The sequence below is a fragment of the Barbatula barbatula genome (genome assembly GCF_947034865.1).
Source record: "Barbatula barbatula genome assembly, chromosome: 15".
NCBI lineage: Eukaryota > Metazoa > Chordata > Actinopteri > Cypriniformes > Nemacheilidae > Barbatula > Barbatula barbatula.
The window spans coordinates 21,313,702-21,545,784 of record NC_136778.1 but is presented as its reverse complement, the minus strand read 5'-3'; the positions used below and the strand labels follow the sequence as shown (position 1 = coordinate 21,545,784).

General features: G+C 38.3%; 5 protein-coding genes across 5 annotated transcripts; 3 read left to right on the top strand and 2 right to left on the bottom strand.

Annotated features, from left to right (window-relative positions):
- Positions 1-3,711: 3,711 nt before the first annotated feature.
- On the bottom strand, positions 3,712-26,700 carry ppp2r5a (protein phosphatase 2, regulatory subunit B', alpha isoform). The gene is made up of 13 exons (XM_079474299.1): positions 26,096-26,700; positions 18,217-18,413; positions 18,027-18,128; positions 16,259-16,351; positions 14,292-14,422; positions 11,155-11,214; positions 8,178-8,286; positions 7,791-7,844; positions 7,136-7,186; positions 6,195-6,314; positions 5,937-6,064; positions 5,735-5,836; positions 3,712-5,652 (listed from the first exon to the last, which is right to left on the bottom strand). The coding sequence occupies exons 1-13, from the start codon at positions 26,250-26,252 to the stop codon at positions 5,451-5,453; spliced, it is 1,506 nt and encodes a 501-aa protein (XP_079330425.1). The 5' UTR covers positions 26,253-26,700; the 3' UTR covers positions 3,712-5,450.
- A 1,277-nt stretch (positions 26,701-27,977) lies between these two features.
- dtl (denticleless E3 ubiquitin protein ligase homolog) lies at positions 27,978-38,905 on the bottom strand. Its single transcript, XM_079474298.1, has 15 exons — positions 38,709-38,905; positions 38,446-38,571; positions 38,270-38,362; positions 37,774-37,835; positions 37,406-37,526; positions 35,908-35,973; positions 35,717-35,817; positions 35,553-35,626; positions 34,375-34,478; positions 34,189-34,293; positions 33,894-34,006; positions 33,242-33,331; positions 30,568-30,706; positions 29,716-30,311; positions 27,978-29,607 (listed from the first exon to the last, which is right to left on the bottom strand). The coding sequence occupies exons 1-15, from the start codon at positions 38,761-38,763 to the stop codon at positions 29,491-29,493; spliced, it is 1,962 nt and encodes a 653-aa protein (XP_079330424.1). The 5' UTR covers positions 38,764-38,905; the 3' UTR covers positions 27,978-29,490.
- Positions 38,906-39,509: 604 nt separating this feature from the next.
- Positions 39,510-50,185, top strand: ints7 (integrator complex subunit 7). Its single transcript, XM_079475646.1, has 20 exons — positions 39,510-39,774; positions 39,966-40,095; positions 40,251-40,397; positions 40,525-40,662; positions 41,088-41,134; positions 41,214-41,413; positions 42,002-42,124; positions 43,053-43,170; positions 43,250-43,384; positions 43,484-43,581; positions 44,801-45,040; positions 45,141-45,278; positions 45,765-45,971; positions 46,160-46,354; positions 46,504-46,607; positions 47,133-47,201; positions 47,743-47,875; positions 47,972-48,070; positions 48,188-48,373; positions 48,501-50,185. Exons 1-20 carry the CDS (start codon positions 39,681-39,683, stop codon positions 48,816-48,818), a joined length of 2,919 nt encoding a protein of 972 aa, XP_079331772.1. The 5' UTR covers positions 39,510-39,680; the 3' UTR covers positions 48,819-50,185.
- Positions 50,186-54,569: 4,384 nt separating this feature from the next.
- Positions 54,570-223,872, top strand: LOC306904977 (exostosin-1; the record flags this gene model as incomplete). Its single annotated transcript, XM_079475278.1, has 11 exons — positions 54,570-55,537; positions 193,465-193,558; positions 199,133-199,240; positions 201,003-201,122; positions 204,009-204,141; positions 206,070-206,188; positions 206,784-206,879; positions 212,082-212,171; positions 216,514-216,674; positions 220,801-220,972; positions 223,326-223,872. The coding sequence occupies 11 exons, from the start codon at positions 54,570-54,572 to the stop codon at positions 223,509-223,511; spliced, it is 2,247 nt and encodes a 748-aa protein (XP_079331404.1). The 3' UTR covers positions 223,512-223,872.
- Positions 179,916-181,534, top strand: LOC306905226 (uncharacterized protein). Its single transcript, XM_079475683.1, has 3 exons — positions 179,916-180,165; positions 180,907-180,966; positions 181,091-181,534. The coding sequence occupies exons 1-3, from the start codon at positions 180,087-180,089 to the stop codon at positions 181,342-181,344; spliced, it is 393 nt and encodes a 130-aa protein (XP_079331809.1). The 5' UTR covers positions 179,916-180,086; the 3' UTR covers positions 181,345-181,534.
- Positions 223,873-232,083: the final 8,211 nt, after the last annotated feature.

The window sequence follows — 232,083 nt, the reverse complement described above, 5'->3', positions numbered from 1 at the left end:
GACGTTTTCTGGTTACAGTGGGAATGATAGTGGGTCAAAAACACACAAAACAACAAATGATAACCTAATTTGCCTTTAGACACTTTAACTCACAATATAAGGTGCACTGTAAAAGAAAATCCAGCAAAAAAACGGCAATATAGTAACGCAACAATAAAAAATAATGTACATGTTATTTTGCACATTTGCAGTCTATTGCTGTAATTTGACCTTTTAATTTTACAAAATTGTACTGTTATTTTACAGCCAAATACCGTCAAATTACATAAAAGACTGCAAATTTACAAGAAACACAGAAAAACCATCCAACTTTACATAAAAAAAAGATTTCTGTTGCCCCAGCTACCGAAAAGCATTTTTCAGAATTTTTAAAGTGAAGTAAAGGATCCACATTTACTGCACTTCCATTATAACCTCAAAAGGAGGAAGAGAAAAGGGACAGAGGGGAAGACAAACTGTCTGAATGGGAGCTATTAATTATTTAAATAATCTGGAATAATCCTGATGAATCTTGGCAATTCAAATTACAAACAGCAACGTCCCATTTTAACAGCATACAAAAGGAATCAAACCATTTAAAAGGATGAAATAAAAGAAACAGGCTACTTTTTTCATTCAAGAAATTGCCCACGTTGTTTAAAATATAGGAATATCTTTGTCAAATAAGAATTATCAGGAACTGAGAACCTGAGACAAGAGGAGCAAATTTGAGAAGAAAATCATAAATACATAAATGAACCTGATAAAAAGATACACCTATTTTTAATGATGAATTAACAACTACTAGTAAATAATAAATAGTATCTTTTAATATAATGAAATCCTGTTGTACAATAGAGTATAATTGTAAAATAAGATGTATCATTCTTTTAGGCTCTGTATTATTTAAGAATAGTTTTTGAAACCATCCAAAGTCAGAAAGAGATGTGAATTGTGAGCGCAGGGAAAGCTTTGGGATTCCTCTATTAAATAATACAAACACAGCTGTGACATCAGTGTCTCTGTAGAGAGCCTCTTACTTCCCCAACTTCAGCTTCGATTAACATCAAAACCAGCTGAGACCACAGTAGATACCCTCACGCTTCAACACGTCTGAAAGCAAGTCGACTATTGGTTACATGCAGACCCTCAAGTAAAAGTGTAAGAACTATTGCAGACTGACCATGTGTCTCATCATTTTTACAACAAATATCATGGGTAAATGATGGATACCATATAGAGAGATTTTCACAAGTGCATGTGTAAAGACTGATTTAAGTTACGCGTTTGTGCAGATTTTGTAAAGGCTATAAAGAGCATCAGATCATTATAATGTGTAACTGAAAATAGACATTAGTCATTTAATAATAGACATCACATATTTTGATTTCCTCATTTTATATTTTCATCTTTATATTTGATATTTCGCTTCATCTTGATTTGTTGGTCATGTAAGAGTGTAAGGGCTTTTCTTCAGAGCCCTCGGGCCTGAAGAGTACGGGCTTATATAACACTGCCTGCTGCATCTGAACATGTGCTGCAGCTACACGACTGCACCACGAGACCTGCGTCTGTCTGATACATATACAGCAAAAATCAAATACATCCACATTAGATAATCGATAGAAAATGACCTGTTAAGACGATATAAATTACAAGAGAATAAGAAGAAATTACGAGACCAATTAAGTGTTAAAAGCATGAAAATAACCACCATAGACTTCCACGGTATGGACGTAGACATTTCTCAAAATGAATGATAACAGGATACATCTTCAAGGTCCCTTTATAAAGGGGTATATTTTGAATAAGCTGTCATCGTCTGATGTCCAGACTGGATTTGATCCGTGTTGGCTGAGTCAAAGTGTTTTCTCGAAGCATCAGCTGCAGCTGCAGTTTTACAGTTTTATCACCAGCACGCAGAAATAATGTTGATTGACAGCTCAGGTGTAGCCTCCTGTTCCAAATCCTCTGACCTGTTTGCTGTTACTGTGTACCGAGGTAAACTTTTGGATGTTCATAAGCAACATGCTAAAGTTAAAACTCTTAAAGAAAGATTAATTTTCCATCTCCGTTACAGACATGAAGTGGCATTATTACTACTAATCTTCAATACTATTACTAGATTTTTGACCGTTCAATAGTTAAATGTGTAATGTTTCGGACTACACGGCAGGTGTGTCTATTAATGAAACACAACTCAAATGAAATATAGAATATAGAAACTGTCCATTCTTGTTTAAGGGGATACTGGTGATCTATTCATACTTATGTACGTCACAATTCATTATAAAGAAATATAACGATTTACTTGATATATAGAGTGGACGGGCCCGAAATACTGCGCTACATGAGATTTACACAACATTTTCTTCCAATCATTGCCCTCGGATTTTGCTCGGAAGCTGCTCTGATTGGTTGGTTAAATCAGTCTAATATTGTTTATGCTGCGTTTGCATCCTACCCATCCAAAATAATATTTGAAATGAGTATTTTGTACATAATATTTTGACAAAAGTATCCTTAAAGAAGTCAAATTTCACAGTTCCATGCTGACTTTATCGGCTGATATTTTACACGACTACACCGAATGAATAAATGAAATATCTGATGCTTGACTCACTGAATTAATCGTGTAAACATTACATAAGAAATATGAAGAGACGCATAGTATGCATACTCAATTGTATGTTTTTCATTACAAAGAGACAAACTGAGGAGCATCATTAGTCTCGCATACTTAAGACGGAAGCGGATATATTAAAGTGAAGGTCTCTTCTTTGAGACGCTGTTTGAATGTGTCCAAGGTTTTAGGATCAACACAATTAAATGATCAAGCAGAGCAAATACATTTATAGGCAGCTGTAGTGAGAAAGATATAAGGAGAGAGAGTGAAATAAACTAACTGAAGAATGAAAAGTGGCTCTCGATAGAGAATTAAAACTCATTTACACATCGATAAAGATAGAAGCCGTGCAGTTTTTATTAAAACCTAGTCTTGATGAGTCATGAAATGTCTTCTCATGTTGTTGGTTTAAAGCAGAAGGTTAATTGAAAGCAGTGGGGGTCCTGCACGCCTCAATATAGCAACACTGACGTCTACTGACTCACAGGGGTCCTGACCATCCTTCAATATTTCACATGTAGACACAAGTGACAAATCGATTTGGAGGCTATATGAATATATTAAAAGAAGTCTAGGCCCGGATTATAGACAAGGCTTGAGGCTAAAATGAATGTTTGACCCGTCTGAATATAACTTGCCCTGAAACATCTCATTGCTTTGTCTCCAGATGCACACCAGTGATTTATTCTTCTAAGGCATTTTTATAAAAGCGACAAATATCTTAATTGAACTAAGTCATAGTCCTGGCTCAAGCTAAGCCGTGTCTGTTAAACCGGACCATGGTATTGTTACTGTACACTATTAATATTACATTATGATTCTGATCATTAAAGTCTGATATACAAACAAAATGAAATATATATATATCTATATTTTAGTTAGAAAGGGGGAAGATTTGATTTGTTTAAATCGTCTGTGTTCATTTACTCAGATCTGCAGTTTAATGACTCCACTTCGCTTTAATACGCATAAAATAAGTGAAAACTGTGTGTTTTGTGTACGCAGCACACTGGAGTGTAACTGTTGGAAGCGATGTGTCAAAACAGCTTGATACCTTGTAATGTTGTGACAGCAGCGGAAACCATGCAGCAGGGCAAAACTGTTTTAAAAAGCTTTTAAAAATCATTTGTTAACATCACTTCATTAGTCAACATGAATAAACAAAACAACTCAGTTAATATTATTTGAAACATTTACTATTTTTAAAAATAACTGTTCATATTAGTAAATGCACAATGTTTAATAAAAGCTCCACATATGCACCGTGACCTGTTCATATTAGCCAGTTAAACCTTAGCCTGTAAAAAAACTTTATTTAAATCATATTCGTGACATCATATTTCAAAGGCTAGCTACTATCACACTGACGGACAATGGCAATGTTTTTTACTACATTTGATGGAACATTTGTATTTGTGAACTCGTGCATTTGTGCCAGTAGGTGGAGCTGTAAACCGTGACATCCCTCGTGCTCATTTAATAATGAACTAAAACTAATGAAACAAATACTGTTAAAACAAAGCAAGTTGTCTGTCAGAGGATGACATTTGCTGTGTTATGTTTGTGATGAATTAATCTCTCGACTGGTAACTGACCTTTATTTCAAAGCCTCCATCATCATTAAAGCAGCTTCCATCATCCGTCATTACAAAACACATCAGCTCATTAAAACGGACACTTTCTCTATCAAAAACCTGAGCTTCTGTGCGAACCGTTATTTTTCATGCCTTTAATATAACATATATATTTAGGAGTTTTCCATTTTTAGACAATGTTTATAGTCTACTTTTAAAATTATATCATTGTGTATCAGTATTGTCCTATTCAACCACATTCGACCGGTGTATTAAACTAGATGAAACTATAACATGTACAGTTTTATTTTATATAGGAATCAGATTCATTTGATTGTTGAATGATACACAGAACACTCGGTTCCATTATTGCTGCAACTTCTGGTTGTTTTGTGTTTAATGAGCGTTCTCTGTAAAAGCTTCAGTGAAAATCAACACAAGGGATGAAGTCATATTGTGCATAAAGATCACCAATCTGACATGGAAAATATAAACTTTGGCATTTTAATGCAGGGCAGCTCATTACAACAAAAATATTATTTCACATTCTCTCAGCAAAATAACTGAACATGTAATAATGCGTAAAAAGCTTTTTGGTTGAAGCAAAACAACAACAACAACTTTCAATGTTGAATGGAATGTCGGTGACATTTTAAAAACATTATATCATAATCTATAGGTAAACGCATCTTGAAACATTATAGGAATACTATACTGGGAATCCTTTTGGAAAAATATTGTCATCCTTGATTAATGTAGTTGGGCAGTGTTGTGTTTTTCCCTGAGATTAGTTATACCTAAAATTTAGTGTAATCCGTTTAAATCTAAACGCATGCTGTGGAATGTCTAGCCAGTGGACCCGAAGTAATACGATCGAAAATCCATCACTCACCAGACCCACTTTTTTGCACCCCAATAGTAAGGTCTATGTTTATAAAATATAGAGCTAAAAACAAAACTTAATTCCAGCCTTAATATCTTACGAGGAATATTACAGGAAAATACATTTGCAGTGTGAAGGCAGGAATACTGTAGCATACTTACTGTAGTTACATACTAGGACCGCGCTTTACATCCAAAAAAAGACATACATAAAATATATTATCTGTTTTCTGGAAGAAAAATAGCATTTCGACTTAGTCTTTAAAAAACCCTTTCTCTTGGTTCAAATAGAAAGATTATTGCTCACATAAGGTCCACAGCTGTGTTACTGCTCTCTACGGCGGCTTGCATCTGTAAAGCAGTGGTCATGAGAAACAGATGCGGTCGTGTCATTCAGCACAGGTGAGCGTCTCGCTGCTGTCTGTGATGACTTCAGCAGGGTTTTCATCTCTATAGAGGTTGTTGTTGTTGTTGTTATTGTTGCTGTAGGCAAACTGGATGTCGTGTCTGTTGTTCTGAACCGTCTCCTGCAGTCTCAGTTCATCCAGTTTCCTCCACAGTTCCTCTCGTTCCTGCTCTCTCTTCTTCTCTCTGAGGACACACGTGAAAAGCCTGTCACGTGCAGACAGTGTCATTACATACGCAATCCGAACGGGAAAGATGATAGCCTTACCGCTGTCTGTCGGATTTGTATGAAGCTGTTAGTTCGTCAAATAGTTTGCTGTTCATCTCCATCAATGATTTTAAAACATTATAGACCAGGGCCACAATCGTCCTGACGAAAGGAAGAAGGTAAAGACTTCAAACTACACGGATGGCAAAAGCAAAAAGAATACAAAACTCGGATTCTAATGAAAGAAGGTGTAAACTCATACGGGTTCCAGTGTTCCTTGGAGATCCGATACAAGCTTCCAAACATGATGGGAAGGATTTTGGCATTGTTCTCCTCAATCAGACTCAAAATATACTCATTGTTCCAAAAGTATAGTGCACGCTCTGCCACCTGCAAACAGACAGCCATCTTAACAACAAAGCATAATATAAAGCAAGAATGGAATAATGCAGATTTATTCATGCAATATTTGGTGTTTGTAACCTTGAGATGTGTCTCGTGTCTCCACACTATACTGTACCTGGAAATGAGGGCTGGCTACACATTTTGAGATCTGTTTAAACAAAGGCTCCTGAATCTTCTTGAACTGCGTGGGTTCAATAACGTCCAAGATCTCCTCAATTTCCCCTAGAAACATGACCTACACAGGACAGACAGACACATTACCTTAAATCTCGCAGGTTGTCTGATTTTGGTGAAGATGCACCGATATATCTCAATCATAAACATCACTTTGAATTAAAGTTGCTGACTGCAGCTGTAATGTGTCAGAGGACTTCCCCCCCTCCATTTTATTCATCATTGGAGTTTTGGTTCCTCGCCACTTGGTCGTGTTGACTTGCTCACCGTTTTTTAGATTGGCTAAACTCCATTAACATTGCTTTAATAGAACATTGCTTTATTTACTGTATGATGCCTCTCTCTGCAGTTTCTTTTCTCCTGTTGAGCTGCTTTGAAGCAATACTCATTGTAAAAAGCACTATTTAACTATATTGAATTGAATTGAATGGTCCATTAATCGGTATCGGTCGATAAATGCCCTTTTTCACACTATTGGCTGGTAGTTTAAAAACAGCCGATGACCAGAGCCCATATATCTTGTCAATCAAAAGAGAACAGCAAAAAAAAGCAATGAATGTGTGCTCTGTATATAGAAAACAACACAGTTTAATGTTCAATATGAAAAGCCATTATATGAATCGATAACAGTCAAAAAGTTACAAATATTCATTTCGTCTTCAGAATCTGTATTGGCAAATATCACTCAGTATCGGTGCATCTCTCATGTAAAGCTTTTGAAACTAGAGCACGGTCTTACATCCAGGGCTTTTATTACACATCATACAGTACATTTCTTTCAAGCATTCACATAAATAGCATCACAGAATGCATTTACGCTGTAAAGGTACTGTATATTTAGTCATGCTGGGAACGTTTCATAACTTAAACGTATGTCCTTACCTCTTTCTGACTACACGTCTTGGGCCAGATTTTAAGAAGCCCTCGAATCACCTACAAGGGAAACAGTAAATGGAAATTAAATAACACACATGATTTTAATTGGCAACATCATATAGCTCAAGGAATAAATGCAGCAGTCTGAAAATGTAAATGAAAAAGTTAACTCCTGCATTAATCCTATTATATTGTAATGTAGCATGTTTAAATGTTTGAAACGAATACAATTGTTCGACTAAAATTTGTAGTTCTTAAAGAGGTCATGTAATGCTTTTTGAATAAACTATCTGGCGTCTACCATTTTTGTTTAAGAACAGACAGGTGTGTACATTTTTTCAGCCCATCAACAAAGCCATGGATGCCATGTGACTACTCACCCTTGACAGTCATGACAAAAGTGACTTTTACACCATCTGTCTATTACCGGTTTTGAACACGGTGGGAAAAGGGTACAAGTTCTCTGGAGTAAATCTATATTTTTAATCTAGCCATTTGTTATTCTAACCAATTAAAAACACTCACCTATGCAAAATATGATCGAATAATCAAATAATGTCTTTTTCTGCGTCTAATGCGTGTTGTCAGTTAGAGGACTTTGAAATGAACTCATAGGATGAAAAGGTGAGCTGTGGTACGGATGTAATGATGTGAGCAGTACCGTCTCAGTGAGCGTGGGGTCCTTCTCTAAAAACTGCACCACACCGTACGCCAGCTGAAACACAGCAGGTTCACATCAGTGAATGAATGGCCTGACTGAACAAACCTTTGCAAATATTATTCCCAACAAATATCTGCACATGAATGTTATTTCAATGGTTGTCCCCATATTTCATGGATAATTTTAACGTCTGTAGGGAATAATTGGCCAGCTTGCCCATACATCTTATTTGCAGTTCTCAGGCATTTATGCATTTTGGCTCATACTAACATTCTGATCAAATGAGAATTTAAACCAAACACCTTTACACTAGAAAGAAACACTTCTATAAGCAGGTTCAGTTTATTTTGATTGCATACTCGTTGTGTTGTGATGGTGTTGAGGTACCTGTGCATGGAACAGCGCTAGTGCCTTGGCAGTGTGCAGAGGAATGAGGATCTTTACCAGGAACTGCTTGTGTTCGGCTTTCAGTGGAAGAGCGAAGCCATTGATGATGCTGCCATTACAAAGAGACACACAACTAATGTCACTTTGACACAAAATGACTAAAGGTCGACCGATTCATCGTCTTTGCTGATTAATCGGCACCGATAATTTGAACCATCACAATAATCCCAACCGATAGTTTTTCCAGGTTGCGTCTGATCCAGACCTCTAGAGGTGGAAATAAAACTAATACTGACGGCCTGTTTGGTTTGGAGACGTGAGATGGAATCAAGGCTGGGAAGGTGGAAGGTTCCTTTTCAAATGTATTTCGCAACAGATTACAAAATACATGTTTTAAAAAGTTATCTGTAACGTATTTCGATAGATCACAAAAGTTTTGAAACTTAACTAATACTAATAAGGTACATAAAACAAAGGGATCCGTAGACATTATAGTCCACATTTCTAAAAAAATGAGTCAGAATAATGAGTTATAAACTCACAATTGTGAGAAAAAGTCAGAACTGCGAGACAAAAAGTCGCATTTTACCTAAAACTTACTTAAACAAGAAACTCACAAACAAATACCACACTGATTCAGGACAGTACTAAATAACATGGGCGTAGCTAGCCCCTTTTTAGGGGTGCTTCAGCACCCCTAAAAAGAAGCTCAGCACCCCTAAAACTTGGAGTAAGAAATGTTGTTATACTAAAAAACATCGTCTTTTACAAGGTTAAATAATGTCCAAAACATACTCCGTAGTTTTTTGTTTAAAATGTATGTGTTAAGGATGAAAATGAAACATCCCCGCTTAGCAAATGGTGTCTCTTACTCTTCTTCTACTTCTCCTCTGTACCTGCACCGCTCAGCGGAGTGAGAACCCGTTATGTAGTGTTGTGAATCAACTAAGTTGCTCCAAAGCTGTCTCACACTTCTTTCCTTTTACACAGAGTTGTTCTGATTGCGAAACCATATCGGTGAGTACTGGAGTCAGTATCCTGAATCACCATGGTACACCTATAACAAGTGTTTATTTTCGGACTATTTTAGTCCAGCGGGTCGCCGCCGCTGTGGAGTAGCACAGGACCTGGTGACTCGTCCATAGTCATAAACGGAGAGAAGTAGCGCCGGTTAATATGTTCTTCCGCAAGACGCATTCAGTTCTGTTTATTAACTGCTAGCGCGTGAAACAAAAACAACTAAACTGCAGACCTGTGTCTCTGTTGTTAAAGTTTATCGTTCATTTGATACTCACTTTAACAGTCTAGAGTCATGTAAACATGACCTCACATGCGTCTTTTCTGGTCAGTCGTCATGGAAACATGATCGCCCTGGCGTTTGGACCAGAGTGTCAGAGGAAGTGATTCTTTCTGAAGCGCAAGAGTGAGTCTGGTACAGTTCAGATTCATGTTCCCTTCACTGAAAGTCTTTTAGTGCCTTGCGTCGGCTCCATACATGGCTCAGGAGGACCACAGGCCAAAGCAGACTCCAGCACCTATAGCTTTGATGTCTATTGAGAAGGAGTTGCTTGAAATAATTGAACCCCAAAGGGTCATTGACAGGTTTGCCAGCCTCAAAGTGCGGCGACATAGATGAACTCTCCCAAAGTAGGGCAAATATGGGGATTCAGGGGAAGTACTTTAAAGATTTCCCTCTATTTCTTTTTTTATAGCTTTACTTTCGAAGTATTTTCAAGACCTATTTTTGGTTTTACCTTCTTTTTTTATTTATTGATGACTTATATTGGTTTATGAAAGTTCAGACTGTCGTGCAACCAGATATAGATGGCCATTTGTAAATAATTTGCAGAAGATGAATTACATTTTGTTGTCCAAGTACCTGTTACTTTGTTCAATGACAATAAAGATCTAATCTAACCAATCTGATGACTGTTGATACAGAAGGAGGATTATGGAGTTAAGGGTCAGGAAAAGAAGGTTTTGTGTTTGTTACAGGGGGCTGTCTGTGTGAACTCTCACAATTAAGCTGCTGTTCTGAAAAGGTCTCAAACCTTGTTTGGATGTGTTAGCGACCACTCATTCAGTATTTTAGGTTTAGTTCGTTAAAACGGCTCCTTCTGACGTTCTTACTTTAAAGGAATTGCCATGCAAGGAGTTCTGTTCTGCAAAAAAGGTGTTAAAAAAAATCTGGATTTTGGCGTTAGTTGAATCAATGTTAAAATGACAAAGTTATTTTTCAATAGACACATTTTTTGTTTTCGTGTGAAAAGAGGGTGGGTGGTGGCAGTGGGGCTCATTTGGTGCTCAGCACCCCTAAAGCTCTGACCCTAAAATCGCCCCTGCTAAATAATATTAGCATTGTGAAAAATATTCAAATTTAATGGAAAGCAGATAGACATGACAGAGACTGCACAAACGGCTAATGTAATGACAGTCGTTTTAATGTGGACAAACACGCATGTGACCACGGCCATATATATATTGTAAAATATTACGATGGATCAGTCATTCTTATATGCTAATTTTGTGCCAAGAATTTTTTTATTATAATAAATGTAGAAATGACCTACTTATAATTTAGTTTAAATCATACACTGGAGTTTAATATGTACTAATATAGAATATTTGTATGTGTTTTATGTAAAAGTACAACACAGTTTAATGGTTCAAGCTATAGTGTTTATTGTTGTAATACACTTCATTGCTATTTTACTTAAGGTGTTATTTTTTATTTTAAATAAATTAACAAAAAATATGTAATTGATCATTATCAGTAGGGACCATATTAGTTATTTGTATCGCCAAAAACCAATATCAGTCCACCTCTAACAATGACATAACATTAAAGACTGATCAGTGTCAATAAGCAATAGTCTATCACAACAGCGATCAAATTTAACAGTTTGTAAATGCGCTTTATCCTTATCAAATCTATTTGTTAGAAAGATGGAAAGGGAAAAATAAACAAGAACCTCACCTGCCCAGAATCTCTTGAAGTTCAGCAACTCCATTAAAGTGCTCGGTTTCATAGATGAACCTGAAAAACCAATGCAAATTTGCAATACCCAGTGAGCAACATAAAGGGAGATTAATATTAATAACTTGAAATAAGAAAAAACAAAATCACATACAAGGTTTGAGAAGGACAGCAGCAATTCGCTAGTTGCACAAAACTGCACCGGTGAGCTTTTGGCACAGATCCTCTTAAAGTTGCTGAGCATTTCGTGAAGCCAAAACAACTCGATAATGTTATACGGCCAGAAGTTAGTCTGCAGACTCAAAAACTCTCCGGCGCCATCTTGTGCAACAAGCCCATAAACTCTCAATAGACACCATCACTAATTTATAAAAAACAACTTTACCTTATTGTGCAAATGACCATTATGCATCATTAAAAACTAAATTAAATATCTTTGACAAGTAGATAAAATATAAAATATAATTTTACAGAGCATCAATCAACCATACACATATTGTCTATTTCCACATTTTTTCAATTCCATTTAATTTTTAAAGGAGAATTGTGGGATTTTAAGGAGAATTGATTGACAGAAATGTGAGATAATTTACAAAACTATGCCTTGAGGGGTTTATAATAGTGATGGGAAGTTTTTGTGATTCCGATGTTTGAATCTCGTTCAGCAAAATGAACAAATCTAGTCATTTCGTTCATCTGAGCAGAGTTAAATTAATGTTGCATGTTAATAGCCAAATTACCCCATAACGTTATGTATGCTAGTTTTGATCTGATTCACAATAAGAAACCACTTATATTGCAGTTAGGGACAAGTTATGAGAAACCGTAATTCAATTATTTCCTGACAGCTATATGTACAAGAAACAAAGATGATTGTGGCTCAACTCTAGAGACTTCATGCCCGAGTCATTCATTATTTTGCCCATACAAGCCGCATTTACAGGAAACAGAAATTATGAGTTCACCTACTGAGCCCACGGGTGCGAGTCGTTCATTCTTTAGAATAACTTATTTCCTGAGTTCCCTTACAAATATTCATGTAGTTAGTTATTAACTCTTTCTTTTGATTCGTTTCTGAAGTGTTATGTATTTATAATTCATTAACAATTGTGAGTCACTCAGGTATGCAATAAAGGTTGTTGTTTTCTCATGCAGTTAGCAAAGTATATAATAATAGGCTATTGAAATCATTTAAATGTGCAATTATTTAATAAGGGATCATTTGTGTAATATATGCATTAGACATAAACACTGACTGTACTAGTGTTTATATTTGCCAGCACAGTTCTTATGCAAAAGAGTTATTTATTAAATCGGCTCTGCAACGATGTTTCATGCATTCTGACTTCTTTACAATGTTAAACGTGTTGTCTTCTCATGCTAGTCAAAAAACGAGTTGGACGTATGATGTAGTATTTCTGTGCTCGATACACTCCCCCAGCGTACTCCAGATAAACATTAGATAGGCAGAAACTGCCCGAGTAGGGCCGCTTTAAGATACATTAAAAACACACGCAGAAATACACACGAAACATTTATTAATACACTTATAGAAAAAAAGAACAGAACTGTACGTTTTAGAAACGATGTATATTGCAAATATATTTTGATCATTTTATAGTATTTCCTACCTATAATACAACATGCATCGCTGACTGATGATCTGGGAAGCGGTCACATAACATTAAAGACTCGGACGCGAAGACTCTGGCACAGGGTGCTTATAGGTTTGCCTGCGGAGCTACTATATGACAAAAGAACGAAAAGGGCTCGGACCCGATGACTTGGGAGAAGAACTAATAATTTCTCTTTCCAGTGTAAAAGAACGAAAGACTCGGACCCGATGACTCGAGAGACGAATTAGTCATTTCTGTTTTTGGTACAATGTTGCACATGCGCGATCAAAACAACATGTTAAGTCAATATATTTTCTTAGGGTTGGGCAACAGTGAAACATAGTGATGGACGATGCCCTGCGGCATTATAAAGTGAGGCCTTCTTTATACAAACGAGGGCTGTGTGTAAACGCTTCATCTTTATGCATCGCGGGCTGCGCAGACAAGCGTCCTCTTTAAGCTCAGTTTATACCTGTGCGTAGGACCTACGCTGTAGCCTGTACGCACCCGTAGGCAGTCGTTGTCCGCATCGACAGGCAATGACCACTAGGTGTCAGTGTCCACTCATGTGTTGCTTGTGTAACCAAGACAAGAGCCGAAAAAGAAGCAGCTCGTTAGAAGCATTAGCACTGATAGCGGCAAGTAAATGTTAAATACAGAAGAACAAATAATTTACTTAGATAATTCACTCGGAAATGAATTTGAGAAAACATTACGCTATCGCAGAGTTTTTTTTAACCGAGGGAGGGCTTCAAACAGACCAATCACAGCACTCGCGGTCGCGTTAAGTTGATGCGATGTTACATTTTTGGAGAGGTTTGCGTCAGGCTATGGCGTAGGGGTACCCAGCTCTGCGTAGGTCCTATGTGCGAGTATAAACTAAGCGCTATATAACGGTGGCTGCACGGACACACGTCCTCTTTAAACAACATTTGTTGGAATCACAATGCCAGCTCAACATCATGATGTCTTTCAGCCATTGGTAATGGACAGTGGCATCGTCTATCGCCCAACCCTATATTTTCTTTATTTACCTTTCTAAATTACTGTTGCTTGAATGGCTACTATCTGCTGTATCAGCTGACGATTTCTTTTTGTACTGTGGTGGCCACTGTCGTGCTTCAAAAGGAAGGGGTGAGCGGAGGACAGAGAGAGTTTGGTTGCAATTCTCATACTCACCACTAATGGCTGCTAAAATCCCACATTGCAACTTTAAAATGAGAACTTAAAACAAGTTTATTACAGAAATACCAGCACTGCTTAATTAGATGTGGCAATGACAATCCTGTTTTTGTATGAATGTACTGATAGATCCTGCCGACTACGGCAAATTATATACTGTATCATAGGTTTGAAAACAGGACAGTCCTGCAAAACTGACCGCAATGTTTTTTCAAAACTAAAACAGGTTTTATCAGGGATAGTGTTTATGGTCATGTTTGTAATATTGGCATCATTTAACCTTACCTCCATGTATAGAGAAAATATGTGTGTACTGTACATAAAATAAGCGTCTCTTACTTTAGAAAAATGTTGTTGATCTGTTTCCGTATAAAGGCACGCAAACCCAGAAACTTCCCATAGATGCGATGCAGAACTGTTTTTAAAAACTCTCTCTCGCGAGGATCTTCACTGTCAAACAGTTCTAACAGCTCCAAGGTAAAAGGAAAAGAGACAGAAACAAAAGATTCTTTGAAAATCCAGTATAACATTTCACAAATATTGTCAACATTTTTCCCTTTCATGAGGTATTAAAAATGTTGCATTAAAAGCTCAAATAAATGTTTTGTTTTGCAGTCAAGAAGTTATTCAGGATGTTAAAACTATGTGGCATGAGACAATGTGATGAAAGTCACTCTTATAATGACCAGATTCGAGACATTCTACTATTTTATTTAGACATGTTTCCTGTCAAAGCAAGCAGTCCTTGGCCAGTCTGAACTACAAAAAGCACAATTTCATGATGCATATGCTAACAGTATAACAGTATCATCAAAAAACATGTTTTCAGTACAGTAAACTAATATATTAAAAAAGGATTTATTTCAAAATAGAAATTAAAAATAAAACAACACACAAAAGTCTGTATTGCCATGTGATAAACAACAGGTTCCCCAGCTGCCCGCGACTCTTTTATGGGATTGGATTCATCTGGCAATGTCAACTGTAATGTCACATTAGCCCATGTGTGCACAAGCTCACATTATGTAATACATTATCTGGCTACCTTTTGCCCCAGGACAATGAACCCCTGCTGTGAGTGATGTCTTTGTCTGACAGCCAACTTTATGCAACATGATGTTATTTGTTTGACACTAATGAGGTCGAAAACATCAGCAAATCAAAAGCACAATCTAAACAGTGTCAGAAACGTTAATCTCTGCACATGCATGCCGGCTCATTTCTAGCCATCGCCAGCCAGCCGAGCATTGCTTTATCCCCCTCTAGTGTTCAACTCGTGCACATCTGAAAGGGATTTTACTCAAGGCAGTCAGGAAGTCACCTATCATCAGGACCCCACCGTACCGCACATGCATTGATAGAGCTGGTCGATTGTCCTGTATTACTCATGTGTATTCTGATGCCTCTTATTGACTTTTCCATTTCATTTTTAGAACAGCGGAGGGGGGATTTGGAATCTGCGCTCTTCGTGTCAACTAGAATCAAAACGGACCTCATTTACTTAAAAAAGTAGTCCTGCTCTTAGTTCGATTCGAACTGATTCTTTAACAACAAAACTGAATTCATCTGTTTAGGTCCACAAAAGTAACAAACTAAAAACACAGCTTAGTATTATTTTATACCGCATTTCTACTCAAATAAGTGTGTCATTGCACTCTCTGTCCCGGCTTGGACTGCACTGCTCCGTCTTTCCTTCCTGTGTCGTAAACAACGGGCCGCTATTTAAAGCATCCCAGGAAACGCTCTCATCATGGAAACTCGTCCCGACCACCTTCTCCTCTGAATCTACATTCCGGAACATTCTGTGCACTCGGAGGGAATGACCGGGTCGAGATGGACAGCTGATGACCTGCTGGTAACGATGGGACGGAGGCTGTCTGAGCGAGATCCAAGAGAGGAACTCAGCCAAGCCCCTCTCAAGCGTACAATTATATTTTTCCAATAATTTTTTTAGCGTTGTGACAGAGGGCAGAAAAACAACTGTCAAGCTAACTTCAATAGAAATGCATTCATAAACCCAGAAATCGACAAAAATGTCTATGTCTGATCATTGGCATAAAGTTTGATCCACGATGGAGAATATAACAAGTTTTGTATGCACAGAATACAGAGCTCTGATCTTGGATATCTAGTATTCTTCATACTAAGTGTCTCAAACAAAACTCACGTTTTGTCAATTTAGTTTGATTTGATGCCATCGTCATGGCACACTTGGCAAATGAAGTGATTCTTCAAATATTCAAATTGACCTAGAGGTTACTATTCCAACGTATAAATAAAGAGAAAAAAGACTTTTGGATTCATACCTGTAACACAAACTTCTGGTCAATGTAACGTTTGGCAATACTTGGTTGGAAGTCTGGATTTTCTATGAATCGAAGGAGAAACTCGTACACCAACTGTAAAAACAAGGAATACAATTAAAATCAAGATTTTATGTTTCCCTAGTGTTTCCAGCATTTTATTTGCAATTCACACATTTCCACAAGAGCTAGCTTCCGTGTCTAGGGATCGGGCTGTCAAGGCACTCTCCTCCGACTGCCGCCCGATCCACTACGCACCGACCCCCTATGGTCCCTCCCGCACCCCTCCTGTGGAGGGTGCTTCGGGAGTATGGGGTCTGTGGTCCTTTACTAAGGGCTGTCAGGTCCCTGTACGGCCGAAGCAGGAGCTTGGTTCGCATTGCCGGCAGTAAGTCGGACTTGTTCCCAGTGCATGTCGGACTCCGGCAGGGGGGTTGACCTTTGTCACCGGTTCTGTTCGTAATTTTTATGGACAGAATTTCTAGGCGCAGCCAGGGGCCGGAGGGTGTCAGGTTTGGGGACCACACGATCTCGCTATTTGCGGATGATGTTGTCGTGTTGGCCCCTTCAAACCAGGACCTTCAGCATGCACTGGGACGGTTTACAGCAGAGTGTGAAGCGGCTGGAATGAAAATCAGTACCTCCAAATCCGAGGCCATGGTCCTCAGTCGGAAAAGGGTGGCTTGCCCACTTCAGGTCGGTGGAGAGTTCCTTCCTCAAGTGGAGGAGTTTAAGTATCTCAGGGTCTTGTTCACGAGTGAGGGAAGGATGGAACGGGAGATTGACAGACGGATCGGTGCAGCTTCTGCAGTAATGCGGTCGATGTACCGGTCCGTCGTGGTGAAGAAAGAGCTGAGCCGCAAGGCGAAGCTCTCAATTTACCGGTCAATCTACGTTCCTACTCTCACCTATGGTCATGAGCTTTGGGTCATGACCGAAAGGACAAGATCCCGGATACAGGCGGCTGAAATGAGCTTCCTCCGCAGGCTGGGCGAGATAGGGTGAGAAGCTCGGTCACCCGGGAGGAGCTCGGAGTAGAGCCGCTGCTCCTCCACATCGAGAGGGGTCAGCTGAGGTGGCTTGGGCATCTGTTACGGATGCCTACTGGACGCCTTCCCCGGAAGGTGTTCCGGGCCCGTCCGACCGGGAGGAGACCCCGGGGAAGACCTAGGACACGCTGGTGGGACTATGTCTCCCGGCTGGCCTGGGAACGCCTCGGTATCCCCCGGAAGAGCTTGAGGAAGTGTCTAGGGTGAGGGATGTCTGGGCATCTCTGCTTAGACTGCTGCCCCCGCGACCCGGCCCCGGATAAGCGGTAGAAAATTGATGGATGGATGGATGGACATTTCCACAAGACTCTTATCCACAACATTTAGGTTTTGTTCAGACAGCCGTTTCCCCAACGGCATATGACTTATTTTCTTTATCTAAACTTTTTAACTGGGACTCAACATGACCAAGCTCCAAAAAGCACATTTATCCATTATTAAAAGAATCAAAATTATAAAAAAATTTGATTCATCATTTAAAAATGTTCTATATGATATGCTTGTGAGAGAAAACTATTTCTGTCTCTTGTGACTGTGAAGTGTGAGCAGTCAGATCTAAGGATCAGATTCAAAAAGCAAATCAGATTGACGTGCAATGTGAACAAAGCCTAAGTCTGCTATTGATTTCATGCTACTATATGCACAATCAAAAAGGTTATAAATATTTTAATAAAATGTGTGTTTGTGGATCATGGCTTGTACTGTATAAGGTCGCAGCAAACCTGCATATGCGGCCAGGAAACCTCCAGGGTCGGTTCATCTTCTTCTGGGTCAAAGTCTGGGTTTTCGCTGGGTGGAAGTGTCCTGAATACATTTGTGCTAACCTATAAAAAAACATCCAGAAACGTTTCACTTCAATGGTCTGTGAAATAAATGACATTAAGGTTCAATGGATGTGGTTTTCATGCTGACCATACTGACGATCTCAGGATACACAGGCTCTATCAGCACACCCCTGTTGGTGGACACATACTCCACGAGTTCGGTGAGAGTGGCTCGCTTGGTCTCTTTGCTTTTGAGGTCGGCGACCGAGTCCAGGAAGTCGAACATTACGCAGCACTGCTGTAGTTTCTGCACAAACAGCTCCTGTTGCTCTGTGGAAGACGCATCTGAAAAAAAAAAACATTTGTTCATGAATCACCATATTAATGCAGCGGCCATTGGATCCTAAAATGGGATTACGAATATGTTCTTTTGTCAAAGGCACCATTTCATTAGATTTTAGCTTTATCAAAATGATGTCATGACATCACCACTCACTACCCATAAAGCCACCTGTCCTCAGATCAGACCTCAATTCTTCAAGTAGACTGAAATAACATCATGTTGCACATCATGAGAGATAATATGTTACAAAGTTATTTTAAGATCTGGAAGCAGAGACAGTAGGAGAGTCTTGTTTCTGTGGTTTAATGTGTGCGCTGATCTAGCTGAATGCTTGAACGCACAGGAATGTTATTAATCGGACTCTTGGGAATTTGTCTTAATCTAGTTATGAAGACAAACCTCCCAGAAATAAGACAAAAGGCCAAACCACAGCTGGTTAGTTCTTCCACTGTTAGATGTCCTATTACTTACAAAAAGAAATCCAAAAATGAATGTAAGACGCGATGATGCTCTTGAATCAAAACAACTGTTCCTTGTGAAGCCTTTCACCCGAGGTGTGAACACACACGCTCGAACAAAAGTTGCTTGGCTATTCATTTCACTCCTTCACATCATGTTCAATGCGAATAGACCTTTGCCGTGCTGATCTGCATGTTGCAACGGTAACGCATATCAATGCGAAATAAGCTTTACAAAAGCAGCACAACCGGGCCTCACCCCCTTTCTTGCGTATTACCGGGGTGGGGTTTCTTTTGGATTACTTACATGATGAATGCATGTGCTTCATTAAGCTTTGCCATGCGTATAAGAAGAAACGTTCAGGGGTGAGTAAACGGAAACAGAATTTTCATATTTTGGTGAACTGGGAATGCACAAAACTGAAATCATGATCACCCTCCTCTCTGCAATGCTCTATCCAGTAGCGCCTTGAACCCCCGGGCAACCAAAGAGTTTCAACAAGTGCTTTTGGGATCTTATCTTACATAAGCCAGCGTGGTTAGAGACGCATGAACACGTTTTCTTAGAGTCTTAGAACTGGTTTTATCAAGCAATATTTGGGTCATCCAGATGAAACCACTGACACATGTTAGTTAAGATTTGAATTAAAAAACATAATCCACGAACACAAAAATGATCATAATTAACACGGTTATTTAACATAATTAATTTTACCATCATTTTACATCAGCAGAAAAAGTACTTCTGTATTTTATTACGAAGTTCTCATTTCCGTAACAAGTCCAAAATTTGCCTGAGAGCATAACACGTTGTAATTTCAACAGAGTTCAATTAAAACATTCAGAAAAAACAATTGGATAGTCTTCTATGTGTTCTCCAATGGCCACATTATTGACAGAATCGTGTCCATGACTAATATTCTCATCCTCCGTAACATTTTTTACACGGACACAGATATATTTACATGAAAGTTCGATTTTATGTGAAGAAACACGTGTGACATTACCTTTCAAATGGATACAGGGCTCTAGACTTGCGACCCACTTTCATAGGTTGGTCGCACCCTTTATATAATTTCCTTTTAAATTCAAGTTATATATTGGCTATGAAATGATATGACACAAATATAACCTGTCGCTCTTCACAATCCTCATTTATTAATTAATAAAATTTAATTAGCTAGCTCAAAACCCATTAGGTTTATTAGAAAGAGAAACAAGGATACGCTAACGGCCTTCTGACACACAGAACAGTACACCTCACGGTTATTCCCAGAGATGGCCCTCGGCAATGGTTCCAACTTTATCCTCCAACCATGTTGTTTAACAACCGGGTATAAATGGACCTACCACTAAACGCCTACTCAGTGATTAAATTCAGGCATAATTTAGCATATGACCTCTTTGGACTAGGGATGCACGGAAATGAAAATTCTTGGTCGTAGCCAAATAAAAATGAAGCACTCGACAGAATACCGCACACGGCTTTTCTTATTTCTTCTATTTACTAAGCCAGTTTTTCACTATTGCATAAACTTAATGGTCAAAATGTGTTTTATATTTTATCTTGCCAGTACAATACAGCCTAACTTAAAATAAAATTTAGCAAAACAAGTTCCTGTTGAACAACGTATGCTGGTTTGGTATGTTTTGATGCTGGTTTGGTATGTTTTGATTGTGTGCACGCGGCCACTGTATGATATCAATTCTTTATACTTTTTAAGCCCCCGCGGACGTTCTTTACTACACATTGTCATAAATAAACTTTAAATACTAAATCTTACTAACCACTCTTGCAAGTCTCGTGAGTTCAGTGTTTGACATACGAGTTGTTTCAACAAAATGAATTGGTTCAAATGAGTCATTACGTCGCGAATCGGACATTAGCGGTTTGTTTTTCACAGGTGTTAGGAAAAAGAAGGAAACCATTTCACTGTATGGGATTTTTCCTTTATGTCATCTTCATATGCATAACACTTGTCAGGGAAGAAAAGGCAACATGTCTTTGAGCACATTCACACCCGGCTGTAATAAAGGGAAAAATATGATCCGAATGCGCCACGTGAAACATGGATTCTGTCTCCCATGTCTGCATTTTGGTCATAAAGTTAGTCTGAACTTGATCATAAACCAACCAACTCAATCCTAGACAGAATATGAGGCAAAATATTTCACATAGTACAGTTCCCCATCCACGACACGGTAGTATTCTTTTAACCTCCTATGTTTTGTATTAAAGTACAACGATATTACCTTGTTAGTTTCTGTACAGAATAATGCTGGGGCTTGTCATCTGAGGACACCTACTCCAAAAGAAAGTACACAGAGCTAAAACAATACATGCTTGAAAAAGCCATTAACCTAAAAGTTTATTTCAGTGATTAACTTTTTTGGCAAAGACTGTCTGTATGTCATGCCTCTGGTGAATTCATGGCGCTGAGGCACAAAGGATTTACCAGTGTAAGCCACTCGCATACGGAGCTGAAGGGGTTCTGACACAACCCCACCGCTACGCTATTAATACACCTTATGTAACCGATCTGAACGCCACTGTCCCTGTGTCTTTCCCAGACCACTTCTGCTTAGACTCACTGTCTTTGACACAAAAGCGAGCCAAGTGGCCATACATAATCAAGGAACACAGCCGAGAGCTTCACTTTGACTTGCCCTAATGCACACAAGAGCATGCACAGGATGAGTCAGTCAATTTGTTCAGGTTCTCATTAACACCCTGGGCATGTGGTTGCCATGGCTACATAACCCGCCCATGGAGAGTCATCATGTCAGAACTTCTAATATGACCGTAAATGCTGTTACAGCGGTTTCACACTGTCAACTGTGATTTATATTTTCAAGCTTTGCAAATACATGCAAATATGACTGTGGAAACAGTAGACTGAGCACATTTCCAAAATGTTAAACAAGTATAGTGCCTACTATATATATATATATGCAAAACTTTAAGTATGTAGGCTTTTAACTAGCTATTTATTTTTACACATGATTTTTTTATGGGAAGCCATGCATAATATAAACAAGGATAACTAAAGACAACGTTTTAAAAAGCATCCTAAATTTAGGAGAATTGAGTAGTAAAAGCTAGAACAATAACAATACATATTTCCGTTCTCAACAATAAAAGAAATGTTCAGCTTTTGTGTGTACATAATGTCTCTTTGCACACTCACAGTGCATATTTATTTTGTATTTTTAAACGCATACAAGCACACACAGGTAGAAATATTTGCATTTATATATTTATATGTGTGGGTGTGGCCAGAGGCATTGAATATTAGTTACGAAACTAGCATAGACCTCCATTGGAAGAATGGAATGCGGAAAGTAACTCGGTCATGGAGCCTCCGATAGTTCAAAACATTGCACCGAAGCCCATTCATTCAGTGTCTCCTAAACGCATTTGCTGTACAGTTGGTGAAATAACTGCATGTTTTTACATTTTAACGAGTTGGCAGTTGAATTTAAATGTGAAGATTAAACACAAAGTTAGATCCTATAGCGCTCCGGAGGTCACGTCATCCATTCTCTTTACACCACCATATTGGCAGGCAAGGACAACTGTGAGCAAATATGAAATCAATGGCGCCAGCATGAGTTTCAAAGCAACAGACTTCACTGCTCACTTTAATTCAAAAGACATAAACATGTACATAGCAAAACTTAATAGATTAAACATTAAAGGTCCCTATAATGCCCCTGGGGTACTTTTAACGTGTATCAATAAAGCAGAAATACTCAAATCTGACTCGCGAGATCCATTTTGAAGGTCATTTGACATTAAAGAACTGCGAGAGCTACCGCGATTATCTTGTTCATGTGCGCTTTATAAGAATTGGGACTGAACTCGACAGGAAAAGGGATCTCTCAAGCCAGATTTGAGTATCACTGCAATAACGGAACAGTGGCGGAGCTAGAATTTTGTGGCCAGGCTACTTTAGGGAGTCCACAGACCATTACAGTAAATTTGTGTGTAACCCTGACTTGGCATCGAATCATAAATAAATAAACAACAGGATTGTAGATTAGAGGTACAAGTGATAATTTACTTCACAATTGTGATAAATGTACACAACAATTGCACAACGTAATGAGTTTAATATAATTCTTAATGCATGTAGATGAAATGAATTGTAAAATAAAAATGATGTAAGCAGTTTAATACTGATAACTATTAGCCCTGATGTTGACATCTTGATTATTAATTTCAGATTTACATGTTTTACATGCGCTACAAGTAAAGCTGAGAAGCGTTTATGAATTATTTGATTACTGTTTTATTGCTGTATTGATTCTCTAAGGAACACAAAATACAGTTCAAACAGGAAATATATAGAAAACAATCAAAGAACATTCAACATCACTAAAACACTCAATATTTCGGCTATACATTAGTCTGACTACTCTACATAAGAATCTCTTTCTTACATTGTATCTGTACACGGTTGATAATGATAAACTTTGTGACAGTGGCACACTTCAGCGCAGCTCTTCCTCACTGTTGAATCATTTAAATACCTCTGATTGGCCAGTATATTCATACCATGAACTTGAACGCTGTCATCGACATTTTATTTAGATTGCTACTGTCGTTCGTTTTTTATTTGTTATTTCTTCACATTGTTGTCATAATTTTCCAAAGCCTCAGTTAATTTCCGACCCTGATGTAAACATACAATGTATGTTAGGGAATGGATACTAGATGAGAAATCTATTAATAGAGCCTAACATTAAATTACACAATGAAAATGTTTAGGAATCCTAAACCCAAGGCTAGAGTGAAACTTATTGAAAATACAATGCTTCCTTCATTTGTATTTCTAAAGTTAGCATGAAGTACACCTGCTTAGAATTCTAAAAGAAATAGGGGATCTCTCCAAAGACTGTTTATATTTATCTAAGGTTAGACAATGCTGGTTAACGTTAATTTACGCAACAAAGGTGTAACGTTTCGAAAGTATAATGGTACGAGTCACGAACGTGGAGGGAACAAGGACAGAGGACCCAACAAAGACAGCTGGTTTAAGTTAATTGTAAGTGAATAAATGAATTATTACATAACAGCGTGTAAAAGTACCTGTCATTGTTACTGACTGGATATGAACATTGGTCTGTAATTAGTATTTAATGCTGAAAACAGAAACATTAAATATATAAACGACTTCTGCTTTATTGGGTATTAAAATACAGTGTGTTCAAAAAACACATGTACGTGGTGATGATGTCACAAACATGCTAATTGGCACGTAATATCACCTTGCACCATAGTGACGGGTAAAATAGATTATGACAGATTTTTTACTTCCGCATCCACCACTGTAAAGGAACGAATAGCATTCCAGACCTGCACTATCCTGATATCTAACGTTACAACTACCTCATCAACTTCCCCTACTCCGGACACTCCTTAAAAAGCCAGAAAAAGCCTGCAGAGGTACAAATAATTATTTTGTGATGAATATTAAACTTTGGAGTCTGCTGGCTAAAACCTGATTTGTCTTCAATGGAAGGCTAAGTCAACGGTGTTGTTAGCTAACGTATTTGACTCTAGCTGTCTTTGTTTGAATAGCCAGCATAGCTAAATCGCCGAGTAACTTAACCGAAATCAAAATAAAATAACTTCCCCTTTGCTTTGCTGGCGTCCTGGCCCACAGCAACTGTACACCATGTAAGTAATAGTAAGGTCGAAACAATCTGGTTTAAAACTGTTGTTCGACCACTGTCGGAATCAATGCTACAGCTGCTCTAGCGCTCTCACGAATGCCTGCCAAAATGGCGGTGTTAACATTGGGTGATGTCAACATCCGGAGGTCTATATTCCTATTACTCCCAAGATCAAATGTACGTAAACGTAGTGATCTGTGTACACAATGTGCTAATGTTAAGCTTAATTTATACAAATACAATTGTTGTTATTCGTCCCACTAAAATCCATTCCAATAGGTTGACCGCGGGGATTTGTTTGGAACTATTGAGGGCTCCATGAACCACGTGACCACAAGGAGGTGAGTGTTGTAACTTTCCGAGTGTGGCTTGGGCGCGTGTCAGCCAGTCAGAAAACTTTGAAACGGCTCTAAACAAGAGCGATGAAACTGGCAAGCATGATTTCAGGCTATGACAAAACAGAGTTGCATAATAATACAACCGAGCAAACGCAAACCTTACGAGGTTTAGCTCAGTGGGAGGAACTATACTACATTTCGTTGCACTGTACTTGTATGTGTGTAATGACAATACATTGAATCCAATCCAATGAAGGGAAAATGGCCGCACACTCACTTCACCAAACTTCGTTTGACAAAATTGCATAACTGTTACAGCTTCTCACTTTCTCATTCGTACGGTATTGACTGATTTACAGAACTGACAACTATGTGACTTGCAGAGGCACAAAACGAGGGCAGGAAACCGCAGGTTGGGCTATGACACAAAGATACTTCCCTTGATGATAAGAGGAGCCTCGGACTGAGACATTATTTTCGCACAATATGTTTTTACAGTCCACACCCAGTTGTAAGTGTTATAGTTGGGCCTCCTGCAACGCTTGAACTTTTAGATTTTCAAAGCTAACAGTAATATATGATGAATTTAAATAAAAGTGCGTCGCTAAGCACTAAACTCCACTTAGCTGCTCTAAATTCACTGAGAGCCACAACTTAATTTATTGCTTTACATTTTAATCCAAAGCGACTTGCAAAGAATTCATAAAGGATTCACAGAATGTCATACAATTGTCATTAGCGATATGTTTTCATTATTTTCATAAAAACATATTTTGTCAAGCAATGCAGTTCTTCAGAAACAATTCAACATAGTGGTTGCCAAGCAACACACAGACGCAGTAACGTAATGCAGTCATAGAACTCGTGTTTTCTTGAGAAATTTACATCGCGGCTCAACCAATCGGAGTCAAGATCTGAACAATACGTTATATTTACACTTGCATTTACGCATTTGGCAGACGCTTATATCCCAAGCGACTTGCATGGCATTATACTACACCTTTTTCTATTATGTGCTGCGATCGAACCCATGACCTTTGGCGTTGCTCTAACCACTGAGCCACGGGAAATATGAATAGCCTACATATAATATAACAGCGTTAAAATGTTTGAGGAAAAGTGTATTTATATTTTGGACTTCGTGACATTGAGGCTTCGTGCGCGCACTAGGCTTTGAGAGAGTCTATTTCCAGAACTTGATCCTCTTACCTTTGAGCTGCGGGAGCGCGGAGATTTCCGGAGGCGCGGGCCTGCAGCTGTTCGCCGCAAACTGAGACGAGCCCTGACAAATTCTCTGTCTCTGAGCCTTCCTCACCGATTTCCGCGTGAACCCGTCCACTTTCTCACACGCAGATATCGCCGACATTGTCCGAACAGGTCTATCCGATAAACGAAGCGCGCGTGTATTGAATGTGCATCAGATGTGCCGCGGACTAAACTCCACAGAGCCCATTTAATGACACGCGCTGTCAATCCGGTCTACTGCATGCTTTCCACTCCACGCAATCCACAGGTATTTTGCGTTTAAGTCATTGACGTAGGAAAGCGCTAAATCATTCAACGGTAAGTCGAAATGTTTAAATAGATCCCAGGCGCCCGTGCGCGACTCTCGGCTGCTGCGTTTCGTCAAACTCGCACGTCCGCGAACTTTGCTCCACGAGCGCGATTCAAGATGTCAGTGTTCAGACAAAACACCGAGTCGCGGTCACGCGGGAATTAAACGCCACGCATTGCCGACGCGGATCCGTCGGTGTCCTGAACTTCATTCAGCCGCTGTTGCGCTTCACTGAGGTAAAAATAAAACTGCGTGGCTTACATAACTGATAGAACGTTCGTCCAATCAGCGTTTGAGCAACACAGTAAAGCCCGCCCATCGACCAATGAGATTCATGCTTTCATGGATTGTTTGTAAACATAGAATCCCATCGAAATCAAACAGACAATAACAAATGGCCAAAAGATCTGAACGCATGCGCAACAGAAGATATTTATGCACCATGTTAAAACATACGTGGAAATAAAACATAGTATGATTATGCAATGTGTTTACACAGTCAAATGTGTCCAAAATTACTTTAAATGACATATTTTGGGATCCAATAACAACTGGAACTATTTAAAGATCAACGGTTTGGACCAGTCGGGTCTTTAAAGGGGCGGGGGTATTCCAGAAAGCTAGTTATGTGCCCTACCCGGGTAAATGTTAGGGTTAGTTAGCTGATAACCTCAATTTTGAGCTACCTTTCAGGGTATGCAAGTAACCATGGCAACGTACTCTCTGAAGATAACCTGGGTTATCTGGGAACTAACCTGGGTTAGGTCATTTCAAGGAAACGTTAACGCTTCATGGGTCGTCTGGGCATGTGCGCTTGTCTATGGCCGTGGAAGCACAGATTATGAATAATATTATAATTTTACTCACAATTACATTTAAAGTCTTACCTATTGCAATTCAGCATACACAACTCATGCTTTTATTATTAACTTTATTTGAACTTTTAAAATGAAATGATATTTTAATAAAATAATGAATTCTGTTATTATTAAACAAATTTAAGGCTTCGTGTATTTACATTGAAGAATATTTATTAAAACATCACTGGATGCAAGTGCACACCCTACAATTTCCAACGGTTAAAGTTAATAGTGAAGCATTTTAGTGCAGAATAAGTTGAGCTATTACATATCATTACTCTTGCCCACATACAGCAATATTTGACACATTGAGTCAAGCATAGTTGTGGAAATGGTGGACTTAAAACTCAGTCTGTTTCCCAGGCTGGCAGGTTTCTAAGGCTTTACTATGTGACCCCGAATGGGATCATCTATGGCATACTGGTTATATATTTAAATTCTTATTATAACTTTAAAGTCACCATGAAACAGAAGTGGCGATTGACTTCTGTTCCATATCGGGGCGTTATTTTGCCCTTCCCTTTTTGATTGGTTTGTTGTATGTTGGGCCCGGAGGGGAGGGCTAACAATCCCTGGCCATTGGACAGTCAGTATAGACCTACCTCTATTTTGTTGCTGACGTCATGTGGTGAAGAGATGTTGTTGAGAGGGGGAGAGGAGCGTAACGTTTTTGATTAAAGATTACAACTGCAAATGAATAAAACATATAAAGTTGTGTGCACGGATAAATCATTGGGAGGTAGATTAAATTTACCCTTCAAACGTGTTCTGGAACCGAGGCCAAGTTAACCCTGCTGGAATACACCCCAAAATGAAAATTCTGTCATTTACCTCTGTAGACATTTCTTTGTTCTGTTAAACACAAAAATTGTAGGGAACCAAACCGTTCTGGAGCACAATTGAGTATCAGAGTAGTTTGGTTTCCTACTACGGAAATCAATGCTGCCCCAGAACTGTTCGGTTGATGACAGAATTGTCCTTTTTGGGTGAACTATCCCTAAACACCAACACATCCCAATGCTCTGAACACAACGTGCTCCAAACATTAGGCAAAAATACAGAACAAACAAGATGAAATATGAAGGTGGAAGCATCGGGACAGGTCTGGGTCCAGCCAACTTTTAAACCACACAACCCTTCGAGTAATAAGCTATGTACAGAATATGTACTTCACATGACACTGTATATAGCTAAAGAAATGTGTCTAAATGTCTCTTCATTATTACAGTACGAGCAAAATGTTAGAGTACAATCTTATGAGAATTTGGGAGGTTCATTATAGATATTCAATATTTCAAAGGCACAGGGATAATTGGAATTGGATTAGTTATGTAAAGTGCTGCTTTACGATCAATAAACTGATGACGTGTATTATGAGACAGCCTCAATAGAGGACTTTACAGATATACATGACAAATTAAAAATCGGTTTTACGAAGTGTTTATACATACTTTGAACACATTTTTAACACAACAGCTTTAAAAGGTGTTAGATAATGTAAAGGTCTGGACTTCAAGGGATTGATCACCCAAAAAGAAAATGTCATGAATTACTCAATCTCTAGTTGTTCCACCCTGTATACATTTCTTCGTTTGGTTGAACACAAAGAGGAAGCAATGGAGATTTCTGGAACATCATTGACTACCATGGTAAAGACAATTTTAATGGTAGTCAAAGGTACCTCAGAACTTTTTGCTTTCCTAAATTGCTCAAAACATATTTTGTGTTAAACAGAACAACACAAATATATACAATAAATGTTAGTGGATGTCTCAGAAATTTCAGTTGCTAACCTTTCGTCAAAATACCTTTCTCTGTGTTCAACCAAACAAAGAAATGTATACAGGTTTGGAACAACTTGAGCAATTCATGACAGAATTTTCATTTCATGGTAAACAATCCCTTTAAGTTACATACATGCTTTTGTACAGTTTGTGGCGTCAAACGATTTCATCCAGTTCTCCAATGTTCACCAAATTCTCCATTGATTTGACCCTTGAAATAAAACCTGTACATATGTAACAACAAACAACTAGGTAAAAATATACTAATTACATACATAAATACAAACTGTCAGCGAATTCTTCAAAGATTAAAATTGTATCTTATATCCCAGGAGACCTGGACTAGAATGTACACCACTGAAAAGTCTTTTGCGAAAACTCAGAATTTCTAAGTTCTCCGAATGATCAGTCTTGGGTCCTTTTCATGAAGTAGCTGGAGATTTTTTTCATGGGTCTGGATGGCGATGTTTTTTGGGCTGGTGAAGGAGAGAGGACCTTTGTGGGACGTGGCGAGACTGCTGCCTAAAAATAAAAAGACAAACAAATTAATCTATATACACACTTGTATTTAACTTTACTATAAACACCCCATCATATGTTGCAAAAGCGTATTTGGATGGATTCACTCACTGGGGAGCTGGGCGTTCTAAAAGCCTCTCGCTTGTTGTTAGGACTTTTGGGTTGAGCTGATCCTTTTAGTCTGTGGCTTATCACAGAGAGCCAGTCAGTCTTTTTCGGTGAGCTGTTCTCCTTTCCCGCCTGAACAGCAGACCTCAGACTCTCATCTCTTTGCAACCTGAACATGGCATGCTTGTCCTCTGTAGAGGACATGTGTGAGATCTCTGAACTCCTGCTTCTCTTGACGGCCGGACACAACGCTGACACCCCGTCACTCTCTTCTTCCACACCAGAAGCATCACCCGTTTCCAGTCGTCGCTTGGCACGTCGTTCAGAGCAGGATCCCTGGAGGACAGGTTTAAGCACCTTACGGCACGGAGACGCACCGCGGGCAGCTGGGGAAGTGCCGCGGCTGATCCACTGCTGGATGGAGGAGGGCAATTTGGGGCTTCTGGGTTTGGCCACAGGTGCAGATGTGTTTGATGGGAGGGGGAGATCAGCACCAGTGGGGGCACAAGCAGCAGGCTGGGGTGAAGCCAGAGACACAGATCTCTCAGACTCTGACATTGGGCTTTTGGCTGGAGTGACAGCAACTGGCCTAAAAGGACCTAAGACAGTGAAAAAGATTTGAACAATTACATACATTTCAAAATAAATCAAATCTGCCAAAAACCGCAAAGCATCTTTTTTGTTTTCAGATAAAAAGCATTTTACAGCATATTTTATTTACATACAGGCTAATACAAGCACTTTAATAACGCACGATAGAGCCCCTAATGCAGGCTTTTTTAATATTGAAAATTCAAGCAAGTGCCCTTTCCGGTTGTGCTCTTAGATACAAGTTCTCTTCATCACAAACCCTACCATGTGTTCTGGTAGGTGACTGGATGTTACGAAGGGTCCACCCAACAACGTTTGCATCTCTGTTCGAAGTGTTCTCTCCATCCGGTCTGCGGTTCAGGCGCCAAATCCTAACAGTGTTGTCATCTGAACATGAAGCAATCTGCAGGAACAAATTCAACATTTTAAAACCTGCACCAAATATACATTAACAATATATATAAAATCAACAATATAATATACAACAACAAGGTTAATGAAGTACACATTTTAATAAAGGGGTGCGGGAAAATTTGATTCTTAGATGCATCGCGCTGTGGACGATTCAGAATATTCACGAATGTCAAAAATCTATTTTCTAAATGTTAAATATTTGACGGAACTCAGTAGCGCCCAGACAGTCTACGGCTTGCACATAAGAGACGACGAAGATGGGTCCGTTTACATTAAAAGCTAATGTGTGGAAGCATTTTGGTTTCTGTGAAGCCGAAGGTAAAAATCGCCTCGACGAGACACACACTATATGAAAGTAGTCAAGCTAAACAAAAATATTTTGGAAACACGACAAACACGGGAAACTATATTGCACGTTCCACCCAGAGGAAGAAAACATTTGTGCCGTAGTTGCTGCCAAACCAGAAATGTCAAAACTGCCACCCAACTCGGAACGGGCAAAGCGAATTACATCCATAGTCATTGAGAACCAGGGCTTTCATGCTATGTTGCAGACTTTAGAGCCGAGATACAACATCTCGTTTCTTATATATTTTACTGACACAGCGATTCCTTGACTTCAGCCTTGGTTATAGAGTGCGGGCAGGATAGCTTTGACGTGACGCGTGGACATCTTTTTCCACAGAAACAAGTGCAGTGAATGAGACCCACACGGGTGCAAATATGGCTGAGCTGTTAAAGAATATAGCAGAGGAATGCCAGATCACTAAAAAGGATTTAGCTGTGACTGTGAAGTGCTATGCACACGTTAAACCTTGCCACTCAAGTTGCCCTCGCCGAAGTCTTGAGACAGTGGGCGAGATGTATTGCAACGTTTTATCATAGAAGTACAATTAAAAAACACCAGTTTGAAGAGAAGCAGAAGCCACTTGGTCTGCTGAGACAAGTCGAAAACGGATGTCAGCACCAGGTGGAACGGAGCGAATGAAATGGTTGTCGGTTTCCTGGAATGACAGCCTGCAGTACCTTACGGTCTCCTCAGGTAATGAGAGGATAGTCTGACAGCTGCACACTTTGTGAAACAGACATCACAAAACTACTCATGTCAGAGGAGAGCATACCCACCATCTGTTTGATTGCGACAGATGTGGTGCTGCTCTACCACAGCTCTTCTTACAAAAGTCGTCGTCATCTCTGCTAGAGAATCTGCTGGGCCAGACCTTTACCGAAGCTAGAATCCAGCAGCCGCCCATGTCGGCCTATGCCAGAGCTGAGAAGGTAATGACCAAGTACTGTAGTGCTCCATCACTCCCCCTTTCTGAGGACCCTCTTAGCTGGTGGCCTAAGATTCATATGAGGTTTCCTCCAATCTCCAAGTTGGCCAAGAGATACTTGTGTATCCTTGGCACCAGTGTCTCTGCAGAAAGCGTTTTCTACGGCAGGAAATACAGCAAAATGTTTTTATGCTCAGGATTTTGTTTAAAGGTCCCATTCCGTGCGATCACATATTCCACATTTAGTTTGTGTGTAATGTCGCTGTTAGAGCATAAACAATACCTGCAAAATGATAAAGCTCAAAATTCAATGCCACGCGAAATAGTGTCTTCAACAGAATTCGCTTTTCAAGGACTACAGAGAATGGCACATGATGTCACTATTCCGAGTGCTTTTAATAACCTCCGCCCACAAGGACAAAAAAAGGCCAGAGGCCTTCCTTAGACAAATGTTTACAATCTCTGATAACCAAACACTACTCTTTCCTTTTCCCTGAGATATGCGCTAAACTACGTTCATTTTCATCACACTCCTACAGCTGCTAATAGGAATTCAGCAACACACATTCTAGGATAACCAACGGTCAAATAACAGCATCCATGACTTGAACATCGCCTGTGAAAGATGTTCTGTGTAACTGATGAAGTGAAGCTGACGACATTGCTACCATTTATTGCTAAAAGCCAAACTTTATGAATGCATGTGTATTGAGAGGGTGGCCGACCAATCACATCATACTGAGAAGCGGAAGCTCGCTGTTATGGTATGGGTGGGACACGGACGCACTGTAAGCCAGGAGCCAATCACGACAGACCCGGTCAACTTTACCAATCAGAGCATTTGGGAAGGAGGGACTTTATATAGACTGGAAGAAATCCAGTAGTTTCGTTAAAAGACGGACAGCGGTGAAAAATACTTGAAATACTTGTTTTTTCTTATTAGAAACATGAACATCCATTGTCAAATCACGTCCATTTGTTTTATTAAAGGATATTTGAAATAATCTCAGTCTGGGTAATTACAAATACTTTGATTTTAATAGCCACACAGCAAGAATTTGTATAAGGGAAAAGATGCATCGAGAATCGTTTTAGCACATCACAGCCCTCTGAACTGTAATAGAATCGTGCCAAGAGATTCTCACCCTTACTTTAATTGACCAATTTAAAATTTTTAATAAGCATTTAAAAAAAATTCTAATACAACAAACGAAAATTCAAATAATGCAAATCAAGCCATTTTAACTAACCTTCGTGAAGTCAGTGGGGCACCACGCTACTGAGGTGACTTCCTGGCTATGGCCCTCAAGCATGATAGGCGGTTGTTTTGGGTCAGCAATCTAGAACAGAAACAGTCAAATATGTGCATTCGGTGATGACTCGACATCAATACTCTCAAATAAATGTAAAAGGACTTTCAGATAGGTGGGCAGGCCACTATCTCCCCGTTCACTCCACCAGCGACAGAGTGAATCTCATTCATTTCAATGGTAGCATAGCAACATCCGGCGAATGGGTGACCTTTGGCGGCAGGAATGCCCTTTTTTTATTATCTGTAAATTTATTTACAGAAATAGCACTGCTGAACCACTGTAAAGGAAAGGGGTGCGCTGTGGGTTTATGCTACAAGAAAAGAGAGGATCCTTGCAAAATGGAATGCGGCACAATAATCGTTTATCTCGATTATTTAGTATTTGTAATTGATGAAGGCCAAAATTGACGATTTGTATTAAATCTATAATCATTGACACGAATCGAGAGATTGTAAATCGGAACATCAGAACCGAGAGCCCAGTCCTACTAGGAACACCTTCTTACGACCTCAAAGCAAGAGACTTGCAACACAGTGACAGAGTCGCTGGCGGTGTGAACGCAGCTTAAGTTTGCTAGATAACTCCTGACCTTCCATATGTAGGCATGATGGTCACTTGAGCCACTGGCCAGGAACTGATCATCTGGACTGACACTGGACTTCACATAAAATGAGGAATTACTGTGGCCTCTGAATACGGCAACTGTGAAAACAGAATTGTTAACTGTGGCTTTTACATTCATATTCATGCAGTCTCATTCAGGAAGCAAGACTTTACGGTGAACAACCCTTAATTCACCCATAACATTTAAGCTTTTAATAATGATGCATAATCTTGCAAATCTAACAAATAATGCAATCAACTCTAAGACACTTCTGTTTTACCTGGAGTTGTTTTTAAACCACTTATGTTGAACATGTAGATGTTGTCATCCGTGCAGTTGGAGAACAGCCTGGAGCCGGTGGAGTCCACAGAAAGACCAGAATAACCTGAGGGGGGATAAGGCTGAAAGTCAGAACGCAAGTTACAACAGTTTCGGTCAAATAACAGGGTGGACGCGAGCCGGGCACCTAGCTTGCGTGTGCAGGAACCCGGGTATGGATATGTCTGCAGGGGGTGGGGGTTGTGGTGGTATGCAGTGTAGTTCTTCCGCAAATCCCACATTTTAATGGTCCTATGAAGAGAAAACATAACTTTAGGAATTTGTGTTAGTAAGAATAAACTATTAAAGATATTCTCCTTGGTTTTGCGCTCGGTAGGCCGAATACAAAAAAACACTCAATAGGGCGTGTGCAGTCAATTCTTGCGTTAAGTGTTTCTTCCCCATCAAAGTTTATAATAAGGAAACAGCTTAACGTACCAAAGCAACAACCACGGAAAACCAAAATAAATTCTTTAGTTTATCACTGATATCAAACCTAAATACAATAACAGAAAAGTGTTATGTTCTCAGTTTGTCGCTGCCTTGACCCACGTTATGTGCTTTCTTTATAATGAACATTATCGAGTAACAAGCTTAACTTGAGACTATTCTAGTTCCTGGAATAAGTGCTTGTTCTTTTAAAAGTAGCTAGTGTTTATTACAGTTAAGGTTTAATAGAAATTGACTTAAGTGGTCGTTGTTTCAGTACTTTAAGCGGTTTCATTATAATGGATATAATCTCACCCATAGAAGTCTCGATGTTTGCAGCGCAATGACAAGGTTCTCGAGCAGTAAATTTGAGCTCACTTGGTCGTCGTTTAGGTGCGTTAAACCTGGTTTAGCCGATTTAGAAAGTCATCCGGCTCGTCTCATCCCAATCGCAGATTCAAGTTTACAAGCCACTTATCTCCGTTTCTCAGTCAATACTTGCACCTTCATGAACATCAACTTTTGCTACACAATAAAAACCATTTCATGGTTCAGTCAAAACACAGCTATTTTGAGTTTGTTATTTTTATAGAGAAAATCCCTTCCTGCCCTCCATCTGCACTACACGCAGTGCCCTGCCGTAATGTGAAAAAACCTATTTAATGCATATGTTGTGCACACTATATACCATTGGAAACGTCAAAGCGAGTTTGTAAACGGAGCATTCATATAAAATTGAAGTGCCGAGCGGTCATGGATTTTTTGTTTTGAAAGTCTGATCTAACACAGGAGTGTTCCGGAAAAACAGGAAAGACCGCCCAGCCCTATACTCAAGTATAACAGCTTGAGGCCTCTTTACACCAGTCAAGTCTGTACAACACTCCAATAAACACTAACCCATCAACAGCTCCTGAAGAGATGAGCTTGTTCTCATCGCAGAACAGAACCACGGTCACACCCTGCTGGGAGTCCTAGGAGATAAAAATATATCGTCAAATAACACACGTTTAACCAATATTCTACTACATGCCAAAATAAAAAATACAAGTGGCACAACATACAACGGGGGGCGCCATTCCACGTCTCTTCTTTGTTTGGGGCGTATGTCTTTCAGGTTTCATATGGGCACCGCTGATCTGTTTCACTTGCCTGTAGAAGCCATCTGTGATGGGCGTAAAACATTTTGTAAACTTTAAAGATCACTTTGACAGTCAAGAAATTAACCAGTGAATCAATCGGAACGCAAAAGCACCTTTCTTACTACATCTTGTATCCCAGACCATTATGTTCCCATCTCTGCCTCCAGTGCTGAACACAGCTGTTTGGGGCACCAAAAGAGGAAAATAAAATGTTATTTTGAGATGAGTGAAAACAAACATTTGAAACACTAGAATACTCTGCATAATGCTGTATTTTATATCCTATTTAAACAACAACTGGCAATGACAAATGTTACCGTGACAAGAGAAAGACATTGCACAACCCCCCCAAAAATAGTCTATGTTACTAATGAAATGTTACGTGAATAAAACTTAACTGACAACTGTTTGCCAAAAATATATATATTAAACTTCGTAACAAAAACAAACTATTACAATGAACCAATTCTGACCAATTTTGGAAATATCAGTTCAAATGTTTATTAGTTTAGCAGTCACCTAAACAATACTTAATAAAATAGGTTGATGCTTTGTGCAAATATCTTATGCTAAATATGAAGCGGTGGCTCTGCATCACTGGTCTATACAAATGACTGGATTGCATTTAGAATGCTAAACCAACGACAGGAAGTGAAACCACCAGACACGATTGCGCCGCCATCTTGATATGCCCAACTGACAGAGAGGGCAATTGACTTAGTCAAAATGACGATCTAACATAACCGTTGTTCACCTTATAAGGCACGCAATATGTTTTTAGTTCACATTCGTGTTGAAATTGTTACTTCTGAATTAATTTTCCAATGTTTGTGTTTATTTTGGTAAGAATTGCATCGTATAGAAATCAATGTATATAAGGTGAGTGTGTATTGGACACTGTTGTAAATGCACAAGTGTAAATGTTTAGAAATAAAGCTTCATGACTTTAAAGAACATATACAGGCTGTATTTAGGTTTTAGAATAAGCACATTTGTCATATGTTAAGGTGTCTCGTGAGTCTGCTGATCTGATATGTACGCTACTGTATGAAAATGAACTCAACTCTTTATATCTAATAAGATCAGAAAATTCCTGACTTTAAATAATAAACCATTCACATGCTTATGACGTTTGTGTTTTAAGACCGTACTATGAGAATTTAGATATAAAAGTGTGATAACTCCTAATTAATTTGACAACAGTTCACGTGGTGTGCGCTTCCTGCAGTTACTTTCAAGGGCACAAGACGCATTTGGAAAGCGACCTATGGATCGACTGCCCGTGGCTGTGGATTGCCGCTAATAAATGTTGCAAATAAGATTTCTGGACAGACCGATCAAATCGCTTTATACGACGTCAGTGTTGTTATGGATATTACTTTTGTATTGAATGTAGTAGCGTTTTGGAGTTCAAAGATGTGGCGTCTCAGGGCGTGCATTTCTTAAAGCACACCACTCTTAAAAGTCTCTCCACTTATTTGAAATGTGAAAGCGTGCCATGTTAAGATGATTGGCAGGCCACCAGTTGACTAGCCCTGGTCTAGTAGGTCATCCAGACCCATGCAAGTAGGACCAGTTGTGTACCATTTTACAGCATAAGCGAAAGGTTACCCGTCTCTTGCTTTGAGAAAGCCACAGATTTCAGACTGCACTGGTGTCCTTTAAACGTTCCCAGCAGGTCTCCAGTAATAACATCCCACAGACGCGCGGTCTGGTCACCGGAGGCTGTTACCTATAGATGAATACATTTGTATACAGGACACAAATACATCTATAAAACTTCAGAGCAATCATTTCGTTGGAGCCATCATAGAAGATCTATGACAAGCCATCTACATAGTGAATGCTAACTACGTGATGAACAAACGTCTCACGAATACGTCACTCTAAAAAGGATGTCTACGTTTTGGAAAAACAAACCAGATTTATATGCAAGGTGAACAAAACGTTTGATCGCAAAAGAATAATGTAAAACTCACCAAACGGTTCGCACCAGGAACCCAGGAAATATCAAACACTGCATTATCATGGGCTTGCCACTCTACAAAAAAAAGACTTTTTAAATATACCAGATTAATAAACGTGAACCGATTTCAATAGTTAATACGTACGAATCTATACATGTACAGCATTTAGTATATTATAAGGGATGGTTCAACAAAAAAAAATCTACGTCCGTCATTTACTCGCCTCCAGTTGTTCCAAATCTGTATACATTTCTTTGTACTGATGAACACATGAGATGATATTTTGAAGAATGTAGGACAGCTCAAAATTCTGGGGTATATTATACTACCATTGTCATCTTCCCACATATGGTAGTCAATGGGGTCTAAGAAATTATGTTAACAAGCATTTTTCTGCGTTCACCCAAACAAAGAACTGTATTCAGGAACAACCAGAGAAGGAGTAATTCATGACAGATTTTATTTTGGGGGTGAACCTTCCCTTTAACGTAGGTAAATGTGAACCAACCCTTCAGGACGGAGCTCTTATATTCTCCAGTATTGAAGATGGTCACAAATCCTTCTTCGTTTGCAATAGCAACGCTGTTCTGATGGCCGGGGGCTAAATCACAAAAAAACATCACACAACGTAAGTCAAGAAACAAGATCTGAACTTATATGGACTGCGTTTAGTTAAACGTGTACCAGAGGAAAACGTGCATCCAAAGGGCGGCACTGCAGCAGCCGAGGATCCGTACGAAACATGTTCATCGTGTCGAGTGCACTGAAATCCATCCAGTAAAGACGAGAGGGGGAAATCCCGACGATTATCTGATTAGAACAAAAGATGACATGTTTGGAAACGGTACAACAAACAACGATCACACTTAGAGAGGGCTCCCTGTGACGATCAGAGGCGTTAAATGCGCTCAAATGTTTTCTGTGAGCGGATCTGAAACGGCACTTACCGTTGCATGTTCTCTTTAAAGTACCTCGATCGATAACACGGTGAAAAAGAGTCATCGCTCCCGTCTGCTGTGCACTAAAGTGAGATGTGAAGTGATCGGTTTTCCCGCGAACAATGAACAGGCGGCGAAGACGAATTCCGCGCGAGCTGTGCGCTCGGCGTTCTGATTGGCCAACGCGCACGGTCACCGGAAGTGTTGAGCACGAAGACTGGATTGGACAATTATTATTTTTTTTACTATTTTATTAATCGTTAATACATTTTAAAACGTCGTTCATCATTTTGAAGAGTTGATTTGCTCAAAAACTCTTTTAGAAAATGTGTTTGAGTTAGAAGATCATAAAGAAGCAGAAATACCTTCGTTGCAGTTTTCTCTACTGTGCACACATCGATACACAAGCAAAACATTAAACAATACAACTGAAAAGCTCAAATGAATATATACAATATAGAAACGCAATTATTTCAATAACTCAACTTAAAATAACATTTAAGAACGAGAAAATGTGTCATGTGTAATGAATCGTTTGTATTGGTTGTTGTTGTATGACTAAATAAATAAAAAATGCAAAAACAGACAAGAATAAACAAAAAATCACAAAGGGGGAATCGTGTAATTTAAATATTTTGATAAATTATGAGAATTACATGACACTTAGAAAAGGAAAAGAATTACAAACAGATTATGTTTTTAAGGCCTTTTTGTTCTCAGACCAGTTAATTGAAAAGAGGGGTATTTTTCACGTTCTTTAAAAAATATGAAAAAAAGAGTATACAACGTTTTCCTCTCTAGCAGTTTAGTTCAGCGCGACGTCATATCCGAATGGCGCGTGTCACGTGACCTTCACTGCAGCCGGGCTACTAGCTTTAAAGTTCCTGCACTTATTCTATCCAGTTTGACAAACAAACATTGAATTTATCATCAGTTTGTCGCATCATTCAGATCATCTACAGCCCACATCCTAATAAAATAATGTCGCTCTCTGCAGCGCGCTCGTTCCTGTCTGAGGCCGCTTACGGCGAACAGGAGCTTGATGCTAATTCAGCGCTAATGGAGCTGGATAAAGGTGCACGTGTGTTTGTTTATGTGTTTATCTGACGCGTTGTGTATCACCTGTTATTTCAATAATGCAGTTTGATTCTATGTGGTCTGCACATGATGATATTTAGATCTATTCTAACGTTAGTCTTTGCAATGGCTGCTGCCATTAACTTAAACACAAATCGTCATTCATTGCTTTCTTGACCTCAACTGAAGGTTTGCGGTCTTGTAAGCTGGGAGAACAGTGTGAAGCTGTGGTCCTCTTTCCCAAACTCTTTCAAAAGTATCCATTTCCCATTCTCATCAACTCGGCCTTCCTGAAGCTGGCTGATATTTTTAGACTTGGGTAAGTGTCTGGACTACTAACTGTCATCACAGATATGTTATTTCACATAAATAGATAAGTAAATATATCATTTACATCTACGCATTACATACACTTATTAACATCGTGCATAGGTGGCTGATATTGTGTACAAACCCTTTACTCCATCCCATCAGGAACAACTTTCTGCGGCTTTGTGTGCTGAAGGTCACGCAGCTGAGCGAGAAACACTTGGAGAAGATCCTGAACGTAGATGAGTTTGTCAAAAGAGTGTTTTCGGTCATCCATAGCAATGATCCTGTTGCCAGAGCGATAACCCTCAGGTTCACCGTCTTCACATCTCTTTATTCCTCAGAATTATTTGTATTTGTACCGTATTTCGATACTGTTATGCTAAAGATCATCCAAACCGAATAATAGAAAAACAACATTTGTTTTTCGTATTGACAGAATGTTGGGAAGCCTCGCCTCCATTATCCCAGAGAGGAAAAATGCCCACCACAGCATCCGACAAAGTCTGGACTCCCATGACAACGTGGAAATAGAGGCAGCGATTTTTGCAGCTGCTAGTTTCTCGTCCCACTCAAAGTAAGAGTGACGTGTCATAAAAAAGCTCTGATAAAAGGGGAAAAGAATACCCATTATTTGAAAGTTTGCATTATATATACTAAAAGGATAGTTCACCCAAAGAAGAGAATCATTCTCTGCCATCATTGACTTGTTCCAAACATGTTTACATTTATTTGTTCTGCTAAACACAAAGGACGATATTTGGAAGAATGTCAGTAAGCAAACAGATCTCATCCCCCATTTACCCCCCTAGTGTTTATTTGACATAGCATGGCAGCATATGGCGGATGAGATCTGTTTGTTTACGGACATTCTTCCAAATATCTTCCCTCGTGTTTAGCAGAACAAATACAGGTTTGAAACAACCCGATGGTGAGTTACAATTTTTGGGTGAACTATTCCTTTAATTTGGTTCAACGGCTACATTGTTTCATTCTTTACAGAGATTTCGCCGCAGGAATTTGCAACAAGATTAGCGAGATGATTCAAGGTATGTGACATCATTCAGAGAATGTTTTTGCATTAAAGATGTGATCCGTGCCTGATCTTCCGCGTGTGTTTGAATGAAGGTCTGGACACTCCAGTGGAGCTGAAGCTCAAGTTGATTCCGATGCTTCAGCACATGCACCATGATGCCGGTCTGGCCTCTTGCAGTAGAGAGTTACTACAGGAGCTGGTGTCCTCTTATCCGTCCACAGCCATGCTCATCGTCACTCTACACACCTTCACACAGCTGGCCACATCCTCACTCGTCGATATCCCCGAGCAGGTCAGACCAAATGATCCTACTCTTTGTGAAACAGCATTTATTTTCCATAGTTCGTTGTAGACCCCATGTTTCTGTGCATTAAAAATGTAGGCCGTGCTTCAGACTTATAAAGATATTTGGAAGAATGCATATAACCAGACAGATCTTTGAAAAAAAACAATAGTAGTGAAAAGTGACCCAGAACTCTACATTTTTTATTTTCAAGTATTTATTCGTACAATGGGGGGCAAAATCGGTCTGGTTATAAGCATTCTTCCAAATATCTTTCTCTGTGTTCATCAGAACAAAGACATTTATACACATTTGGATAAACTCGAAGGTGATTAGATGATGACAGAACTTTCCCTTTAAAGCTTGGGTGGGACATGTATTCTTTTAAAAAAAGCCAGTAGGCTCTTATTTCACAACTACCACGATTTGCTTCTTGATACGTCCATGCGTCAATATTTCAGTCAAACCGTACCAGAGTATGGTGTGCAACAAAGGGATGGATGGCAGGGTTAAACCTGAACCAGATTCTCATCATCCTGTGATTTCTGTCCACTCCACTCCTCTTTTCTCAAGAATGTTTTTTTTTTTCATATGTAGATTCATCTGCTTCTGCAGTACTTGAATGAAGATCCCAGAAGAGCAGTGAAGAGACTCGCCATTCAGGACCTCAAACTCTTAGCCAAAAAAGCTCCTCACTTGTGGACCAGAAAGAACATACAGGTCAGAATCGCTCGCTGTGTTTATGAGACGTCAGGTTCGAAGCGCTCCGTATGGACTAACAGAGCACTTTGCTAGTACCGGTCATGCCTACTTTTGACCTTAATATTGTCCTAATCCTGAATGACCATGTTTCACACGCAGAACACAAAAGAAGATGTTTTGAAGAATGTTGGTAACAAAAAACGACTTGCATTGTTTTTATGTACATACACCACATAAATACTAAGGTTTTTGGTTACCAACATTCTTCAAAATATCTTCTTTTGTGTTCTGCAGAAGAAAGAAAGTCATACACGTTTGAAATGTCAAAGGGCCAAATAAATGATGGCAGAATTTCTTTTTTTGGGTGAACCATCCATTAAAATCTTTCCCCGCCAGCTTTTTAAAAAAAAGCTGCAAGCCTACGCAAGCGTTTTTTTTAACATTTTAACAAATTTTCATGGCTCACAGTGAAATATATATATCAAGTGAAAGAACGGAGTCTCTGCTTTCAAACAAAATAAACTGTATTCTTCTATCTTCATTTTGGTTTTATAGAGATAATTGAAATTTTTGGGTCACAGACTCCACCCACATTAGACTCAATAGTTAAAATCAGATAAAATATATGCATTGAGGTTCAGAGATTCTGTACTTTTTCCAAAGTATGTAACAGCGCCACCTGCTGTACAACAGTAAAAACACAGATTGCCTTAACTCACAATATTTGAATGCCCCAAGAATGAGATTTGAAGTTATCCACGTGCCACCTATTTTATTCTACAGTCCTTTTGTGCTTACTCGTGGCTTTTCTCTGTCACTACATTTCTCCACAGACTCTTGAACATTATCTTTTGAAAACATATGTACGCTTCATGTGTGTGTATATATGTATTTTATGTATTTACATTTCATTTATAATTACTGGTTATGTGCCGTGTGTTTGCAGGTGCTGTGCGAGTGTGCTCTCAACACACCGTACAACAGTCTGAAACTGGGCATGCTGTCTGTTCTCTCCACACTGTCTGGCACCATTGCTATTAAACAATACTTCAACCCTAATACAGGTACACTTCCAGATCTGTACGAGATATGCAAATTGTTAAAGTTGAATCCAACCTGAGGTTTAGCCTGGCGTCTCTTTAGGTGAGTCTTCCCCGGCGCCCCGCCAAACTGACCTGGTAAAGCTCGCCCAGGAGTGCAGTTACCATAGTAACCTGGCGGTGGCGGCACATGGAATCATAGTATTGACCAGTATCGCCGTTTCCTGTCCGGAGAAAGGTTGGTTGCCTCCCGATCAAACATCAAGTGTAGTGTGTTATGCACCGAATAGGTCGGAGAGAATTTTGGAAAACTTGTTTTTTTACTGATTTGCTTTAGAGCTCATTCAGCTGGAGCAAGAGACCGTCACAGGGGTGGAGTCTCTCATTTTACTCTGTAGTCAAGACGACGGTCAGACTGCACAGGACACATTAAAGGTGAGGTTCACTTGACTTCAGTTTTATTCCATTTGGGGAGTAAAAGAAGGTTTGGTTAACATGGCTTAAAGGGACTTTGCAATGTTGTTGTGTAGCAAAAGTTGCTTTATAAATTAATATCAAAGGAACAATTTTTCTTCATATTTACCTTTGCTCATTTACCTTAATATTTCCCAACCATTTAGAATTATGGTAAATACAATGACTATGAAGTAACACAAATGCAACGCTGGTAATTGCCTGTGTAAAAAAGAAAATCCAAAATGAATAGACTTGTCATCTTCAGTGTAGTCAGTCTTGATTTTGCAGAGATGTTCTCTTGTCATTTTATCAAGCAGCTTCTTGAGGTCTCAACCTAAGATGCTTTTACAAACAGTACTGACTGAGGGGCGTTCACGTTTCGCATCATTTGCGTGTTATATGAACTTTTGTTAATTAAAATGTAGACGCGCGCGAATATATGGAGACGAATATATTTCAACTTTTCAGAACGCAAGCGCACCGCAGATCATGTGACAAGAACCAACCAATCAGCTTCATCTTTTTTTTTCGACCAATATAGAAAAGTTCAGCAAACGCAGATGATCACAGCATAAATAAATCTAGTAGCAGAGTTATTGCAAGGTATTTTCAGTGCATGTAAGCCATATATCCTTAATACCGCATCATCTTAGCGACAGCAGACCCCAGGAGAACGTGAGCTCCCAAACGCTTTGGAGAAAAAGCGGCGTGGCTCGCGTTTTCCGTGCTGTTTTAGACGCGAAATGTGAAAGGCCTCAAAGTTCACATCTTGCTGTGGCTGCTTTTCTTTATTATTCGGTCCAAGTCATCCATCACGGCGAGGCACCAAAAACCTTTACTCATTCGGTTTCCCTGTGGTGGACTGAACTGCAGCATCCTTCACAACAGCTCAAAACAACCTGTTCCGCATTTATTTGCCTAGCCAATGACTGTCTATGTCTTGTGTCTGATAAAAGCTTTAATCCTCCTAGTAGCATGGCCTAGTAAACCAACGGTACAGTTTTGCGTGATGAAAAAATGTTTATATGCTCTCCTACTTGTAAGTCACTTTAGATTTAAGCGTCTGCCATGAATGAATAAATGTAATAAAAACTTTAACATTTTAGTTTTGTACCTTCAGATGAAAAGTTTTTGATCAAAAGAACTCTTAACGGTAGGCTTTGCATGTACATTCAACTGTAAAATCTTTCTTCATCAGACGGCTCTTACGTCTCTGGTGAAGATGCTGAAGAGCTGTCCACATCTGAGTAAGAGCTCGGTCGAGCTGCTGTTGGGTCAGCTGCACTGCGCGTGCGACTCCGCACGGGTGCTCATGTGTCAGGCCCTGGCTGCCATAGCAACACAGCAGCCGGTGTTGGCAGAGGGAATGCTGGGAAATCTGCTGGACCTCTTCAGCGTGGCCAGTCACAGGACCTCGGAGAAACAGCAGGAGCTTCTGGTACGCAGTTCTTCCACATTATTGGATGAAGAACAATTAATATACAACAAAAATGTGCGATGAAGTTATTTGTCCTTAATCTGGTCATTTCTTCCTCTAGGTTTCTTTGGCAACAGTTTTGTTTGTGGCCAGTCAGGCATCGCTCTCAGCGGAGGTTAAGACTGTCATTAGACAGCAGTTGGAGAATGTGGCCAATGGTTGGACCGTGTACCGCATCGCCAGACAGGCGTCCCGCATGGTAAGAGTTCCGTGAGGGGAATGAATGAACCTCTATTGCGGTGTCATAGACTCCTGGGTTTTGAAAGAAATGTGCAGCTTTGTAAAAACACGTCCTGTCTTTCAGTTATTCATCTTAAGGGAATGAAGAAAAAGCTTTATATGCTTTACAGCAGGTCTTTGTATAATGTTACGGTTGGGTATGATGTACATCGGTTATTTAAAAAAGTGTGAATATAGACGTCATTATATTTCAGAAAACAAGACAACTTATTTAAATTCAATTTCTATTTATATGGGGCTTTTCCACAATGTGCGTTGTTCAAAAGCAGCTTTACAGGCAAAACGTTTAGCATTAAATACAAAGTATTGTCACATAATGCTAAACAGTATTTACAAGTAGTCCGTCTTTGCTCTTGGTTGGGGATGGAATAGCCTGAGCGGGAGCTGGGATGGTCAGAGATGGTCACTTATTTCCACTGCTTTCCAATCTGGTGTACTTCTACAGGGCTGTCATGATTTCTCCAGGGAGTTGTACCAGAGCCTTCGTACCCGCGTGGCCTCCGAGCACTTTTACTTCTGGTTGAACAGTCTGATGGAGTTCTCTCAGGCGGAGCACTGCCTCAGCGGCCTTTCGGATGGAGATTACAGCGCGGCCATGACGGCCATCTCCGAGGCTCTGAAATCGCACCAGAAGGGAATCGCGTCTCTCACGGTCAGAATTTGAGAGCTGTTGTCCTTTCTCTCTCCATCCACCTACAGCGCCGATACTGCACCCCAAAATGAAATTTCTGTTATGAATTACTCACTTTCTAGTTGATGTAGTACGGACAAACATTGTTTGTTTTTTTTACACTTGTTTTATGTATTTTTTTGCCATACATTTTTTGTGATCGACTACAGGCAGCCAGCACTCCGCTCAGTCCTCTGACATTTCAGTGCGAGTTTGTGAAGCTGCGTATAGACACTCTTCAGGCTCTGTCTCAACTCATCTGCACCTGTAACAGTCTGAAGACCAGCCCGCCTCCTGCCATCGCCACCACCATCGCCCTGTCGTCAGGCAGCGAGCTGCAGCGCTGCGGTCGCATTTCAGCACAGGTGCTCAGACATGCACATCAGTACATTTGTCTCTTTAGGCATGCTTTGTTGTCGGTTCTCAAAAGATTCGAAGTAGTTAAATGCATTTGTAAACATTTATTTTTCCAAAAATATGCCGTGTTGAGTGAATGTTTTATTTTTTTGCTCAGATGAAATTTTCCATGGATGAGTTTAGAGGACTTGCGGCTCGCTATGCCGACCTGTATCAGTCTTCATTTGATGCGGACCACGCCACCCTCCGTAACGTTGAACTGTATCCTTTTCCTACAACAACAGGCTTGTGTTTCGAAGGTCTGCTCTGAACTGGTCTTATTAAATAATTCAAAAAGGAAAATTAGACCTTGATGGAAATGTATGAGTCGTTCAGTGTGAAGATGAAAGGTAAATATGCAGAGAAAGCTAAGTGTTATCTTTAATGAGCGTGCTATGTAGGCAATATCACAGTGTTGCGGTTGCCACTTTAAAATGTGTAAAAACACCTTTTCCCCCTTTGAGCACAATATATTTCATTTTTGCGCGACTCAAAATATTTGGAACATTTGCAGCTTACATGCATGCATGCATTCATTCATAAATATAAATAAATAAATGCAGATCAGCAAACAACAAATCAAACATAAACAATTCTATCTTTGATGAAAAATACATCAGGAACGTTATTAAGGGAAATATTAGTGGTTTTAAAATTGTTGAAACTGTTTTCACAGTAGTTTTTTTGGCAAACGTTTGTAATACTTCCTGCCGAACTGCTCTGTACTTTCTTTAAGACTTTTGTCAGACAACAGCAAAGCTGCCTGCTTGTGTCGTACGTCATTGAGGCTTTAATACTCGATCCACACACAGCCAGGTAAGATAAGACGACACTTTCCACTCTCATTCATAAACGTTACCGCTTATATTTTAGCTAGTTAAAATAAAATATAATCTATTGCTATTGTTCTCTATAAGGTTGTATTGTTTCAAAAAGGCAAAAAACATCTCACCTGAAACATTTTTATTTAGCTTGTTCCTTGTTTACCTGTAAAACTGCCCATAATGGAACACAATCGCATGTCACGTGGCCTGTAGGAATACAGCACGATTGATCAAACAAAACTATGAATTAGATGAAACTTTTTTTGCATATAGCAGCAGTGCTCCCGAGGTTTAAAGTTAAGTAGCACATGCCGAACAGTTGTGGCACAAGTATACGTCTGTTAAAATAAAATAAAAAACACAAATCACATAAATAGACAGGTAACTGAACAAATGGATAAATTAGGGCCATATAATTTAGTTGAGCTACAGTAAAGGAAGATTAACATTGAATAATGACAGAAATTTTAGGAGAGTTAGAATGAAGCAAATGTGTTTATTGTTACTCCATTCATCCGATTTCTCTCATTCAGTTTTCAGGAGTTTGGCACACACGGCTCTGTTCTAGCAGAGAGCGAGTATGAGCTGAAGATGCTGGCCGTGTTCAATCGCGTCCTGGAGGAAGTTGAAAACTTAAGCAGGAAGCACCCTCCCGTCTCTTACCAGGTAATGTTGAAAGTCATAGCCAACCCAAACATTGCTGAATGTTGACGTGCAAATGCATTCATTTGAATTTGGCTTCTTGTTTGTTTGCGTCTCAAGCACACCGTATGCCTCTGTGATGCTGTCATAGCACTTTTGAAGGTACCGCTGTCATTCCAGAGATATTTCTTCCAAAAGCTCCAGTCCACCAGTATAAAAGTAAGTCATGTCATTACGCTTCATGCATTCACATCTTTTGTGTCCTCAGCATGACTGTAGCAGAATTTCTATAGCTTTTTACACATTTGAAAATGTTTTTCCTGTTTGTTGCCGTAGCTTGCTCTCTCTCCATCCCCGCGCACACCAAACGAGCCCATCCCAGTGCAGAACAACCAGCAGTTGACTTTGAAGGTGGAAGGAGTGGTCCAGCACGGCTCGTCTCCGGGACTGTTCCGGAAGATTCAGGCTGTGTGTCTTAAAGTGAGTTCTACCTTACAGACCAAACCAGGACCCGACTTTAAGGTAAGTCAACCGAGAGACCAACATATGTTTTTCTCCTTGGGCTCTAACATTAAATATTTAAACCCATACATGGGTTGCCTTCTGTTCCTATCTGATGTGTAGTAATGTTTCTCGTGCATGATTTTAGATTCCTATTGATTCAAAGACGAATGAGATCGAGCAGAAGGTAGAGCCTCATAACGATTACTTCAGCACACAGTTCCTTCTCAACTTCTCCATCATGGGCACGCACGTCGTGTCTGTTGAGGCGTCAGTTGTGGACACCAGTGGTGTGGAATGGAAGACGGGACCTAAAACCACCGTATCGGTGAAGTCTCTGGAAGATCCGTTTTCCCAGCAGCTGCGGCATCAGTCGCAACAGCAGCAACAGACTGGATCTCAGTCAGGATCTCAGTCAGGATCTCAGTCAGGCCCTCAAAGGAACATTCTCGCCCGCTTCCAGTGACCTCTCATCTTCCTGTATTTATTACTGATTTATAAGGTTTTGTTTTAAAGCCATCTCATGTTTACCTTTATAACAGGTAAACTTTTTTGGAACATTTTTCTATATATACCAGTGTGTATGCTTAATAAAATATTTGTCCAAACTAAAAAACTACTCGGAACATACTTGAGTTATATCCATAAATGGAACAATCTTGTAATGCTACATAATTTGACATTTTTATGATAGTCTAACATGAAGCTGAACGTGGACGGAATTTGATCTAAAATCACAAGCACTACATAATTTGGTGTCCAACAAAACAAAATCCATGTGGAAGTTTACAGAAATGTAAAGATTTTCCACATAAATGTTACAGATTTTTAACAGATTTTAGACTTTTACAGGAACAAAATATTATTTTGCAGTAGTCCATATTTCCTTCTCAATCCAGCTGACAGAACTTTCCGTGTTTATACAGGTTTTTCTTTTACAGTGAGCCTTACTCTTAAAGGTGCAGTTTGTAACAATTTTGCAGTAAAATTTCCAAAAACCACTTGGCCAGTGTTATATATTTTGTTTAGCTGAGTACTTAAAGTATCTCAAATGTTTCAAACTACTAGTAAATCGTGAGAAAATCGCCATTATAAATAATTTCGTCATATCCGCGTTACCCTTTGCAACCACCATTTACTGACGTAGAAACCGCATGACAAGTGTCGTGGACAAATGCGGATGAAGTGTCTAGCTTGTTTCGAGCAGTCACTTATTTTTGGACTACAATTATACGCAACGTTTCTAAAACTTTATTGCATTACCTCATCGGCTTACCTGATTTCTCGTTCCCGTCTGATTGATTGCGCTCCACAGCATCATCAGGTTACGGCATTGTTGTGTCCTCTTGCGGCGGTTTTCACAAACTATACCTTTAATGTAAAGTAGTGCTGGATTAAAATGTGCACGAAATAAACTCTTCAGGCATTCTTGTGGGGCATTAGCCAGTCAGCATTTGCATGTCATACTATTTATATTTAATATGACTTCCATTGTATCGTTCAAAAGTCAGTGAGTGAAATAATAACCTGTCTGACTTCTAGACAATGACATTTGTAGTCTTTTTCTGTAATTTGTAGTTCTTTACCATATTTAAAAAATAAGTGATAAATCTGAAAAAACATTAGTTTCTGTAACATTGGAGTCATTTACATTATATGAAAATTGTAAAAGACCTTGTAGACTTTGTTATTGTACCTCAACGGTCATTACATTCCTGGGAAATTACGCCTAGTGACCGGTCAAAAGTATTTTATCTAAAGAAACTAAGCAACTTTCGTATTTTTGTCTTGTATTCCAGTTTTGAAAATCATTAAATCAAGATACATTGACTTAATTTTGAGTAACTTGAGTAACTTTTACTTTTTCAGAAAACAAGCCTTGACATGTTAGGTCATTTTGCCTTAAAACATAAACATATATTTTGATATGATGAACCCATTCGTTTCTATCGTATGAACATAAAACCAATGCAAGTCAATGGGTACCGCCATCTTCTTTTAAAATGTCAGGACCCCACTGTATTGCATATTGTTGATTATTATGATGATTGTAAGCCAAATACTGAGAAACAAAACATAAAATACAAGTTTCATGAAAGAACAAAAAACAAAACCTGTTTAACATTCCTAACCTAAAACAGAGCAAACATTTATTATTGTCTGTTGCCTCAGGTTTATTGAATTTCGGAGTGTTTGTGAATATGTGCGTGTGCATGGTTTGCAGGTTTATGGAAAACAATATAAAACAAAGTGTTTCAGTTGAATGTGAGTTATAACAGCTTCAGTATAAGGTACGAAATGCTCAGCAACACGAGGTGATGAATGAGTTTTGGTCTGCGCCGGGGCTTTCAGATGGCTTTAAATCAATGGTTCACAACCTTGTGCTACATATTCACAGGAGCTGAACTCCATCTAAAATCCATTTGTTTGAAGATTTTTGTAGACATTGTAAGTGAAAATATATATTTTAAAAATGTATTTATTGTTTTTACGCAAAACTGGTGACATACGGCTAAATGCCCTTCATACAGCTTTCCAAAATACATTCAACATCTTTATTCACATTGTCTTGGTTTAATTTATCAGCCTTTTACATTTAGATTTCATCAGCCGAATTTTAAAGAAATACTGTATACCGAGAATTATATATATAAATACTGGGAAAAATTAAGAGATCTTAATTAACATTTCTACACTGTAAAATAATCCCATAAACCAGACATTTTCTGACAGCATGGGCCCTATAAATATTCCTTAAAATACGAGTTTTTCTTATAAAATTTGATTTAAGTAAATTTGCAGTATTTGTAATCTGACAGTTTTTGGCTTCCATATTTCAAAAACAGACTGTACAATTTTTTGGCAGCTGGGGCACCAGAAATATACCTTAAATTGTGTATTTCCTATTTTTCTTTTGAATTTGCAGTCTTTTTTACCGTATTTTAAAAATACGTTAAAGGTCTGTCAAAAATATCAGTAAAATTCTGTTTTAGTCAAATTTTATGTTTACAGTCATTGTGAAAGACTGACAGCATGACAAGACACTCATTCACATCATTTTTTAAAAACTAAATAAATGTTCAAATATTACTGTTGTATTGCTTAAAAGTCAATATGAACTTAGTGTCCTTGCAGCATTTGAAGTCTGAAAAAATATTCATTTTCTGCAAATAAATTCAAATAGAAACTTAATATTTGCAATTTGTGAGAAATGTTGTATATAGTTCACAGAATGAAACAAAAATGGTCATTTTACCTCATCACATAATAGTAAATAAACAAAAGGCCTCTTCATTTGTTTCCACAGTGGTGTGTATATACATTTTGAAATGTATATGGGAAAAGGGAAACATCGTGGGGCTACGGGAACCAAGATTCCACTGTGTGTATCAGTTTAGCTGGCACAGGCCACGACTGATGCCACCAGCCAAAACCAGTCACACTGAGCCTAATGGACCAATGAGAGAGAGAAATTAGATTTACACTCCAACACACCATTTTAAACTGCTTATTCGGGTTACATTGACAGCTCTCAATTACAGACGTCCACACAAAAATCACAATTACAACTTAACAATGCAGCCGTGTTTCTACAAGAGTAATCCATCTGATGGTAAATTGAAGAAAGTTGTGGGGAAAATATGACGATTGACATGGTGGATGTTTATTTGCTTCCTCGTTTAGAAGGATATAATATAAATATTCAATACAGAACAGCCCTGCTTCTATTCTGCAAATCACATCAGGGACAGAAGGCCTTTCCACCACAAACTAGAATGTTTGACACCGGTTGAATCCAGTTGTTTTTTTCTTAAACAAAGCTCTTGAAGTCAAATGCGTATGATGTCAAATGAAGTCAAACATATTGTACAAGTTGGTAAAACCATTTATTTACAGTATGTTTTACCAAAACGTACATTTTGAAGTGCCTGTTCTTAAGACCAACCCATATGTGGTGTTTGGTTTGGCCCTCCCACTCATCAAACTCAACACAACAAATGTATTCTGAAACATTTCAGAAGCTTTTATATGTGGCACGACTGCCAACTGCGTTTATATAGAATTATTGTCAAATTTGACAATGCAATGTCATTTAGTCTCTGCTTCATCATAGAAAAATCCACCACTAGATGGCAACATTCACCTTGCGTCACTCCATGCGTAAAAGCGCATCACACTTTTCGAATGATTCTTATATACAAACCATTTCATTTACTATGAACTTTTATTCTCATCACACACACATTCAGTCTATTGTGTGTATATTGCACACCGTATAACACACAGCAAAGGTTTTATCTAGCTTTTTGTGTGGCAATTGCACTGTTGTGTGCGCAAAACCAATGCCAGGAAAAAACTCCAATGCTCTCAATAGTTTATCATTAGAAAAACGGAGTGACGGATGGGTCTAATCCTTTACACTAGTTCAGTATATAAGCGTGTCTCCCCAGTACTGAAGTGAGTGATGGCACATAGCGTGCGTAATGTAAACAGTGATGCGAGCATCGTTTCGTTTTGCAGCATTTGAAAGTCTCGTGCCGTGCGCGTCACCGTGCCATGCTCTCCTCTGCGCGTCTGTACCACACACTTCTTTGAACAGTCTCTTCTGTGCTGATCGACGGTCCAGGTGACCCTCTGTGTCCTCCAGAGCGCATCCTCTGAGCGCATCCTCCGCCAACAACACACACAAGAGGCGCAGAGACGCCGAGCGGATTCCCGAACTCTGTTCTGCATCTCTCCTTCGCTCTGGACGCTGAAGGCGAAGACGCGGACGTGTATTATTTATTGACGCATGCGATAGAGGGAGTGGGTGTTTTCGCAGGGTCATTTCTGTAAAGATGTGACGCGGGCGGCATGACGTTCAGTTGGCAACACCGTTAACTTTCATGCCAAGTGCCTTTCCCGAAGGAGATAATTCGCGTTTTTGATATGTAGGCGAATCAAAAGCGAGGGTTGTCATGTCGTGCAGGAGAAACTGAGGTGTTTATTGGGGTTCGGTACTTGCACTTGTCTGGGATGGGTATTAAAACGGAGCGCGCATCGGCTTAGTGGATCACACAGTGATGGACAAACTTCACGTCAAACCAGTTTGGCCGAGAGGATGTGATTTATGAACCTGTGGTCCAGGAGGATCATCTGTGTTCGTTTTGGATTTTTGAATGAGACCATGAGTGGCGCGAGGAGAAGTTTCACGACGTCGGTCTCGGAGAGTTGCAAACGCAAGTTGAGCGCAGATGACGAAACGGATTTTACACTTGCAGACTCGCGCAGAGAGAAAACACCGAGCGGTTTCAATGCAATAAACAGGCTTTTGGTATTAAAGGAATGAGTGAATAACGCACTGCTGTTCAACTGTGGAAATACGCGGAGATGCGCAATACCGGTGGACTGTGATTCAACGACGCACCCGGACTACACGTGCATTTATCGCAGAATGTGATGGGAGTGAATATTTCAAAAGTCATGTCTCTGCCGAAACGACATGAAGTTATTTATATCAAAGTTAGAAATATACAATAATCGCCAGTCTGGTTTATCAGGGTAATGGAGATGGACAACACGTGTGTTTCTGCTACTTTTACGCACAGCTTTAGTATCACAAACATTGGAATACAGCTTCAAAGTCTTGGCGTTTGAAATGCAAAGAATGGCGCACAAATACTTCTACACAAAAGCTAAAAATGCGCTGAGCTGACTTGATTGATAAGATAACAGTTGAGATTTACTGAAGCTCCGGGTGACTGACGCGTCAACAGGTGACCAAGGTAAAGCATCTTTTTTTCTTATGTATGTGAACAATTTAAGTTAATAAACAGCAAAAGAAATCTGTTAATTTTTATAATGTCAGGAAATTATTACAAGTTATAACAACTAAATATTCAGTGTTTCCTTTAAGCACTTATAAGGCTTTATAGAAGTATCATATTAACTAAATTTATTTTCTAGTCAGTGATCTTGTGTTAATAACTTTTAAAATCCTATAACCTTCTGTGTATTTCCCATTTTAAATCAGATTTTTACAGTGACCTCAGGCTGTAAATTTAATATTTCTTTAAATTCTAATTTACAGCTAATATAACCCTGCACCTCTCTGTGTGTCTGTGTAAACTCAGAATGCCAGTACTGGTATGAGAGCTGATCCTGTGAGCTGGTCCCGTGGGTTTACTGTCAACCCTCCTCGCTTCCTTCTTCTCCTGTCCCGCTTCTCGCCGTCCACATGCAGGCAAAGAAGCGATACCTGCTGGTATCCGTGGGGGCCTGTACCCTGCTACTAGCCTACCTGTGGGGCATCCAGATGGGTGAGTTCCAGAACCAGGAGAGTGCCGAGCTTTACAGAGTCTCCCACATTCCTGGTATCCAACCCCAAACACATCACTGGCCGGAATCGGTGGAGCCTCCCCGGCAGACATACCTGGGTCAGGCCGAGCAGGAGGAGGACGGACCCCTGCTCCTTCATCAGCACACGTCTCCACGTGAGAGGCGAGAAATCCAGAAAAACATCTACAAGAGCCGACGCTGTCGCATGGAGACCTGCTTTGACTTCCGGCGCTGCGAGCGGGGCTTTAAAATCTACGTCTACCCCCCGCAGAAAAGCGAAGCACCCTCGGAAAGCTACCAGAAGATTCTGGCGGCCATCGAGGAGTCGCGCTTCAACACAACTGACCCTAATGAGGCCTGCCTGTTTGTGCTGAGCATAGACACTTTGGACAGGGACCAGCTGTCCTCTCAGTATGTCCAGAACGTCCGAGCCAGAATTCAAGGCCTCCCTCTGTGGTACGAGGGGAGGAACCATCTCATTTTTAACCTGTACTCCGGAACGTGGCCCGATTACACAGAGGAACTGGGCTTCGATATCGGCCAAGCCATGTTGGCCAAGGCCAGCGCAGACACGGAAAACTTCAGGCCGCACTTCGACGTGTCCCTCCCACTGTTCTCCAAAGACCATCCTCAGAAAGGAGGAGATAAAGGATATCTGACTCTTAATAATGTCCCTCCCTTACGGAAATACTTTCTGGTCTTTAAAGGGAAGAGGTATCTGACCGGTATCGGTTCTGAAACCAGAAATGCATTGTATCATATACATAACAGGGATGATATTGTTTTATTGACAACCTGCAAACACGGAAAGGACTGGGAGAAACATAAGGATGCAAGGTGTGACCGAGACAATGAGGAATACACAAAGTAAGTCCAGCTGTCTTGTCTTTAAAAAAGGATGATTGCAATACGATTTTACCCATAGTTGCTAAATGTGCTTTGAGGTGCGATTAGGGTTTGCTTGCTTTGTATTTTGCATCCAATCATGTTCGGTTGTTTCAAGGTTAACTTAAGTAAACGCCACAGAGTAGAGGCAAGCACAACGGCGGTGTGTTTTTGATGTCAGAGTGATTTAGACTGTTGCTTGCTGTGCACTCCAGACTGTAGTGTTTAGGAAGTTATCATGGGAATATGGCTATAAATGGAAGCGGTGTTGAGTTTGTCTTGCTCAGGAAAAAAAATACTGTTGTTAAGGACTCTAGAGGTCTCCTAGCCCCAAACAAAGCCAATCTTCATCTGTTTGTGACCAGTAAAACACCAGCAGTGGGTGTACATGCAGTTCTAACTGGAGCTGAACTATTTTGAGTATTTCATTCTCTTGAATATGAAGTGTAAAAAAGCAATAGGCTACGTTCTTATTAAAGAAAGTGTGCCACAAGTGGATTCAGATCTATAAACTGTATATCCTACTTTATATGTCAGATGAACTTTGAAAAGCTTTCATTTGCTGTTTTGAAAGTTTTTGTTTAAGTATACATACATTGCATTGAAGAGCCAGGAACATTTATTTTGTTTTATATTAAGTGCAGTTGCACCCACATTTATTTCATGAATGCCCAGGATTTCATGATCTACAAGGAAAATTTGCATTTTAGCATTTTCCTCTGCTAATGTGTCTATTAAATGATTATCATATAGTTGTTACATAGTAATTACCTTGTAATAACAGAGGTATTTGTGCAGATACTGAATGTTACATGACATGCCCACACAAATCCACAAATAAGGCCTTTGAGATCTTAGGTCACCTTCCTTAAGTAAATGTGTCTCGGTTCAAACACTTTTTAGATACTTGTACTAGAAAACAAGACAAAAATGTGGTGTTTAAAGGACTGGAACTGATTCAGTTTTTTATAAAGGTAATCTGAATCTTCATCACAAAAATGTTCATTTAGTTATCTGTACTATAAAAAGGAAATTGTAAAATGGGTAAAGTGAAGTAACGTTTAGAGCGTGTTTTTCACCTGTAAGCCAATGGCGTGACATGTAAAACCTGGAGTTGAGTTGGAGGGGATTGAGTACAGCATGTATTGAGAAGAGAAGAAAATATCTGCCGCTCACAGTCTCTGGACTGAAGGCAAATAAGGTTAGAGGTCTTGCCTCGCAGACTCTCATACTTCAATGAATTGAGGAGGATTTCAAAGAAGCAGAAGAGTCAATAATTGGCCCTCAATTGAATAAAGCAGGAGCTTAGACTCACAGAGAATACCAAATGCACACATACACACACACACACACACACACACACTCCTGCTGAGCCCAGAGATGATTACAGGCAGAGCCCGATAACATCCCTTACTGATTCTGGTCTGACACACACACACACGCTGGCACTCACACAAACAATTACACACGGCGAGCACTTGTAGAAATGAAAAGGAGCAGCATCTTTATTCATAGATGAGTCTGGATGGAGTCTTCACATTGATTGTCTTTCATTATCCTTTGAGATATGATGTCGGTTCACTGCTCCCACCGCCGTACGCGACACCCTAGATATTCCAGAACTAAATATTGTGTTAAATAACATCACTGTCTCCATCAGCAGTACCATTGCTCTCATGATGCGTCACCATGCGGTCTTTGTTCCCATAGGAGACCCCCAAAGTTTGCAGGAGGTCTTCTTGTACCCAGAATGTTAGATTATAGCCAATGGGGAGAAAGAAAAGGAAGTGGAGACCCCACTGATAAGATGTATTGATAGACTCTAAATTAGAACGCTCACGACTGGGTGCTTCCTACAAATCCATCACGCCGGAGAAAAAGAGAAAGACAGAAAGGGCGAGAGAGAGACAGAACAAGATGCCCGCTGGTTTTTAATTAGGTTGTGTGATTAACATGATGTGTTGTTTCAAAGCTTCAAAATCACACGAAAGGAAAGGGATCACAAATCCTAGTTAGAACCCCCAAAATGAGTCCCCCCTTCAATAAACACAGCTGCTAGACATTCAGACAGATCACTGCTGTGCATTATTGAATGCTTTAAAACAAACATAACTTTACAGGAGTCAGACATGGGGGCGTTTGTTGTAGTTCTGCAGAAACACAAATCATTCGAACTCTCTAGTTTCAAATATTGTTGTCCTGGACATCACAACATAGATGCCAAAGATGCAGCGCAGATGTGAAGGGCATTCAAATTTGATCATGATGAAAAAACTACTAGAATTGGTTCAAACTTTTATGTATTGCAGTGTTTATTTTTACTTCCGCACCAAACCCTGAAAGTAACAGCACACTTCAGCAGAGCAGATCTTCAGTTACCTCCAACGTTCAAAATAAAAATGACATCCTAAAATAACATCACTCCTACAGTACTTTTTCTAACACCTTCAAACCATTAAAATCAACATGGTCTAAGATTATTTTTATAAAGGTTTTATGACACTAAGGTTTGCCACTAACAGTGCAGCAAAATCATCCAGAGGTATTTCTGAGATCCTGTTATGTTTAAATTCACCGTGAAATTAAAATGGACATCTGGCACTTTAAATTGTATTTCTCATTACAGAAGACGTTTTACTTTGACATACGTCACGATACGGAATAGAAGACAATAGAAGCTTCTTATGTCTCATGCGAACCGTAACAGGTGGACTTGACCTTGACGATAAAACACGTGTGACAGCAAGTAAATGCGTCTGATTCTAGACATTCTGATATTTTTTTGCTTGTCTGCTATCTTGTGAGACATTGATTACTTTATATTTGCTGTTGTTATAGGCCCCTTTTTTAAAAGTAAAATTGTGACCGCTAACGCTAGCGAGCATGTTTTTTTACAATGACTGGAGAAAATCAGATTTAATAGAATGTGTACGGTCAGTTACTGTCTTGGGACTGTGACTGTTAAATGTGAACTTTAACGGAAGGAACCAGATTGGCCAACCTGTACACACTCACTCAATAAATGGACGAACTGTATATATGCTTATATGTATATATGCTTATATATGCTTATATGTACTCACAGTGGCACATGGTAGCAAATGCAACTACTTAACACACCTGACACATAACATGAACCTTCTCACTGTTTTCTGTCCCCATTTCTACTAATGCACTTAGTGTACTGTAGAAACAGCTTAATCTCTGGTCGTTGGCTAACTGCTAACATCGGTAGCTCATATATGCGCTAATACGTGGAAAATAACTTAACTTGTTCCCTGTGTTGTGATTAGGTGGGCAAACATGAGAAGTTTTTAGACACACACCCAAACCATAATCCATACCAACAAAAGACAGGGGTGTATTTAACTTTAAGTGATATAAAGTGTAATGTGTTCAACTACAACTGTCGTCGTTTTTTTCTGGCAATTGCAGCAGGTATCTGTTAAAATATCAGATAAGAGTCTGTAATTTATCGATTTTGGCACTTAACAACACAGCAATATGACATTTAAATTCATTATGTAGCCGACTCTGTGCTGGTTTGTATTGGCCGCCTCCAGTTTTCCCCTTGTTTCGCCTCCAGCTAATGTTGTGACGTAAGCGTGACGTCGGTGCAAAAGGGGTCTATTCCTCATATAGCCAAGTCTTTATGTGTCTTTTTAAGTGATGTGAATGTGAAATACTGTATTGATTTGATACACGACGCTAGGGTCTGGGGGATAATGAGTCAAATTATAATCGCGATTATTTTGCTCGAATCTTAAATCACGATTAATAATTGTGATCATTCTGTCAGTTTGGGTTCCACATATTCTTTACACTTGTAAACCAATTAGCATGTGTTATAATCTGCCACTGTAGATCTTCTGCAACACTATACTATGTTTAGCTCTATCATCTGTACGCTCAGCCACGATTATGCTCAATTAATCGTTAGAGGCATAAATCAGTATCATGATTAAAATACGATTTATCGTGCAGCCCTACACAACAAATCACTGCTTTGCTGAAAACAATTCAGTACGTATTTTACAAAATGGCTCAATGCCAAGGTCGTTGGTTCGATTCCCAATGTAGGAAACACACAATGAGACAAAATTTACCCTGAATGTACTGCAGATCACTTTCGATCAATGTGTCAGCCCATAAAATAATGATCAAATAAAATATTGCATTGATCTCTATAAAGGCACAACCTTCTAACTGTAGGAACAGTCCAGGACTCCTGCAGGTAAAAAGTTGTCGGATAACATTATAACACAGGATAGCGGCTTAGAGACCTGTACTCTGAAGGATGGACTGCGTTTCTGGCTGGAGATCTTTGTCCACATAGAGACTGCACTGTGGGAGGCTGGAGGAAAGAGGGAGAAATTTGAAGGAAACCAAAGAAAGTGATGCGACCAGAGAAAGAAAGATAGTGTGGAGTGTTGTGAAATGTCAGTGAAGGGCCCACCAGCTGAGACGGAACGAGTTTAACTGCAGTTTGTCTGCTAACAGGAGAATCTGTCCTCCATACTGCCTAATGAGACTCGGTCTGCCGCTGAGAGCCACAGCCGTATGGAGAACAGTCATTTAGACATAGAAAGATCTTCAAAACTATTTTATCAACACAAATAGGTTACAGACCATCCAAATTTTACATTCTCAAGCTATTCAGTCTCGGTACTCTTAAAAGGATAGTTCACCCAAAAATGACAATTCTGTCATCATTTACTCCCCCTTAAAGACCCTATAAATATCTTTGTTCTGTTGAACACAAAATAAGTTATTTGAAAGCATGTGGGAAACTAAAAAGTTCTGGGGCACCATTGACTATCATGGTATTTTGTCCCTATTATGGAAATCTATAGTGGGCCAGATTTGTTTGGTTACAAGAACAATGAAATTTACACTCGAGGGTGAGTAAATGATGACAGAATTTGTATTTGTCCTTTAAACACGATTTGCTCTCTCACAGATATCATTTCATTGACTAACCACCCGAGCCTTCCGTTCTAACACAAACTTCATACATGAGAGATTCTGACACGAGTCTTGCGCACCTGTGCTGTTTTATACCACATTACCCAGAAGTTTATGGCATACTAAAGACGCCCATATGTGATAATGCAGCTGTAGTGTATTTTATCGCCATATGTGTGTCTCTGTATTTGCTCAGATGTTGTCTTTGATGTCACTTCGTTTACTCAAATTTACAAGTTTTATTATTATTAGACAATATACCGGTATTGCCAATAACCGCGATATAATGATAAAACACACATGATTATCGATACCGTGTTAATCCTAAACACGTAATATATCGTATCGTAAAACCCACAGTGGATGCAAAATCTCTTTCTAATCCTGACGCTTGAATTTAAAGTGTGATTCGTTGGCCAAAAAAGAAAAAAAGTGTAATATTCATTGACTCATACCATTTTTTGGTGATGTCTTCAACGGGAATGGTTTCAGGCACAATAACCATGATGTGAAAGTTTGATACCGTGACGGAACCCTGTCTGTGAATGTTCTTTTGGGGCTTTTAATTTGTACATCGTTCAATATTTTAATACATCAGTTGCATTAGTAGATATTTAGAATATAGTAAATTGAGTTGGTACCGGTATTCTTTGTCCTAATGTCAGTCGATGATCAGAAGTTATTAACAGAGGTGTAATATCAAACTAAAATAAGTGCAAACAAGATAAAACTTACCGCTCTGTAAATCATGTAGTGAGGAAAAGCTCACTCCCCTAAACCACTCGTTTCAAAAAGTTACAGAAATCGTATTAAAAATCGGCGACACGTAAGCATTGCACAACATAATAGGGTTAGCCAGAAAGTATTTTATAAGCTAAATTCTGGTAAATTGAGATGTTTTGACAGTCATCTCACCCTTAGGGGAGAGAACATGTTTTTTTTATAATGTTAGTAATGTTTAATAATTTATGATAAAAAATGCCTGTAATATTATCAACAGTAAGTAACTGGCACACACAGCAGCGGTAAATGAACAGGTTTTATTTAGATCATTTCCTCTACACAGTTAATGGAAAGTGACATCATCATTAATAAAACTTTACTCTGCTCAGCTCCGTCAATTTACATCCATTTACCTGTCCAAAAAACAACACCAGCGCAACACACATGCACCGTTTTTCACACAAGCAGACATCACATGAATCAAACAAGAAACTTTCAAGTCTCCAGGGCATATACTTTATGTATATGATGGATGATATATGTTTATGATGCTGTCACGGTCAGGTTCATTTTCTCTTTTCTTTGTTCTGCGTGTGTTTCGTGTTCATTTGAATCTATTATTATTTCATGATGAATATTTTGTGGAGGTTTAGTATAATTTGTTTAATTGGGTTTGTCATGTAGTGCACATTTTGACATTTTGAAACTGGCTCCATCAGTTGAATCCAATAAGGATAAATATGTATCTTTGGGTGAATTATTTCTTTAATACCCAGCATGGCCATGTGAACATCTGCTGGGATGCCTGGGTCATAACAGTTACACTCAAAATAAACATCTCACAACATGTTCAACTTGAGCTGAAATCTAAAATTCATGAGCTCTTATAATTCTGTCCTCCGTCAACAGGTCTGTCTCAAACTGGAAGAGAAATGTGTGGCTGGAAACGGCCCTCAAATATTCTCATCCTTCCGTGCACGGCAAAGCTCCTTTAGGATTGATCACATAAATTAATAACCATGTCCAAATATATTTATTTCCCATAAACCTCTGCTTTAAAAATGTAATATATAACGTACCCACTACCAGCTTGGTAAGCATTTAGTGCAGGCGGTAATTTTCATTAATATCCCTCACTCATTCCCACAATGTTTTTGAGTCCTGGCATTTATTTAAGCGTAACTTGATTTAAAGGAACGTCAATGGCCCTTCTCCTAGAATTCCCTCTTCGCGATCTCAGATATAGTGCTGCGTTCATTACATCATCACAGCTGTTATTTACCATGACATGCCAATCGATCGCTTCTTATTCTGGGTTTATTCCTCTGCAAAAATACTTTAAATGCATTACTGCCTCAAACCCACTATTAAAGCTTGCTGTCGCTAGGGATGCTGGGAAAATAACTCTACAGCCCAGCTTGTACACGGCATGTATGGTAAAGCAAAAGCTGTTTTGTATATTGAGTACAGTCCGTTCATTGTATGGCTGTCAGGCCATTTAAATATGTCATTACAATTAACCTCATCATTTGTTTAATACATTGTTTCTTTAACAGTTGTGGGGGTTTCCAGGCCCCGCACTATAGGCTGGCTCGACACGGGGCAAATTGACATTGTTATGTAATAGATAGTAAAAATAAGCATTAAGTAAGTTTCTAAGAATAAATATAATAATTGTTTTATTTTAATAGTCAAGTCAAGTCAGCTTTATTTGACAATTTGCATTGTTACAAAGCAGCTGTACAAGAAAACATTGACTATAAGCAAAACATATAAGGTTATGCAAGTCAAAACACAGATCAAATATCAGACAGACTATAAATTGTTTCTATTATATAATTATTACTCTATTATATAAAGTGTTCATCATGCGCGGAGTTTGCGGGGGGGCAGGGGGAGCATTGCCCCCCCTGGCGGCTGAAACGGGTAATTGCATTGTTTCAACAAAAAAAATAATTGCATTCTTTAAAAAAAATTATATATTATAAATATCTTAAATAAGGATAAGGAACTGGCTGCGGTTGACGATGGGAGCAGCCAGGTTTTCCTCTCTTGCGATCCTTCACATCGAAAGCGACATTACGGCCAAGCTCTCACCTGAGACCATTATCGACGCATATGCTGGACGCAAAAAACGAAAATTACTGTTGCACTAGTCTGGACAATGTCTAGGTCTGTAAATTTGATTTCTCTGCCAAATAACTGCTTTAAACTCAACACACTGCTTTCAATATGCTGTCTTTTGAGGGATGGGGACGGCGGTCCCACTGATATAAAAATTAAAAGTGGGAGTATTGTGTGACTGTCAGTTGAAAATGTTCCGTCTTGTCACACTTATAAGAGAAAGGCAATTTTGTATCTATGCATACTGTAGCCTCTCACATGGCGTCTTTTTTATTTTTTCCCCTTGTCTCAAAATGTTTTAAATGTTTCATGAAGTACAAAATGCGAAATATAACTTGTTTTTTAATCGCTCTCATTGCCACAATGTGTTTTGAAAAAAGGAAAGAAAAACTTTAAAAACCTTTTCGTTTTGGTTGAAGATAATATTTTAACAAAAGTGGTCCGCATTTTATTGCGTTGATCCTAATTGTGTCCGAAAATGCGATGCAAAGTCAAGTGGCTTACCTGTTTACTAATAGAATGATTGTATTGTTGTACTGTTTTTTCTTCTTCTTTGGGTTAAAAATAAATATATGTGTTTATTTAGCATGTTTGTTGTGTCCATATGTGTTAGTGCTGTGTTCCCCAATTGATAGCCCAGGTCCCAGCTGCTACAATGATTTTTTTTTTGCCCCCCCTGGCTCGAATGTCAAACTCCGCCTATGGTGTTCATTAAATAAGACTATAAAATTCTAGCAGCCCCCCCGGCCAGGCAAATAGTGCAAAACAGTATACAAACGGTGGAGAGGAACCCGAAACTCCATTGGAGGAGAAAAAAGCCTCAGAGGGAAAACAGGCCTAACCAGGGGATTCCAGTTCCCCTCTGGCAAAAACTGCAGCCTCTGCACAAGCTCAACAGTGCTGCACAACAAGGCAAAATAAAACAAAAAATAGATTTAAGATTATCATTAATAATTCTGTAGAGTCGCCACGTTCTTTGTCCATGTCTCTATCATCGGAGCATTTGTCAAGTCTGGGCATGGACTGTGTCCTGCTAGATATTTTTGGAGGGGCCCAAGAGACGGGTCTTTGTATTGTGTGTGTGTATGCGTTTTCTGTCAAGACCTCATTTTTTAAATATAAACATCTGCATTTCATGGTACAGATGTGTGACGTGACACAAACATGACAGTACCCATGAAGACATACACAATTAATGACCAATGATTATTTTAAACCAAAGAAAATACATCAGTGAGTCATAAGCTTTGTAGACATAAGTTCCAAACGTGCATGAATCCTGTAAAATGTGATAAATGATCCTTTCGGTATATAATCACACACCTGCAGAAAATGCTAGCATTGTTTATCCTCCGTAATCTGATTTTGAGGAGACTTCTTGCTTGACATTGAAACACCTGCAGGTTTGTTCTGATGTACTGTATGTCGTCTTCCTAGTTCTGTGCAATGTCCGATTTTGAATAAAGTGCTGCAGAATTCATACAGTATCTCTGTCGATTAACTCAAAACCTCAAGTATTTTCAGATATTCAGATGTTCTCAGGATATATTCGACAGATTTTTATCAGTTCATGTGTTTTGTGGGACTCTGATCTGATCTTATCTCTTCACAAAACAAAATTCTTTAGTGTTTACATACGTGCTAATAATATTTCATTAAAACTGTATATTTCAAAAACTGTCTTTCTATTCATTTTGTGTCTATTTATTCATTTATATAATAACTATTAATATTAAACATCAAACTGGTGATGTTTTTAATCTTTATTTCCCTACATTGGATTTTTCTGTCCTCTTTTGATTGACCGGATATATCGGCCCTGGTCATACGCTTTTTTAAACTATCGGCCAATAGTGTGAAGAATAGCTTTTACCGACTTATATCGGTGTCTCTATAACTATTATACATTTTGAACACGGATCTTTTATCGGTACAATGATAGTGGATGTGTTTTTGCTCTTAATCGGGTGCCTTGGAGCTCTGATGCACTTATTTTTCACGTCTGCACATGCGCTCAGCTTGCGGGTGATATTTATACTTGTTGAGTATTCAAGGCGTGATTTATTGTAGGTGCAATCTAGCATACTGATTAAATACTAATTATATAAATCACAATAATGCTTTTTAAACAACAACAACAACAAAGTGTTAGGAATGTTTTTAACTGTGTTTCTAATTCAAAGCAGGTGTTAATGTGTTCATTTTGACAGCCGTAATTCTTTGTTATTAAAAGGGCTTTCTGCAGAATGCTTTTCTTTTCAGTTTCTCTTGTTTTGTTTACCGCAAACAATCAGATTTATTTATTCACTGTCCCATTTTGACTTGCCAGCCAGCTCCTGTTTTAGCTCAGACAGAGCAATGCTTTGAAAGAGGGTTTACACTTTTTGAGGGATTTGGGTGAACCTATGAACAACTTAGTCATCTCTGTATATTAAACATATGCACTTTGACTATGCATTTGAGTTTATATATTGAAGTTAAGTGTAATGGATTTTTATTATTTACATTTTTCTTGGCAACTAGAAGAAGAAGAAGAGAGAAATATTTGATACTCATATACTTTCTGTTCACTGACACACACAAAGTACTGGCTGTGCCGAATAATCGAGAACAAAAAGAGAGAAAGATTGACATGTGTGAACCAGATCTCCGATTTTCATCACATGGCATGGCAGTAGGTTTTCTTCTGAAAGAGAAGAGTCTGAAGGGCCAGCGCTTCTAGTGGTGACCTAAACTCTCGTCCCATCAGTTCATTGTAACTGAGATGTTGTAAGTGATAGTTTGGCCCTGTCTTTGTATTCTTGTTATCTAGAAAACCCTTACCTTAATCTTAGCCACATGAACTACACAGTGCCCAGAAATAACCACACCAGCTTCACTGTGCCCAGTTCCAGCCTTGTGATGGATTGTCATGTTGATTGTTCGAAGGTTTCTGCCACACAGGGCCTGGAACAAAAACACTGCAGTTGAGGCCTTCTGTAAATGATGTGCCTTTTAAAGAGTTAGGCTAAAGGGTAATTATTTAAAGTTTGATCGATTTGTGTTTAAATAATAAATGATCAATGATAGCATGAGTTTGGATATGATTAAGAGTTCAAGAAAGTAATAGGGTTGACACTTGCACAATTGCGTTGCTCTTAACATTTGTTTTTAATGGTTGTGAATCTAACAATGTGTTTTCTAGAAAGATAAAGTATATCTTAAAAATATACACTTTTCCATCTTCAATACATTACTATATAAAACTGTGCTAACAGGGTTGATCTTTACAGGATCATGCCCATATGAGTGTAGCTTAAAAATATCATACATCTGAGATACAACAAAGACTTCTTATAAAACAAATCATGCGAATGAATTATTGAAATGATAACATAAATAAAGATGCTAATTACTTGCTTTATTTCAAGTAATGTTGGTTTAAAGAGGCAGTACACAAGTTATTTTGAGTAAAAATGAGCTAAAACCAATTATTGAGCAAGTACATGAAAGAACAGTGTTTAAAACTGTGTCACTACCCTTGCGAGATTCACCACGGAAAGCTTGTAATAATGGTTTGTAATTTGCCCTGTCGGGTCGTCTTTCCCGGAGATCCTTATTTGGTGTCTTTCGTCTATGCGTCGTTTCATCACATTCGAACAGAACGAAGAGGATCCGGCTGCTAGCCAGCGCGTGGATGCTGCGAGTGTCATGATTCTGCCTAATCTTGTCTTGGTTTTCTGGTCTAGGGGCAGAATCATGACAGACCCACGTGTTTTATGTGGAGAGAAACATATTATGGTCAATCAGGACATAATATGTGTTCTCTCCAGTCTCGTCATTGGCCCCGCCCCTCTCGTTCCTAGTATTGCTTTCCTCCTGTGTCTCATTACCCACACCTGCCCATTGTTATCTCCTTTGTTAGTTTTCCTATAAGATGCCCTCATGTCTATTGTCTTGTGCTGGTTCGTTGTACTTGTTACCCTGTCCTAAGCCTTGTCGTGTCAAATACTGTAAAGGCTAGTCTTTGAGTGTCAGGTTAGTCGTAGTGTGTTATAGTTGAGCTCTTGAGTCTTTAGTTTTCAATTTATCGTGTTTGTACTCCTTTGTTACCCCCTCGTGGGTTTTTGTTTTTCTGTTTACATATATATAGTAAAGCCCCTTCTGTTAACCCCTTCATCCTCGCTGCCTGCACTTGGGTTCTTCCACCACGTTCACGACAGCGAGTGACAGGTGGTTTGTAGCGTGTCCTCACAACTGTTGGGTAGGATTTTACACAACTTTCAGTATTCTTTATGGCGGCGTTTAGTACTTTTACTTTTAAACGGCAAGCAGCGTTGACATCTAGGGATTCATCAGGTGTGAAAAACAAGAAAGTACAAACTGATGAGAGTTTACGAAGAATAAGTGAATGTGATTGGTGTGAAAACAAGATTTAATATTGGCAAGGCATTTCAAAGGTGGCGTGAACTCTGTGATCTGAAAGGATTTAAAACGGATGCAGGCATGACTTTATTTCTTCTGAACAGGTACGACATTATAATAATTCAACAGATAACACAAAAACCAAAGCGCACTTGTTGTGTTAAGACAGACGGGTTGTTCTTTCTCTCTTTTTTTATGTTCATTATGATAAATTAAATTTAAGACCTATTCGCACGGGATTAGTGATATCTGGGGACCTTGTGTGATTTAGAAATGACCTCCCACATCTGTATGTCATGTGGCACGAACTAGCACGAATAAGTGAAGCCTGTGATTTTACTCAAATTTACGTACTTATAGAATTGAAGACCCGTGTTCGGAGATCTTCTGTCCGGTTCGCATTACGGGAGTTTCCATGAGAGATAACTGGAGACTCCTGGCAAAAAAGGCAGGTATGGAAATGACCCAGCACCCGAAATAATAAAAAAACTCTTCAACACAGACTCCAGTTGCGCTATTTGGGTCATTTGAGTTCAAATTTGTTTCGCGTTATATCATCTGCCATGTTATCTGTGTTTATGATGCGCTACTGATGTACAGTGAAGATTCTCACCGGTGGACTGTCACAGGCCACGACTGAAAACATCAGACTCATCCACGCGTGTGAGCAGTGCCGAATCACAACTCACGTAAAGAAAATATCTCCGAACATCACCTGCAGTAGCAATTACAAACTGAGATGGCGACAAAGAGGCCAATCCAATGCACGCTGTAACAAGATTTACTTTTACATTTAGGCATTTGGCAGACGCTTTTATCCAAAGTGAATTACATTGCATTATCCTATACACTTAAACATAGGTATCTGCAATCCCCTGGGATCCAACCCACAACCATGCGCTGTTAACACAATGCTCTTACTACAGGAAAACAAGATACAATAAGAGGAAGGAAGGAGGTGGGAACCTGCGAACGTAACAACAACATTTATTATAACAAAAAGCCCTCACGGTCGACTGCCGGCCACACAAACAAACATAAATCCCAGGCCTGGTCCTCTCTCGTTGTATCCTCCTGTCGCTCCTCTCTTATGCTTCCGGAGCTCCTCCGTGAGAGATGCGAGATTGGTGCACGCACAACTGACGCCCGTTATGACTCATGTGACCGGCCTCGCGCCTATCCCTCTCGGCTCTCGTCCCGCCCTGCTCGCCACACACGCGTTTATCAGGACATTAACCGTTTTTAAGCACGATGATGGGAGGCCCAGTGAAAGAGCCCGGCATGAAGCCGCTAAAGGAATCGGAGGAAGAATTTCCTAAACACTTGCTGTATAATCAGAGATCCCTCGCTCTCTTCTCCTGTAATTTGAAGCGGGCTGTCATGGGCTTAAATCCATCCACAGAGCCGGCCAGACTGGAGGAAATTGATCAGCACTGTAGTTAAGATCGGGAGGTAAATATAGCAGTGTGTTGGAATGCTAAACCGTGAGATAAGGGTCTGAGTGCTGTGTGATGTCCACCTGATGTTACAATCCTGAACTTTTTTCCTGAACACACACACACTCACACACACACTGACAACTAAAGCATTGATCGTGTAATTGCTTAGTACACTTTGCATGTGTCTTTGCATGATTTGCACTGTTAATGAGGGATGTTACTTCAGTAAATGACATTCGGGCTTTAACACACTGCTGCCAAATTATTACATTCGGTTACATTTAAAAAGTATATTTTTCAAATGTTTCTAATAATCCAAATCCAGAATCAGGCAGAGAATTTGTTTAAAATAAAAAAGAAATAATTGTAACTTTTAGTTAGATGTTACATGACTTTAACATTATTAACTGAGGATTTTTAGTTGTGTTTCTCAGGACACTTGTTTTTTCTGTTGTTTTTTATCAATAATTGTTTTGTTGTTTATTTCCACATGCCATACGGTTTGGCTAAAGTTCAGTTTATGTTTAGCTTCTGTATATCTATGTATATGTGTATATACTGTATATATTATTCTCAATTTCTACTCTGTGATTTGATTAACTTCACCTGGACCATATGGCATTTAGGTGCTGGTTTTGTGTATTACAGACCAGCGACAAAAAAACAACATAAAACAAACTCATCTAATGACTATTACTATTAATCATCAAACTGGTGATGTTTCTTAACATTTTCTATATACAGAGAAAACATTCATTGCATTCTGTATTCTTTTGACGGACAGGATATACCGGCCCTAATCATTGGCTGTTTTTAGTGGTTGATTTTACAAAAAAAACTAAACGTTATCAAGCAGAAATGCTTAAAAATAACTAAGAAACGACATAAACAGATGTTGCTTGATTACTTTGTTCTGCGTAACTAATGTTTGAAAAATTATTCTACGAATGAGTGATGAATCCATTTCATCCCAACCAAATGATTTTGCTAAAGTGGTTCTTAATTGGAAACAAACCAGTGTTCCCTTTCTGTTGTTCTCTCGACGTTGTGTCGAGACTGACAGAATGGGGTTTGACTTGAGAACCTATCATCTCCGATTATACTTTGAAAAGGCCAATGAACGGCACGCCAGTCCCCGCCCCGTACATACGGGTATAAAAGGGAAGATGGCCCATTTTTTTTCTTCGGAACCTGCAAGGCTTATGCTGAGCGATCTTCGATTCTTCCTATTGGGTCTACGACACAGAGCGGCTGAACTCTTCCTGGCGTATTGCGACTTCTCCTGGGCGTTTGGCTAGTTGGTCAGAGGTGTATTCAAAAAAGCATATTTCTAAAAGAGCAAATTCTCCCACAGCTTGCACATGTTGCCAGGCATGTTTCACCGCTGTAGTCTTGGGTGCGACCGCTCATCCTCGAGCTAGACAGGTACGATACCTGCGCCACATGTCTTGGTCCGCACTTGCCGAGGTAGCGTTCGCGGATACGACATGCGGCAGCGATGGTGATATGTGGGATCCCGTGGACACAAATCCAGGCCCTGTCATGCTTACCGAACCTGTCTCATATGGACGTCGCCAGACTGTCCCATAGCGGAACCCCATCACAGTGTGCAGAGGGCGAGATTTCGGTTGAAACATCGGATGGCGTCACACTGCCTTCAGAACACTACCTTCCCCGCAGCCCATGGCTGGACTCTTGGTACCTGAATACGGAACACGGGGAACCGTGTCCTGCCCAGGTGCCAAGTTCCCTGAAAGGCACGAGGAGCACGGAAACCTGCAGCACCCCCTTCTGGGTGTTCACAGTAGACGAGCTCGGTCACCCTGACGTCCCTCTTCTCTGGAGCAGCTAAGGGCTATGTCGGGTGAAGCCAGGTAAAGCGTGCTGTCGTCACGGTACACTTGTGCCCACAGACGGCTTCCACTTGGAGGGACCGACCAAGGCTCCCTTCCGAAGCTTGTAAGCTCTCGTCATCACTGATGCCGGGGGCTTGCACTGCGGCGGATCTAGCAGCCTCCGCCCTTCCTGCCATGGCCATCGTGCCACCAGGCAAAGGCGTTGAAGCAGTTAGTCGAGGGTAAGCGCGACCCAATGATTATGCAGGAGCAGTGGCCCATCACTGACCGTGCTCTCTGGGTGACCAATGTGACGGCGTACCCGCTGGGTCGGACGATGTCCACTTTGGTGGTCCAAGAGAGAAAGCTTTGGCTCTATCTTGCGCCGATGCGCGATGTCGAGACAGCCCGCATTCTTGATTCAGCCATCACGCAGCGTGGGCTGTTGGTGACACCGTTGAAGGCAACAGTTTTCGATGGTCGGCAGCAGATGGATGTACGTCCTTTCCCGCTATGACATCACGAAAATACGTTTTAAGAGTCACTGTAAAATCACAGGTCAACTTCACCTCAGTCTTCAGTGGTTTGACTTTGCTGACGGAGCAAATAAAGCTGTAGATATGAGACAGGAGATTACAGAGCCCCGAGGTCACGTCTGCTCATGGGTCAAACTCTATCTGTTGTCACAACTCTTATAGGTCATTATACCGTGCAAGAATATGATGACACAGTGTATTGTTAGCCCATCTGTGTGTGTGTGTGTGTTTATGTGTGTGTGATGTAACAGATGGTGAGCAATGTGTTTAGAGGCTCTGTACATTTCAATACGAAAGAAGCCCAGCTGTGGAACGCAAAGCAGCTCGGCAATCACAGAGTATTGTCTCATCCAGCCTCATCCATTAAAGATTTACGTAGATCCTTTTAGTCTCTTTTCATATGCCGTTAGAAAACACATACACAGTGGGATAGTTTCGCTCAATGGATCCACTAATTCAATTTTTTTGGCATGACACCTAGAAAAACATTTGTGACCTGCATGCACCCCAATCTGATAGTCAGTATTATTTCCAAATGTTGCAAAAAACAAACGTACATAATGTAGCAGATGCTTTTGTTTAGATTGACTTATAAATGAACAAAATCACAAAGCCAGTCATTTAGCAGAAATGCTTTGAAACATATTGACTTTATCTTCTATCAGTGTAATGTTACTGTTTATCAAAACCAAATGAACTTTGTCACTAGGGCTGTTTTTATATTGTATGTTTAATTTCTGTGTTGCGTTCCGTGTGCATTTGTTGTGATTGAAAAGGCCTTTTAAAGGACCTTGAGCACCTTTTTGCAGACGCATCACCTGGAAATGCAAATGATGTCCTCATGTCATTGGTCAGTAAAAGGAGATGCTTTAGAAAGTTGTTTAAAGTTTTAACGCCCAATATTAAATGAATCATAAAATTAGCTTTTATATTTTTTGTGTCATTTAAAACTTTTTTAAGCCCTGATCTTTATGTGCGCTGTAAAAAATCCCGTAAAAAACTGTAATTTTCTGGCAGCTAGGCCAAAACCTTGGTATTAGCCGTGTGCTCTACAAATAGTTTTTCAGGAAACGTTCCATAAGTGCTGTTGTTGTTAGCAATCCAATGACAGCAATCTCTGTGTTTAATGGACTCGTCTCTAATGGTGTTTATACAACATTGTTTAATGTCCCCAGCTGCTTTTTGTTCAGAGTCTAACAGATGTGTGTTGATGTGTATGTGGGTGTGAAAAAGGTCTATTATAAAACATACATGTACATGTACAATGGGCTCTGAGACTACATTGAAAATATCATTTAAATGTGGAAATTAACAAAAAAGTTCAACAAATTGATGTTTTTGTAAGCAAACAGAATGGTTATGGTTTTATAATTCTACAATAGTTCTAGAACTTGAATAAAATAAGGAACTGTGTTAAATTGCTGATGTTCGCTCTTTTGTATATGAGGTCAGACTTTATATGATGAGCCATTTGAATAAGTTGACATTTAAGCATTTGGCAGACGCTTTTATCCAAAGCAACTTACATTGCATTGTTATAAATTTGTTCCTGACTATGTGTGCAATCCCCTGTGATCGAATCCATGACTTTGCTCGAACCACTGAGCCACAGAAAAGCTTATAGTTTAATATGTAAAATAAAACAAAGGAAAAATCTAAAAGAAGGATTTATTTCTAGCCCGAAGTATTTGACACAACTGTAACCCTTAATGGACCAAAAACATTGCCAGACAAGGACTTAAAATGGTAAAGACAAACTGAAGAAAAGTGGGAAATAATATTCAGGACATAAGCTTTAGAAGTCCATGTCTACCGCTCCCCATGTCACAGACCTCACTTCTCTCCATCTTGTTCTCATTTTTTAACATGATCTTTTGAGACTTCTGACAATTTGCCTTCCTCCATATGACTGTAAGCACTGCCTTTCTCTTGTGAGCTGCCGATTGCTTTTCTCCCTCCATCTGTTTGCGTTGCATTGGCTGCCATGTTTTTTCCAGCCTGACAACCGCCGGGGACTCAATTGCCATGCCGCTTTTAACACCCTGTCTCTCCCACTGGGCGGGAAATCGACCACCGTGGCTCAGCTGCAATTGCATTGGCCTTATTTCCGCTCTGTTTCGCCTTCATCTCTTTCTTTGCTGCAGCTTGGATGCCCACGACTGCATCCACGGAGCGCCCTACCTTTCCCCAGCCTCCGTCAGCTACGTGAACTTACGTTCTGTATACTACACACTTTTCTTCTTCCTTTTGTCTCAGTGCATTTGTCTCCCTGACCTTTAGCCCACATTCAACCCTGTTACTGTCATCTGTGGGAAATATTAATGTAAATAGTAACTTAGAAATAAAAAATATTTGAAAGAAACAGATATGACTGCTAAAAGGTAACTTTTGAATATCTAATGTGATTGTTTGATTCCCAAAGAGCCATTGGCTCAAAGGTTCTTCAGATGTAAAAGGTTCTTTATGGAACCGTTTAGCCATTTTTTTATTTTTAAGCATTATGAGGCACCTATATTTTTACAACAGAATCACAATGTTTACAACTTAGTTGTCTCTGTGTATTAGGCACGGATAGAAGAAAGTATTTAGACATCAAATGAAATACACACTTTAGCTTTAAGTTACACATCCGACTCTTCATGAGCTGTTTCACTGTTCTACACAGTTAGCAGGTTATTTGATCACTATATATATATATATAAGTGATTGTAACAAGTTCAATAAAAGTAAGGAAGGAAGCGGGAACCGGCGAACATAAAACAACTTTTAATTAATAAATAAAACCGTAAATAGACAGCGACACACACAAACCACAACTAAAATCCAGGCCTGGTCCTCTCTCAGTGACGGTCCGGTAGCTCGTCCTCTTATGCTCCCGATCTACTCCCTGATACGATACGGGTGCGCGTACAGCTGACACTCATTATCACTCACGCACCGACCTCGAATCCCGGCTCTCGTCCCGGCTACCTCACTACAGTGATCAAATGTATAATTGTATAATTCTCTATTGCAATGAGACAACAGAAGAACCCTTGAGATTGGATTGTCATTTACACATATGAATAATTTTTTAACTCATTTCAAAAAGTAAATTAGTTATGTTAAAGTCCCAGTGAAATAAAAAATGACAATTCTAAATTTTTCATGAAATATTGCAGCGTTACCCTCATAATCTTCATGTAAAATCTGAAAGTGCACTTCCGCCCTGAAATGACTATCCATCTCAATCTCTAAATTTCAAAATCAATTAAACGTTTTTACACATCCAATCAATTCGCAGTGAAAAACGCAAGCCACTCCCACTCATTTTATCATTTGAAACACCTTTTCACTCGGAAATGTGTAAGAATACGAAAGTATATATTAACTGTCAATAATATAATGATTGCATTCAATATATATTTGAAAATACAGAGAACTATACATTGTTAATATATTACAATATTAAGATATATTGAATAATGCATATGGAACTGCTGCGTATATATTAAAAATATAAGCATTTTGTTTCTATATATGTTAATGTATTTTTTTTTATGTTTTATTCCTACTACTACAGTGCACTATATTTTTTTGTTTCGCAAATGGTGGATACAACAGTTTATCCTGGTTTCGCCCTTTCCTTACTTTTTATAATTTAATTTTCAGGTGCTGAAATGTTTATTTTATCAAACCGGTGCTACTTTTAATATTATAACGCTAAAACTTTGTAACGTATGTTTATTTTCAAAACATTATGATTTTATTCTTGAAATGAATTAAAGATGCACTGATACAGATAGGTGAGTAATATTTGCTGAATAGAATACACTCTATGACCGGCCACTTCCGCGTTTAGGCTCAGTTGTTATCTACCTTCCGGCGTGCTTACCAAGCTTCTTGAACTCATTACTACAAAGAAGTATTGATAAAATGTATAAAACAGAGAAGCAGCAAAAGTTAATAGATACTGTATATGTAATATAATATAATTAAATAAAAACGCTAGTTAATCAAAATATGCTAATATAATATGCGAAAAAAGACCACGCTAGGACCTTGTTTTGCTATGGGAGAATGCTTTACTGGAAACCCCCGTAAAACTGAGATATGGGCGGAAATACTAAGAGTGCATTGAGGTGGGGTTCTTTCATTTTAGATTCACACTAAAGAGGATGATCCTACATTAAACCTTGGTTCAAACAGATTTATCAAGCCTTCACTCATCTTTTCATTGACTGCTTTATTAAAATCGCCCATGCTCTAATCCTACCCGCCACATCCACCAATGGATGTTCACTGACGCTCTCAGACTATTTCTGTGTGAAATCCATATAAAAATCGCACGTGTTAGTTCCAACGTGCCAAATAATCAACAGTATAGCATATTTCTACACTATTTTATTGCCATCAAAACATTTAAGTACAAAGGACGAGAATGATTGACACTTTGAATGGATGCGTTTTAGTAGATTTCAGGTGATCACACAAAGAAACTAAAATTGAGAGTAAATGTCAACAGATAAACTCTTCCTGGCTAGATTTTAAAGACTGTTATGACTGCCGATAAGACATTAGGAAAACAGCTTGAATGTGCTTCTCATTAAGAGAATATCTGCCTGGTAATTAAATAAAATAATTGGAATAATGTTGATGTTTCAACCCACCGGCTTCAGCTGTGTGTGTGTGTGTGTGTGTGTGTGGCGAGAAGACACATGGCCAGATTTATGGCTCAACAAAGAACCATTCAGTCAAAGGTTTCTTAAAGAACCATCTCTTTCTTACATGTTTATAATCTGAAGAACCTTTTTTGCCACAGAGAACCTTTTGTGAAACAGGTTCTTCAAATGGTAAAGGTTCTTCTATGGTGTTGTTAGCGTATGGACATCACACATCTTTACAGCACGTACACAGAGGCGCTTTCTTCATAATGAATGGCTTTGACCATGCATCTCTCTCATTCTGTCAGAGCGATGTTGCCTTAGATTCAATCGACACACAATCCCACATGCAGACAAAAAATCTGTCACAACTACATTTCTTTCTCAGACAACCACGAGTAAATGAACAGCATCAACAAAACATATTTTACTTTGTGAATAAAGTGCATTTTTGCTGAATCTCCACAGGTGTACCAGCGGTTGCTTTGTGCTGGTCAAGAAGGATAACGCTGGTCACCAGCAAACCTGAATGTATAAACAAGGTAGTTTGGCGGCGAGGGTAAATTTGAGCATGTTTGAGTACTTTTGTGTGTGTGCTGGAAAGTAAAAAGGCAGGGAGGTGAGAAGGACTGGCAGATGTTCAGCTTTCCTCTTCATGTTTCAATAGCTGCTGAAATGAATCTATAATCATTCACTGCCTGCGTGAAGCAGAAATGATTCATTTTTCACTCTCTATTATTCACCAAACAGACTCCTTGTCTTCCCTTGTTTGTCAGTCACATCTGCCCATACTTATGCCGTTCAAGATTCGATGCTTTATGAATATGTTTAAACAGGAGTGCAAAACACCATTACCATTACTAAGCCTTCATTACATCTCTACGTTATTAAAAAAAGGCAGCTTGTGCACCTTTCATCTAAACTTTCATCTGAAATTACGTTTAATGTTTGTCTTGAAAATCTGCAACCTTTGTAATTTAACGGTTTTTGCCATATTTCCTGTAGCTCATTGGTGGGGCATGGCGCTAGCTAAGCCAAGGTTATGGGTTCGAACCCCAGATTGCACATATTTAGAACCAAATGTGTAGTATAAGACAATGTAAGTTGCTTTTGATTCTTTTGGACGCATTTATCCATGTAAATATAAGTGTATTTTTTAAAAATCCTTTAAAAACTGTCATTTTCCAGGGGCGCCTGTAAAAAAACTAAATGTTCCATGTAAAATGACTTGTTTTTATGTTTTTCTTGAAACTTTGACAGTCTTTTTCTGTAATTTGCTGAGTTTTACCATTGTTCAACAATACGTGGTAAATTCTAAATTTAAATTTAGCAATTTTACGTGTCTAATACATGCACGGATAACTTATAACACACCAAAGACACAGAAAAACAAGTATTGGCGCCAGATGACCCCTTTAAATTCGGTCTGGATTAACGTGAGAGGTCTGTGATAATTCATCATCTCTGTCTTCTGAACAAATCAGTTCTTCCTTCAACACTCTCCCCAGCTGCTCCACATACGCACGCACACACAGATGTATTCTATACCCACTCTTTATTTAAACACCAAAAACAGACACCATGCTTTTGACATAGTCAGTAACACACACATTGCTCACCACATGCTTTTGTACTCTCAGACACAAACGCACTCATTGCTGATCACAGCAGATGTGTCTTAAAGCAAAAAGGTGAAGACAACATTCTCCCCTTCATCCAGAAATAAATCTTGTGATACCTGTTCACTTTCAGCCAGAAATGCATGTCTGCAGACGTGGCAAAAGGACACACATCCTTTACTTAAATAAAAGTACAGATGCTCATGTTTAAAGATACTCTGGTAAAAGCTGAAGTACTGATTTAACTTGTTTACTCAAGTAAAAGTAAAGAAGTATGGGCTGTAACATGTTCTTGGGTAAAAAGTAGATTTAAGACTTTAAACCTGTAAAAATACTGATGGAAAAAACGATTTGCCATCACCTAGACTACATCCTAGACAAATAAAGACAATTTATTTTGCAAGTCAATTTACTTGGTAACAATTAAATTAATTTATTCCTGACCCTATCCCTAATAAAACGCTGAAAACGCCTCCGTTAAAGTTTCTTCTCTAGTCACACTGATGTACGAATTACATGAATCGTGTTTATGATATTTTTTCCATTCAACACAGCGTTTCGTAGATTGCCTCATTGGACAATACTGTCCGTCGTATTATCATTTCTGTCGTAAATCAGTTTTTAAATATGACATGTAATGTAAATGTAACATTGAACGTTACACTCGTTTAATATAAAAACTGAAACATCTTGCTGACAGTGTTGCCAGATTTGGTGGACGATTTCCCTCACTAAAACCTACTCACTCGAACAAAAACCAGTCCCAATCTTTAACTGCCAATTTTATTGATAATTTTTTCAATCAGTGTTGATGAGGATCATTTTTATCTCCGTATAATAAAGTATGACACCATGACAAAATATAATAAAAACCAGTTCAATAGATCAAACAGATCAAGCAAGGCAAATGGATTAAGAGTTAATAAATATGACTATTATACATGCCACGATAGCAAAATGATGCAATTCATTGATACGTGCATACCACAATATAATGAACAACAGCAACAATAATGCGCTTATACCTTGACGAGTTGCCTTAACGTCTGACAGATCTACACTACGCCCTTCGTGAAGTATACGTTTGTAGAACATGCAACATTTTGGAAAGTGTTTTAAATGCAATAGCTGTCAAGGACGAGTATGCCAGACTACAGTCTGTACAGTTTAAAAGATTCACTGATGTTGGACTGAAGTAGAATAATCCCATATTTAGTTTGTTCAACTGCGCTCTGATTTCAGTTACAGTTATATTTACAAAGAATCTTCGTGTCGTCTCTCACCACATGTGTAATTCACATTGTGAGATTTGATTCGCCCTCCCACTTATTACCGTGCAACTTATATTAAGACCACTTTGGCATTGCTGTCGCTTCAGTAACTAAATTACATATTAAAAATCTTGTCCTTGTCCTAACCACCCTATCATTCACGAGTTTTGCAACAGTTTCCTGGAGACGGTTTGCAACGGTGTGCAACAGGGTTTTTGATACGTTTTCTCTTCTTTGGTGGGTGTGTCAAGAATGTCATATATTTGTATGTAACCCACGCGATATTAAAGAGACAGTTTGCGCAATGGGTCCAAGTAAAGCTGTTTACAAATGTGTCCGCTGCAGCTCGGTATATGCGACAATTGAAGATATTAGAAGACATGTATTCAACACATTTATAACGATTTCATCATGCTCCAAAAAGTCTTCAAAAAGATCACAGAGAATGGCCTTCTCAGCTGCCATAGTTCTACTCTCGCGTCATCACAACAGGGTGTTCACCACCGAAAAAAAGTACTGATACCAGAAACTCTACTTAAGTACATGCTTAAGTACAAGATCTTCCCATCTCTGCATGCCTGAGACCAGTGATGTCCGGTGAGGTACTGACAACTTCAGTCAATTTGACAAATATATGAGCCTATTGACTTCTGATTACATGTCATCTAGCGTGTTGTGAATTGACCAATTGTAATTCCACAATTCATACTAATTGAATAAAAATGAAAGTCTAGAGAAGTGCACAAAAACCCTGGATTTCAATAATGTTTAACAAAAGGATAACAAGAAAAACAAAGGATTCTTTTATTTAAATATTATAAATATATTATTTTTTAACAAGAAATGCCCGCTCCAGTATGGCTACGCCCCCTTCATTTGGAATTGGGAGGCGGGTTGTTGTAGAGAGCATTTAACTGGACGGAGTCATCAATATTTTTGCTCTTTATTTCCACATTTCCTCCCAATTCTGATCACGGTAAAAAGAGAATTTGTTCAGCATATGGTAGTTCATTAGAATAAAAATGATCTCCAATCTAACAGATATGGACTAAAAGCCACTAAACTCCCTTTTGATTTCATGAGCTGGAATAGATTTTTAAAGAGCTTGAAAAGCAACAGGGTAAAGGAATGTGATGAAGATAAGGCCGAATGGTCTAATTCCAGCTCTATACGTCTTTCCCCGGCTGTCTCTAGTAATTTTGACAGATTTGCATGTGATTTTGCTGAAAATGAGCAGGGCTCATTAAAAAGAGATGAATATGAAAGAGCTGCAATGATTGACGTAAAGGAGCCAGGACAGGCAGACACACACACAGCACTAGCAAACAAAGATCATGTGCTCGCGTGCTAAAAAACAGGCGTAAACCAGGTCAGGTGCTTATTTATTTAAAAACTTTCACTCTAAGAAGGATTTCAGTTCATTCTCAGACGCTGCACTCGGTAGATGAGATATCTTGTAAAACATAGATGCTGTGACACTATTTTAAAACATGCAAACATTCATGTGGCAAAACCTTTCAGTGTGAGCAGGACTTGTTATCACATGTAAAGGACCTGTTCTCTGCCATTCCAGTTGCAGCATAGACGTGTCTGGTGCAGACCCGATGTACACTGACTGAATGCGGTTTTGACAGAAATTACACATTTTACTTTTAAATTCATTTTCCGGGGTAAATATTGAGGAAAGAGGCAATTTCTTTCTGCCACATTTACTTTGATTACCAAACTCATTGAGTGAAAACGTAACGCATTCGCTTTGGGAGTCGAGCAGGCAGACTTTCCAATGTGTTCATAATTTCCCAAAAATATCAGGTTTTTGGTTTACTCGAGAGCCGTTAACGCAAGTTTGTTACCTGACGTGTAACGTTATCATTGTTCCTCCAAACATGTCTAGATGGATGAAATTCTGTTCACATCGCGTTTTACGTCTTCTATGCCCATGTTTAAGGGACACAGGCTATTCCATGCAAATGTCGAATCTATGCGCCACCTTTGCATATTTATGCTTCAAACTGCTGATAATCAGGGTTAAAAAACCTGTCTTAACATTAACTTAAAGAAAGGTGTGCTTTAAGAACTGCACGTCTTGAGACGCCACATCTTTGAAAGTCCAAAACGCTACTACATTCAATACAAAGGTAATTCCCGCAGCTCAAAACGATTGACGTCTTATAAAGCGATTTGATCGGTTTGTCCAAGAAACTTAATGTTATTTACAACGTTGTAATTGGCAATCCAAAGCCACAGGCAGTCGGTTTGCGCACACGATAGGTCGTGTTCCAAAACGCGTCTTCTGCCCTTGAAAGTAACTGCAGGAAGGGTACACCACGTAAACTGTTGTCTCAGATGTTGTTTTTATTACTGCATTCATTATGTATGATTTAAACAGCTATATTTACGAAAACAGCTGTTTGTCTCCCTCCAGAATTTGCACTTCAAAGGATCTGCCCTTCTTAGTGCGTGGGGCACATGAATGCGAATGGAATTCACCCGAAAATGTGATAAGAATTTACCCAAAGATGCGCTAATCGCCATTTCTATGGAAATAGAGTTTGGTTTCTTGCACAGACCAATTGATTGAATTGCTTTATAAGACGCCAGTTTAATGTCAAGGGGCAGGGATTACTTTTGTGCTGGATGTATTAGCGTTTGTGACTTTTTAATTGGACTTTCATTCATATAACCATCTTTTTGAAATATCAAAGCTACCACATCTGGGAAGCAAGCTACTGGGTGAACTGGGGCGAGTAAATGAACAGTTATTTCATTTTTGGGTAAACTAACGCATAAAGGAATATTAAATTTAATTAAAAAGACACATCGTTTTAATATATGACCTATAAGTAACAGTAACAAAAACAGTATAAAAAAAGGATATACACCTATCTCCACTTTTGGAATCTGGGCCGAAAAGAAAAGTAGTTGAAGACCCCTGTCCTACAAAGTGTCGTCTCAAAACCGTGCATCCTTTTTTCTCACATGCATAACGCACACATTCCCTCTTTTAAAATAGAAAACCCGTGTAAAGATGGATATTTTTCTGTCCAGACTCTTTCAACGGAGATTAGTAAAATATATTCAGATGATTCGACATATAGGTCATAAATACATTCTTTGAGAATTTATATTTTAAGTTATGAGATTTAAAATTGGCCAAAAACATGAATGTGTTGAATGAACAGCCCCGTCGTGCTCGTAGACCTGGCTTCGGGTTGTTGATGTTGTTTTGTCACATTCTGGGTATGAGACGCTGATTCATTAACACTGTTGTTCGCTTAGTTTGCCAGGCTGACAGCAGCTCTCGTTCTCCCCTTCGCTTCCTCACATCTTCTCACGTGCGCTCCGCTCGTTTAACCTCCTCCTCCACCCGAGGCTGTTCGTCTCGCTCTCTCGGTCAGGTGAAACTCTCACCTCTCAGCAGCGACATGTGGTCGAGGAAACAGCTCCGGTCAAAATAACAAGCATGTTTCCGAGTGATGCGTCGTTCACCCTCAATTTCACGCCTTCTCTGTTTTGTTCCTTCTGTAGCAGACAAGTCAAAGGGATGTAAAGGCTGTAAGGTGGAGGACTGTGGGTAATTATACTCCAACTAGAAGAGAAAGAGAGGCCTAAAGCTACATCTGAGATAAGGAATACTTTTTTTTGGTCTCTGTTCTCCATCGGATTCGTGCTTTTTGAGAAAGATCTGGCCTGGGGTAAACAACACGCAAGCAGTCTTCAAAAACTGTAATGAGAGAACACGCTCTGGGCTTGGAGGAGAGACACCTGCTCTCTGTTATGCCGGAGGTTTTGTCTTTGACTTTGCTTGTGAAGCACTTCAACATTTATTCTTTTATTTTAATGTCACATTCATATTTAACCACAGAGTGAAGTGACTATTTAGATTCCTTAAATAATGACGGAGTGCCACTTCCAGGCTCCAGTCTGATCTTGACTGGCAGTCACATTCAACATAGTCAAAAAACATCTCTTTTAGTGTCTTGTAACTTTATCAATGTAAAAAAATGTATATGAAAAAGATAAAAATGGAATAAAAGAAAACAAAATACAACAGAATGGAAATAAATAAAAAGAAAATGGATAAGAACTGAAATAATTGTAATAGAAATAAATCACAGCTGTCCTTCTAAAACCTCTTATGTCCAAAATGGCCTTTTTCAGGAAATGGAAAAAAAACACTGAAATGTTTTACGATTACATACTGTGTTGTCAAAGTCGACAAGCACTTTTAAATACTTTTTATTGACTAGATATTTGCAATACCCAGTGACAAACATAAAGGGTGTCTAATAATAATGATCCATGACAAAAAATTCATTCACGAAATATGTACATGTGAGGTTTCAGACAGAAACTAAATAGAAAAACTGAATAGAATAGAATTTATAGAAATAAATGGAAAATGAGAATAGAATAGAAATAAATAGAAAATGAGAATATAATAGAAATAAATGGAAAATGAGAATATAATAGAAATATATAGAAAATGAGAATAGAATCCAATAGAAATAAATAGAAAACGAGAATAGAACAGAAATATATAGCAAAGTACTAGAATAGAATATAAATATATAGACAATTAGAATATAATATAATAGCATGCAATGCAATAGAAATCAATAGAAAAGAGAATAGAATAGAAATAAATAGAAAATGAGAATAGAATAGAATAGAATAGAAATATATAGACAATTAGAATAGAATTGAATGCAATAGAAATATATAGACAATTAGAATAGAATTGAATGCAATAGAAATAAATGTTAAATGAGAACAGAATAGAAATATATAGCAAATTACTAGAATAGAATAGAATAGAATAGAATAGAAACATATAGACAATTAGAATACATTTGAATGCAATAGAATTAAATAGAAAATGAGAATAGAATAGAATCCAATAGAAATAAATGGAAAATGAGAATAGAATAGAAATAAATAGAAAATGAGAATATAATATAAATAAATGGAAAATGAGAATATAATAGAAATATATAGAAAATGAGATTATAATCCAATAGGAATAAATAGAAAATGAGAACAGAATAGAAATAAATAGAAAATGAGAATAGAATAGAATCCAATAGAAATAAATAGAAAACGAGAATAGAACAGAAATAAATAGCAAAGTACTAGAATAGAATAGAAATATATAGACAATTAGAATATAATATAATAGAATGCAATGCAATAGAAATCAATAGAAAAGAGAATAGAATAGAAATAAATAGAAAATGAGAATAGAATATAAATATATAGACAATTAGAATAGAATTGAATGTAATAGAAATATATAGACAATTAGAATATAATATAATAGAATGCAATAGAAATCAATAGAAAAGAGAATAGAATAGAAATAAAAAGAAAATGAGAATAGAATAGAAATATATAGACAATTAGAATAGAATTGAATGCAATAGAAATATATAGACAATTAGAATAGAATTGAATGCAATAGAAATAAATGGAAAATGAGAACAGAATAGAAATATATAGCAAATTACTAGAATAGAATAGAATAGAAACATATAGACAATTAGAATACATTTGAATGCAATAGAATTAAATAGAAAATGAGAATAGAATAGAAATAGAAAATAAAATAGAATGGAAATCAATAGAAAATGAGAATGGAGTAGAAATAAATAGGAATAAAACAGAACAGAATAATAATAATAATAACTCTATTTCATGTTGAAAGCAAACCCAGTGCTCATTGGTTTTGGTAAAAATAACAATAGGGGAGTGAAATACTGTTTCAGGCATTCTGACTTTTTTACACTGTTAAACTTGCTGGATTCTGATGCTTAACATGGGCAAATCTTTCCAAAAGTGTTTTTTTCAAACATGGCTCTTCGTTACATAACAGAGGTCCATATACCTTTCATGGGCAATTTCCTCTGGAACAGTAGACGCGCACACATCAACCAGAACGAGAGCGAGAGAAAGAGCACACCCATCAATTTGCTTCCTTCAGCTGTGTATGTGTATTTGTTTGCTCACATCATTTCTGTGAGGAATGTTGATGAATGATAAACGGTGGATGTAACACTGGATTTGCAGATCATTTGCATCTGATATATGGAGCAAAAGGGCGTGTGATACATCTGCTTTAAATAAAATGTCTCTTTTAAATAAACTTTGGTTAGTTTAACTCTGCGGTGTAAACGTACATGTAGTTTCGCGATGACACCGGTATGATCAGTGGATGAACTGTTTATCATATCTGAAACAATAACAGCTGTCAGAAGGAATGCTTGATATTGATTTGGAGTGTGTGTCAGGGTATACGTTGAGTGTAGCATATGGTATTAACTGTGTGTGTGTGTGTTTATTGATTGTCAGGCCCAGGGGTGTATGGATAAAGGCTCTGGTCTATAATGAAAATGACTGGAATGAGTCACAGAGTAAATAGTGTGAAGCTGACACACTGCTCCCGGCTACTAATGACAATAACATCAATCCATTGCCAAAGATACAGCGTTTTCTCTGAAACATTCACCTCAGAAATGTTCTCTGCGTTTCTTTTATAACTAATATGCTTTGGTTATGAAATATTTTTCCTTTTAGATATTTCCGTAAATTTTCTTTACCAAAAAAATGACTATTCAAAAAAACTTTCATATAAAACTGAAAGTCATTTTTATTTTTAAAAATGTTTATAGAGCAAAGCTCCAATACCTTACCGTTGCCTCTATAGCGCCATCTCTGTTTAAAGCAGGCACCAATCTCAAACTAACATTGAGAAAAGGAAACACTTTAAGAAGTCTGTACTTGATCATTTTAAACACTCGATTCTCTGTTGTAGGCTTGTAGTCATATTGCTCAAGCTCCGCCCCGGCCTACATCTTTTAGCGGTTGACATCATGTTGATGTAGCACAAGGTCTGTCTAATGCATGACAGACAGAACTATGAATAAATGATGATTTTTTGTATCATTCATGAGGACGGGGAAGTGGGGAACAGCAACTGAGAGAACTTGAGAATAAAGTGCAACATTGTTTCCGCCTCTATTCTGTCACAGTGTTTGTTGATTTTGAGGTTAAACGATCACTAGCTTTTATCCTCTACCTCATCACCTCCTTTCTTCTCGTCGTCCTTTGTTTCTGCCCGTCACATTTTACGGACATGATGAATGTTGCTGTGGCACTACAGCGTGTCCAATCACATCAGCGTGTATCATCAGGACGTGCGCGCGCGCGCGGCAGGATAAATAACACAAAAGCTTCCAAATATAACCCAAGATAAAATATCTTTTGACACTGTTAGAAACGCAGATACAGCATATCTTCAACTAGCCTCATAAGTTTCCTGAAGCGTTGGAAATTTTTTATTGTGTACTGTATATATGTGCACATACAGTATATACAGTTTCCATTGTTTCAGGCAAATTAAATGAGTTGGAGTCTTAAATGTGAGCAAAATCTAAATTATTTCATAATTTAATTCAAGACACTTTTATATGGCTTCTATTTGAACAATTCTTTTTAAAATGAAAGTTTAATGCAGTTTTGGGTTGGAAATGTTGATGCTCCATGCACATTCGATCATTAAAGTAATCCAAATGTCTTCAGTGGGTTATTAAATGTCTTCTAGGGAAACAATGATATATTTCTGAGAGTAAACTTTTACAATTTTTGATTTATATAGCTTATTTGGTGATATTGAAACTAAACAAGCACGTCCGAGAGCTTAATTAAAATATGATGATCCGTTGATCAGTGGCGGCTGGTGAAAAATATTCTCGGTGGGGCTGTGCCATACTTTTTTGTTTCCGTAACCATCGCAATAAAATTTAACACAAACTGCAGGACAGCAGTGCTCAGTGAAATAGTCAGTAATTATTTAATGCCAATATTAAAAAGTTGAGGCATTCGTACACAAAAACATAAACATCATGATGCACAAACACAAGCCTTTTATTTGCATTTAAACTGAACTTGTAAACAATTGACTATTTCTACATATAAGTAACATCTTTTGGAAAGGCTGTTGGTGCCATTGGTAGTAAATAGGCAACACAATATGTATGCTGTCAGAACAGAGTGGAAAGTGGACAATAACATTAAATTATTATAAAGTTTATGGGAATTCTTACACTGTATAAAGGATGTATAATATAGAAATGGATATCAAGTGGCTGAACTCAAACCTTTGACTGGAAGAATAGCATAAAGTATTTTATGATCAAACTAAATGTAACTAATTGTTAATGTGCTCCAGAACTGCAACAATTAATTGATACAAAACATATATACAGTAATATTAGCAAACATAAAAAGCAAGCACGGAAAGCAAAATAAAGCATTAGCATGGGTGCACCCAGCTAGCCAAGCCTTCCTGGTGTACCAGCTACGGGAGAAGCCGCGCATGTACTGCTTCCCTTTTTCGCTAGCCTGCTGTTTGATTGAGAGGTCAGGTTGATCTGGGCCCAGCTCTTTCACCCGAACTTTCTCCGACAAAGTTCTCCTCTCAAACGGATCTTGGAGGAGAGATTTCACTGAGTTAGGGTTGGGTCTTGGAGGAGTAACGTCCGCGCTCGCCATTGTCGTTTAGTAAAAATGGCGCCCCTAGAGCCCAGTCCTTATTTTATCAGGGCTTGGGGCGATAAAATGATCGCCCTTCTTGGATTCTATTTAAGAACGCTGATTGGCTAAATTTTATGTCATACATTCATATCTTAAATTAGCAATTGGCTTAACTGCTACATAGACCCGCCTCCTTGGGGCGCTTTCTCTATCGCCCCAGAGCTGATGAAGCGGTCAGACAGGCAGAGGAAAGGTTGCAAATATGATTTTGTATCATATTTTACATGTATTACTGGGTGCATTCCATATTTAAAACACACAAATATTGACATACTGATGTTTTTCTCATTATTATTACTATTTTTGTTTTAATTGTTTTAATTTTGTTTTGTTTTTTGTGGCTTAAGGGGGGCGGCGCCCTAGCGCCCTCTATTGGCCGGCCGCCACTGCCGTTGATAGAAACATTTAAAAATATGAACGTCACAAGACATAAAAATCTCACATAGAGAACTAGAATACTACATTTAAGATAATGTAACCATTGACATTGAATTGTCAATGAGTTTAAACAAACAGCCATGCGAAAATAATAAAATGACTATAGTACGTTAAATATTATCATTATTTTTTTGTCAATTTTGACTTTTAGGAGGAATATAGAAGGTAACATAATAAAAGCATTTTATCTTTTTAGATAAGTAACATCGTTATAATGTAAAAAAACCAATTCATTTCAAAATATACCGTAAAATAATATATTTTTTCTGTAAGATTACAGGATATAAGGATATTTAATACATATGTTTTCTTTATTTGTCTTTTTATTTAATTTGACAGTTTTTGACTGTATTTAATTTTTTTAAATGTATTCTTGTAAATGAAATAAACTGTAAAATAATGTTTTTCCCCTGTAAAATGACATGTTCTTGTAAATTTGCCGTCTTTCTTGAGATGTCACCTTTTTTTAAACAGTAAAATATTTTTAACTAAGTAACATTTGTTTTACATTTTACATGGATATAGTTGTAGAAAAATACTGTAAAGTGATGGAATTTTAATTTCATTAAAAGGGTCATGTAAATGTGAGATGGCATTACGGTGAGAGAATTTTCAGGTGAACAATTCCTTTAAGAGATATTATTGTCTTAAAAGTCACAGAGACAAAAGTGCTATGAATAAACTCCCATCTACCAGAAAAGTCTGTCGCATCAGTTTTTGCCCACAAACACAGACTCTGTAGGTTTCATTGTGGTGCGTTTACCACGTCATCAGGGTCAAACGCATATATTTTGTAAGAGACATCAATGATTCCAGATGTATTCATCACTGGTCCTTTCTTAGCCTAACAACCTTCTGTGGTGACATATTGAAGCAGAATGAATGGTTTGGTGTAAATTAGCTTTCAGTGCTAACTGGACTTGGAGCAGGGGACGGGTTGTTAGCAAACATCAATGCATAAGCCATTAAACTGATCTATAGCCACTAGAAGATGCTGGAAATCCATCTGTGTGTGAAAATGTGTTTCCGTGTCCGTGTATATGTATGAGAGAGAATTGAAGTAGTTTTTTTGTAGTTAGCTTTAGTCTGATCATTTTTGACGTGCTATCTTAAAACTATGGTTGCTTTCGAAACTGACCCCCATTCGTTTTTTTATATACATTACATTACAAATATATTCCACTTGATGAAGTGAATGAACAGGAATGAGTGATTTTGGATGCTGAGCGTGCAGGAATGTGCTTCGTCTAATATGCAGGAATTCAGTCGATGTGAACCCATAGGTGCATTGTGGGTATTCTCTCGTCATGAGAGTACTATCATTAAACACAAAGAATATATAAAACAGTCTCTGGATACACTGTACGAAAAAAGACTTCTTGGCACACAACCAAGAAGTTCGAAACAAGAAAGTCGAACTTGAAAGAAAGAACTTGCCACCTGAGACAAGAAAGGTGCGATGTAGTCTCAAAGCCACATTTTTTACTAATACTGATTGTTTCACCGTTGTTGCTCTGAAGACACAATAGAAAACACATTTGTGCCCGTGAATATCTTGTCTACTAATAACCTCTACTCTTTAATAAAAGATTGAATCGCACAGACCCCACAAACTCTGGAAAATGAAGTCATTCTTCATCAGTAATGCTCATTGAAGCAGCCAGGAAACCTGCAAACTCCAGATTCTTTCCCAGCAGACCAATAAAAATATAAGGAATGAGCACTTTGGATAAAAGGGAGGAAAATGTTACCATTAATGAAATGAAAGCTATAAAAATGTACAGTTAAACAAGTATTTGATAGTCATGTAATATTATTCTGTACACACACACACACACACACACACACACACTCACACACACACACACACACACACACACACACACACAATAATTATTAACAATAATTGAAAGTTAATTGTCTGTGACAGTTAACAATTAAGGGAGTTATTTCCTTCCTTCCAGCTATTGCTGTTATAGAACTGTTCAGCTTTGTCTATTTACTACTAAACATTTGGACGAATTTGATAAACAGTCCTTTGTTGTAATAATTACGTCATCCTCAATAGTAGTTGTTGTTTTCTCCTTGTTGCTTGTAAACATTATGTTTGCTTCCAGGTGAATTTCCTCATTATGTACAATGAAAATTAATTTTTTGACAAAATCTTACTGTTAAAAAAACTGTAATTTTACAGAAAATTGGACGCTGGTCCACTCGAAAATGTGCGACAATGTCACGCTTTGCTGAAGAGTTTTGAAAAAATAGTGTTAGATCGCGTTCTTTGTGAAGTGCAAAGTCATCTTGATCCTTTACAATTTGCGTATAGGAAGGGGAGGGGCACAGAAGATGAGCATTTGCATATGTGTCACAGGCGATACCAGTGGTTCTCAAACTTTTTTGGTCATTCTCCACTTTAGACAAGGGGGAATTTTCAAGCCCCACCTGCCCCCATCGCCCCAACACAATGCTAATGAAATGCGCAACAAGCTTAACATGTTCCAATTTATTGAACTAACAAGTAGTATCAGAGTAACAAATTGTATCTAAAATACAAACTATATACATCAAATAACAGAAAGTTCTAAAATAAAGAAAATAAAAGTGCAGCTGTGCACTACTAATTTCTAAAATAGAAAAGATATAAAAGTGCCATTTTGAAATCTGTAAAAAAAACATTTAAATATGGCCGCGAAAGTTTGTTCCGTTACAATTAATATGCCGATGTCACGTTATTTTGGCACTTCGGTTCCAGGTTACGTTTTTCTAACATATCTAATGTTCTTTTAATATAGACTCCATGTAGACTAGTAATGATTACCCCTTAATGTTTCCATGGCGACGCGTCATATTTGTCACGTGACACACCTCATCCACACCTTATGATAGATCGCCTTAATTTCCTTTTTTATTTCAAATTATTCACAAACTTGCTTACGACGTCATCAACTATCTGATATTCCGATTCTCAAAAATGTGTAAGTGAGTGTGTTTGGTCATTTATAAATAATCTTGATCTATACGTGAGACGGGTGCCACCATGTTTCTTTACGACGCAGTTCAGAGTCATCAGTTTCTCATGCAAGAAAGTGGCCGGTGAACTCCGAGAACTTTAACTCTTGTAAACTTTATAGTTACTCCCACTATGTTTGTCTGATGTGAATAACACGTCGTCAAATTATATTTGAAGATTGTTATTGCTGCTTCCACAGACACGAGTGTGTATCTTACAAACTCCAAATGTATTGTTCTACTAGTGCTTATGTGTATTTAAATGGCTGAAACCTAAAATAAACATTCTTTGGCTCAGTGCAAACCAACGTGCGAAAGCACAATTTGAATCAGGCAGTCACTGAACATTCTAAATCTCATATCTGGGACCGTATTCTCAGTCTTAAGTAGCACAGGAACATTTTAGGTAAACTCCAAAATTACAGTGCATGGGGCAAAATTATAGATTTTTCTTTGATTATAGGCTGAATAAAAAACCTGCAATTTCACATAATTATTTTTTTTACAGATTTTCATGTATATTTGAAATATTGTCAAAACCATGAAATTATAGAAAAATACGGCACATTTTTTGGAAAAACATAACGGGATATTATTTACAGTAAAAGTGCTTTTCACTTTTGTGTGCACAATTTGCATCAAATGGCCAGGAAATGTCTAGCATGGGTGTGTCATCTGGCTTAATTCACTTGTTGTCTTTAAAACAAACATTTTATTTACTTTTTATCGATTTTAGTACTTTTAAATTAAGGTATTTGTCTTTTCATTGATATTGTTTACACGCCTTTGTACCAGGTGATACATTTTTTATTCCAACTGTTATCCTTTAAAATCTGTGACATGAACAGGCTGACACGAATGTGTTTTCATATCACTTTCGTTGAGATTTGAATGAGACTGAATATGAATACTTCATAGGAATCACATAGTAGTAGATGCTGCGGTTATGCCCTGATAAGGCAGAGCATGCTGGGATATTACACTATGAGGTCATCCCTCTGGACAGAGCCCTCCAGCCACAGAACATGATTGGTTCGGACAGGCTCACGGCCCAGTGGGAAAGAACTCATGTCCTCCGAGCGGTGGGTTGGCTGTAAATCCCAAGATAACGAAGAGTTTGTCTTTTGACCTTGATTGAACCTGACATAAGAATTATTTCTTAAAATGAAAACTTTACTATTGATATCAAACCAAATATTGACCTAAAAATGAATGGAAAAAACACAACTAAAGGAAAATTGTAACGTTGCTTCATAATATGCAATAATTTGAAAGCACTAAAATTATAATAATAAACAAGAACTAAAATAAAAATGAATTATACTTATATAGCAACATAAAAAATCACATACATTATAGAATGACAAAAACAAAATAGCTAAAACTTTAACTGAAATCCGAAAATAAATTTAAAATAAAAAGAGAAAAATAAAAGCTATGATAATTCTGATCTCTGTCTTTTGAAGCGCTATGAGGCCCTTAAAATGCTGCCTAGTCAACCCTTCCAACTTTAGATTTTTCAACAGATATCCACACAATGTGTTTGTTTTGAAAGATATCTATTTAACTTTAAATTGTTAAAGTACTTTATCTTATCTACAGTAGATCGAATACAGAAACCTCCCCAACACAGATGCGAGTCACCCGGTTTATGATTTGTGGTCTCTTTCTGACATTTTGCAGATGTCGCTTCTTTTCAATGCGTGTCAGTAAATCTCATCCTCTCATTTTTTTTCGTAACCATGTGTGTACAGTTTTAAAAGGCGGTTTGAGGGATGTCGTGTTTCTCTGTGAGACGCTTTTACGCTTGCCCATTTAAATGTGGGAAGTTGCATCTCCATTTGAGCTGTGATTCACATCGGACCTTGAGCCGGAGAGATTTCCTTATAAATCTTTTGGAAACGCACTCATAAACACTGAAAACTTGCTCTTCAACCGGCCATGATTTCAATGCGAGACTTCGTTTAATACCAGAAATTACAAATGTTCATAAAATGGTTTTGTACCGGCGATAGAGTACAATGCTTTCCAGAATTATGAATAAAATGTTTTTGTTTAGACAGGGTCCAAAAGCTGACCCAAACCGCAGGTACACGTGTGCGCTTCATCTAATTAAATGTGCTTTGTGATGCAATGTGTAAGTGCATGTTCTCTTATGCATCACCACTGAGACAAATTTCCAAGTATTGTCGAAGTTCTGTTAGCTGGTTGTTTTCAATGAAAGTTTTAAAATGGATTTCGTGAGCTCCGTGCTTGTCCACCGCTTCCTCTGTTCACGGTCATTACTTCATCTGAAGCTTTTAAGAGCTTTGACTCCATTAACTTTAATTGAAGCTTCATGGCTAAATGAGCCAACAGGGGGCTAAACAGCAGAAGTAAAGTGAGGTCATGTTAGAGGCGCCTGTTAACGAAGGGAAGGGCTCTAATCTTCGGCCTTCTGTTATTTTTTTTTGTTTATGCATGGGATAACTAAAATACGTTATACATTTAATTATGGCCCTGCTTGATAAAACCATAAGCATTTAACTTCATATCAGACTCTTAGTTTTGACAAAGACAACAAATTAAACCCTGAAATGAAATGGACAGGGATCAGAAATACATGTCATTACATTTGATGACTTACACTGGTACTTTATAGAAGTGATGTAGAAGAACAGTTTAGAGACTTTTATCGAATTTGTATGATTATTACTGAAATGATCTCTTCCTGGTCCAACTCAGAGTTATCATAGTTTTGTTTTATTAATATTTTAAACTAGCTTTTATTTTTAGATTTTCCTCTTTTGTGTTGATGTTAGTTCAATTTAGTTTTTTGTCACTTTATCATTTTTTATATATTTAAATTAATTCATTTCTATTTTAGTTTTATTTGAGTTTTTATTTCATATTGTAATTTTTGTGATTTTAAGTGATTTCAGTTCATTTCTGAGGCAACATTTCAATATTCCAGAAGTTTTTCCAATATTTGATTTGATTTCAATGATCAAAAGTTTTCCAAAGTTTTAATTTGAGCAAACTAAAATAACCTTGGAGCAATTAAATATACATATTTAAAATACTGTGTCGGATTATCAAACAGAAGCTTTTGATTGTTTATTTGCACTAATACTGTATACTATAATATAATATAATATTAACACTGTATCAGTGATCATCATCTATAATGTTGTTGTGAGACATGCCATTTTTTATCTTATTTCAGATTGCATATGTAACTGTGTTAGAGAAACAATAAATGAGAATTTGATCATTTGTCTGTCAAGTATTCACAGAAGAGATGGGTTTAAGTAGTTTTTTGAAGGTTGTGAGAGATGTGGTTGACCGGACCGAGTAAGGAAGAATGTTCCACCAGAAAGGAGTTGTGAAGGAGAATGAGAAGTTCATTGGCACATGATCTCCATCCGCCGTCTGTAGACTTCATCTCGTCTCAGTGAGCGTCAGAGAGTGACTGAATGTTTGAGGGTGTCAGTTTGAGCTCTGGTGTGTGTGGAGTGATGGCGGAGTGTGTCGGAGGCTGAAGCGATGTAATTGGGGCTCATCAGCAGATGGCTGCTGTTGGAGTCTGTTAGGCCAGAGCGACCGGAGCTGTAATAGCAGCTAATTAGCAGCTGTGTAAAACACTTTCTCAAACATCGACACAGGGATAGAGGTGCACTTAACAGACACTTCATACCTCCTCGCAGGGACACGGATGTTTTGTGAAACATCCACTTTGAGATGTTAAGGTCTTTCCTGTTAAACGCGGTAAATCGAGCGGAATCTGCACGACATGCATGAGTATTCGTTTATTACATGATATTTTAATGCTGGCTTTTTGTTGGAACACTACGCTGGTTAATGCTAAGCCTGTCCTTGGCTAGAAACCACAAGTTAAAAATTAAATAACCATAGTTTACTACATTGGGTGTCGTCAAATGTGTCTCTTCACTTTCCTTAAAACGCAGCCAAATTGTCCCAGAAATGGCCGTTGATGTTTCAGCGCATAGAGATTGTTTTTGACTCATATTCATTGCGAAACAGTTACAATTATAGAAAATTAAAAATGAAGTTATAGCTTTAGTCTCTTCCAGAGAAAGCATCAATATCCTCTTCACTCAGAATAGCTGTCAATCATCTTAAAACTAAAATCACATCTGTGTGATAAGTAAGGATGCACAATAATTATTGGCTTTATCGGCCGATACGATCATATTTAAAATGTCCATTTATCGGCCGATAAAGCCAATAATTATTGTGCATCCTCTGATAATAAAATCTAGGCCGATATATTATAGCCGATAAAGAAAAAATTGGTTAAACTTCTTTAGCTGCACACTGCTCACAAATCTAGTACAGTTCGTGATCATTCACTTACTGCTATTAGCAAAACATTTTTGATGTAGATACAGTATGTATATAAAGTATTTATAAATGTGTAAATTATAGGAACAAAAGCATATTGTTTGAATCAAACCGCTGTCTGAATGCTGTCTGTTTTAAAACCTGTGACTATAAAGAAACTTTTTAAGGGTTGCTCTGGAAGAACATCTATAATTTGTTTATTAAATCAAAAATATACCAGTAAAGTTTGAAGTTTAAAGAACAGTTAACATGTGTAAAGTAGGCTTGGAACATGAATCTCAGGGGTAAAATAGAGAACTAGTGTTTAGCTTGTTTTCTGCAGCCGATGTTTTCAAATAAAAGCAGTTGTCTTTACAACAGTTGTCTTTTACCTTTTGTTTCAGTCTCAGGAAATTTTATATGAATATTTAGATACTGTATATCGGCCAAAATATCGGTTATCGGCTTCCAATGATAAAGAATAATCGGTTATCATTATCGGCCAAAAATGTACATGCCCATGCATTCCTAGTGATAACTGACTAAGATGAAAGTGACTATTTATTCAGTCCTGTACCAATGGTTTACATGGAGAGGGGTTTTATGATATTTTATGACAGGGTTTAAGAGCTATACTGCAGCCAGCCACAACCTTCCAGATTGTGGTCGCTAACTAATGGCACTTTTCCACTGCATAGTACTGCGCAGCTCACTTTTGAGGGGTTTTCCACTGGGTACAGTACTTAGTACCTTATACTTTTTTTAGTACCACCTCGATTGAGGTTCCAATCTGTACCGATACCAAAACGTGGCGTGTTTTCACACAGATCACTGATCACTGAATTTCCAGCTTCATTGGAGTTCAAAACATGAATACACATTTTCCAACGGTATGCTCCATACATCTCCTGTGTTGTGCGTGTGTTTTTGTCGCATTCACATTGATGTTACGGCACTAGAGGCGGTGTCCTGAAATTTCGTCCTAAACGTCAGATCGTCCTACAAAACATGCGCATATCAATTATACGTCATTTTTTTTCGTGCTGTCAAATCATGCTTCCATACTAAAACAACTGATAGGTTTTTTTTGTTGTGTAATCATTCTACATATTTATTAATACTGGTTGGAAAATCTAATAGGCTTTGTAATTAATCCTACATGTATATTTTATACTGGAATGATAATCTGATAAAGTATTTATGCTGTAAACTCCCTCTGTGTGTTTATTTTAAACTGGTAGGACAATCTGACAGGGTATTTTGCATTTTAAAATCATCCTACTGGTTTCTTTGTCGATGTGGTTGAGAATATATTCATTTTTGTGCTGTGGTAAGAAAATCTGACAAGGTAGGACAATTTGACAGAACAGCGGCACAACTAAGACGATACGTTTAAAATCCCCATCCACTTCGAAGTGGTTCTAAACTGCTATGGAAAAGCAAAGTGACCCGGAGTGAAGTGACCTGTTCTGACTACTAAACCTGACGGTACCATGCAGTGGAAAAGCTCCGTAACTAACCTAATTTAATGGTCCAACTATTTGACTGTTAGTTGGGTTAAAGTAATGCTGCTCATATTTCTGACTGCATATTTGCATTCTTAAATATGTGACAGTATTGTTATATTTGTCCAGCGGCCATAATGAGCACTGCATTCCCTCCCGGCTTGTTGATATTTCATATCGTTGGTGTATACAGTACAATAAAGTCAGATGGGTGGTTGGACATGTTGTTATTACTCAATTCCTCTGCATAATGTAAATGCTGTAGATCTGTGATGCTATCAAAAGCCCAATCCATCATGTATGTCTGTGGCAAAGCTATCTGTTTATTTCCAACAAATCCGATTCGACTGGCTTAGTTGGTTAACACGGGTCAGTGAGCCCCTGGTGGCAGATGCCGTAACCACATCATTTTGGGTTAAAGCATCTTTTTTCCTGCCATTCAATGATGAATAGAAAGCTAACTGATGGGTTTCTCCCCAATTTAAAGACTTCACTGAATTGACTCTTTCATCAAGTACCAATCCAGTTCAAAGAATCAATGATTCATGAGTGAAGATTGTGTGAGACCTGTAGCTATAGGCCACTCTGTGCTTGAAATCTATGCATGGTTATACTGCTTTGATATAAAAAGGCTATACACCATACTGTCAAGATACCGTCGGCGAGTCTGGTCTTGTTCAGTCCTGCCATTTGCTTTAATTCTACCTCCCTGCGAAAATCCCCAGTGCCCTTTTTTAATTCAACAAGTTATGAATGAAATCACCTTTCAAAGCCATTTGTGAATAGTTTCGATTAAAGCCCAGCTCCCGTACGGCTTAGAGTCGAGGGCTTCTCAGGAGGACAATAGTTGAGGTTCTGCTACAGAAAAAGCTAAGAGAGGCCACTTTCCTCAACTCGAACCGTCGTGAGTCATGTTAAATATTACATGAGGGCCGAACGTGTATCTGGCAGACCGAATGCTTAGTTACATTCTGAAAACCGTACGTACGTCGCAGGGGCGTTTCCTCCGAGGAGGCAAGGGAGGCAGTGTCTCCCCTCCCCCTCGAAAATAATCGAATGAGAATATTACTAACAGTTCAGAAATAGAATAGGACAGCGGATATAACGTATTGAGCTAAATATGAGATAAATCAGCGTGTATAACAGTGTGAAACAGCGCCCCCGCTCGAAAGAATTCCAAAGGGAGGCAGCGTTTCTCTTGCCTCTACTAAGCTCATTGACTTTACATATACCCCCTAAAGCGTGCCGTGAGTTTGAGTGGGGGTAATTGAAAAGAATGGAGAAAAGTCACGTGAGAGGAGGCAATGCCTCCAACGGGCTATGATTGGATTAACTCATCAGCGAGATCCCGCCTTCCTGCTCGTCTTCGTCATTCATTTTAAACTGCGGGCGCTAAATTAGATTGAACGTTAATTAAATTGTTTTATTAGTTGTATTAATCGGAGTTTAGGATTCGTGTCGGAGATGGCGGAGGCAGAGGAGTTATCGATTGTTGACAGAATATTACGTGGTTCAGATTTGTTCAAAAACTTTTGCTTGTGATCAGGCTTGCTCAGGATAGCAGCAAGGCTAAAGTAAGTCACATCCAGCGCCGCCGCACCTACAACGCGAGACGCTTTAGCCTCATCGTTAGAGCGCTCGTCTCCTATTCGGATCGACGTAGGTTCGAAGCCCGTGCAGAGCGGGGCGAGCAGTTTTAATTTCGGTGCAGCTTGCGATCTGAATTGAGATTTTACTGTTAAACATTGATAGTTTTTTGTTTTGCTATTCTGTTTACTGAAGAAAAGTTTGCACCTTTAAGGGGGGGGGGGCATCATAATGGAATTATGCTTAGGGCACCAAAATGGCTAGCAGCGGCCCTGGTCATATCTATTTGATCTCTTAAATGCTTTGAGTATTTCTGGGACGGCTAATAATTAAATTGATGGTATTGGTAATGATGTTATTCTTATATAGGAAATCCCAAATGTTCCAGAAGAAGATGAAGGTGGTGTTGATGTACCTTTTCCCAAAGCAGGGAAAATAAAAAACTAAAAAAATCACAAGTACATACTGTAATGAACTTGTAGTAATTAAAAGGAATTTTTCATACATAAACACTGAAATGACACTGGTTTTCTGACAAACGCACTTGTTAATAGTGCAGAGAGATTAACAAAAATGACATGGATAGAAATCTGCCTCCTCATTTTTTAAGTCCACCGCACACCACTGGTACGTCGCTGCCTTGGTAAAACAAACAAAGCTGGAGGAAATCCGGACTACTTGTGCTGGAAATATTTTAACATTAAAAAGAAATGCAAGAGCTATAATTAATGGAAGCTAACCTGTTATATTGACCAATCCATGAGGGCTAGCCTGCCGTGTCTTTGTTCACAAACGTTTATGTTTACTGTTTTATTTTATTGTCCAATAATCGTATTAATATTCACATACTCCAAAAACCATTATAAGGGTCGAAGAGTTTAGCTTAGACATCCCAGGACTGTTTAATAAAAAGAACGGTAATTATGCTTTTGAAATTTACGAAAATATATGAATAATCGCAATTTATCACATTCGGAATAAAAGTTTGTGTTTACATGATATATGTCTGTTTATTGTGCATATTAGGTTTGCAATAATAAATACATACACATACATGCGCATATGTTTAAGAAAAATAAAAAGAGTAATAAACGTTTTTATACAATAATAATTTATATTAAATTAATAATTTATATATACTTATCCTTTTAATTATTGGTAAATATAAATAAGTAAATTTTCTTAAATATATATACATGTATGTGTATGTTTCTGTGTTTATAAATTCCAAATAAATATGTACAGGACACAGACATAACACAAACTTTTATTCTGGATACGATTAATCGCAATGAATCATTTGACAACCCTACTATTATCTTATTTTTCTAAACCTTAAATCTCACAGATTTATTTCTCTTTATTCTTACTTTTATTGTCAATTTTCATTATTCCATTGCGTATTGTACATCGTTTCCACATTTGCTGTTTTACAGGAAGTGGAAAAACACTTTTCAATACTTTTTATTGGTTAGATTTTTGCACAACCCAGTGACAAACATTAACGGTGACTAATGAAAATGAAAATCACAACATATGGAGATACGAGTTTCGGGACGCCAGCGGCGATATACTGTATATGAAGGGTTTCACTACATATGGGACAAATACGTGACAAAATATCTTGAAAATGAATGAGAACTTCAGATTAAATATGTTAAATTATAACAAGAGAGTGAAGAAATGTGCTTCAGTCATAAATTTGTCTATGATTTGTTTATGGCAGTTCACTGGATTACATTTGCACTTGTATACACTGTATATCAATATTCGTTGTCATAAGCCCCCAAATGAAGATAATTCAGAGACACTGCATACATTATTAAAAGAATAACATTGAAAAGACATTACAAATATGGATTTACAAATCAATATAGTGTTTGTTTTATTTCCAAATCATTAAATGTGTGTCTGTTTTTAACCCACAGTTCACATCAATCTATTTAGCAGTTTGTGTTTGTTTGAGGTAGACTTGGGAGGGCGTTCATACCGGACATATTCTCACATTATTCAAAAAACAATAAAGTGTCATCCTAAATAACATGAAGCTGCTGATTTTATATTAGGTTGGAGTTCAGATAAATAAAGAATATCAGTACCGATGTAACTGAGATCCGGTGGATGAATAAAAAGTAAAGTGTTATTTTGAGATATGGCAGGTACAGACAATATGTTTGTTCATTTATATCTACTCTCAAATTCTGTGAAGTTTTCTGTCTCAGCACGATCCCTACTGGGTGTCTGTCATTTTTATAACCTTATAAAACATGGCGGACACGGGGGAGTCCATCTCATTTTCTCTCAGCCATGTGACAGCGTAAGCCGACTCTGACAGGGTTGTCTTAAAGGTATAGTTCTCCCGGAAATGAAATTTCTGTCATCATTTATTAGCCGTCAGTTATTTTTCTGTAGTATAATATTCACAATTCAATTGATTTGATTCCTTATGCGTTTTACTTCACTGATTTGAACCCTCTCATTTTTTTGCACAGTATTGTTAATATTCTTGAATGTTTATTCACATATGCTTATGTTTTTGTGTCAGTTATATAACATATGATGTTTTGTAAATGTATTGGTGGAACTGTGTAAACTGATCTGTTATGTAATGCTTTCTTACCCAACATCCTCATTGTTTTTGTGCCAGATAAGTAGAATTCAATACACAGAGGACGATGCCTTCACATTGACCAAGCATTTCTGATCTTTAGCGTGTCCGTCGACTAAGACCAATCCAGACGTTTTCATTATAGGTCTGTGGCTTCAGAGGTTTGTCACTAATAAATACTTTTAAACGTTTATATAAGCGCTCGCCACCTGCTCCACAGGGACCTGTGCTTAAAATATGCGCCGTCTCATTCATTTAAGTCTATTTAATACCTAAATTGTTTTTGTTTTCCTCCCTGCGCCTAATGTAAACAATCAGGCTTGGCATCACATTTCAATATCGCCTCCATTATCTCATCTCATCTGAGACGCTCCATGTATTTTCTTCGGTGACCGTGGTGATCCATCCTCCGTGAGGTTGTCATCACAACGGTTGTTGGTATTCCACCTGCGGTTCTATTCCTGACTAATGCTCGCCCATCAAAAACCCTGTGATGAGTTTTCAGACCATTAAACACAGTTGCTTAGCTTCAATGTTGATGATAGTAACTAGATGGGGAAGTTTTTATAGAGATTGGAAGTGTCTTGTTATGAACAACAGTCCGACCCGGTCAAAATGAGGGGCGGCCATTTGTAGAGATTCTCCCAGATTGTATTTTTAAAAAGGGGTACGCTTACCATAAAAAAGACCAAAAACGTTTAGACCTTTTTGAATGATTTGCATAATTTAAAGACGGTAAGGATCACCATAAACATGTTTGAGACAACACAACACATCGCAAAGAGATTTGGTATCATTTATAACCAGGGTTTGAAACGAGAACCAAAGGTTCTTTGAAGTCCCCAAAACGTCCCAACTATATTAATAAATAAATACACCAAACGAGTTGCATGTGCACATTTTTAGTATAAAAAAGTAGGCAAAAAGCACCCATAATGTCTACTGATTTTGCCAAATTGTCGGATTAACACTTTTCTATCCCATAAAGCCACGGGACATGATTAGCCAAGGCTTTTATTCGTTGTGGTTTAATTGTTTTAAGGGGGCATGGAATGGAATTTACACTTTTTTGCATTTAGTTTATGGCATTACAAAGTATGGTCCCTAAATAACCATATCAACTTGTGTCAAATGGGCATTTCAGCCGATCGATGGGTTGTCCCCTCCGGTCCTTTCAATTATGAAATGCAACCCTTTGCATTACCAAGCTCTTATTATGAGCATATTAAAGTAATTTAATGAAAGCCTAAATCAAGGACTTGAAAATCTCCCAAGATTCTGTGCAGAATTTTTCCGTTCATTTCACAGTGTGCTTTAGTCTCACTCTGCTTCATCTTTTTATTTTCGCAACATATCCAACTGGCGACCCCCATCCCGCCCCCCCCCCCCCCCCCATCCGTGACAAGAGATTGGAAGTCAAACCTTCTCAAATGACCGTATTGATTGAAGCGTTCCCTGGAAAGTCATTTTGAAATTTCTTTCGACCATAGCAAAGCTTTTCCGTACTCGAGTCAGAACATAAGCTGTCCACAAATCTTTGATCACGACTGAAATAAACGAAGACACAGAACGCGGAGAGACCGCGTCGCACAGAATCTATGTCTTGAATTATCTCCAAAAACAAACATCAGTCGGTCTGAACGCAGCTTTCGGAGTCAGAATCTATAGCAGAAGGTTTATATATACACATTTATAGTTATATTGTTTACTACCTGTTGTGGTGTGTCATAATTGGTCCCCCTGACATCAGTTGTTATCTCAAATTACTTTATTTTGTCTACGATTCTAAAGAAGTTATTGACCATTAAACTCATTTCCACATACTTTACCCATTTTGGTTAGTGTTTATTTTTCTGCCAGGTTCGTTTTAATGGCTTTCGCCCTCATATCTATTCATTATTACGTTTAGTTGGGTAAATAGTGTGGAGTTTTGTTTGTCCAGTGTGACTCTAAACAACCCCACAGGAAAACCTGCTGAACGAAGTTAATTTCATCGTGAGATGAAGTAGTGCTCAAGTGTTAATAGTGCTAGAAAATAATTATATCTCCACAAAAAATAGGCCAGAGACACAGAATCCAGTGACTTACACAGTCCTCGGAAATCAGAATATTTATCTTCCTCTGCAGATGTTTTGGTTATATTTATTGCGTTTAAAAACAATGTGCATGGCTGTTTCTAACCTAAAACCTTAACAACGATATAAAAATAACAACCTTTTGAATGGAATGTTGCTGTATAAAATATCAGCTAGTGCGATATGATATGACACCAATGTTTAAAGATGCAATCCGTAAATTTTTGGGTTACAAATAAGCAAAAATCCCTACTTTAGCAAGTACATAAACAATCATAATGATTACAAACCTTATAATAATGATTTTTTGATATTAGAAACGTTAGAAAGCGTTAAATGTGATTATTTGAATAAACGTTTTTTTTCTGGCAAACAATATAGTTCATAAGCATTAACATAATTGTCAACTATGCAACTCAATAATATATAATGTGAGGTCACAGGTGTGTGTTTATCAGCACCTTTAGATGCCACTCATCCAAGCAGAAATTGGGACCGTTTTCCAAACATATATTTTTTGTTGGCCAACAGGTAGTCCCATAAGTCACACTGTTGGTATACAGTTTACTTTTAAATATGCAAATAAATAAAAATCTCATAGGAATGGCTTAACATTTTATAATAACCTGGAATAGAAAAATGACAAACAGCAGCTTTAATTGTATGCGAGCTCCAAATGACAAGCTTTGCAACATGTTATATAAAGTAGTACAGTACTGTTGAAGATGATTATTATCAGGGTTTTTAATGATGTTCAGGCTGTGCTGTTAAATATTCATTATCTCCGCATTTGTGTTATTGTTAGTGTTACTGTATTGTAATTGAATTTAAGTGGAACACATTCCAGAATGTGCCGTAGTGCTGTTTGCTCACGTTCTAGTCTGACATCAATATTGTCTCAAGCGATGTGGCTTATTTGTCACAAGCATATCAGTTTCTGTGTATTTGCTTTTGCGATAATTGAAATGTTACGAGCGCTGCAGACCATCACAGGGGCTGTAAGTGGTCGACAAAAATGCTCGTCTTGAGCCGATTGAAATACTTTCTTGTCACTCACGTTGTGTAATTTTCTACAGAAAGTTCAGCGGGTTGAGCATGAAACAAACGATCCTTGGTTCGATTCCTGTGGAACGCAGAAGCGGATAAAACCTTGAATGCATTGTAAGTCGGTTTGGAAATAGTGCCTGCCAGATGCAAAAAAAGTAAGTCTTATGGAATATTTCGGCCTTTCTCTGCACTGTAATGCGTACGTCTCTTTCACATTCTGTGATAATGTAGCCAGGCAGAAATATTTGAAGGAAAAAGACATCGGAGTCCCGATACAGATAATGCATCACCTCGCTTAAATATGCACGTTTAATAGGAGATGTTCCCACAAAAACGCTCCATTAATTCAGGTTTGGGTTACAGTTGAACCGGCCTGGCTTTGCTGCGCTCTCAAACTCTCTGTAATCCATCACGGAGGATCTGCGTGGCATAGATTAATGCAGGACTCGGTGGAAGTGTACTGTAAAAGCATCGGTGTAAATCAAACCCATGCCTGATATCCTGATCCTCTTTCAGTCAAATATGCCATGCTTTTACTGTCAATATCACATCTACTGTACTGTAAATGGGGTTGAAGTCTGACGCTGAGGTGCTACTCTTAAAATTAATGGAACCAAAAAGGTTTTACACCCATAGGAATGCCAGTGATTTTATTCTTTTATCTGTGATTTCTTTAAACAGATAATACTGTAACGTTTTGACAAGTTTATGAAAATGATGCTCAGTGGGACTTTAACCTTTTTTAGGCCAGGAACAGAGCAAGGATCTTTGTTAGTAATATTTATTGCTAAATTAAAATAAACTTTTAAAAATATTTTTTAGACAAACCGTACGATTCACAATCATGCCAATTTGTTTATAGGAGATGTCAGTAGTAAACTACTAAGATTTATCTTAGATTATATGAAAAACCAGAAGATGCACTGATATTTAGGCCAATAATCGGGAACGATTCATTTGTGTTCTGTATACAGAAAATTATAAGAACATCACCAGTTTGATGTGCAATATTAATTCATTTTGTGAATTCAGAATGTAAATACATTTTCAAATATACTTAGGTTATTGGTATTGTTGGAGAAATTTAGTATCTGTATATGTGCTGCTGTTTAGGGCTTGTTTTGACATGGGTATAATACAGTTTAACTGTAGAGTTCAAAACTTAAGTACCAAGTTAATATAGGATAAGTCAATATAAAGAGTCAAATATGCAGACCTCTCAACTCAACCAATGCACTGCCGACTCCTGTTATTTAATAAACCTAAAGAAATAGTACTTTTCAACCTCTCATGTACGCCGCTAAAAGTGAGAGAAAGCTTTCTAGCGTTCCTCTTTCTCTCTGTCACAGGGGCACACTTCAATACAAAAGTGTTCTCCGTGAAAGAATATCACATGCATGCTTGGAATGCTCAACCTAACATTTATTTATTATAGGGTTTCTTCAGTTCCCTATATGCTTGTTTTGAGTTCAACTTGTTAATTTAGCTTAATTTGTTAAGCATTGTCTGTACGATCATCTATTTTTATTTATTGTTTCCCTTACAATAAATCTACATCTGTTAATACTGTAATTTTTCAGATTTTCACGTATAGTGTAAAAAACAGTTTTTAACTGGTTTTTCCACATATGTTTAAAACACAGTCGAAATGTCAAGTAGCAGAAAAAGAAACACTTAACTGACAAAACTGTAATTTTACGGTATTTTACTGGCACCCTAGCTGCTGAAAAACTACATTCTTTACTTGATTTTTCACAGTATGTGATAACCCCGCCTCTAAACAATGACCTTTACATGTCAATCATGTCAGGTTTCGAGACCACAGGCAGAGGTCTGGTTTTGCGAGACTCGGGCTGCAGTTACATCAGACGCAATAAATTCCTAATGGAGATGTAACCTAATAGTTGGTCATTAAACAATCAAGCCCGCAGATAAAGTTAATGGCCACAAGTAAAACAAGATGAAAATTTAGCCAGCTGAAATTTCATTCATGCATGTTAGATTTTTATGCCCTTCTTTAGACTTCATCTCCAGCACTTTATTAATGATGGTCAGTCCCAGAGGGGAAAGAAGTGGATTTTAAAAAATCCCTAATATCTCTTACCTATAGTTCGAGACACAAAACACTCCGAGCAGAAAATCACTTGTAACATTAGCCCCTGTTGTTTTAAACACAATATTATTTACCCAGCCGTACGAGCGAAATACAAATCCATACATTTTCCATTTTCATTACATCAAGCGCCCTGTAAATCTGTAAACCCACAGGAAGAGGTAAACGGCAACATTATATTCCGTTAATGCTAAGCAGGAAAAATGATACACGCAACTTTCAGAGCCCCTCAAGTAGACACAATGGATGCTTTCAACTTCCTCTACTTCCGTAAGGCAGATTATATAGACGTGTAAAAAATCATATTTCCCAGGCAGCGTTCAGTGTGGAATACTAAAACACTGCTGACTACTCTATAAAGTGTATGAGATAGTATGCAATGGGAAATCATACAGTTATCAAACAGAAGTCACTCCTTTGTTTGTTATCATCATGTTAACAGACATAAATAAGCTTATTCTGTTTTTCTAAAACTATCAATTGATTTTAAATTGTATAACGGGGATAGTTCAATCAATGGACTGTTCCTTTAAACCTAAAATTTAAAAAATTAATATTTGAGAAATTCTATGCAAATGTCAACCTTAAACGTCCAGTGTGTAATCTTTTGGAGGAGCTGTTGACAGAGATGCATATAATATACATAACTATGTGTTCAGAGGTGTATAAAGGCCTTACATAATAAAGCGTTATGTTTTTATTACCTTGGATTGAGCTATTTCTATCTACAAACAACGCGGGTCCCCTTACATGGAATTCACCATGTTTTTTCTACAGTAGCCCTAAATGGACAAACTGCACTACCAATGTCAATATGGTTGGTTGCAATTCATAACCTCACCACTAGATGTCGCTACAATCTCCACATTGCACCTTAAAGAGATTTTACTATACGGACAGGTCAGTTGTCAATATTTAGTGGTTTAAATACCCATGTAAAGTCTAAATATGAACAAACCTAACCCTTGGTTAAAAACTGAATTTTTTTAAAGTCTTGTATGTCATTCAGAGCACACAGTATGTCTCACAAGAGTTAACCACATTGCCCTCTTGTTCACATTTAGCCCAATCCTGTTTCTTCCGACAGGTGCAGAGCATAGCCTAATATCCAGACGGCTCAGGTGCCGCTCCTCGTGCCCGCAGCCCTGCGGTCGCTGTCTTACATCATAAGGTTTAGAGAAAGGCAGATCCCAATTAGCGTGTGCGAGATAACAAACGTATACAGGTCCCTCCTCATTAACCTTTGACGGTAGCTTTCTTATTACCAGACCAGACGTGCACTCCGAATCCTCATTACAGCAGAGCGAGACCCAGGGAAAGTTCAACTGTCAGGACGCTGACGTTCCACCTCTACTGCATCTCTATTCTGTTCGCCGGCTCCGTCTCTCTCTTTTTCTAATAAAGCCTGTGTGAATGTTAATGTTGCTGTGAGTGTGTGACATTTAAAGGCTGTAATTAGAGTGGGAGCGAGGTGGAGGGGTTTTAATGGGGGCAGACCATACATTAGATTAGCTGGGGGTCGTTTTGAAGGGGTTGCGGTGTTCACCGTGAAGGAGACATTTTCTTATGACTTCCTCTGCTGCAAGAACTTTAAAGGAATGGTTCGCCTGGCAATGACAATCCTGTGATATTTATTCACCCTGATGTTGTGTTCATACCATAGAAGTCAATGAGGACCAGTGTTACCAATTTTCTTTAAAATATCTTCTTTTGTGTTTCTTGGCACAAGACCAAGAATCCTGCTGACCTAAGGGACTACCAATCACCGCTCTCCTGTTTCTCTGCTAGTGTTACCACAGCTAAAACCTCTTTCTATACCACCAAGGTGAGCAATGCACCTAACACTCGGCAGCTTTTCAAGACCTTTAACTCTCTTCTTTGCCCCCTCCTACCCCGCCCACTCCATCTTTAACTGCGGAGGACTTCGCCGTATTTTTCACTGAGAAAACATCATCCATCAGCAAACAATGCTCAGCCCTTCAGACCTCGGTACACACTACCCTCACTTCAAACATCGAACTCTCCTCATTCGCCCAACTGACTGATACTGCAGTCAACATGCTTCTCTCCAGTCACCCCACCACTTGTCCCCTTGACCCAATCCCCTCCCATGTCCTTCAGGACATATCCGGCACACTCACACACATCATCAACACCTCCCTGCTCACCGGCACTTTTCCATGCACATTCAAACAGGCTCAGGTCACGCCCCTACTTAAGAAACCCACATTAGACCCCTCTACTACCGACAGTTACAGACCTGTCTCTCTCCTCACATTTATTGCTAAAACTCTTGAAAGGGCAGTTTTCAACCAGGTGTCTTCCTTCCTATCCCCGAAACTGGATGAGGAGCAGTCAGGCTTTAAAACAAACCCCTTCACTGAGACGGCACTGCTATCGGTCACAGAAGCCCTGCTTCTACCCAAGACGGAATCTAAATCCTCGGTCCTGATTCTGCAGCGTTTGACACTGTCAATCACCAGATACTGCTAGAAACCCTGTCATCTCTAGGATCAAAGCCTACCTCTCCAGCAGATCCTTCAGTGTGCATTCTCGCTGTCCACTGCTCACCTCATGATCACTGGGGTCCCTCAGGGATTGATGCTTAGACCGCTGCTTTGTTCCATCTACACGACATCCTTGGGACCCATCATACGGGCACACGGCTTCTTGTATGCCTGTTATGTTGACGACACCCAGATCTACATCTCGTTTCACCCAGACGATACCACTGTAGCAACTCGCATAACAGCCTGCCTAGATGACATCTCAGCTTGGATGAAAGAGCATCTCCTCCAGAACCCTGCCAAGACAGAACTACTTGTGTTTCCGGAACACCCCACGGTGCAACACGATCTCACCATCCAATTTGTCCACAACAATACCACAATCACTCCAAAACAGCCAGGAACCTCAGAGTCATATTTGATGAACTGCTGTCCTTCAATGATCACATTGCAAAGACAACGCAAACATGCCAATATGCCTTATTCAACATTTGTAAGGTTAGACCCTATCTCAGTGAGCATGCGACACAACTCCTTGTCCAGGCCCTGGTAATCTCAAGGTTGGACTACTGCAATGCACTTCTTGCTGGTCTTCCTGCAAAGGCTATCAAATCACTCCAGCTAGTCAAAACGCAGCATCATGCCTCGTCAGCCAATAGCCCAAAAGGGCTCACGTGACACCCCTTTTCATCTCTCTCCACTTGGTACCGGTTGAAGCCCGGATCGGATTCAAGTAACGGATACTTGCCTACAGGACTATCACTGGATCTGCACCGGCATACTTTCACACCCTCCTACACCCCATCAAGAACCCTGCGTTCAGCAAATGAGCAGCGTCTTGTATTGCTCAATTATTCTTCATCTGCATACAGTATGAACCTTTTGTCATATTCATAGATTAAGCTAAATGTGTGTGAAAGAATATCCTTTGGGCTATGTTCACACCACACCCATTTATGACAGGTTTTTCAAGTCCTTTAGAGGGAGTTGTCCACATAGTTCATGGTTTAGTCCAGTGGTTCTCAAACGGTGGGTTTCAGTGTACGTAGATGGGTTTAAGATTTACTCGACCATAAATGGCACATAAAATGAAACAAACTGTGGTTGGGTGCATTGTAGTATGTGTCTTGCTCGTTCCCATTTAAATGAATGGCTTTGCAAGACCAGCAAGCTATTTACTACAATAATCTCTCTAACTTTTGGTTTACTGTGATCAAAAAAGTTGTGTCTTTTTTAAAATGCTTTTAGTTAACATAGCTTATAAGTCTCACTTCATTTGTATAAAAGACATCGCTGGTTCCCAGCATGTGGTGTGGTGGTTTCGATGTTGGTGCGCTGGTAGCCAGCAAGAGTTGGTCAACCAACCAACCAGTTTCAAGGTTTTGTCAGCTAGATTACATTTTCAATCCTGAGTTTGTGTGGAGGCAGCACGATCTAGAATAACGAATTAAATAAATGAAGAAAACACAGTAGAAATTGAATTAAATCAAACGAAAATGCTGAAATGTTTAATTGTGTGTTCAGATCGAGCGCGAATGAAGCGTCAAGCCCGAGTGATTTACATGTTAAGTCAATGCAAAGATGCGATAGACACACTTGCGGCGCGAATAGCGCAAATGAGGCGGCGCGAATCGCGTGAATTGAGCGTTCGTGTATTTGCGCTGTTCGCGTATTTGCGCTATTCGCGTATTCGCGCTATTCGCGGGAGTTGAAAAATCTGAACTTTGGTGAAAATTCGCGCCGCGTTAACCAATCAGGAGCCTGCTCTAGTAGTGACCTAGATGACGTAGCGAGCGGAGACAGAAATACAAAATGGAGGACAAACTCACAATCTCTGTTTGTGGACACCCGGAGCTTTACGATACTTGTTCCTACTTTTATAAAAACAGGAATAAAAAGGATCTTGCTTGGAAGAAAGTGAGTGAGGAGGTCGGAGAATCTGGTAAATTGTAAAATCACTCTTAACTCAATTTGAGTTATATATACATATTGAAACTACAAGATAGCTAAAGGCGGTAGATTGATCTTATTTGCCTTATTTTACAACTTTGTCCCGCTAAAGCCCCGCGCGAATGAAGCGAGTAAACACAAAATGTTCAAGCGTCCAACTACTCGCGAATAGCGTGTTTTTTACGCCTCATTCGCGCTCGGTCTGAACACACAATAACTGATATTGCTGTGCTGTTACCTATAGAATAGGACTGGGTGTTGCGACCAAATTGTTTGATCGATTAGATTACACAATGTCAAAATAAAAAAAGAGTTAGTTTTTACCGTTTAGCATCCTGAATTTGAAAATTATGAAGATGTGAGAAAAATAAATAATATTGAACATTAAACTGGTGATGTTTCTTAACATTTGCTATATACAGAGCACAAAATTATAGAATTTTTTGTCCTTTTGATTAACAGGATATTTCGGCCCGATCATCATCGGTTTTTAAACTATCGTAAAAATGTGCTTTTATTAACCGATACTGATTATTTTCCGATATATATAGTATTTCATTTAAAAATATTTCAACACATTTAATTGATTTTCGTTTTGTGGATCATGGTGGAAAAAACACATCCCTTTACAACACGTGCAAAGTCTTCAAAGTAAAACCAAACATCTGTTCTGTGGACATTTGTTTGTGAAAATTCCTCAGCGTACTGACTATCCATTTTAAGTCCCAATTTGACAATCCAACTTGGGCGTGGCCAAAAAAAGGAAATTCAATGCATCAAAGCGTTTTGCTGAACCGTCACCGAACTAGATTAAACCGGTATGGAAACTAGGCATCCTGTTCTGAACTGGCCTTTTCATCAGGGAACAATCTAACAGATGTAGATCATTAAGAAATTTAATTAACCACGATCGAGTTTATAGCTTGAAGGCGTCTGTTATTTCTGTACACTCGCTTCACTCTATAGGACTATGTTTTGTTTTATGATGCAGCCCAGGAGAGCATTGTTTTTCTTCGTAATAAGCATCTGTGCTGAGACCCAAAGCCCTGCTGTGGAAATATTTACCGTTGCATTAAAGGGCCCTCTACACACGTCTTCTCCCTCATTTGTGCCCGCAAATGCACTTTTAAACAGTTAGAGCGATCGCAGGGGGGCTGAGGGTGGGGGGTAAAACCGGCTTGTGAGCTTCTGTCAGTTTTATCGATTGAAGCTGCGCGCGTAAAAGAGGAGAGCCCGACCCCTCAGAGAGAGATCTATTCAGTCCGCCATCCAGCAGACGCTCGCGACACAAAAGCTAAATTAAAAACAATTCCGCCACTGCCATGTTTCTCTCAGAAACATCTCTCATGAGGTTCGGCTGTCTGGCCCCGCTAGTCAAAAAGTGAAGAAGTAATTCTAGCTGCAACATTTTAGGATCACTTGTAAAAGCTTTAATGCGTCGTTTCTTTGCTGTTGGCATCACCGAATGGTTTTTGTACTGTTTGCCTGAACACTTCTCTCATATGGAGCAATTCTTGCTGTGTCAGGTTGCTCATACATACCGAGCAAGGCTTTCGTAGTGGTAGATTCTAGTGGCGATGACTCATTAAAAGCAAGTACGATGATGTAACACAAGCATTTGTTTGTACCTTTTGATTTCAGTTCTTTTTGCAAAAAGCTTTCACAGTTTTAACATAACCTGTTCATGCAGAGTTTTGTTCAGATTTTCACAATAAAGGAGAGTTGTTTGTCTGCTTCATTATCAAATGAATGTTAAATAAATGAATCGAGTGAGATGGCATCATGTAGCCACCGAATTAAGCTAGTCCTGTAGCTATATAGGCAGTGTATCTACAGTATATTGGGTTTTTTTCTCGGTTGGTATTGAACCCTAGACACCAATTGATTATTAAATTCTGCATACACTCTTTTAATCTTAAAGCGCTTTAAATACACTTTGTCAGCATGTATGTGTTAATAATAGTGTGAATATAAATACTATGTCTCCGCTGGCTGTAGTAGTGCAGTAAATCTCCTTTTTGCTGGATAATTGACTGGGCGATATATTGACTTTTCAGATACTGTATATCGATATCTTTTTTCAACGCGATGCGGGATAAGACAATATCGTTAATATCGATATGGGGTGTGCTCGACTTGAAGTGGCTCTGTGGTGTCTGACATGTGCAGTGCCCATGCGCATAGTGAGCAGAGCACTTTCACACTGCGCGCGAACTGGACGGACCCCGCCCGCCCACTCTACATGTTTGCTTATGACATGGAGGAAGCCGCAGTGTGTCTACAAGCCAAATCAGGTCGTCTACGAGTCATTTGGCAACGGGTCTCTCACAAACTTGCGGTGCGTGTCGGAAGAGGGAGGGCGCGTATCTGGCCTCACTCCGGTCCCATCGCATCAGGCTCTCTGCCAGGGGCAGGTTCCCCGGCTATCCGAGGCCTACGAGCTTCCCACGGCGCTGCGGTATCGCTGCCTTCAGGAGGGATTCCGACTTAGAGGCGTTTAGTCGTAATCCCGCAGATGGTAATCTCTTGCCAGTAGCTCCTCAGCCAAGCGCACAAACCAAATGTCTGAACCTGCGGTTCCTCCCGTACTTAGCATCACGCTCTCTAAGAGCGCAAAACGCACGACTTTTGATAATACCTAGAATAACTACCAAAGAGGGTTGAGCTTTCTCACACGTAGCACCTAAACTCTGGAATAGCCTTCCTGATATTATTCGAGGATCAGACACACTCGCCCAATTTAAATCTAGATTAAAGACGCATCTTTTCAGCCAAGTATTCACTTAATGCAAAATATGCTAAATAAACCACCAGGAGATGCTGACATTAGATATTATTTACTAGAATAATTGGATTTATTATATAAAACACCATGTAGCGTGTTTTACCCTTTCTTGGGTTTTTCGTTTTTCCCCTGTAAAGCTGCTTTGGAACAATGCAAATTGTGAAAAGCGCTATATAAATAAAATTGAATTGAATTTAATTTAATTAGCAGGAATACTGTTGCAACAACACGGCATCAGTAGAGTAAAACTAAGCTAACTCCTGACGGTCTCACAGCAGATGATCTCAACTGTTCTTATCAGTGTCAGGAATAATTGAACTATTTAATCAGTTGTATTTGCACATTCTTGAATATCTATTTTATTTTAAATTGTTTTTTATTAGTTTTACCATAATTTTTTATCACAATTTACATGTTCAATGATGGGCAGCTGTTTATTCCATATAGGGAAAAAAACCCTGTTTGATAAAGGTGATCGTGACATCTCAATGAGGCAAGTAAACATTTATTCCACTTTGTAGAAAATATAGATGTACATTTCCGATATCGCCTTTCATCCAAAAAACACAGAGATATGAATTTTGGTCAATATCTCCTTAGTAAGTATGTCACGCAGCACATTTCCAAAAACATGCACTTTGAGTCCCGTTTTTAAAAGTTTGCATTTTGAGACCCCCAAACACCGTTTTTGTTTAAATGAACAGCCAAAACACACAAAAAGAAATTCAATGACAGGATTTGTGTAACGGACCCTAAATAATCCACTTTGGATAAAATTGTGACAGTAAAACCAGAGTATTGTACATGCATATAGAGGCTCACAGCTTGAGCTCAGGATCTTCTGTTATGGATACTTCTGTCTCTTGTGAAAGTGCTATTGTGATTTGATGTCTTTTTGCTGTCTCTGGAACACAACTCTTTTTCCGTGATCTTTTTTTTTGTGTCTGCCTCTTACTTCTGTTTCTGCACACTGACTCTTGATATTTTTTGTATTTTCGCTTTCAAGTCATTCTCTGTATCGCTCGGCAGAATTTTGAGCTGGCACTATGGAATGTTCTTTTCTTTTTCTTCATCTTCTGTGTGCCGTGTTTATATATTCCTATTGTATACTTCTTTCTTATAAGGCTAAAAACACAGATTTAAAAGATTTAGCATGACCTCAATGTTCTATCAGATAACATGTTTGAATTGAAGCAGCAAAAATAATGTAGAATTGTAGCCTAATTCAAATTGGACAGAAGTAGAAATTCATATAACTGCTATAGTGTTTTATTCATTTTTTGTTCAAAATTAAAGGAGCTGTTCACCCAAAAAGGAAAATTCTGTCATCATTTACTCACCCTCGGGTTGTTTTAAACCTGTATAAATGTCTTTGTTCCAAAGAATAAAGACAAAGACTTTTAGAAGAATGTTATACATTTTCAGTTCTGGGTCATCATCCACTACCGCTGTAGGAAAAATATAATTTTCTTTTGTTCTGTTGACCACAAAATGAGATACTTTGAAGAATTTAGGAAAGCAAACAGTTCTGGAGCACCTTTGAATACCATTTCATTTACGGATGCACCGAATGTTCGGCAACTGGACATATTCGGCCAAAAATAGCAAAAAATGCATGTTCGGGCGAATATGTGAAAATGGCCGAATAAATGTGACCGAAAATTACTTTTGATATGATCAAGCAGCGCAGAGAGAGACACGCGTGCGCTTTTTGCTTAATTAAGTTGTATTGTATTTTTTTGAAACATAAGACAAATATAAAAAGCACATTTTGACCATTCAGTTTATGCAATGTCTAAATAAATAGAAGAAATGAAAAAAAACATTTCCTTCGGCCAAGTGTTTCACTTCATGTTCGGCTTCGGCCAAGAATCTTCATTTCGGTGCATCCCTAATTAAATGTATCCTACTATGGTAGTCAATGATGTCCCGGAACTGAAAAGGACTTACATTTTCATTTTTGGGTGAACTATCCCATTAACTTCCCATAACTACGATATTATCAACGGAACATTTTAAAGATAAACGCCCTCTAGCTGTCATGAAAAATGTGCAAGCCAAATAAGGTGTTTGTTTATAAATATTGTGTGAACTTTATACACCTTACGTACCTTACTCACGGTTTTTACAATATTACGTAAAAACAATTGCTTTTACATGTATGTATTGGGCAGACCCAGCTGTGACTTGCAGTTTATTAAAGATGTACATTTTACTATTATGTGTTCCTTAAAACCAGTTATTCTTGTGCTGCAAACATGAGACTCAACCTACTGAGCCACAGGAAAATCACATATCATTTTTTTTCATTGTTTTCCTTGAAACTTTTCCTTTGTGTTTCTCTGTTGTCCTCATTTGCCCTGTTCTATCTCTGGTGTTGATCAGAAGAGGGATTACACCTATATAGGTGTACGTGTTTTGTGTCTTCGTGCCCTATGGCAAGATCAGTGACCCATCGCTGTCACGACCAGAGCGGCTCGCTGTTGCTGCGGAAACGGCTCTCTGCATCTGCTGAGCTCAGTGTGGTGTTTGCCCTCTGATTGAAATGTATTCTGGAGGAGATATAAAACAACCACAATACCGATGCTTTGAGAGGAAATAAATAAGGTGTGATTCAAATCCATCTGCTTATCAAATGACACTGAAAAGCTATTTTATTGTAAATATACAGTATTATTCCTCACTGTAATTTGGGTTTCTTTATTTTGTTGATATTTACAGCAGAGTACGGTATAAACATGTACATACATTATTTATTTTATTTCTCAGGCAAATGCAAGTACAGAAATGCTATTTCGACACATTCTCACTCCCAACTCGTCAGATATTGAGGCTTGGTCAGCGCGCCTCTGCGTCACTTTTCAACGCACAGGGTTTTTGACGTACTGAGTACAGCTTTGATTTTAAAAATTTGGCGTCAATATATGCAGACGAGATGGGCATTTTACAATGACATGTATTGAGGTATGATTTTCAATTTAAACAGTCAATGCAAACAATTTGCATTGACTGGTCAGTCATTTTGAGAAAGTAACGTAACACATTTATTTATTATATATAATATAAAACACAGGATACGAAAGTCAACTAAGATCTTGTTTTTTCAATGAAAAGATGTTCACTTCTGCGCAGATGTTAAATGACATCCTTTCCTCAAAAATATCCACTCTCAGTTCTATAGGTCCATAAAATGCAAGGACCTCCGAAAAAGTCTTGATGGTCCAAAAAACACATAGTAATCCATGTGTTACATCAAATCTTATTGATTTTTGCACATCTAAAGAACCAATAAGATTTAATAACTTTTGTTTGTGTTCCGACGAAGCGTATACATACAATTAAGATGACATAATGCTGAATGACTGATGAGATCATTTGGATAAACTATTTCTTTAATGTATCAAAAGTACAATATTTCACATTTCTAGAGCTTCATTGTTGATTGAATTATATTGCGCCATCCAAAGAGTACAACAGTTGTCCTCATAAGACTTTTCAGAACAAAGTTTATACATTGTATAGTCATACATTATCATTTGTAATAATTACATATAAACAGAAGGAACACCGTCAGTATTAAAGCAGTGCAGCGCCGTTGCATTTCTCCTGTGCTGCTGATGCATGATTTGTGAAACAGATCTTTCACTTGGTATTGATGCTTCTCAGCTTCATTGTTGAATTTCATTGTTAAATTGGTGGGTTTTGTCACCTGTCTTCAGAGCAACTCTTCTGTTCTTGTGCACCGGAAGCAGAGGGATAGATCTCTGAACCCTCTGAAAGGTCTCACAGCTGGTGTTTATGATACAGTATATAGACCAATATGTAGCTCAACTATTGGAGCATCAACCGTAGCAAACCCAAGGTCGCAGGAAAACACTGAAGAAATGCATAAATTGAATGTCACATTTGGAGAAAAGTTTCTGCCAGTTATGCACTATATGCATGACGGCGGTTAACTAGATTCTATTTGGCATTTCTGACTGCTGACATTGGCCTATATCATCTTTCACTTGAAAGAAGTTTTAACTCCATAATGTAGATATTCATTTGGGATTATTATTATTATGGTTCCTATCGAGGCCACATAGGTGTCCTAGCAAATCTCTTATCACAGGTATAATTCATCTCTATGACTATGGACATGCTTGACTAACATTTGACAACATGTTATTGATAGAAAAGCGTGCCTTGTTTCTTTCAAATGTAATGTAATGAGGTTTTTGTATCACGACTCTTAAGTGTCCACACGTTATTTGAGCCAGAGGAAATACATTAATATCGATTTTTTTATATCATGGACTAAGATTTGAACTACACTGTCCAACATTAGTCACAGTCCACTTGGCACGCCAATAAATAAATTCACATTTGCCCCATATGCTAACTGTGCAAACTAATCCTCGATGCATATTATCTCTCTCGCCCATCCTCTCGGAGGAAATCAGACGGCGGCGTGTATGTGTGCAGGCTGAATGGCCGTGACGGCGAGATAGAGCGGCTTTGATTCTTCGTCCTCTGATCCCGCTCATCCCATTAACAAAGCAGATACATTCTGTCAGAGTGCAGCTTTATTCCTGTTTCCTATGAGGGCCAAGCGCCTCTGCTAACTGCTTTTGTCACACACACAATCCGCGAGCCCTTCTGAGGGCCACCGGGGACCACCGCACACATGCACACACAAATACGACACTTCAGTCGCAATGACAATTCAATCGAGGGTCTTTAATCTGTGTGTGTGGCATGATTGTACGTCTCTGCGTAGATCCTCAGTCATCCACTTCAAAGTAGAATGAATTCATTAAGCTACGTCTCATTAAGCATGTTTTCCCAATGGCCACAAGTGGGACTGAGATAGAGTACTGTAGACTGTACAACAATACAGTAAAAACGGATATTGTGGCAGTAAAAAAAATCTGTACATTTCGGTTTAAGCATCTGAATATGTGGTTAAACAAATATTTGAAGTCAAGACACTTTCTATTCTCATGACAACTGTGATATAGCCTATAATCATCATAAATATCAAAAGATAGCGGCTAATAGCAGAAATGTGGCCTAGTCTGGCGTAACCAGACCTTCAGTATGACTTTGGCCGCTTTCAGGTTATGCAACCAATCATGTTTCCTTATGTCAAGAGGGGTGGAAATGTTCCCGCAGTGACAGGCCGATGTACATTCACGAACTTATCAAAAGTTAACAGCAACAACAATGATTATACATTTCTGCGATGGTTTTCGTATACTTTTAAGAATTAAGTGCTTAGTCGACCGTGATGAATTCTTTTTGCAAACGATGTAAACACGACAAGTTACTTCTTTGATCAGCAGCTTCATGTTGTTTCCAGGCGGACAGTTAAAGAACACGACACGTACGTCTCCCAGAAATCCTACAAAATTCAACCAATCAGATGACGACTTTGAACTTGCTGAAGTGTGATAAGTGTGCCTTACGCATCAGACATTCAGCCAACGGTTCGTGGACGTGACGTCTGATGCTGAGACTACATGTTGACTGCATTCTGCTAAAATAGTGTTAAATAAGATGTTTCAATTAGCTTGATGTGTTTAAATTCCATGTTCTTTCTGTCTTTGTATGTTTTACAAATGTAATCTACATTTCGTAATATTCTTAATATGTACAATGTGTTATACTTTATGTATTTAGGTTTCATATTTTTTGTCAGAATAACAATCAATCGAATAAAGTATAATCACCGGACTTTGATTGCGGCTATTCTCAGTTTTATTAGAGATTTGACTTTAAAGGGATTGACTTAAAATTGTCGGATGACTGTTCCCAGTTAAGTCTAAGATTGCAAAATAACCCATGGCAGCGAGTCAAGAGAGATACAGTTTAAGCGAAGGTAAAAATAGCCATAAAATATTCAACACTTCACCCAAAACGCTGTCGGATGCTGTCAAATAATCTCAAAATTCCCCACCTGATACATACTGAGAAATTACTTTCTCAAAATGTCTTCCGTCTGTTTCTCCTGCAGTACACCTCTCTGTCATCCGAAGGCTTTTCTAAGATTTAGACGTTTCCTGCAATAAATAACACCCAGATTTCACTTGTCATTAAAGACATGTGAAAATCCCAGCATACTCACAGAGATACCTGCCAACCTATAACCTCTACTGCAGATAAACTCTCAGCTCCAGTATCTTCAGATGATAGAAAACCACGAGCATGCTCCTGAATTAATCTATAAAACCATAAAACATGGAGTAACTTCATCCTACGTTTACTTGTTGTTCACATGAAAACAATGTTTACATTTCTAAATGCATAATTTTGTAACATACAGTACTTTTGTTTAAAACTTTCTTAAAAGAAAGTGACAGCTAAAGCATGCTGTATGCAGCGCATTTTGCTGTATTTTTGTTCAGCTTTTGTTTCTTCTTTTATGGATATAAACCCTCACTGCATTTAATCGGATATGTGATGTTCCATTGTCTCTTCAGCTGGTCCATGTCCAGATTCAGAACGGGAACGAGTTTCCGAGAGGAGGAGCGTGATAATATCTACGGTAACACTGTTGAAAGCACTAATGCAGTGCCATAAATCCAGCGTTGTCATCCGGCCATTGAGCCGTCTAACATTTGGCATACTCGAGTAAGATCTGATGATATCTGGTACCGAAGTGAGATAAGTGACTGCTTCTCCCATGACTGGAAGCGGTTCAAGATACAGCAGAACAATTCAGATAAATATACTTTTATAATCCTGGGCTCTAATTTTGCATTGCTCTGTTCCAAATCCTTGTAAACTGCCGCTCTCTATGAAAAGGAATTCTTATACATCCTACTCCACGAGAAAAGCTTTATTCTGGGATGCAGGCTAGAAATGCAAAGCTAGCAAAACCGTTAATAATAATTTTTTAAACGTTGCTGACTTTAAACATGTTGCTGTCGTTCAAAAGTTGTATCACACAGCCTCTTATAATTTATTACTTGACCACTGAGACACCTTGCAAAAGGTGGAGCAAAAGAAAAGCTGTTTGTCCAGCAATGATGGAAGGATTCAGTAAGGGTCGAAATAGATAAGCCTAAAGATGACTCCCTCATCTGCCGCTTGGGGTTTGAACTGGCCAGATGACGGGATTATCAAGGATCCTGCCTGCCAAAGAGCCTTCATGTGTCTCTCTCTGAATCAGCTCTGCCAGAAGATCCATTCTCTTTTCGGTGTGGGCCAACCCCTCCAGTTGTGCGTTTTCTTCATCAGCCAGTGTCCAGTGAGTTAGGAGTATTCATGAGGGGTTGTTTAGCTAAAAAGCTTTTTTCATTTAATCGTGAGTGAAGTTTGGGCAGTGAATAACCTGAGTTAGCAATAAGCTAGCCAAAACTGCCTTCATCTGATGAAGAAATTATTAATTTACTGAATGGAATAAGAAAAGCAGGAGTGGGCTGCAGTTATTTGGTAAGACCTCGCTGTGACAGAGCTGTAAGTGCTTGATTCAATTAAAAATTATGTTAGTACATTTTTAATTAATATATTTGGCCATATTGCATAAATTGCATTATAAAACTCAAATAATATAATACTAAAACTCTCTCTGGTCTCTCTGAATACTAGGATCTTACAGGAAAAACAGCTTAAGCTATGACCAGGTAGGACACCATTTCCCCCTTCATACCTTTATCTCAGCTTTTAGCTTTTGATATATCTGGCACTGTTCTGGCAGGTAGTATTTCATGGCCTTACAGAAACATAAATTATTTTCTGCCCCTTTACCTGAGGGATCCCTCAGGGTTCTGTCTTCGGCCCCTTCCTCGTCATTATCTACATGATGCCTCCTGGTCATATTATCCGTCATCATGTCATCATGGTTATCGCTGTTATTCTGACAACATAAGAGTTTTTATCACCAACTTGAAAACATTCCATACTTTTAAATCTAGTTCTTTAACGAGTAGTCATTTGATTAACTCTTAAATAAAATGCTGGCAAAACAGAAATTATCTTTATTGGACCCCAAAATCTTATCACAGTTTGTAAGACTCTCCTAAACACAGCATTATTTTGACACTATGTAGAAACTGAATTTGTGACACTTAGTGGGTTTAATCCCAGCACACACTACAACTGTAATAAAATAAATGTTGACATGAATTCAAGTGTTTGCCATAAATTAAATAAGAAACTAAGTAAATTAGAGTAGATCCACTCTGGGTAGAATCACTCTGAGAACAGCTCAACTTGCATTGCCAGGGCTCTAATCAGGTCGGCCAACAACCTAAACCATTGTGGTCCCAAATAGAAACCCTGCAAGTGCTATGGCAGGACAATTGAATCTCTTTTGTCTTTTAATGTCTTTAGTAACTTTCTTATTCTCTCTCTCTTATTTCACTCATGACTGAATTTTCAACTAAAATCCAGATCATTGGGCTATAAACTGCATCACTAAACTGCATCACTAATACGATACAAGCTCAGGTTTGCAAAACAAATGTTTAAGACATAGAACAACAGTAGCCCGCAGAAGGTTTTACTTGACTAATAATGACCCCATCTTACTATATTATCAAGTTCCCCTACAGCAATGATATCTTTTAAAATTACTATTACACTGAAATGGAATATGCGGGTATATAATGGAAGGGCACATGAATGCCAGTGATGTCTTGAAAGTCTCCAGGTGCAGTGCTGGCTGGAGTTGAAGGTGCAGGTGGAAGCTGACTGTAACAAGCCAAGCAGTAAATTAGCCTGCTAACATTAGCACGCGTCATAATGGTTCGCTCTAGCACTTAACCTCAGGGTTGAAATGAAGACTCTGCCAGAACATGAGTGTGCTGGTGGGTTATATTATCATATGTAGGTGAGGCATTATTATCTGTAACCAGGGAGATAACTGATTTCAGACTGTCGTGCAGACCGGGGCAGTTGTCGTCAAGTAGTTAGATAATCGTACTCGTAACCTGAATGTCACAAGTTCGATTCCAGAATGTCACAAGTTCGATTCCAGAATGTCACAAGTTCGATTCTCAGGGCCAGCGGGTTGCTACTGTCGTGCTCTTGTAGTGATAGCCCCGTGTGCACACAGTGTATGTGTGTTTACAACTTGCAGTATGTGTGTTCACTGCTCAATGGATGGGTTAAATGCAGAGGTCACATTTCGGTTATGGGTTACCATCATAACTGATAAATAGGTCACTTTCACCGGTTGGAAAGACTCCTAGTTCCATGGACACTGGTTCATTTACATTTAGTCATTTAGCAGACGCTTTTATCTAAAGCAACTTACAGATGAGGAAACATTGGAAGCAATTATAACAACATAGGCAACAAAATACATAAGTGCATCAAACTAGTCCATTAAAGCCCAGCACAGTATACAAAGATAAGAATAGTGAGGTTAGTAATTGTTATTTTTTTGTTTTTTTAAAGAAGGAAAGGGAAGAGAATTAGGAATCAGCGACGTGTGATGTTGCGCTAGAAAAGCACCTGCTGGACCAGCATTAAACCAGCATAGACTGACCTGAACCAGATGTACGTCTTAGACTTTTCTAGGGGGAATGTCAAGACTGAACCTTTTGAAACTTTAAAGAAGATATTTTGAAGTACGTTAGTAACCGAAAAACATTGACTTCAGTTGTATGAACACGAAACCACTGAGACACTTCTCGAAATATCTTCTTTTGTCATATACAGATTCTGAACCATATGAGAGTGAATAAATTATTGCAGATTTTTTGGTGAACTATCCCCTGATAGCACACATACATCTCAGAGACGTCTATCTGATGTCTTCATATACATCTGAAAGACGTTTCTTTTTGATTGTTTGTTCATCTACAATACGTCTCTTGAGACGTTTCCAGTAAGACATCTGTAAGACGTTAATGATTTTGAATGTTTTCTAAGATCTTAATCAGATGTTATTACAAAGCAGATCTTCAGATTTTAGCAGACATCCTAGAGACGTCCCTGTGCTATCTGGGTCCCTTTATTTGAACATCCCTACCATTGGATATACTGCTTGTACAGAAAAGCTGCAGTGCGGCCGCTCTCTATAGGACTCTGATTATAGTACTTACATTGCAGTTGACACAGTTAAGAGCCACACAACCTTGTATTTAAGGACAAAATGACATTGAGACGAAGAAGTGGAATCATTTTAGACCCCGGTGTGGAAATTAATGACTTCAAATGAGTGTGGAGGTGGGTCAGGTCACATGGGCAGTAGCATGGAAGCCCTTCGATCTCCAAAGCCTTTACTTAAAAAGATTGAGGAGACCAAGAGAGAAAGATCCTGTGTGTGTGTGTTGCTGGGCTTCGGTATTTGTTGGGAACAGGTGAGAAACCTGTGCTTATTCCCCACCGTTCGCTGCAGTCGGATGGTAAAGCTCTGCAGATGCAGGTGTGATCTATTCTGGGCTGCAGCATGACTTTGGCATCAGGCCCGCTGTCAGATTTGGCTCTGCTGTCGAGCAGATATCTTATGGGAGGGTCTGTGACATTTACAATAGTGTTAAGGAGAGGAACAGGTGTGTGAGGCAGCTGGACAGGTACAGGAATAGAGAAAAAGAGAGAAAACGGGTAATAAATGATTTTTTTAAAGTGCATTCCGTTTCAAATGAAGAAAGACACAGTGTTGGGTAAGACTGAAATGTCTTATACTCTAGAAGTGTGAACAGGTGTTCTGTAGACCCAGAGCATCACCGGGGACAGGTGGACTCTGTGAAACCGGAAAGAAAGGAAGCTAGAGGAAGAATAGATGTGCTCTGGATATTGTGCTTTCTCAAGGTCAAGAACGGACTGTAGTAGGCTTTTCTATCGTTTCTGTTAACAGAAGGTTCCAGTACACCTGGAGGTGTCTGATGGTATTCTTTTCATTTTTTTCACCACTACTGTACTTGTTTAGTCAAATGCATATTGTTTTTTCCCTTTTTTAATGCCCTTAAGTTCTTTACAATGACAAAAGGTGTAGTTGTACACGACGTGTAACCATATAAACCACAACATGTGTATACAGTTAAAAAACCTCCTATATATACAATATATATGCAGAGAAACTAAATGTCAAAGGAATATTCTACATTTACATTTTGCATTCATATAAAAAATCTATATTTAAGTAATAACAATATATATATATATATATATCAAAACTGAAAATTATTGTTGATGTTAAAATATTGTTGAAGTTGAAGCCTTTTATTTTAAAAGTTTTTCAGATAAGGGTAATTAAATCTTGAGACAATATTTCTTGCTTTAAAGAAAATTCAAAGTCCGCGTATCAGTTTTCTGAACTGTTCAAAGTTCATTTGATTTTTAAGTTCTCGATGAGTGTCCACCATAATAACAGTTTTGAATTTAGGTTTGTGCTGGACTTCTTATAGTTTGACTTTTAGAGGTTACACAAAGACAATGTGCATCTTGGAGTTATGTGAAATGTCTGTGAAATGAATACCACGGGTCTATAAAGTTTCACGCTTAAAAAAACAAGCAATTATTTTTGAATTTATCGAAGGACTTAATGAAATACATCTAAACGTCTCAATTACTCAAAACGTTCACACTTCACCTTTTAGCATCAAGTCATTTCTACAGAGCGGGGCAGGAATCCTCTTGAGAATTTCCCAGCGTCCCCCTCAGTCATTTTCTTGAAAACGTTGCGGTGTGTAATTGGTCTCTGTGGTGACAGTGAGTGTGATTTGCATATGCTGCTATTCTCAGAAAAGTTTGTCAGCAGTTAATCACTGCGGTAATGATCTGCACAAACCTGCGACCGCATCACACTCAGGAAAATTAAAGGTCACGGTATGCTGCTTCTGACTCGGTTTCACCAAACCTAACCATGGACCCAATGACATTTTCTGTCCAATGCCACGGGGGCTGTTGTAGTCAATTTCAAAGCTTTGGCAAAAGGCACAGTAGTGATGACTATGAGTTTGGAGCGGTTCAAGTTTGTAAAGACATTAGGATGAGTAACTGATGCTAGACATTTCATTTTTAGGTGAACTCTTCCTCTTCAATGGCGTCTGTTTATCTAATTTCGAATTGGGTCTAAAGTACATACGGTATCTAATCCAGACTATAATTTCCCCAGAATTTGTTTATTATTTTAGACCCAATGCTCTCTTAACACACACACAAACTTTCGTTCTCTCTCCCTGCTTTATAGTAAAATATTGTCTTAGAATTATTGAACCGGGTTGAACAGATCTCTGGCTGTGTGGGGGTTCTGATATGAGCCCGAAGCACATGAAACTAATGAATACCCGCATACAGCCTGCAGTTCTTTACTCCATTTCCATAATGACATTTACCCGGGACAAATGACAAACATCAGCACATTTACAACACGAGAGTCATGCTGCCCAACAGCTGAAGAAAGAGCCCCGGAAAAAGGGAGGATCTTTAATCACGCACTGTTCAGTTTCAAATGTTTTTGGATTAAAAGCATGCTGAATCAATGAATGCAGACATTTTTTTTTTTTAATATCAAATTATTTGTTAGTTTATATGCATCTGGTAACTTTTTTAACAAAATGCGAAAAATGCATATGAATTTGTGCGACGTGAACCGTAAAAAAACATTCGATTATTAGAAAAACACAATATAATGAAACTCCACACCTAACAACGCCATCGGTGACATGGAAGCAAATTTTACTATATGAATAAGAACGTATGAGTAAGATCGTACTAATTCACAGTTACGAATTCCCGTGAGATTGTGTCGGGATTCCAGTGTGAATTGGTTTGGATAGCACACGCGTGATCTAGCACAAAGCACAAATACTAAAATGTCGCTGGGATTAGCATATATATTGCATATTTTGGTATGATAATGTGAGTTTTATTGACTACAATGAAGTGCGAATGCGTTCTTTAACCAAACTCGGGCACAACGCTGTACAAAGGGCATCGCTGGCGTAAAGGAATGGAAGGTGAAATCCCTTGTTTCCCTTTAAATGCCCCTAATAACACTAATGTTTCAGTTCTGCCATCGGCTGCAGGGCAAAACAGAAGCCAGAAGAAATGTGCTGAATACAGACCTTTTTCACTCTCTCTATCTCTCTCACACACACACACACACAGTACTTTTTCTCTTTAACATACTGGTGATGTCTCGGTGCTGTGAAAAAGTGTTTACTGGCCCAAGTCAAAAGATCTGTGAGGGCTTGGCCACATCAGTGTTGGGTAAGTTACTCTTATAATATAAAACTACATAAATTAGTATTATTAGCTGACCAAAGTATAACAAATGTGAGAATTAGACATTAAAGCACGGATTTTAAAGTTAGACTTTGAATTTTGATGTCAATTCCACTATTGCACAGCACACACATATGTTACACATTGTTACACAAGTATTTAGTTTAATTGCATCAGATGTAACTGTAATTCAATTACAGAATAAGTAATCCATTACTTTACTTTTTCAAGGGAAAAGTAATTAAATTAAAGTAACTAATTTCTTACTAGTTACGCCCAACACTGGGTCTCACACCTTTGTGGTATGTAGGGTTTGCCGGGTGTTTTTCCCCTAGAGTTTTCCTCCACCATGCAAATATCATATTCGCTTAGAAAATCATTTAACACCTCAAGTTTCATTATTGTAGTTATCATTCATGCCCAGAGCGCAAAATGCATGACAAATTACACACTAGCCAAGAATAACAATGCTTATTATGTTATGATTAACATAATAGTGATGATTTGCATTGTAAGCACTAATATAAAAACGGACCATTTGTACATAAAGATGCCCGTAAGACACATAGAGAGCATGACTGTATACTTTTGTCTAATAATGTTTTAAGATAAATTGCATATTTTTGGACATGAGGATAAACTAAGATAATGTTGGTAAAGGTATGGGACACTAGACAATTTTAAATAAAAAACAAATGGTAAAATGAGTAATGATTCCACGGTCTCTCACTTGACAAAACATCACTTGAGAGGAAAAACTAATATGGAGGACTTTAGACACCACTTGCAAACCCTCATAAAGAGTCGAGTTCTCAACATAAGGCATGTCAAGTCAAGTTTATTTATATAGCGCTTTTTACTATTTTAATTGTTACAAAGCAGCTGTACAAGAAAACATAGACTATAAGCAAACATTTAAGGTTATGCAAGTCAAAACACAGGTCAAATATCAGACAGACTATAAATTAAATAAAACTATAAAATTCTAGCTGTAGAACAGAATTCTACCGTATAACAAACATGTCTTATTTGCAATGTCACCACACAACTTACTCAGTTCTCACTCTTTGCATACATGTCCAATAAAACTCGAATCAATTTGTCATGATTCTGCCTGCTCTTGTCTTGATTTTCTGGTCTAGGGGCAGAGTCATGACAGACCCACGTGTTTTATGTGGAGAGAAACATATTATTGTCAATCAGGACATGATATGCGTTCTCTCCTGTCTCGTCATTTGGCCCCGCCCCTCTCGTTCCTAGTATAGCTTTCCTCCTGTGTCTCATTACCCACACCTGCCCATTGTTATCTCCTTTGTTAGTTTTCCTATAAGATGCCCTCATGTCTATTGTCTTGTGCTTGTTCGTTTTACTTGTATCCTGTTCGCCATGTATGATGGTTCTCTGCCTTGTATATAGAGTGCCTTGTTCATGTTCTGGTCCGCTGTAGGTGCTTTGTTAAGTTATCTAGTAAGTTTTGTGTTTGGTTATTTTTGCCCCACACGTGGGAAGTATTTGTTTTGAGAGTTAGTTTGGTTAGTGTTTTCCCCATTGAGGGTGTTTGTTTTGTATTTTGTTATTAAAGTCCTTGTTAACCCCTTCATCCCCGTGTCTGCCTGCACTTGGGTTCTTCTCCTCAGTTTCACGACACAATTTCTCAGATGCACAAGGTTACAATCAGAGATAATCTGATAAAGCAATCTGTTATTTACATCTCACCTGGTCTGTTCTTCACAACAGATGGTAGAGACAGTTTTTCTTTGCAGAGCACAGCTAAGTAAACAACCGAAGCTGTTATTGCGAGTACTTATACAAAACATAATTTTTTAGGGATAATGACAGCAATGAGTTTCATACTGTAATTAAATACAGGCTTTATTTATCTGTTGCTTTTCTTTGCTCATTAATGCTGTTAGTTCACTTATAGAACACATGTTGTGGGTGTTATATTAAAGTTTGATGTTATTGGGAGAGAGAGTTGCGACAACGGAAGTTGTCAAATTGTCACGTGGTTCATGGAGCCTTCAGATAGTTGCAGGAACGAGAAAGAATGTGTTTTAAGATAAGAGACCAGAAGGAAGTACAACAGTGATTGCTAGCATTCAATAAAATCATGCTTTCATTTCTTGTGTACATCAGGAGATGTTGGGCAGGAGCAGGTCTTTTTTGTGTTTTTTTTTACCTTTACTGTAATAATACAAAACTGTGGTAAGACCATAAGTCCACCATAAATGATGTCTGCCCATCGCCGGTCTCTTTTCTGTATTTGTTCTGTGTTCCTCTCTCTCTGATTGAATTACTGCCCGGCCACGTCTTAATTCTCTCTTCAAAGTCCCATCATTCTGATTGGAACACACCCACTCCCACCTAATAATAGCCCTCAGTGACAGGAAGGCGTGCTGGTTTGTTGGGGTAATTGTTTTAAAAGCGGAGGTGTCACTACATGAATAGAGTGTTTGATGTATGACAGTGCAGATGCCAGTTTTGTCATTGTGTAACGCGGGCGTAGAGCCAGTGAACAGAGAGAGACTGAGTGAGACAGACACAGTAAATCTGAGTCAATTTCTACAATCTTTCACACTCTTTAATCAATTGGAGCTTTAATGTCTCTCAGACATATTTTAGGACATTGATGACATTGTTGGCGTCTTTGTGTATCTCAAAAGTGATGGTACAAGAACAACGGTATTTTGGAGACAAAGGAAATAAACACTCTTGGTTTATTTGTCAAATAGATGCATGCTTGTTGTATGTTGTCGGACTGAAAGTTTGTATTTCCAAAGCTGCCACTTTTTTTTCAGCATTTTGTGCAGTCGCCATTGGTTTCAACCTTCTGGGGGATTATCTACTTCCACCCTGTGAACTGGATCCCCCCAAATTTAGTTGAGATTAATTGAAGTGTGAAACGTGTCATTGAGTCTAACAGTCTTCACAGATGATATTTTGGCATATTTCTGTGATGGTTTTGGAACAGACAGAATCTAGTCGTTTTTTATTTGTTTAATCCAGCCCACGGAGGTTGAGGTGATAAATATTTTGGCAGAAGTATTTGGAGGAGGTCTCGGGATATGCACACACAAGCGTGTATTTATTAAAACCGTCTGGCCTCAGGATGCACTTCATGTGTTTGTGTGTACTAATTACAACGATCTGCTCCCAGTGTGCTCTGTGTTTCATCCACAACACATTTGATTTTATTGCCATCTGATGGATGGAGAAGATGACGGCATGCTGAAGTTATTATACAAAATAATTACAATAAAAGTTATAAGATTACAATTTAAAGCAACTGTTCACTCTATATTTAACATGCTGTCATGTTATTTACTCTATGACTTTATTTCTACCACAAAAACACAAATACACACCATAAAACCAGCACTAACACATTCCTACAGTATGTATGAATTCAACAATCAATTTAATAATTTAATGGTGATTATGGAAACGTATTGGACCGCAGAATGCTGATGCTCTATATAGATTAATGGTATTATGCATTTCTTATGAGAAGACAACAACAGGTGGAAGTCAACACATCTATCTCAGATATACAGGTTGCGAATACTGGTGCCCCGCAAGGCTGTGTTAGTTCCCCTCTTCCTTTTTTGTATTGTACACTCATGATTGTAGAAACCAAAACAATAATATCTATATTCTTCTATCTATATATACTTCAAAGTGTAGTTGGAAGAGCTGGGATGATAATTGGCACGCTTCTTCCTCTGTCTTCTCTTCAATGCATATTTAAGACAACTGTAAAAAAGCAGGGTCTTAAAATGATGGGTGATCAAGCCCTGATGCCCTCAGGTTGAAGGTACAGGATTCCAACATAAAAGAACAGATAAAACATTTCTTTAGTCCTATTATTGATTAATTTAATGACCACTAGAATGATGGTTATGTGTGTGTCTGAGAGGGAGGGAGAGGGTTGGATGTGTAATGTGTAATGTGTGTGAGGTGTTGTGTAATGTTTTAAGTGTGGCTATATGACAGTTCAGGAAGTCTGCAAAGATTAAGGTTTGGCACTTGGAATTGTTATATCATGTGTTGTTTGGTAATGTAGGAATGTGTTATAGAGATGTATGTGACACTTTGCTCCTCTTGATCTTCTAAAAGCAGACAAAACAATGCCAGAGAGCCATACAAATGTACATACTGAGCCAGTCAGTGCATAAGCAAAGCAGCTGTTATAATGCAACATTCAATGCTAAACACATATTAACTGAATAAACACCCAGATCTTATTGCTTTATTTATTGCTAAATAACCAGAGCAACGTCCACAAGATTTCACTATGCATACTGTGTAACAAATTCTTTACATTGACAGTCACCACAGAACATCCTGGGGTTAAGCACTTTTCTCAAAGGATTAAACCAGTAATCTTAGGTTAAGATTCTCTAGGTTACCAGCCTAGAGTTCAAATTACAATGCAAAAATATTCCTCTCTCGTCATCTGTCAGTTTTTAAGTCTCGTATACGACACCCCTATTCACAATAGTAAACTTATAATAATAATGATTGCGATGTTTTCAGGGAGACACGGCGCGATGCGACACGACAAGCCCATTAAGATCAAGACGTTTGTTGTGTCATGCCGGTCACATCTGGTGTAGACATGTTGTGAATATCTGTAGTCATAAAAATATGATTTTAGAAGATTTGGAAGATTTTATGTTTCAAAATCACATGGCAATTCGTGGCAAATGTTACATAAAAGGCTATTAAATTGCTGAAAAGTAGTGATTCATAGTATCACGCTGATGTTTAGGACATTCCGGTAAAAAAAGTTGCCCACACCTTTCCCTTTCTTAACACTACAAAATCAGTTCACATATCAAATAACGTGTAGAATGAAGGTGTATCAATGCACATTTAACACTTGTCCTGTGTAAACTACGCGATGGGATGTTTTTTAATACAGTGTTATCGTGCGATGGAGGAGCTCGCCGCCTGAAGCTGAAGGAGTTTTCCTCGGTGGGCTGCTGCTCATTTGAGCCGCCTCTAGAACACGATTGTGGTGTGATGTAGGAAACAATTTCAGATTTCTCATGTGAGCATCTTAAAATGACTCGTGCAACCAGATACCTTTGGTTCCTATGTGTAGCGCATAGTGTCAACAGTTGTCTTGTTAAGAAGACTGGATTGCTGGGTTTGATTCAGGCAGATCAAACCTCAGCATCTCACAGCTTTAATTCATCTGACAAACACAAACACGCGTGCACAAACATGCACAAGTGCACACACACACACACACAAAGAGGGTTGACTATTACACAGATTGCATGCTGACTTCCATAATTCATTTTAAGACCAGTTAGGTGCAAATTAATACTAACACACATTTCTGACATATTTAAGGCGCTCAACATTTTCATTGAACACACACATTCACACCCACTCTTTCCTGTTAATTATTAAACTCCCATAAGAATTTCTCATTTGGCTCATACACAAGCGGATTGTAAACACTTTCGCAAACGCGCAACCAAATCGCAGGCCTACACAGGTGTGACGCTCTTTCCTACACACACAATAAAGCAGATGAACACAGACACAACGGCTTGAGTGTATTTGTTTTTGCTATCGTTTGTCAATGTTTATAATCTTGACCTTTATTATTGTCAGAAGCCAATTGAAATGTAGAGCGAGAAATGTGTAAACTGGAGCGGATCTGGACCACACGTCACACAGTACGATACGCCAGACCCTTACCGCATTAGAGGACACACACAGTGTTCTGATAGAATAATATTTTTTGTAAAGTCTTATTTTTTGTTTCCAGCCCCAGATGTGTGCTGTGATACTCAAAGTCAATGAGCTCATTTTATTTTCCTCTTTAACAGCTGTGCTGTTCTCAAGGACGTCCTCTCAGCCCCGTCCCTCTCCATTCCTCACAAGAGCCCCCAGGGGCCCAAACATGCATCTGCTGATGCTGGATGTCCAAATTGAGCTAAAAAACAGCAGTCAGAACTATGACAAGCTGAACGTATTTCACTGACAAGCGCATGCAATAGATTTTTACACATTTGCATACAGTTGAGATGTTCTGGACTTGAGATGTAACTGCTATAGTTATGTTATGTATTCACATTTAAATAAATGCCCCCTCATTAAAATGTGTGCCGGGCAGTGGTGGACGAAGTACACAAACCATGTACTTGAGTAAAAGTAGAGATACCCAAGGTAAAATATTACTCAAGTAAAAGTGGAAGTGCTGCCTTTAAACTTTCACTTGAGTAAAAGTACAAAAGTATTTGCCTTCAAATGTACATCCAAGTACTATGATTTTTTTTATGGCTATAGTGTCCTATTATCATTTTTGTCACAAGACTCTTGCTTACCTCAGTCTATGTGAAGACTTTAATGTCACTCTTGGCACACAAATCTATTAATACAATATCATTAATTAGTCAGACAGACACTGATTTCTATTTAAATTTCCATAAACCCAAAACCTTGAAGCCAAACTATTTACTTTAGAACTTGAGAGCAGGTAGTTTCGGTTTAACATTTATTTGTAACAGTAATCCAAGTTTTTATTTAACCTTAAACTTGCAATGGAACAAAAGAGAAACATTTTGTGGGTATGTGAATGTATAAGATGCTTTAAGAGACACTCAAAACAAAACACATCTCAAAAGAAATAACTCAGTACCATGTGTTCTCTGCAAAAAGGCAACATTCAAAACATGAACTACATGAGAGATCAGTCTCCTTTCTTTGATTAAATAAAATAAGATAATAAAATAACAAAATATATTTTATGTGCTTTTCTTTTAGCATGTCATAAGAAATACAGAGTATATTATTTTCAGCATAGGCTCAGTTAGATCAGTCTTTGGATGCTTTTGAAAATAACCATACCTCCATCCTCTCCACTCCACCAGTCAACTGTTTTAGCATCATACATGCACCAATGCAACATTTTCTGATAATATAATCATTGTGTTCACAACTTGTAATAATTACTTTAATTAGCTCATTGTTTCCTTCTTTAAATGAATAAATGATGTTAGCTATAACAGCATGATTTGTATTATCTTAAAACTGTATATTTAGATAACTTAGACAGTCATCTCTGATAACAGATCACTCAACATATTAATGTAGACAAATTCAAGCTGCTTTGAAACTATATTGATTGTGAAAAACGCTGTACTAATAAATGTCTTAATTGAATCGCTGCAGCCTACTAATCAAAATATAATTAATTTAAATTCCAACATAAAATGATCAATTCGATTGATTCCCATTTCACAATATCAGAGCACTGAGCTTGAAAAGTTTCAAATTCAAATACTATGAACGACGTGTACAATGTTCATGGTAGCGTAACAGTCTATATTTTAACCAAAATGTGTTCTCAAAGCTACTGTTAGATTTATATCTCTTTTTTTAAATGATTGAAATTAAAATGGCTTACCTCTATGTGTTTCCTTAGATTGGAAGGAGAATTCTTGTATGAAGAAATTGTACAGGACCGATTCAGACAGAGAAGGCACTTAAAAATGAACGACTCGTTCTTCTTTTCAACGATTTCAAACAAGTCGCGTAAATAAGGCCATGGGTTTTGTGGCACGTTAGCTTCTGTACTTCCTTCCATGGTTTCACTAAAGACATTGGCAGTCAAAAATATATTTGCAGACGGTTGCGCTGAATCTGATGTGTTGAATCGTATGTTCGCGCTAAATAGACGTTGCGACAACAGTGGCAAAACAAAACAAATTCTAAATAAAGCGCCAGATGTACTGTGATTGGTGGCTCGTTTTACCAGTTCAGTTTTCATCCACTCATAAATAAAAAGGAACGAGTGATTTTGAAAATGTAGTAGAGTAAAAAGTACGATATTTGACTTTGAAATGTAGTGGAGTTAAAGTAAAAGTCTCCCAAAATTGAAATACTTGAGTAAAGTACAGATACACAAAAAAACTACTTAAGTACAGTAACGAATTACATTTACTTCGTTACTGTCCACCACTGGTGCCGGGGTCCGCTTGCGATCGCCTTCCGGGGGTTACCCCTTGGTTTCCAAAGGTGCATGGGCCTTTAAACGTGTACCCCCCCCCCGCCTTACGGAAAACAATATTGGAAAACAGTTGCAAACAGAAGTTTAAGTTTGTTTTTTGGTATTTTTATCTACATGGGGTGATGAAGACTTGAAGGTATAGGGCTGTTTGAAAACAGAATTTATTTGCATAAATTCATAACTACAGCTTTTGTAGTCTAGAAATTACACACTCTAGCACATTTATTTCGTATTTAATTTGACATTTACATTTTTTATTCGATTTAATTCAACACACGTACCATTGCAGGTTTAGAAACATTTCCAGATTTTTTTTAATTTGAGCTTTTATTTATTTCGTAGTTAACAAAGCCAGTCATCTGCACAATATAAATGAATTAGAAGCTTGCGTCAGGTAATTGATTTTGAAGGATATCAGGTTGATTCATGGAGTAATTATATCTAAAGGTGTTTTTACCGTAGGTCCTTTTAACAGTATCTGCAGTATGTGTCTGCCGGCCTCATCGGCGTACAGATGGAAAGGTTAACATCATCACTGAACATACCTGTAGGGCTCACAATCTCTTGAGCACCATTGAAATTAATCTCTGAAATCCGTCGTTCACTGTTTTTTTACAGTCATGGGATGAAATATAACTGAGCATGACAAAAGAGAAAATAAATACAAATAACTTTCATATAGGCACAACCAATTTAATATGTTTATTGTGTTCTATTTAACCTTATATTTTAACATCATATCTAGCATATGATTGAACGTTTCAGGCTTTTGACGGCGGATATTCGCGCCGCGTTAACCAATCAGGAGCTTGCTCTAGAAGTGACGTGATTATGACATAGCGAGCGTAGGCAGAAATCCGAAACAACAATGGAGAACTGCGCCTCCGAAGGATCTGATGGACCGAGACACGGCACCGACTGAGTCTACGAGTTTCGCAACGAGACTGCAGCCGCCTAAGCCCCTCCCATGATGGGAATCAAGTGAATTTCACACACGAATTAAGCTAGTAAACTCATAGAGCGTTCACACCCATCGCGGTAAATCACGCTATTCGTGCGTAGCTGGACTCTTGAACGTTTTGAGTTTACTCGCTTTATACGAGTGAAATTCGCCTCATTGGTGCATGAAATTCACTAGTCCTCCATTGGTGTTTTGGATTTCTGCCACCGCTCGCTACGTCATAATCACTTCGCTACGAAAGCAAGCTCCCGATTGGTTAACGCGTAATTCTCAATGTTCAGTTTTGTGCAAATCGTATATCGCATCTTTGCATTGACTTAACATGTAAATCACTCGCGCTTAACGCTTCATTCGCGCCTGGTGTGAACGCACAGTCAAAATGGTTTGAGCATCCAACAACGCGCGAATAGCGCAATTTACCGCGTTTGGTGTAAAAGCTCTGTTAGTACCACGGGTCCTAACGCGTCTCTGCTGGAAAGTCTTTATAATATTCATGTATCTTTCTTTTTACACTTAAAATGAATAAAAAACTGCGCCTTTATAAAAACATATCATAGCCACTTCTATTCATTTATGAATTTATATATTATATTATTGTTGTCGTTATTCATTTTATTTGTTTAACAGCCACGTACCTTAATTCAATCTGTTTAGTTGTTTTTTATTTTCACTGGAGTAGCATTGCTGGACTGGGATCAGTAGAAAGTGGCTATCTCAGATTACATAGTGAAATCATCCGTCCATTAATCTGATAGGTTTAATTCCTTTCGTAAGCGAGGTCAGTGATGTATGAGTTCTAAAGGAGAATGTTTTTCTGTCTGTCCCTCTATCCCTGGAAGCCATGTTTTTTTCATCCCCGGTTTTTCAATTTCAGTGATAACAGGCTAGTATTTTTGCGATGAGTAATGTTCTGGCTTTGGTCCAGTTGATCAATACAAGCTGACATTCACAAACAATGAAAAGCACCGTGGTCATTAGAACCATATGGATTATGTCTAAAGCAGATAGACGGAGTGAGGGAAGAAAGGGGCAGATGGGAAATATTTCCATGGTGTTAACTTTGTCACCGAGGAGATGAGTGTTTGGCCTGGAAACAAAAGCTCAAGAGGCTGTGTTGTTGCTCTCCGTCTTGTTGGAGGTAAAACAAGCAAATGAAGAATGAACGGATCAGATTGTGTAATTGCTGTCAGTTTTTCAGAACACGAGCGCTCTGCATATGGTGTAACAGCCGGGGGCCGTTCATTTGCTCAAACAGCTACAGTAGGTGCATCACAGCAGAGAATATAAAGCAGAGGTCTTCCTGAGATTTAGGGCTTTTAATTGCGACGGTGTGAATACACGCCGTCACTTTAAAAGTGCTGCGCACGCACTGAGAATAAATGATGTTGCATGAGACTGGCATTATGTGATTTATAAGAAACATCAATGTCGTTTACAACCGTTCTATATTTTTATTTCATTTGTTTGTGCTGGAAGAAAATGTACGGAGCTGTTATATTCGCATGAGACCTTTTTTTTGTGAATGGAAATAAAAGTAAAAGATCAGTAAAACAGAGGACATTAGAAGATGAACATTACTGATATTGGCACTTCATTTCCTGTCAACACGTTGACTGATGTAATCGCCATGACAACCTCTCTTTACATCCATCACTGGATTTTATTTTTCTAGGTATCGTGCTGAAACATCCATGTATCCCCATGTAAAGTCATTGACTGACTGGACAGCAAGCTAGTTGCCTTTGGTTCCAGAAACAACCCTTATTAGCTTCAGTCACTGAAATGAGCTGAAACAATCACATGTGTTAGAGAGACAGAATAGAAAGAGAGAGAGAGAGAGAGATGTTGACGGCAAAGTCTCATTGTTCTGCGCGTCTCTATTGCCCTTCATAAATAAAACACATCCTTTGCATTGAAAATTTCTAATGAGGACTGCTGTGTTCCCTGCCATGTCAGATAGTAGATTTTAGCTCCGCCTGTCCACCGACAGATCATGAATAATTGATCATTATGATAATTAATTCGTATGGAGGTCACTTGGGAGGCTGAGCCGTCTGTGGCAGACAGTGATGTTTGGCTGAATATAAATGTAGGTTGGTTTGCCTTTAGACAGTATGTAGTCAGATATAGGTAAATCCATGGGTGTCAGAAGCACAAAAGATGTGGGTGGGTCCTCCCCAGAAATAGTTTTTGTGTGTATATACGATGCCACTTTACCAGCAGCTTCAGTGGTGTAGAGAGAGAGATGCGGGACATGTAGGTTTGACGCTATCGACGCAAGTTCACTTTTAGTTTAATTTATTAGGCATTTCTCAAAAGGAATGGATTTCACTGACTGCGCTCTGAATTAGAGACATTTTTTTATTTTTACATATAATGTATAATTTTACTGTTTTTTACAGATTCTATCCTTGTATTTTTTAAATACAATAACAAGGAAAAGACTGCACATTTTCAAGAAAAACATATCATTTTACGGTATTTCACTGGCGCCCCAACTGCCAGAAAATGCCTTTTTAACTGGATTTTTTAAAAGTGTACCCAAATGCAATGGTTCCGACGCCCCTGGGGAAAATCTGTATGTCTATGAACCAAAAAAAAATATCATAGAATATTAATATTTTCCAAACACGCACATTTGACTTTCAACTTACCCGTGATCAATAAGTAATATTGAAATGATAAAATAAACGTTATGTGATTCGTTTTCATAAATACATTAAACGTCGTTTCATTTTCATATTCAGCAGACACACTGTAAAAATCTATTCATATTTCATAAAACAACACCATATTTAGTTGGTGGGATTTTTTTGAGTTTAACTTACGTTTATTTTGTAGAACGGATTCAAAGATATACATCCGTCATCCGTAACTAAAACATTAATTTGCATTGAAAACGATGAGGATCTCTGCGACCCATCACAAACTAAATGGCTTAGAAATGGAGTGATAAGAGCCGTGAGGAGATGTGTGGGGAATAATATCAAAGGAATAGTTCACCCAAAAACGTCTGTCAACATTTACTAACCAAGAGGTTTGTTCCAAAACTATATACATTTATTTCTATTGTGCTGAACACAAAGAAAGATATTCGGAAGAATGTTTGTAACAGTTCTGTGGCACTATTGACTACCAATAGCAGGAAGAAAAACTATAGCAGTCAATGGTGTCCCAGGACTGACTGGTATCCCACATTCTTATTGTGTTTTACAGAACAAATAAATGTATACCGCCTTGAAACACAATCGGGGAAAGTCAATTGTTAAGTTTGGGTGAACTATCACTTTAAGAAGCTCTCATTTTCTGATGTGTGTAGCAGGACAGGTGTGGTTTACACAGTAAATGATGTGTATGTATGTGTAAGAGGTTATTATTCAAGTATTTATTTACTGACAGGCAGCCACTGCTATGAATATTTCATATTCGATGTACAGCACGATTCCATCTGATAAAACCGACTGATTAAAAAGAAAGAAAATCAATAAGACGCTGATGGGCAAGAGTGCTGGAACGATAGAGTGTTAAGCCACGGAAGACGATCTTCTCGTCTACTGCTGAGGACTATGAAATCTCATCAGACAAGCTTACATTTGTCAAGGTCAAACACACACACATACAAGCCCTTATTTTTGTCCGTCTCTCTCTTATGGTTGCTGTATTTGTTATGATATGACAGTTTTGTGTTGTCTGTTACTGGGTGATATGTCTGTGGACTCCTGTGCTATTCTTTTGTGGGACGGCAGTCTGACGGACTGTCTTCTTTTTCCCTGTGGTTGTCTTGAATTTTGTTATTGCATTTCTTTTCCTTCGGTGGTTGTTGAAATCAACAACATTCAACCTATTCTCTGTTCCCAAATCCAGTCAGCGGTCTACAAAGGCGGCCTTTTAAACCGTCATATCCATGCTTTCATTCCCAAACGGAAGGGAAATGAATGATGTTCCCTGATAAGAAATCTCATTCTGACCACATTTGGTGTACCTTTCACAGAAAAGCCAATTATAAATAGTTTTATTTTTCATTAAAAATAAAAGTTGAAGTTGCACGGCAGTTAGGATGCTGCATAAGGAACGTTAACAAGTTTTTAACACCCAGCGTGTGCTGGGATCCGTTTCTGAGATTGACACTCCAAGTCTTTTTTATGTAGTGTAGCTTGACTTGTTATTATGAGACTCACTTTAAAAAAGCTCTTCATCACTGCTAAAAACTCACCAAACTTTGCATGTGTGAAGCGTCTAATTGCATTTTTTTAATTTTGGGACTGATAGGATGGATGGTTGCCTGGCAACTAGCGGTTAAATTTGCAATATTCAAAATGTCAGCCTCGTTTGAGCTTGGAACTTAAAATTTTAAGAGAGAGTCCATCTCCTCGTGGTGAATAAATTTGCCTCAGGGGCAAATAAGTTCTGCCTTAAAATGTATTCAGCGTTTTAGATTAAACGTTTTAACATTTCCTTTGTATGCTATTTTTTGATCCAGTCATATATTTAGTTTATGATTTGTTACATGTGATTTTTAGTTACATGCGGGTTTTGTTCGTTCTTAGCCAGAAATTGTGTGTCTGTGGATTTTACTTTAACATTTTAATTGCAAAACAAAAAATCATAATAAAGTTTATGTATCACAATAGTTTTAAACCATGTCAGGTCAATCTGACTTGTTCAAAAATCTGACAGATTCTTTGCTTTTAATGTAATTTACTGCAGGAAAGACATAATGGAAACGTGACAGCAGTGCTCAGTGGCTTTTAGGGTTAACAAAATATTGATGCTCAAAGATAGCTCTATCGTGGCGCAGATTGAAATAAGTTTAAAGTATCAACTTTTAAAACTGCCAAAAATTAATAGAAACACGGGCACAGGCATTAATAAATACTTTAAAACCAATTGAGATTGTATTGCTGGTTATTTTTAGGAACATTTAATGAGAAATGAGGGAATTGGTATTGAAACTTTTTAAATGTGAACTTTTTTTCGTATTCAAAGTCAAATGGTGAGATCATTTTAAATGTGCACTTCGGTGGTCTCTCTTGAACCATCAAAGACAATAAAACCTTTGCCATCGAATATCAAGGTAAACACATTATTCTCACACGATTTATTGAATGAAATTAAGAGCCATTACGTTTTCTTTACTGTAAATATTCAGTTTCGCTCTAAAATACACGTCAGATTGTTATGCCTACTTATAATGTTATTATTTGATTCAACTTTTGCTTTCGTTAGCACACAGGTTTGGCATTAGGGAGAATAAATGATGACATAATTGTCTTTTTTCTGGGTATTCATTTATCAACCCAAAAAATGAAACGCTTCACCTTTAAATGCAACAACAGTTGTGTCACAACTCGTCCAACAGCTGTAAGTGAAGGTTTTATCTGGTCTTGTCACTCAGTGTGTGTTGTGTGGGTTGTATAAAAGCATACTGTAGAAGTGTAAACAGTCCCTCTTTATCACATGCCGGTGCAGACCTGATCTGTAAAAAATTTATAAACTGTGCATCACCTGAAAGAGATTTTTACTATGCACACTCTTGTGTGTTTTATCGTCAGAGCAAAGCACTGTAACAATGTATGTCAGAGCAGTTCAGAGATGAATGTACTCTTCATTACCAGAAAGACCCCAAAATTACAAGAGCGCTACACAGAGAGAAGAGACGTCGTGAAGATTGGAGGTAGAACGATCTCTCTTGAATGCACCAATCCCCCTCACAAAGAACTTTCAGGAAGATCCAACACGCTGAGAAACCTTTGCATTTTTTGCAAGTACGATCCGGCAAATTAGAAACGATGCCTTGAATAGAATTCGAAAAGATTGCTTCACCATGCCAGCAGACACACCTGCAAGGTCTTCTTTTCTTAATCTTCTGTATTTAAAGTCGAGTACAAAGAACGAAGTGTCAGCATCTTGACATCCGTCTTCACCAACCCTGCGCGTAACACACGGAAGAGAGCAGAGGAGCTTTTCTTGCTCCGTGGAGTGTGCACGCGTGTATGATCCAGATAAGTTCGTCTAAGTGGTGTAATTTAACCATCTGGTTGGCAACAATTGAGAAGGATCTTTTTGTCAGTGTAATTCTAGTTCTTTTTAGTTCTTTTCTTGTTGACTAGAGAATCTTTGCCTCGTTCCAGTCACGTTTAAACTGTGGTACAGGCTGATTGGTGTCGATTCAATTAAAGTGTGTGTTTCCCATTACACCGTATGGTGGTCTGTGTGTGTGTACGTTCTGTCTAGTAGAGCTTTTTTAAGTCATTTGAAGATTGGTTTGTAAATCAATGGGTTAAAAGACTATACAATGGAAATAATAACAACAAATAGCCATTTTCACACTTAAGGTCTTTCCTGGAATATTTCCAGTGAATTACTGTAGATCAAAATACACAACCTCGAAAACACAAGTGTATAGGATATAACATTACCAGTCATTTTCAATAGTACAGTTTGAAGTCATCGAATGTCGTTGGGTCTAAATAAGCAACTTCATGCATGTAATCATTTGCATCAATAAAAAAACAGCCGCATGACCGGTATCTTGGCACTGATGTGTGAATGGTATTTTACGGCTACCGTAATTCACACCGACCCAACAAATGCCCACAGACACAAACAAACATCACCAAGCTCATTCATTCTTAATTTGAGTGTTGCTATTTGTTGGATCAGTGATAATTTGCTCTAACTGGTAGAAAGGTGAAGCGCCATTGCTCCAGATGTGGCGTGACGCCGAAACCCCTTTATCAAATAAGATCCACTGTCACTTGTCGCATTTCGCCGTCGCGTCTGGTAAGGCCACTTTTTACTGTGTGAAAGTGTTTTTTTTAGAAAAACAGCAATTTGAGAAAATACAAGCCTTTCGCAGAGACTCCACCTCTAGATCCATCAAACATACTTGCGTTGTAGCAACATTGATGCCATTTTTCCTTCCATTCTGTTGTTATTTTGAATGCACATATCCAGAAAATAAATATGGAAAATCAACTTCTCAATAGATAATAATAAGTATCTTTCTATAATATTTAAGTCTGAAATGTTCGTATTTTGCGCTTGTTTGTACAGTGTCTCTGAATTGTCCAAACACCTCTCAAAATGCTTGCTACGGATGCGAAAAAACGCAGAGAATCGAACCCAGTGTGAATTTTTTATGACGGACGAAAAGATCGGAGGAAATGTGTGTAAATGTGATTGACACAACGTGAGGTCGTATTTATTTTTGAATGTGCGGAAATTTCAGACGCAAATCTTGGACTCAATGTGCAATGGCCTTTAGAGTTAAAGATGATAATCAACACCAACCAGTGTAAACTTTAAAGAGTAGCAAGCCAATACTGCATGAGACTGTACAATTCAACTATATTGCGTCACAGTCATAAACCTTTGACATATTAAATTGTATCGTACACAAACTTTGAATAAAGTGGCAGTGATGCATGCCTTCATATATAGAGTGTTCCAAATATATCAATTGTAAGAAACAGTTATGCTCTGCATCCTTCAGAGCACTCACTTCAAGTGTTCTCCACTTCAGACTGAGAAGGGTGCAGTGATTCTCAACTTTAAATCAAATTCAAAAACAGGCTGCTGGAAGAGCTGGGATCAAACTTGCTTGGTTTTACGAGGTTAAAGCGAGAAATGATGTTTGTTCCAGTTTGATGAATAGTCAGGTACAATGTGATTGGTGGAATTTCCATGAACAGGCTCCTCCCTCTGTTGTGAACTCCAGTAAGGACAAATTTAAGGTTCTGTTTCCAAATGAAGTTCAACCTCTGTCCTGTTTTAATCTGCAAAAGAACATCTGTCCGTGCCGTATGCTTTCATTTTCTCTCTTCCTCACTCTCAATATATCTCATTACAGTGCTAACTGTCAGTATTAATAGTTGTTCTCACAGGAAGATGTCAGGACTATTAAAACTCAGCAAGGGAGTGAAAGTCGTGGCGTGAGAGCAAAAGAGGGAAAAGGGGAGAGATGGATTACCACATGTGGTGTTAAAAGAGCGCCACGAGGAGAGGGTTTTGTGATTGGGCATCAGTGGCAGTCCAGGTTCGGTACCCTGGTGGTAAAAAAATTACTTATTAGTTCTTTATAACCAACTGTCTCACAAAATAAAATAATTATTCTGTGTAATTTTTTAGAGGCTCTTTTGACAGAAAAGCAATATTATATACACAGCCATGTCTTCAGAGGTGTATGAAGACCTTAGACAAAGACAAATTGTTATGTTTTTATTATCTTAGAATGAGCTATTTCTATCTACATACACCGCGGGTCCCCTTACATGGAATTCACCATGTTGTTTCTACAGTAGCCCTAAATGGACAAACTGCTCTATAAAGCATTTCGTAAATACGTTATCTCCTCCAGCCAAGAAGAGAAAAGGTGATGACATCTTAGTCCTGCGTCATCCCAGTGCTTCAAAAGGGAGGGGGGGTGGAGTGAGCCGCTGTTTGCAATTCGCAACCTCACTGCTAGATGCCGCTAAATTTCATACACTGGACCCCTAAAGTAGTTATGACATCACTCAAATAAACAGATTGCAATTCCGTTTGGCCACTAGTGATGTAGAAATAAATCGTTTTAAAAATATAATAAATAAAAAAAATACACAAATAATAATATAGACCGTTTCATCGGAGGTACACGCACCTGATCCCGAGTTAACTTCCGATTCGTGTTTGGCTAGTGTGTAATTATATAACTCAATTGATGTCAATATTGATTTGTATTATAATTTTACTGTATAATAATTGTATTAAATAAACGATTTGTCGAGTTTTGTTGTATGTTTATTATATTAGATTACTGTATTTCAGGGTTCCTCAATTAGTTTTCACCAAGGGCCAAATTCTACTAACAATAGCAAGTCAAGGGCCACCGACTATAATTGGATAACTACAATGTTTGTTCTGCTATTATTATTATTATTGTCATTATTATTATTATTTTTTTTTTACAGTTGTTTATTTGTTTTAAAAAAAAATCACAATATAAATATGTTTTTTATTAGTTCTATTTCCTCAGTTTTGATAAAACAGTAACATTATATTCACAAACTCTCTTCAGCACACGACGAGCTCGGAAACGACGATGTGGCAGACTCGAGCTCTCGCGAATAAAGTTTACCAGCCTCGTGACTGCATCCATCGTCTCTTTCATTTTTCAACACCGATTTATGAAGCTAGTGCTTATCAGGCCTTTTTGATGTCCAACCATTGAGGGAGCCCCGTCAGTAACGACAGAAACAACTCTGCTCAAATCTAATTCATTATTTTTAAAGAACTCCGTTAGTTCATTAAAAAGTATTTCACCGGTTGTGCGGCCATGCATCGGCAGCAAACAAAGCAGCTCTTCGCGGAAATCCTTCCCATAAAAAAAATCGGACAAACACCGCTGTGCAATGTCGGTTAGTTCGCGAGACGAGTCTATTGCGAGTGATATGGCTTCTGCTTTCTTTATGTCTTATAACAGATTAGACAGGCACTCACCCGCCAATGGCTCCACTCTTCTTGTTGCTGTGCAATCAGATTATGGAACCTGCTCCGTTACCATTTTCTTTATTTTCGCGTCGTGATTTAGAAGTTTATCCACCATGTCAGTTGCACAGGTTTTAATTAATTCGGCCTCATTGAACGGTTTTTTGGCCTTTGCCAGGTTCCAAGCCACACGTAAGAATGCTGCGGTTACAGGCTTTCAGAATGTTCCGGATAACTGCATTTGAAATTTCTGCGCAATGCCCCGAAATGCCGTTTCAAGTTATCATTCTTGCAGACCGCCACGGTCTTGTGCATAATAAACACGTTGGCTTTGCATTGTGGTGGTCAGGCAAAATAAAACAAAACTGTTAAGTCCATTCGCTTTTAAATATTCTGTGTCTACCTTTCTCTTTTTTACAATCGCCATGATTTCGCTGTCAACCCTTGTCACTAGCTGTCAATGAACCTGCGCCGTTTGCATTTTCGCGCCAGCATTGTGATTGGCTGATGGAGTACCGCGAGAGCTATGTGAGATCAGAGTGCTTCGTGTGTTTTTCGTGCGGTGATGTCATGCCAACCCAAATGAAACTGAATACACTTTTAGTGCATCAAGCGGGCCAAAAAAAATCATTTGCGGGCCGGATGTGGCCCGCGGGCCGCCTATTTAAGATCCCTGCTGTATTTGGTCGCGAATTTCAGAGTCTAAATTCTAAATATTGGAGAGAAAATTGTTGTTGCGATGAAACCGTCTATATTTTTTATTATGAACATGGCAATAGTTCACAGTTCAATAAAAGACAATTGATTCACGTCTAATAAATAATTATATTTAATAATAATGACAATAATAATAATAATTAATTTATATAACTTGTACATGGAAAACAGTTCAGTTGATGTACAGCTACAGATGTGCGATTAACTGCTTTTTAACCCTAGCTGGCCTTCTGATCCCCTCTCTAAAAGTGTGATACAAACTCTGTTTCACAGAGAGTAATTCATAAAAATCTATGAAAGTGAATGTGTTTTGAGATTTATTGTAAGGGCACGGCCTGCAGGTGCGGGTGGCAGTGGTGTTATTGTTATGGGCTATCTCTGTCTGCATTGGGATTTAAGGCATATCTAGACATATTGATCCATAAAGCGCTCGCACACAAGGCTCTTCTGCGTCCTCAATCGCTCTCTTTCTCTCTCTTTAAAATGTCAATTCTGTCACCGTTTACTCACCACCCCGCTTCTCGTGTGCTGTTAATAATTTTTCGTGAAGCACAAAAGCGTCTTTATGCAGCTTTTCCAATGGCTATCTGTGTGCGAGGAGCAGACGTTATTTATTGATCATCTTTCTCTAAGTGGCAATCGTGTTGGGATTTTAAAAAGCGTCAAAAGCGATTGATTCAATGTGTGTTGTAACCAAGTCTGAGGATCAAATTTAAGCGCAACAACGTGAAAGATTACTTCAGTTTTCATCCACCCAATACAATTTCACGGCAAAAACGTAACTATTTACAAGATGGCAAAATTTTGCTGACAATTTGCTTTCATGCCAGTGTTAGGGGCGGGGCTAGGGGCGGGGCTTCAGCATTGCTTTTTTTGTAATCACACGCTTGTGTAAGATTCACAATGTACGGGTTCATACATTGTATAATGCATGAATACTTTCAAGTTTCAACGAATCAAAGACTCTCAAAATTTATTTTGGTAAATTGCAAAGTTAAACATGATCAATTATTGTGCAATGTGTTCTTGTTTACACAGAATTTGTATTTTGAGGTGAATATCCCTTTAAATCTCACGAGCCATGAGAGCATCTGCTTGGCACTAATGTGGCACGCCGGTCCTCTCACATTGACCCCTGGCCTGTATCAATAACATGGTGATGTTTGAATCGAGTCTCCCATTTCATTTTCCTTCCCTGTTTAACCTTGACAGGTCTGGATCACAAGACGAGAGGCTGGGCGAGCGAGAGACCGATGGAAAGATAGAGCCCCGCGTGGCTGTTTGATCCAGTGTTGTTCTTCCATTATTTAACACACATCTCCAGGGGGGGATTTCAGACAGGGCATTGATAGCCCAGCGGTAAACAAACGCTAGAAATGACACGAGCGACCCGCCGCGACCTTCGCTCGTTCATGCATTCCTCCTGCTTGTCGATTACTAGCAGCAAAACGCTTAAGAGAAGCGCCCGCCGTCCTGGCACGGCTGTTTGTTTTTGTGATGAGGATAGGAGAAATGCACAGCCGGTCATGTTTGTGAAGCCTTAACTGTCATTGGCAGTTTGTTGTTTTAATTGAGTTCACGTCAGCTGGGTCTGTGACTTTATGGGAAAGCTGTGGCCGATATGCTCAGGGCCATGAACTGTAAATAACATCTGCAGCGTTTCTACATACTCTCAATGAAAAGTTTAGGATTCACTTTGAGGTTAAACAGTTCCACGTGTCTTCGTTATATTTAATGTTTCGAATATGGGTGGATGTTTAGTCATTTTTAGACATACTCACCGTAGGCCGTACTTTTAATATTAATGCATTATATCATAGGGCAATATTATTTATTAATGCATTGAAATTTTCCACAGGTTTGTATAACATTATACAGTGATCCAGTGGGAAACTTAAACTTATTACATTTTGAATTATAGCTAAAGGGCTTATATTTGTGTTTATTTTTACTGTGAGCCCTATTGCTGCTAAAATAAGTGGCACCCGCAGTACCATCAGTGCTTCTTATTATATATTTATAATTGATATATATATATATATATATATATATTATTTGTTTTCAGTAGATCTGCACTTCACTGTCACGGTTTTGAGGGTTTTTCAGGCCAAAATGTTCCATAGTAAAAGTACAAATATGGTCTCTTCATTGACCCTGATTCTCAACATACATTATTTTCGTTTAAGCCACAAAAGTCTTGTAATAACCTCCAATAACACTCCAGGGTGGAAATCTTTTGTTTACAAGTATTTCAACGAGGGCCCTTTAAAGGGTTAAAAACATAAAATGCTCAAATAATGTAGGCATTTTCAAATCAGATTGTACTATATAAAACAAACTAAACAATATATAAACACTGCAAAATGTTTTTTCACAAACTTAACTGACAGGCAAGTAATTGCACAAAAAATATGCTTTCTGTTTTCTCAACAGGTGCAGCTTTATTAAAGAGCTGTTGTTGTTTTCTCTAAATGGTAAAATCACATTTTTAAACATAAAACCACAAACACCCCGCATGTAATGCGCTTAAATTGGGTCTGTGAGGCAAAAGCAATCATATCAAACTGTCAATCCTCCTTCCTCCACTGACTGAATTTTCATTAGATAGCCACTGACTTTTCACAATAGCCTTCAGAGAAACAGTTAAAACTACCCAAACACGTTGTTATACCCTTACATTGCACCTATGTAAGATGAAGACGGTCGTTTTTTGAAGAGGTTTGCTTGTAAATGTTTTTAAAATAACACAATGTGAACTTGGAAGTCTAATACTTGTGGTACAGTCAGCTACTGTTCAGCCACGCAAAGGCACGTTGTCTATGAATGGCTGGGCTGGTCACGGTAGCTCAAAGCTTGCACCTACTTTGGGCAGGTATTAGCGTGTTCAGCACTGTAATGAAAACAGGTCGCGCCACTAAATACATGCACTCGCACAAATGTTTCCCAAATATATTTTCGCATAAGTTAAATTTAGGGAGCGTGTGCAAATAAAGTAGTGGCAATTTTGAGCCCTGCACTTCATCATGCCAATAGCGTGAGGATGTCGCGTTCTCATGCCACATCTCGTCACACCCCTAGTAATAAGTGAATACTCTGAGAATTTATATTTAAAGTTTTGGCTGAAAATGTCGCATCCTCAACATTGGAATTGGCCATTTACAGTAAAGGGATAGTTTAGCCAAAAATAAAACTTCTGCCATTTTCTAGCACCCATTTGTTCCGAACTCATGACATTTTAAAGAATGTTGACGTGATATCTTCTTACAGTATCTTCTCAGAACCATATTTGAAAATATGCTCAAAACTGTGCTCAAAACTAACAACACATAGTAACCCGGAAGCTACGAGTCCTTTTGACAGGTACAGTTAATACTACACAAAACGTGAATATAAATATGTCTTTTAAAAACATATATGACATTATACTTACAAATCATTGAACCAAATATATGAGGGCTTATTTTAAAGTGAACTACTCCTTTAAGGATGTTTGCCATATAGAAATGTATTTTTTTTATTTAAATAATTTGCATACTCTTTTTATAATACTACATTATTCAAATTGTACACCTCACCCCCCAGAACTTGCTTAACACAGCAAGCATAGTTCCAACAAAGCTGCAATTTTTCTAAATTATATTACAATGTAAAATGTATTTAATTTCCTTTAGGATGCATTTTACTGCTGTCCTTTTGAAACCTTGCATTTTCACGTTTCATGATTAAAATGGTTTTACTTGCCATAAATCATTATCACAATATTATTAATCACCCTTTATGTTGGTCACTAGGTTTTGGAATCTAACCTATGAAAAGTGAATTTATAAAGTGCAGTGTTTTTTACATTTCACGAGAAACAGCGAATTTAGACACCTAAGGTTTTGGACAACAAAGGTATACAGTATAGATAGATCAACAAAACAAACTAACAAAGCAATAAATAAAGTGGATGAAAATATAATAATTGCAATCAAGTTTGCAAAAGAATATTTGAAAGTATATCCACTATTGAACACATTCATAAACAAGACAAATATAAAACATTACCAGACCTAAGAGATTCACTTTGTTGTGTCTTGAGAACTTTAAGCAGTCAAAGCATGTGGAGAAACGTACCAAACGATTTCATTCACAACTCTATTCGATTGCTGGTTTGTGGACACTCCTTCCGTCCGTCCGTCCGTCTTGTTTTGTTTTATTAGATTGCTGAGAGTGTCAGGTAATTGAGTTTCATTCACTAATAAGATAATGATCAGGTTTCCTCAATCTCAGTGACTCGATGCAGGGAAACATATGCCAGATCCCGAGCCAGAGAGCGGGTAGGCTTTCATTAACGGCAAACACACCTAATGTTCGGCTGATAAGAAACCCCACGGGATGTACAAATATCCACAAGCATGCTTGCTGAATTATTCACATAGAGGGAATAAATAACAGAGAGGAAAAGGGAGATCGACAGAGAGAGATGTATTTTTGTAGTCAACCATTAGGAAGAGACAACGCGTCACATGATCATAACCACGGCGTCTCAGTCGCTTCGCTGCAGATGTCAACAAATTGTTATAATAGCCGTCCCTTCGAAATCGTCTGGGCTGAAAACCATCTCGCCGCTGCTAGTCCTATTTTTTATGGATGAGCCCCAAGCACCAGACGTCCGGAGGCTCCCTTTTGTCAAAGTTGAAAGATATAATATTGAAACAGAGAAATTACACACGTATTGAAAAATGTACAGTCACAATAATGAACACCATACGCATAATAAAATTCCCATGTCTTTGTTTGTTTATCAATACTACACATACACGTTTGGAACTGTAGAACTTAGACGGCTTCCATCATCACAGGCCTCTGGAGAACATATTCTGGTGCCCGCCTCAACAATCTCTGCCCACATCAGCATAGAGATACAAAGAATCGACACTGGTCACCAGTTTTTAATTTCCTGTGTGTGAAGCTGGCAGGCAGAAAGAAAACTAAATCTGAAAAACTACATGATGCAAGTCATATCTTTACAGCAGAAGAACCCTGTTGGGGCGGTGTTACATTTTCTTCAACACTTCAGACTCTCAGCACTTGGTTCAGCTTATTGTTGACTTCCTCACAGACATACAACAGAGCCACTGGCAAATTCTTCAAAATCCCCCGGGCACTAAAACAGCATAACAGCCCAATAGGAAAAACTACTGTGATGTCATAAAACAATCAACTTTAATAACTGACTGACATTGGATTGGTGCTGCGACTCTCATGGTCCGTTTTATGATATATCATTCTTTTGACGATTCTCGAATCATTTACCGCTGGAATGACGTTGTGGAGAGTAGACGAACCCGAAAGCCTTTAACAAACTTGAGTGGGTAATTCTACTAGAGCAGCCAGCAGCGAGTGAAGTTTGTTGGCATGCTTCTAGCTTTTTTTGTCAGCAATTTTGCTGCATCCACTCACAAAAATAATGTCTTTCAAAATTTACAGTAGGAAATTTGCTAAATATCTTCATGGAACATGATCTTTACTTAATATCCTAATGATTTTTGGCATGAAATAAAAATCTGTAATTTTGACCCATACAATGTTTTGTTGGCTTTTGCCACAACTATTCCTGTGTTATTAAGACTGGTTTTGTGGTTCAGGTTCACAAAGAGAACATTTAGAAAAACTGAATAATTTTGTAAATTTTAATTGTGGCTGTATGCGAACGTGCAAACGAAAAAGCACAATGCTCACATCATAAGAGTACGTCCAGGCGTGACCCCCAATGGGCTAATAAATGCCTCCAGAAGTAAAAATCAAGGAGAAAAAACATTAATATTAAAAAGGGTGGCATGGCATTGACAACTTTTTTATTACTAGTGTGATGTTTGTGTTCTGTCTCACTCTTGGTTTCTTTTTTACTTTTGTTTCTTGCCGAATAAGTTCATGATAAGTTTAAAGACGTCCTCTTTTGTTTCCTTGGTTACAGATGAAGTTCATCTTTATTGCTTTAGTTACTGATTAGTCTTCTCCTATATTTATACACCTCTTTTAGTTCAGTTGCTTCTTTGTCTCTGAATTGACCCTGTTCTCTCCTGAGTACCGTTTTAAAGTTAAAAGATTAGTTGATTTCCTTCATTTTAAAGGTCCAGTGTGTATTTGTTTGGAGTATCTATTGACAGAAATGCAAAATAATATTCATAACTATGTCTTCAGAAGTGTTTAAAGACTTTACATAATGAAGCATGTAAATGTTTTTATAACCGTAGAATGAGCTATTTCTATTCACATAAACCGCGGGTTCCCTTACATGGAATTCGCCATGATGTTTCGACAGTAGCCCTTAATGGACAAACGGCTTTACAGAACGCATTTCGTAATTACGTTACGTCCTTCGACAAAGACGCCAAAAAGCGACGACATCCGTAGTTCTTTGAAAGGGAGGGGTGGAGTTCGACCAAGACCGACGCCCCGAAATGCAATCGTCCACAGGGGCCGTTCGTGGCGGAGTCAACCGCAGAGGTATTCGCGTAATGTGCTCATCTCTCTAATGTCTGCTCTATTCGCTCTGTCGTATCCGTATACGCTGTCATATCCCTCAAGGCTTGTGAAATGTGTTTCTGGATGATCAGCCTGATCATCGAATCGAGCTCTGAACTCAGTTTAATTTAATCCTTGTAGGTGCAACCCACCCTTAGTTTACTGTCATTTGAATCTTTGTAGGCTCTTTTAGCTAAAAGCTAAATATATCACGCTGCTGTGCCAACAAAGTGGATAGGACGTCCATCTGTGCAATACTCAGAGCGGCGACCAACACCCCAAGTGTCCTAAAGCAGAGCAGGTCAAACTCAACCTTTTTCTTACTTTGATGGCCTCCAAATGCCCTGAATCTCTTCAGGAAATCCTCCAATTCCAACACAATTTCTAAAGCTTTCACAGTATCTCTCGTAACATTGAGCATACACCGAGACCGCTGAAAAAAAGCACGCACCTTACACACCAAAGGAAACTTCACATTGAGTTGGCTTATTTGGGGAGGTGTAAAATTGCAATCAAATTTCAGACACCAAAACCGTATAAACATACTTGACAAGCTCTTTCTGATTTCTAATAAATGTCTGTGAATTGAACAAAAAGTCATATTGAGATTAGATGTGTCACATATCACAGAATATTAGAATATGACCTCTAGCAATAAATTAATCCTTCGGTCTTGAGTAACATTCTTTAAAAAATAATAGCAATATAGTAAAACACACCAAAAGCAGTTTTAATTGCTTAATAACAAAATGAATAAATTACTTCACTTTTCTAACTATAGGCAGTTTGGGCAAGTCTATTCAACTTTCATGTGTTGGATTTATGTTGTTTTGGAATTAGTTAACTTTGCTGCATTGCATTTGGATATTCAACTTGATAGGATTATTATATTATTGTTTTATTTATTGTTTACTTATTGAGAATTGCGCACTTAAAAATAAAAATAAATCAATGTCATTGTCCACTAGTTTATAAAAAAACTGACATTTTCTAGCAGCAAATAACGTAATAAAACTGTTAAAATACATGGTTTCTTGTACAATTGCAGTTTTTTCTGTAATTACATTTTGAGTTTTCCGTATTCAAAAAACCCCAGAAAAACAGATTTATGCAGTGCTGATTATTTGGCCGCTGCATATAAAACCATGCTGAGATTTGAAGATAATAATAGTTGTATTTTATTACTGCTTCAGTAAATCATATCATTCCTCCGCTGTTGTCCCAAAGTGTGATGCAAACCATATCGACTCTCCCCCCAACATCAACTTCCTCTCATTACATACTGTACCTTTAACTCACTTAAGAATACCAGATAAACGGCAACATTAAGTATTCACATGTCGCTTCTTTCTCATGCTTCACTGATTTTATCATCCTTCCGCCTCCACAACACACATCAAGCAGTGTTGCTTGTCCAGATATGAAACTGACATACCGCTGGAACAGCTGATTCACTTTGACTCCGTATTCCTGCCAGTCAGCCTTATAATCTCCAAAAATGAATTAAATATGCCATGTAGTTCATGTCTGAGACGCTACTTGAATCCCAAATGCTCACGTGAAGTTTACCTTCGCTCTGGAATAAAGTTTTGACCCTCGCTATCATCACGAAGATATGCTGGCTCCGCCGAAACATACAAACGTGCAACAGACAGACATTACGAGGAGGAGATTTCTTTATCATAGAGAATTCTCTTGCAAGTGTGCATTTCACAAGACTGAAGAATCGCTTATGAGACATCTTCGATATTATTTTTCTCCATTGAGAGCAACAAAGCAAAATGAGGTTTCTCCTGCTTCAAGTTATCATACCATAATGCCGTTTCTTCCGTTACTCTTTATTTTGTATATTTGTATATTCAGTGTTGCACAGACATTGTACTTAAATTAAAATGGACTGAGACTTAACGCCAGTCGTAATGCATTGCCTAGCGCCTAGTAGCTCTCTTTGTGACCCCATTCGTTTCTTTTTGATGACATCACAACTCGCCTAATCCCATTTCAACACCACTACTGTAGCACTCATAAACTTGGCAGGAGAAAAGAGGAGGCTTATCTACCCGTCACAAGAGGAAACTAACGGCGTTTATGTGCTTCCAAACTAATTATACTGGAGTAGAGCAATGACAAGCAAAAGAGAAATTAAATTACCACTCCAGCATTTATCAGTATGTTAAACAGTTTTCTAATCCTCAAAGAGCATGTGTGAGTGCTATTACTCGACTTTAATGAGGGCCGGGCCGTGGGTGTGCAGCGCGCCGTGAGGACTTTATCACTCGCGATCTGAAGATCTGACTGTCATGCTGGAACCAAGCCAAGACAATCGCTCCATCTGGACGCTTACGCATCTGGTGTCATCGCTCTCTCTCCGTTCAGCCCGCTCCGTTGTCTGTAGGACTGAAGGACAAGCAGGAAGGAATGTTGAGAGGAGAGGCAGATGTTGTTCATTTCACATGAACTTATAATATAACTTGGATCATCGTGTTTTATGTGGCTGTGGTCTATCAGAGTGCACTGAATCGTAATCCTCCCCAAGGGTTTCCAAGCCAATGCAAAAGTGATCATGACACAGTGGAATGTTTTCTAATTGTTTTGCAGTTTGTTTGTTATGAAACATTCGGGATATTTGATTTGATTATTTTCCTTTACTGGCAATAATAAAAAAAATAATTACAAATTAAATGAAATATTATTTAAATACAGGTGCATCTCACTTAATTTGAATATCGTGGAAAAGGTCAATGTTTTTTGTCACTCACTTCAGAAAGAAAAACCAATTTATTATATAGATTCATTACACATAGAGTGAAATATTTCAAGACTTTATTTCTTAATGTTGATGTTGATGATTGTGGCTTACAGATAGTGAAAACCCAAAATTGAGTGTCTCAGATAAGAACATTACATAAGGACACTTTAAACAGAAATGTCAGGCTTCTGAAAAGTGTGTTCATTTCCATGCACTCAGTACTCGGTTGGGTCTCCTTTTGCATGAATTACTGCGGCATGGAGGCAATCGGCCTGTGGCACTGCTCAATGTAATGGAAGCCCAGGTACCTTTGATAGCGGCCTTCAGGTCATCTGCATTGTTGGGCCTGGTGTCTCTCATCTTCCTCTTGACAATACCGCATACATTCAATGTGGGGTTCAGGTCAGGCGGGTAACAGCCGTGGTCATTGAACCAGCTTTTGGTACCTCTGGCACTGTGGGCAGGTGCCAAGTTCTGCTGGAAAATGAAATCAGCATCTCCATAAAGCTTGTCAGCAGAAAGAAGCATGAAGTGCTCTAAAGTAGAGGGCTGCGTTGACTGTGGACCTCAGAAAACACTGTGGACAAACACCGGCAGACGACATGGCAGCCCAAACCATCACTGACTGTGAAGACTTCACGCTGAACTTCAAGCAACATGGATTCTGTGCCTCTCCACTCTTCCTCCAGACTCTGGGACCTTGATTTCCAAATGAAATGCTGAATTGACTTTCATCTGAAAAGAGGACTTTGGTCCACTGTGTTTTTCCACAGTCAATGCAGCCAGCCATCTACCAGGACATTTTAGAGCTCTTCATGCTTCCTTCTGCTGACAAGCTTTATGGAGATGCTGATTTCATTTTTCAGCAGGACATGGCACCTGCCCAAACTGATTTTTCTCATTTTTTTTAAGACACTGATGGGTTTTTATTTTCTGTAAGCCACAATCATCAACATTCAGGAGATTAAGACTTGAAATATTTCACTCTATGTGTAATGAATCTATATAATATATTGGTTTTACTGTCTGAAATTAGTGACCTTTTTATATTCTAATTAATTGAGATGCACTGTATTATTTATATAAATATATTAATAAATAATTATAATTAAAGGTGCAATCTGTAGCTTTAAGTAGAGCTTGTACACAAAAATTCATGGTTAAAACTGTTTCCCCAAACTACAATGATTCATAACTTCATCAAATCTAAAAATAAGTAAAGGAACGAGCAGTTTTATGTTTCCGATAGAGGGGCAGGCATTATGGACAGCAGCTTTAAATAAAAAATTGAATCGTAAGTAAAAGTTTAAAAAGAACAAGAAGCATGTGTTTTCCGCAGCATTTAAAGAGAGTAACTAACCCATCATTTAGTTTTCTTTCAGGCCCAAAACCAACTACAGTGTTCATGTGAGTGTCACCTCTGCAGTATAAGGAATCTTCAAATTCTGCTCATTTCAAAAATGTTTTTCATTGGCATTTACAGCTAATGTTTTGCGTGCCTCGTCCTTCAAGCTAGAATGCTCTGGCGATCGTCACGCTGGAAAAGTGCTTCATTATGTAATTAGCATGAGATTGGGTAGGCAAAGGAAAATGCACTTTGATTCCACGCCTTAATCATTTAGTCACAGCGCTGTGCCGCTTGTGATGGGCTCGAAAGGGAAACAGAGGCATTCGGTGTGAGGTTTCTAATGCGTTTGAAGCAAGAGCTGGAGAAACTCGATGACTGCTGCACTGATTTAACAGCATGTGTCCCATCCATGTTGATTTAAAGAGTCTGTGCCGAACCGCCGGCGTGTACAGTGGGTCGATTTTGATTATATTACATTTATGATATTGGATGATAAAATGGTGCAGAGACTTGATATTGATGAGGTTATATTGGATCATATTTGTGGGTCAGTGGTGCAGAGATTTAATATTGACGTTGTTAAATCTCATCGCATTATGGTTGAGCAGTGCTGAGACGTTGGTGGTTGAGATGCTTTTGATGTTAGCGTGTGGTTGGGCGGTGCTTATAATGAGTAGTTGGTCACGGCAGTATTTGTTGCAAAAGAGATTAGGGTTTAGATCAGAATACAGTATATGCAGTCTTATATTTCGTATTTGTTTTTTGATGCTCAATTAGTAAGATGAACCAATGTTCGTAATTGATTAATCGGTTTTGCAGCACTACTAAAATAATTAAAATTGCTTAAAAACGTTTACACTTTTTTATAGTTCAGATTTACCGTCCTACTACATGGATATACGGCTAGATTAAAGGTTTTAAACTTTCCTGGGATATTTAAAATTTGATTTCATTAATTTAAACTGCGTCCCCTCAGTTTGACAGCACTTTGACATGTTCTTTACAATCTGTCCGGTTTTCATGCCTCGATTACATGTATTGATCATATGTATACTATCATGCAATGTAAGTTGCTTTGGATAAAACCTTCTGCCAAATGCATCAATGTAAATGGTCATGAGAACGCCTCTGTAATATTATTCTTTTGACTGTTTAATATATATTTGATGGCAGGTTTTTGTCAGCCGTGATTAAGTAAATTGCTGTTTGCTAATGTGTACGGTGCTAATACAGAAGCTAAGCGAGTGACTGTGCCTGCCTTTTCTTCAGTCATTTCTCTTACCTTTCAAAGAGCTTTTTAGCTTTCTAAAGCACAGTTTCCATGCATTGTTTCAGTAATGGCAGCGAGTGCTGTCAGGTAGGACCAGTGGCGTATTTGTCAGGGTCTGACAGACAGACCAGTTTGCATGCCTCCATCTGAGAGAACAATCACCTACAAGACAAGGCCTCTTTAAGAAATTTAAATGGCCACCTTTCTGCTAAAGTGTCTGTTGCTTTTACTGTTGTGGTTTTCATGAGTATTGATTCCTGAAATTTGGAGGATTGAATGAATGTGACCTCTGATAGCATTGTTTCTTTGAAAATACCATCTTCATTGTTTTTGGGTAAGATGCGTGGAATTACACGTTTCCGAGTGATTTCACCATAATTTGCACTGTGCAATTCCAACTGAGATGGTGATATGATCAATGATAAGGTTTCGGATTGAAGCTTGAATTGCATCACCCTTGTTGTCATCCAAGATGTTTATGTATTTCTTCCTTTATTCGAAAAGAAATTAAGGTTTTTGATGAAAAAAATATTTTTACTCTCCATATAGTGGACTTCAATGGACTCCAAACGGTTGAAGATCAAAATTACAGTTTCAGGGCAGCTTAAAATGGCTTTAAACGATACCAGACGATAAATAAGGGTCTTATCTAGCGGTCATTTGCGTGTGCACCGTAACATAAATAACCCAACAACTTCTTCAGTAGACTTTCAATGTGCGATCCTGGACGCAACGTCTCAGCGGATTCGCTTGCTCCTCCGTTTCCCAGACGATCTCTCTCTCATTCCCGTCTTCTTTGTCTGGCTTACAACCGTCTCCTCACCAATCACTACAATGAGGAGCAGGTGTTTTTGATATGTCATTGATCTGCTTATTCACCGTTCTTCTCCTGCCTCTCCCTCTCGGTGCAGAACGTGCTGAACCCCGCCCCCACTGCCACAGTGTCATTGAACATTCAACAACTTTTGAACGGTCCTCCTTCTCCACATTTGTAAACACTGACTCGGTACTGCCTACGTCAAGTGTGATCTTTTCAACGTAATTACGTGAAGCCGTGATTGCGATCCGCAGAACAGAGCAAAGCGAGCATTTGTGTTTATAAAGCATATGGAAAATGACCAATCGTTTCACTAGATAAGACCCTTATTCATCTGGTATCGTTTAAATCCCTTTGAAGCTGTACTGAAACTGTAATTCTGACCTCTAACCATTTGGAGTCCATTGAAGTCCACTATATGGAGAAAATTCCTGGAATGTTAATTTCTTTTCCTTGGATGACAACGGGGTGAGTAAATTATCATTAGAATCTATGTTGAAAGTGAACAATTCCTTTAACGTTTAATATGATACAATTTATAATTACCTGTTGCCCTAAAATGTTTAATGTGAAGATATACAGTAGTATACGAAAGCATGTAAGACTGTGAAAGCTACTTTACATTTGATGTAATGTGAATATCATTCTTGAAAAGTTAATTTGCCCTCAAAGAACTAAAGTAAAAATACGTTTTTGTGTATTGGAAAGGAATGTTACAGTAAATTTCCTGTCCAATTTCCATTGCTAGAAGAATCAGACCACCTAAGCCTCAATCTTCATATTAATCAGACTCCAGCTGTCACAGAATGTCATATAATCTCACAGTAGATGATGAGCTGTCTCTAAAGTCAATCCTAAAAACTATCAAGACGATGTGATCCACAGAAGGGGCTCTGACCACAGATCCATTCATGAAACGCGTGAAGCACTCCAAATCTGACTCATGCATCGTTCACGTGGGCTATGAGGTTGCTTTTGTCTTGTAAATGGTCAATTTACTCATCATTTTTGACTCTTTAGAAACTAAAGACAAATGTTAGATGTTGGCTCTCTTGATAATTGCGGAGAAGGTTTAGCTATGAAACAAAGCATGTGTCATTTCATTTCCACATTCAATTGAGTAGGTTACACTTCTAGCATCTGTTTGGGTTTAATTACAGCACTTTTCTATATGAAAATTATATGAAGTGAGTTGACATTTTAACACAATTAAGAACAATAAAGAAACTAAACTTAGGAAATTGCAAAGCTTCATTGTTCCCAAGTTTAATTTGCTGCTTTGAAGCTTATAAGAAATTTCGTCATTTACTCCATGTCATCCAAACCTGTATGACTTTCGGTCTTCTTCGGAACACAAAAGAAGATATTTTAACGAACGTCGGTATCCGAACAACACTGGCTTCTGTTGACATTATTTGTATGTACTCAAAATATCTTCTTTTGTGTTTCACAGAAGAAAGAGTCACATTCAGATTTTGAAAAACACGACAGTGAAAAAATATGATGACACATTTGTACTTTTGTATAAACTATCCGTTAGAGTTAAGCCTTGAGGTATAAATACACCTGAAGTAAATATTTTTTAAATATATGTTTTAAAGGTATATTTCACTCAAAAATGACAATACTGTCATAATTTTCTCACTCTTTTGTCATTTCAAACCTGTTAAACTTTTTTCTTCAGAACACAAAATAAGAATGAAGAATGTTGTTAACTGAACAACCAACACAAATCCAATGCAAATCAATGGGTGCACCGTTGTTTGGGTACCAACATTCTTCCAAATATCTTCTGTTGTGTTTTGCAGAAGAATGAATGTGCTTCTGAGGGTGAACTATCCCATTAACAAACCAAACATTTGTTTTAGAACATTATCTATAAAATTGTCTATAAACATTTTCAAATACTAATTTCAAAGGTCTGAGACTTTTTTTTATTGTTTTAATCAATACAGTTTAGCATCTTGTGTACTTCGAAGAATGAAAATAGCTAACATTAACTATGTTTAATGCAAATTTGCTGAAAATTTGAAAATCTATTGCAAGTTTAAATTGCATTTCGAATCCCAGAAAGTCATATTATCGTACGACAAAAGTAAAGCATGTCCTATTGTTCAGAAGCATAAAAAACATTTTTAGTTATTTGCTGCATGCTGTGATTGTTTGTCTTGCGCAAAAGCCCAGAATAAATTACCTTGGACATCATTCTGTGGTCATTGTTAGAGGTCAACAATGGATGGCTATTTTCATGAATTCAATGCATTATCATCGATATAACACCATAGCCGTGTCTCTTCCCAGCGCCGTTGGCAGTTTGAGCTAAAGTCTGTGTGTGAATGCAGTGATATAAATCAGCTCATACACATCTGCTGTCTACGGTGCTCAATGGGTCAGAGCTTCAGCTGGTGCCAGAGGCTAAAAATGAGCTCCACTCTGAAATTGAAGTGTCTTCTTAGACGTCTCGAAGAAAGCATGTGCTCCCTGGAGTTCTTTAGTGAAACAAAATTGTCAAAGGTGAATTTCGCACAGATTGCTGCAACACAAGAATGTTTTGCCGCGTTTAAATATTCTATATTTATGAGTTTCTCGGTGGAATGTTGGGGTGAGTTTTAGTTTGGTGTTTTGGGTTTATGTTTGTGCAGAGCTCTTGATTTGGGTCTTGTTTTGTTTGGCAGGACTATTGTGTTCCGGGTTTTTCCTCCGAATCCTCCTCGGAATGGACATGCAGTCAGGATTAAGCAGAAATAGATTGGTGTGAGACAAACAGCAGGCAGGTGAGAGTCGTGTGCTTAGATTCAGAACTACGGGAAAACACCATTAAAAACAAAACCCCCATAATTTTATAGAACTTTACTGTCTTTATACAGATTTTTACAGACGACAGGCGTAAAATCACAGCAAAAGACTGCAAAAAAAGTTATTTTACAGGTACATTTTACAGGCGTTATTTTACCGTTTCTTTCTGCCGCTGTAACATTATTTGGGTTTTACAATGGTACATACATATTTATTGCAATTACAGAAAATTTACAAGAAAAATGGGGTAAACTATTTATTATATATCCTTATATCCTGTAAGTTTACAGGAGAATCTTTTTTATTATTATTTTACGGTATGTGTCTGTCAATCCGTTTTTACATCATTTTTATTGCAGTGTATGCACGGTTCACACAAAAACATTACACAATATCATGACTTTGTTCTCTGTGTGACGACAAAGAATGTTATTGCCATCAAGTGGCAAAGCTGCTCGTACAATAAAACTGAATGGCGACCATTGCTGTGGTAATGTTAGGTTAGTTTTTTAGTGAACCTTAATTTGGCACTTACTGCACAGTGAAGCTTATTGGATGTTATTTTCCATGTACATGAGTTTTTGTTCTGATTTATATTAATACACTTATGTATTTTTGCTGTATAATAATTGTTTAAGAAGCACTATAAATATTAAATAACGCTCATTGAAAATACGTTATTATTGATTGGGTTTTAATAAATTGGCTTATTTGCAGTAAGTGGCAACCAAGAGCTCAGATTTAAAACAGTCAGCTATTTCATAAAGTTACTTAGATTTAATAAACGTCCACTTTCATCAGCTATATTTCTGAAGTAAATAATCGCTGAGGTAGCAACTGATTCGCTTCCTGATGGTCATCAAATCCAAAAGCCTTAATGGGTCATCAAAACTGTAACGTTTGGAGTTTTAATCCATCAAACATTTTCTTCATAAGCAACAGCTCATTTAAAGAGTCTTAAAGAACAGAAATAATATGTCTATACAATAAGGAATACAACAATTTGCATTCCATTATTTAAAATGACATTGTAATTGCATTACAGCTTGATGCAAACACTGGCAGCAAGACAGACGCACGCTCACTGTGATTTGTTTCATTTCTTATTTAGTTTTGTGTCAGCTTGTGTTTTTATTTTCCTGCGATAAAAGTATATCTGTGTAAAAGATATTAAAAAAGGTTTGGATGTGGTCATGGGGCAATGTTCCTACAGGACTTTTATTTATTTTTTGTGCAGTAAAAATTTAAAAACCTCTTTTTATTCACCCTCACGTAAGGATGTCAAACAATTAATCGTGACAAAATATACTCTTTTTTTTTACATAGTTGGCCCATATGTGTGTATGTTGTGTATACATTTAGGCATTTAGCAGACGCATTTATCCAAAGCGACCTACATTGCATTATCCTATACATTTATACATAGGTATCTGTAATCCCCTGGGATCCAACACACAACCTTGCGTTGTTAACACAATGCTCTTACCGATGAGCTACAGGAAAAATAATTATAAAAATGGTGTCTATAAAAAAACACAAAATCAGTTATTATTTTTAAATATATAAATATTTATACAAACATATATATGTGTGTATTTGTATATACAGAACACACAAATATATATCTAAACAACAACTTTTATTTTGTATACGATAAGTCACGATTAATCACGATTAATGACGGCCCTACCTTCATGCCATTCTGGATGTACTGTATATACATTTTCATTTTAGCTGAACTCACAGCTTTTAGTATTCATGTGGCGCAGTGGTTAGAGCTGGCGTTAATAATAATTCGGTGTTAACTCTTAACACGTCCCTCTTCATAGCTATCATCCATACTACACCGATGGCTGGTGAACATTAGTGAATATGAATGATCAGATTGATTGGGTTTGGAAAATGTCTCAGAGACGGCGGCTCTTCATGTGTCGACCGAATTAACAGGCCTAAACTGTCACGTACTGTATATACATATTGAGACGATTACTCATTCAACTTTTCATCCCTTCTAACTCGCTCTAAATCAATTAACTCTGGCTAATCCGTCAATGAAGGAAAGCATTGAAAAACTTCTACATATCCCATTAAACTTTATCTTAGTCTCTTCATTTAGGAGGGAAGCATGGGACTAGCGCACCACACTTGCAGTCTTCCATCTAGATATCTTGTTCTTTCCACTTAATGCCGTTATACTTCATTATGAATGTGATCGTCACCTTGCCTGTGTGTTGGGTTTTAAACGCATTTCCTCGAGCACGCAATAGCCGTTGAATAATGAAAAGAATGGAATTCAAGCACTTTTCTAATCCCCCGTGGAGAAAGATGGCTCCCTCGGCTCTTAATTAAATTAAAAACCTGCATGGAGACGAGAGGGGATTCGTGCTCTTAAGAGCCATGTGGCTGAATGTGAATATTGTCTTTCACTTTAAGATGTGGCATGTGACATCTTTTTCCAGCAGGTCGAACAGCTCGACGGATGTGTCTGTCTGATTTAAAGGGACAGTTCACCTAGAAATGATTCGCTCACACGCATATTTTTTCCAGCCCGTATGCTGTTATGTGCTTTTTTGATTTGTCTGCAGGTTTAACATTTGAAGAAAACTAAGGTTTTAAATGTGGACTATAGTTTAAAACACCTATTGCGTTTTAACAAACCAACTCCATTAACAGCAGACAGTGAAGTGAATCTGGCCGGCCCTTTTTATCTGGATGTAATTATCTACCGCTGGCTTCACAGAGGTGAAAATGAATGTTATAAAGAAAGATGTTCCTCTGATTCCTCCGGCTGAGCAATCTGTGGGTTTCTCATGACTATAACCCAGTGAGATTTCACACGGATCTGCTGCACGGATCATCCAGCCTGATCAGAAACCAGATCCAAAAACCTTGTCATTCATCTGGGCTCCTTCACATAGACAACTGTATGCGTTCTGGTCGACTGATAAAAATTCTCTTTCGAATAATAAAATGACTTTTGAGTCACACAATTGAGCAAAAGGCATTCACATGTTTCTGGTTGAGCGATGTCATAAACAATAGATGTCCCACTGCCATGACTATGAATGAATAAGGAGGGATAGCATTGAAAAAGGTGATTTTTTTGTTCAATTTAAACTTAGTTTATGTGATGTCAGGTTAAATTGATGGTTGAGAGTATGGTATTTAATTGGTATTTTAATTAGTAAGTTACTTACAGCGATTGTAGAACTATCTGCCATCCCCCATTGAACTGTATGACTGAAATAGCTCAAATAAGGGACTCAAATAAGGGACTTCCTAACTTATATGTCTTCATTCCATGCAACTTATCCCAAAACCTTCCACAGACAACAAAAACACATCGCCGATCTTGACGTCCTTCAGGTTTTTATGTTTTAAATGCTTTTAAATGCTTTCAAATGAGGTCCTCGAGAAACATTGATATAGAGTAGCATCATTACATTTGTACAAAGCTGAGAATGACGCTGGTGTTGACACCAAACTGAATTCATTGTGACATTTGGTTGTTTTTAATATTGACACAAATCCCATTTTTGGATCAAGCCCAATTCAATCTTAGCATTTAAATTCCTTTTTATTTAAATAGGGTTTATTTTAATAGGGAAACGCAGGGCTTCTGGGCAGATTACACGCTGAGGAAGTGTGCGACTTTAGCAATAAGCTTGAAGGAGTGATATTGTTTGAGAGAAGTAATAAAAGCTCGATCAATGCGAAAGACATCAGACACTTATTTACGCGTCTCTGAAGTGTCTTTTCATCTACTAAAACAATAATTCTACTGATCTGTTGTTTATACATCTGCCAAATAATCATTTTATCATTACACATTATCATCATTATACATACTATGCTGTACACAGCAGATACAGTAGATGTGTGCTGGACATCTACGTATGTGATGTGAATATTTTCAAGGTTAAATGCATATAAAATATGGTGTACTTGTGTGTCTCCAACACTGAGTCTCATTGTTTTTGTCTCATTGTTTTGTCAATTGTTGTTATTACAGCTATAGTAATAAGCTCGAGCACCGAGTGTGAAACAGGAGCAATAACACTTTTCACTTTGAGACTAACACTCTTGTGTAACTGATTCAAATATATTCTTAAAATCTTGGGGATTATGCATCTGTTTATTTCATCTGAACTTTCTTATTTAAATGCACAACTTTGTTTACTGTTGTATTTCACAAGTCTCAAATCTGATAAGTGCCACAGTCTACATGGCTGATGTGTCACAAGTAGGCTATAGAATTGTATTGTTATATTATACATATGGTTTTCTGTTTTGTTTTTGCATACAAAATATGCGTACTTGATTTCCCTGTCTTTTGCTAAATTGGAGTTTATACAGTTCAGAGAGGCCGTTTTTATTAGGATCTAATTTCAGATTTTCTCCTGAAAGGCTTTTAATTTGTATTTTTGCCTGCAAGCGTCATAGAAAAGTTGTCCATATAACGGAAAGCAAGTAAATACATACATTGGGAAAGACCAAGGAATGCTCTTGTGATTTATCGCTTTTCCATCGGATCAATAGAGGCCAGTAAGCATCCAAGTTTTGTTCTGTCCTGTCAGAACTTTTGGACGATCTCTCATCCAATCAGAATAAAAAATCATAACTACAACTACTTTATGTCATTTGTGTAGATAATGACGAGGTGTTTTAGGCAAGTCTGTGTGAGCATTCGCTTTTAGATAGATTGCATCTTTTGTTCTTGCACTTAAACTTTTGCAATTTTACATGTCTAATAAATGCATGTGCAACTTAGACACAGAAAAACATGTATTTGCGCAATTCGACCCCTTTAATATTACTTACACTACGCCATAAACGACGAGTCAGGTGATATTATTTTATAGAGAGATGGAGACTTGTCTTCTATATGATACTGTACATGAAATTGCCTGTGCTCATTGTTAAGGATTTGCATAAAAACAGCTAACTGTATCAGTCGAAATAGGGACAAAAGTTCATTTTTATATAAAATGTGATATTATTTTAAATGACCTATGATTGGTCAATTCAGCCAGAGAATGTGTATGCACAAACACACGCAAGCGAATCCTATTTTCTTACCCCAAACCCCTTTAAAACACTGATATCACTGGCACGGTATATTTCAGTCTTGTTGTTTTATTGTGTCATCTTAGCTCTGTCGTCTTGCTTTTGAAGCACAAAACACACATATTCATTTGGGTGCATGTATTACGGCACTCAAACTGTGCACAGAAGCAGCGGCATGCTGTGCATTCGCAGTGTGACAGCTTTAACCTGTTATTTTTGCAACATGTTGTTCACTGAGCTGAGGGTCACTGATCTGAAAAAACAGACAAAATGCACATAACAAAACCTATTTATTAATGTAACGTTACAATAAAGGCTTTTTATAAAGCAACATAATGTAAGCTAGTCAATTACCTAAACCATTGAGTGGGCATGATGCAGTAACATGAACCATTTGTTATGAAGTGTTTTACTGAAGTACTTTCTGAGAGGTTTGTACTTTCTGCAGCAATTTCTGCACTATTGTTCCTTAAAAGCCCATGATGCCCACACAAAAGCGCCATAATGCAACGCTGCAATGCTGGAGCACAGACAATATTCACTGGGCATCATCTCCAGCTTTTTCTTAAAGGTTTCACAAACACGCATCCCTTTTGAGAGCAAAATAATAAATAGGTTACCTTGAAGTTATACAGTTCTACCTACTGTATATTAGGAGCAGTTTTGAGAGATCTATGTAGGTTAAACCTTTTAGTTTCCCTAAAACAACTCCTAAACGTAAAGATAAAACACATGATGTAAATACGTCAGAATTTCAAAATAACACAGTTTTAACAAAAATGTCAAATTGAAACGGATAATTCCAAGGGGATGATATACTAACTGAGTACCCAACCTTTAAGCTAGCACCTCACCGGTTCCCTCGAGAAAAAGCCTATGCATTTTTAGGAAGATCGTTAAAAAAAATAAGCATAAGGTTTATGATACTTACACGTTTTTATAAGATAATCTTTACAAATAAACACAATATTTTCTGTTTTTGAATTAAAAAGATAACATGGGGCTATAAACAGACTACTACAGTTGCTCGATTCCAACATCAAACCACCACAAAGCTTTTGACATCTTTTTCGCAAAAGTGTTGCCTTGTAAACAATTACTCTGCGAATGAATCTCCATCCATTTTTAAAGATTTGTGCCCGTGTTGCATTATTGCGTGATGACGTCTAACGTCCCTGCGTAGTTGCTTTGAGCAACTTGCTAGCAGCCATCATTTTTAAGACAAAATAAAGCATTGGAGTTACGTATGTTAACCACGGCGAAGGCGGTTATTTCAGGCAATTATTTCGAAACCTAAAAAAAACATAGACTTTGGGGCGATGGAAACAGAAGTGCTCAAATGCTAATTCGCTTTCGAGGTTTGATTTGAAAAATACGTCATCTCTGCGGTACTCTGTCATGTTCTCACTGAAAAGGTGATTTATGCAAGATGGTCGTTTTGTATGAATTCAAATTTCTTGAAGAAAACGATAATACAAATTCATACAAATTAGCCATTGATTCGTTAAAATGTTACAATTTAGACTGTTGGACACATGAGTTAGGGCAACACCTCCGCCTCGCTGTGACTGGTTGATTGCCGCAACAATGTCCGTCTTTGATGTTCTTGCACCGGGCTAAATGAGTCAAACTGGTGAAAATGGACAAACTAATTACCAAGTTAACAACTAACCCACACACAACGGTAATGAAGTTGAAATTAACACTAATGATCTTGTGGATTGAAGCCTGTTGCCTGCGGCCATCATTACACCTGTAGTGTTTACTGAACATTTACTGGCTAATGACCTGAAAAAGAGAACGGTTCATAGAATCCAAACAAAAGTACACTAGTTACGAATAAAATATTCTGAAATCGTCCTTGTTACTGTATTAAAATTTTTATGTTTAGTGAAAAAGATTTCAAATGTATTTTCCATACATTTGGCCATCATATACTGATGTGTGAAGCCTACTGATTATAAGGTCATTTACAGTATGTGTACATACTCAATGTGCGTATTCTCCATAATGGTGACTGCTATTTTCATTTACGTTCATCTGCCATTTTGCCTTGACCTCTTGATTTTTAGATGACCGTCTGTGATCATATAGACAGAATACATCTCTGTTCTAGCCATAAAGCATATGTAAATATCTGAAGGGAAAATATGCCTCATTCGTAATGGCATTGTAAATTTGAAAGATTATTTAAAGCATTGGGGTGAAAATGGAAATAATATGTGCTGGCTTCACTCTGTGGTCTGAGGTTTAGTCCTGCAGGTGCCTTTAGCGGCATTAAAGCGTAGCGTGTTATAAATGGATGGTATGAATATGATAGCTGGGACACACACACATTTACTCCTACAGTGTGACTCTGTAATGCATTACGATCATTTGCTTTAGACCTCAGGCATTGAAACACATTATAAAAGTCCTGGAAAAAAGATAATGTGAAAGGAAACCTTTCAGGTCACACAGTTTAGGGATGGAGCGAGAGAGAGAGAGAGAGAGAGAGAGAGAGAGAGAGAGACATAACTGTTCATCCAATACTGAGAGGCAAAACAGTGACAGATTAGAAAAAAGAAACAGAATAAAAGAAATAACATTCATACATACATGTCAAAAGACCCCAGAGTACCCTTAAAGTTGCACACGCACATGCATTAAACTCTACAGTACAGTAAAAAGCACACCCATTAACTACATACATAATAAAGTTGGTTTTATAAAGTTTCAGAATAAATCATTTTGTACTGGATAGATTTTTAAATAAGTTATAAATATTAGAAATGTACAAATTTTTGAACATTGCCAAATGCGTAAACACGCACGCACGCATGCATGCTCGCTCGCTCACTCACTCAAAAACAAATGATATTTAAATAGACTTCTATGTCTGTAAGATATATTTTTATATTTTTTTATATACACACCTTTTTCAGGCAGCTTTTTCAGGCAGTTCCTAATGCAATTTCATATAATTTAGTATAATTTCATTATGTAACCAAAGTTAATTTATATGCATTTATAACAACCGCAATAGAAAAACAAGCACTGAGGTACAAATACCTCCAGGAAACATTAAATTGTGTCTGTATTCAACCTCACCATACATCACCTGTCTCTCACGCTCGGGGCGTCACCATCGAAAAACCGTCAGGGTAAGAAATGAAGGAGGAAGGAGGTGCTATTTTCCCTCCTTAACACGCGCCTCAATTACGCCCCCCTAACCACAACAATTAACCATCCCAACAGAAACATCGATAGCAGACTGATGTTTCACAAACCACCATCTCTCACCAAAACACTCCAGCAATCTCACCAACAACTGCAGGGAGACAGCGCTCTGGAAACGAAAAATCCTCCACGCTAATCCATCTTAGGTTTTTCTGGCTCTGTGCATTGGAAGGGAATTCAAAATTCAATACTTAAAAAGCATGTAAGAGCAGTGACAGTAATTTAAGATTGGATGAATGAGCAGGATTAACATCGCGTTGATAGTGACACAAAAATACGGTTACAGAAATGTTTAGTGACATGTTGTAATTTTTAAGTTCTCAATTCTCTTCTGTGATTTTTTATGAATGGTATAACAGCTTTTAATAGATTTATTAAAATGTTTAGGCAGATATGTAATCATTGTTCATTGCATACAGATCATTAGGTAATAGTTAATGCCAATAAAAAAAGTATTTAGTAACTACTTGTCAGTATAGTACTAATTGTCAGCTGGATAATTTTGGAGGGGCCCACGATAATGGCCCCCTAGCTCCCCCCATACCCGGCCGTGGTTTTACTAGAGGATTTCTCAACCGTACATTCTACATTGAGCTCTGGGAGCGAGTCTATAAACAAATCTTTATTCCAGTGATAAACAATTACAACCTGTAATATAAATGACCATCAGTTGTGTGTATGTGTGTGATTTTTAGAATGGATTGCTATAACTGTTCTGTGTGTAAAGTGTTTCATAGACCAGAAACAGGAGATTGTCTTAAGTCACATTTGTTTATACTACGCTTTAATGAAGACAGATTGCTCTGAAGCAGCTTTAAAGTGCCTTTAAGGTGGTTGTGTCATAGCTTTTGAATAATTTGTAATGTTTTTTACAGATTTTGCACTCAATGGTTGGTATTCAGTTGGACTCTGTTGACACTGTTGATTTAATTCTGTTCAAAAAGTCAAAGTGCTGTTCACGTCACTGCCTGTTGATTCATTCATTCATTGATACATTTATTCATTACATTCAGTCATTTAGCAGATGCGTTTATCCAAAGCATTGATTCGTCCTTTCTCTATGCATACACTGAGCAAACACACACACACACACACACACACGCACACACACACGCACGCACACACACACACACACACACACACACACACACACACACACACAATATTTACTTTGTTGTACATCTTTACTTCTCTGTATGTCTTTCAAATACTTTTTTGATCCTCAAAAATTATCAACTCAGCTGTCAGGCTTCAAATAGACAAGGATAGACCATAAAAATGGATTGTACGCTATATTCAAAGGCTTTGGGTACAAAATCTGGAAGTCTATTTTTGAAATGTCACAATACAATATAACAATATTTATTTCAGTGTAATACAGTGGTGTTCACAGTATTCAGCCTGTTTCTGTGGGCACAGTTGAAATAAAACCGCCATTTTCTTCTGGCTTTACAAACAGGATGACTGTCACATATGTTCAAGAGTCACTCTGGAGAATTATGCTATTTCTGACAGCAATAAACCTACAGCACACATTAAACAATTGTTTTCTATCTTTCTCTTGCTCTACCCTCTCTGACAAATTTTCTGTGACACAAATGTCACATGCTCAGGGAATAAACAAATATTAAAGAAACGTTTCTAGAATAGATCAGTGTGCCCAAGACAATAAGATTGCATGTATGAAAAAGTTTGTACATTCAACATTAAATATCATGTTGAATGCAATGTCAGGATGAAAGTAAAGAAAAGCACACACATACATACAGTAGAAAAGCACACATACATACAGTAGAAAAGCATTAGGGTACATGAATACAGATTCTTTACGTCAGAGGTTCTCAAACTGGGGGGCCCAAGATGGATCCAGGGGGCCACAAATTCTGTGGCATCTTATGAAATTTAGAAATGTATAAAAAAATGTAGGCAATAAAAAAACAGAACACCAACCAAAAGATCTACCATTGTATAACGTCTTGGTTATGGATAGAACCTCTGTTACCTCATGGAGGTAGCGAGATGTTGTGTCGACACTGACAGAATGGGGTTTGACTTGAGAACATATTATCTCCGATTATACTTTTGAAAAGGCCAATGAACTTGGAGAATGGGAATTGGCCAGTCTCCACCCCGTACATATGGGTATAAAGGGGAAGATGGCCTACCCATTCATTCACCTTTCGGGCTGAGGAAACTGAGAGGCACTCTCGTTCCTTGCAGCAGGCCAGCGCAGTTCCATCAGGGAACAGATTATATCCGTAACAAGACGTTCCCTTTCTGCCACTCTCGGCGTTGTGTCGAGAATGGGGTTCCTGTCGAAAACGACACGTTGCTGCGCCGTGTCACGTTCCAGCGTAACAACACTGACCGGCTGTGGAAGGGGACTTTGCGCATGTGGCCAGGCTGGGGTCCAGCTCACTTGGGGGTATTCGCAACTCTAGGCACTCGTTGGACACGGAGAGTGCACACTGATCCCTTACCCTCCTGATGGAGTCGAGGACCATTAGGAGAACCGTCTTAATCATGAGTGAGAAAGATAACGTTTTCAAGAGGCGAGAAAGGGGCCATACCTAGGCCAAGTTAGGTCCCAGGAGAGTACGGAGCACGGACGGGGAGGATAAGCCCTCAGCGCCCCTTAGGAATCTGCTGATCAGGTTGTGCTGTCCGAGAAACTTACCTGAAGGGGGACAGAACGATACCGATCAGAGAACTCTGTGCTACAGGAAGCGCAGCAGGACGAGAAGAGGTGCCACTTATAGTGACAGTCGCCTAGTGGTTGGTGCTCTTGGAGGTGGAGACATAGAGGTTCCAGAGGTATGGTCTCGGGTGCCAAACCCTGCCCTTCCTCAGGGGAATGGGGGAGTGGCCATCATAAGCGTTAGATCCGAGAACCAAGTCTCGTTGGGCCAATAGGGGGCAACTAGCAGAACATGATGCTTCTCTTCCCTTGTTCCGCACAGTACCTGTGCGGGGAGGCTCACTGGGGGAAGGCGTACTTCCGCTTGTCCCATGGCCAGCTGTGCCCAAAGCCTCCGCCAGGCACTACTCAAGCGGGCAATGGGAGGTGCACAGGGAGGTGAACATGACCACCTGTGCCTGCCTGAATTGCTCCCAATGAGCAATGAGCTGAACCACTCTGGGATGGAGTGCACAGATAGGATGGGGCCCAGCCCCCCACCTTTCTTGGGGACGATGAAGTAGGGGTTGTCCCTAAGACATCTCGGTCAGAGGGACAGGCTCGATTGCTCCCGTCTCGGCCCGAAACACAGGAGCGATTTCGCCTCTGCTGAGGTAAGAGAATGTCCCGAAACTTGGGCGGGTGCCTGGTGAACCAGATTGGGTCCTGAAGGGCTGCTGGCAGGGAGTTGATGCACTCCGCGGGGAGGGGCCACCTGAGGAGGGGGCGCAGGGGATGGAGGGGCGGGGCTGCTGGAATGCAAATGTCATCTGGGACTGTGACGCCCTGTCGGGGGCCGGGTCAAGGTGGGGAGATGCCCTACGTCTGACTCTTCACTGTGGAAAACTGTTGGAAGTCATCTGCGGTGTCACCAAGCAGCCCACGCTGGACTTTCTTGACATCTTGCATCTGCGCAAGGTTGAGACAAAGGTGTCTCTCTCGGACCACAAGAGTGGACATCGTCTGACCCAGCATGGGCGCCATCACCTTGGTCGGCTGGAGAGCCCGGCCTAAAGGTGGCCGCCGTCTGTGGGCTCGACCGGCTGTAGCAGGCAGTTGCAGGAAGTCCTCCCGGTCCTCCCTGCTCGCAATGCGGACATGTCGTATCCATGAACGCTACCTAAGCATGCTGGGGACCCATACATGTGACACATGTATCGTGCCTGTCTGGCTTAAAGATGGGTGGTCGCATTCAAGACTTTGCTCTTTTAGAAATATGCTCTTTAGAGGCACATCTTCCCTTTTATACCCATATGTACAGGGCGGAGACTAGCGTGCCGTCCCATTTGCCCAAGTTCATTGGCCTTTTCAAAGTATAATCGGAGATGATAGGTTCTCAGGTCAAACCCCATTCTGTCAGTGTCGACACAACGTCGAGAGACCGACAGAAAGGGAACTAAATATGTTTATTCTAAGTTTAAGATTCTTAAATTTTTTGGGGAGGCCACAAAGTGATGCACTCTACAGATAGGGGGCCTTACAGCGAAAAAGTTTAAGAGCCACTAGCCTACGTCACTCATGCAGACACAGGGAGAGGGAGCCTTCAGCTGATGTTTCCCGCTGTCCCAATAAATAGAGGATTGGATGAGAGAGGTCTCCTCTGACCTGAAGCCCAATAAAGATTTCATTACTCCTTGCTGATCTCAGAGCTGCAATTAAAACCTGACGGCTCTTCAAAGAAAGTGAGAAAGACAGTGCAAGCCAGGAGAAAAGAAAAAGAGTGTGCCAGAGTGTGTGTTACCTGTTGTGCCATATGAATATTCTCTCTGGGTCTGTCTGTTTAATAAATCCCCCCACCATCATTCCCCTCCCATGGCAACAGCCCATCATAAAATAAAACCATTGAAAGGCTTTGATTTGCGGTGAATGGCTGATTTAGCTTCCCGTTGCGAGAGAGCGAACGTTTAAGCTTTAGTTCTGCGCCCTGCTGGGTGCAAATCACAGGGGCCAGCTCCAGTCAAACATCCCTTTAGATGTGTTACACACAAAACACACAGATATTGAATAATACCAGTTTTTAAACAGCAGGAAGTCCCTTTTCTAACAGATTTCATACCACTGTCATTTTATTGAAAATGTCAGCTGGACTTTTTTTTCCGAATTTCAGAATGACGTCTTGACGGAAATGGCTTATTTTGTTCATTGTGTGTAATAATAAAAGAGACCGGGTTTAACAACACCATTTGATTGTTTGTTTTTCTTTTAATATATATATAAAATTTAGAAATATTCGGGAAAAAGCTGAACTAAACAACAACAAAATATATAAAAGTGATTAAAATGTAATAAGCTGTTAAGTATGATTTTCCAGGAAATATTATTTTGATTTTACTTTAGGCACCTTAAAATAAACTGCAGTTTTGTGCTTCAAACAGATATGGTGGTCCAGGGGCAAAAGTCTTGAATTGTCGCTTTTCGTTCATTACAATAATCACGTCGGCATGACCTAGTTTTTCTGCATCAGAAATACACTGAATATTCGTCATTTTGGCAATGTTTCTAAGATGGAAGTAGGTTCCTAACTAAAGCTTAGAAACTTTTTGAAGTGTAAACTTTGTGACACAACTCTTAAACAAGTACATCCAATTATGGAAGTTTTTTGGGTTTCCATTAATAAAAAAACCCCAGTCTGACACCCATCCTTTCAAACAAGGAGTACTATACTGTATAAATAGCTCACTACCCCACACCTGTGTTGCCTCTGCAGTTTTGTTAACACACGGATTATTAGTTGCTTGTGTGGCATAGTCTGTAATCCATGTCCGCCGTGTGTGCTTCTTCTCACGGTTGGTTTGAAAAGAACTAAGAGGATGGAGAAGAAATGGAATTTGGTGGGCTGGAATAAATTGGCTAGCTTCAGCTGATAAGGCGGCAGTGTTGGAGTAGATGAGATGGAGCAGGGCGCTGATGCATATCTACAAGGGTTTGTGAATGGGATCAGGCTCAGCTCGAGCTGTAATGAGTTCTCCAGCACCACGACCCGGCGGTGCGCCAGTTGATCAAAGATGTGGAGCGCCCTACACCACTGTTAAACATCACAATGTCACGAAGCGCTTAGAGACAAACTGCAAGCGCTCCACGCTGACGCTGTTTCAGGAACACACTCGATAAATTCTACATTAGATATGGCAAATTTTAGTATGGCCATGTCACTTCCCCAGAGTGTTATTTATGGGATAAGAGGCATTTTAGAACCGGGACAAATATGTTTGTATGTGTGATAAGACTCTCTCTCAGAAGTTTAACTCGGATTTTGTTTAACATTCATTTTCGGGTGAACTATCACTTTAAACGGTTGAGCAACACGGTCATGGGTTCAATTCCCAGGGAATATGCGATTTAAAATGTAAAACTTGAATGCACTATAAGTCATTTTAGATAAAGCACCCGTCGTATGTGTAAATAAAAATATTTGTCATACCGGTCCGGTACACCTTAAAAACATTGCTTTTCAACAGTGTCCTGTTGATTTGAGAGGACACCAGTGGTGGTCCTGGTGTACATCAGACCCTAGGCAAAATAAAACATCTCCAATGGTACAATATATAAATAATAAATAAATGTAGCCATTTTCACAGCTTGTAAGTATGCGTGTGTTCTTTTTTCATTTAGCATGCAGTGGATCATGGGTTAAAATATCAACTAAATGAGATGTTTTTTATTAAACCATGCAAAATTACAACTGACAAATCACCATCACCACGAGTACAGTAAATGAAATAAATAATTATCAGTTTAAAGCATGATCAACTTTTTAGATTAAACTCTACTGAATTGAGCAAATTAAGATGTGGATGGATGACTTTTGTCACAGCATCTTAGACAAGATTGTTATGACACTTCTAGAACGTTGTTTTAAGCTGTGCAAAATGGCGTGGGGCAGAATGCATTTATTATTGTCATGGATGTGACAATTCACTTACCTGGTTGATACATGCATGGGCAACACACCAAAGACACAGAAAAACAAGTGCCATATGACCCCTTTCAAAATTTCGCATTATAAGAGACTTCACAGGGGTATTTGAACCACCAAATACTGACAACTGTTCAACTTTTCATCTTAAGGTTGACATTTGCATGGAATTGACAGTATTTACCATGCAAATACATCTCTTGTGGTACACTCCAGATTCTGTTTAGTGATATATTGTATAATTATATCTGTCTATGGAAAGTGTTGAGTTTTGGGAGGCCAACAGCAGCGGGAGATGGTGATGGGCTAGACAGCGCTGGGCTTTTATGTTTGAGAGGGTTTGGCGTGAGTATGCTTCCCCTGACAGCTGCTCAATTAGACGTTTCAGATAACACATCCTTAACAGAAAAAAGCTGTTTCAGCATGTCAAACCTCTTGTAAACTGTCTGAATGGATTATGTCGGCTACTTGGTGGTGCGGTGTAGCCGGAACGGAGGAATTAGCTAAAGCTGTCTGAGTTTTACATCGGTCTCATCTAAACTAACTCAACGTTAGTCATGTTCTAGTGATTGACTAATTTCTGCCACAGCGTAACTGGATGATGTCAAAAGAGATGATTCTTCATTCCGAATGTCGGATTTGTTTGACCAGTGAGCTTCCATAGTCACCAGCACAATCTCATGGCAGTTTGTAAAGGGGCTCAATGTTATTTGGTTACCAATGTTCCTCAAAACATCTTCGTTCTTGTAAGAGGATGAGTAAATGACCAAAATAATTTTGATTCAAATATATATATATATATATATATATTGTTTAAGACGTATGTAAATGACGTCTACTTTCATTGGGTTTGCAAGCGAGATGAGTTACAACTCTTCTGAATGAGATTGAATCGAAATGTACTCTTAACAAGGTCTCTCATCACTTCAATCTGATCTATTGTTCAGCATAGATTGTAGCCTGCAGCGAACCATCGCATCTCATTTCACATCTAAACAGACCAAATACATTCTATTTGAGTCTTAAAGGCACAGCAGCGAGGAAAGAAAACATCAAACATCATAAGTGGACCACCGGGGGAATATAAAATGAAAAAGTATGACTGACATTTCTTTTGCGTTTCTTTTCTTTATCTTGTTTTCTTTTCATCTCAACTGGTTAAGTTTTAAATTAGAGTAGATGTCTACCGGTCTCGTTCAATGATTGAAATGTTTTATTTCTTCTTTTTTATGATTTTATTATCATCCTTTACCAAGGACAGAACATGCTCCTGAATATTGAAGCAATCATCTAGCCTCTTTGTTACGACAAAGATCACGCAGGGAATAATAAATCACATGCTACAATATAAGATGGCAAATGTGACTAATGATATTTTCCTCCGAGCGATCGTTCTGCGCCCGGTCAGGAGCCAGAGACCAAACTCTCGCCTTAGCCTACTCTATTTTTACTCAACACAGTTCCAAGAGTAATCAATGTGTTTCTCCCTGAGTGAGATTTAACTTACTGCCAGCATAAATACTCGCAGGTAGGCTCGGACAGAAAGAGAGAGAGAGCAGGGAGGTAAAGAGACCTTAGTTTGAACCCAGCTGTAATGTATGTTTAATTAGTGACTTTTTGTAGCAGTTATCTCGCTGGATTCTGAGATTTGTTCTTATTCCCAGAAAAACACTTGGAGAACACTACTCTTTCAATTCTCCACGAATCCTGTTTGCCTCTGCTGGTGGATGCTGTTACTGCACCATCACAGGGACAAAACGTCACATGACATTTTGTGCACCTTTAATGGGATAGTTCACCCAAAAATGTAAATTCTGTCATGAAGTACTCAACCTCGAGTTGTTTCAGACCTGTACACATTTTTTTGTTGAGTTGAACACAAGGAAAGATATTTGGAATCATTTTTGTGTAAATCGTTCAGAAATTTGTTTTGACGTAAATTTTCGAAATTCATAAATGTTTGTTTTTCCAAAGTACAAATGATTGGAATTTATAAACATATACACATTTAACTACAAAACAAGGTTATTTTAGTTTACTTAAATTCTAACTTTGAAAACATATATTTTCATTGAAATCCAATAAAATATTGACCTAAAAGTTTTTGGAAAAACTTTAAAAGTAATACATTTTATATAGCAAACCAAAAAATATATATAAAAAAATATATATATAAAATGACAAAAGAAAACACCCAAATTGCTAAAACTTAAACTAAAATTAACATTAAAATAAAAGCTAATATAAAATACTTAACTTAATAAACTAGAAACTCGACTAATTCTGCTATAAAATCTGACGTTTACAAAGTATTTGTAAATCTAGAGGAGAGTTTTCGAGAAGGTCTCGATGCTATATACAGTGTGTCTCTGTTATTAAAGCGCGGCATACAGTTTGTCTCTGTTATTAAAGCGCGACATACAGTGTGTCTCTGTAAATAAAGCGCGGCATACAGTGCGTCTCTGCTATTAAAGCGCGGCATACAGTGTGTCTCTGCTATTAAAGCGCGGCATACAGTGTGTCTCTGTTATTAAAGTGCGGCATACAGTGCGTCTCTGTTATTAAAGCGCGACATACAGTATGCCACTGTTATTAAAGCGCGGCATACAGTGCGTCTCTGTTATTAAAGCGCGGCATACAGTGTGTCTCTGTTATTAAAGCGCGGCATACAGTGCGTCTCTGTTATTAAAGCGCGGCATACAGTGCGTCTCTGTTATTAAAGCGCGGCATACAGTGTGTCTCTGTTATTAAAGCGCGGCATACAGTGTGTCTCTGTTATTAAAACGCGGCATACAGTTTGTCTCTGTTATTAAAGCGCGACATACAGTGTGTCTCTGTTATTAAAGCGCGGCATACAGTGCGTCTCTGTTATTAAAGCGCGGCATACAGTGCGTCTCTGTTATTAAAGCGCGGCATACAGTGTGTCTCTGCTATTAAAGCGCGGCATACAGTGCGTCTCTGTTATTAAAGCGCGGCATACAGTGCGTCTCTGTTATTAAAGCGCGGCATACAGTGCGTCTCTGCTATTAAAGCGCGGCATACAGTGCGTCTCTGTTATTAAAGCGCGGCATACAGTGCGTCTCTGTTATTAAAGTGCGACATACAGTGTGTCTCTGTTAATAAAGCGCGGCATACAGTGCGTCTCTGTTATTAAAGCGTGGCATACAGTGTGTCTCTGTTATTAAAGTGCGGCATACAGTGCGTCTCTGTTATTAAAGCGCGACATACAGTATGCCACTGTTATTAAAGCGCGGCATACAGTGCGTCTCTGTTATTAAAGCGCGGCATACAGTGTGTCTCTGCTATTAAAGCGCGGCATACAGTGCGTCTCTGTTATTAAAGCGCGGCATACAGTGCGTCTCTGTTATTAAAGCGCGGCATACAGTGCGTCTCTGCTATTAAAGCGCGGCATACAGTGCGTCTCTGTTATTAAAGCGTGACATACAGTGTGTCTCTGTTATTAAAGCGCGGCATACAGTGCGCAGGCCCGTCGCGACAAGGCAAGCAAACCAAGCAATTGCTTGGGGCCCCGAGCTGGCCGGGGGCCCCGAGCTGGCCTGGGGCCCAAAGACAACAACTGGTTAAGAATAAAATGCAACGACAAACTGAGCGCCCCTTTGACAGTCAATGCAGTAAAGTGCAATGACACTTTTATTGGGATCCCCCTCAAGGGGCCCCTTTCGTGATCTCTGCTGCCGGCAAAAACAAAACCTCCGTCGGCAGTCATGAAGCGGAATTATGCTTCAGGATCCCAAAAAAGAAAGAAGAGAAAGGAAGAGGAGGATAAGAATAAACAAGATAGTGGTAAGTGATAAATTACACTGGATAAAATAGCTCTTCTTGTCTTGGTGTCATTTTGCAGCAGGTAGGCTTGCAAAAATATGTTAGCTAACGTTACCTGTAACCTGCCTGACGGCAAATGCTGCTTGTAACGAACAGTTAGTGCAACTTCGGACAGAATATGGTTACATACTACTGTAATATGTTTTTTAACGGGATAAGGAAGATGCAGATCTGTTCCAGAATCACTGTTTATCGTATTTAATGACATGACATTGCTATAGCTTTGTAATAGGTTTTGATGAAAGTGGCATAACGTTAGCATGCTATACTAACTATTCCACCGTGATGATCTATTTACCAAATGGGGGGGTTAGGAAAACCACACAATAAATTCCGTGCATCAAACATTAGCTTGGGATGTTTTTAAGCATTAGTAACCCTTAACAAAGTGTTAGGAATATCTGGTCGTCTATCTATGTAATGTTTATAGATATTTTAAAATGGTTTCTTAAAGGTTTACAAAAAATGTTTAATCATTACCCGATACCTAATATATTATATGATAGATATAATGTGTGTTACAATAAACTGTTAATTTACAGCACTACTAATAATTAGTAAACATATAATTATAATTTCATTGTTTGTTAACTGTTTGCTAACAGTTAAATGACAGTAAACTAAAGATTAATTAACTATCAATTTACCATCTATTAATGATTGTTATTATTAAGTATTACCATCTTTTCTTTCTCCCTCAAGGTGCTTTGCTTAAATTTCTCAGCCCTCAGGCTCTTCCTAAGGAGACCTCCACTGATGAAGGTAGAGTGAATTTCTCTCACTGAGCTGAGCTGTTAATAGTGACCTCTTTCAATATGCTAACAGTGAAATGGTAAAACGTACTTCACAGGTAATTTCAGATTTTTTTTTTCAATTATTTTCCCAGCTACACCATCAACTTCATCCTCAACATCAGATGCATCACTTCTCAGTGCTGATGTTTCCTCTATAGCACAAGGTACCACCACAAGCTCTAGAATTACAGCTGATATCCTGCACAGCCCAGAGTTTAAACTGATAAGTGTGTGCTGTCATATTGTTAGAAAAACAACAGTGCAAATCACTATTGAATTCCCACCAAACTGTGTAAATAGAGAAAGGCCAAGAAAGGCTCACAGGACTGGCACTTACGTCAATTGAGCGCGATGTTCGCCAGTCTTTGGACATGGAGGACATTGTCATTGCCTTTGCAGAAAACAAGGCTCGCAAACAGCAGTTTTAGATAATTTGCACGTTTGTGAGAACTGAAAAATGTTAGTGTGTGTGTGTTTTTAAGTATGTTGGATTTAGTTATTGTGCACTTTTTTAATGTATATTTGATTTTATGGTACAGTGGTGTTTTTTGCAAATGGTCAATTGTTGAAAATGTTAAAATGTTATGCACATTATATGCAACAGCAGTATTTGCACTGTAATTTTATTTTATTTATGCACTGTTTATGCAACAGCAGTTTATGCACTGTAAACCTTTTTTATTTATATAAAGTGTGGTTGAACTTAAACTTTATGGCTATGCTGGGGTTCCTGTAGGCTTTGCGTGTGTGCGGGCGGGGCGGGGGGATGGGGGGGCCTCCATGTCCATTTTGCTTGGGGCCCCCAAATTCCTTCAAACGGCCCTGACAGTGCGTCTCTGTTATTAAAGCGTGACATACAGTGTGTCTCTGTTATTAAAGCGCGGCATACAGTGCATCTCTGTTATTAAAGCGCGGCATACAGTGCGTCTCTGCTATTAAAGCGCGGCATACAGTGCGTCTCTGTTATTAAAGCGTGACATACAGTGCGTCTCTGCTATTAAAGCGCGGCATACAGTGCGTCTCTGTTATTAAAGCGTGACATACAGTGTGTCTCTGTTATTAAAGCGCGGCATACAGTGCGTCTCTGTTATTAAAGCGCGGCATACAGTGTGTCTCTGCTATTAAAGCGCGGCATACAGTGTGTCTCTGTTATTAAAGTGCGGCATACAGTGCGTCTCTGTTATTAAAGCGCGACATACAGTATGCCACTGTTATTAAAGCGCGGCATACAGTGCGTCTCTGTTATTAAAGCGCGGCATACAGTGTGTCTCTGTTATTAAAGCGCGGCATACAGTGCGTCTCTGTTATTAAAGCGCGGCATACAGTGCGTCTCTGTTATTAAAGCGCGGCATACAGTGTGTCTCTGTTATTAAAGCGCGGCATACAGTGTGTCTCTGTTATTAAAAGGCGGCATACAGTTTGTCTCTGTTATTAAAGCGCGACATACAGTGTGTCTCTGTTATTAAAGCGCGGCATACAGTGCGTCTCTGTTATTAAAGCGCGGCATACAGTGCGTCTCTGTTATTAAAGCGCGGCATACAGTGTGTCTCTGCTATTAAAGCGCGGCATACAGTGCGTCTCTGTTATTAAAGCGCGGCATACAGTGCGTCTCTGTTATTAAAGCGCGGCATACAGTGCGTCTCTGCTATTAAAGCGCGGCATACAGTGCGTCTCTGTTATTAAAGCGCGGCATACAGTGCGTCTCTGTTATTAAAGTGCGACATACAGTGTGTCTCTGTTAATAAAGCGCGGCATACAGTGCGTCTCTGTTATTAAAGCGTGGCATACAGTGTGTCTCTGTTATTAAAGTGCGGCATACAATGTGTCTCTGTTATTAAAGCGCGGCATACAGTATGCCTCTGTTATTAAAGCGCGGCATACAGTATGCCTCAGTTATTAAAGCGCAACATACAGTGTGTCTCTGTTAATAAAGCGCGGCATACAGTGCGTCTCTGTTATTAAAGCGCGACATACAGTGTGTCTCTGTTAATAAAGCGCGGCATACAGTGCGTCTCTGTTATTAAAGCGTGGCATACAGTGTGTCTCTGTTATTAAAGTGCGGCATACAGTGCGTCTCTGTTATTAAAGCGCGACATACAGTATGCCACTGTTATTAAAGCGCGGCATACAGTGCGTCTCTGTTATTAAAGCGCGGCATACAGTGTGTCTCTGCTATTAAAGCGCGGCATACAGTGCGTCTCTGTTATTAAAGCGCGGCATACAGTGCGTCTCTGTTATTAAAGCGCGGCATACAGTGCGTCTCTGCTATTAAAGCGCGGCATACAGTGCGTCTCTGTTATTAAAGCGTGACATACAGTGTGTCTCTGTTATTAAAGCGCGGCATACAGTGCGTCTCTGTTATTAAAGCGTGACATACAGTGTGTCTCTGTTATTAAAGCGCGGCATACAGTGCATCTCTGTTATTAAAGCGCGGCATACAGTGCGTCTCTGCTATTAAAGCGCGGCATACAGTGCGTCTCTGTTATTAAAGCGTGACATACAGTGCGTCTCTGCTATTAAAGCGCGGCATACAGTGCGTCTCTGTTATTAAAGCGTGACATACAGTGTGTCTCTGTTATTAAAGCGCGGCATACAGTGCGTCTCTGTTATTAAAGCGCGGCATACAGTGTGTCTCTGCTATTAAAGTGCGACATACAGTGTGTTTCTGTTAATAAAGCGCCGCGTACAGTGCGTATCTGTTATTAAAGTGCGGCAAACAGTGCGTCTCCGTTATTAAAGTGCGACATACAGTGTGTCTCTGTTAATAAAGCACGGCATACATTGCGTCTCTGTTATTAAAGTGCGGCAAACAGTGCGTCTCCGTTATTAAAGTGCGACATACAGTGTGTCTCTGTTATTAAAGTGCGGCATACAGTGCGTCTCTGTTATTAAAGTGCGGCATACAGTGCGTCTCTGTTATTAAAGTGCGGCATACAGTGTGTCTCTGTTAATGAAGCGCGGCATACAGTGCGTCTCTGTTATTAAAGTGCGGCATACAGTGCGTCTCTGTTATTAAAGTGCGACATACAGTGTGTCTCTGTTAATGAAGCGCGGCATACAGTGCGTATCTGTTATTAAAGTGCGACATACAGTGCGTCTCTGTTATTAAAGTGCGGCATACAGTGTGTCTCTGTTAATGAAGCGCGGCATACAGTGCGTCTCTGTTATTAAAGTGCGGCATACAGTGCGTCTCTGTTATTAAAGTGCGACATACAGTGTGTCTCTGTTAATGAAGCGCGGCATACAGTGCGTCTCTGTTATTAAAGTGCGGCATACAGTGCGTCTCTGTTATTAAAGTGCGACATACAGTGTGTCTCTGTTAATAAAGCGCAGCATACATTGCGTCTCTGTTATTAAAGTGCGGCAAACAGTGTGTCTCTGTTATTAAAGTGCGACATACAGTTTGTCTCTGTTATTAAAGCGCGGCATACAGTGCGTCTCTGTTATTAAAGCGCGACATACAGTGCGTCTCTGTTATTAAAGCGCGGCATACAGTGCGTCTCTGTTATTAAAGCGCGGCATACAGTGCGTCTCTGTTATTAAAGCGCGGCATACAGTGCGTCTCTGCTATTAAAGCGCGGCATACAGTGCGTCTCTGTTATTAAAGCGCGACATACAGTGTGTCTCTGTAAATAAAGCGCGGCATACAGTGCGTCTCTGTTATTAAGGCGCGGCATACAGTGCGTCTCTGTTATTAAAGCGCGGCATACAGTGCGTCTCTGTTATTAAAGCGTGGTATACAGTGCGTCTCTGTTATTAAAGTGCGACATACAGTGTGTTTCTGTTATTAAAGCGTGGCATACAGTGTGTTTCTGTTATTAAAGCGCGGCATACAGTGCGTCTCTGTTATTAAAGCGCGACATACAGTGCGTCTCTGTTATTAAAGCGCGACATACAGTGCGTATCTGTTATTAAAGCGCGGCATACAGTGCGTCTCTGTTATTAAAGTGCGACATACAGTGCGTCTCTGTTATTAAAGCGTGGCATACAGTGTGTCTCTGTTATTAAAGTGCGACATACAGTGCGTCTCTGTTATTAAAGTGCGGCATACAGTGCGTCTCTGTTATTAAAGTGCGACATACAGTGTGTCTCTGTTAATGAAGCGCGGCATACAGTGCGTATCTGTTATTAAAGTGCGACATACAGTGCGTCTCTGTTATTAAAGTGCGGCATACAGTGTGTCTCTGTTAATGAAGCGCGGCATACAGTGCGTCTCTGTTATTAAAGTGCGGCATACAGTGCGTCTCTGTTATTAAAGTGCGACATACAGTGTGTCTCTGTTAATGAAGCGCGGCATACAGTGCGTCTCTGTTATTAAAGTGCGGCATACAGTGCGTCTCTGTTATTAAAGTGCGACATACAGTGTGTCTCTGTTAATAAAGCGCGGCATACATTGCGTCTCTGTTATTAAAGTGCGGCAAACAGTGTGTCTCTGTTATTAAAGTGCGACATACAGTTTGTCTCTGTTATTAAAGCGCGGCATACAGTGCGTCTCTGTTATTAAAGCGCGACATACAGTGCGTCTCTGTTATTAAAGCGCGGCATACAGTGCGTCTCTGTTATTAAAGCGCGGCATACAGTGCGTCTCTGTTATTAAAGCGCGGCATACAGTGCGTCTCTGCTATTAAAGCGCGGCATACAGTGCGTCTCTGTTATTAAAGCGCGACATACAGTGTGTCTCTGTAAATAAAGCGCGGCATACAGTGCGTCTCTGTTATTAAGGCGCGGCATACAGTGCGTCTCTGTTATTAAAGCGCGGCATACAGTGCGTCTCTGTTATTAAAGCGTGGTATACAGTGCGTCTCTGTTATTAAAGTGCGACATACAGTGTGTTTCTGTTATTAAAGCGTGGCATACAGTGTGTTTCTGTTATTAAAGCGCGGCATACAGTGCGTCTCTGTTATTAAAGCGCGACATACAGTGCGTCTCTGTTATTAAAGCGCGACATACAGTGCGTATCTGTTATTAAAGCGCGGCATACAGTATGCCTCTGTTATTAAAGCGCAACATACAGTGTGTCTCTGTTATTAAAGCGCGACATACAGTGTGACTGTTATTAAAGTGTAATTCTGTATGTCAGATAGGTTGTCAGAAAGTTGTGGCCGGGACAGATGAATGTGCAACAGTATGTAGTTTAATCTATTACTGCTTAAATCATCCTCTGAGGCGATGTACCAAACGCTGCCTCATTAATAGTACAGTAATACAATCATTTCCAGTAGAACAGGAAAGTGCAGTTGTCATTTGGAGGTTGCTTTGAACCTATTATCCAACCCCAAATTTTTGTGATTCACTTATAAGTACTGTTATGAGCTGCGGTGTGCAAGCCTCACTGCCTTATATCAACATGCACACTAGCGGCTAATGCTTGTTAGCATATTGACTCTTGTGCCGGCCTTATCGCAGGTTCAAATTCTACTTTCTCTACTCATCTCCATTGCAAATGTGTTTCGTTTTTGGTCTATTCTGACTAACACTGTTCTAACCTGACGTGACACAATAGGCCTAATTGATAAAGCAATTAAAAATAGGCTAGCTCTCGCTTTATGTATTATGGACAAAGAAAACTAGCTGAAAAAGTTGTTTCTCCCTCATACTACTAACTGGAAGTGTCCATCCTTTTGTCCAGGTGATTGAAAAACCTGAATCCACCAGAACAATGCGCAGGTGTAAATACAATGTCAATATATGAGCTTTTTTCCACCTGAAAGAAACGCAGCACCCTGCGAGTCGCTATTCCATCTAATTACTGTAGTCAGTGACAGCATGCTAGACTGGTAATTTGATTTATATTGAGTTGCACAAGGAATGGATTAACAGCTAATAAAAAATGCATAGCGCCGCCTTTGCAGTCAGCGCATTTGTCACAGGCCTTTACGTCCCTGCATTTGCCCTTTATGTGGCGCTTTGAGCGGAGAATGAGAAACAGAGCCGTGATTTCATTCATACCGAGTCTTTTTCCACCTCCTCCCATGATGCTCTGGGCTGGAAAAAGGAAAAGATTTACAGGCCTGAATCCATTCAATGAATGTTTTATGTTGCAGTTGTTGACAGTCCTACTGTTTATGTTACTGAGCTACCGGGGCAAGCTTAATAAATGGATCCTCATGTTTTGATGGATTCTTTCTATTTTCTTCTAGATGAGGAATTTGATTCTATGTAAAAGATTTGAATAGTTTAATGCTAGATACATAACTATGTGTTATTGTTTAGCATTCATCTCAGGGGCAGTTGTTTTCTGTATGCAGGTCAAAGTATGGAAGGTGTAGAAGAATGCCTGCTGAACGCACCCATGCATGCAGAATGCGGTTGCAGATTATTCCTAAGCATTCATGTGCGTCTGAATTTGTCACGGCGTCTTAAGTTGAACCTGAATATACCTCATATTTCTCTGCCCCTGCCGAGCGGAGCGTCTCATGATAGCTGTCACTGTTGTGTTTCATTTTCTTTACACAAATGGTGGTGTTGGCAGCATTCATCAAGCATTTACCGTTTAATTATTGCAAAAATATTGACATTTTTCTTACCTTTTGGGGAAAAACTGTTCACTGTTTACACCTAAGATTTAAGTTCCTTTTGTATTTCCATTTTATGGAGACTTTGTGCCAGGTTTAACAGTTTGCGGCAGCGCGAAATGCCTCTTTTGGCCAAAAACACTACTTTCTGTATGTATAGTGAAAATCCATTCAAGTCTTGAGTCACAAATGCATGAATAAACTTCTCTGCATCAGCAACACATCGAATATTTCGTAATTTGGCAACAATTCTAAGGTGGAAGAAAGCTGTTGAACATTTGAGATGTGATTTCGAAAAGTCAAAGTTTGCTGTCTAATATAACGCCTAGATCTTTTACTGTATTTGTTGGAGTATCCGTGCAGCCTTCAACTTGCAGGTTAAAATCGGAAATATTCGGCTTTGGTCCAATAAGTAATATTTCTGATTTATTTAAAAGAAGGAAATTACAAGTCACCCAATGTTTTATATCTTCGATGCACTCCGCCAATTTGGATAGCTGGGAGGAATCATCTTGTCTTGATGATATTATAGCTAGCGGAATATAGCAGAATAACCAGGTCAGGTGATGTCTGTTTATTTGTTAATTTAGCAGCTGTACTAAATAAAATCCTTGAATTTTTTCTTTCGTTTCTACGAGGTTACGGAGGTGCTCAGCCTTTGCTGCTTTTAGTGCCTTTTTATAACAGTTTGCATTCTCTTTCTACGCAATTTTAAAGACCTCTAGTTGGGTTTGTTTCTATTTGCGCTCCAGTTTACGTGTTTTTCTTTTAAGGGCGCGAGTGGTGCTATTGTACCATGGTGCTATGTTTTTCTTTTTTGACTTCATAGGTGCGACAGCTTCCAATTATTAAAGAAAATAGTGCCCAATTTGCTGGTCATGTCATCGAGCGATTCTGTATTTATTGGTATGGTTATTAAAGGAGTCAGATCTGGCAAGCTCTTTGCAAAACTATCTTTAGTAGTCGAGGTAATTGTTCTACCCTGTCAATAACAAGTTAAACAGCCGATTCCTGCAGTGCACAGTGTACATGCTATAAAATAGGGATCGGTGACATCATCACTTTGAGGTATAATATCTATATTGGTTAGATCGGCGCCGTGAGATATAATCAAGTCTAGTGTATGATTAAATCTATAACTGTTCAGTAGTTTAATATAATTTTATACAAGTAATATACAATAAAATATTAATAGAAATTCATATTAATATCAATTTAATATTAAAAAGTTGTTACAACCAAACACGGGCAGAAGTTAACTATGGGCCAGACGCATGCATCCAATAAAACCGTCTACAACCAAATCATAGTGTTAAATGAATATTTTTCAGTTGTGTAGGATTAAAAAAAAGATTAATTTAAATGAAACTGTAAGTGCTTCTGGAGCAGTGTTTACACCTTGTAAAGTGGTCTATATAGTATTTATGTATTTAGAAGTATCATTCATTCATCCATACATTACTTTCCTATCAAAATTAAGGCTCCGTCATAAGGTCCTTTAAAAAACTGTAATTCGTTGCTTTAATAGCTAATAAAATTCTCTATTATTAAATTCAATAATAAAGGAAATTTGCATCAAAAGCTTTCACTGGTAGAGTTGCTAAAGCAAGCAATATAACAGACTGTTGAATTTGTATATGTGTAAGTTTTTAAAGTTTTAAAGAGCTGTATTATTCTTCCTGTATATATTCTGTATATTCTTCCTGCTTGAGACCCTTAAGAAAACAAGTCGAGAGGTTTGATTCATCTGAGAGAGCGAGTCCCATAGTGATTCTTACAACTTTGTTGCTTCCACGAGCAACAAAGCTAGCAGTGCAACCAATCTCAGATGTCTAGACCTTTATTGTAGCGATTGTTCTGATCAAAAAGGTTGGGGTTTTTTAGTAAGGGAAAAGCTATTTACAATACAGCGGAGAGATTACATTTCCACCCACCAGTGTTTTGGCAGATGGGATTCGATGTGTCTGTGCAAGGAAATAAAATATTGAAATGTGTTTGAGTGCATGCCTGTGAGTGTGTGAAAGTAAAGAAGTGTAGGTGCGTGTGTTGTACATGACGCTATCAATGACTCAGAATAATGAATGCCTGAAGCAGTGGCCAAATCTATATCTGAGCTCAGTTTGTGACAATGAGTGCGTTTGCATGTCTCTCTAAGGTATGCTTACGGAATACGCTGATAACAAGTAAGGTCTCGTAAACGCGTAAAATGTATGTTTTTTGCCCATTACAACCGATTTCACAATGCATGTAAACTTCTTTACCGGTTGTCTTCCATTTGTGTTTATGTGCGCATGTCTGACAGTGCAAAAGTAAAAGTCACAAACGGAAGCAACAGTAAAATAATGCATAAAACTCTCGAATCATGCAGTTGATGCAGAAACGGCAAAATGAAAAACTATGGTTGCATATGCAGGTACTGCGGACATGAGAAAAGATATAAAAATACAGCTTCTGACCTATTCCCTGCAGCACGTTTAGTTACTGTACAGACTATCTATGGTGACATCAATGCAGATATCCGTTTATTTTGTGCATGTAAATGCACTCATTGTTGAGATCTCTTCTGAAACTCTAATGCAGACATTTTTCCCATGAGAAATGAGACTGTATCGAAGAAGCAGATAAGACTTTTTAAGAAAATGTTTATTTGCTTTCCATTTAATCTCACTGATGTTCAGGAGAACCAATGATAATGATTTCTTATGGGTCAGTTCACAGAGACCCTCAAAAGCTTCATGAGCCTTTAGTAAATAACAGATGGACTGCATTTGCTCATTCAATCGAGCAGTAGAAAAAAACGAACGTATTCGTCTGCATATTGGCTGGGCGGCTGATGCATGATGGAGATAATAGAAGAGAAGCAGAGAGAGGGAGTAATTATGAGATAATTAAATAGAGAGTGAGCTGCAGTCAGATTAACACTGACTGTCAGCAGAAGAGAGGAAATAACAGCAGCCCTCCATCATCGCCTCTCTATCATAACATCCGTATCTTGATTTGTCTCCTATGGGATTTTACAGGTTTACATTGTTTACTAAGTTACAATGCGTGTTCAATTCAATGAGTGGAGTCTATTAATCACAGAAATAATACATTGAAATCCAATTTTGTGTAAAATATCTTAACATTTCAAAGTCCTATGAAAGAGTCTACATCTAGAAAGAGATGTTTAAAAGAGACAAGGTCATTCATTCTGATTCATCCAAAAGGTCAAAGCGAGCACATTGAGTTGTTGTGTATAGTACAATATACAAACTTCTTTAGTTTACTGCACTTTTTGGAAAATGTAGCAGGTCATCGAGGAATAAAGTGCATACAGAAAATGCTCATACCCTGCATGCTATACAAAATATATACTGTAGCAATAGCACTTGTTCTTATTCTTTTCTTATGATGTTCTATTCTATTCTATTCTATTCTATTCTATTCTATTCTATTCTATGTTTCTGTTCTGTTCTGTTCTGTTCTGTTCTGTTCTGTTCTGTTCTGTCATCTGTTCTATTATCTGTTTCTGTTCAGTTTGTGTTCCGTTTCTAATCTATTCTATTCTATTCTATTTTATTCTGTTCTGTTCTATTATCTGTTTCTGTTCTGTTCTGTTCTGTTCTGTTCTGTTCTGTTCTGTTCTGTTCTGTTCTATTCTATTATCTGTTTCTGTTCAGTTTGTGTTCCGTTTCTAATCTATTCTATTTTATTCTGTTCTATTATCTGTTTCTGTTCAGTTTCTGTTCCGTTTCTATTCTATTCTGTTCTGTTCTGTTCTGTTCTGTTCTACTCTATTATCCGTTTCAATTCTATTATCCGTTTCTATTCTATTATCTGTTTCTATTCTATTATCTGTTTCTATTCTATTATCTGTTCTACTCTATTATCCGTTTCTATTCTATTATCCGTTTCTATTCTATTATCTGTTTCTATTCTATTCTATTCTATTACTGTTTCTATTCTATCATCTGTTTCTATTCTATTATCTGTTTCTATTCTATTATCCGTTTCTATTCTATCGTCTATTCTATTCTATTACTGGTTCTATTCCTTTATCTGTTTCTATTCTATTCTATGATTGTATCGGTTTCTATTCTATCATCTGTTTCTATTCTATTCTATTCTATTCTATTCTATTCTATTCTATTACTGGTTCTATTCCTTTATCTGTTTCTATTCTATGCTTGTATCGGTTTCTATTCTATCATCTGTTTCTATTCTATTATCTGTTTCTATTCTATTATCTGTTTCTATTCTATCATCTGTTTCTATTCTATTATCTGTTTCTATTCTATTCTTTTACTGGTTCTATTCCTTTATCTGTTTCTATTCTATTCTATTCTTGTATCGGTTTCTATTCTATCATCTGTTTCTTTTCTATTATCTGTTTCTATTCTATTCTATTATCTGTTTCTATTCTATTATCTGTTTCTACTCTATTCTATTCTTGTATCGGTTTCTATTCTATCATCTGTTTCTAGTCTATTATCTGTTTCTATTCTATTATCTGTTTCTATTCTATCATCTGTTTCTATTCTATTATCTGTTTCTATTCTATTCTATTATCTGTTTCTATTCTATTATCTGTTTCTATTCTATTATCTGTTTCTATTCTATTATCTTTTTCTATTCTATTATCTATTTCTATTCTATTCTATTCTTGTATCGGTTTCTATTCTATCATCTGTTTCTATTCAATTATCTGTTTCTATTCTATTATCTGTTTCTATTCTATTATCTGTTTCTATTCTATTCTATTATTTGTTTCTATTCTATTATCTGTTTCTATTCTATTATCTGTTTCTATTCTATTATCTGTTTCTATTCTATTCTATTCTATTACTGGTTCTATTCCTTTATCTGTTTCTATTCTTGTATCGGTTTCTATTCTATCATCTGTTTCTATTCTATTATCTGTTTCTATTCTATTATCTGTTTCTATTCTATTATCTGTTTCTATTCTATTCTATTATCTGTTTCTATTCTATTCTATTATCTGTTTCTATTCTATTCAATTCTATTATCTGTTTCTACTCTATTCTTTTACTGGTTCTATTCCTTTATATGTTTCTATTCTATTCTATCATCTGTTTCTATTCTATCATCTGTTTCTATTCTATCATCTGTTTCTATTCTATTATCTGTTTCTATTCTATTATCTGTTTCTATTCTATTATCTGTTTCTATTCTATTATCTGTTTCTATTCTATTCTATTCTATTATCTGTTTCTACTCTATTCTTTTACTGGTTCTATTCCTTTTTTCTGTTTCTATTCTATTCTATCATCTGTTTCTATTCTATCATCTGTTTCTATTCTATCATCTGTTTCTATTCTATTATCTGGTTCTATTCTATTCTATTATCTGTTTCTATTATATTATCTGTTTCTATTCTATTATCTGTTTCTATTCTATTCTATTCTATTATCTGTTTCTATTCTATTCTATTATCTGTTTCTATTATATTATCTGTTTCTATTCTATTATCTGTTTCTATTCTATTCTATTATCTGTTTCTACTCTATTCTTTTACTGTTTCTATTCCTTTATCTGTTTCTATTCTATTCTATTATCTGTTTCTATTCTATCATCTGTTTCTATTCTATTCTATTATCTGTTTCTATTCTATTATCTGTTTCTATTCTATTATCTGTTTCTATTCTATTATTCTATTATATCATATTATATTATATTATTTTCTATTCCATTCTATTAGTTCTTGTGTTGCTTATGGTGGGTGGGTGTTCTGTGATACCTGGTGATTAAGGAATGAATCTTATCATTAGCTCCACTTGCTGTTTTTACAACTGGCCACTTGTGTGTGTATATGAAAACAAAAATGAAAATAATTCAATTAAACAGCCTGAAAAAAAAGTGTTATATATCTTTGTGTACAGTACATTTCAAGGGACAAGAGGATCTTTTCAATCTAATGTTTTTGCCATTTTGTGTTTGTGTGTCCACAGGTTTGATTATCAGGAGCTGCTGCACAACTCCAGTTTTTGTCTTGTTCCTCGGGGGAGACGGCTCGGCTCCTTCCGCTTTCTTGAGGCCCTGCAGGTCGGTTTCTCTAAACTTTGCCTGTCTAAAAATCTTTAATTCATTTTATTGGCTTAAATGTATTTAGGGCTCGGCAGTTTTGAGCCCTGAGGTTACACTACACTGACGTGAAGGTCATTGGTATTGACATTCTGTCATCTTTTCACAAACACCCAGTGATTCTTACGTATATTGAAGAGGAGAGGTGAAGAGATCTATTAATAAACCCCCCTCTCTCTTTTTCCCTTTCTCTCTCTCTCTTTTTCCCTCTCTCTCTCTCTCTCTCTCACTCCTTTTCTATTCTTCTCTCTATGAGGTTATTTACATGTTTGTTCTCATCCTGCACTGTGAGCAGGGTCCAAAATTAATGTTTTATCAAACTTGGTAACATAGTGAATTGGTGCCAGTGAACAACATTCTTTAAAATATCTTCTTTTGTGATCTGTGGGAGAAAGAAAGTCATACAGGTTTGAAATAATGAGAGGGTGAGTAAATGATGACAGAATTTTCAGTTTTTGGTGAACGATAACTTTAAGATCAGGTTGTTGGGCCACATTGATCAGGTTACATTGAAGTAACATTTAACATGAAACATTAAATGAAGACAATTGTGACAGAAATGTCTCAGGCCCATCTTAGGCTGTCAGAAATGATATTTGTCAGTCAAAAATGGAAGGTAAACACAGGGTGTTTGAATCCTCTCAGTATTTTTGCATCTCTCTCAGTTGTAAGTCGGTTGTGTTGTGCTCTCTGATGGGAGCACTTTGAAAAACAGACATCAAAAGGCTTTTAGATGATGCTGTATGTGGGGACATTGGGACTGTGGGATAGTCTTACTGTTGTCAACCATTTCCATTTAGAAATATACAAGTGTGTGTGTGTGCTCGTGCGTGTGTGCGCTGGATAGCGGGGAGGGGGGGCTGTGTGAAAGGTGAGGTGGGATTACCAAAAACTCCACATATCGTCAGCACAATCCTCCTTCCATACTACTGCTAGACAGACAGGTGTCATCTGGAATTAAAAGACTGTCCCCGATCCAAACCTACAGCAGCTGTGTACAATACCAGGAGTGATGTAATCATTTGGAAAGTAGGATGGGGAACACGTATTCAAGGGATAGTACACACAATAAAGAGAGTTCTGTATTTATTTACTCTGGTTCAAGTTGTTCCAAATCTGAGAACAAAGACAGAATTTTCATTTTTGGGTCGTTTTGGGGAACTGTCCCTTTAACCAAATCATTGGTTATTTTTATATGATTTTTGATGTATTTTAAAACTTTGTACAACAATTTGGGACGGAGAATTAGCCGTTTACACAAGACCGTTTTCAAGTAAAAGAGCAAAACTATTTATGTGATTTGGTTGTCCGTTTACACGGAAACAGCGTTTTAGGGGACTGATAACGCAAACTTTTGAAAACGGGTTTCAAAGTGCAAGTTTTTAAAAACCACAGCGTTCTCATTTCCGTGTAAACCCCGAAGTACGCAAGAATGAGAAAACACGTGCGCATGTGTATTAGGTGATGAATTTAACACAACGAAGAGAAAACACATACAACAATGGCGGATTACATTGGTTTTTTGTGCTGCGCAATAGTTTGTTAACGCTTCTCCAGCAAGTGTAGATTTACTACACCAGGGCTATAACCACCAACGGAGACTAATTATTTATCTACAGCAAAATATTTTGACCCAGGAGGACGAGTAGATGGAAGAAAAACTTTCGAATATCCAAACTTTTCGCCATCTTTGTTTGTTTGTATACAGGTGCTGGTCATATAATTTGAAAAGTTGATTTATTTCACTAATTCCATTCAAAAAGTGAAACTTGTATAATATATTCATTCCTTACACACAGACTGGTATATTTCAAATGTTTATTTCTTTTAATTTTGATGATTATAACTGACAACTAAGGAAAATCCCAAATTTGGTATCTCAGAAAATTGTAATACTGTGAAAAGGTTCAATATTGAAGACACCTGGTGCCAAACTCTAATCAGCTTATTAACTCAAAACATCTACAAAGCCTTTAAATTGTCTCTCAGTCTAGTTCAGTAGGCTACACAATCATGGGAAAGACTGCTGACTTGGCAGTTTTCCAAAAGACGACCATTGACACCTTGCATAAGGAGGGCAAGACACAAAAGAGTAATTGCAAAAGAGGCTGGTTGTTCACAGAGCTCTGTGTCCAAGCACATACATTGAGGGGCGAAGGGAAGGAAAAGATGTGGTAGAAAAAAGTGTACAGGCAATTGGGATAACCGCACCCTGGAGAGTATTGTGAAACAAAACCCATTCAAAAATGTGGAGGAGATTCACAAAGAGTGGACTGCAGCTAGAGTCAGTGCTTTAAAGAACCACTACGCACAGACGTAGGCAAGACATGGGTTTCAGCTGTCGCATTCCTTGTGTCAAGCCACTCTTGAACAACAGACAGCGTCAGAAGCGTCTCGCCTGGGCAAAAGACAAAAAGGACTGGACTGCTGTTCTCTGATGAAAGTAAAGTTTTGCATTTCCTTTGGAAATCAGGGTCCAAGAGTCTGGAGGAAGAGAGGTGGGGCACACAATCCACGTTGCTTGAGGTCCAGTGTAAAGTTTCCACAGTTAGTGATGGTTTGGGGTGCCATGTCATCTGCTGGCACTGGACCACTGTGTTTTCTGAGGTCCAAGGTCAACGTAGCCGTATTCCAGGAAGTGTTAGAGCACTTCATGCTTCCTAATGCTGACCAACTTTATGGAGATGCAGATTTCATTATCCAATAGGACTTGGCACCTGTACACAGTGCCAAAGCAACCAGTAGCTGGTTTAATGACCATGGCATCCCTGTTCTTAATTGGCCAGCAAACTCGCCTGACCTTACCCCATAAAAAATCTATGGGGTACTGTGAAGAGGAAGATGCGATATGCCAGACCCAACAATGCAGAAGAGCTGAAGGCCACTATCAGAGCAACCTGGGCTCTCATAACATCTGAGCAGTGCCACAGACTGATTGACTCCATGCCACGCCGCATTGCTGCAGTAATTCAGGCAAAAGGAGCCCCAACTAAGTATTGAGTGATGGACATGCTCATACTTTTCATCTTCATAATTTTCAGTTGGCCAAGATTTCAAAACATCCTTTCTTTGTATTGGTCTTAAGTAATATTCTAATTTGGTAATATTCATAAGAGATGCTGACTTTGGGATTTTCCTTAGTTGTCAGTTATAATCATCAAAATGTAAATAAATATATCAGTCTGTGTGTAATGAATGAATATAATATACAAGTTTCACTTTTTGAATGGAATTAGTGAAATATATCATAATTTTTTTTATGATATTCTAATTATTGTGCGCATGTTTCTCTTCACTATGAATGAGGAGAAATGCAGTGCTCTGTATCGTAAGGTCTCTTTACGACGGTGTCACAAAATGGCTTGGACAGAACCCAGATGCAGGCAGACGAGGGGTTAAATAGAAACTTTTTTTAAATCAAACACCCACAATGGGGAAAACATGAACCAAAAAACAAGGAAACCAAACACTTCCCACGAGGGGGACAAAAAGTCTTAAGAAAAGTGAAAATAATAAGTTCACGAACACGAACACGAACACGAACACGAACACGAACAGGAACAGGAACACGAACACGAACACGAACACGAACACGAACACGAACACGAACACGAACACGAACACGAACAGGAACAGGAACAGGAACAGGAACAGGAACAGGAACAATGGCGTGAGCGCAAGACATCTAGTGCTACAACTAACATAAACATTAGACAATGCATCGACACAGAACAGAGGGAAACTGAGACTATATAAAGGGAGCCACTAACGAGGAGTGATTACATGGGGAGAGTGGTGACAGGTGATTGGAATGAAACCATAACGAGAGTGATTAACAGACCAGGTGATGGGAATAAAATCCTAACTAAGGTGAAACACAAAGCAGACGGTGGGAATGAAACCCTTATGAAATTACAAGAGATAGGAGGGTGGGGCTGAGAGACATAACAGGAAGCCACGTGGCGCCAAGTAACAACATAAAGCCACGTGTTTCCACACATAACACAACAGAAACCCGAAAGACGTGGCAATGTCATGACTCTGCCCCATGCCCAAGGAGCTATAAAGCTCGAGACAGGAAGGACAGAGTCCTAACAGACGGAAGTCCGCTTTCCAATAAACCGTCAATCAATCGTCAGGGACTCTGGTATTTTTACTTTACAAAGTGATGACGCCAACTACTGGCGTGGCATGCGTAATACAGTGTTTTCGTTATTTTTGCTGATCTGTGTAAACACAGATGTTTTTTTTTTACTTTGTCGTGTGTACGTGAAACTTTTCAACTTTTCTGTGTAAACGTGGTCTAAGACTTCCCTACTTCAGCTTAACACAAACAAACACAAAAAAATCACACCTAGCCCATGAGAAAACCATATCCCCACAAAGGAAATGAATATCATTTTAATATCCGGTCTGGGAGACTATTATTACTTTACTATATGCTGCCATGAGCGCAGTATTAATATTTAATGACAGTATTTAAAGAAATCTGTTAAGTCAACCATGTTATTAAATTGAATCTTCACTTGCCTGGTGAGATAAGCATTGAACTCTAAAAAACCAGGTTTTTAAACACACGTTTTCATTTGATCAAAGCAACAGTTTTTCATGAATTGATGATTAAGTGAGACTGTGATGGTTGAGGTGCGTTGAAGTGCACATTTAAAGGGCCGATTAAGTCATCCCCATGCATCCCCATCCACAACCTGCAACATAAGGAATTGGACTCATTTGTTGGTGCGTTCACATTGTAACCTAATTTGCATAATGCATTTAGTAAACCAGGCACTAAAACGACACACACGGTGCATACAAATAAACTGAGCTTAAACGTAACTCCATGCGTTTCAATGAGATGCACATTTTTTTGTTTGTGTGTGAATGTGCAATTTCTATTCAACCTTGCTGTGTTTGATTAAGTTTAGTTTAATGCACAGTAGGATCCTTGAATGAGGCTTTTCTGTGTCTCTTTGAGAATTACGAGTGTTTAATCCTCCACATAGCCAGTAAACGTGAATGTCCTTGTCGTCCGTCTTGTGTGATTCAAAAGAAGACATTCCTATCTTTTTTGTTGGTGAAAAGGAAAAAATACTCATTCAATTTTAAGGGTCGGATAAAGGCTAAATTAAAAAATATGAATTATGACTTCAGTGCAAGAAAACATGACAACATTATCTGGGATGAATAAAAAATTTTCAAAGAACCCTAAGTCAAACCTTTTAGGGTCCTGTGTGTGAATTGTTGCAGCATCTAGTGGTCTGGTTGTGAATTGCAACCAACGGCTCACTACACCTCTCCCATACGAAGCACTACGGTGGCGGACACAGGGCTGTGGTCCGTTTAGGGCCACTGTAGAAACAACATGGCGAATTCCTTGTAAAGGAACAATGGAATCCCTCCACTGTTGGGAAATGTTATGTTTAGGTTGTCTGTGAACATTTCTCGCAACACTTTATTGATAAAAAAAAATTGTGAAAGTATTATTTTGACGTTGTGTAGAGGGGTTTTGTTTCATGTGTTGTATGTGTTACGCAGGCTGCCTGTATTCCTGTGCTGTTGAGTAACGGATGGGAGCTGCCGTTCTCAGAGATTATTGACTGGAGTAAAGCGGCCATCATCGGGGATGAGAGATTACTGCTGCAGGTATACACACATTCACATCAGACCAGCAATGCCAAATAACTCCAAAATCATTCCATCACAGAAACATATCACAAACACTGAGCGGTTTCACAGGAGTTGTATTAAAAATGGATCAAATGAAAATATTGTTCAAGGAAGTCTTGAGATTTGAGGCTTTTCGGCAGCAGTAGACTTCAAATCCTGCATTTTCTAAAGTGACCATTCACTGCACTGGGAAGTTTAATTAAATGGCAGTGAAATTCTCATGAGGAGGAGCGCAGAGCCATGAATGAGGAGGCTTTAAGTGCCGTAATATCTTTAGAGAAGAAAATTGAATCACACTTTTCCCCGAGGCCTTCATTAATCAAGTCAATTTATAATTCCATCCAAATACAGAAGAAGAATTTGCTTACATTTGCAGATGCAATTGATATCTTCATATTCGGGCAAGTTTTTAATGCAATTAACGAGTTCACTTCTGACTTAAAAAAACATAAAATCTAGCGTATAGCGATAGTTCTGGGAGGTTATGTTGGTCAAGCTCACATCAGATGATCTACTGTAACTATAGAAATATGATGCTATCACAGTTTCTGTTTTAAACTGATTCAGTTATTCGCAGCTTATCGTTAATTACCCTCCTCCTTCCCCAACTTCACCTCAACTTTCACGAGTGAACCTACCATTCAGTCTTCCTAGATAATGGTAAACAAACTTGCCGTGCTGTCCTCGCTGTCCTGTTCTGTTTACCCTAAGGTGGGTTATCACTGCTCTCCCCACCCTTATTCATGCTGGCTGCATGGCTGGGCAGGGAGGTTTGCCCAGATTAAGCCCATATGGCCAATGTAAACTGTATGCTTATTGTCAATCATTTTGACAATAGTGATCCTGACAGAACTGTAGTTTTTTAATGACAGTTTTGTGTTATCACAATTAATGAGACTCTATAAGAACATTGTAGACAATTGTCATGCAAACATAAAATACATAGACACATTTGAACCAATCACGAGTAGGGCTTTCGTCGCTGCTGCACTTGTGATCATTTTGTGTTGGTGCAAATATCCGTAAACTTTTTGAGAAGCACAGGTTATTTGTTTAGCACTATCCTTTTGAAATGGTTGGATCACAAGGAATCTACATTTCCTTGATCTTTCAAGATAAAAGAGTTTATTGGACTATAAAACAACACTGAAACTTTAAGAGCTCGAAACTTTTTCTTCAGTGTTAAAAGACAATAAACTAAACTGCAAAAATGATTGCTCAGAAAACAATAAATATTAACATAGGACTGGTTTCAACGGTTTTCTATTAGATGATCAGACACTTGGCCTGTCACAGTGAGGTAGTAATATGTAAGTGATAACACTTGTATGGTATGATGTTGACTTCTTGAGCGTCACTGAAGGTCATTTGTAATAGTTGTGTGTGAGTCTCTAATAAAAAGATGAATCTCAAATTTGAAATAAAATGGCGTCAACTATGCTGAAAAACTAAGATTATAAAGGACCTGGAGGATTTTTCTGAACACCAGTGGACAGTTTGATGGCTCAGATCAACATTAATCTTTTCAACAACAATTACAAATCATAAAACTGTCACAAATTGTCTAGGTACCATTGTAAAGTAATTAGAATCAGGTCTATGTAAACTGTTGACCATACCATTCTAACCTATTCCCAAATGCTCCTATATACATTTTTAGTTCCTCAATCTTTGGAGAATGTAAGTATGCTGAGCTGAGCGTCATCTCTATCTCTCTCTCTCTCTCTCTCTCTCTTAGGTTCCATCGATCACCAGGTCTGTAGGTCCTGACAAAATCTTGGCCCTGCGGCAGCAGACCCAGTTCCTATGGGATGCCTACTTCTCCTCTGTCACAAAGATAGTCTTGACCACACTTGAGGTTAGTCCAGAGATGTGCATTACACAAAATATGAAGAACTGCCAGTTAGTTTTGCATTTCTGAATTGTCTGAGAACAGATTGAACATCTAGGATTTCAAATATAATTTAAGTTTCAAAAGTTTTAGGATCTTAAAAAAACAGAATTTCACACTGCAGCGTAAAGGTTCAGTGTATGATATTGAGCGACATCTCACTCCACCACCTAATTACCGAATGATAATAAAAACAAAAAAAAGCTTTCTTGCCTTTTCCCTTTACATGATTTTATTGTTTGACAGGAGCAGTAAAATCTTGAACTAAATGGAAACTTTTGTACTTTATGTTAATCTCGCATGGACTGGCAAATTTCTCCCTTCTGGTTTCTTTCACTCTGTCTCTCTCCCTTTGTGGCGTCTTCTGTTTTCTTCGAACGCTTTCATCACCTGCTGCTGTCACACATAAAGAGATGCTACCTGTCATGATCAAACACACCGGCTCTTTTCAAGACCTCTCCTACACACACACGAACGCATACGGGTTTACACAAACATTCCCTCACATCCAGACACTTTCTTTGAGAACTTTTTTAGGACGCAGGCCAGCTTTGGCCGGCTCGACGTCAGGTTTGCTCTCGGATGCTGTAATTCTTCATCTCGGGAAGGTGTTGGAAGGTGGTGTCTTTTAATAACAAGACCAGACTGAGAACTGCCAGACATTATGGACTATACATGTGTTCATAAATCAGGCCGAGAGCAGGATTTGTGATCACCATGGTGATGGTGGTGAAGCTGGTGGAGACTCTTAAGGTGTTTTCTAGAATTCATCTGAATTGATATGACAACAAACGGCATTGACTCAAAATTCTACTGTAATAACAACGGTACGAGAAGTAGCGATTTCTAATTTGCATTTAGTATTGTTATGACCCTATCAGAAAACAAATAAATACAATAAGGTGCCATAATCTAACCTGAAAACCCTCTTTCACATGTTCTGACATTAAAAAACACAACTGCATGCATTTCATGTCAACGGATCATGCGGTGTTTTCCTGGTTGCTGAGTCTGAGACCCTTGTCGGCATCTGGAGCTTTTCTAATCCCTCGCTTCTGTTCTGCTAGGAGCACTTTGAGCCGAGTGACTCGCTGTGAAATTCCCAGCGCAGACGTCAGACTGATTTTCTTAGACCGTTCATTCAAGAGCGGTGACACAAAGAGAGTGCAGTCAGTGAAAACTTTATAATTAACACACAGTAATACATAATACTAAGACATAAAAAATGGTGTAAATGTCATGTAGGTTTGTAGTAAAGAAAGAAAACAAAAAAAACATTTTTATTTTACTTTTGTTTTACATGACAACACCGTGTTAAGATGACCAGCCGTGCAGTTTGACCAATTTGATGTATGTCTTTTTTTCCTACACCAAAATCCCCCCCATATATATTTAGCAAACACTTTATCCAAATCGACTTTAGGACAAGGCTAGATTTGTTTCGTTTAACCAAAAGCAGTCACAGTTATTGCAGTTTAATTGCTCTAGAGGCAGATATGCTGTTTCCTTTATTAATAATGATGCTAATAACAGTACAAACATCAATATTAGACATGAACACTCACATGCAAGTAAATGAAGAGCATTGGAGGTATGTGCGTGCATTCACATCGGGACAGACATGAGTCAAATCTGTATAAATCCAGAGAAGTGGAGCATGAGGCAGTCAAAATGCTTAAGTTGTGTATGTGTGGTATCTTATTAACCACATAAATCAAACGCCCTCTCCATGGGCTCGGGCGAACCGATACTTTCATCAGAACGTATGCCACACTGAGTTCATTTCCCTGCTCCACAGCTCAAGACCAGCGAGACGCTTCACTTACTGTGTACACCTGACACGATGAATCCACCCCACAAACAGCACATTATAACATCAGCATGAGAAGGCACCGAGACACATTCTGATCAGTGGTCACGACTCCCGAGCAGCGCTGCACACAGCCTGAAAAGTGAAGCCAAAGCAATTAGCCCCCTGGTGGCGGGCTGCAGTATAGTTCATGAACCCCGCCATCTCCGCCAACTAATGTGAATCAGTTAAGCTAAAAAATCCAATTGCATGTCAAATATATTTTGATCAAAGATGTTTTCTCTCATTTTATGCTTTTAGATTGTTATAAGATCTTATAAAGAGCATATAGGGAGTATGGGTGGGACCCTTTTTCCGCTGCTCCACTACACGCTTACTACTGCGCAGACTCTGGCTCCAAATGACGTCGCAAAATTATTTTTGCAATCTGGAGCTTTTGCCTCTCTGTCGCCATCTCTGTTTGAAACATAAACATGCAGGTTACTTTACACACAGTGTTCATTTTTACGTGGTAAACAAAACCAAATGACCTCAAACTGAATTTCCTGTGAAATCGAAGCCAACAGCTTAACTTATAAATGATTATTATAAGCGAAACCGTTGTGATTCAGGCTAAAGGACACAATAACTGATTTCTGTTTATTTTTAAACCTAAAAGATGGCAGCTTTCAGATTGACTGTGTCACGTCTCTCCGCATTTCACATTCTGTGTGGACTAACAAATTGCTTGTCTCTTGAAATTCACTCCTGGTTAGGACATAATGTTACAGTAGCACTTTACTGAAGGATGCCCATAAACTCGCTGAGATGTGACACTGTCCTTTAAGCTAGACTGAAATGCTGTTCCGGTGGCTGTTTACTGTGCTGAGGACATGCACCATTGCTCTCTCCGGTTATGAAATCAGAATCAATGGCTGTCATTACATGAACCCTGTTACTGTTCAATGTATTTATTTATCCCTTACTTTAAACTGTTTATATTAACCACACAGAAGTGCACAGGCCGCACAATGAAGATGTCGGTGTACGTGTTGTTCTTGCAGATTATTCACGACAGAATCCGAATGCACATGTCCAGAAGCAGACTGATGTGGAACTCTGTTCCTGGAGGGCTCTTCACACTTCCAGAGTTCTCCAGCGACCCCACCCTCTTCCCGTTTTACTACTCGCCACTCGGTGAGTTTGTGTGCGACTTCAGCTCAATGCAGTAAAAGTTTGTTGCAGTGAAAATTACATCATAACTCAGATGGATGTTGTCTCCTCAAGCAATATGTGTGTACATAACATACTGTAGTATTGAAGCGTCAACACACACACGTCCACCACATTCCTCCATAAGCCCAGCGTGTGTGTTTTTGCATGTGAATGTACGGTAGGGGCTTAAAATCGATTTGTCCCTGGGCCTTCCATGTCAGCAGTAAATCTGTATTGCAGGAGTGATAGATTGGTCTATACTCTGCTGTCACAGGCGTTGTTAGTCTCGCTTTCCATAATTTTGATGACAGGACAGTTTAGACTCGCTGTCCGTGGCTATAACTTGAGTTCACTTCAGTGTGCTGTGATATACTGCGGGATCCACTCAGCCAGGGCTGCGCCATAAATCTGGCAACCTGTGATACGTGCTGTTTATTGGCCATTGAGATATCATCCAACTTGACTGGTAGATTGTGCCATTGGTTTTTCGGTGTCCCTGTCTTGCTTGAAACAGTAATAGGTTGTTTTGGAGGCATTGTGGGATGCATATTTTGTAGTACACCCTAATCACACTGTGAACCTTAATTATCCTCAAATGTTCAGAGCCACAATTGCCTTTAATTTGCTCACTGAGTAATAATTAGCCTCCTAGTTTTTTGCATACTTTTATTTCAAAGGTTTCTTGCATTCATATTCTACAGCAGTCATCCTCAATAGGCGGACCGCGGTCCGGACCTTTGCTTCGTTCCATCCGGACCGCGAGACATAGCCTAATAAACCATTGAAAACGTTTGACTTATTTGGTTGTTAAATTGACAACGGAGAATTACATCACACGCACTCTCAGGAACATTTATGTAATTGATCTTCTGCTGCTATATCCTCTAATATCTTTATTCAGCCCCAAACCCACTTCATTTTAAAACCCTGAAAAGTTTTTTTTCAGATATAATTTTTTTTTTACGTTTAGTTTTCATAACAGAAAATCTGTCTATGGCTTTAAACACATATACTGAATAGTATTTATTGGGCCTTTCAAGGAACAATATTGCTTGTATTTTTTGCAAAAAATAGTATTGATATACTGTAAAAATAAGGACATATCTTTTCCTTTTCTATGAATTCCTTTTGGCAACCATAAACCACAGTAATGGGTAACTCTCTAAAAATGTATGATAAAAAAAGATTGGCAATAAACATATTCTTGTTTTGAAGTGAAACAAAAACATGAATTTAATAATTCATGCACCAGAAGGCTTGAGTCCATGAAAGAGTTTTAATCTTGATTATTGTGCTAATTATGAGATTATTTTATGTTGCTTTTGTATAATTGATCAAAGCAACAAATGAAGAATTCAGAAGTAAAGTATACCAACTTTGATCACTCGCTCCACTTTCATTCAGCTGTGATTTTGTGGCGAGTCTGTTAAACACACTGAACAGATATTTGTGTGTTTTGTTCACTTTTTTAAATGTATTAATTACTTATTCTGTTAAGTTATATAGAAGTTTATATTCTAAATTCCTGCAGTGATGAAATGCTCAAGTGTAATTACTGCTTGTGTGAAGCGTCACTTTTGTTTAAAGAGCATAACAAGTTTATACTAGAAAAGTTTCAGCGCTTTGATCAATTCATTAAACAAGCTTTATCTTCTCCGGTTGGCTGTTCTTTGCACTAACTTATATTGTGATGTAATGGAGACTTAATGTAGCTGTCGGGTTATCAGAGTTGCCGTCGCAAATCTAGATAAATGAAGCGAATCTCCGCGGAGAGAAAGAAAAACAAGTGCTTTCTTGAAACTGCTCCCATAAAACAATCTGATACAAACCCGGAGAGATGTTATCAATAGCACTGATTTCATAAACGCTGATCTTTAATTCTGCCACGCGTGTTTGTGTGCTTGATACAGGTAAGAGTCCATCTCAGGATTTTACAGCCGTCATTCAAGCGGTCACACCCCTACAGTCCCAACAGCAGCCCATTTTCAAACTCATCCATGCCATCGCCAAGTCCAAGTTCTGCACACAGGTGAGAACATGGAGTCTACGATGAGATCTAGCAATGAGACAAAACTAGATCGCTTCGGTTAATTATATTCACGCTACACTGTAAAAATACTATGTAAATAAAAATGTAAATACATTATTTAATAATTAAAAAAATATATATATATTTTACACCCTACTTGTAATTTTGCAGTTTATTTCTCGTATTTAACGTTTTTACATAACATTTCAAAACACGTTACATTTTTATTAAATAAAACGGTAAAATTCAGTTAAATTACAGCTGTTTACAGTGTAGGACTACATATGATTACAGCAAGTTACTCGCTAGATGTTGGAATGTGTTGAACTGTATAGTGGGGTGCACAACTTGAAATGGGATGTATTGTTGATAAAAATGTAAAAATAACAACAGTTAACACAAATAAGAATCTGACCTTAAAGTAAGCTCATATGATTCGCTTAGAAATTGTACTATTTTTACAAATTGTACTTATTTAACTATCAGTTACGTATAACGCGTGTCTATCACAGACTACTCTAAAAACAATAAAAGAAAGAAAATGTGTGTCAATTGAAATGTGCTGTGTTTTTCATTTGCTTTGACCGGGTTCCAGATTTTAGTGCTGTGGAACTGTGAGAAGCCTCCGCCACCCAGAAACAAATGGCCCTCCATCTCAACACCCTTCACTATCGCTGAGGGCAATAAAAAGGTGAGATAAAGAGAACGAGAAGGACATACAGGAATACAAGAATGATGGTTTTACAGTAACTCTGAACGCCTCAATATTCTTGGAGACGTGTGCAAGGCTTGGAACAAACTTATACATAAGCAGACTCAGAACTTACAGGGGCTATAGAGTCGAATAACACATAACAAGACAGATGTCACCAGTTAATGTCTGTAAAATGAAGAAATTGTGTGTGATATCTGCACAGCTGTGTGTGGGTGGTGATGCGAATATTCTCAATGTGTATCTTGTCATTAGCACCTTTCAGACACTGTCTGCTCAGCATCTCTCTCTCTCTCGCTCTCTCTCATGTTCAGCTTCTAATCTTCTTGTCATCATTGTTAGTTGCAGATGCAGTTGACCTGAGCCGCTTGTGTTAATGTCACTGTTTGCTTACAGATGTGTTCAGACCAGGGCTTATTAAACCAGGCTCAGCAGACAATCTAAGAGCAATAAACAGTGTCTCACAAAGTTAAAAGATGAATTAAAGTAGTTTGACATCATTTCTGTAATTTAGTTTTGCTTTCAGAATAAATAATGCTTAAACCTTTTGTAAGAGAACTAGCCATTTTTTCATCCAGGACGATTTAAAAAGGATAACTTGCGTGTTGATCAGTTTGATTGTTTGTAAAAATGTAATGCTTTACATTTTTACAGGTATGTTATTAAAAAAAGATTGTATATACACTACACTGTGAAGAAATACGTAAAAAACATGTACATTTGCAGTCTTTTTCTGTAATTATAAAAAAATGCACTTTGAGATAATTATGTAAAAGAAACAGCGATTGTCCGGCAGTAAAAAAACTTGAAAAATCTGTAAAAATTAAAAGTACATTTCTGAGAAATTAAACCATTGAAGTTTACACTGTAAAAAAAGTAGAGTTGTTTTACTTAAATGTTTCTCATAATCTTGAAAATATTTTGATGTAAAGGGTATTTTTACTTAATATTTAAACTAAGGATGACTAGGACCAAATAATAAAGAAAAAGCAGGCATAAAGATTTCGTGAACGTGCCGGGGTTGTCCAAACCGCCTAAAAATAATATTTTTTCACTAGGAAAATGGAAAAAAATCTGATTCAGGCAAATTACTGACCCAACAAAACAATTTATCATTTCAAGTGATTCATTATGAGAATGACATTTCCATTATCATCATCATGACAGGCAGATTTCAGTGTCATTTATCAAGATATTAACAGCTTTTACTCTTATATTAATAGATTTTCTCCACGAATACTTTAGTTTACAAGAGTAACACCGTGTCCTTGACAAACACGATGCGATGCTTCGACGCATGATAAAAATTATCTTTTCCATGTTGTTCAGAGGTTTTGTCCTAACCAGCCGTGACAGGGGTTCAGTTTTTTTCTAATGGAAATGTGAAGCATGCTGTTTGTGCCAAATACTGTATATATAAACCACAAGCAGTCAGATTTGTCCTGAAACTGATATAACGTGATAAATAAAAGAGGCAACAACATGCTACCAGTTTTCAAAACAGAACACACTCAAGAGATCTAAATAGAAATGCATCTTCTCTGAAGCGAGTGAGAGTCCACGCGTCAAACAAGTGTGACACAGATCATCTAAATGTCGATCCAAAGCCATTTGTCATAATTAAATCATGTCGTGACTTATAAGCTATCAATCAGCACATCCAAATCATAACACGCTTTTCTGCACGGCCTGATCAAGATCAATTTTAGTTATTTAATACTGAGATAAAAGCTTAATAGAGATATATGTACTTGGCTTTCCCTAGAAGTGAAATCTCGAGAGGTCACAGGGGACAAAATCTCCGTGTGTTTGTTTGCAACCTGGTTTTTTCATCCAGATAACAGAGGTACTCCACCCAAAAATCTGAATTACCCCTCATAGTAAAGATATTGGTAAATGGTAGTCAAAGGTGTCCCCGACATGTCAACATTCTTCCAAATATCGTTCTTTATGTTCATAAGAAGAAACTTATTTATACAGGTTCGAGAGTTGATGACAGAATTTTCATTTTGGGGTGGAGGATCCCTTTAAGGAGTATGTTGCTTAGAGATGGGGGATTGCCTTTCATCTTTTATAATGTTCAAACAAAAAACGTTGACACAGGGCCTTATCTATTGACGTATATCTGTCTGTCTGTTATAAATGTGTAAGAAAAGAGGAAAAGAAACGAAGGGGAGAGGGACTAAAGGGCAGATGGTTCCTGTGAAGGATCATGTGAGCGTTACGGTTAAATAAAGCTTGTATCCTGAGGGAACAGGAGTGATATGAACCACTTGTCAACAAAAACATCTGGCCTCTCAGATAAGTACAAAGTGTGTGTTAGAAGCTCTACATATATGAAAGAAACTCACAGAATGATAAATGCATACAGCATTTGACATACACACATATTTCATATATAAACTTCAGAGGACTGTTCTGGGTTCAGCTCTAATGACAACAGATGCTTTATCCTTAAAAAAATATATTTTTTTGTCCTTTTAATATTGTTTTACCTGACAGGACAGTGTAGAGAGACAGGAAATGATGGGATGAGAGAGCGATGACAGGAGCCAGAAAAAGGACCACAAGCCGGGATTCAAACTTGGGTCGCCCACTGTGCTTTTTGCGTAACATGTCACCTCATAGTGCACAGGAACACTGTCACCAATGATAATAAAATAATGAATTTATTGAATGTTCAAAGATAGTTTAATATTATTATTATTAATATAGATAATAACAATTACAACAATACTTGAAGATAATTTGCTTTCACATTAACTACGATTTATACTATGTATGTATATTAATATTAATTATTATAATAATAATATTATAATATTGTATTATTATTATTTGTAGTAGTAGTAGTAGTAGTAGTAATATTGGTTTTTATTATTGTTGTTGTTGTTATTATTAATAATAATTATATAATTTCAATATATTATTAATATATATTATTAGCTCTGAACTTCAGACAGCAGAAATATTCCATGTATCCTCATTGTTAAGGCCTGTAAATGGTGCAACCGATATATATATATATAGTATATATGTTTGCTTTTCACTGGTCAATAATGATTTGTTGTTTGTTGACTGTTTCTTTAATCTGACAGATGAGTCAAAATAATTTAACAGCATTACTGTTATCCTAGAATGTAAAATTGCTTGTCTTTGGAAGTTGTTGGGTGGATCATTAATATTTGAGATTTAGCTTTAAAAAATATAAGATAGTAATCTATCGCATGCAATGTAAAAAGAGAAGATGTATCTCACAAATTCTTATTGTAACAACGGGTTCGCAACTTTAAAGACACAGATACATAGTCACAATGTAAAAACATCTGAATACAGACAATTCAAATATATACAGACTCCTGCAGAGGTGATTTCGCACGAATTGTTCTGGAGGTGTGAATAAAAACAATATGTCCCAGATAAGATAACATTAGGGTCGTCTGTGATACGCTCACATTTAAACACAGTTTAATAATCTTCACTTAATGACATGGCAGTCAATTAAATCTGTCGATGGTTTAAGTTTGTTACAGTGATGAGAGTAAATCCATGCATCAGGAGTTCTTTTGCTTAATAAAAGCATCTTCACACATGAGCAGTTTTAAATTATTCAGAGGTATTAAGGAAGAATCAATACCATAATAAGGTCTGCACCTCCCTGTAGCCCCCATTTACTGTAATGGATTAAAACAGCATTATTCTAATGGTACCACGGATCGATTGTGGGAGGCGTTGACTCTCAAGCTACAGCTAAATAATATCTATAACCTTTCTAGTGTGTATATGTTTTTTTAAATCACATTAAAGGCATGTAATTAAGTCAGTTACAAACAGGGCTGAAGAACAGACCATATAGGGCCAGATGCAGATTAAAACCAAACCTGATGACCCAAATTTCTTAATCTGAAACTAGAAAACAGTATTCCATTTTATTTGGCAGCTTTGCACTATTAAAGAAGATGATCACAACCACTAATGACATACACGATTCACTACACTCTTTTCATTTTTTCGTTTCATTTCTTCAACCTTTTTTCTACCACAAACACCTCTCAATGTGAAAATTACCTATCGAAGGGAGACCAAGCCAAGATAGCCGAGCCAATAAAAAATGAAAAGTGCTTGTGTGAACTTTTCAAGATAGGCCTTTAAAGGAATAGTTCACTCATTTATTTACTCTCAGGTTGTTGGAAAAATTCTTTCATACAGACCAGACATCTCATTTTGTGTTACAAAAAAATTGTACATGTATGAGCAAATGATGACAGAAGATGGGGTAACACACGCAGTTTCTGTCATCTCATATCAATCTTGAGTTCCCATACAGTAGTATTGCATATGTCGTATCTTCCAAGAGTATTTAGGTTGATCCAATTCATAAAAGAGACATACAGCTGAACGGTTATTTCCGGAAAAAGACGATTGGACGGAACGACAGCATGAGCACAAAATACATCATCGCATTAACCCCTTCCTGTTGTTTACATTATGCACGTGCGCGCTGATCACCAACAAAACACAGACATATGACTTAGTTTGACTTACCTTGTGCCGTTCATGTTCGGCATGTTGTACACACCATCTATCAGTATCAAACGATCTCCAAATCCAGCATTATATCCACCGTTTATATAACGTACATCACTGAAATGCCGTGAACAAACAAACACAGCTCAACTTGTCTCCCTATCACCAGAGTAACAAGCTGTGTCTTCTGTTGGTGGTTGCCTCGAGGGCGTGCTATTTCTTTCACCTTGCCGTGGCCGAGGTTTTCCGGGAGAATTAATAAATGGAATAGGATCCCTGTTACTAAACAGGCATCCAGACTTATAGAAAATAGAAATACTACGTCATACGTCCGACTGGTTTTAGAACAAGTTGACCATGTTAAGCATGAGAATCCAGCAGGTTCAACAGTGTAAAGTCAGAATGCATGACATGGCATGTTATCCGATCCATAAGTAAACTGTTTCTTTAAGAAGTGTGTCACTTTAAATGGAAATTACTTTGTCAGATCCAAACTACCCTTGTGATGTTTGATTAAGAGATAAGATCTGATTAAAATATGTGTACAAAAATTGTATATGTACAAAATAAATATATTCATAAATTCTTGGACAGTGTATAACTATTGCTGTGAGAATATGTGAATGGCTCATGTCATTTCTTGTTTCCCCTCAGACGATGAGTGGCCGTTTTTTTCCTCATCACGCCATCAAAACTGATGCAGTTCTCAGTCTGGACGAGGACTCGGTTCTGTCCACCAATGAGGTGAGAGATTGCATGTTACACAATTACAATTAAATCTATTTAACCCTTGTCCACCAATCCTGTGTTTTCTTATCAAGCTTTTTGCAATGCATCAATATATCTCTTAAACCAAGAAGGAATATCTGTTATTTAGCATTAGCATTTGAATCAATATATGTGTCAGAGATGGCAACATAACCTAGTTTTTTTAACAGCATGGATAATCTATTGATCTATCTTTCTGTCTGTCTTTTTAGATATTTAAATAACTATAGATAGATTGTCCGATATACAGTAGATAGTCCAGTAATCAATAAAAAGGTTTTAACTTAAGCTCATCGGTCTCTCTTAACACCCTTTGTTTTTTTCAGCTCATTATATTGTCTCTTTCATTCTGTGGCATTTGTGATGCTGCATGTATTGTCCATTGCTGCCATATTTTGTGTTTGTACTGCAGTTTGTTAATGTCAATTCTCTGTCTTCATTTTCCCAGAGAGAAGAGATGATATTTGCACACAGTGCAGCATCAGCAGCCTGCTGGCTTCATTTTTAATTGCTCTCGGCTGTATAATTTAATCAGACAATAATATGAGTTAGACTGAGAGAAAGAGACAGAGGAAATACTGTACATGCAAAGTAAAGATGTCACTAAACTTGGACGTCCAAGTTTAGATTCTATTAGAAAAATGTTAAGTTTCCTTAACTAGTAAACTCTCATAAAACCAACTAGTTTTTTTTCACTAACTATGTCCCGGGGTGAGGTGGGGTGGGGTGGGGTTGGCTGGTCGTATGGGGATATTTATGTAACGAAACCTAGAAAAGAACTAGGGTCATATTTTTTGTTGTGATTAAAACCAGTTTATTTTTATTACAGAACCAAACAAATCATAAATGTTAACTATTACCTATATACCACAACAGGGTTCATATAAATCGTATGAATCGTAAAATCGAATAAATTATAATGATATAAATTATGCAAGTATATGAAAAAAATGTAATATAAAATATAAATCTGCTCTGGGATTTGGGAAAGTAGAGGAAAGTTGGGAAAGTAGAGACTTTCAATTTCTCTACATCGATTAAACACAATAACTATAGAAAATGTTTATATTCAACGTTTCCCTTACAAAACCATGGTTTTAAAAGGATTTCAATTTGTTTAGATTAAAAGTCTGGGTCTGGCAAAAGTGTAAAGAAAATATTTTAAGATATGTCAGCGCGAGTTGTTGATGGAGAAACCATCCCATGATGTCTGTATTTGAAAATGCGCAAATTATAAGTCACGAAGTGCAGTAAATAATTTCTATGTCATTTACACTTGCTATGGTGAATCCGCCAGGTTACACAGGTTAAGCCAGGTTTAGATCATTCAACCTTTTATCCTTTTTAAATGATCAAAACGATTATTTTACGTTTCGAAGGATCAAATTAGATTCCAGATTTCAGCAATTCGACCAAATCTGGCGCAATTATTATTTATAAGGATTATAAATGTGTAGTTAACAAGCATCGCTGCTCGAGCTGTGATATGCAAATCCAGTCGCCTGCAGTGCCAACTCACAGAACACGGCCGCACCATCTGGCCAAGATGTTCAGGGCATTGTGCAGATATGTGGGATTTATTTCTTCTCAGAACAGGCAGGGTGCTGTCATTATTAGAGCATTCGTGTCGTAGTCTGATGAAGGCAGATACTGGGCTGAGAAAGATTTGGCAACAACCAGAAGAATTTTCTGCAATTTACAGGACTGAGACATTTTGGAAAGGATTTTCTGGCAGGAATGTGGAGCTTGTTTGTTAATTCCAAAGCAAAGGTTTTAAGGGAACACAACGTGGGAATTAATCTTGTTAGGGAATGTTTGGTCACCTCCAGTGAACTCTGTTCCTGTTGGAATGGGATGGTGCAAAAACATGTTTTACGATGTGGCTAATTTCGGCTAATTTCTATGAATCATTCATACACTTTAGTGCGATTTACGAATTCCCATGAGATCTGGCTGGACGATGCTAGATTTCTTAAATAAAGTGGTTACAAGTAACTGAGTAATGTGTAATAAATATTTACGGCAAGCAAAGTTTACCGCCAATTTGATTATTTACCCGCCATAGGTTACTGTGCGGACTTCACATAAATCGCTTAATAGGACTCAGTGTTATAATCCCACTACTTCAGTACAGTTGATTTGCCCAATGGGACATTTCCCACACCTGAAGCGCGACAGAGGGAGCAGTCAAGAATGTGAATAGAGGAAAGGAGGTCTGATGTTTCTCTGGGTTCGTCGGGTAAGCATCCTCTGTGTTTGGGGAATAAAGGATTATAGAAATACACACTTACCTTTCCTTGCTATTATCAGAGAGACATCTCATGAGTTGTGTGTCCGATCTCACTTTCATCACATCCATTGTCCTGGGTGAAAGATGCCTTTTGGTGAGGCGCTGCTGATGATGTCCTTTGTATGATTCCCATTAATGCAACACGTGGTCAGTTGTGCACCTATTTAGTTTTATATTTCTCAACATAATGCTCTATGTGCCACTATAAATAATTCCACCTGATGATGTTCTATTAACTGAACCCTGTCCATCTTTACCTCTGCTTGGCCAAGATTTCTACTTAACTTTTATAGCGTACAATGATTACAGGAGCCGAATCACAAAAGTTTAATGAGGGAGGAAGCTCTCGTGGCTTTAGACAAACCCAGCAACATTTGGTTTGGTAATCTCCCCCGAGTAATTGCCCTTTAAGGATTCCAGAGGGTTTTAATTGAAAACTGCTGAGAGTCTTAAAATATGACATATTGTACTTGTAGTTTGTGGTTTTCAGTGAGTGTGAAGAGCTACGGCTCCACAGAATTGATAATTGCATGGTTTCGTCTCATTGACTCGCTTATTAAAATGGGAAATGTAATATGGGGTTGAGATTTTTATGTGCTTCAAGCTTCATTAGGCTGCGAGAACATGTGTGGTATAACAGCCGAGCTTATGGATCTGATGTCTGTGTTACAGTTAATGGCCTGAAGAATTGACCAGTAAAGGCAATAATTGTTGTTGCACGTTGACAAAGCAATATAAAGTAAATTAGATGAATCGGGTGTTGTGCACGTTTAAGTGCATGACTTTGTCTTTATTTCTCAATTTGTTTCTCGATTCATCTTTGTTATACACATGTAAACTTAAAAAGATGTAATTCTTCATCACTGGCAATGGCAAAGTACATAGTGTGTGGTATACAGTAAGAACAATGTGCCATGTTTAAATGAATAAATATTTGGCGTCCTACCTTCCAAAATGAAGCGATTATTTAGCGCAATGTTGTTCTCCTCGGCTCGACCAGCCCCCGCTCCACCTGCCATTTATTTTCCACTCTCTGAAGATCAATAATCCAGGTCCTGTACACATAACAAATAGGATGACTTTCAGCATGTCACCCACAATGCATTGCTTGAACAAGTCGTCATAAAGCCATGATTCCTTAAGGCCATGTTATTTGCATGATGTCATAAATCAGGCCCACAGTACGCGGCTAACGTGACAATTAATCGTTCGTAACATTAAGAGGGACGTTTGCAACCTTTTCCATTTGATTTGCGGGTTCATTTTTGTATGTGTGCGGACGCCGACTTTGACAGGGCTAGAGCTGGTGTCTACATAGTGTACATCCCCTGCATGTAGACAACTCTGTGTTCTGTCTAAAGCACATGTGAATAATCATCTGAAGATGTTTTATAATCTAATGCTAAATAAAGAGCTGAAGTAGAAAAGGCTTGTTCTCTTGTAGCTTTCGTTTGATTCATCTGGTTAGAAGTGAACCTGTGTCAGTTATGTTCGCACAATATCATGCTAATGTTGCTTTGGCTAACGGTACAGTGGTAGCTAGCTGTGTTTAATAGAGGCAATATTATATACATATCTATGTTTTTAGAGTTTTTTAAAAACCTTACACGATAACGCTTTATGTTTTATTACCTTGGAATGAGCTATTTCTATCTACAGAAACCGTGGGTCCCCTTGCATGGAATTCACCATGTTTTTTCTACAGTAGCCCTAAACGGACAAACTGCTCTACAGAGCGCATTTCGTAAATACGCCATATCCAAAACGTGACATCTTTGTCCTCAAAAGGGAGGGGTGGAGAGAGCGATTGGTTGCAATTCGCAACCACACAGCGAGATAACGCAACATTTCATACACTGGACCTTTAATTCTACTCCTTTAATCTCTTCTGATAAGTTTTCAAGTTCTGCGTTAACTTTGGTTTTATTTGAAGTCTGAGTGAACATTACATCCCTTTGTTTTAATACCTGACACGATGTATACGTTATGTTTCCGCTTTCCCTTGCATTTTTCTCTTCGTGTGTTCAGGTGGATTTCGCCTTCATCGTCTGGCAGAATTTTCCGGATCGGATCGTAGGCTACCCAGCACGCAGCCATTACTGGGACAGCGGGAAGGGGAGGTGGGGTTATACCTCTAAATGGACCAATGAGTACTCAATGGTGCTGACAGGAGCTGCATTCTACCACAGGTGCTCTTCTGAGAACACTACAAAACAAGGGGATATTTCACCCAAATATAAAAATTCTGTCGTCATTTATGTACCCTCATGTGGTTCGAAACCTGTATATGATTCTTTCTTTAGTGGAACACAAAATAAGATATTTTGAGCGGTTTCGTGTTAATACAATGGAAGTCAATGGGGTTCAGTGTTGTTTGGTTACCAACATTCTTCGCTATATCTTCTGTTGTGTTCTGCAGAAGAAAGTCGTACAGGTTTGGAATGATATGACGGTAAATGACGATTTATTTTAGGGGTCTTTTAAATAAATCCAGCACTTTATAAAGACACGCCATTGGTTGGCTAATGTTGTGCTGCTAAAATATACTAATCAATGTTTTAATAAACTAAGAGTGTTTTTTCTCGGAAACTGAACATACAAATGGCTTCCTCGCCCATCTCAGTATATAACACTACACTGAGAAAATTGAGAAAATGATTTAGAACTGAAGAAATTACACAACTTAAGCTTTAATTGACTTGAAACGGAATGTAAAGGAGGATTTAAAAATGAAGACAATATCAATTTTGACAACCACCTGGTTTGTTACTAACTATTTTAGTTATTAAATCGATTCTTCTGAGACCTCAGTGAGATCCAAATTAAAATTAAGTTCGTGATATTCGACTATCCATTATATTTAATGTACTGTATTTACTGCGGCAGTTGAGGAATTTCTTTAGCTTTTTTGGAAACACTTTATTGTACAGTACCCTTGTTACACGTATTTAAATTGTGCATAATTACATGTAACTACCCCAAAACCACACCCTAATCCAAACTCTAGCGCTTTTTATTTATTACTTGCTTATCACTAAGGGTGTTATGTATACAGTTTTTGTATATTAAAAACATTTTGTATATTAACTGTTTATAAACTGTTTATAAACTGAAGGGTAAAATGGGGACCTGTATATGGGGCGCCGTTTGTAAAATGAAATGTGTACCAAAAACCTGTCAAATTTGATCAGATTTAAAGCTAAATGTTAGATTTTATAAGATTAATCTTAGTCATAAATGTTTTATCTAAATCTTTAATGTAAGTATAATCCTGTATTTGTATGTTATATTTAAATGTTAAATCTAAACGTTAAATGCAAAGTTCATTCCAACATACATGTAAATATTTTAGGTAAATCTGGTTTTAAATGCATAAATATAAATGCTATATATGTATATATATAATCTAAATCTAAACAAAAATGTTAAATCTAAATGTTAATTTTAAATGTTAATGTTTAGCTCAACATTTAGAGACTGTGCGCAATTATAAATGGCGTTCGCGCGGATTGTCGCAATCCAGCAAAGGGCCGTTTGAATGTACACGTTCTCTTAATGTTTAGTTCAACATTAGATTTAGATTATAATGTGATTTTATATATAGTATTTATATTCATGCATGTAGAATAAGATTGACATATAATTTTACATTTATATTAACTTTTAAAATTAACATTTGCATTTAACATTTAGACTTTACATTTAAATGGAACATTATTCATTGTTTGAACATTTAAATGTTTTGAGTATGTAATAAACGTGATTCAACTTTTATTATTTATATAATTTATGTAAATCTAGTGAATTGTATCTAGTTTTGTTGGTAAATATGACGAAATATGACAGGTTTTGGGACACATTTCATTTAACAAATGGCGCCCCATACCTGTATCTTAAAATGAATCAAGATGAAAATTCACGCGCATCTTGATAAATTATGTATATAAATCACCTGGCAAAAAACAGGTCTAACCCTGAGGAAAATATGTTTATCATAAATCTTCTTGTTTTTCTATTCCAACATATCACCTCACTCTTCAGAGAGCAATGTAGATGTAGAAGAGGTGTCTTACCAGCACTGTATGCCAATAACATGTCACGTGATCCGTTAATAAATATGATATCATAACATTTATACCATATCATAGCTGAACCAAGAGGCAGGAACTTTTGAGTATCCAGCGAGCAGACGCTTTATTCTTCAGCAGAGTCATGGATCAAAGTCCCTCTGAAGAGACCACAGGGCTTTACACAGTACTCTGGCTTCCCTCTGGAAACACAAGACTGATTTGTTTTCCTTTGTGTGTAAAATGTGAAATACAGGCCATAGATGCATGGAGCCGTATTGAGAAATCATTCAAATCTGATTATAAATCCTTTTTCTGGTTTCAAGCAAACAAACGTTTGTCAGGAGGCTCTGTTTGATGATTTTGCATCACTGCGGGTAATATCAGCTGTGATATATTTATAATGCACACGTCAGGAATTGGTGGCTTGTGGTCATTTTAAACATTCTCTTACTTTCTTAAGAAGTGCTGGTGCGAGAGTTGGTGCTCGACTGGCGATCTTTAAAACTGAAATGCTTTTGACATAAGCGAGGCCAAATTTAGCTGTTTATGTCCTTGCTTTCCATGCGGATGGCATGTATTGCTTTATTCCAGAAATAATGATCTTGTGCCTACTGTGCTGCATTGGTTTTTAATACAAACCGACCAGATTTCAACAGAATGTGAACAGTCAGTCATCAAGATCACATTTGATAAAAGTCATTTATATATTATGCTATGTGAAAGAAGCAAAATCACGGTCTCTGCTGGTCCAAGGGTCCTGTAAATATAAACTATAAATATAAAGAGAAATATATTGCTACACTGTAAAAAATGGTAATCTGGAGCGCCAGAAAATAGATAACATGTTATTTACGTGTTTTTCATGTTATTTTACAACCAATACGTACATTTATGGTGTGTTTTGTAATTTGTCTGTAGTTTTCACTAGTTTTACTGAATATTCTGTATAAATAAAATAGGAAAATTCTGTAAAATATTTTTTTTATAGTGTACATTAACTATATTCACATCTACATCAATGGATGATAACGTGATACACTGTATATAAAATAAAGGTCAAATATATTAAGTAAATAAATAAAATATTTTTAGGCTGCATTTGTTTTTAATGAAAAATGTTTTATGACCAATTAAATTGTTATTGTTGTGGTAGACTCCAGTATTGTCTTGAATTTATAATGATTCAATCTTTTTCTATTGAGCTCTTTTTATACATATTGTTCATGTGAACAGGCCTTGACAATTTACAATTTCCAGACTTGAGGTGAAGATACGCTGTTAAAATAGCTCAAATTTACAGAATTTTACTGTTCTGTTATTTTTGAAATACGGTCAAAAACCGTCAAATTACAGCAAAGACTGAAAATTTACAAGAAAACAGGGAGTTTGTCATTTTACAGGAAGAAATGTTATTTTACAGAATATTTCTGGCGCCCCAGCTGCAAACAGTACAAGAGAAAATACTGTTAAATACCAAAATCTGAACAAGAGGCTTGAAGATGTTAGAGTCTGGAACTTGTAAAAAGCTATAAATGCGATACAGAGATGGCTCAGAGACAGGCTGATATTAAAGCAGGTAATAAATGTTCCCTCTGACAGCTTCACTGGCCGTATTTTAACGATAAATGGCACAGGTGAGATGGAGTTCACAGTTTGTTTTAGCTGAAGGTCTCTGCGCCTATCACTCACACACCAAACGTGCGTGTTCACAAACAGACCTTCAAACTGACACATCACACGGCCGACACACAGATTAACCGCTTTGCTACACCGGTCAGCGGGCCGACACACACCTGCAAAGTGACCCGCGGTTTAAAGTGCGTAGGAGCAAAAGACGTCAATAAATGTGTGAAGTGAGATAAGCCACCTGCAGGTCTGAGAGACGCTGTCCCTCAAAGAGCGAGAGAGGGAGAGAGAGAGAAAGAGAGAGAGAGAGAGAGGAAACGTCTGCAGGCAAGAAAAGATTTGGTTTAATAAGCACAGTGAGAGAAACTGGTAGTGTCGCTCACAGAAATTAAAACATCTGTCTTTCAGAGTTTCTCACGGCAGGGTGCATTTTGTCCCCTCTCTCTCTCTCTCTCTCTCTCTCTCTGGCCAGTCTCACCCAGACGAACATTAAATTCGATGAATTCAATAAATAAAGCTCATTTAAGTTTCTTTTACGTATCAGTTTTGTCTCAAATGTTTCTTACAATTCCTGGATTTGTTTTGCTGTAATATTTCTAAGCATTCTATTTTTCCGCAGGTATTATCATCATCTGTACACATACTACCTGCCAATGTCCCTGCTCTCGATGGTGGACCAGTTGGCCAACTGTGAGGACATCCTCATGAATTTCCTCGTCTCCGCGGTAACCAAACTCCCGCCAATCAAAGTCACACAGAAGAAACAATACAAGGAGACCATGATGCAGCAGGTGCGAATGTGTGTGTGCGTCACTGTAAATAGGCGAGTGTGTGATTTCCCTATTGAGGTCAGAAACGGCAGTGTGGCGTGTGATGGATGATGTGCCCCGGGGCTGTATGTGTGCACCTGATTCAGCAGTATTGGGCTGTTTGATGAATGTCTGCATGGAAAGACGAGATTAATGATTGACAGGAAGGTTGCCGCATCTTTCTCTCTGTCCTCCTCACTGTTTATACCACTGTTTTACATTCAAAGCTCTTATTTACTGTATATACTTTTGTTGTATTCTGTGTTTCTTCATTATTTCATTTCTGGTTGTTTTATGAATATTCTCATAACATCACATTTCTTAGCTATAGGGTTGCACGGTGTAGGGGGATATTGGGTAAGATGAGCCAGTGGGTAAGTTGATCCCCCATTTGACCGCACATTTTGGAATCACCTGTTATTTCCGCCAGAATGTGGACCTGACGGCATAAACTGATTTTAAAAGCTGTTTGGATTGTCAAAGTAAAATGTTTGCATATCAGCTTTAATGGCTGGTACATCAAAGCAAATGTATCCAGGTCTAAAAATATTCTCATACCATTTACCAACATATTATACCACGCAAATAATTTGCCTAAATAGTAGCCTGAATTTGAAATCTAATGTCTTAATTCATCGCCCCTTTAACTTCAATTTCTCATTTTTACACCTGATTGTACTCATACGGTATATTGTATATATTCCCAATTTAAGTCACCAACGGCAAAACATGATTGGCATTAAAAATATATAATCTATAATCTACAAAAACAATCAAAGTGAGAGCAGAAATCTATTTATTTTGAACAAACGCTCTGTTTAGTCTGTTTTTGGAAGGTTACAACCTTGGTGTTTCACAAGACAATTCGCAGTGAAAAATGCAAGCCACGGCCGCTAGTTTTCGCGTTCGAAATTCCTTTTCAAATGAGATGCGTCAGAATACGGAAGTAAAAACGATCGCAATTTCCTGTTCACGGGGACTTTAAAATACATGCAAAGCATTAAAGTAAATTTGAACGCTTACATCAGAGCCGCTGAAAAACAGAGTTAGGACACTCTCATAGACGTCCGTTCTAAGAATGGAATGCGGAAGTAAGTCGTGTCATGGAGTGACCAATAGATCCAAACACTGCACTGCAGCCCATTCAAGTCTCCTGGACGCATTTGCTGTACTGTTGGTGAATAATGTCATGTTTATACATTATAACGTGTTGGTGGAAATATCTATCTTTGTCATAGATTTTATATTCATATCACTCCCCGGAAAAAAATATACTATAAATGTAGTCAACATAGTTGTCTGTCCCGCTAAAATCCATTCAAATAGGTTGACAGCACAGATTTGTGTGGAACTATTGAGCGCTCCATGAACCACACGGCGGTGAGATCCAGTGTCGTAACTCTGTTTTTCAACGGCTCTGTCTTGCCTCTGCCTTTTGGAGAAGTTTCTCTCATAAATGAATTTGTGTTTTGAGCGACTCTGTCGAGATAATGATTTTGTGAGTCACTCGCATCATTCTTGAATTATTAGTCGTTTTGAACAAACCGCTTGAATGATTCACTGACGTCCACCTACTGGCCCTTTCAGTTTTACATAAAATAAGCCTAACATTTTCCTTTATAAACATTGCCTTATAAATTAAATTTGTCGCACATTTTTATTAGTTTCCACGTAAAATATATTCTAGTATACCTTATTATTTACTACAGTAAACACTACTAAAATCGCTAGATACTCAGGTTTTTAATCAATAAGTATTCGACAGTATTTGTTACAGCTTATCGAATTACTGTAGTTAATGCAACAAAATATTGTAGTGTACAGTATAAATAGTTTACTATAGTAAATACTAAATGTTTCATTTTGATCTGTGTATTAAGGAAGTTTATTTATATTGTAGATTTAAATTATGAAAATGGCACAGTATCGTGATACTACTTGGTATCGTGATACATCAGCTGGTATAGTATCGTAAGATTTATTCATGGTACCGTGGCAACCCCATCCTCAGCATTGGTATTACTACAAAATCCATAATGATTCATTATACTTTCTTTAGTACATTAAAAGATGCAGGTGTGATTTAAACTTTACCAACTAATGTTTCTTGTAAGCTCCATCAACAAGGGGCTCATTGTTATTTCTGAGAGTTTTACTCGAGGTATGATCATAACTGTTGTCTGTTCTCTGAGTCGTGAAATGAACACACTGTGTTTGTTCTGTCTGCTCGGGTCCTCGAAAACGCAGCCCAATTCCAGTAACATGTTCCAGCTTTCATTTATAATCTGCTCGGCGAACCATACACAGACACCTCTCTCTCTTCTCTCTCTCTTAGGGCTCTAAGGCGTCTCGATGGGCCGATCCAGACCACTTTGCACAGCGTCAGTCCTGCATGAACTCTTTCACAAGTTGGTTTGGCTTCATGCCTCTCATCCACTCTCAGCTGCGTCTGGATCCCGTGCTCTTCAAAGACCAGGTCTCCATCCTACGCAAAAAATACAGAGACATCGAGAGGCTGTGAGGAGCTTCATGCATTTACGTCCTGACATAGTTGATTTGCCTGGACTTGTTAACAGATCAAATATATTCTGTCTACGAAATATGCAACACTTGATGGTTTTATCTTCGGATAAAAGTTTGGAAGTCGCTTTTGCGTCTTTGCAGCGGCCGGATTGGATCTGTTGGTGTTGTCGTGTGACTTATGTTGGTGATGTCATCTGTGAGAGGGCGTGAAGCGGAAGTTAAAGTTAAAGACTTGTGAATGGATAAAAAACAAGGGTCGCCTATGCTTGCAATATGTATTTTAATTTTTTTTAAAGAAATTATGTTTTTTTAAAGAAGTAAAAAATAAAACCTATGAATGCAAAGTGGGTGTGCACCCTCAATATTTGTCGTATCGTTTTATTGTGTTTGTTCTTTAATATTTGATTTTCTCGGGCAGTGAAAACCGTTTGTTTGTCAGATTGGAAACTTAAAGATCTTTAGTAAATAGTACTTCAAGACAAATCATTAAACCAACACGTTATATTTGTCATATTTACTGATGTTAGATTTATATGCACACCTAACCAAACAGGTTCCTATAGTTTCATTTTTATATGGACTTTACTTTCAGCCAATATGAAAGGGTGTGCTATCATAATAACACTAAATTCATGCAGATGCAAAGCTAGAACAGCAGCTGAAGATATTTCCATCCACGTCAGATAAATCCATTTGGACGTGATACTGGATCTGACCCCTTCACACGACGCCTTCCCATCTGTGTATCGGCATATGTTAGCTGGACTGATGTAACACACGCACAAGTTTTTCTCTCACAGGTGATGATGTCTCTATTAGACTTGCAGGGATGTGGGTGTGTATTGACAGGCTTTGATTTCAGTCTGAAGTTTGAACTCTTTCATCTTTCTTACAAACAGACAGAACAAAACAAGAATGGTGATAGGTGGAGATCTGCCCTTTTAAAGCACCGCCTCCTTACCTCTCTCTCTCTCTCTCTCTCTCGCTCTCTCTCTCTCTCTCTGTTCTCCTTTTGTTCACCTTTTCCTGTCGGCTCTCATCAGGATAACGTCTTCACTCTTCAAGCGCGGAGACTCAGTGAAGTTCCTCTCAATGTTAAACACACCGTTGGACTGTTTCAAAAGCTGTTTAAACACATTTTGGTTTTTATTTCAGTTTGTCAGACACCTCTGGAAGCCCAATATTATTACTCTAGTTAGTTGTGTCCGTTTCCCAGCTAGCAAAAATGTGTTCTAATACAAAACATTTTCATATCCACATTTTCACAAGCATTACGAAACACTAAACAACATTTATTTAAATGGTAATAGAGTTGGTTGTGTTGCACATCATAGAAAACAATGTTAGCAACTGTAAGTTATTACAGTAGAGATTTGTTTTTAATTTTGAGCTTGTTTGCGCTATTTTTGCTTTCCGGGCAAAGATGTGTCTTAAATCTAGATTTAAATTGGGCGAGTGTGTCTGACCCTCGAATAGTATCGGGAAGGCTATTCTAGAGTTGATGTGCTACGTATGAGAAAGCTCGACCCCCTTTGGCGGATTTAGTTATTCTAGGGTGTTATCGAACAGTTAACTTGCATTTTGTTAAAAATAAATATTCATATTACATTTAGTGCTTTCTGAAAAAAACAATGTGGCTTGAAAGTATGATTCATGTAATGACCATAGACTGTATAAAACAAGTAATGACTTATATGTTTAAAGATGTGGGACCCTAACGTACACTAATGCGCAATACAACGCATTTGTTTTTGCAATGTGGCGCAAGCGTTTTGGCTAGTTTCAGTATTGCGCTTACACTTAACTTATTACAAGCGCAGCAGCACACAAGGTAGTTTAATATACGTTGGACATTCTTGGAACAAAAAAGAAGATATTTTGAGAAATGTCTCAGTGGCTTTGTGTTCATACAACAGAAGTCAAATGTAAGAATAATATTGTGACGTTTTTATAACATCAAAAATGTTCATAAAACACTACGCTCACTACACAGTACGCTCAAATAATGTTAGAATGTTATTAAAATGATTATAACACAAAGAAGATATTTTGAGGAATGTCTCAATGGTTTTGTGTTCATACAATAGAAGCCAATGGCGTTCAGTGTTGTTTGGTTACCAACGTTCTTCAAAATATTGTATTTTGTGTTCTACAGAAAAAAGAAAGTCAGAATGACATCGGGGTGAGTAAATAATGAAAGAATCTCTTTAACAATCGTGATTTTTTGATCACGTAGATCAAACAGAGCTTTAAAGAGAACGTTAGCCGAGTCACACCTTCCTTTGGCTTAATTTAACATTGCATCGCAAGCTTTGTACTCTTCGTTTGTATGTTATGTACTCTAATTGTGTTCGCCAGACAAACGTCCTGACAACAAGATACCTTCCTGTCTTTACAGCTTGTATCTCCTGCCACTGACTTCCTCTCCGCTGAAACTCTTGACTGACAGCCACTATCAGGCATATGTGTGCGGTCTGTACCCGATTTCAAAAGTGAGAGGCTTTCGGAAAAGTGAAAGTCAATAACTGCAGACATCAGAAGGCCGTCTCGGTGTGTGACATATCTCCCCCGCTGAATCCGCACAGGACGACACATCCAAATCAGTTCGGTTCCGCGAACATCAAACGGCACGGCACGCTCGCACACCTCCGGAGAACTTGTAGAACTGAAGCCACTGGTACAGTTCAGTTTACTGCACTCTCTCTCCCTCCACAAACACCTGTTCAGACGGCTCCCACATCCCCGGAGACTCTAATCTGCTTTGCCGGGCCCTCTCCGCCTTTCACCATCTATCCATATCGCTGTCTGGCATTCTTTCTCTGCCTGCTTTCAGTTCAGTGGAATTAGATTTGACTCAATTCAATTGAGTTCAGCTCTATCAAAGGCTGTTTGTTGGCAGGATCAGTTTGTTCCCTTTTCAATAGTGAGTTTCATAAAGCCAGTTCCTCCTTCAGATCTCTCTCTTTCTCTTTCTCTTTCTCTCCCTAGGGTCCTATTCCCTCTATTGGTGCTGTGTTTGAATGTGCGGAAATCTAATAAAAGAGTTTCATAAAATGCTGTGTCATACAGTGCGGACTGATCTAACTTCAGGGCTTTTGACCTCTCGGTATCACACAATAACAATAACTAGGTACAGTTTCGGAAAAAATTTGAGGGATGCTTGCCGGCGCAAAACTTGCCGCCAGGAAGTTGGAATTATGTTCCGCTTCCCTGAGGCAAAATAACCCACCGTCATGTTTCAATGATATTCCAGTGCTGAAATATGACTCGGGCATGGAGGGACCTGAAGACCTCAGATGACAAAGACGTTATGTAAATCACAAATTTAATACGGTTTGTTTTCGCTAGTAATAAGATTTGTGTTAATTCACACAGTGTATTTAATAAATCTGAATTGGTTTTATTCTGCCGGCACGATCAAGTGTTTTACAATTCACATTCTCTCGATGCGTTTCCCAGCCAACAAATCGAGTTTAGCCTCTTAAGTTACCGTATCACTTGAAATATATCCCATGTCTCAGATATTCTACAATTAAGTTTTCTTCTGGTCCTGTCGACAATCATTGTTTTGAAGGACTAGAAATGAAATTTGTACGTGATGTGATTTTCAACGGGCTCTAATTTTACGCGATTTTCTGTTGTTCGTTTTTAGATGTCATTAATCATTTGACTATAAACGGCCCGTCTGGGTGACCCGTGAAAGTGCTTTCATACTTCAGATGAAATTTATCAGAGCTGATTTTCAGAAAGATGAGAGAGTCAGCACGACTCTTTATCGATTTGATTTGATTATGAATGTACATTAGCTCCGAAATCCTCTCTCTTGTCTTATTATTAAATCAGCGCTGGGTAAACAGCTGGTGCACATTACAACAGTCTTAAAATTGTGTTAAAAATACCCCAGACTGTTCTGGTCGACGAAACCACATTTCTTTAAGCTAACTAACTCTTCACGCGTAATCCACATCCACACCGCTACAGAGTCAGATACAAAGATTCGCACAGAAGTGGCAGAGATCTTGTGGGACAGACTATAACTGAAAGTGCTATGTTCAAATGTGCACCTCCGTCATCCCAGTTGTGTTAACAAGCCTTGCTAATAACAATCCTAAAGCTAACTTATTTACACAAGAGCCAAGTAAGATGCTGAAGGAAAAATAAGACAAAAAGTGAAACCAAAGGTGTTGAGATGCCATAGAGGATCATTTGAGTGGCAGGGGTTTCAAAAAACATGTTTTTGAGTCATTCAATTGGGCCACATGACGTTTGTTACCGCTGTTACCGTGCTAGAACTATGTGAGTGACTTCATTAAGTTTGCATCATTTTATATTTCCACAGTAAAATAACAGCATACATGGTTTAACACGACAAGAGTGTGAGTAAACGATAACAGAATTTTCCATTTTGGGTGAAGTATTTCTTTAATACCCAGCATGGAACGCTCTTACACCATCATGAGGTCTTGAGAGAGTTGTTCTGTGTAAACATGTTCTCACTTGGTTTATGTTCTTGAGTGGTTTCAGCGGTACAGTTTTTTGGCAGGTAATAGAAACATGACAAATAGAGGCCCTGATGGCGGCAGTCTGAAAAACGGACAGTTCCTAAAAGCTCCATCGTGCCCATGAGTGAAGCACTTTAGCCCATGATGCTCAGGGGAAATGTCGCTGCGATGGAGGAAAAGTCTTTGGAGAGTGACAGGTAACATTATTTCTCACTCTGTTCAACCTTAACATTTCATCCAACAAACCTATTCTTGTTAACAGACTTATTTCTTTACAGGGCCTGGCTTTATGATTCATTTGAGATTATAACGATAGCATTCAACAAAAGAAGAGCATATATACATGTATTTACAATTGCACGTTGAATGCGCAGAGCTCTCAGAGACAACAGGTGTGGTTCTATGAGCAGTTCTTACCGTTCCATTAATGGCTCATTGGACAGACCAGCCCATTTGTAACTTAATAAAACACTTCGGTCAGAACCTCTGCTTTGTGGAAAGCACATCAACAAATTACATTGGTTTACTGGTGTTGTTTCCCTCTTTTCTATACCGGCTGGACTTCACTGTCCTCTGTGCAATAACACCAGAACATGCCCAAAACAATGACCTTAAATTGAAAATTAAATAAACTACACAGCTAACGGTCTCTCGTGATGAAAACAACAAATGAATTGAAATGAAAGTGTAGCTGAAGCAGTGACTTTGGGGTCAAGCGCCTCGGGGCTTGACCCCTAATTATTTTATTTTATTTTATTGTACTGTATTGTACTGCAAGTACAACTTTTTGTAGTCGAGACATACCATTCCAACTTACATCAAAATAATAAAGGATATTTAAACACATATGGTTGTGGTTAAATGATGGTTAAAAAAGTATTTTTAGCAACCAAATTAAAACTAAACTTACTATATATCTTTTGGAAGGGATAATGTATAGCCAGCTGCTTTTTTTGCTAAATAAATCCAGGACAACAAGGGGTCATGCATCATCCTGAAGGTTTTTTTTTTGCTGCACTTTTGTTTGTGTCTTACAGTATCTTTAGAGACCTGTCTCCCACACGCAAAGTCTGTCTCCAATGCCCTCGTAGATTCTCCGCTTCCGACAGACAGTACACTGTCTTTCTATCTGGACTAATGATTATAACACCTCCACGAACATTCGGCATCTGAGGGACACAAACAGCCGTGTTGCATTCCCCTGGCAAAAATTCGTTTGGAAACTCATTTTCTTTCTGCTTTTCAATTTTGCAGCCCCTCCCCACACACACTTTAAGTTTCCCTTCCTCTTGTTGTTCCAGAAAGGAGTTCTGCAGAGAGAGAGAGAGAGAGAGAGAGAGAGAGAGAGAGAGCGATGTTGAAGAACATGGTATGTTCTCTTCCTGTAAGCACTGATGGTTGACATGGAACTTGATACGACCTCAGGGGCCACACTCAATCTAGGAGCCAGAAAACCTGTCGGAGTGCGACACCATTACCAGTGAAATAACATCTCTGAAAAGCGTTAACAAGCAAGATATTTATCACAGACAGATGGTAAGACTTGTTTGAGACCTGCTTTGATTGAAAAGGTCCTATAGCGATGTGGGAGGAGGAGGACCCAGTGGGAATAGTCCAATCACTGCCCAATTTTCAGAGAAACAACAACCTGATCATCCAATCAACGATATGAAGTGGGTCTAATTCCGGCTGCCAGCTAAATATTTTCTTGACTTTTTGTTTTCTAACAGACTATATAGCATCAGTGCCTGACAGCATATTCAACACACCATGCGTGCCCCATTTTCCAGAGGGAATATGCACATCGAGGGACCAGTCACTAACTGGTAATGCCAGTGCTGATGCTCAATCTGGCTCCACTCCGCATGTTTCTATTGAAGAATTAGAGACCGGATGGGAGGAATATACTCGGCCCCTTAAGGCATCATTTCCACTATAATATTTGCAACACCCCACATGAAAAACATCATATACTATACTTTAGTGTCACAATATACCCGTATAATGTAGTGAGGTAGGAGGGATGAGAGCCGGGATTCGAGGCCGTTGTGTGACTCGTATCACGGAGGAGATCGGGAGCATAAGAGGATGAGCGACCGGACGGTCAGTGAGAGAGGACCAGGCCTGGCTTTAAGTTGTGGTTTGTGTGCGTCGCCGGACATAGCCCGTGAGGGGGCTGCCTGCTGTCTATTTATGTTTTTATTTATTAATTAAAAATGGTTTCATGTTCGCCGTTTCCCGCCTCCTTCCTTCCTTTTATTGTACTGTGGAACACTATGATGAACAATACTGTGTTAAATCTACATAATGTAAGTAATGCAAATGTAAAGACACAATGGTTACAAGCCCTACTTCTAAGCCCACACTCTAATTTTAAGTGAATGAAGAAGGCCCAAAATAAACAAAATTGAACACGAATTCGACTGATAGTAAAAAATGTAAATAGATATTACGATAATATTGTTACCGTGAACAATTTTGGCCACAGTAACCATGAAGTGAAAATCTGACATTGTGGCAGTCCTAGTTAAACTAGAGTGATAGTGAACTGTGGTAAAATTCCAAAAAACACATCAAATCGTGTTTTTTAACCGTGCCATAGTAAATATTAAAGTAAATGTATTTACTAGAGTTTATCAAGTCATTATAGATAACACTACATAATGATGTAATGTACATTAACAAAGTTGAATATAAGCCAGCATTTTAATAGTAGGAATATGGAATTTGATTTATTGTCCTATTATAAAGATGACTTTATTTAAAAATGTATTAATATAACAGGTTTTGCTTGTCATTCTTATGGTGATTCAATTTTCACAGCACCATTTGTGTTCAATCAGACAGATGACTTTAGTCTCTAAGTGGTCATTCAGTATTGTTTTTTAAAAAGTGATGTGTTAGCGGACGCACACGCACGCACACACACACACACTTTCTCTTCAGTACATACACTCCATGACAGAGGCCAGTATTACATGACTGATGGCATTAAATTGCTTTCATCCAAGTTTTTATCAGGATTTACCGGCCCCCAGCACCATTGGGTTCCACCACCTCTGTTTCAATAAATCACGCTGGTGAACGGTGCAGAGAGAGAGAGAGAGAAAGAGAGGGGCTAAGATTGATGACCTGACCAAAAAACTGATGCAGAAACCAGCACACGGCGCTCTCATAGAGAAACATATGTACATTTTTAGGCCATAATGGAAAATGTCAATCTCAGTGAATGCGGGCAGGAAACTGTATTTTTCATTACAGAGAAATGCCAACTCATTTCCTGTTTACAGACCTCTGATCAATCGCTCGGCACAGAAAGACAGACAGGTGACAGGTCAGGTGTGTCTGTAATGAAGGAAACAGGCCAACCAGCCTCCACATTTACGGAGTGTGTGCTGCGTGAATATTTGTGTGCAGGGCCGTACCAAGAAAGTTCTGTGCCCCGGTATTGTTTACTAGTCAGGGACCCTTGCTAGAGCTTACAGTGTTTGTTGGATGGGAGTTAGGGAGGGTGGCTTGAGAAGACTCCAGTCATATCAATAAAGCTGTTTTCTTCATAATGTACATGTTATGATCACATTACCAAGCTACAACGTATTCTAGTTTGATCATCAAAGGGCAGTATGTTACAACTGTCGCTCTGCTGTTTGTGTTGCACATTTTATTTAATTGTAGAGTAGCATTATGTATACTAAATATTTCCGGAAGCCTCTGGTCAGGAGTTACTCTAGGAATAAAATAACAGACTCGCTGAACTAAACGAATAAGCTCTTTTGTCACTCGACATACTTCAATACTTTACACATATATGATAATGATATATACCCTTATACCCCTTTTGAAATAAACACAAATATGTGATTTAATTACCTATAGCTGCTCTTCTACATTAACCCCTTTAGATAGTATTATTTATAAAAATAAAAATAAATCTAGAACGAATTGAAATTCACAACACTTCAACACAACTTTTGCTCACAAATTTCAAGGCTGCTATTGGATTATTGAAGGTAAACGTCAAATACAACTATGCGGTACTTTTAAAAACGCTAAGAAACTACTAGCCAA

Coding starts and splice junctions, on each gene's coding strand:
- ppp2r5a (XM_079474299.1), bottom strand. CDS start 26,252: ATGTCGGCGATATCTGCGTGTGAGAAAGTGGACGGGTTCACGCGGAAA. Junction 16,352..18,026: donor TTTCCTGGCCGCATATGCAG/GTTTGCTGCGAC, acceptor TTGTTTTTACAG/TTGGTGTACGAGTTTCTCCT. Junction 14,423..16,258: donor ACCAGAAGTTTGTGTTACAG/GTATGAATCCAA, acceptor TTTACCTTGGAG/CTGTTAGAACTGTTTGACAG.
- LOC306905226 (XM_079475683.1), top strand. CDS start 180,087: ATGAAGCGGAATTATGCTTCAGGATCCCAAAAAAGAAAGAAGAGAAAG. Junction 180,166..180,906: donor TAAGAATAAACAAGATAGTG/GTAAGTGATAAA, acceptor TTCTCCCTCAAG/GTGCTTTGCTTAAATTTCTC. Junction 180,967..181,090: donor GGAGACCTCCACTGATGAAG/GTAGAGTGAATT, acceptor TTATTTTCCCAG/CTACACCATCAACTTCATCC.
- dtl (XM_079474298.1), bottom strand. CDS start 38,763: ATGACTCTTTTTCACCGTGTTATCGATCGAGGTACTTTAAAGAGAACA. Junction 38,363..38,445: donor TGGATGCACGTTTTCCTCTG/GTACACGTTTAA, acceptor TTTGTGATTTAG/CCCCCGGCCATCAGAACAGC. Junction 37,836..38,269: donor TAAGAGCTCCGTCCTGAAGG/GTTGGTTCACAT, acceptor TTTTTTTTGTAG/AGTGGCAAGCCCATGATAAT.
- ints7 (XM_079475646.1), top strand. CDS start 39,681: ATGTCGCTCTCTGCAGCGCGCTCGTTCCTGTCTGAGGCCGCTTACGGC. Junction 42,125..43,052: donor GGACCAGAAAGAACATACAG/GTCAGAATCGCT, acceptor GTGTGTTTGCAG/GTGCTGTGCGAGTGTGCTCT. Junction 45,972..46,159: donor AGGGAATCGCGTCTCTCACG/GTCAGAATTTGA, acceptor GATCGACTACAG/GCAGCCAGCACTCCGCTCAG.